Here is a 288,358-nt window from a genome sequence, read left to right as displayed (position 1 = left end):
AAGCTAATAATGATTATTGTACACTTACTGTTTATGTATGTTCATGTATGAATTATATACTTTGATAAAAAAAATTTTTTAAGTAATGTGGATAAAAACTTTCAAAGACATTGTTATTGGGAGAAAGCAAGTTAAAAAATACATAGAGTAGATTCCAATTTATGTTTTAAAAATATTATAAATATATTAATCTTATTAAGAGTGATATGGGATTATGGTATATCTTTATGTAATATAAATATATGTATTGGGTACACAATATTTTTATAATAAGAAAAAAATAAAGATGTATTTGAAACATTTTTCAAAAAAGAATGTAAAAAATGATGGAGAAGGCCCTCCATCTCAATGGATTCTGAGACCCAGGTTTCCTGGAAGAAGAATCTAGTCAGTGTCTGCCTTTGAGCATGACATCTGGGCTGGGCTGGTAAGGCTAGTCATGAAGGCTTCCCATGAAGGCTTGTCAGAGATTGGAACACATGCAATTTCGAATATGGTTTTCCTGAATTTAAATGAATTTAATTTTCAATTACTAAATCAGTAAAGCAACTTTTTTAAAGTATAGGAAATCGATGTAAGGAGTCCCATAATCCCACTATTATAACAAAACCATTCTCCTTTTTGTATATTCCCTTAGAATATTTTTATATGTGTAGTCTATATGGTCACCATCAAGGTTGTGAAATTGGAGTGATAAATGACTTTACCAACCATCCTGATTTGCTTAAGTTTCCATGAAATTATAAAGAAGAAATGAAGGTTAGCTGAAGCAGACTGACACACCAATAATACTTTGCGGCGCTGATAAAACCCCTGCCCCAGTCTGGGAGGAAGAACTGTAACAAAGAGTTCAAGCTGACACCAGCAAGGCCTGCTGATCTTCATGAGCACAGCCTTACATCAATATCCTGCTTGCTAACTGACAAACGGCGTCAAGGACAGGCTGCTCAAATAGTCCCATAGGCTCGTAATACATGGAATGCACAGAAAGCAGGGAAAACACTAACAAGCAGCAATCATGTCCCCTTTATCCCTCCCCATTCCTCCACACCATTCCCTTTGTCTCAAGCAGCCACATAAGCTGTTCCCCAGCTCAATCTTTTGAGCAATAATCTGTTTTGGTGCTGCTCCTGCATGAATGCAACTTTAGCTCAATAAACTTGCTCTGCACCCCCCCCCCCCCGATTTTCTTTAAGTCTGTTTATTTTATTTTCAGCACAACATGGTTAATTTGAAATTTATGGTCAGGCTTTTTTTTTTTAATCCCCCACTTATGGCTTTTTGCATGCTGTCTGCTCTCTGTGTCCATTCGCTCTGCATTCTCCTGTGTCTGTATTTATTTATTTTATTTATCCCCCCCTTTGTAGCTTGCTTGCTGTCTGCTCTCTCTGTCCATTCGCTGTGCACTTTTCTGTGTTTTTAAATTTGCTTGTCTCCCTTTTTTTTTTTCTGCATTACCTTGCTGAGTCGCCTCTCTGCAGCACTTGCAGGCCAGGCGGCTCTCCACAGTGTGCAGGTGAGCCTGCCTTCACAAGGAGGCCCTGGGACGTGAACCCAGGGCCTCCCATATGGTAGACGGGAGCCCAACTGATTGAACCACAGCCAATTCCCTCTGCCTTTATTTTTTAACAAAAATGTAGTGAAAACATACGTTCCAACACTGGCTAGGAATTTTCACATATTTTCTTTCATTATATATTCAAACTAATCCTGCATAGTCAGGCTAGTAATTCTCAATTAAAGAACAACAGCAACAGCAGCAACTGAGGAGTAAAAGGTAACACTTAAGTAGTAAAATCTGAATCTAAATCCGACAACAGAATTTTAGAGCAAAACAACTTTTTAATATGCATTTTTCAAATTCCTTTCATTAGAAATAAAGGATGACTTAAGCAACAATGTGCCACTGTGATATTTCAGACTGTGCCTGTAAAGACTTGTTTCTTACTGTGTTTCGTTTGGTCAGCATGTACTTTATAAGTTAGTATACATAACACCTAAAGTAAGAGCAGGTATTATCCAGCTAACCATGGTCCTCACCTCTCACCTTTTGGGCATGTGAATGCACACACACACACACAAGCACATATACACACATGCACACAAACACACATGCATACAATCATATCTATACACACCAGAAAACACACACAAACACATACAACTTTATGCTTTTATGCTACCTTTCTCACCTTAGAGGTATCTGACATTGTGTTCCTTTTGTTAGAATTTCAACCAAGATGGGACTGCTAATAAACTGTTTTTTAAAAAAGGTGAAAGTAGCTGAAATAAATCTGTCAACCCCACAACACTAATAAGTTTAGAGGATAATGCAGTTCATAGCAGAAAGGAGGTGATTACTGAGATTATTAAATTAATCCAAACCTATACATACTTGGGATATGTAAAATTCATACTTTCATCTGTTCTGCTTCAAAAGATTATGTACAGAGAGTTCTGGGAAGATAGCATCAGAGTAGGCAAGCAGGGCTCAGCTTTCTCACAGAAACAACAGAGAAAGGGCCAAAAGCTGTCCAAGGGATATACTTTGGTAGTCAGCACACCAGGATGGTGCTGCACAACTCCCAGGCAGGTGAGGGAAAGATAGATGAAGAACCTGAAATGATACCTGAGAGTTACTAAACACCCAAGGCAGCCTGGAAGGGCACCCATCCCCCACCTTCAGGGCATGCAGCCAGGCCCACTATAGCCAGCTGAGAGAACAGATGTCTTCCTGCCTGGGAAATGGAAGGGTGTGGCAAAAGGCAGAGAGTAGTTTCTCTTTAGTGAATTTTGCCAAAAAAACCTACTTTGAATCTCAGCCTGACTATATAGGATTAGTTTGAAGATTAAATGAAAGAATCTCTGTTTCTTTGATGCAGAGATTAAAAGGAAACACCTCTATGGAATAGTTCACCAATGGTGCCATCTGCTGACTGGCTGGAAAACTACAAGGAGAAAAACTGCTTTTAGGTTTCTCATAGCCTGAATTCCTGGGACAAAATCTGTGCCCTATTAGAGAGTCCCTAGCCTGATTTTGATAGCTTAAGCTGGTAATTTTAAACACTCAGAATAAGTTAACCAAATATCTAAGAAGAACTGTGAAAAATAAAACACCAGGCAAGAGGAAGAAATTGACTATCAGAGTAAATATACCAACAATTGAAAATGCCTAGACATCAGCAAAAAATTACAAGCTACATTAGGAAATAGGAAGAGATGGCTTGCCCAAGGAACAAACCAAATATCCTGACAAGATACAGGATTTAAGACAACTAATTAATGATAATCACACTAATCCCCTAAATCATTTCAAAAAATTGAAAGAAAACATGTCAAAAGAGATAAAAGAATATTAAGAAGACACTGGATGAGCCTAAATAATCTGAAAGCCTGCAAAAAAAAAAAAAACAGGATTTATGGGAATGAAAGATACAGTAGATGAGATAAAAAATACATTAGAGGCACGTAACTGCAGATTTGAATTGATCAAAGGCAAAATTAGTGATTTCAAGGACAGAACATCTGAACTAGAAAAGGCAGGATAAAAGAGAGAGAAAAGAATGGAAAAAATGAAATAGAGTCTCAGGGAATTGAAATGCACACACATACATGTTATCAGTATCTCAGAAGGAAGAGAGAGTGAAAAGGGGGAAGAAAGATTATTCGACCCAACTGTTATGAAAGACATAAATATCAATAGACAAGAAGGACAGCACACTCCAAATAGAATAAACCCATATGGACCTAATCTGAGACACTCCTATTCAGAATGACAAATATCAGAGATAAAGAGAGGATTCTGAAAACAGCAAGAGAAAAGCAAAGCATCACACACAATGGAACCTCAATAAAGATTAAGTGCAGACCTCTCATGAGAAACCATAGAGGCAGGAAGACAGTGGTATGATATATTTAAGAAACTGAAAGAGTAAAACTGCCAGCCAAGCATTCAGTATCTGGCAAAACTGTCTGTCAGAAATGAGGGTTATCCTCAAAGACTTTATCAAAAGGGTGAAAAGGCAGCCAATTCAATGGGAAAAAAATTATTTGGTGAATACATATCCAATAAGGGTTTAATATCCATGATATACAAAGAGATGCTACAACTCAACAATAAGAAAACAAACAACCTGTTAAAAAATGAGTAAAAGACTTGAAAAGAAAATTGTTCCAAAAAAAAAAAAATGCAGGGGAAACGGACTTGGCCCAGTGGTTAGGGCATCCGTCTACCACATGGGAGGTCCGCGGTTCGAGCCCTGGGCCTCCTTGACCCGTGTGGAGCTGGCCCGTGTGCAGTGCTGATGCACGCAAGGAGCGTCCTGCCACGCAGGGGTGTCCCCCGCGTAGGGGAGCCCCATGCACAAGGAGTGCACCCCGTAAGGAGAGCCGCCCAGCGCGAAAAAAGTGTAGCCTTCCCAGGAATGGCGCCGCCCACACTTCCCGTGCTGCTGACGGACAACAGAAGCGGACAAAGAAACAAGATGCAGCAAATAGACACAGAGAACAGACAACCGGGGGAGGGGGGGAAATTAAATAAATGAATAAACCTTTTAAAAAAAAATGCAGATGGTGAAGAAACACATTGTAGCAGTTTGATATAGTTATGAATTTCAAAAATAGATATCGGATGATGTTTGTAATCGGGTCTATTACTGGGCATGATTGAGTTATGATTAGGGCTTTGAGTCCCCACCCCTTGGTGTGTGGGGACTCACAGATAGAATGCATGGTAAAGGACAAGAGTTGGAGCTTTTGATGCAAGGGTTCTTAATGTTGGAGTCTGATGTTGAAGTCTTAAGCTGGAGCCCCCGGGGAAAGAGACAGAGCCATTTACCTGAGAGTCTACAGCTGACCTTGTGGAGAAAACAGAGGAGCTGAGCCCAGAGGAATCCAGAAGCCTGAACCCTCACAGACATTGGCAGCCATTTTGCTCCAACACGTGAAAATAGACTTTTGTGAGGGAAGTAACTTATGCCTTATGGCCTGGTATCTGTAAGCTCCTAGCCCAAATAAATACCCTTTATAAAAAGCAACCAGTTTCTGGTATTTTGCATCAGCACCCCTTCAGCTGACTAATACACACATGAAAAAACGTTCAACATCACTAGCAATCAGGGAAATATAAATCAAAATTACAATACAATATCATTTCACACCCATTAGACTGGTCTCTATTAAAAAGTCAGAAAACAGTAAAGGTTGGAGAGGACGGGGAGAGTTGGAAACTCTTCCTCACCTTTGGTGGCAATGTAGAATGGTACAGTCACTGTGGATTACTGTTTGGTAGTTCCTGAGGAAGTTGAATATAGACTTGTCCTGTGACCTGGCAATAGCATTAATAGGTATATGCCCAGAAGAACTAAGAGCAGAAATACAAACAGACATCTGCATACTGATGTTCACAGCAGCATTATTCATGACTGCCAAAAGTTGGAAACAATCCAGGTGTCGATCACCTGATGAATAGATAAACAAATTGTGGTGTATATACATGATGGAATATTCTGTAGCAGTAAGAAGAAGTGAAGTCGTGAAGCCTATGACAACATGGATGAACCTGGAGGACATTATGTTGAGTGAAGCAAGCCAGACACAAAAGGACAAATACACTGTATGATTACACTATTATGAACAAAATATATTGTGTAAACTCTTGGAGTTAATTAGATTACAGGTCACCAGAAAATAGAATGAGGTTAGAGAACAGAAAGCTGATGTTTAATCTGTGCAGAATCAGTTAAAATTTGTAATTTGTAGAAGATTTGGAAATCTTTGGAAATGAATAGAAATGGTGAAGCAAAGCATGGTGTTTGTAACCAGAAGTGCTCCTGAATGGTTATGACAGTGGGTGAAAGGGAAAGTCTAAGGTCATGTATATTACTAGAAGGAAAGCTAAAAACTGTAATATGGGGCTGTATATGCAGTAAAACCTCATGTGAAACATGAATATGGGTGATATTGCATACATGACTGCTTTTACAAAATATACATGCAAATATACTAGAGAGAAGGAAAAAGAATAGTTGCTTTGTGTAGCAGGGGAAGCATAGAGAGATTGAGAGGTGATAAGTTTTGTTTGTTTTTTTATTATTATTATTGGGATAATGAGGGTGCTCTAAGAATGAAGTGATGAATGCACAAATATGTGATTGCACTGAATATCATTGACTGTACAGTTTGGATGAATTTATGCTTTAATACTATGTACCAATAAAATTGACTTGTTAAAAAAAAATGAGGGTGATCAACTTCAGGAAGATGGCAGACTAGAAAGCACAGGACTCTCTTCTCTCCCAGAAGAATACCTAGAGGACAGGCAGTAACAGGGTAGAAAAAAAAAAACTAGGGTTTAGGACAACAGCAGAAAACTGGACACTGCCCAGAGAAGAGAAGGGCAAAGGAAAAGAATCGTGAAGGCAAGACTGAGCTAAAAGCCATAGCTGCACGTGCTGGCACCCTTCCCCATATGATAGACATTTTGAATTCTCAGACCTTGGGACTTAAGGAAAGCTAAAAAATGTAACATGGAACTCCATAGCACAGTGAAACCACAAGTCAAATATGAATATGGGTAAAATTGCATATGTAAGACCATTTTTCTTTGAAGCAGAACAAATGTATGTTAATACTACAAAATGTTAATATCAGACAAAAAGACATTATGCTAAGTGAAAAAATTCAGACATGTAGTACTACATATTGTATGCTTCCATTTATATAAAAATGTAAATATAAATCATTTATAAAGATGAAATTAGATTAATGGATATGTAGGGCTGGTGAAGGAAAGCTAAGGGGTGTGGCGTTTTTCTCTTCAGAGTACTGAAATTGTTCTAAAATTTTTTGTGGTGATGAATGCACAACATTGTGATTATACTAAAAGTTATTGATTATACACTTTAGATAGCTCATATGGTAAATGAATATATCTCAATAAAATGGAGTAATGAATAAATAAATATGCAGAAATAGCAACTATGTACACTAGGGGAAACATAGTTTGTGAGGTAAAGAATTCTCTTGTTTGTATTTTTTGTTCATTATTATTATTATTATTGAAATAATGAAAATGCTTTAGTAATGATTGAAGTGATAAATGCACAACTATGTGATTACATCAAATACCATTGATTTTATACTTTGGATTGATGGTATGCTTTATTAATATGTACCAATAAGATTGATTTGTTTAAAGTATTCACAGACGAACAAAAACCTGGAGAGTATGTGACCAAAAGACCAGAATTACATGAAATACCAAAGGGAATGCTGCAGCCTGAAAGGATTAAACAAGGGCAAGAAATTTGGAGTATAGTGTAGAAGTGAAGATTATTAGCAAGAGTATACTAAAGAGTAAAAAGACAGACAATAGTAAAGAATGACAAGGGGAATCCAAAGGATAAAATGGACGAAGTAGTAATAGCATTGAATGATAATGGCTTGAACTCCCCATTCAAAAGACATAGACTGATAGAATGGATTATTTTTTTTTTAAAGCCTTCTATATGCTATCCACAAAAGACTCCCTCAGATGTAAGAACCCAACAAAGTTGAAAGAGAGGGTTGGAAAAAGAAATTCCACATAAATGAAACCAAAAAAGATCTAGAGTAGTGATACTGATATTGGGGAAAATAGATTTTAAATGAGAAAATGTTAAAAAAGATGAAGAAGGTCATTATATATTAATACAAAACATAAGTCACCAAGAAGAAATAACTATAATAAATATGTATGCACCTAACCTAGGCACCCTATGATATGTGAGGCACATACTAGCAAAACTAAAGGGAGCCATATATATCTCTACAGTAATAGTTGGAGACTACAAAACACCACTCTCATCATTAGATAGAATATCTGGAGAGAAGATAAGTAAAGAAACAGAGAACTTGGAAAATATGATAAATGAACTAGATCAAATGGACATTTATAGAGCATTACACCCTAAAACAGCAGGATATACTTTCTTTTCAAGTGCTCATGAATACTTCTCCAAGACAGACAATATGTTGGGCCATAAGACAGGCCTCAATAAATTAAAAAAGATTGGAATTATACAAAACACTTCCTCTCATCATAACAGAATGTGGCTGGAAAGCAATAATGGATGGAAAAAGGAAAAATTCGTAAATACATGGAGATTAAATAACATACTCTTAAATAATCAGTGAGTTAAAGAAGGAATTGCAAGAGAATTCAGTAAATATCTTGAGATGAATGAAAATGAAAACACAACATATCAAAACCTATAGGAGGGAGCGAGTATAGTTCAGTGGCTGAGTGTCTGCTTCCCATATAAAAGGTGCTGGTTTCAGTCCCTAGTTTATTCTAAAGAAAGAAGGTATTTGGAAGATGACAACTCCCAGGGATAAGACTCACTGGCAATGAGGGATTATTACCAAGTGCCAACTAGCAATGCCTTTGGAAAAAGACCTTGCCCAAAAGCAGGAAATATTAAATACAAATTAGTTTTTATGGCTAAGAGATTTCAAAGTGGGTCAGGAGGTCATTCCAGAGGTTACCCTTATGCACATCTCAGGACGATCTCACTGACTGCCACAGTAAACAGTGCCTTAAGCAGTGGGGCTCCTGAGGGCTTTAGAGATACGTAGACACTATAGGCAGGGCAGACAATCTCAGGAATTGGATATCCTGTTGTGGGGCTTACCTTGGGATGTATGTTCCCAATGTAACAGAGTTAGATTCATTTATAATTTCCTTACACATCCACAAGATTGAGGAATGAATAAACATAAGGTAAGAATGCAACTGTGAACTACAATAGGCTTATTATTATTCTAGTAATGGAAGAACTTGTAAAATTGATATTAAGGCAGTGGTCACCAGAGGTTCTGAGGGGAGAGCGAGGGGAGAATAGGTGTAACATGGGGCATTTTCAGATTGTCCTGCATGACATTGCAATGATGAATACAGGCCATTATACATTTTGTCAAAACCAATAAAGTGGTACAGTGCAAAATTTAAATGTAATGTAAAATATGGACCATGGTTAGTAACAATGCTTCAATACGTGTTCATCAACTGGAACAAGTGTACCACATTAATGAAAGATGTTGTTAATGGGAAAAGTGTGGAAGGAGGAGGCAGTAGGGTATATGGGAATCCCCCTATATTTTTGATGTAATATATAAGTAATCTAAACTTTTCTAAAAATAAAACAATTCCATTTTTTTAAAAAAACCTATGGGATATTACAAAGGTAGTGCTGAGAAGAAAATTTTTAGCTCCCAATGCTTACATTTAAAAAGAAGAAAGAACTGAAATCAAAGATCCTATCTGCACACCTAGAAGAACTAGAAAAAGAACAGCAAACAAATCCCAATCCAAGTTGAAAGAAAGAAAAAAGATCAGAGCAGAAATAAAATCAAGAACAAAAAACCCCAATAGAGACAATCAACAAAACCAAAAATTGGTTCTTTGAGAGAACAACAAAACTGACAAACCCTTAGCTAGACTGACAAAGAAAAAGGAGAGAAGATGCAAATACATAAAATCAGAAATGAGAAGGGGGACATTACCACTCTACAGAAATGAGAGAGATCATAAAAGGATACCATGAACAACTATATGCCAAAAAGGCTAGACAACATAGACAAGATGGACAAATTTCTGGAAACACTTGAACAACCTACACGGACCCTAGAAGAAATAGAAGACCTCAACAAACCAACCACAAGTGAAGAAATTGAAACAGTCATAAAAACTCCCCAAAGATGAAAATTCCAGGACCAGATGGCTTCACAGGTAAATTCTATCAATCATTCAAAGATAATCTACCACCAATCTTGCTCAAGCTCTTCCAAAAAACTGAACAGGATAGAATGCTACCAAACTCTTTTTGATGCATCACTTCGTCCCATGGGGGACGAACCCGGGTCCTCCATATGATAAATGGGAGCACAATTTTTTGAGTCACAGCCACTTCCCCAAAATTCCATATCCTTCTTTTTCTTTTTTTTTTTTTTAAGGTACTGGGGCCAGGGATTGAACCCAGGACCTCATACATGGGAAGCAGGCACTCTACCATTTGATTATTTCTGCTCCCCAAACTCTTTCTATGAAGCCAAAGTCACCCTAATACCAAAACCAGATAAAGATACTATAAAAAAAATTACAGACCAATATCTCTAATGAATCCTCAACAAAGTACTGGCAAACTGAATTTTAAAAAGCACATTAAAAGAATGATACACCATGATCAAGTGGGTTTTTATCCCATATATGCAAGGGTGATTCAATATAAGGAAGTCAATTAGTGTAATAAACCGCATTAATAAATTGAAGAAGAAAAATCACATGATCCTCTCAATTGCTGCAGAATAAGGCATTTGACAAAATACAGCATCCTTTTCTTATTAAAAAAAAAAAAAAACTCCAAAAGATGGGAATAGAAGGAAACTTTCTCTATATGGTAAAGTTCATATATGAAAAACCTACAGCTAGAATTGTACTCAATGGTGAAAGATTGAAAGCTTTCCTGCTGAGACCAGAAACAAGACAAGGATGCCCACTGTCACCTTTGTTATTCAATATTATGCTGCAAGTTTTAGCTAAAGCAATTAGGCTACATAAAGAAATAAAGGGCACCAAGAGAGGAAAGGAAGTAAAACTTTGCTGTTCGCTGATACGATCCTATATCATGACAATCCCAAAAAATCCACAACAAAGCTACTAGAACTAATAGACAAGGTCAGCAAAGTGGTGGGATACAAGATTAGTATGTAAAATCAGTAGCATTTCTATACGATAGTGATGAATAATCTGAAGAGGAAATCAGAAAAAAATTCCACTTATAATAGTGACTAAAAAAATCTAATATTTGGGAATAAACTTAACCAAGGACATAAAGTATTCAGAAAACTACAAAACATTGCTAAAAGTAACCAAAGAAGACTTAAAGAAATGAAAAGACATTTGTGTTCATGGACTTGAAGACTAAAATCATTAAGATGTCAATTCTACCCAAATTGATTTACATTTTCAATGCAATTCCAATAAAAATCCCAACTCCTTTTTTGCAGAAATGGAAAAGCCAATTATCAAATTTATTTGTAAGGATAAGGGGCCCTGAATAACCAAAAACATCTTAAAAAATAGAATGAAGTTAGGAGACTCTCACTTCCTTACTTTAAAGCATATTACTTAGCTACAATGATAAAAACAGCATGGTATAAGCATAAAGATAGATTGACCAATGGAACTGAATCAAAAACTCAAAAACAGACCCTCATATCTATGGTCAAGTGATTTCTGACAAGGCTGTGAAACCCTTCCACCTGGGCCAGAACAGTCTGTTCAACAAATTGTGCTGGGAGAACTGGATAGCCATATCCAAAAGAAAGAAAGAGGACCCCTATCTCACACCTTATATAAAATTAACTAGAAATGCATCAAGGACCAAAATATAAAAGCTACAACCATAAACTTGTAGAAGAAAATACAAGAAAACATCTTTAAGATCTTATGGAAGGCCGTAGTTTCTTAAACCGTATACTCAAAAAGCATGAGCAAAATTAACAACAGAAAATAGATAATTGTAGCTCCTCAAAATTAAACACCTTTGTTCTTCAAAAGACTTTGTCAAGAAAATAAAAAGGCAGCCTACTCAATGGGAGAAAATATTTTGATACCACATATCCAACAAGGGTTTGATCTCCATGTTATATAAAGAGATCATACAACTCAACAATAAAAAGACAAGCAACCCAATTTAAAAATGGGCAAAAGACTTGAATAGGCATTTCTCCAAAGAAGAGATTTTTAAAAATGGCCAAAAAGCACATGAAAAAAAATGTTCAACGTCACTAGCTATTAGGGAAATGCAGATCAAAACTACAATCAGATACCATTTCACATCTATTAGAAAGGCCGTTATTTAAAAAAAATAAAACTAAACAGAAAGCTACAAGTGCTGGGAAGGACATAGGGAAACAGGAGCACTCCTTCACTGTTACTGGGAATATAGAATGGTACAGCCTCTGTGGAAGACAGTTTGGCAGTACCTCAAGAATCTGAATGTAGAACTGCCATATGATCCAGTGATCCTGTTACTAGAAATATATTCAAAAGAACTGAAATCAAGGACATGAACTGACATTTGCATACTGATGCCCATAGTAGCATTATTCACAAATGCTAAAATAGGGAACCAGCCCAAGTGTCCATCAACCAATGAATGGAAAACAAAGTATGGTATATAGACACAATGGAATATTATTCAACTGTAAGAAGAAATGATATTGGGATGCAAATGACAACATGAATAAACTTGGAGGATATTATGTTGACTGAAATAAGCTAGACATGAAAGGACAAATATGGTATGGTTTCACTAATATGAACTAAATATGATGAGTAAACTCATGGAGGTAAACTCTAGAGTACAGGTTGATAGGAAATAGAAGGGGACAAGAATGGGAGATGATATTTAATACATGTAGCATTATTAATAAGGATAACCCTAAAAGTGTGGAAATGAATAGAGGTAAGAATAACACATTATAATGAGAATAACTTACACTGCTCTTTTATAAATGTGATTGTGACTGAAACGGGTAATATGTGGAAGTAAATTTTATTTGAAAAATAACTAGGGAATAATCTAGGGAATGTTTAACATATTGATTTCAGTGGTGGATGAAGGCTGTGGTTAACAGTATCACTATAAGAATGCTCTTTTTTCACAAAGTGCTAAGAATGTGGTGATACATGGGAAAATTACAACTAATGTAACTTATGGACAATAACTAACAGTAATATTGTGATATTTTGCAGAAATGGCAAGAAGATTTTTTTTTCAATACTAAAGGACAAAATAGGGAGGTATAAGGGGGAAAGGGATTTTTCTCTCTGGAGTATTGAAAACTACTTAAATTGACTGAGATGATGACAGCACAGCTGTGTGATGAAAACGAGAGCCAATGAGTAGACACTTTGAACTGATTGTAAAAAGCATGGGACTAAATAACACAGGGAATCCAGTGGTGAATGATGGATTGTGGTTAGCAGGACAAATATGAGAACATTTTCTTCTGAACAATAGCAAATACATAATACTAATATATGGTGCTAATAATTGGGTTGGTTGAGGGGAAAATACACCAAATGTAAGATATGGGCTATCATTAGTAGTATGTTTTGACAATGCTCTTTCATAGTTTGTAACAAATGTTTCAAAACAATTCAAGGTGGTAGTCACCGGGAGATGTATGGGAGCTTTGTATATGATAATATGCATGTTTGTTTTGTAAATTCACTAATTTATTATTGTATATATACATTTATTGTATATATATGTCCAGATATGAATGATATACTTCAATAACATTTTGTTTAAAAAGAGAGAAAGAAAAAGAAGATTAGGTGCTTTATGATATTGCCTTAGACAAAAAACTTGCAGAATAATGATACGGTCATGACCTCAATAGCAAATTAACTTTTTAAAGTACTTTAACATCTGTGGTACAAGGCTCTAGAACAGAAACAAAAGCAATCAAAATAATGTATAGGATGACAAAAACTGAAATGGTCAGATCATATATTGAAAACCAGTATTGAAATATCAAAGGGAAAACATTTTTAAAAGAATATCTCATTATATTGCCCATTTACATTCCCAGAAACCTTTCCAACTATGGATTAATCCTAAAGAATTTTACCAATTGCTTATTTTTTGCTGTACCGGGATGATTCCAAAAGGGTTTTACCCTGGAGAGGCTGATACATTTCCCAGAAACTTAGAGATGTAGAGAATCTCTCAAGGTGCCCTGCATCCTGATCAAGTTTACCAGGAAGCATTTGGAAGTCAGTGCATATTATGGCCAAGTAAATCATTTTAGATATTATAATGTGATTTTAGACAGTTCTTTCCAAATTCAGTCATACATAAATAGAGAAGTGGAAACAGAAGTCCAGAAAAAGACCCACATATGTGCAAAATTATGGTATATTAATAAAATACAATTTCAAATCTGTGAGGAAAAGATTGGATTATCTAGTAAATGGGTAAGTGTGATTGGCCATTCATTTGGAGAAAAAAAATAGATGCCTATCCATACTATGCAAATAACAGCTTTCAGAAGGATTAATTATTAAATTTTTTAAAAAATTAAACCATAAAGATACTAGGAAAAAAAACATAATAAGTGTTAGAATGGAAAAGTCATCCTATAACCCCAACAACCATAGGGGAAAACTGACATATATTTCCATATATAATTTCAACCTTCACTATGATAAAAAAAAAAAAAAGAAAAAATACAGAGTTAAAACTGACATAACCAACCAGAAGAAAATAGTTTCAGCTGACAAAGGATTAGTGACTATACATGTCTATTCTCATAAACATAGTCATTATATATATAAAGTTATTGTATGTGCATGTGTATATGTAAAGAATTACTTATCAAAAGACAACTTATTAGAAAAATAGGAAAAGAATATGATAGGAACCTTAGAGAAGAGAGAAAGAAATGACCAATAAATATAAAATGAGATGATCGAACTTTCATAATTTTGTAAATAATGCCATATAGGGGACTGGGTGTTAGTCTCTGCCGCTGGCAGATTGGTCAGGTCAGACTTAGTAAGTGGAAGTCCATGCTGCTGAGCTCATATGTAACCTCCATCCATACCATCATGACCACTTTGTTCATAGGCCCTTTGGGTAATAACAGGAGTGCGGGACAAAGAGCCCAACTGGTATCCATAGAATGCATCATCCTATCCACTTTCCTTGCTGAGGTCATTCTCTGGCAGACATTCACATGGGAAACAAATATCAATTTTTCTTCATTCAGAAAGGTCTAATCACATACCTCTCCTCTAGACTTCTTTGTCACCAATTTTCCAATTATGCTCCTTCCAAGTCCCTAACCATTCAGCCAAATCATAGGCCACAGCCCATGAATCGGTATGCAAACACACTTCCAGCCATTTCTCCTTCCAGGTAAAATGAACAACCAGGTGCATTGCTCAAAGTTCTGCCTGCTAAGAGGATATCCCTTCACCACTGTCCTTCAGGGATGTCCCAGAAGAGGTATAGTGCTGTAGCTGTCCACTTTTGGGTGGTACCTGTCTATCATGCAGAACCATCTGTAAAATAGGTCTGAATTTTCTCTTTCTCAATCAACTGATTGCAAGCAGTCCCCCAAGAGGTCATAACTGTGGACTGTGGCAGTAGTGGGGACCATGAGCACTTGGGCAACTTCCTCATGTAACTTTCATGGGCCTTTGAGCCTTCCATTTCATGAAGGAATGTTGCTGTGCACACCCAACTTTATGGCTTGGTGGGTCACACAGCACCCAGTTCATGATCAGCAATTCAGGTCTCATGATAATTTGGTGGCCTATGGTCAAGTGTTTGTCTCTATGAAGGCTCAGTAGAAGGCCAAAGATTGTTTATCAAAGGAGATTAGATTATCTGCAGAGGACGGCAGGGCTTTGCTCAAAAATCCTGAGAGTCTGTGCTGTGATTCTCTGATAGGGGTCTGACAGCAGTTCTAGACAGCAGCTGTATTCACCACTGACACTTTCAACACCATTGGATCTGCTGGATCATATGGCCCAAGTAGCAAAGCAGTTTACACAACAGTCTGGACCTGTTGCAACCTCCTTTTGTTTCTAGTCCCCACTCAAAATTAGCAGCTTTTCGGATCACTCAGTAAATGGACTGGAGTAACACATCCAAATGAGAAATATATTGTTTCCCAAGTCCAAAGAGGACAACTAGGCATTGTTCCTCTTCTTTGGTTGTAGGAAGGACCAGATGCAATAGCTTATCCTTCAACTTAGAGCAGATCTCTCCACATCATCCACACTACTAGATGCCTAGAAATTTCACTGAATTTTCATTGGATTTACTGCCCAACCTCTGACACACAAATGCTTTACCAATAAGTCAAGAATAGTTGCTACTTCTTGCTCACTAGGTCCACAATCACCATAATGTCATCAATATAACAGACCAGTGTGATGTCTTATAGAAGGGAAAGATTATCAATGTCCCTGTGGATTAAATTATGACATAAGGTTAGAGAGCTGATATGCCCCTGACTTAGGATAGTGAAGGTATATTGTTGACCTTGACAGGTAAATCAAACTTTTTCTGATGGCCTTTACTAAAAGTAATCAAGAAAAAAACACTTGCCAGATCAACAGCTGTATAACATGTACAAGGAGATGTGTTGATTTGCTCAAGCAACAATACCATATCTGGAAGAGCAGCTGCGATTTGTGTCACCTCTTGCTTAAGTTTATGAAAATCCACCGTCATCCTCCAAGGTCCATCTATTTTCTGCATAGGCCAAATAGGAGAGTTGAAAGCTGATGTGATGGGAATCACCACAACTACAACCTTCAAGTTCTTAATGGTGGCACTAATCTCTGCAATCCCTCCAGGGATCAGGTATTGCTTTTTTAATTTACTCTTTTCCTAGGTAGAAGGAGGTCTAGAGGCTTCCACTTGGCCTTCCTACCAAAATAGCCCTCAGTCCACATGTCAGGGAACCAATGTGGGGATTCTGCCATTGCTGAGAATATCTATTTCAATTATGCATCCCAGAACTAGGGAAGTAACCACAGAATAGGTCCAAGGGACCCACTGGGCCCACTGTGAGATGAACCTGAGCTAAAACACCAAGGATCATCTGACTTCCATAAGCCCCTACTCTGACTGGTGAACCACAGTGACATTTGGGATCTCCTGGAATTAATGTCAGTTCAGAGCCTGTGCCTAAAAATCTCTGAAATGTCTGATCATTTCCTTTTCCCCAATGCAGTCACCCTTATAAAAGGTCCCTATGCAGAAGTCTGGCAAAAGGGTTAACAGTATAAATTTTTGGCAGTTGGGTATTTCCCCAAGGAGTTCCGGGTCTGTAAACTGTTGCTGGTCTGGAAATTGATTGAGAGGCCATGTCTCTGTCTTTATGATTTAAATTAGACTTTTGTTCACTTGACCCAGAACTCTTCTGCTTATACAGATCAACAATTTAGTAGACTACCCATCTATTTCAATTGTATTTAACTTGTGATCAGTAACCAGACCAACCATAAGTCTCTGAGAGTCAGACTATTATGATTACTGCTTTAACTCTGCTGTCCATCATGGCAGCTACACCTACCTTGTCTTTGGTGATTAAGTGCCACCCCTTGCCTCCTGCCAACCCAGGATCCAAGCTTTCCCTTTGTATTTAAGTTTCCAAGTTCAGTGGCAGCAGTTCCTACTGAGAAGAGTGACCACAAGGTGTTTCAGGGATGATGGAGCTGCTCTCACAAATCTATTCCTCAGAGTCAGGATGACATTCCTGGACATTCCTGGAGTGGGTGAGCAGGTCTTACATTGATAGCTTGAGTCTAACATTCCAATCTCTTTAACAGCTCATGAGTTTCTGTGTTTTGTTTTGTTTTGTATCACTTTAGTTTTCTAGTAAAAAAGTCCATTCATAAGAGTACAGTTTGTTCTCAACTGAAATAACAGTAAAGAGGATACTTCCTACCTGTCAGAATAGGTAGGAATATCAGGGCATTTCTGTTGACCAGGTACTACCTCAGATCTGTACTCAGATTGTGGGTGAAACTGGTGTTTTTTTCTTAAATTGTATAATTTTCAACTGAAATTACTCAAGCCTCTTTTTATATAGATTCAGCCTCTAAGTAGGAGTTTGTTATAAAAGTTCAGATTCATAACATTATATAGCAAATACCAAAACTTATTATAAAGCTACTTCATTAAGATAGTGTGGTAAAGGCATAAGACTGGACCTATGGAATAGAATAGAGCCATACATACATAGTCATTTGATTTTTGACAAAGATGCCAAAGCAATCCAATGGGGGAAAGGAAAGTCTTTACAACAAATGGGGGAAAATTGTTTACCTTTATAAGAAAAAAAAAAGTCAATCATTATCTCACACTGTACACAAAAATTAATTAGAGATGGACTATCAACCTAGCAAAAATTAAAATCATAAATCTTCTAGACTAGAATAAATCACAGAAGAATATCCTTGATTAGATAGGCAAAAGTCTTTTAGAGAGGACACAGAAAGCAATAAACATAGAAGGGGGAAAACAGTTAAATTAGACCTCAAAATTTAAAACTTCCCTTTCAGAGACAATGTTAAGAAAAAAATAGGCTAGCTATAAACTGGGAGAAAATATTCACATAGCATATATTTGATCAAGGAATGGTATCTATGATATATCAATAATTCCTACAACTCAAAAAAAAAAACCAACAATCCAGTACAGAACACTTTGCAGAAAAACAAGGTCCAAGTGGTGTTCAGTGTGGAAAAACAGCCAGACACTTGAGAAAAAGTAATGCGATACCACCACAACCTTTCTACTTTTTCCAAACTTTGAGTACAATGGCAGAATCACTTAATATTTTAAAATGATAATGTTAATTGGCATAGAGACTTGGTTAATGAAAAGAAAATCATATATAAAAATATATACTATCTTCTATCCATTAATCTCACCTTGATTAACTCTTAATTCACACAAGTATGTGTAATACGAATTCACACAAAAATGACAAAAAATTGAGTTACATGTTAGTATTTTTTTTTATTTTACATCCTTTTAAAAAATACACACCATTAAGTATTTTGAAAAACATATATGGAATAGTTTAGCAGCCACAACAGTACAAAGTAACAGGAAATGAATTGCACAACAGAACAACATAATCTCTATTGAATTACTTGACTAGAAACACGTATTGTTCACTGGGAAAGTTAAGTGGACCAGCACTGCCATTTTTTCATTATCAGTTATCACTAAACTCAATCACAGTGCCTATTGCCAAGAGATCATCCCATTTATTACTGGAACACATAAACTGACTATATGTCATGTTAATACCTTGATATTAGTTCCAAGATACCATTTCTCCTTTTTCTATGGGAGACAGGTACACCGGCAAAGTGGGATAGTGAAGACCATGAGACACCTATCACATGACTCACCCAAACCTCTGCAGCTAGTTCTAAAACAGAAGAGGATGATGTGTAGTGGGCTTTCCAAGAGAGTAGTCACTAGCCACATGTGACTATTTAAGTTTATATTAATTAAAATTTAAAATTTACTTTCTCAGCCACACTAACCACTTTTCCAGTGCTCACTAGTCACATGTGGATAGTAGCTACAGCATTGGACAGATACAGAACATTTTTGTCATCATAAAAAGTTCTTTTGGACAGCCTTAGATGTGGGAAGTGCTTCTTCCTTTGCTCAACAAGGATGTAGACTGATTATGGAAGTAGCTTTGAGAGGAAATTCTTCTCCTCAGGATACTCCTGGAGTGGTGGTGGAGGGAGTATGGTGAACTGTGCATGAAAGAGAAATATTCTATTATGGAGATCAAACATAAACCTGGACTCCACCAAAAATCTAAGTGACAATGATGTTGAGTATATTTTCTTATACTTATTGGTCACTTGAATATCTTCTTCAGAGAAATGTCTATTCAAATCCCAAGCCCCCTTTTTAAAACTGGATTGTTTTTGTTGTTGAGTTGGAGGACTTCTTTATATATTCTGGATATTACCCCCTTTTCAAATATGAAGTTTCCAAATGTTTCCTCCCTTTCTGTAGACAGTCTTTTCTTTAGAAGAAGGACTTACTTCTGTCAATTAGCTATTTGTTTTTTGTATGTCTTGTATGTTTTTTGATCCTGAACATTCTATTGCTGCCTTTTATTTTTGGTCTTTAGTTGCTTTTTTGTAGTGTACTATTTTGATTCCCTTCTTTCCTTTTCTCTATTTATTTTGGTTATTTTCTTAGTACTTACTTTTTTTTTTTAGTGTGGTACATTCATTGCAATTGATGGACATTTTGGAGCATTTCCACTAAGCATGGATGAAAGTTTACCTTGTAGTTTACACTCTTTCTCACCCAATTCTGTAGGTTATGCCAAGATACATAATGGCCCATATCTGTCATGGCAATGTTATTCAGGACAATTCCCAAACCCCAAAAATGCCCCTGCATTACACCTGTTTTTCCCTCTCCCTGCCCTCAGAACCTCCAGTGGTCACTGCCTCCACATCAATGATATAATTTCTCCATTGCTAGAATCACAATACATCTATAGTAGAATACCAGTAAGTCTACTTTAGTCCATAGTTCATTCCCCAATCCTGAGAATTCTGGGATAGTGATGTCCACTCCACCTCTAATTGAGAGAGGGCTGCAAACAATTAAAGTCAATGGATGGAACTCTCTTGCTGGTGGAGACTTTCTTGGTTCTTTCATATGGTTCATCATCACCTCCTGTTAGTTTTTCTGGGTGAGACCAGTGAACTGGAGAGTAGATGTTGCAACTCCATTGAATTTGAGGCCCAGATGGCACATGGAAAACCCAAATTTTAAGTCCCTTGGATAAACACCTACCAACTCTAGTACTAATTATAGGTTCAAATAGAAGAACAGAAGAGCCATGTATGGTTATTATCAGCCAAAGGGGTGCTGATGCAAAATACCAGAAATTGGTTGGTTTTTACAAAGGGTATTTCTTTGGAGTCAGAGCTTACAGGTACCAGGCCATAGAGCATAAGTTACTTCCCTCACCAAAGTCTATTTTTATGTGTTGGAGCAAGATGGCTGCCAATGTCTGTGAAGGTTCAGTTTTCTGGGTTCCTCTGGGTTCAGCACCTCTGTTTTATCCACAAGGTCAGCTGTAGACTATTAGGCTCGCTAGACTTTGCCTCTCTCCACAAGGTCAGCTGTAGACTATCAGATTAATGGCTCTGTCTCTCTCCCTGGGGTTTCTACTATGTCTAAGGAGCCATCTCTACTCCTCTGTGTTCTTCTTCTGGCTCAGTTCCTCTCTTCCCAGGGCTTCATTTTCTTTCCCCTGCATGCTGACTTCCTGGGGTTCCAGGTTAAGACTTCAGCATCAAACTCCAACATCAAAACTCCAACATCAGAAACCCTTTCATCAAAAGCTCCAACTCTATCCTTTGTCATGCCTTTTATCTGTGAGTTCCCACCCAAATGCCCTAATGACATGGCCAATCAAAGCCCTAATCATACCTCAATCATGCCCAGTAATAGACCAGATTACAAACATAATCAAATATCTATTTTTGGAATTCATGACCACATCAAACCACTACATGCCACCCTCTGAATTTCAAAAAGACATTCCAATATTTGAAAAAAACCTTAAATCAATAACAAAGCAAGTACTAAATTATATTACAATCAATTTAAAGAAGTACAGTTTGTCTTGGGGCAAAGTCCTGTCTGCTATAGACCTCTGAAACTTACAAAACAAATGATCTGTTTCCAATATACAAATGGACAAAGGGTAAACATTTTCATTACAATAAGCAGAAATTGGGAGGGAAACGTAAGTCACAGGTCCTCTACAGTTCAGTAAACCAGCAGGGCATCCTCTATTCAACTTCAAAGTCTGAGAGTCATTCTTAAGATGATGGTTTCTTCTCCTTGGGGCCTTATGGGAACCCACCCTTTCCATGCTTGCCCAACTGCCATTTTCTTGTCCACCATCATTAAGCATCTGGGTGTTGACCAAGCTCCAGACCTCACCCTCCAAGAATGTTGGGGTGAATACCACACCTTACCCAATCTATGGGTTAGAGTCTTAACCCCCCTAGTATAGTGACTTGAAGACAACATTCCCCCCAACTTTTGGCAAACAGGCTCAACCGTCTCAGAGCAATGAGTTGACCACCTAGCCTTCCCTAATATTTAGGGGACAGGTCCACCCCTCTCAGACTGGTGGGGTGCTGACCTTAACTGCACTAATCCTTGGGCAATTTGCTCCACCTTCTCTGAACTGTGGGGCAGCAAAACTCTCTCAGAACATCAGACAAGAACATCCATGCTCTTCAACCCTGGGGTAAACTTACTCTCTCTGTACACATAGATGGGGTTTCTCTCTTGGCCCAAGGTGATGTCCTAATTCCAGATCTCATCTTCCATGGTTTTCCTCTTGAAGCTGTTTCTCATTCAATCTCTCCTTTCCATGTCCTTTTTATTCTAGGCTGACAGTGGTTTTGCTCATACAGCTCTCTCAAAAACCTTGTTGGTTTAGCATGCAGGAAGCAGGGGTCCAAGCCATCAGACATTAAGACTTTCCACTAGTCTTTCTGAGATAACTGCATCTTCAATCTTGATTCACAAGTTCCAAGTTTAGTTAAGTCCTCCAATGGGGCACTTTCATCTGGGAACTTGATTTCCAGAGGCTTGGAATTTCCGGAATTAGTCTGTTTTCTTCGTACCCAACAGTTCAGGCCTCAGCATATCTCTCTCATCTAGCATTTTGCAAAAGCTGCAAGTAGAAGCCAAGCCACATTCTCTGGGTTTACTTCGGAAATTTCTTCAGCTGAATGCCCAGGCTTGCCATTTTCAAATTCTGCCTTCCATAAAACAGTTAATCTTGCTACATTATCTGCAACTTTAAAATGTAGATCACCTTTCCTCCAGTTTCCAATAATAGTTTCATCATTTACTTCTAAGTCATCATAAAAAGTCTCTTTAGCATCCATATTGCTATCAATAGTCTCTTCAAGGCATTGTAGGTCTTTTCTTCCAAGCATCTTCCAAGCAAAAAATACCCCTTACCCATTTATAAAGTAATTCCAGTAGTTTACTAAATTTAAAAGCATTTCCCCACTCCTCGGTACTAAATTCTATATTAGTCAACCAAAGGGGTGCTGACACAACATACCAGAAATTGGTTGGTTTTCATAAAGGGTATTTATTTGGGGTAGGAGCTTACAGATACCAGGCCATAAAGCATAAGTTACTTCCCTCACCAAAGTCTATTTTCACATGTTGGAGCAAGATGGCTGCCAACATCTGTGAGGGTTCAGGCTTCCTGGGTTCCTCTGGGTTCAGTGCTTCTCTTTTCTCCACAAGGTCAGCTGTAGACCATCAGATGAATGGTTCTGTCTCTCTCTCTGGGGTTTCTACCATGTCTAAGGAGCCATCTCTACTCCTCTGTGTTCTTCTCCTGGCTCAGGTCCTCTCTTCCAGGACTTGCTTCTCTTTCCTCTGCATGCTAACTTCCTTTGGCTCCAGCTTAAGACTTCAGCATCAAACTCCAGCATCAAAACTCCAACATCAGAAACTCTTGCATCAAAAGCTCCAACTCTGGTCTTTGCCATGCCTTCTATCTGTGAGTCCCTGCCCATCAGGGGGTGGGGACTCAATGCCCTAATGACACAGCCCAGTCAAATCCCTAATCATAACTCAATCATGCCCAGTAATAGACCAGATTATAAACATAATCCAATATCTATTTTTGGAATTCATAACCATATCAAACCACTACAACAGGGAAACCACAACTGAGCCCAACTCTGTTGTTCTGGGGAGCATAAATTCCAAAGAAAGCCCACTAGCAAGGCGTCAAACTCCTGAGCTATCTGCTCTGACTATACTGTTGGGATGTCTCCAGAGCCCTCAAGAGCCCTGCTATTTAAGGTAGTATTACTTGGCAGTAATGAGATCCTGCTGAGATGTGCATAAGTGTAACCTCTGGAGTGACCTCCTGACTCACTGTGAAATCTCTTGCCATATAAACTCATTTGTCTTTACCTTTTTCCCCTTTTGGTCAAGGTCTTTTCTCAGTGGCAGTGCAAGTTGGTGCTTGGTCATAATTCCTTGGTGCCAGGGAGGCTCATTCCCTGGGGTCATATCTGATGGTGGAGGAAGGTAATGTATTTATATGCTGAGTGCAGCCCAGAGAGAGGCCTTACTCATTACTTTTTAATTATAAATAATGTCTTAATCTAATAACAACCTTGTTTGACTAGTACTAACCAGTTTCATTAGTATACAAGTTCTTTAATTCTATATATCTCCCCTTTTATATTGTTATTGTCTCAGATTACATCTTTATACATTGCATGCCCATTAACATAGATTTGAAATGTTATTTTACATGTTTGCCTTTTAAGTCATATATAGAGAAAAAGCAGTTACAAACCAAAAGTACAATAATACAGGATTTTATATTCATGGATGTAGTTAGTTTTATCAAGGTTCTTTATTTCTTCTTTGGGCTTCAAGTTACTGTCTAATATCCTTCTTTTTCAGCCTAAAGAACTCTTTTTAGCCTTCCTTGCAGGGAAGGTCTTCTGATAATGAACTCCTTCAACTTTCATTTATTTGTAAATATCTTAATTTTGCCTTCATTTTTGAGAGATAATTTTGTTGAATACAGAATTCTTAGTTGACAGTTTTTTTCTTTAAGGACTTTAAAATTGCCATTCCATTGTCTTCTGGCCTCCATGGTTTCTGATAGGAAATCCAGTGTTAATCTTATTGAGGATCCCTTATATGTGACAAGTTGCTTCTCTCCTGTTGGTTTCAAAAACTGTTCTTGTCTTTGGATTTTGACAATTTCACTATAATGTGTCTTGGTGTAAACCTCTTAGATTCTATCCTACTTGGAATTAATTGACCTTCCTGGATATGTATCCTCATGTCTTTCATCAAATTTGGGAAGTCTTAAGCCATTATTGCTTCAAATGCTTTTTCTGCCCCTTTCTCTCTCTCTCTCATCCAATGATGCATATGTTGGTATACTTGATGGTGTCCCACAGGTCCCTCAGGCTTTGTTCATTTTTCTTCATTATTTTTTTCTTTTTGCTCCTCACAATGGAAAATTTCAATAGTCTTGTCTTCAAGTTCACTGATCTCCCTGTTCAAATCTGCTATTCAACTCATATAGTAGGTTTTTCCATTTTAATTACTGTGCCTTGCAGCTACAAAATTTTTGTTGGGTTCTTTTTCATAATTTCCATATCTTTATTTTTTTCAATAGCATTAGCCATTAGAGAAATGCAAATTAAAACTATGAGATACCATCTCACACTCACTATTTAAAAAAAACAAAAATGAAAATAATAAGTATTAGCAATGACACAATGATATAGGAAGCTACACACATTGTTGGTGGGAATGTTAAATGGTGCAGTCACTGTGGGAAACAGTTTGGTAGTTCTTCAGAAAGTTAAATATAGAATTACCATATGACCTGGGAATTCTACTCCCAGGTATATACCCTAAGGAATTGAAAGCTAGAACTTGGACAGGTATTTGTACACTAATGTTCACTGCAGCAATAATAACAATTGTCAAAAGAAGGAAGCAATCCCAAGTGTCCATCAACAGATGAACAGATAAACAAAATGTGGTATATCCATACAATGAAATATTATTCAGCCATAAAAAGAAGGGAAATTGTGGTACAAGATACAACAGGGCTGAATCTTGAAGATATTATGTTGAGTGAAATAAGCCAGACACAAAAAGATTTATCTCATATTCAAATACTTAGAATAAGAAAAATTTTAAAAGACAAAACACAGAATAATGTTTATCAAGCATGGCAAGATGGGTAATAGGAAGTTATTGCTAAATAAGAATGAATTTTGGTTTGGGAAGATGAAAATAGCTGGAAATAGGATAGTGGTAAAAGTTCCACAGTATCGTCAATGTACTTAATATCAAAGAATTGTCCACTTAAAGTGTTTAAAATTATTTTAAGTTATGTATATTTTACCACAATTAAAAATAAATTATTAATAATTAAATTAAAATTTAAAACATAGTATAAAGTTACAATAAAAAAATCTGAGTGATGCATATGAGGAAACAGCAAAGTTGAACATTCTTTATCCTATGACAAACCTCTACCAAACTAAAGAGATTGCATCCATCAAGAAAATGTGCAGATTTCCAGGGTTCTCCTCTATCCTGATATGGGGCAAGTATATTGGCTGAGAGAGAAGGTCAGTCCTATCAAATGTTTCATGAGAAAGTCTAGCATGCCTTCACTCTGCTCTCACTCTTTCAGAGATGACCATGTTGTCCAAGTTTTGCCATAGTGAAGGAGCTAGTGTTTTGATTGGTTTCAAATCATTTTGTTCCTTTACAGCTGTGTTTTGTAACGATGGCACAGACTGCTAGCTGTCCACACAATATTAATTCCCATCTTCTTTCTTCTCAAGAGAATCAAACTTTTTGTTGAGGGCAGTTAGTTATAAGTTCAGCTAAAAAACGACATGTTTCGGGCAACCTTTCAGGAAACAATAGCCAATGACACAGTTCTGGCCATTGAGATGTAAGCAAAAGTTGTTGGGCTGCTGAGAAAGCTTTTGAAAAGGAAGTTGACTCAACCAGAACACCCTTTTTTTCACATGGGCTTCTTCCTTCTTCTTGCCTGGAGCAGCAGCAACCATCTTGGAACCTATAGGAAAAAGCCAAGCAAACCTCAATAGCCACCTCAGCCCTAATACCCTTGAGCTGCTGAATCAACCCCAGCAGTTGCCTACTCCAAACTCTTTGTTACCTGAGAAAACATGATACCCCTAATCTGCTTAAGCCTTTGTGCAGTGCAGCAACCTCCTTCTTTATTACCAAAAATAGCAATCCATCCAGAATCCCAAAAGAAAGTATGATTTCCATCTGGGAGTAAAGATGTTGCCTGAAAAATCTGCACATACTCGCAAAGTTCTAGTAACTGCATAGAGTCATTCTAACAAAACAAAAGTTGAATATAAAGACTTGAACGTGAACCCAGCCCTGAGCACAACGTCTGTCTATACAGTCCAAGTAAGAGTGGGGGAAATGATCAGGCTCATTATGTAACATAACTACTATTTAGGAAAATAAGTGGGTTTTTTAAGCTTAATCCAACACAATGTTTTTTTCTGGGTGCCTATTCTGTTCTGATTGCTGTGCTAAACACAGGTTTGCCCTTCTGATTATAGAAATTCCTGTATGATAAGATGCTAACTACTCAGATAATTCATCAGTTTATTATTTAAATTATAAATTTATTTGTTATATAGAGAAATTTAAAATTGGAGGATTGAGAAATGTATTCCACTTATCAAAATTATAAAAATCTGCATGAAGAACTACAATTCTCAGCATCCCCTTATATAAGATACCTAACAGTGATTTCCTAATGATCTTAGAGTTTGAATTATGGATTTAGCCTAAATAAGCACAGAGAAGCTCTGAAAATTAAAAACAAAGTACAGTATTCTGCATATATTGTCTATGCATCTCACTACTAGCTTTAGCATTTAAAAGCACCTGTGTTAAGAAGTAAGACAGAAAAAATAAACACTGCCTACTATCCTAAATGGTTTCTTTGGCCATTTAAAATTTTTTATCTCTATTGCCCTTATTTTGAAACCATATAGAAGATTAGATAAAGGGAATGTCAAGCACTAAATTTAGGATACTGCATATTTTTCACTCACCTAGTTCCAAGTTTCCACCCCTGCAAATGAACCAAAAACAAATCCTGGCACCTTCTCATTCCCAGAAAAGCCAATGTATGGCACACTCTGGATAAATTTTATCTCTGTCATATTCTTATTCTGTGGAATCATACCAGATGGCATCAGTCCTGCATCTACAGCTGTGCTCTAAAACTGAGGTTTGGAGATGGGAATCTACTTTATAAGATTCTGTGAGATGTTGCAGGTGTGAATGTGATGTCCTTCTCATTCGATTTTAAATGGTTATCCTTTCAAATAGAACTGCAGATCCATTGCAGTCACAAGTTTGGGAATTAAACAAACAATATTTTCCTAATAAAATTTGAAATCATTTGAAATGACTGAAATTAGAAACAATAAGAATAAAATAGTAATGTTATATAATAACCTAATTATGGCTCATTTCCGTATAATGCAAGAAATTCAACTTGGCTTCTAACATTGCTGAAATATCACTAAAGACCTTTATTGAAAATAAAACATAGGAATCTTCTATAATCAAGTTACATTTATATAATAAATAGATATTTTGAATGTTCCTGATTTTTCAAATGCTTTTATATCTAACTCACTTGACATAGTCTTCAAATATAGACTTGGCATAGTAATTGTCAGAAGCAGGGTGTGGTCAATAGATGGAGCAGCCAACAAATGTGTGAAAAAGCCTGGAACCTAGACTGATCCATTGTGGGTGTCAGAGCAGTAGATCAAAGCCAAGAATCTATGCAGGTAGCCAGAAAAGATGAGCTCAAAAGTAGTTCTAATTTGGTATATCAGTCTCTGCTGGGTCCTGGAAAATGATAATCGAGTAAGTAAAGAGAAGAAGGTAGCTCATAGACAGTTGACAATGTTTCAAAAGCAGAGTCTCTAACAAAGCAAGGGAAGAGAACAACCATAACATCTTCTGAGTGCAGATTTGCAGAACCTTAATTCCCAGAGTTTAGGGCCAAGTTCCAGGCAGGGATTCTGTAATAGGTATTATTGTTGCCTGGATAAATAGGAACTTAGTAACTAATCAATTAGATTACAAGGAGGTTGCAAAATGGCAGCCAAGTTAGAAAGGCAACCACTCATTTCTTAAGAACCCAAGTGAGAAGAATGTGCCAAGAGACTGATTTAATACTGAGATGGCAGCAAACTACTTACCCTGGGTTCTACTCTTGTCTAGGAAGAGTTGGGAATGGGTCAAACCTCTGGATACCAGTAGCACTGCTAGAAAGATTAAAGGATTACAAAAACAAAGAGCCAAGCAGGTGGTTAAAATAATTCTCATTCTGCATTCTAGTTATTTAAGGTATGAAAGGATTGTTTTCTATCCTTGTAAACAATTCAGTTGCTAATTAATTATTCCCACACTTATTTTCAATGTCTATATTAACCATACAATCCTGTAACTAAACACCACTTCAGAGGTGCTAACCAATTAGGGAACTATTGTTTAAAGTACAATACAGAATCACTGCAGTTGATCATGGGAAATCAAACTCGGGATTCATATCAAGTGTTACTATATAGTATTAGTAAAGAGGTGGATATAAATGAGAATTTGCTTACAATGTTATTTTTAAATTAAACCATTTATTTCATTCCGAACAGGTCTATTCTAGTTTGTGGGAAATTATCTGAATGTCTCAGGCCAAAAAGTTTTTCCATAAGTAGTCACCTAACTGAGACTATTTTTCCTTCCCTGTATTAATCAGAATAATTGCCTTCCACTTCACTTTGTATTATCATCCTAGGCAAAAATTTAATATTTCATGGTTTTAGCTTCTATATGGTCTTTCTTTGTACCAGTAATAGTAGATATCGTCAAGATTACTGTGGTGGCATAGTTTATCCCATCCTAACATGACTGAACACAAGTACTCCCTTACAGGATAATGAACTGACAACAAATTGCAAACGCATTACATATTTCAATTTTAGGAACCTTTGCACCGTTTTCCAAAGGAGCAGAACGATTGTTAAAATTGCAAACACATCTCTCATACAATTCTAATTTCCTTGATCCTCTAACTGGACACTGAGTTGGGAATCAGTGAGGCATCTTGGCTCACCAGTTCTGAATGGATAAGAGGCTTTACTTCCTTGTACCCATTTCCTCCATGTTAATCCCTCATATTTTTAGGCCCTGAATCTTAAAAGTTTAGCTTATTCAGTGGCAAAAGGAAACCATGGATGGACCCAGTTTACCGTTTGAAGAAAGCTTCATCCATCTCAGGTGGTTCAGGTCTTCTCTGTGAAGGGATCGCCAATACAAGTCTTAGCTGCAGTTGCGATCCACTGTGCACAAGGCCATGGGCAGTAACCCGGCTCCCAGAATACTAGACGACATAAATCTAGGAGAAAGCATCTGGAAGATGAAGTTGTTATTTCCAAAACTAACACTTCCCAGAGGGTGCTTCAGGCACACTAGTGAGAAGTCTTAACTCCGGCTTGTCAACCTTCCTGAAAATGCTCTAATCATTTAACCTGAAACTGCAGACCAGCTCCTGCCATCCTCTTCTTCCTGTCACCCACATTGTGCAAACAATAAGTCTTTGCGCGGGCCCTCTATGCTACCACCGAAAAAGTCACCTACCGGGCAACCCAAGGGCATCTCCCGAATAGTTCTCAGTCTAACGCTCACCCTCTCGCTGTCCCAGATTCTAAACCCACCACAGACGGAAGACGTGCGGGCAGTAGCTGGGTGGGAAGAGGATGGTGACAAGATGAGCAGAGATCAAGAGGGGGAAGCGTTCCCCCACCGAAAACGGGCCATTGTATCCCTGCTCCTCAGCGTGGGCCGTAGAATCCCACTTACATTTTAAGGTCTTCTGCCAGAGCCCAAATTTTAAGCAAACTTGGAATACTTCAAGTGCACCCTTGTTTCTTCCCTCCCCCTGTCCATAGCCCACATGCTATCTCAATAATTTGGGTATTTAGGTTAACATTCGATTTTATTTGGAAGTGGCTCGAATGAAGAGTCCGAATAATTCCTCTTTTTGCCTCTCTTGGGTACAAGCTAAAATGCAGTTGGGCTAGAAAGGAGAGCAGGTACCCCCAAATCATTCCGATTCTAAAGTGCACTTCTCCCTTTTCCCCATCGCTCTCCCACCCCGAAAAATCTCAGGGTTACTCCCAGAAGGGCACAGGTCTAGCCCAGACCCCATACAGCCCCTCCCCCTCCCTGGCACCCGGGCGCGGCGCGAGCCCCGAGATTCCCAAAGGAGCGGCGACACTCGCCCGACCGCCCCTTCCCACGCCTAAACGGACCTGAGAGCGCCACCGCCGAAGCCGGCACTTGGAACCTGGGCTGCCGCGCGGATGGAGAAGCAGGGCCAAGTGCGGCTCGGAGCTCTCGCTCCAGTTGCCGCGCCTTGCCCGGCGGCAGCGCGCTCCTGAAGCCCCTGCGAGGGCCGTGTCCCAGCGCTGCACTCCGAGGCGTCACACCGCTTGCTCGCGGGAAAAACCCCAAGGCTCCCGGTGCAGCGAGAGGCGCCCGGGCTGGAGCGTTCCGGCGGTGCTGGCCACGGAGTTCTTCAACTGCTTGATGACCACGAAGAGTAAGAGGAAAAGTAAGAAGAGCAGGAAGAAGAAGAGCGCCAGGTAGAGGAGCAAGTTGAGCTCCCACTCCATGCTGGTGGCAGTGCGCTCTCGGCGTGGGCTGCAGCTAGCCGGCGAGACGCGCCCCCCGCGCTCCCACCTGGAGGTCTGCTCTGGCCCCGCACGAGGGCGCCCAGCCTGGGGTGTGGACTCCGGGCTCCTCACTTAGCCTCCCACAGCACGGAGGAACCGTTTAACCAGCTGGTGTAATCCTCTCTCCGACTCTTCCAGCACGCAGGAGAGCCTCCTGCTTCACCGAGATCCTCTCCTGCGCTCCTGGGGACGTGAGCGGATTTTTCCAGAAGCGAACTTCAGCAGGCGGGGACACCAGGAGAAGAGGTCAAGGCTCAGCCTTCCAGGGGTATGGGGGCTGGTGTTTCGCAAATGATCTAAGAATTCCATCCTCAACATCCAGTGGACTCCGTAACCTCCTAATAAAAATTTCCCCCCATTTTTCCTCCTGTCCTGGCTTTTCCAAAGGAAAGGTAATGCCGTGGCTCAGAGACCCAAAGGAATTAAAAGTAACACTGAAGATGGAGATGGAAGAGCAGTCTTGACTATGTGCTTTTTGAGATAAATTTACGGTGCTTGAGTGAATCTTAGTTCAAGCTGACTTGCTCTTCAGAACTGCAGATGTGCTCCTTGTAGAGTGCATTTTCCCCAGAACAGGTCATTTAGAAAAGCATTAAGAATAAAACACATTTCAAAAACTAAATTGTACAAGGCAATTCTGAACAATTGTACAAAATTGTTCAAATGTTACTTAAAATTTCTTTGGGTTAAAAATCAATGAAGTATTTTACTCAAAGTGTCCCTTTAAGTCCCTACCATATCTGTGTTTTTAATTGGGTCACAGGTAGCCTACATGCTGCAGTTCTAAGATAAATTGCTTTGTCTTTTGCTATGTAACACATTACTCCAAAACTTAGTGGCTTAAAATAATAAACATTGGTTATCTCTCACCATTTCTGTGGGTCAAGAATTTGAGAGTAGCTTAGCTGGGTGATTCTGGCTTGGGGTTTCTCATGAGCTTACAATCTGTTGTCTGCCAGGGTTGCAGTCATCTGAAGTCTTGTTTAGGAGCTTCCATGTGTGCTACACTCACATGGATGGCAAGCAGTGCTGGCTGCTGGTGGGAGGGCTCAGTTTCTCCCTAAGAGGACCCCTCCACAGGCTGCTTGGGTAAACTCATAACCCAGCAGCCGGCTTCCCCCAAGACCAAGTGATCCCAGAGAACGAGGCAGAAGTTGCAGTGCCCTTTACAACTAGCTTCAGAAACCATATGCTGTCACTTCTGTAAGTCACAGAGATCAGCCCTAATGTAGGAGTCAAAGGACAGGAATATCTTGGAGTCTGGCTATCACAACTGCGAGTATAGTAAGTTATTAGTGCCTGTTCTGGGTATTCAAATATGTAACAGGAAAAATTCTCCCTCTATCCTCCCACTACTAAGGTGCTGTTTCCAACTTTGTTTATGAAGATACATGAGAACCTCCTGGACAGAATTCAGGGAATGATTCCTGACATACATAAGAGATTGTTTAATGGGTTGCCTGCAGTAAGTGGCTGTTCTAGCGCCAGCAGGGATGTTCAGAGAAAAGGATGGTATGGTAAAAACTAGTCTAGAAGCCATAAGGACCCAATTCTAGTCTTAGCCCTATGCGTAAGTGGTTACTTCAGCTCTTTGACTCTCAGTCCCCTCACCAGTAACATATCTTGCTTACCTGTTTTTTGAGTTTGTTGTGAAGTTCAAAAATGAGTGGTGTACAGCTGGGTCCTAAATCTCAATGGAGTTGTAACCCCTACTCTCCCATTCATTGGACTCACCCAAGACAACTAACAAGGAAATGATAATGGACAACAACCATCCCAAGGAACCGAAAGAGACTACGACTGCAAGCAAGAGATTCATCCATCTGCTCTATGGGATTGAAGCCCCCTCTCAGTTAAAGGCAGAGTGGGCATCACCATCCCAGAGTCCTCAGGATTGGGGAATGAACTATGGACTAAAGTAGACTTATTGGTATTCTACTATAGAATTATTGTGATTCTAGCCATGTGAGAACTTACATCATTTATGTGAGACAGTGGCCACTGGCGGTTCTGAGGGCAGGGAGAGGGAAAACGATTGTAATATGGGGATATTTTTGGGACTTGGGAAGTGTCCTAAATGACATTGCAATGACAGATTTAGGCCATAATACTATCTTGCCATAACCTACAAAATTGTGCGGGAGAGAGTATAAACTAAATATAAGCTATAGTCCATGCTTAGTGGCAATGCTCCAAAATGTTTTCATCAGTTGTAACAAATGTACCACACTAAGGAAGGATGTTGTTAATGTGGGAGAATGTGGGAGGTGTAGGGAGCAGGGCATATGGGAATCCCCTCTATTTTTTATGTAACATTTATGTAATCTAAATATCTTTTTAAAAAATGTAAAAATATATTTTAAAAAGAGTGGTATGTTGAGTGAGAAAGTGTTTTGCTACATGTCAGACAATATTATATTACTGAGGGTCTCCAGTGTTGTAGGCTACTGTACAAAACTTGTCTGGGCTTTAGGCCTCTCCATCAAACATCCTACTGTGTAAGGAATCTCTCAATTGATCCACCAGACAGGCAGTGATATGCTGGAGCTGGCTCCTACCTGCTCTCAAGAGCCAATTGTTAAACTTTCAGAAATTTGCAAGCCAGTTATTAAATGCAGCCATTATTAAAATGTAAATCATATAAACATACAATTAAATCAATTATGTTAACAACAAAGGTAATAAATACTCAAAATTCATCACTTTTTAATTACAATATTTGACTCTTACCTATGCTCTTAGGTTATTTACCTCTTTTGTTAGTATGGTGGAAAACTATGTAACGGTGTGCTGCTGAGCAACTCTTCCCAACTAGGTGGCCAAAGATATCACAATGGCAGCTTGAAATCAGCCATGATGGAAGCGCTTGCCCCGTGGGAACAGGCAATCACTACAAATCAAGGCTCTTCTCCCCAACAGAGCTTGTTGGTAAACATTTGCCAGCACACTACTGTTCATGGGCCTATTAAGGAAAATTAGAATCCTTAAGTATAGCAGAGATTTGTAACTTTTTTGAGTGCCTAGAAACCTTACATCTCCACTCTAAGGTCCACATGGTCCTACGGGTGGAAATCTCCATTTTATATCATCTCGGCAAGATGGCAGATCTAAGTGCCTGCTTCCCATTGCTACCTCCCATTATGAAAATGGAGAGGGTCAGATACGTCTTTTTTCAAACACGTTTGGATACAGTATAATGAATAAGACTGGAAGAGGGGGACCATGATATGAACTCAGTTAAATATCCTTGATTCCAGGATAGTGAAATTCAGCTGTGGCCAGAACAGGAGGGAATGCTTGGAAGTCAGATGCAGTCCAGAAGCAGGGAAGCTCCAAAGGCCAGATCAGTCCCTGACCTGGGTGTGTTTTCCTGCTGCCTACCTCCAGAGCTTCCTTGACTCCTGCCCTTACCCCAAACTAGGCCCCTTGGTCTTCTGTCCATTCTGGGAGCTTCTGCTGGTTTTCCAGTAAATCTTCTGACTGCAGTAAAACCGGTAATGCTGGCTTGCTGCTGAGACTACTGACTGACAAAGAAAACATTAAATACTTACCCTGCACATGTTAAGTACTCATGAACAAAAAAGGAATATGGCATTTGGCACATTGACATCAGGTATCCAAGGCATCAAAGGATGGATTTGAAAAAAGGGAAAGGGGACTTCCTCTTTAATAAATGAAAATTATCTTGACTCTGAGTTTTGTTTTAGAATCTATCATTCACTAACTAGTAGCTCATTACAGTTTTAAATTATACTATAAAATTCTAACTAAGTAGATTACAGGTTACCAGGGGCAAGGAGTAGGGGCAGATATTGCTTAATGGGTACAGAGCTTCTATTTGAGATGATAAAAATTTGGGGGGCAATGGATTTTGGTGATGGGAACACAATATTGTGACTGTAGTTTATACACTGAATTGTATACTTGAAAGTAGTTAAAATGGAAAATGTTGAGTTGTATATACGTTACTGCAATGAAATGTTTTTCTAAAGTCTTAAGTAACCATTTTATTGAAACCAAACACAAATTATAATCTGATTTCAATCTGAAGAGTCACTAAAGCAAACGCTTTGAACTCTATAGTGTTTTCAGCTTGCTTGTATATTGCAATTATAACCTGTTTTCTCCTAAGTTTATGAAAGCTTCAGAGATGGTGCACAGTATTCTTCATGTATTTATGAAATAAAAACTGGTCCAGTAAATTAGAACAAGTATCAGCAAAATTAAAGATTCAACATTGGGATAATACATGACATTTTAATAAAAGCAAAAAATTATATTCCCTACCCATCCTTTGAACCAAATCATTCAACAAAATATACATGCATAAAATTGTATAGGTAGTAAAAAAGAGTGTCCTGCATAGAACCATAAAATCAATTGCCTCCTTCAATCACTCCCATTACCATCTACGAGAAAAGTTCCAGTGTTTTCAGTAGCAAGAAAATTGGTAGGTATGCATATCTATTTCTATCATAAAATGGAGACTGTCAAGAGCTAAGGGGACATTGGGTATCTGGGAGTAAAAAAGTTTAGGGGACTTACTAAAGTTATTAATCGCTTCTTCCTTTTTCAGCATTTTCATATAGTACTGTGTACATACCTCTATTAGCACATACTTTACACAAATCGTTTGCCTCAACTGACATCACTACTACCTTTGAGCTATTCACTGAATGTAACTGTGCCTTGTTGCTCTTTACACATCAATGCCGATCCTTTTCCCTGGCATACAGTAGCTGCTCAGTTTGTTGCACAAATGAAGCAGTATATTTACGTAGCCACCAACTTTCTAAGTTTTACATTTATATACTTCACCTTTAACTTCAGTCATTAACCAATGAAGTGACAAGCTACTCTCGCATGGAAGTCAGGAAAAGTCACTGCTGAACCAGTTCGAATTTTATAATAATGATAGCTATCAAAGTTTATTACAGTATTAAACATTATTCTAAGTGCTTTCGGTATATTGACTTAATCCTCATCACCACTCTAGGAGGAAACTACAATTTCAGTCCATTTTAGTATCCAATTGAAACACAGAGAAGTTAGCAACCCTCTGAAGACCACACAGGTATTAAAGTGGCAAAGCTAGCACATGAACGCAGGAAGTCTTATTCCTGAGTTCACACCCTCAACTTGCACAAAATACTGCCTTACAGGAAAAAGTTCCCTTTTCATTTGCATGACCACCAAATAAATGACCATATTTATTTTCTTTTTAGTTTCAAACTAAAAAGAAACAAATTTCAAAACACACATGCCCTCCATTTATTAACCTCTCAGCGCCTTCCTTTAAAATCTTGAAGGTCAAAGTTTCAAAACAGTCAGTGTTTGCCTGCAGAATGCTGGGGAAGGAGGCCAAGGGATGAAGGCTTCCTGTTACAAGCTCAAACCCATTTCAACCTTCTTAGCCAAAACCATTTAGATTATCCATTTATCTGAGCAGCTTAAATGGATTTATAAATATTATCTAATAAATCCTCATGTTCACTCTCAGTAGCATTTGTATTTAAAATGATAGTGCTGCCACAAAAAAATGACATATTATGTTTATTAGATATTTCCAATGCTTTTTGCCCTCTGGTCCTATTAGTACACCCCATAAGATGATCTGAACTTCAGTTTATAGTCTATAAATGACTCCACAAAAATAAAGCTCAATCTCTCTCTACCTTTTTATTTTATTTTATTTTTTTAAAGATTTATTTTTATTTATTTCTCACCGCCCCCACCCCCCAGTTGTCTGTTCTTTGTGTCCATTTACTGCGTGTTCTTGTTTTTGTCTGCTTCTGTTGTTGTCAGCAGCACGGGAATCTGTGTTTCTTTTTGTTGCGTCATCTTGCTGTGTCAACTCTCCGTGTGGTGTGCGCGGCACCATTCCTGGGCAGGCAGCACTTTCTTTTGCGCTGGGTGGCTCTCCTTACGGGGTGCACTCCTTGCGGGGCGCACTCCTTGCGCGTGGGGCTCCCCTACACGGGGACACCCCTGCGTGGCAGGGCACTCCTTGCGCACATCAGCACTGCGCATGGGCCAGCTCCACACGGGTCAAGGAGGCCCATGGTTTGAACCGTGGACCTCCCATGTAGTAGATGGACGCCCTAACCACTGGGCCAAGTCCGCCTCCTCCCTACCTTTTTAAATATGCATGTAATAGAAATCCATAGAAAGAAAACCTAAACATTTTAAAAAGCAGAAAGGACACCACTGTAGAAAATGTAGATAAGAGGTCGGTGGTTCCAGTGGTTAAGAAGCCCCTCATAGGGAGATGGGCAAGATGGCGGCTGAGTGAACATCCCTGTTAGAGTCTTCTGCAGGGAATCGGCTGGGCGGCGTTGGAGACTCTTTGGGACCGGATTGTTTCGGGATTTTTGCTGGTCCGGAGGTGTCTGGCCATCGATTTGGAGGGAAGGTGCTACAGGGAACACCTCACATTTGCTGGGTTTTCCCATCCTCCACTGCCTCATTTCTGTGTGAACTGATTTAGGCTACCTACACTATCCCCCTTCCCCTGCATCTTGATATCCACTATCATCTACTGTCTCTCCTATATTCCACCCCCCACCTCCCGTTCTTTGATCCACAAAGTGTCTAACTCTTAATTTCTAATACCTTTGTTCTGTTTTCTGTCTATTATCCACTCTTGAAACTATTACCTTTCTTTTCTTTTTCCCTCTCTCATGAAAACAATAGCTGTGTAGTTCATACCATATTCCTCCCAAATTCAGTCATCAACTTCATAAAAGGTACTCTACCTACAGCTATAACTCTATACAATCTACATGAATCTAACCTCCATCCTTCCAGATCTCATATTCCTGCTTTATTAACATACATCACCAATACAACTTTACACTTTTCCCTTGCTTACACAATTGCCTTTCCCCAACACTAATACTTTCCTCTAAAGTGAACTTAACCAACAACAAGTAACTAGAATAAGAAGAAAAAAGTGACAAAGAGAAGATATAACACCTGTGCAAAAATAACAACTAATTAACCTCCAAGAGCAGACAAAGAAGCTAAGGAACTGATTAAATTCGTCAAAATAAAGAGATGACCAGAAAGCAACAAAAATCTACGAACCAAACCAATAATCAGGAAAACATGGCTGAATCCAATCAACAAACCAATAATCATGAAGGGGAGCAAAACTTGGCACAAGCAATGAAAGATCTCAGAACATTTATCACCGACAAATTTGATGCAGTAATGAAAGAGGTTAACAACATGAAGACATCACTTGGAGGGGAAATTGCAGACATACGCAAAAACATAACAGATATGATGGGAATGAACACCACAGTTCAAGAAATCAAAAATACACTTGCAGCAAATATCAGCAGACTAGAAGAGACAGAGCAGAGAATTAGTGATGTGGAAGACAGTACATCAGAAATCAAACAGATAGTAGAAGGGGTCAATAAGAAGATAGAAAAAATCCAATTAGGATTTAGGGACCTGAATGACAATGCAAAACGCTCAAACATACGTATTATAGGCATTCCAGAAGGTGAAGAGAAGGGAAAGGGGTCAGAAAGAGTGTTGCAGGAAATAATGGCTGAAAACTTCCCAAATCTACTGAAAGAGACAGATGTACATATCCAAGAAGCACAGCGCACTCCACAAGTCATAAACCCCAACAGGCCCACCCCAAGACATATACTTGTCAAATTATCCAATGCTCAAGACAAAGAGAAAATCCTAAAAGCAGCAAGAGAAAAGAAAACCATCACATACAAGGGAAGCTCAATTAGATTAAGTGCTGATTTCTCTTCTGAAACCATGGAGGCAAGAAGACAGTGGTATGATATAGTCAAGGTACTAAAGGAAAAAAATTTCCAACCAAGAATACTCTATCCAGCTAAACTAGCATTCAAACATGATGGAGAGTTCAAAATATTCGCAGACAAACAGAAACTGAAAGAGTATACCAACAAGAAACCTCCCCTTCAAGAAATTCTAAAGGGAGTTCTGCAGGAAGAAAGGAAAAAACAGGAAAGGCAAAGTTGGAGGAGAGTATAAGACCAACAACAACAACAAAAAAGACAAAAAAAAATATACAAACAAAATATGACAAACACAAATCCAATCAAAATATGGCTAACACAAATAAATCCTTGATAGTAATAACACTGAATGTCAATGGATTAAACTCACCTATCAAAAGATTCAGACTGGGACACTGGATAAGGAAATATGACCCATCCATATGCTGTCTACAAGAGACACATCTTAGACCCAGAGACGCATGGAGATTGAAAGTGAAAGGCTGGAAAACAATCATACAAGCTAACAATAACCAAAAAAAGGCAGGAGTAGCTATATTAATATCAGACAAAATAGACTTTAAATGTGAAACAATTGTGAGAGACAAAGAAGGATACTACATTTTAGTCAAAGGGAAAATCTGTCAAGAAGATCGAACAATCATAAATATCTATGCCCCTAACAAGGGTGCCTCTAAATACGTCAGGCAAACGCTGGAAAAACTAAGTGAAAGAATAGATACATCTACAATTATAGTGGGGGATTTTAATACACCACTATCAACTCTGGACAGAACATCTCAAAAGAGAATCACCAAAGAAACAAAACATCTGAATAGTATAATAGAGGAGCTCGATCTAATAGACATATATAGATCGCTACACCCAAACACAGCAGGATATACATTTTTCTCAAGCGCACATGGATCATTCTCCAAGATAGATCATATGCTAGGCCACAAAGAAAGGCTGAACGAATTCAGAAAGATTGAAATCATACAAAACATTATCTCTGACCACAGTGGAGTCAAGCTGGAGATTTGCAAGGGAAAGAAGCCCAGATTTCACACCACGATTTGGAAATTAAACAACACACTCTTAGAAAAACAGTGGGTCAAAGAGGAAATCTCAAAAGAAATCAATGACTACCTTGAAACAAATGATAATGATAACACAACATACCAAAATTTATGGGATGCAGCAAAAGCAGTACTGAGAGGGAAGTTTATAGCCATAAATTCATATATCAAAAAAGAAGAAAGAGCAAAAATTGAAGAACTAACTGCACATTTGAAGGAATTAGAAAAACAACAACAAAGTAACCCAACAGGAAGAAGAAGGAAGGAAATAACAAAGATAAGAGCAGAACTAAATGAAATAGAAAATAAGAAAGCACTTGAACAGATAAACAAGACCAAGAGCTGGTTTTTTGAGAAGATTAACAAAATTGACAAACCTTTAGCAACACTAACAAAGAAAAAAAGAGAGAAGATGCAAATACACAAAATAAGAAATGAGAAAGGCGATATCACCACTGACCCCACAGAAATAAAGACTATCATAAGAGGATATTTTGAAAAACTATATTCCAACAAAAATGACAATCTAGAGGAAATGGACAAATTCCTAGAAACACATAAACAGCCCATATTGACAAAAGAAGAAATTGATGATCTTAACAAACCAATCACAAGCAGAGAGATAGAATCAGTTATTAAAAATCTCCCAACTAAGAAGAGCCCAGGGCCAGATGGCTTCACAGGTGAATTCTATAAAACATTCCGGAAAGAACTGACACCAATCCTGCTGAAACTATTCCAAACCATCGAAACAGAAAGAACATTACCCAACTCCTTCTATGATGCCAACATTACCCTAGTACCAAAGCCAAACAAAGACATCACAAGAAAGGAAAATTACAGACCAATTTCTCTAATGAACCTAGACGCAAAAATACTTAACAAAATACTTGCTAATCGTATTCAACAACACATTAAACGAATTATACACCACGACCAAGTGGGATTCATCCCAGGTATGCAAGGATGGTTCAACATAAGAAAATCAATCAACGTAATACACCATATAAACAGATTGAAGGAAAAAAATCACATGATTATATCTATTGATGCAGAAAAAGCATTTGACAAAATACAGCACCCTTTCTTGATAAAAACACTCCAAATGATTGGAATACAAGGAAATTTTTTGAACATGATAAAGAGTATATATGAAAAACCTAAAGCCAATATTGTTTACAATGGAGAAATCCTAGACTCCTTCCCTCTAAACTCAGGAACAAGACAAGGATGCCCACTGTCGCCGCTCCTATTTAACATTGTCTTAGAAGTACTTGCTCGAGCACTGAGGCAAGAACCAGAAATAAAAGGCATTCAAATTGGAAAGGAAGAAGTCAAAATTTCATTATTTGCAGATGACATGATCCTATACATAGAAAACCCTGAGAGATCTACAACGAAGATTCTAGAACTCATAAATGAGTTTAGTAAAGTCGCAGGTTATAAGATCAATGCGCAAAAATCAGTAGCATTTCTGTACACCAATAATGAGCAAGATCAGGAGGAAATCAAGAAACAAATACCATTCACAATAGTAAATAAAAAAATCAAATACTTAGGAATAAATTTAACTAAAGAGGTAAAGAACTTATACACTGAGAACTATACAAGATTGTTCAAGGAAATCAAAGAAGACCTAAATAAATGGAAGACTATTCCTTGTTCATGGATAGGAAGACTGAACATTATTAAGATGTCTATCCTACCAAAATTGATCTACACATTCAATGCAATCCCAATAAAAATCAATGCAGCCTTCTTTAAGGAACTAGAAAAACTAACTATGAAATTTATTTGGAAAGGAAAGAGACCCCGAATAGCCAAAGACATACTGAAAAAGAAAAACGAAATTGGAGGAATCACACTACCTGACTTCAAAACATACTATAAAGCTATGGTGGTGAAAACAGCATGGTATTGGCATAAGGAGAGACATATAGACCAATGGAATCGAATTGAAAGCTCTGATATAGAACCTCACATATACAACCACATAATATTCGATAAAGCCACCAAACCCTCTCAACTGGGAGAGAGTGGCCTATTCAACAAATGGTGTCTGGAGAACTGGATAGCCATATGTAGAAGAATGAAAGAGGATTACCATCTCACACCTTATACAAAGATCAACTCAAGATGGATCAAAGACCTAAATATAAGAGCCAAGACCATAAAAACCTTAGAAAGCAGTGTAGGGAAACATCTACAGGACCTTGTAATAGGTAATGGATTTATGAATATCTCACCAAAAGCACGAGCAGCAAAAGAACTAATAGATAAATGGGACTTCCTCAAAATTAAAGCCTTCTGCACCTCAAAGGAGTTTGTCAAGAAAGTAAAAAGGGAGCCCACACAGTGGGAGAAAATATTTGGCAATCATATATCTGATAAGAAACTTATAACTTGCATATATAAAGAACTCCTACATCTTGAAAATAAAAAGATAAACAATCCATTTAAAAAATGGGAAAAAGACTTAAACAGACACTTCTCCGAAGAAGAAATACAAATGGCAAGAAAGCACATGAAAAAATGTTCCAAATCTCTAGCTATCAGGGAAATGCAAATCAAAACCACAATGAGATACCATCTTACACCCATAAGATTGGCAGCTATGAAAAAAACAGAAGAATACAAGTGCTGGAGAGGATGTGAAGGAAGGGGAACACTCATCCACTGCTGGTGGGAATGCAGAAGGATCCAACCATTCTGGAGAACAGTATGGCGGTTTCTCAAAAAACTAGCCATAGATTTGCCATATGACCCAGCAATACCACTGCTGGGAATATACCCAGCAGAACTGAAAACAAGAACACAAACCAATATATGTACACCAATGTTCATAGCAGCATTGTTCACTATTGCCAAAAGTTGGAATCAACCCAAATGCCCATCAACAGACGAGTGGATCAATAAAATGTGGTATATACACACAATGGAATACTACTCGGCTGTAAGAACAAACACACTACAAACACATGTGATAACATGGATGAATCTTGAGAACCTTATGTTGAGTGAAGCAACCCAGACATTGAAGGACAAATACTACATGACCTCAATGATATGAAATAAACAAGCTGCCCTAGATAGCAAGAGACTGAACGATAGGCTTGCAGGAAATCGGAGGGTGGAGGAAGGATATGAGCCGATGTCTGCAGGGGTGGAATTTAAGACGAGATGGTGGTAAGTATGAACACAAAGAAGAGATAAAAGGGGGGCAAGGGGTTGCCTTTGCTTGGGGCTTTGCGGGTTTGAGGGTGGCTGGGGAGGGACGGGTGGGTAACGTTGCCCAAAAGTGGTTGGAGGGAGGGGTAGCATACGAACCAGGAGAGGGTCAGGTGTTGGTGGAGAGTAAAATGCCGAGAAAATCATATCAAAATATAATAAAGAGGGTTACCTGATTAGAATGCTCGGAGGGGAGGGTCTGATGCAGGACGGGCTCCTGGGGAATGTCTAAATGCTCATTCTGCCAGAGTGGGTGACACCATGGGGTAGAAACCCAAGTAGTGAGAGTGGGGGTGGACCCACATCCTGGGGAGGACTAATGCCATCCAATAGAGGGAACTGTATCCCTCGAGAGAAAGGGTGGCTCCCAGGGCATTGGGGCAGTTGAGCAAGTTAGGCCCTGAACACTATTCCATCTATCTCTGGAAGTGGCTCCTCAGGAAACGGAGGTTGGCTATCACTGAGGGCACCAAGGTGGAAGGGAAAATGGACGTTAAATGTGTGGAACCAAAGTAAATGGGGGGTAAGAGAGGAGTTTCTTGAGAGTACACAAGGATGGATATAAAACATGTAATATTACACCATAACATATAGGAGATGACAGACTGATAATGTAAACCATAATGTAAAACATAGGATAACTAAAAATGTAAAGAACTGTGTATCCTAAAGTATGCACCATAATGTAAACACAGATGTCACCTTGTTAGAAAGCTAATGTCTCAGACTCTGTACATCACTTTAAGTAAATATGATATGAATAGGGCGTAAGAGTATCACTGTGGAAGGGAAAAGGTTTTCTGGTGGATGTGTGGGAGTGCTGTATATTATATATATACATTGCTGTGGTCTAGGACTCCTGTGAAGAAAAGCTGAATAATTAGGGGGGGGGGGGGGGGAAAAAAAGAGAAAAAAAAAGAAAAAAATAAGATGTGGAATTTTTTCAAGTCAACATTCTTTATCTAAGTTCTTTATCTAACTTTATCCAAGTTCTTTATCTATCCTTTAAACTCATCGCTATATGCCATTCCCTAGTAAGGGACCATGACATTATATTGGGCTTCAAATTTCGGGGAGTTCTGGATCACAGAGTGTTTCAACAATGGCAATGGAGGGATACTGGTATGGGATACCAATGACAGGTGATATATGACTGACAGGGAGCGGTACAGAACATATGTCCAGGGTGCATGGCAATGTTTGGATATACTCATAGTGGCAACAATTAAAAACCACAGTAGGGGGGGGTACTGGGTTCCTGGCCAGTGGTGCTCTGTCGTGGTCCCTAGGGGAGCAGCGACAGTCTCCCAGGTACAGTGGTGGGGACCGGGAGGGAGTGAGGGTTCAACAGTGAGCCCCTGATACCAATGACTATGCTTGTGAGCTGATAAACCCAAAATAATAACAAGGCCTAGAGCAACTTTGTGCCTGGGAATTTCCTTCTGTCAGCCTTCATGTTACTCAAATGTGGCCAGTCTCGAAGCCAAACTCAGCATGTAAATGCAATGCCTTCCCCCCAGTGTGGGACATGACACCCGGGGATGAGCCTCCCTGGCAACGAGGGACCACTATCAACTACCAACTGATGATGCAACTGGAAAATGACCTTATACGGAAGGTTCAATGCGGATCAGCAGAATATCCATGTCTACATAAAATACCATGACTTTAAAATGCTGTTTGACCTAAAGTAAGGGGGAAATGGAAAGGAGAAATGAGTTTATATGGCTACGAGTTTCTAAAAAAGAGTCTGGAGGCTGGCAGAAGGTTTGCCCTCATGCACAACTGAGCAGAGTCAGAGAGACAGATAAAGCAGATACAACCCCCAGATATTGGTTCCTTTGAGGGCTAAAGAGACCCATGGGAGTTATGGTCATGGCCGATGGGGTTAACTACCAGGGCAGATGGCCCCTCTTTGGAAATGGTGTTTATGTGTGATGAATCTGGACTCAGATGGGATCTCCCTTCATAAGACTTTCATGCTAATGTGCTGGAGGTGCAGTTAATGTTGGGGTTTAAGATATATTTAGGGGATTTGAATCTCTGGACTGACAATGTGATAGCCAGATCCTGAGCCTCAACAGACTCCAGCACCTACAATCTGATTTATTGGACTTACCACACTCAGCTAAGATGGAGGTGAAAAAGGACAACCACCACACCATGGAGCCTAGAGTGATTACAACTGAAAATGGGAGGATTGCATCCAGCATCCAGGTGGAATCTGAGCCTCCTCTTGACATAAAGGTGCAATGGACACAACCAATCCAGTGTCCACATAGAAGAGGTGGCATTGGATTGGGAAAAGTGGACATAATGGACAAAGGGTATGGGGAAAGGCAGGAAGAGATGAGAGGTGGAGGCGTCTTCGGGACATGGAGCTGCCCTGGATGGTGCTTCAGAGGTAATCACCGGACATTGTAAATCCTCACAGGGCCTACATGATGGAATAGAGGAGAGTATGGGCCATGATGTGAACCAATGTATATGAGGTGCAGAGGTGCCCAAAGATGTACTTACCAAATCCAATGGATGTGTCATGATGATGGGAACGAGTGTTGTTGGGGGGGGGGAGAGGGGGGGTGGGGGGGTGGGGTTGAATGGGACCTCACATATATATTTTTAATGTAATATTATTACAAAGTCAATAAAAAATTAAAAAATTAAAAAAAAAAAAAAAAAAAAAAAAGAAGCCCCTCATAATGCACAAATGAGTAAGCTGAATGGGAGGGCTGTGTCATTGCAAGCCCATGCCACTACCCACAGAAAGGGCCCCCATAGAGCAGCAGAGTCATGCATATTTCAGCACCTCAGTCCACTCACTATGAGTCTCTGAACTAGAGGCTTTCCCATGGCTGCTCAAAGTCATAGACTACAGACTATATGGTGTGTGGCAGGACAGGGTTCTTCATTCTTTGCCTGCCTTTTCCTCCCAGCCATCACCTCTGATAGGGAGAGGATCCTTTAGCATAACAAACATTAAATGATTTCATGGGAAGTGATTAATAGTAGCAATAGAAAGGGATTGATTTGTCTTGTAAATATGCTTCTGTAAAGAGTCAACCCCTCAAAAGGCTGTAAAATACCACTGTCACATCCCAGGATGGTGTCTACATGTCCTTACCAATAAGGGGCACCCGCATGGAGGAAGTTCTTTAAGAGAAGGGCAGGAAAGAGGGAAAGTAGAGGGAGAGAAATTTCCACTGCCTTTCTAAGGCTGACTCACTCTATTTGGCCTGAAATAAACCTAAAAGAAATGGAAGAAATGTTTTGCACCATGCTCTGGACTCGAAAAGTGTTGTTGACCAGTGCTTAGTAAGATTGGATACTTCTGAAACCGCGCACCATTGCAGGTATTATCGAGCACAAATATTGGGTTGTGGTACATGCTTTCTACTTAGATGAGATGTCCTCAAGAGCACCCACACCTGTGATTGATGTTGGGAATGAAATCTATACTCTAGAGATGCATGTAGTCCCTTGAAGTTCTGTCCTACCTGGTAGTCAAGTAACCAATCAGCCCCAATAATCCTGGTGACCCTAATGGCCCAGAGATATATCCGCCATACTATCCATGTCCTTCTGATACACCATCTCCCTTGCTCCTTCTTCCATATTCATTTCTAAGAGATACAAATTAGGCTTCCTAGATTACAATTAGAATTGGGGAAATTACCCATTCTTTAAGTTCTTTATCACTCCTATCACCCTTTAGATTAAAATTAGAAGATTTATGAGAATGTTCACTGCTGTAAGAAAGTAGAAATCTGAATAGTTCTACCTGATGAGTCATGGAAAGCTAACCAACTGTTATTGTAATAGTCCCAATAATAAGTTTTGCTCTTCACCCTTTGCCTTCTTCTCCTACTTCATCCCCAAAAGATGACCTCAGCAGGTGTACAATGCTGACAAGATGAGACCCTCTTCGGGACCTAAGTAAAATTTATGTGATCAGCTACTTAAATCTCATGTAACCATTTAGGAGTTCCAATGAGTTGGATGGAAGGGAGGGAGGTAAAAGAGGGAGAAAGTAAGAAAGGAAGGGGGAAAGGATTTTAGATCATGTGGTAAAGCTACTGTTTTACTCTAAAATCTAAGGAAGAAATTTATTTGAGTGGTATGTGAGAAAGCAATCTATAATATGTGGGTAGACTTTAAAATCCCTAATCCACCATGAAGGATAGTTCTGCAAAAAAACTCCAGATTCTCTTCAGCTTGGAACATCTTAAAACACAAAGGGTGATGCCCCAAGCCTGTCCAATATTGAAAAAGAAAAAATTAAGTGACTGACTGTGGTTACAGCCAAGCACTATCTTTAATTTAGACTGTTTCCAGTAAGTTAGCTGGAACATTGGAAAAAGTCGATGTGACTGTGGCTGACTCTAAACTTGATCAATACTGTGACAGGTAGCAAAATAAAAAAAAATGTGAGTGTTATTTGTTCAGCACAACTTTAATAATGACAGTGGCTAAACTGTTACCACTAATAGAAGGTCTACAAGCTTCTATAATTAACTGATAATATCACACACGGGACTAAAATTGGACTGCCCCAAGGTGGAAAAAATGGAAAAACATAAAATTTTTCTATGGCCCTTATTCCCTTATTGAAAACGCAGCTTGTAAAGTCTGGTCATCCCAACAACTGGGATCTGCACTCCTAGATCTGGGTCAAGATACCCTGGAGACATATGCAGGCGACACTGTAGTAAAGACTGGCAATGAGCAGACTTGTGTTCTAGTCCCAGTCCTATACTTCACTATTTTGTACAGTATAGGATATGGTTTGTAGGATCATTGTAGGCCTATGGACTTGCATCTGACTTTCCCTCTTGCTGGCTGACTGATCATTGGACACCTTTGGCTGCCTACCCATTACCTAAGCCTCTTTCTTCTTTATTAATAGACTCCTAACTTCAGGTATTTTCCCCTTTCCTATGCATCCTATGTAACTTAGAGGAAACTGTTCCCCAGAAATGAGTCCTGATTTGTCCAAAACCCATTCAGGCACCCTGACAGTTTTTCAGTCCTGGAGCAGGGCATATGATCTAAATTGGCCTAATCCAATTGAAAAGCTGGTCAGTCAGTGTCCAAAAAAGAAGAGGAAAAAAAACCATTATAGGTATCTAAAATCATGGGAATTTAATACTGGGAATTGGTTACAAGGCTGTTGAAGTGGGTGGGAGGAGCAAAAGGGAAAGGTAAGAATACCACAAGGCTTCTCCATCCCTCCTGCCTTCTAACCTCCTGCCAGTGCCCTCCCTGGGCAAACCTAATAGGAAGCAGGGTGGCATTGGAGGCTAGGCTCCCAGCAAGGCAGTGGCGCAGAGAGGAGAAAAGGGTGAGGATGGAGCTGAAAGGCATGGGCACTATCCAAAGAAAGTTCTACACACTGGAAAGAGGATTGTCTCTCATACACGCCAAATATAAATGAGTAGGAATGTCATCTCAGTTTCTGCTAGCAGCTATCTTATGTCCATAAGTAGAACAAGCCAAGGGATGAAACTGACAATAAATAGCAAAGCAGACAGAATCCAGGGCTCTGATGACATTATTGACCCATAAATCAACCAATCCTGAAGCTCAACTACCTCTGGAAATACTGTTTTGGACAAATAAACATTCCATTGTTGTTTAAGTTTGTTTGAGCCACATGGTTATGGACTGCTGGAAGCACCCTGACTAATTCACTCAAAGGCCTTAGTTTTCTCATCTATCAAATGTGGATAATAGCATAATAATGGCCTCTACCTGAATAAGGGTATTATAACTATTAAATGGAATAATGTACAGAAAACCTGCACCTAACAATGGTCTTGTTACTATCATTATTAATGTAGGTAACAATTGATATCTCTAACTCTGTTGCCATGCCAATGTAGCTTAATAATAAATTTGGTTAGCCACTAGGGGCCAGAACTCCATCTCTGCCACATAACACTCTCTAACCACACAAAGGCCCCTGCCCCACCAGTCACTACACACCTTCAGTCCCCTCACAAGTACACTAGAACCACCACCAGGACTGAGAGACTGGGTCAACTTGGAACTCTTCACCTCCTATGAGTCTACTTTCCATATTTCACTGCATTTCGTAGGATGCTGTGGAGAGGAATCATGCTGGGAAACTGCTAAAATGGCAGAACCAAAGAGGTACCTGAATCTTCTTTCAAGACATCAAAAAACCAGACCATAGAATCAGGAGAGAAGGTTGAATGCAGTGGAGTGTGCTTACATTAAAAAAAGGAAATGTGATCAATCATTACTGAAGTTGCCTGAACTGGCTACTGACTAAAACAATCCCAGGGTATGACTTTCTGAAACTCATTACCTGAATGAGAATAACCGACTTCCACAAAATGATGGCCATGGAACTTGGCATGGTGAAGCAACTCTTTGACAAGCACATCCCAGAAGAGAGTGACAGAGGTAAGTTTCAAGCTGGCTCCTCCAAAGCCATGAGGCTTTCCACAGTCATCAATGTACATGCAACTTTGGGTTATCTTTATCCTACCATAAACTGTACTAATACCGCCACCTATTTGTTTGGTTTCCTGCCCACATTTGTACCACTCATTCCAATAAAGTAAGTTGGTACTGGAAGGAAGGAGGGATGAAAGGAAGGGAGGAGAGAGTGAGGGAGGGAAGGAGTCAAGAAGGAAGGGCTCCCAAGTGATTCTGATGGTTAACCAGATGTGGGAACAGCTATTCTAGTCCAAATCATTCACATTATAGATAAAGACACTGAAACTCTGGGAATAAGTGACAACCAAAGTCATACAGAGAGGAAGTACAAAACTGATACTGCAATTCAAGTCTACCATCTGGTTGTTCAATGTCCTTTCCACCACATCACATTGGGGATTTCCTTCCTTTTCTTTTCTTTTAAAACAACACAGCAGTTTTACCACAGTTTGAATTGTTTCAAAGCAGTAATTTAGTTTCTCTATTAGAATTAGTTGAAACCTATACTAAACTAATAATTACATTAAGATTAATATACAAAATAATAGGTTGCAATATTCTGCCTGAGAGAGCTCAAAGAAGAGAATCCTTCAAAAATGAAAAAACTGCTTCTTAGTTAACACAGTAACTGAGTCCAGGTTTTTTCTTAAAAGCAGAATGTCTGGTGCAATCACGGCTCCTTAAAATTTTCTAGGAACAATCCTCACATGCCACATAGAAGAAAAGGTAGAAGTTCTGCCAATGAGTCAACCACTTTGTTTATTTATTTATTTTGCTGTTTTTAAGTTTATTTCTGAGTTGCAAAGATTATTTCCCCTTCCTCAGGTTTTTTAAATTTCTTGTTTTCCCCCATTCAATCCTGGCTGCCACAACCAGACAGACAGAAGCACGAGGACCTTTTTCTTGCATCTCTAGTGGAAACCTTAGCAGCAGACATTAACTGCTCCAGGCCTGTCAGAGATGTGTGAGTCATCCACTTTAAACATTTTAAAATATGAAGCCATGCTCTCTCACCACCTATGTTAGATAGTCTCTATTTGCCCTTCAGGTCCACTCTCCACTCTGCACTGTGCAGGTAGCTCACATTATGAATGGCATCAAGCATTCATTGCCCTATGCCTTCCAGTAGGATTTGGCAATGGGAGGCACCATTGGAGGTTGGGAGAAGAGAGAGGTGGTACCATTTATTCCATGCCTCCCTCTCTACCAGAATACAGATTAGCAATTTAACAATAGGAGAGTTCCTCTACTGAAGGCCACATTTCCTTACAGCTACAGATCTCAACAGGTTCCAGCAACTGCTCCCTCCTTTTGCCTCATTAGGATTATGGGTGGTAATGGTTTTGCATTGTCACTACCCTGCTCTTACCTTTGTAAATAGTCACTTTATTAACATCCCTTCATCATCCTTTTGTGTTTGCCTCTGACTTCTGCCAGGCCCCTGACTGATGCTCCACCCAGATATTTCCCTCCAGACAGACAGCTTGATGTGGTTGGGGGATACAGTTCACGTCGGCTCTGTCATGGATTAGCTGGGTGTTTTTAGGAAAATCATTTCATTTCTTAGGTACTAAATTTCCTTATCTAAAAACAGTAACAATAAGACCTTGCAGGGTTGTTTCAAGAATTAAACAAGATAAATTTTGTGAATGTAAATTCTATGTAATAATCTAAGACAGTAGAGGTAAAACCAAGGATTGATGAATTTGTCTTCAATTTTCTTAATTTTTATATATAGGAGTAGAGTGTTAAAACCTTCCCTATTTCAAAAACTATCAGGAGTCTGAAAGAGAAGCTATTCTACTTATAATACAAATGATGAGAGGGCTGTGTAATAAACTGACAAGCTGACATTGACTCCACCCACCACTGCCTGGAGAAACGTCTTGACAACCTTCTCAGTGGGAATTGTGAGTATGCTTGCATAATGACTTTCACAGAGTCAGCCTTTATACCATCCAGATAAATGCTTCTGAAATATTTGGAAACATAATTCATTTGATTTGCATTTAATCAATTATCTCTTGTAAATAGCTTTTATTCTGAGTAAAATAGCAGTTTTACCACATGATCTAAATGATTAAATTAATTTACTTTGGGGAAGTGGATGTGGCTCAACTGATAGAGCATCTGCCTACAATATGAAGGGACCAGGGTTATATACCAGGGCCTCCTGAACCGTGTGATGAGCTGACCCACGCGCAGTGCTGATGCGTGCAAGGAGTGCCGTGCCATGCAGCGGTGTCCCCTGCCTAGGGGAGCCCCATGCACAAGAAGTGCGCCCCACAAGGAGAGCCACCCTGCGTGAAAAAAGCACAGTCCACCCAGGACTGGCGCCACACACACGGAGAGCTGACGCTGCAAGATGACGCAACAAAAAAGAGACCCCGTTTCCCAGTGCCATCTGATAATACAAGCAGACAGAGCACACAGAGAGCAGACAATGGCGGGGGGAAGGGGAGAGAAATAAAATAAATCTTTAAAACAAAAATCAGTCTACTTTGGATTTAGGTTATAGGAAGACATATACTTATCCCTTCTGAAGAGCTACTTCCTGTAGAATTTAAATATGCTCAATGCAGAAGTCACAATGCTGTTGTGTACATGTGATGGTATTTCTCCTCCTGGTTTTCCATGAGGCCAATTGCACAGTAGTTAAGGTACAGGCTTGTAGTGTTGCCTCTGTAATGTTTCATATTAGAAGTTCCTTTGCTTTATTTCTGGTTAGAGTATTCTTTTAAATCTGCAACAGAAACCCTTGGTGAGAGACTCTAAGGCTTCTGCTTGCAAAAATATCTGCATACTTATTTTGCTGTCACCACCATAAACCAACCCACGACGACCCAAGCCTTCCTCTGGCTTTTGCATCGCCTGTCAGGAAGCCCCTATGAATCCATCCAAGGAGCTTTCTAACCTCCTCTACTGAAATCATTATCCTAGACTCAGAGCTGCTGGTTTGGGAAAGACAAGGGCTCTCATATTTGCTTTCTCTTAGCTGAATGGATCTGAGCAACTAAACACCAAGATCATAAGCATCTTACAAATAGCAGCCTTTAAAGCATCTTTTCAAGTATTAAAAGCTATGGGTTATAAATTCAGCTGTAAGAGGTTGCACTATCATTTTCTTTCTGACCTGTAAAACGATGTGAAAAGAGAATGTTCAGGGTGCTTGTGAAACTAGTGGCATTACAATATTAATACTGTGGGTTTTCTTTTACTCGTTGTGATAGGCTGGTTGAACTAAGTGATGCTATTACAGTGATTACTCAACAATGAAATTGAGCCTTCGTGACATCTGAAAAAATGCATATTCCTTGTTGGCTGGTGCACACCTGTTCTTGTGCATGGCACTTCATAATCATGAGCTCTTCATGTGCTGTAAGGCCGAGCTGGTGAGCTATAATTTTCATTATACACTGCCAGAATTTTTTCTCCACCCACCCCAGCTGGTGGTTAAACCATTTATCACCTGTGAGAAGATAAGAACACACAACTCATTACCCAAACCTGAGCACCTGCTACCTACATCTTACTCAGTTCTTCACATTTTCTTCTATCTTCTATCTTATGTATTTTGTTAGATGAGAAAGAAAGAGTCTTTGGCAAGAGGAAAACAACTATATATCAGTTTCATCATTTTGCTGATGCCTTAGCTATATTTATCAGTATGAATTTTTTCCTCCTCCTTCTCCAGATTTCTTCAGATTTTCTGGTGTTATGGAAAGAACACTGGTAGCGGAATTGTGAGGCCTGGATTCTAACCAGCCCTTGCTATCAAAAAACATACAACTTGGAGCATGACTTTAACTACTCCTTGCCTCTGTTCCCTAATTTTTAAGATTATGGGATTGAGTGTAATTATCTCCATGGCCCCTTCTAGTTCCAAAATTCAAATGGTCTATGATCTTTACTGCCAAAACCAGGGATGCTGGAAGAATGGGATGATCTGGGTGAATTGCTCCCAGCTGCCGTAATGACAGGGTCAGCTTGGAACACAGAGCGCCTCCTTTCAGGAGAGCAATTTGCCCCAGGGAAGCCTCTGACACATTAACAGAAGTGGTTACTTAACCACTGCTAACCCCCAACCACATATTTATTCTTTTTACATTTAGTAAGCAGAGTTATTCATGTATAACCTACATACCAGCTGCCCTCAAAGGCAACTACTTTTTTACTATGCACAAACAGTGAAAGAGGACTAGCACAACACAGTGTTTTCTCTTCTAAAAGAGAAAAATGGAAAATCACTCCACCAAGCATTGCTGAACATGTAGAATTTACTGAAGGGAGACCAAAGGGAGAGTTAAGACCACAGAGCAAATAAATACACATGAGACATTTCTGCTGCCCCCAGACTTGGCTTATTGGGTAACTACAGGTGCTCTCTCCTTTTAACCCTTTTTCCCTAACAAAGTTACTATTTCTCCCTCCTGGCCTTTTTTTTTTTTAATGTGTCAGAAGCATAAGGTGCAGCCACTTTGGAAAAGACTTTGGCAGACTTTAAAAAGTTACACATAAAATTGCCATATGACTCAGAAATTCCACTGTTATGTATCCACCCAAGAGAAATGAAAATATATATCCACACACAGATGTACACACTAATGTTTTTAGGAACATTTTTCATAAAAGCCAAAAAACAACCTAATGTCCATCAGCTGGTGAATGGATAGACAAGATGTAGTATGACGATAGGATGAAGTACTATTTAGCAACAAAAGGAATGAACCACTGATACATACTAGGACACGGTTGAATCTCAAAAATATTCTAAGTGTTGGAAGCCAGACACAAGATTCCACATATTGTATAGTTCTTTTTATGTGAAATGTCCAGAACAGAATGAGGGATATGAGACTTAAGTAGATATAGAAAGACATAAAAGGTTTGTGGGAGTGATGTGGGCTATGGGTGGAAGGCTCTTTGTCTCTTCAGAGATAACCTAAGCTGAAGGCTGTAGGTGTGGAATGGTAAGAGGCTGCAGTCCTGCCCTTAGGGACAATGACAACAGGCTCCAGTCCCAGGAAATAGTTTAACAATGCAAGGGCTATAAACTTTAAGTATTTAGGGGAAATGCAAAAAGTAAATATGCTAAAAGCTTATCTAGAATATCTGGAGTCCATGCTAAAAGCTTACCTAAGATGTGGAAGATATATATGCTAATTGAAGCCTATTGAGAACTGAAACAAAGGGACCATTTGGCCTTTCCTCTCTGTATAAAAGACGTTTGAAAATCTTGTTCGGGGCTCGGGATTCAAACAGAAGTTCCCGAGTCCGGCCGGCCATCAATAAACCATTTTTCCTTCTCAAAATCATTCCTGAGTCCTGGCCTCTCTACACTCAAATAATTGAACTTCTCTCAAATTCTACAACATTTTTGGCGACCCAGATGGGACAACAAAGGAAGGCCAGAGACGGTAGCATTTTGCTGCCCCTTCCAAATCCCCGAGGAAGCCGGGAGGACTCGGGTGAACCCCAAATCTGGGCGCCCCTGGATTAAATTTAATCCAGAAAAGATGTGGACTCCACCAGAATCTTCCCGACAAAAATCTAGGGCAATGGAAGGTCTGAAGAGAAGGATTCTGGGAACGAAAAAGAACTCCGGACTTGGAAGAAGGTAAGACTCCCCGGGTGAGCACAGTCTGGAAGGCCCTAGCTTTAATTGCTAGGAAGGGGAGGCTGATCACCTCCCGAGAGAACCCTAGTAGCCCCAGAAGGCTGGGGGGAAGCCGTTCTCTCTAGGCTTGGGAAAAGGAGAAAAACCAGGGAAAAGCCCTGGTGTTTTGGGTTTGTCTAACTGCATGTTAGAATCTGGTATTGGTCTTATATCCACTAAAGGAGTGGAGTCTCGATTTTAATAGGAAGGGCTATTTATAGGTTCAAGTCCTAATGTCCTGGAAATTGGTTTAGATTAAGGAAAACAAAACTTGGTTACAGGAAAATGGATCGACTTTTTGGTGGAGCTTGGTCTGGGTGTAAAGTTTAAACAGTGGAAAAGTCTAGCTGAAATCTTTTGTTATGGTGCTAAATTGTGAATAAATTCGCTTTATACCAAATGTTAAGTGTTCTGAGGTTTGTGATGGCTGTGGGGGCAGCCATGGTGAAAATAAATATATAAACTTGTGGGTCAGATTAGTGACCTTTGTGCTTCTGTCTGTGTCAGCTCAAGGCTAGTGTTGGAGTTGTGTCCTTATGTAAAGTGAAATTACAGCTGAGCTGGAGCCCTCCCTTGCCATTGGCAAGGGGGTGAAATGATTCTGGGGCAAAAGCTGAGGAGTCTGGATGTTTGCGGAGTCTAGATGTTTGTGCATGCTCTGCTGTCTTGTCTCTGGTCTGGCCCTTTGCCGGGGCTTGGAGGCCATCTGTGTCCGCGCCAAGCACCCAAGTTTGTTGGGAATGTCCCAGTCAGGGTGGCCGGGTTCCTGGGAGAGTTGCCAAATTTGAGTAGGTTCTGTCTGCCCATTTTGGCTGAAAGCTGGAAAGGGGAGAGTGGCTTGCCCCTTTCCAGTGAGTCCACCCTTCTATTCATAAGCCGCATTCCTGTTTGTTGTGCACCCGACTGCCTAGAAGCAGGGGAAGTGAAGGGGGTAAAAAGCAGAATCAGAATAAATGCAGTAAAGTTCCCTCCTTAGGGTGTCAAAGCCAAAATACCTTTGCTTTCTGCCCAGGTTCTTAGAAAGTATTGTAGTAACTTTAAGTAAGAGAATGTGTTCTGTGAAGGTAAAATTTGTCTTAAGGGTATAAATAATTACAAAAGTTTTACAAAGCATTGTTTAAATTAAGGTATTAAATGGCTAATTGCAGAAAGTCATTATTTAACAAAACTGAATTGATAATAATAATAATAAAAGGCAGCCAATCTCCCCTGCCAACTTGCTTCCAAAAAAAACTGTTTCTGGTATTACATGCTACTAAGTATTTAAAGTGAAGAAAAGTTTATTATTTTAACAAGCTTGTTTAGTATTAATGGCAATTATATGTTGTAAGAAGTTTGCCTGGTAACTTAGTATGTGGGATATATGGAGTGTGTTTTTATTGTTAAGGAAACAGAAGATGATTTTGTCCTAAGATAAAATGATTGATTATTGGAAAGAGTAGAGTGTGGGACAGAACCTGAATGAATACCGAACGTGTAGAAGGTTTGCGGAAGGAAAATTTTTATAATTAAAATTGAGTAAGATCAATATACAAAGAAAATCTTTTATCAATAGCTTTTTGTGCTTTAACCTCATCATTTCCTCAGTGTTTAAAGAAGAGTCTTACCTCTTTTAAAAGAACATTTATGTTCTAGAAATCAAATCCTGAAAAGTAGCTTTTTATTTCAAACTAACTGCAAGAGATTTATTCTTTTACTTTAAAGGAAAAATTAAAGTAATGGTTAAGTTCATTTAATATGTTATAAGTCGAATGAAAGGTATTTAAAGGTGTTATAAAATTAATAGGTTTTTAAAAAAATTAATAAAAACTGTCACTAAGAGTTAAAATCATTTATAAATGCATTTATATTATAAAACAGTGGAAAGACAATAACTGAAATTATAGCTGGGTGAATTTAGCCTGAAACTATTATTTAAGTGTAAATTCTAAACTAACCTTTCCTTTGTTTATGGTTACTTCAAGCCTAACCTCACCCTTTGCCTTTGCCTATGATTATTTCATAATTGAGAAGAGCTGGGACATCACTGTCTCCTCTCCTGGTATTAGTAACCCTTTCTCTCATGAATTCAAGTGTAACCTAAATAAATGGCTGCCTGATGGAATAAGGTTAAATGACCACTGGAGTTTTATTATCTCCAAAATCAAAAAGGGGGGTGGAGGGGGAGAAGTCTCCTGCCTTGACGGTCAGTGTTCCTAAGAGTGGCAATTCATGAGAGAAAGCAGTCTGTCTCCCTGAGGCTTCAAATAGCCTCAGTAAATATATATAAAATTAATCTTGTTGCTTATCCAAAATTCTGCTAATTTCAAGGTAAAATATAAAGTTCTAAAACAAAATGGTGCTAAGGCATTGAGAACATTTTGGTTATTACAGTCCATTAAGTAAGAAGGAAAATTCTTGTGGTAAACTGCATGGTCATAGTGCAAATTAAGAAGAGTTTCAAGAGTCTTTGAAATGTTTGCAGTCACACTTGTTTTATAAAGATTAGAAGTTTAAAGTAATTAAAGTTATGTTTTTGTCTCAAACTATTTATATCTGCCTATTTGCTCAAATTGTTGAGGTTAAATATGCAGTTATATAAGTAATATGTATTTCTGGACCCCTAATTAATTAAGCTAAACAGTATATAAAATAATGCAAATTATAAGTAATATCAATGAGTTGTGTTTGTGTCTAACTCTTTGTGTCTGCCCATTTTAAAAAAATGCTCAATGTATGTCTTCATACATCAGGATAATATCAAATTAACAAATAAAAATTCTTAAAAGAGGTCTATTCAAATTGTTAAAAATTAAATATGCAGTTATATTTATAAATATTCTTAAAGCCCAAATTGAACTAAGCAGGATGAAAAAGTCATAGAAATCTGATTATGGAAACAATTGGGAAAGGGCCTCCTCTTTGCAAGAGCTTTTAAGGCAAGACTAGGTGTGGCAGATTAAACCTATCTACTAGGCTAGGGAATTAAGAATCAGTTTGCCTGGTAATTTCCCAGTTTAAACCTTTGTCAGCCATAAAATGCAAAAAAAAAACAAAAACAAAGATTAGGTTAATTTTCACATAAGAAAAATGTTGATGTAACTTGGTGGCCTGCTGCCTCAGTCTCCCACTCCCGGGTTGGACAGCAGTGGAGGAGACCAGTTTAGGCCAGTCCTATGGGCAGTGGAAGGATGCCCAAGAAGGAGCTAACTAAGTTGGTGCCATTTCAGCACTAAATTCTATTCCTTATTTGACAAAGGGGAGCAGGTAAAAACTAAAATGATTGGAATGTGAATAGAAGAAGCAGTTAAATCAAACTTTTGCGTGGGAAAGTTAAATCTCAGATAAGCTGTAACTTCTGAAGTATCCAATCTATGGAAAAACAGAGGAAGAGCTTGCATGCTAGGCTTAGGGGTATAAATTGTGTCATTTTTCTTTGTTCGTGGCACCAGCCATACCTGGCTCTGCACCCCTTCTTGCAAGATTGAGAATAAATTATTTTCTTCTCCACAATCTGGTGAACCTTATTTTCTTCCAGAAGATTTCTTTCCAACAAAATAAAGGTAATTAGTGGCTCTATTAACAGATTTCAGTAAGTAAAGGAAAGTCCATAAAAATATGGAGAGATCTTTCCTGGGTTATGATTTAAAAAATTAAGTAATTGTGTAATGTGTTTTAAAACCTGGTAGTCAGTATGCTTTTAAATTAATAATTTTCATAACTTAAAGAAAAAAAAGTTTTTAGCTTCCTGTAAGGGAAAAAGAGAACATTCCTTGCATAAACTATTATGGTTTCAATTTTATTTAACTTGAGTGTAATCTCCCATAGTTAATTTATAAACTAAATGAACATTATGTATGAAATCTTTAAAGTAATGAAAATTGTAAGTTCACATTAGTGAAATTAGGCTGAAGGAAAAAGATTGTAGATATGCTCTCTTAAATAAAGAGTGAATTTCTTTCATTGGTAATTGTAATTTAGTAAGTTTATTTAAACATGAGGTGGCTAGTCAATGTGGTTATAGTCAATTATAAAGAGTTTGTAAAACATCTTCCAAACTAAAAATGTTTAAATAGTTCTAGTTGTAGAAGTCATTGTTAACTAAAAAACTCAGATTGGTATTGGTAGCAGAAATAACTTCATGATAATAAACCTGTCTGAAGGCCACTGCAAAGTACACATTTAAGTAAATGGTTATAAAAAGTTGTCTTGATTCTATTGGAAATATTCTGTTTTCATTCTAACACTGAAAAATAATATTTTTCCTCTATTACTAAAGTACCTGCTGTTATCTTCATAGTAAAATTGTGTAAGTAAACAGTCATTTGATATATGTGTTGCATTAAGTTGTTTAAAATATATATAAAAACAAGGAATAAATTTTAACATTGTCAAACTCTTGTGCATACAAACCAGGCCTTGAATACATTACAGGTGGCCTCTCCATGTGAGTTATTGGCTAGGCTGGTCACTGACCCCTCAATTAAAATATGTGCTATATCAGTCTCTGGTTCTGCTCCTGAAGTCGATGGAAACTATATTGCAGTTTCAAGCTCCTGCAGCAGCCAATAATGACTTGGTACAGCCAAGTGTACAATGGATATCGCCTCCAGACTGGCACTGTTCCATGGTGCCAGAGAGCACTATGCACCAGGCTAGTGGAATACTGGAAAATCTCTCTAAGATGAAGGATGCTGCAACTTGCTCACTGCGTTGAAGAACATGCTAAGTGGAGCCATGATACCAGGATACTGTAAGTGAAACTTAAACACAATTGGCATTATGGCCTGCTCTCATGGAGAGATAACATGTAAGGTATTACAAACCTGAAACTCAAAACTAATAATTGCAACTCTGAATCCTTATACATTAAGTAATACATTAGTTAATATTAAATGCTGTACTTTTATCCTGTACTAAATATATGCCTAATAATTGTAATGTTATCTTTTCTATTTGGATCAAGTGCAGAAGTATATTAGACATGTTAAATTCCTGGTAAAATCATTTTCTAAACAGTTAATAACATGTCTATAGAATAAGGTGGCAGTCTCAGCCAGTCTCAGTCAACTTCTATATTCTGCTGTACTCTGCTGTGTAGCAAAAGTGAGGCTTGCTTGCTGATGGTGAGTCACCTATTGAACAAGTCAAAATTGCTAGAAATTGTACAATGAAAACCAAGGTGTAAAAATCTTTATTCTGTAGTTCTGATCACTCCCACAGGTGAAAACTAAGAGTATTTCCAAATTAGTGTTCTAATCCTGAGTGAAGCCAGTTGCCCAAGGAGTGCCATTTCACCAGGAGCATCTGACAGAGCGAATGAGTGTCAATCATTGAACAGATTGGAATGTGTCTTCAGACAAAGCTAAGTGTCTGTTGCAATTTATCTCTAAAGATGGATAACTTAAAAAAGAATATATATGCTGTTCCCACCAGCTTTTAAGGAGTGCCATCTTTATAGGCATCTAACCTTGTCTACCTCTGTAATCCAATGTGTCCTCTTTTAAAAACAGGTATTCCAAATTTTTAATTAAGTTTGTTTCTTTCAGAGTGAACATCTTATTAACCATATGAAAACTTCATCCAACTTCGTACAGAATGCCAGATCCATCTTCCTCCAGTTAGAATAAATTAAGAGTTTTACACCTTATTAGGCAATGACTACAGCCCATGGCCAGCAGGAAGCAGTTACAGAAAAGAGATTGTCTCCCTTCAGCACCCCTTTTAAATTAAAGGTGTAAACTCTTTAAGAGTAAAATAAAAGTAATAGATGGATCTGGAACCTGACTGGAAATCCACGTGAGTGCCAGTGGCAGCAGAATAACTGCAGGAGGCCCCTGCCCAAGATTCTGCTGTCCAGAATGAAAAGTTCTAAACTTCTAAAAACAGTCCTGGATGCTGTACTAAAGACTGATAAATAATCAATCAAGACAACAAACAGCCATCCACCTCATAGCTCCAACAATAATTATGCCTAAGCTTAGCAAGTTAAACTTTGGCAAAAGGGGGGGAATGATGTGGGCTATGGGTGGAAGGCTCTTTGTCTCTTCAGAGATAACCTAAGCTGAAGGCTGTGGGTGTGGAACAGTAAGAGGCTGCAGTCCTGCCCTTAGGGACAATGACAACAGGCTCCAGTCCCAGGAAATAGTTTAACAATGCAAGGGCTATAAACTTTAAGTATTTAGGGGAAATGCAAAAAGTAAATATGCTAAAAGCTTATCTAGAATATCTGGAGTCCATGCTAAAAGCTTACCTAAGATGTGGAAGATATATATGCTAATTGAAGCCTATTGAGAACTGAAACAAAGGGACCATTTGGCCTTTCCTCTCTGTATAAAAGACGTTTGAAAATCTTGTTCGGGGCTCGGGATTCAAACAGAAGTTCCCAAGTCCGGCCGGCCGTCAATAAACCATTTTTCCTTCTCAAAATCATTCCTGAGTCCTGGCCTCTCTACACTCAAATAATTGAACTTCTCTCAAATTCTACAACAGGAGTGCTGATTAAAATTTGATGTTTGTTTAAAGGAATGTTTTTTTTCCTAACATAAGATAGCTGGCTGTCATAAAATCAGAATGGAAATATGTAGGACAAAACTTGAATGAATATGGCAAGTTGTAGAAGGCATTGTAGAAGGTAACATTAAGTAAGGGAATGTGTTTTGTGAAGGTACAATTTGTCATAAGATGAAGCAACTAGTGTCTATGCTATTATGGATAGTTATAAGAAGTTTGTAGAAGCAATGTTTAAACCAAAATATTTGAATGGGTTATTCCAGTCTTATTCCAGTAAGTCATTATTAAACAGAAACTGAATTGATTTTAATAACAAAAAGTAGCTTCATAACAGGAAAAACTGTCAGAGGCCACCTCAATCTGCATATTAAAATGGAGGTAAAAGAAGATAATCTTGATTCCATTGGGCATCTTTATTGCTGAAGTAAAATACTTGTTATTTAATGTCATCATGGTAAAGGTGTAGAAGTAAAAACCTCCATGGTGCTGAAGGGTGCTATATACCAGGCCAGTGAAGTACTGGAGTCTACCTTCCTAGCTTCTCCCTAGGGTCAATGGTGCTGCAGCATGCTGGCTGTGTGAAGGACATGCTAAGTGGAGCAGTAATTACCAGAGTGAGTAGAACTTAAACATCATTGGCATTATGGCCTAGTCCCATGTAGAGACAACTTGTATGGTGTTGCAAACCTGGAGCTTAGATCTATTAATTGCAACTCAAAAAGAAATTTATGCATTCATTAGTGCATTGATTGGTATTAAATACTGTACCTATATCTCTCCTATTCTAGATATATGCTTGATGATTATGGTGATATCTTTTCTAGATCATATGCAGAAGGTTTTTGAACATGTTAAAAAGGCCCTGGTAAACTTCATTTTCTAAGTAGCTAATGAACATGCTTAATCCAAGTCTCCCTCCTAGTCTTATTCTAAAACCTGTCCCACTCATATCCTGGGGAGGATTGGCAAGCCCACAAGCCATCTCGCCAGGGCTAAGCATTTTTCCACCAGGAAGGAAACAAGGTGGATGGGATCCACTTCAGCTTAACCTCTTCAAGGTAGTCTATGGGTAACTTTCCTCACCTAGGACCTGGAAATCAGTTTCTGATGAAAGCCTGAAAAATAAGCCCATCAACTTTGAGAAGATGCAGTCTTTAGGCACCTGGCATTTTTTTTTTTTTTTTTTTTTTTTTGTGGCGCAGTAGCCTTTCAATAAAACCCTATATCCTCAAAATTCTAATTCTTCCATCTTGTTAGCCATAGAGAGATTTCATCCAGTTTCACCCAGGGTGCAGTAGTCATCTGCCTCCAATCACGGTAGAAGAGCAGGAGGGTTTTACACCTTGAAGGAAGCAGTTACAAAAGAATGACCATCATCCTTCAGCACCCCTTTAAGAATGAAAGTGTAAGCTGTCAGGGGAAGAGAGAGGCTTTAGAAGGGCTCAAACAGGCATTGGTGCAGGCTCTGTTCTGGACCTCTCTTCACTCAAGAAGATATTCCACCTGTTTTTTACAGTGGATAGAAGGACAGCATTGGGGGTTCCTAGGGGAACTTCCCCTTCACTTAGGGGAAAAATTGTTCATATGCAGGTCCTCCAGGGTCCTAGAAGGAAGGAGGTACAATGGCTATGCAATTGTAAATGGACTAAGTTGTTAGGTGAAAGAAGCTGGCCAGTTGCCTAATGACTGGTCAGCTCAAACTTGCAAATTGTATGCATTAAATCAAGCCCTCAAATTACTAGAGGAAAAGGATGGTACAGTCTATAATCTACACTAACTCTATGTATGGCTTTGGGGTAGTCCACACCTTTGGGAAAATTTGGGAAGAGAGGGGATTGATTAATAGGAAAGGAAAAGGGCTAGTCCATGGGGAATTAATAAAATAACTATTGGTCAATCTACTCTTACTCAGACACCAGAAATGTCATTCATTTTGAAGCCAAGGGCAATAGGTTAGCAGATGAAGAGGCCATTGAAATATTCCCCCTTTGAAGTTAATGATCCTGAGACCCTCCATTCTCAAAGAGTTCAGGGTCCCCACATTCTCTGAAAAGGAGGTCAAAGGGCTGGAACATTTAGGAGCCACCCTTGATGATGAAGGGAGGTTGCTCCTCCTGGGTGGTAGGCATAGTTGAATAAGCAAGTGATGAGAGAGGTATTAGCAGTCTTACACTGAGGGAGTCATTGTGGGGTGCAGGCCATGTGGAATCTGGTTCTTAAGTATTTCAGATGTGTGGGCCTTTATTCTATAGCTAAACAAGTAAGTGAATGATGTATAATTTGCCAAAGATCAATAAGAAAGTCTTAAGGAAGCAAGAACAAGGGGCAAGGAAGCCGGGTCTCAGGCCATTCCAGAGTATTCAGGTTGATTACTTTGAAATGCCCCCAATGAGTTGGCTAAAGTAAGTTCTGGTAATTATAGATCATCTGACAGGATGGGTGGATGCATATCCTCTGGCCTCAGCTACAGCATCAAGAACTCCTAAAATTATCCTTGAACAAATCATTCCTTGTTATGCATTAGTGGAAAATATAGACCCAGACAATGGTAGCCACTTTACCTCCTATGTACTGCTGAATGTTATGTGAAGCCTTGGTGTCACATGGAACTTTCATATACTTTGGCACCTGCCGTCTTCAGAGAGAGTGGAGAGAATGAATCAAACTTTAAAGAAGCATCTTCCTAAGTTGGTCTTAGAAATAAAGTCACCCTGAATTAAGTGCTTATCTATAGCCCTATTGAGGATTAGAATTGCCCCTAGGAAAGTACTGGGAATCTCCCCTTATGAAATGCTTTTTGGCTTGGCTTTTCCTAGGAGGACTGGAGACCTCCCTTCCTTAGAGTCAAAGGATCTCTTCCTTAAGAATTATATACTGGCTTTGTCCTCTACTTTGTCATCCCTCGGGCATCATGGTTTGCTGGCCCAGACCCGTCTCTTGCATTTGCTGTCCATCCACATCGACGGGGTGGTTGGGTCCTAATCAAGTCATGGAAGGAGTCCAGACTTCAGCTAACCTGCGAAGGACCCTATCAAGTTTTGCTGACAACTGAAACTACAGTCCGGACAGTAGAAAAAGGCTGGACCCAATACAAGAGAGTAAAAGGGCCAGTGCCCAAACTAGACGATAAGTACCCAACAACACTGTCCAAGTCCTGGAAAATAACTCCAACCTCGGCTCCCTTAAGGATCACTCTGAGAAGGCAATAGTTGGGAAGGCATATCAGGACAGGGGGAGAGAATTGTATACTGGCTTTTTCTCTACTTTGTCATCCCTCAGGCATCATGGTTTGCCTGATCTGTATTAGTGAAGTTTGCAGAAAGATATCCCTGCACTTAAAAGGCAGGCTATTACCCATATCCACCTTGTCTAGTGCCTTGAGAGACTAGCAGATGAAGCATTTAAAATTTCTGAAAATGAGAATAATTCTGCTGACTATGATGTTTCAGATTTGGGTCATGTCAAGCCCCATTAAATTGATAGTAAATGTAACCAAAGGCCTAGAGTCTCAGACTGTGCAGTTTGATGCCTGCCAAGTGATAAAATGTGGGGATTTGGGACATCAGCATTGACTGTGTGGGCAAAATAAATATCTATGCCCAGAGTCACCAAGAGGTTATTTCAACCTCCCACCCCATCTCACTGGAACTTTGGTGGACTACCAACTACAATGGGTGGACCGCCAGGACTGGAAACCATTGGAGGACAAAATAGCCTTTTATAAAGGTAATACCCCACCAGACTTCAAAAACCCGAGCGTAACCCAGTGGTAATAACAATTAGAAAGGCAGACAAATTCAGCAACAACAACCTCTATTCTTCCCCTGATAGAGTCTATGAGGTGGTGGTAGATGTTAGAGGTAAAGATCCTCTATGGAGGTTCTGTATTCGAGTCCTTCCTCCCCCTGTGGATATGATGTCAAAAACTTTCCCTCCAGGTAAGCCTTCAAAGATACCAATTGAAGGCCAGTTCCCTAATTCAGAATGATCGCAAAGCAGTCAGGATACTTAAGGCGGAAGATTTAAAGCAAATCATAGAAACAGAGAGAGGATATGGGGATGCAAATGCCTGGGTAGAATGGGTCAAATATACAGTCCAGAGTCTGAACAAAAGCAACTGTTACACTTATGCAACAGATTGGCCCACAGCTCATCTTACCCTTTCTGTTAGGTATGGAAAAGCATGAAAGGGAGTTTAAGTGCATGGTGCTCCTCTCCCAGAATGCTACTCCTGCTGAAAATTGTAGTACGTTGTCCTCTCTTCCCTCATGTCAAAAAGGGAAACATCAAAGCCATACCAGCTTCCCGCCTTGGTCCAGGATGTCACTCTGCGTGTCTCTCTAGATGGGAAAAAGGGCTCCATGACCTTGGAACCATGGCATTGTGTACACAAGTAGACAAGTTCCACACAAGTATGGAACACAAGTGAAGATAGTACTCGCAATTTCTCCAGTTCGGCCATATCCCAAGCAGACTTTTGGTGGTTCCGCAGAAAGGGTGTCCTCCGACAGGTGTTACCTGAGAAGTGAGGAGGAACCTGTGCTGTGGTTCAATTGGCCATCCCACTTAACCTGGTATTTGAAAAAGAGGAAAAAACACAAAATCAGGGAAAGAGAAAGGAAAGAAGTTTACTTGGTTCTTTTGATGATCAAATTTATCTAGATAGTATAGGAGTGCCCTGGGGAGTCCCAAATGAATTTAAAGCTAAAAATCAGGTAGCTGCAGGATTTGAGTCATTCGTGTTCTGGTGGGTCACTGTTAACAAAAATGTGGATTGGATTACCTATATATATTATAATCAATAAAAATGTATCAATTACACTAGGAAGGCAGTTAAGGGAATAGCAGAACAGTTGGATGCTACTAGCTGAATGACATGGGAAAATAGGACAGCCCTAGATATGATGCTAGCAGAAAAAGGAGACATCTGTGTTATGATTGGAGGTAGTTACTGTACATTCATCCCCAATAATACAGCCCCAGATGGTACTATCACCAAAGCTTTGCAAGGCTTAACAGCCTTATCTGTTAGCAGAAAATTCTGGCATTGACAACCCACTCACGGGATGGTTAGAGAGCTGGTTTGAAAATTGGAAAGGAGTGACACTGTCTGTCCTGACTTCCCTTATCATCGTGACTGGAGTACTTACAGCAGTTGGATGTTGCATCATCCCATGTGCCCAAGGGTTAATTCAAAAAACTCATTGAAACAGCCCTAACCAAACAGATACCCATACAGTATAAGCAAAAAAACTCGTACCCCGTTAAAGAGGAAGATCTCTATGATGAAGAATGTGAGAAGGTTCTCAACAGATTTGAGAAACTAAATTGTGAAAACTAAAGAATCTAAAAGAAAGAGCGGAGATTTGTAAGGAAAGGATTAAGTTTAGTTTTCACGTAAAGGTGAAACAAAAGCAACTCCAAAGCTGGCTCTGCAGTTGGAGGATGGAGGGAAGGAGGTTCTAGTGACTTTGGTGCCAAGAATTTGAAAAGTGGCGCCAAATCAAGGGCAGGGCCAATGGTGAGAAGCAGTGGCGCCGAATTTGAAATGCAGCACCAAGAGTGAAAGCAGGGCCGAGCCAGTGGAATGCAGGGAATGGGGGTGGCAACTAAGAGCGGGAACCCAAGTAAGTTAATTAGACCTCTCAGATAGGCTGTAACCCATGAAGTACCCAATCAATGGGGGACAGGGGAGGGACCTGTGTGTTAGGCTTAGGGTATAAATGTCAGTGTTTCTTCGTGCTTGGCGCCCTGGCTATTTTATCCAGGTCACATGCCATTCTTGCAAGATCATTAATAAAATTATTTTCTCCTCCATGATCAGGTAACCTTTTGTTCTCTCACAGGTTCAGCTTTCTTTCTAGCAGGTGTGTCAATTCCTCATTTAAATAAAATGAAAATTAACCCTTTCCACAAAGGAATGCTCCTACTATCTGCTAAGAGGATATCCTTCTTATACCTATCTCTTCATGGCTCTGATCAAGCCCAAATCATTCCCAAGTAGCAAAGATTTGAAAAACAGACAACTATGTTGATAAGACCTCCAGGCTAGGCTGCTGAGGACAGGATTTTATGCACACTGTAATTGCAGACACTGTTTTCATCCCTTTCAGAATAGGGTAAATAAAACACATTGTATATGCTTTTCTAAAATGAAGCTCTTTCCATATCCATCATCCTAAGAAAAAGGCTTCTATTAGAGTTTTCGTCTAATTTTGAACAAGAATTGACCTCCTCTGACAGATTTATTTTGAAATACAAAAGAATATTAATAGGGCACTTTTATTATCAAGCAGTTGACAATCCATTATTTTATATTTTCTTTAACATCATAATAAGCATTTCATGACAATCATAAAGCTAGTATACTTGGAATGCTACTTGGTATTCATGCTTTTCTAATGAGGGTTGTAGATTTACTCTGTCAAGGAAATAATGAGACAACATTTGCTTTCAACTTCAACACAAGCAGAATATTAATTTAAGGGAAAATTGTTCGCCTACTCTTCTTTGATAAATTATGTTTGTAGAATAATTCACATATCATGACAGGGTGTCTAGAATTGTTTTACAGACAGTGATTTTTTTTCAAGTACTATGAAATTGAATTGTTAAATAAGCCTTGCAAAGACACCAAAATTATACTCTCCAGTTAGTGAAATATAAAAGGGATAAAATTAATTTATCACTGAGGATAAAACTTTTTCAAAATTTAATATTTATTAATTAGTACACCCAACATTTTTACAAATCACAAATAATTAAACAATGCTTCATTATAAAGTATGGTGATTAAATCCCTGGGCTCTGGAACTGGACTGCCTAAATTAATAAATCTTGGCTCCACTCCTAACTAGCATGTAACCTTGATTCTCTGCAACTGGATTGTCTCATCTGTAAAATGAAGGTAATAATAATATCCTTGTCACTGGGATGTTATGAGGATTAAATGGATTAACACATGTGGTGCTAAGAACATTTCCTAGGATAGAATAAGGGCTCAACAAAGATTAACTATTATTATTCTTATTATTTCACAAGTTTGGATGTTACATCTATGAGAGTCTCAATCTGTGAGCACTCTTGCCATTGCATATGGCACTCTTGCCATTGCCCACTTCACTGGTCACATCCTTCATTTTCCAGCTTGCAATCCATCAACTTCAGTCGATGATAGCTTCTTGTAGAGACAGAACTGAGATTGTAACCTATTACTTAAACCTAATATTCAGGGCCAGTTTGGGACCTCAGTCTTGGCATGTTATTTTCTTGACCAAGTGAATCTACAAATTTCTTAGAAAATTATGCTCACCAACCAGTATTTTAAACTTTTTATTTCTCAACCATTACAAGCAAGTTCTAAGAACTGAAATCCCACTTCCTATAGACAACCAAACACTTTCATGGCTAAATGAAGAGTGGCCTGTTTAGAGCAGAGAATAAAAGAGCTGGATAATTGTGCTGATTTGTACACAAAGCTTTGGAATTGGAGAGGACACTCAAAACTCTGAAGATAAAGATTTTCAGTCTTAAAAATTTTGCAGATTCATTTTGAAATTCCTCCAGGTAAACATGAAATAGCCAACCATCCCAGAGAGAGTCTTGATTATATTCCTCATTTTTTGCAAAGGAATGTCAAACTGATTTTATGTGTGTTTAATATCCAAAATACATGGACCAACCTGTTTTGACTTAGACTTCCTCCTCGCTAAGCTCATGTTAAAGAATAGAAACTCACGTCTCCTGGTTTTCTAGAACACACTTATCTCAAAGTTGAAAATAAAACACAATTTCCTGAAAATAATGAGGTACAGAGTTACTGAAGATAATATAAGTGTTGGGCATTGGCTATGGAATAGTCTCTTTATTGCCCACAACATTCAAAAATTCCTTTTGTACAACTGTCTTTAAAACCTATTTAGTAGTCATTAAAAAAAAGTTTTATTTTATTGTCACTCCTTTGACATTATTTGATGGCCCCCAATTGAGAACACTGTACAAGTGCTTTATTATTTTTACTTATTTTTTAATTAAACCTTTTTTAGATAATTGTAGTTTCACATGCAATTGTAAGAAATAATACAGAAAGACCTTGTGTACCTTCACCCAATTTCTCCCAGTATTTTAAAAATATATAATTTTATCAAAGCATATTTTATATATTGTATAATCCATCCATTTTAGGTGTACAATCCCATGATTTTTAGCAAATTTATGAAGTTATGCAACTATAACCATATATCAGCTTTAGAACATTTTCATCACCCAATAAGATTCTTCTTGTCCATTATCAGTTAATGTTCATTCCTCTCATCTCTACCTCAGAAAACCACTAAATATACTGTCCATCTCTATAAATTTACCTTTTCTGGACATTTTTCATAAAGAGAACCATACAATATGTGGTACCTTGTGTCTAGCTTCCAACACTTAGCATAATGTTTTTAAGATTCATCCGTGTCCTAGTATGTATCAGTGGTTCATTCCTTTTGTTGCTAAATAGTACTTCATCCTATGGTCATACCACATCTTGTCTATCCATTCATCAGCTGATGGGTATTAGGTAGTTTTTGACTGTTATGAATAATGCTCCTAAAAACATTAGTGTGCACATCCGTGTGTGGATATATATTTTCTTTTCTCTTGAGTGGCGACATAACAGTGGAATTGCTGAGTCATATGGCAATTTTATGCATAACTTTTTAAAGTCTGCCAAAGTCTTTTCCAAAGTGGCTACACCATTTTATATTCCTACCAGCAGAGTATGAGGGTTCCAATTTCTCTACATTCTTTTCATTGCCTTTCTCTTTGGCTATAGTACTCTAGTGTCTCATTGTGGTGCTGATTTACATTTTCCAAATAACTAATGATGTTGATTATCTTTTCATGTGCTTATTAACCATTCACATATATTCTTTGTTAAAACGTTCATTCAAATATTTTGCCCATTTTTATTAGGTTATTTGTCATCTTTTTTTTCACATTTGGTATTTTTATTTAATTATCTAGCAGAGAACTTACATATCTCCCCACACTTTCTTTTAAGTTAGTGTGATAATTTTCCATAATAAACTACTTAAAGAGAAGCTTTGGTCAAGAATGGAATGAAACAGGAAAAAAAAAATACTGCTGCTTTAAAAAAAACAACACGTTCACCAATTATATTCAGACAAAACCACACAAACAATATCTGCACACTATGTGCTCAGTGTTTCCTGGCGGCTGGCTTTCCTCCCCACCATGCAAATGGCAGAGCTGCGGTCAGTCGCAGTTTGTCATGCTAGATCCCGGAGGTTCAGTCAGCTACACATTATTCGAAGACCCTGGATGGAAGACTCTAAAGTCTTGAAATCCCAAATTGTCATGGCTCCATCGATGCCAGTAGTGCAAAATTTGCGACAGTCTTGCTTGTCCACCTCATAAATCGACACTTGAGTGCTGCTATTCTGGGGCAGTGTCTCCAAGGCTGTATTGCAGTCCTCGTTGTGGCCCTCTTGTCCATGTTGCGGAAGCGTTCCAAGGCAACATGTTGCGCTGGATGCTCTGAGACAAAGGTCAAGCAGCCACAGTCATTGTAATTAAAGAGCATTGGGCAGCAGTCGTGGCCAGCAGCTATCACACTATTCTCGGAGATAAAGGATACACTCAGGAGTGGCAGGAACTCCGTTTTCAGAGTTGAAACCTGCACACTTTTTGAGGCATCAGCAACAGACACGGCGCTGTCATGGTTGACCCAGGCCAGGCGGCTCCCACTGGCAGAGAAGCTGACCCTACGGACCCAACCACCGGTGCCACTGCCACCAAATTCTGACATGAGCTGGCCAAAAGGCATTTTGCTGCCGCACGGTGTACTGGCTGGCTTTTCATCCACTTCTTTAACGTAGGCAGAAAACACTCTGCATTTGAAGTCACAGGATCCTGCTGCCAGCAAAACATTGCTGGGATGCCAATCCAAGCTGAGGACTGTGGAACGAATAGACTTTTTAATGTGCTTGCTTACCCACCAGTCATTTTCAGACTCGAAGTAACAAACAGAAATGAGTCGTGCTCCACTTCCCACAGCAAACTTGCTCTCTAGAGGGGACCACTTCACAAAAGTGGCTGCACGATTAATTCTCAGGATCACCAGGGTCGGTTTCCAGATACCATCTTTCTAACTCCAGACAGAAGCATTGCGATCTGCCCCGCAAGGGACAATACGGTCACTCTTGGGAGCCCAGTCAATGCCTGTGATGTGTCCATTGTGCTCCTTGAGTTCATGCACTTTTACCCACTGGCTCCCGTTCTTCTTATAGATGTGGACTTCGTGGTTATTGGGGCTCAGGGCAATCTGTGTACGATCCCTGTTCCAAGCATGACAGGTGATTGGCTCTAGTAAAAACTGATGCAGAGACATTACTCGCAGTGTTTTCAAAAGGTAGAAAGCTTGGGTCGGGGCAGTCTGGAGGGTTCCGGAGCGCAGAATTCGCGGACTTTGGTCAGTCTACGCCAACAGGCTCCGGCGGGCTTGGGCGGAGACCGAGGCCGGGAGGGAGCGGCTCTGCCATCTTCTTATTATGGTAGAAGAGAGTTCTTTGTATATTCTCAATACAATTTCTTTATCTGATGTGTTTTGCAAATATCTTCATGCAGACTATCTCTTATCTTTTCATTTTCTTAATGGTGTCTTTGGAAATGCAAAAATTTTGAATTTTGATGAGGTCCAATTTATCCATTTCTTTTTATGAACCAAGCTTTCATTGTCATACGGAAGAAATATTTGCCTAACCCTTTACCTGTGCTTTTGAAACCCAACTTAAATGGGTTTAAACAATAAAGAATATTTATTAGCACATTTAAAGCCCAGCAACCAAATATCACTGACATGCTTCTCCTTCTGCTTTCCTCAAAGTCATTTTCTCCCTAAGTTAACTACCCTTGGAGTTACCAGAAGCTTCTAATGGCCCCCAGGACTACATGTTTCCTCATTTGTATCCAGCAAAGGAGAGCATCCTTGACCTAACACTTACAGCAGGAGTCTGAGAGTCACTCCAGCTGAACTGGCTTGGATCATGCCCATCCTTGAACCAATCACTGGACCTGAGAATGTGGAATATAAAGAGTGTCCTAGCTACAGCTTCTTCCAAATCATGTGCATCCCATCGGCATCACTGGTCCCTTTACTGTTCCTAGAGTACCCTGGACTCACTTCCACTTTAGGTCCTTTGAACTGGCTGAAATCGCTACTCAAGCATTCTTCCCCAAATACCTTCCTGACTCATTCCCTCACCTCCTTCAAGGCTTTTTCTTTGCTCAGTTGTTACCGTCTCAATAAAGTCTACCCAGAGCAATTATTTTAAATTGCAACCAGTTCCTTAAGCCTCACCCTAGAACTCCTTATTCTCCATACTGTATTATTTTTCAAAGAAGTCATATTTTCTGTGATTACTTATATTTTTATTGTTCATTTTCTGTTTCTTTCAAATGAACATAAGATCCAAAAGTGCAGAGATCTTTACCTGTTTTGTTCAATGATATATCACAAGAACCTAGAGCAGTGTTTAGCACAAAGAAGAAGCTATCTAAATATTTGTTGAATAAATGAATGAATGAATTTCAAAAGCAAGGGCAGATTGATACATTTGAGGTGAATTATTTAACTATTTAGGAATAATACAAAAATCAAGTAAACTTATTGGATTAGGAGTCACTTTATTTGACTTACATATTGCCTTCTAAGATTCATTTAAAAATATAATTTGGTTATAAATATTATGTGGAGACTGCTATTTTAAAGGTCTAATTTTTAGCTAAGATTTAATGAGGAAATGTCTATTAATTTGAACCCCAAGAAAATATTTTCTCCGTTAAGTAGCATCAGCTTTGAATTTAAAGTGGTTGCTGAAATAAGTCTTTTTTTAAAAAGATTTATTTATTTATTTCTCTCCCCGCCCCCTCCCCCTCCCTCCTCCCTCCTCCCTCCTCCCCCCTTCCCCCTCCCTCACCCTGGTTGTCTGTTTTCTGTGTCTATTTGCTGCATCTTCTTTGTCCGCTTCTGTTGTCATCAGCAGCATGGGAATCTGTACAGGAATCTGTGTTTCTTCTCATTGTGTCATCTTGTGTCAGCTCTCCATGTGTGTGGCACCATTCCTGGGCAGGCTGCACTTTCTTTCGTGCTGGGTGGCTCTCCTTACGGGGCGCACTGCTTGCACGTGGGGCTCCCCTACGTGGGGGACACCCCTGCATGGCAGGGCACTCCTTGCGCGCATCAGCACTGCGCATGGGCCAGCTCCACACGGGTCAAGGAGGCCCAGGGTTTGAACCGTGGACCTCCCATGTGGTAGACTGATACCCTAACCACTGGGCCAAGTCCGCCTGAAATAAGTCTTAAAAATTAAGTGTAGAAGAATTTTTCAAGATGAATTCAGAACAAGTAATCTGCTATTGTAAAATATTGGCAAAATGTCTAAACATACTAATTTGGATACTTGTGTGAATCAAATGCACTGTATGATAGCATTCCTAACATTTCTTATGGTTTGTGTATATTCTTATCTGGGGAAATTTCAAAACAAAAATAAGATTAACAAATAATCACTAATTTTTAGATTTTCATTTTCAATTTTATTATTTTTGAATAGGCAATGCATTCATATGGTTAAAAATTCAAAAGATAACAAAAAATATGTATTGTGAAAAGTCTCCTTCTTATCCTTATCTTCCAGTTACGTAGTTCCCCTTCTAGAAGCAACTAACCAATGCAATTCAGTCTTTTTTATGTATTCTGCCAGAAATTCTACCCTTGTACTAGATATCTACTATCTGTGATGGTTTGGAACTGTATGTACCCCAGAAAAATATGTTCATAAGTTTAATCCATTCTTTCTTTGATGAAATTACTTCAGTTAAGAAGGTGTAATCCAAAAAAGTTATCTGAGGGAGCTGCTTTGGGAACCTGCAGACCAGGAGAGTGCTATACATCATCCAGGATGGAGAGGAACAGAGAGACTAAGAGGCCAAATGAAAACCAGAGCCCCTGTAGCTGGGAAAGGCACATATACCTCATCCTCAAGGCACAAAGCCTTGGTAAAACCCCTGGAGCACGGCAGTCAACTGAATGGGAAAGAATATTCTCCCCGGAAGGAAGAGGGGTTTGGCAGAGGATAGCAAATGGCTTATCTTTAGATCTTTAGTGAGTTTGGCCAGCTGAGGCCCCTTTGAAACTAAAAAAAAAAAAAAAAAAAGGAGACCACCCAAGCCAGTACTGAAGCAATCTCAGGGAGAGAGGAAGGGGGATCTGATTAGATCAGGCAGTCACACCAACCACCCTGGGAAAAGAGGAACTAGGTCAATGAGGGGATGGAGACAGGCACCTAACCAGTCCAGCTCCAGTAAACTTAGAAGCCCAACTTCCTGAGGGAACTGGGAACAAGGGCAGGGAAAGCCAGATAAGCTTTCAGAGCTTTCAGAAGCCTACTAACCTGTGGAGTGGGTGTAGCTCAGTAGAAAAATGCCTGCCTCACATATACTAGGTCCCTGGCTCAATTCCTGGTACCTTCTAAGAGAAGGGTTCCAGAAAATGACCCACCAGGTTGTCAGGCACCCAGCTGATACCCTATGACAGGGAACTTATGTAATGGGGTGTTTCGTTTTGTTTTTTTAGGTTTTTCGATCTGTTATTTTTAATTTTTTATCATTATTTTATTTTTGTATTCTTTATATTCTTCAGTAAAACTGGGTACCTTACCTGTGGAGGACAAGCTGTAGGATGATTGATTCATGAGTACCAGCCCTGGGAGACAGTTTTTAAAGCCCTAAGAGAGAAGCCTGCTTTTCCTGGGTTGTTTTTTGTTTGTTTGTTTGTTTGTTTACTGTCTTTCTTTTTCTTTTCATTTTTATTTAGGTTCTTTATTTCTTTTCTTTTCTTTCCTTTTTCCTTCTTCCATTGCTTTTCTCTCATTTCACCTTTTCTTGTTTGGTCTCTTTCTTCTTCTTTCTCTTCTTCTCATCTCTCTGATCTTTCATTTTATTCTATGTTTTCCTTGTTTCATTTTTTTATTCCACTTTTTAAACCCTTATTTCTTTGTATTTTTTCACTCATTATTTATTTTCCCAGCTCTTTTATGGTTCCTTTTCTATCTTTTTAAAATTATTAGTATTATTCTTTTTCTCTTCTCTCTTTCCTTTTCTATGGTCTTAATATTTTTTCAAGAGAACACAGACAACTACAAGGATATGGAATAAGTGGAACCAAGTATCAAAAAGGAAACTTAACACAAAACAAAACAAAAATCCCTAGAGTTGAAAGAGAAGCTAACCATCTGAATAAGCCCATCAAAATAAACAAATGCCTAGATACCAACAAAAAATTACAAACCATACTAAGAAACAGAAACAGAGGAAGACATGGTCTAGTTAATGAACAAGCTAAAAAAACAGGAGGAGATGCAGAACATGCAACAACTAATCAAGGAAGTCCAAACAAACTAGACCATGTCTTCCTCTGTTTCTGTTTCTTAGTATGGTGATGAATGTTGCAAAACCTTCCAACTAAGAAGCGCCAAGGACCAAATAGCTTCACAGATGAATTCTTTCAATTATTCTGGAAATAACTAAAACTGATTCTGCTTAAGCTCTTCCAAAAAATTGAAGTGGAGGGAACATTATCTAACTCATTCTATGATGCCAGCATCACCCTAATACCTAAGCCACATAAAGATGCCACAATAAAATAAAATTATAGACCAATTTCTCTAATGAATATGGATGCTAAAATTCTCAACAAAATACTTGCTAATAGTATTCAACAGCACATCAGTGGGAGGAGTGGGGGGGTAGGGGTAGGCAGTAGGGTATATGGGAACCTCTCATGTTTTTTAATGTAACATTTTGTGTGATCTATTTATCTTTTTAAAAAAGACAATAAAAAAATTTAAAAAACAACACATCAAACAAATTATACACCATGACCAAGTGGGTTTCATCTCTGGTGATGAATGGCACAATGAAAGAAATAAAAATTTTTAAAAATGCTGGAAGCACATAACAACAGATTTGAACAGGCCAAGGAAAAAATTACTAACATCAAAGACAGTACATTTGAAATGAGACCAATAGTAGAACAGATAGATTCAAGCATAGAAAAAATTCAGCAGGGACTCAGGGAATTGAGTGACAAAAGGAAATGCACTAACATATGCATTATAGGGATCCCAGAGAGAGAAGAGATATGGAAGGGGGCAGAAGATGTGTTGGATGAAATAATGGATGAAAATTTCCCAACTCTTTTGAAGAACATAGACATACATGTCCAGGAAGCAGAGGGTACTCCAAACAATATAAATACTAAGAGGCTTATATACTTATCAAATTGTCCAACACTCAAGACAAAGAGAATACTGAAAGCAGCAAGAAAAAGGAGATCCATTACATACAAGAGAAGCTTGACAAGATTAAGTATTGATTTCTCATCTGGAACCATGGCGGTGAGAAGGCAGTGGTATGACATAGTTAAGGTGCTAAAAGAAAACACTGTCAGCCAAGAATTCTATATCCAGCAAATCTAGCATTCCAAAAGAGGGAAAGTTCAAAATATTCACAGATAAACAGAAATTAAAAGAGTTTGCAACAAGCAACTTGCCCTTCAAGAAATATTAAAGGAAGGAGAGGAGATCCAGCAAGATGGCACCACTTTAAGTGGGCACTCACCAGCTTTCTCACAAAAAACAGGTGAGAAGGGGCAAGACTCTGTCTGAGTGAGCTGTTTTAGGAATCTACAGAGCAGGAGGCTTCAGGGCATAGATCTGGAGGGAATTGGACAAAGAGATAAAAAGCCCAAGGGAAAACCATGAATTTCTTGCCCTGATGACTGGAAATGGCAAGCAGCTGAGCCCCAACTTCAAAGAAAAAAGCCACTGAGAACCCCCTGACTCCCACCAGCCACCGAGCAGGAGGGAGCATTCTCTGGGAGTAAGAGGGCTCTGGCAAAGGGTGCAGAGGGGTTTCCTTCCATTGGTTTGGTTACCTGGACTCCCTATAAAATTTAGGAAGCATTCCAGCTGGCAAAATGTGGCCCCAGGAAGAGGGGAGGGGAAAATCTGCTTAGGCAGCCTGATTAGCCTGATTTACCTGAGAGAGAGAACTTGGACTGGGAGAGGGCACTGTCAGGCAATTGACTGGCCAGTGCTGAAAACTATCAAAATTCCAACTTCCCTAAGGAAGAAGGGCAGTAGAAAGTGCTTAATAACCTTCCAACAGCCTATTTAGGTCCCCGGGGAGGAGGGGGAGGTCTGGAAGAGGGTTGAGAGTTATTTCTCTGTGGCGAGTTTGGATACCAGAGTCCCATTTGAATTTCAGAAGGAAACTCAACCTACCAGGAGAAATTAGGGGGGTGGATTTGATCACACAGGCTATCATCCTGCTGCCCTGGGAGAGTAAGCAGTAAGAATAGAAAGGGGGCATGGACAGACAGGTTCCTAATCAGGAGGAATCTACCCAACTGCGAAGAGTCATACCTGCCCTAGGTAAAGTGGCTCAATAGCTCTCTAACTGACAGACCCAACGAGGTATGTTAGTTCAGTGGAGAAGTCTCAGCTTTGAATATACAAGGTCACTGGTTTGAGTCCTAGCTCTCATTAGAATAGTGATACATCATGTTATCAAACACCCAGCTGATTCTTTAGGACAAGAAACACATAGACAGTATTTTTGTATTAGCTTCTCTTGAGTCTTTATTTTTCTTTAAAAAAGGTTCCTTCTTTAAAATTTAACTTAGTTTACTTGCTAAAACCCGATTTAAAGGCTGCAGAGTAATTGATTGATGAACACTGGCAACCTGAGGAAGGCTGTTTTTCCTAAGTTTTTCTTTGATTGCTTGCTTGGTTGTTTGTTTTTTGTTCTTCTTTTTTCCTTTCCTCTTTCTCCCTCCCCCCCCACCCCACTTTTTAAAATTAGGTGCTGTTGTCTTGTTTGCTGTGTTTCTCCCTTCCTTTGTTTCCCTGCCTTTTGTGTGTGTGTGTACCAATTTTGTCTACTTATGCTATTTATTTTCCTTCCCCATCTCCTATCTTCTGCTTTCTGTTTTTGTTATTACATTCCACCTCTCTTTGTTTAGTCGTCAATTTTTATTATTTTATTTCTATCTACTCTATTCTCTGTTTTTTCTTTTTTTAACTTTTTTCTTACTGTCTTTTCTTTTCTCTTTCCTTCTCTTCTTATTGTTCTAGCCTTTTAATTCATTCCAGATATTTTTCCCTATTTTGTTTTTCACTTTATTGGTTGTACCCCACTTTTTATTCTTATTCTTCTGTACTTCTTACATGAGTTAATTATTCATATTCCTAGATCTTATACAGTTCCTCTTCTACCTTTTACTATTATTATTACTGTTATCCTTTTCCTCTCCTTACCTCTTACCTTTCTCTGGCCCTAGTCTTTATCTCTCAAGGGAACATAGAAAACAACAAGGGAATAGAATAAAATGAACAAAGTGTCAAAGAAAAATCTTAACACACACACACACAAACAGCAGCTAAATAAAACCCTAGAGTAGAGAGAGAGCTAATAAACTGAATAAACCCATCAAGACAAAGAGATGTCTAAACACCAACAAAAAATTATAATTATACTAAGAAACAGGAAGATATGACCCAGTCCAATGAAGAAACTAAAAACCAGGATGAGATGCAGAACATGGAACAACTAATCAGAGATGCCCAAACAAATATCATGAATCATCTTAATGAAATGAAGGAAGAGATTAAGGATGTTAAGAAGACACTGGGAAAACATACCAAAGAAAATATAAATATAGATAAAAAGATAATGGATATGACAGTAATGAAAGGCACAATCCAAGAAATCAAAAATACACTGGGAGTACATAACAGCAGATTTGAACAGGCAGAGGAAAGAATTAGTGATGTGGAAATAGTACATCTGAAATCAAACAGATATATAAAAAGATAGGAAAAATCCAGCAGAGATTTAGGGATCTAAACAACAACACAAAGTGTATAAACATATGTACTATAGGCATCCCAGAGGGAGAAGAGAAGGAAAAGGTAACAGAAGGAGAAATGGAGGAAATAATAACTTAAAACTTTCCAACCCTATTGAGGGAAATGGACATAAAAGCACAGCACACCCAAAACAGTATCAATCTCAACAGGCCTACTACAAGACATACACATGTCAATTTGTCCAATGTTCAAGACAAAGAGAAAATATAGAAAGGAATACAAGAAATCACATACAAAGGAAGCTCAATGAGATTAATTGCTGATCTCTCATCTGAAACCATGGAAGCAAGAAGATAGTGGTATAACATAATTAAGGTGCTAAAAGAAAAAAACTGCCAGTCAAGAACTCTCTATCCAGCAAAGCTGGCATTCAAAAATGATGGAGAATTTAAAATATAAACAGATAAACAGAAATTAAGAGAGTATGCCAATGAGAAATCTGCCCTTCAAGCAATACTAAAGGAGTGCTGCAGGTTGAAAGGAAAAAATAGGAGAGAGTTGGAAAAGAGTGTAAGAAAAAATTTAAAAAAGCAAAAAGAGATAAAAACAACATATGACATATATAAACTGAAAGTAATTCCTTGACAGTAATAACATTGAATGTTAATGGATTATACTCACCAGTGAAGAGACACAAATTGGCAGAATGGATAAGGAAATATGACTCATCTAAATGCTGTCTACAAGAAACCCACCTTAGGTCCAGAGATTCAAGGAAGCTGAAAGCGAATGGCTGGAAAACAATTTTACAAGCAAACAACAACCAAAAAAAAAAAAAAGTGGGAGTAACTATACTAATATCAGACAAAATAGACTTTACTTTTTTTTTAAAGGATTTATTTATTTATTTATTTTTATTTTTCTCCCCTTCCCCCCATGCAGTTGTCTGCTCTCTGTGTCCATTCGCTGTGTGTTCTTCTGTATCTGTTTCTATTCTTGTCAGAGGTCTGGGAATCTGTGTCTCTTTTTGTTGAGTCAACTTGCTATATCAGCTGTCCATGAGTGCAGTGCCACTCCTGGGCAGGCTGGACTTTCTTTTGCGCTGGGCTGCTCTCAATACAGGGTACACTCCTTGTGCATGGAGCTCTCCTACATGGGGGACACCACTGCATGACATAGCACTCCTTGCACACATCAGCACTGCACATGGGTGAGCTCCACACAAGTCAAAGAGGTTCTGGGTTTGGACCACAGACCTCCCATGTGGTAGGCAGATGCTCTATCCATTGAGCCAAGTCCACTTCCCAAATGCAACACTATTGTAAAAGACAAAGATGGATACTATATATTAGTAAAAGGGGAAATCATTCAAGAAGAAAGAACAATCATAAACATCAATGCACTCAAAATACATGAGGCAAACACTGGGAAAACTTAGTGGAGAAATAGATGCCTCTACAATTATAGTGAGGGACTTCAATACACCATTATCACCATTAGACAGAACACCTCAACAGAGAATCAACAGAGAAAGACTTTGAATAGTACACAAGAGGATCTGGATGTAATAGACATATACAGAACACTAGACTCAATTATAGCAGGATATACTTGCTTCTTGAGAACACAAGCATCATTGTTCAAGATGGTCCACATGCCAGGCCACAGAACAACTGTGAATGAATTCCAGAAAGACTGAAATTACACAAAGTAATTTCTATGACCACAATAGAATGAAGCTGGAAATCAGTAATTGCCAGAGAACCAGATTAGGCACAAAGATGTGGAAGTTAAACAACACACTCTTACACGATCAGTGGGCCAAGGAGGAAATTGCAAAAGAAATCAATAGTTACCTTGAAATGAATGGAAATGTCAGCATAACATATCAAAACCTATGAGATGCAGCAAAATCTGTACTGAGAGGGAAATTGATAGCCATAAATGCCTACATTAAAAAGCAAGAAAGTGCTAAAATTGAAGACCTAACTTCACACCTAGAGAAATAAGAAAAAGAACAACAAACTAACCAAAAAAAGTAGAAAGAAGGAAATAATGAAGATTGGAGCAATATTAAATGAAATAGAAAATTAAAAAGCACTAGGAAAACTAAACAAAACCAAAAGATCAATAAAATTAACAAACACTTAGCTAGACAAAGAAAAAAAGAGAGAAGAAGCCAATACACAAAATAAGAACTGAGGAAAGGGATATCACCACTGACCCCACAGAAATAAAGAGTATCATAAGAGGATAGTTTGAAAAATTAAATACCAACAAGCATGATAATTTACAGGAAATGGACAAATTCCTAGATACACACAAGCAGCCTATATTGATGAAAGAAATAATTGACTAACTCAACAGTCACAAGTAACAAGTTAGAATTAGTGATCAAAAACTCCCAACTAAAAAGAGTCCAGGACCAGATGGCCTCACAGGTGAATTCTACCAAACATTCCAGAAAAAACTAACACCAATTCTGCTTAAACTCTTCCAAAAAAGAGAAGTAGAAAGAACACTGCCTAACTCATTTGATGTTTCTAACATCACCCTAATACTAAAGCCAAACAAAGAAGCCACAAGAAAGGAAAATTAAAGACCAATCTTGCTAATGAACTCAACAAAATACTTGTTAATTGTATTCAACAACACATCAAATGAATTATACACCACAACCAAGTGGGTTTCATCCCAGGTATGCAAGGATGGTTCAACCTAAGAAAATCAATGCAACACACCACATAAATAGATTGAAGGAAAAAAATCACATGATTATATATATATAGATGCAGAAAAAGCATTTGACAAAATACAGCATACTTTCCCAATAAAAACACTGCAAAAGATAGGAATAGAAGGAAACTTCCTGAACATGATCAAGGGTATATATGAAAAATCTACAGCTAACATCATTCAAAATGGTGAAATCCTAAAATCTTTCCCTCTAAGATCATGAACAAGACAAGGAGGCCCACCATCACCCCTCCTATTTAACAATGTGTTAGAAGTACTTGCTCGAGCACTGAGGCAAGAAACAGATATAAAATCATCAAAATTAGAAAAGAAGAAGTCAAAATTTCACTATTTGCAGGTAACATGATCTGATATATAGAAAGCCCTGAGAAATCTACAAAAAAGCTTCTAGAACTTATAAATGAGTTCAGTAAAGCCACAGGTTATAAGATCAAAAAACACTAGCATTTCTGTATACCAATAATGAGCAATCTGAGGAGGAAATCAAGAAAAAAATAACATTTACAATACTAAATTAAAAAATCAGATACCTAGGAGCAAATTTAACTAAAGATGTAACAGGCTTATATACAGAAAATAACACAACACTGGTAAAGGAAATCAAAGAAGACTTAAATAAATGGAAGAATATTCGCTGTTCATGGATAGGAAGACCAAATATCACTAAGATGTCTATCCTACCCAAACTGATCTACAGATTTAATGTAAACACAAAAATCAACACAGCACTTTTTACTGAACTGGAAAAACTAACTATGAAATTTCTTTGGAAGGGAAAGAGGCCCTGAGTAACCAAAGACTTTGGGGAAAAAAAATGAAATTGGAGGAATCACACTACCTGACTTTAAAACATACTACAAAGCTACAGTGATCAAAATGGCATGGTATTGGCACAAGGATAGACACACTGACCAATGGATCTGAATTCAGAGTTCTGACATAGATCCTTGCATATCCAGTCATCTGATATTCAACAAGGCCACCAAACCCAATCAACTGGGAGAGAATGTCCTCTTCAACAAATGGTGCTTGGAGAACTGGATATCCATTTGCAAAAGAATGAAAGAGGATTACCATCTCACACTTTAGACAAAAATCAACTCAAGATGAATCCAAGATCTAAATATAAGAGCCCAAATCATAAAGACTTTGGAAGTAGTGAAACATCTACAGGACCTTATAATAGGAAATGGCTTCAGGAACTTCACACCCAAAGCACAAACAGTGAAAGGAAACATAGATAAATGGGACCTCCTCAAAATTAAAGCCTTTTGCACCGCAAAGGAGTTTATCAAGAAACTGAAAAGACAGCCTACACAATGGGAGAAAATATTTGGTAACCATATATCTGATAGGAGACAAATATCCAACATGCATAAAGAAATCCTATATCTCAAAAATAAAAAGACAAACAACCCATTTAAAAAATGGTCAAGGGATTTGAACAGATGCTTCTCCAAAGAAGAAATACAAGTGGCTATATAGCACATGAAAAGATGCTCACATCACTAGCTATTAGGGAAATGCAAATCAAAACTACAGTGAGATACCATCTTACACACATTAGACTGGCAGCTATTTAAAAAAAAACAGGAGACTACAAGTGTTGGAGAGGATGTGGAGGAGTGGGAGCCCTCATCCACTGCCAGTAGGAATGTAGAAGGATCCAGCCATTCTGGAGAACAGTTTGGGGGTTTCTCAAAACCTAGCTACAGATATGACCCAGCAATTCCCCTGCTGGGTATGTACCCAGAAGAACTGAGAACAAGGACACGTTCTAATATATGCACACCAATGTTCATAGTGGCATTATTCACTATTGCCAAAAGTTGGAATCAACCCAAATGCCCATCAACAGATAAATGGATAAACAAAATGTGGTATATGCACACAATGGAATAATACTCAGCTGTAAGAAGGAATACAGTACTAACATGGGAAAACATGGATGAATCTTTAGAACCTTATGTTGAGTGAAGCAAGCCAGGCATTGAAGGACAAATACTACATGACCTCTCTGACTTGAGTTAAGCAAATCAAGCTGTCTCAGAGAGCCAGAGACTCGAAGATAGGCTTATAGGAAATAGGAGAGAAAGGTTGTGAGTCAGTGCCCACATGGGCAAAATGGATGATAAAGTGGAGGTAAGTAGTTGTGCAGTGAAGGGATAAGATGGGGGCATAGGGATAATATTGGGTTGGGCTTTGCAGGCTTGAGGGGGACTAGGGTTGGGAGGATGGGTCAGATGGTCCAAGGAATTCGTGGGAGGGTTGGGGGGTAGGGAGCAAGTGAACTTGGGAGATTGTCAGTTATGTGACTGAAATTATAATGTTGAGAAAACTCTTTAGAAAATATAATAAGAAAGGGTTACTGGTTTAAGGTGTTTGACAGGAGGCTTCTGGCTCAGGGTGCACCTGATGCAGGCTTCTAGGGAGTGTGTTAGTGCTCATCATGTCATAGTGTGTTATTTCAGTGGGTGGAGACCCACACAATGAGCAGGAAGGTGTTATGCCCCCATCCCGGGGAAACATGTTGTTCTCAAACAGAGGTGAGGGTGTCTCTTGAAAGCATGGGTGGCTCCCAAAAGGGAAGGACAGACTAGTGTGTCAGGCCCTCAGCATTGCTGCAGTGAAGCTTGATTATCACTGTGGGCCCTGAGGGAAGGGGCAAAGAGGAATAGAAGAGTTGGAAGAGGGGGTAACTGGAGGGCAATGGAATTGTTCTGCATAATCCTGCAATAATGGACCCAGGCCTTGTTAAATATCACCAAAAATTTATAAAGGTGTAAAGTCTAAAATGTAAACCATAATGTAAGCCATAATGGAACCATGGTTAGTAGCTATGTTTCAATATCTATACATCAGTTGTAGCAAATGTGAAATCCATGTGTAAAAAGATCATTGCTGGGGAAGGGAGAAAAGGGTTTGATGTTGAGCATATGGGAGTTCCCCATATTATATATGTGACTTTACTGTGACCTAAAAACTTTTTGAAGACATAATAAAAAAAAAAGGATGTAGACACTAAGGAAGAAGTGGAAGAGATTGCCTTACCACTGTACATACAGGGTAACACCTATTATAGTGATGAAAGACAAAACGTCAAAACAAAGTGTTATAATATTTTTCATTTTTTAATACCCCAATTTATTTTTTACTTTATTTTAGTTTTTCTAAATTACTATGTGTTCTAATTCTAATCTTTAAACCTATCATTACCATTTCATTTTCCTACTAATTGAATCTGGCAATATATTAGACTTCATTTTTGAAGTTTTGGATCACAGAGGGGTTCAACTATGGCAGGCAGGAAAGGAGCACTGATGGTGGGGTGTCCGTGTGTGTGGTGCCATTCCTGGGCAGGCTGAACTTTCTTTCGCGCTGGGCAGCTCTCCTTTTAGGGCGCACTTCCTGTGCGTGGGGCTCCCCTACGCGGGGGACACCTCTGCGTGGCCCGGCACTCCTTGCGCGCATCAGCACTGCACGTGGGACAGATCCACGCGGGTCAAGGAGGCCCGGGATTTGAACCTTGGGCTTCCCATGTGGTAGACGGATTCCTTAACCACCGGGCCAAGTCAGCTTCCCCTCTTATATTTTTTAATGTAACATTTTATGTGATCTATGTATCTTTCTAAAAAAGATAATAATAAAATAAAAGTATTTTAAAGATGAAAGAAAAATTGCATGGTATAGGCACAAGGATAGACATACTGACCAATGAAACTGAATTGAGAGTTCTGATCTAGATCCTTGAATACTCAGTCATCTGATATTTAACAAGGCCACCAAGCCCACTCAACCGGGAGAGAATGGCCTCTTCAACAAATGGCGCTTGGAGAATTGGATATCCATATCCAAAAGTATGAAAGAGGAATACCATCTCACCCTTTATACAAAAATCAACTCAAGATGGATCATAGAGCTAAATATAAGAGCCAAGATCATAAAGACCTTGGAAGTAGGGAAGCATCTACAGGGCATTGTAATTGTTTCATGAAATTCACATCCAAAGCATGAGCAGTGGAAGAAAAAATAGATAACTGGGACCTCCTCAAAACTGAAAACTTTTACACCTCAAAGGAGTTAGTCAAGAAACTGAAAAGACAGCCTACACAATGGGAGAAAATATTTGGTAACCATATATCTGACAGAAGCCTTTTATCCAGCATGCATAAAGAAATCCTATATCTCAAACATAAAAAGACAAACAATCCATTTTAAAAATGGGCAAGGGATTTGAACAGACACTTCTCCAAAGAAGAAATGCAAATGGCTAAAAAGCACATGAAACGATGCTCAACATCACTAGTTATTAGGGAAATGCAAATCAAAATTTCAATGACATACCATCTTACACCTATTAGACTGGTGGTCATTGAAAAAACAAAGGGGGAAGCAGATTTGGCCCAGTGGTTAGGGCCTCCGTCTATCACATGGGTGGCCTGCGGTTCAAACCCCAGGCCTCCTTGACCCGTGTGGAGCTGGCCCATGGAGCTTGCTGATGGGCACAAGGAGTGCCGTGCCACACAGGGGTGTCCCCACATGCAAGGAGTGCGCCCCATAAGGAGAGCCGCCCAGCGCGAAAGAAAGTTCAGGCTGCCCAGGAATGGTGCCGCACATACGGAGAGCTAATACAGCAAGATAATGCAACAAAAAGAAACACAGATTCCCATACCACTGACAACAACAGAAGCAGACAAAGAAGATGCAGCAAATAGACACAGAGAACAGACAACTGGGGCAGGAGGGAAAAGGGGAGAGAAATAAATAAATAAATCTTTAAAAAAAAAAAAAAGGAAAAACAAAGGATGACAAGTGTTGGAGAGGATGTAGAGGAATGGGAATCCTCATCTACCACTGGTGGGAATGTATATTGGTCCAGCCATTGTGGAGGACAGTTTGGTGGTTCCTCAAAAAACTAACTATAGTTCTGCAATATGATCCAGCAATTCCATTGCTGGGTATATACCCAGAAGAATTGAAAGCAAAGACATGAACTGATATATGCACACAAATGTTCATTGCAACATTTTTCACTATTGCCAAAAGTTGGAATCAACCCAAATGCCCATCAACAGAAAAATGGATAAACAAAATTAGGCATATATATACAATGGAATATTACTCAGCTGTAAGAAGGAATACAGTACTAACACGCAGGATGACATCGATGAATCTTGAGGCCCTTATGTTAAGTGAGATAACCCAGGCATTGAAGGACAAATATTACATGACCTCCCTGATATGAATTAAGCAAATCAAGCAGACTCAGAGAGCTAGAGTCTGGAAGACAGGTTTCCAGGAAATAGAAAGGGAGAAGAAGGTTGTGAGCCAATTCCCATACAGGTGAAATCTATGATAAAGTAGAAGTGAATAATTGTGCACTGAAAGGATATGACGAGGTGTAGTGATACTGTTGGGTTGGGCGGTGCAAGTTTGACAGGACAATTAGGTGGAAAGAGTGGGTTGGACAGTCCATGGAAATGAGGAGAGGGTTGGGGGAGGGAATATGTGAACATTGGGGATTTGTGAGTATGTGGTTGAAAGTACAATGTTGGGAAAGCTCTTTTGGCAATATGACAAGGAAGGGTTACTGGTTTAGGGTTTTGCATGGGGCTGGCATTCAGGACATGGCACACCTGGAGAAGTCTTTTAGTGAATGTGCGAGTGATAATTTTGTCATAATGTGTTGTGTCAGTGGGTGGAGACTCACAAAATGAGTAGGAAGGAGTTGGACTGCCATCCTGGAAAATGTTCTCAAACAGAGGTCGGGGTATCTCTTGAGAGCATGGGTGGTTCCTAATAGGGGAGGACTGATCAGTGTGTCAAGCCCTCAGTGTTGTTGCAACTAACTATGAATCTTATCCTTCAAGCTTGGTGGTCGCTGTGGGACACAAGGGGGAGTGGGTAGGTGAAATAGAGTAGTTGGAAAAGAGGATATTTAGGGAGCAATGCAAATGTTCTTCATGATCATGCAATGATGGATACAGGCCATGTTGAATTTCATGAAAAATTTATAAAAGTGTATGGTCTAGAGTATAGACCATAATGTAAACCATTGACCATGGTTGGTATCTATGTTTTGATATTTGTACATCAGTTGTAACAAATGTACCATCCACTTTAAAAAGGTTATTGATACAGGAAGGGGCAAAAGGGGGAGGATGTTGGGTATAAGGGAGTCCCCTATATTTTGTATGTGACTTTACTGTGACCTAAAACTTCTTTGAAGACAAAATGAAAAAAGTAAGAAATGGGGAAGAAATGGAAGAAAGTGTCACTGTACATACAGGACAACAGATATTACAGTGATGAAATTTCAGAAGTCAAGATATATTTTTTATATTTTCATTGTTTTTAATGTCTCAATTTAAAAATTTTATTTTAGTCTTTCTAAATTACTATATATTTTATTTGTTTAAACCTATCATTATTATTTCATTTTCCTTTTTATAGTATTTGGGGATATTCTTGGCTTCATTTTTTAAGACGTTTTGGATCACAGAAGGGTTCTAACTGTTGCAGGGAGGATCACTGGTGTGGGGTGTCAGTGATGGGGGATACATGGGAGAAAGTTCACCTGGGCATACATATAAGGTATATAAATTGTCCAAATATTCATGGGGCATTGTCACAGTGGGTGGAGATTCACACATAATTCAAAGAATATTGAATTCCCATCCTGGGGAGCTCTACCACATTCTCTAATGGAATAGCAACAATCCTCCAATTGCAGGGACAATGACTAGTGAAGAAGGATGGTCCATTGATGGGCCCTTGATACTGATGACTATGCTTATGAGCCTTTGCTCTTGAAATTGCAACTTAGCCTGGTGCTGTAGGGTGCCTAAGAGCTACTTCTGAGAACCTCCCTATTGCTCAAATGTGGCCTCTCTCTAAGCCAAACTCAGCATATAAATGCATTACCTTCCCCCCAGTGTGGGACATGACTCCCAGGGATGAACATTCCTGGAACCAAGGGATTACTACCAAGCACCAACTAGCAATGCAAATGGAAAAAAGACCTTGAGTAAAAGGGGGAAAAGGTAAAGACAAATGAGTTCTTACGACTAAGGGACTTCTAAGTGAGTCAGGAGACCATCCCAGAGGTTACGCTTATGCACATCTAAGCAGGATCTCATAGACTGCCAAAGTAGATGCTACCACAAATAGTGGGCCCCTGAGGGCTCTGGAGACACCCAATTCCTATAGTCATGGCACATAGCTCCCGAGTTTGGTGCGTTGCCAGTGGGCCCCACTTTGGAGTTCAGCCTAGTCAAGTTGACACATTACAAAGCCACCATTTTGTGTGTGTGTGATCTACGCCTGTGTATCTGTGATTTTCCATTTCATACAAATGATCACATGCTGTATCCATTATTCTTCCCTTGCTTTTTTTTAACTTAACTATACAGAGAGATCGTTCTTTTTTAATAGAAATTATCTCACTTTTTAAATGTCTGTCTAGTTTTCCATTGTAATATTGTCTACCATTTAGGTTCCAGTCAGAAAAACAGAAACTTCACCAATTAATTTAGTAAAGAAGACTGAAGATAAAGAACTGTTTACTAGAATTGGAGAACTAAAATTTCCAAAAGGAAGCACTCATATAGCACAGAGATAGTCACCATAGGAAGCAGCTACAACCCCTAGGGCTAGGATAACAGAAAGAATAAGTTGAGGAGATTAGAATTTAGAGACATGGAGGATTCAGACCTCCTAGGAGAAGTAGCTGCCGGTCTAGCAGTGCTCTGACAAGCATGAGAGGGTTCTCAGAGCTGGGCCTTACCCTCTGAGGAGAGAGTTCAGTCAGCCCGTGTTGGAATCTCTGTGGCTGGTTCTGAGAGTGTAGAAAACAACTGCAAACTGGAACCAAGTACTGCTACTGGAACCAGTTGCTGCTGCCAGAGTGAAGAATAGTTGCTTGGGTAATGCTGAAAGGAACGAAAGAAGACTGGAAGGTGCATGTCTCTAATTCCTCCTCCTTCCTTGTAACTTCCCTCTAGTGTCCCCTATTGTCAGAGTGTGGCAGGGAACCACTGACAAAGAAGAAAAGAGGTTTGCGGAGTCGCAGTCCCAGAATCACAAAGTGAATTTGGAGCTGAAAGAAAATAGCTTAATAACTACCACATATTGTAATTTATTTAACCATTCCTTTATTCTAGAATATTGCTAAAATTAAAGATCTTGTACATATGTAATTTCACACATATGCAAGCATATCTGTGGAAAAAATTCATAACGGAGAAATTGCTGGATCAAGGGTAGGCTCATTAAAAATTGTTCTCTACACAGTCCTGGACAAAGTATGCTAGTAAATTTTTGGTATGTTTCAATATTATAGGTGAAAACAGTATCATCAGTGAGTGAGAAGTATCTTTTCATATGTCCAAGATCTATTTATAATTCATTTTCTATAAACTCTCCCTTCATATGCTTTGTCCATTTTTCTATTGGATCATTGATTTTTCTTATTAATTTTCAGAGGTATATATCTAATAAAGAGTTGTGCTTTGTCTGTGACATCAGTAGTTAATATCTATCAGTTATCTTTTGAATTTGCTTTTGACAGTTTTTAAAATGAAGATATTTTCTATTTTTCTGAGTTCTGAGCTATATTTAAAAAGTCCTCTCCTTTGAGATTATAAGAAAGAAATCACTTATATCCCTGCTACACAAGGACGGTTTCATGTTTTATTTTTAGATTTTTGATGCATCCAGAATCTAATTTTTGATATAGTATAAGGTAAATACCACTTTATTTTTTTTCCATATGAGTACCCCATCTTCTCAAAACCATTTTCTTTGTTAATTACCCATCTTTCCTACTGAATTTTCCTTGTCAATTCACTCTCCTATTAGTTTTAGACCAGTAGTCTTCAAATTAGGGTACAGATACACCTAAGGGTATATGAAGTCTTTTTAAAGGGCACATAAACAGTTTGTTTTACAGTTATGTCCAGATCCTCAACTTTAACATACACTTTCCTTAAATCATTTCTCTGAGAAGATATCTGTTATCAGAGACCTCTTTTCATGCCTCCTTTTCCCAAATTTTCTCCCACTTTAACAAGAAATACATATTCTGTACCCATCCTAGTCTTACTTTTACACATTGCCAAATCAAGAAACAATTCAACAATTTAGGCACCGTAATACATCCTAAGCATCCATCTCAGTAAATTTTACTTTTTAAGTGATGAGAAACAAACTCTTTGTCTGCTGAATGACTTCATGGCTTGCTCCTTATCCCATTAGGCAGCCTAGCAATGAGCCACTTCAAAAAGATGGCTATGAGGCTACTAGCTGCTATCAGCCTTGACATGAATATTCCCTTCACTGAGCTACAAACACTTTCTTCTTCTGAGAAAACCATTCTACTTCTAGGTTTCATATCCAACCAAGTGCTCCCTGCCCCCTCTCAATGCTCTTATAAAAAGGGCTACAAAAAAAAGGGATACATAAGTGGGGTTCTGTGCCCTGCCAAAAAATACCCCTGTCTGAGATGAGAGCTTGAGAAATCTGGTGTACTCTGCTGCTGTCTCTTAGATAAAAGATTTCACAATAAGCCTTACTGTATGCTTCCATTGCATATTATTCAGGATGTTTGGGGCCAACTAATCACATAAATTATTTTACGCTTAGGTATATGTGTGTGTGTATTTGATGTGTTGTGAAGAAGTATGATAAGATTACCAATAAGAGTACTATATTAGGATAAAAATCTAAAGGGAATGGAATAGACATAGAAGTCAAAGGAGGAAAAGGAACAATGTGAAATTTCTCACTGACAGAGTAAAGCTTGTTCATTAATGTTTTAAATAGATGATTATGGATTTAAAATCACTGTATTATTTATATTCCCATTGCAGTGTGATAAGTGGCTTTATGTTAAAACATTTGTAATACCCCATAACCAATATACTTTGCAAATATTTATATTTATGCTGAAGGAATTTGGATGTCAATTTTAAAATGTTTGAGAGGGTAAATAGTTTTCCACAAAGATTTTAGGAGGGTTGTCATTTAAAATTTTTTTCTAAAAACCACTAATCTTAGAACTGCTTCTTTTCTTACATTTCTAACACCTCCTCCCCATCCTCACACTCAACTGGAATTACTCAGCACCTTCTGTGTGTGTGTGTTTACGGATACAAAGTACAAAAGTTGTATAATATGAGCCCAACTATTATAATAGTTGCTCTGTAAATTGAATTGAATTGAAAAATTAAATGTTTAAAATTTGCCATAAGAGCAAAATAGAAAATAAGGTAAGACATGTGTCTCTTTCTTTCTCCTTTCATAAGTTTACAGTGAATAAGAAAAAAATGGCTAGTGGTCTGTAGTAGTAGACCAAGGACCATAGTTCTTGGCCCTATCCTGTTCATTTTTTTTTTTTCCCAATCAGCAACTTGTAGGAAGACTTAGAACCTTGTACTCAAAATGTGTTGTGTGCATCAGCAGTGTTGGCACCAGCTGAGAGCTTGTTAGAAATGAAGAAACTCGGTTATGACCCCCAGGCTTTTGAATCAAAAGCATCATTTTAACAATATCTCCAGGCAATTCCCACTCACATTAAAGTTTGAGAACCTCAGATACACAGCACCTGGCTGTCTTGTTATCTCATGGGTGACAGCCACACCATGGGAGGTTCCCGTTCTTCACTTCCTAAATGCACTCTTTACTGCCCCATGACTGCCATTATTATTAAGGATAATAACAACATGTATTTGTATAACAATTAACAAGGCACTTTCATGTACATTATCTCATTTGATCCCAACCATAATCTTCAATTTAGAATAGAGTGCTTCTACAAAGTGCACAAATTCAATTCCAGCAACATGAGGAGATGCTGGCAGAGCTTCCTGAATTGTTTTTCAAAGATGCGTATACTCGAGGTCCAAAATTATTTTCAAATTGAATCATGTCAGTAGTTTTTTGTGTTCAGTTTTATTGTTATGCTCAAGGAGGTTTTAGAAGAAGAAAAAAGCCATGATTCTGTTTGTTTGTTTGTTTGTTTGTTTGTTTGTTTTAGGACAGAAGAGTTGATATTTTAGATCTAGAAACCATGTTAATAAAACGATGTGGTGTGGAGATCCTGGAACTTGTCCATGGCAGAACACAAACTACAAACTAGAACTCTGATTCTTTGTTCAAAAAGAAGGTAACATTTCTTTATTAAATTATTTCAATATTAATCATATCCCCCCCAAACCCAGGAGACTCTTACTGAAAAATACAATACCAACACTATGATCAGAAGGTGTCTGCAACTGTGACCAGCATAAAATCACCAGGTCTTAGTCTCATCAATAATTACATGCCAACCTATCATTTCTGATCAGAGAGACTTTTAAATGAATCAGAGGAGTATATGACATTTTGTCATGGCCCTTTTGGCAGGTGGACATTATGTTAAGATGTGAAAAACAAGCTCTTCATTATTCAGCTCCTTCTGTTAGCCAATTTTATGTGAAATGTTCTCCCTCACACCAATGGACAGCTCCCTTCAGGAGAAACGCAGGGTTGGGAGTTAAGGATTGAAAAATGGATGCATGATAGAAGTAAGATTTCGAATGAGTGAGGGTTAAGGTGATCTTTATTCAAACTGCTTGGCACTAAAAAATAAAAGTAACAATTTTACATTTTGATGTGCAGAAAGATATACAGGAGACTTTAAAAAAAAATCGCCTCTTGCCATTAGTGTGTCTGCTAAAATGATACTTTCATAGCTGAGTCTTCTCTGGTCCCCAGGCAATGTTAGTCCCCTTTGATACACATTCCTTTGAACTCTCTCCCTTTTTATTGTCATTTATTTTTTTAAATATATTTTTTATTTATTTTTAAAAGACACATAGATTACACAAAATGTTACATTAAAAAATATAGGAGGTTCTCATATGCCCCACTCCCCGCACTCCCCACTTTCTCCACATCAATAACTTCTTTCAATAGTGTGGTACATCCACTGCAATTGGTGACTACATTTTGGAGCACTGCTACATAGCATGGATTATAGTTTACATTGTAGTTTACATTCTCTCCCAGTCCATTCAGTGGGTTATGGCAGGATATATAATGTCCTGCGTCTGTCCCTGCAATATCATTCAGGACAACTGCAAGTCCTGACAATGCCCCCATATCACACCTCCTTTGCCCTCTCCCTACCCTCAGCAACTCCCGTGGCTACTGCCTCCATATCAATGATATAATTTCTTCCATTGCTAGAGTCACAATAATTCTATAGTGGAATACCAGTAATTCCACTCTAATCCATATTTTATTCCTCCATCCTGAGGACCCTGGGATGGCAATGCCACTCCATCTCTCAATTGAGAGGGGCCTTTGATCCCATACAGCTGGTGGATGGGACTCTCATGTCCACAGCTGTAGATTTCTCTCAGTTCCTTGGTGTGGTGGTTGTCCATCCTCACCTCCCTGTCAGCTGACCTGGGTAAGTCCAACAAACTGGAGATTAGGTGCTGCAACACCACTGAGGCTCAGGGTCCAGCTGGCACATGGACAGCCCAGAGTTTCAAGTTTCCTGGGCATACAACAAACCCAGTGCCAACCAGTTTCAATAAAAGGGACAGAAGAGGCATGTGTAGTCAATTTCCCTTTGTCATAACACCCATCACATGTCTTCCCTACTACACTGGTAATTTCATGAGGGCTGCCATGAACAGCACCATATTCCAATGTTGGGCACATAGAAAACACTCCGTAAATATTTGTTTATAGAATGAAAATATGGATGAACAAATTAATGAATGAAATCCTCTCTGTGAAGTGTTACATATAGCTAGTGCTTTAAGATGTTCAATTAAGTAACTAAAAGCACTAATACAGTTAAGGCAAATCTACAATAGGGGTCTAAAATTGAAAGGTGAGACTAGACATGGAAATATATGACCCAGAAAAATGATCATTTAAGATTAAGCTTGTCTTATAGCTTGGAACATGGATTGACTCTCTTTTTTAACAGCTTTGTTGACATATAACTTGCATACTATAAAATGTGCCTGCTTAAAGTGTACAATTCAATGGCTTTTAGTATATTTACAGATTTAATAATAGATTATATATTGAATTTCAGAACACTATAATCATCCCAAAAAGAAACTTTGTATCCACTAGCGATCACTTCTTTCTCCCCTCTCTCCTCACCCCCAGGCCTCAGCCCTAGGCCACCAACAATATAATTTCTGTCTCTATAGATTTGCCTTTTCTGCACAGTTCATAAATAAGATCAACAATATACTGCTTCTTTCACTCAGCATAAAGTTTTCAAGGTTGATGCACATTGTGGATTGTCAGTGCTTCCCTTTAATTGTTAAATAGCTTTCCATTGTATAAATATACACATTTTTCTAGAATCTAAGAGGGGGCATTTTTCCATTCTACAGTTGCTAGACCTTTAGGCTGTTCCCAATGTTTGGCTCATATGAATAATACTATGAACATCTGGGTACACATTTTTGTGTAGAACTGTGTTTTCATTTCTCTTGGATAGATACCTAGGAGTGAAATTTCTGGGTCATATGGTAATTCTGTGTTTAACATTTTGAAGAATGGCCAGATGATTTTCCAAAGTGGTTGTGACACTTTACATTCCCAACAGCAATGTATGAGGGTTTCAATTTCTCCATATCCTCACTAATACTTGTTATAGTCTGCCTTTTAAAATTATAATCATCCTAGTAGATGGGAAGTGGTGAATTGATCCTCTTAATCAGATTCACCAAATATTTGTGGAACTCTACCTCATTTTGCTAATAGATTCAGATTCAAAAACATAAAGTTTAATGCACATACAGAGTATCTAATAAATCAACAATATTTCAGGGAAGCAGACTTTGCCCAGTGGTTAGGGCATCTGTCTACCACATGGGAGGTCCACGGTTTAAACCCTGGGCCTCCTTGACCAGTGTGCAGCTGGCCCATGCACAGTGCTGATGCACACAAGGAGTGCCCTGCCACACAGGGGTGTCCCTCACGTAGGGGAGCCCCATGCGCGAGGAGTGCGCCCCATAAGGAGAGCCGCCCAGCACGAAAGAAAGTGCAGCCTGCCTAAGAATGGCACCGCCCACACGGAGAGCTGACACAATAAGATGATGCAACAAAAAGAAACACAGATTCCCAGGCTGCTGACAACAACAGAAGCGGACAAATAAGACAATGCAGCAAATAGACACAGAGAACAGACAACCAGGGCAGTGGGGGGAGGGTTAAGGAGGGGAGAGAAATAAATAAATAAATAAATCTTTTTAAAAAACCAATATTTTAAAATGTCTGATTGTACATTTGCTATATTAGGTATTTGGAAAAAAAAAACTCTCAGCATTAACAGTTTATCTTGCCCAAAGAACATCTTTTATGCATTAGACAAAATAGCCATTAATATAAAAGATGCATAATCATCTTTAAGGAATTCTTATCTCTGATTAGTAAGAAATTAAACTCAGAGATTAAACAAATAGATAATAATCACATAGCAGGCATTATAAAGAGCTATATTACTTGATATTGTATGTGTCAAAGTGATGAGTAAATAACTAAATGAAGTAGATTGGTAAGGAAAAACTGAGATAAACACTTGTATAAAGATTTTTTAGTTGATTTCTTTTAGGCCCACTGCTTGTTTTCCCTAGATTCTTGGAAGTCAATATACTAAATATTATTATTTCATTTCTCCTTTGAGAAGGTCACTCATTTACATTTGGATATGATATTTTAAAGGGATCATAACTGGACTCCTAAATCTGCTTCAGAAAGTCTGATGGATACCTGGATACCTGGGGTTCCACAAGCATGCTTTCCTCGATCAAAAGTCACATCAGGGAAGCGGACTTGGCCCAGTGGATAGGGCATCTGTCTACCACGTCGGAGGTCCGCTGTTCAAACCCTGGGCCTCCTTGACCCGTGTGGAGCCAGCCCATGCACAGTGCTGATGTGTGCAAGGAGTGTGATGCCACACAGGGGTGTTCCCATGTAGGGGAGCCCCATGTGCAAGGAGTGTGCCCCATAAGGAGAGCCGCCCAGCACGAAAGAAAGTGCAGCCTGCCCAGGAATGTCACAGCACACATGGAGAGGTGACACACAAGATGACGCAACAAAAAGAAACACAGATTCCCGTGCCACTGACAACAACAGAAGCAGACAAAAGAACATGCAGCAAATAGACACAAAGAACAGACAACTGCGGGGAGAGGGTGGGAAGGGGACAGAAATAAATAAATAAATAAATCATCTTAAAAAAAAAAAGTCACATCAGAGCCTTGCAGTTCTAGTGAGTTCCTCCTTACATCAAGTCTGTCCTGTCACAGAGATGCAAGGAGCCCTGTTTTCATCTCTGAATCGCTATGTTTTCATTTCTGAATCTCTATGAGGAGTCAGAGCAAACCCAGGAGTAAAATCCATCTTGGCTTCTTTGGAAGTTTATCACTGAGTGTCATGTGTATAGCTCCTTGAGCACCCAGACCTTACCTTATCTGTAGTTTACTTAATATAGAAGATGACCCTCCATGCAGAACAGCCACTAACATATCACCTCTCTGAGGGGATTTTCTCCATTGCTTATTTCCCATCTATTAAGGGTTAAATGATGTCCTCTAAATATAGGTTCAAGTCCCAACTCCTGGTCCTGTGAATGTGACCTTATTTGGAAATAGGGTCTTTGAGGATGTGATTAGTAAAGAGGAGGCCAAACTGGATTAGGGTGGGTCTTAATCCAATATGACTAGTATTCTTATAAAAAGGGAAACATTTGGACATAGAAAGAGAGAGAGAGAAAGCCAAGTGAAGAATGAGGCAGAGGTTGGAGTAATGCTGCCACAAGCCTAGGAACACCAAGGATTCCTGGTAATGCCAAAATCCAGGAGAGGGGCAAAGAACAAATTTTTCCCTAGAGAATTCAAAGGGAACATGGCCCTGCCTACACCTTGATTTCAGACATTGTCTCCAGAACTGAGACAATAAATTGTTGTGTTAGGCCACCTAGTTTGTTTGTTATGGCAGCTCTAGATAATTAAGACAATAATCCTCACTGGAAACAGGCTTGCTTCATTCCTTTTGCCTTTTTCTTTGACCCACCCACTTACAGTCATTCTCTCTTGTCAGTGTGGAGATCTCTGGCACTGCAGATAGTTATTCCTGCTTGGCCAAATCGGGTTCTAACATCATGCTTGGCTGTCAATGGTCCTACCTCGCTCCAGCTGTACCTACTTTTTCTTCCCAAGTGGTGTGAAGCCCAGAGAGAAGCATCAGGGGGACCTCGTAGCCCATGGCAGCACTTCTTTTTCTTCCCCCTTGGCTTCTCTGGACGCCCTTAAGTACTGGAATGCACAACCGAGTACATGCACATGACCATGAGCTACTGAGCACAGCACCTGTGCTGGGATTGGGTTAACTAAATGATCACAGTTTGCTTTGTGCTTTGGGACAGAATAAGGTCTTCTTAACTGGTGCCACAACAAATCTTGGGCCAAAAGTGATGCCAAAGCCTAAAGGGATTGGCCACAGGGTAAGGCCACAGTGTTGCTTTGGTAGAAGAGTTCAGGTAGATATGAACCAAATTCTTGAGGCCTTCCCTAGCACAGCTTGCTAGACAGACCTTTTATTTCTTCCTGATATTTATCTATTGTGCATCCAACATCTCCAACAAATTAAGGGATGGGGATGGAGTGGGAGGATACCACCGGTCTAATTCACAAGTTCAAGTTTTATGTAGTTCTTTTCTGTGATTTTTTTTTGCTATGAACGCTTATTTTATTCTACAAAATATTAATCCACTGGCTTGTAATCTTAAGGATAAACCTCAAAAGTGTTGCCATTTAAAATCAATCCATAACAAATAAACACTGATCACCTCTGTGAAAAGTAGAGTTTCAAACTGCCTTCCCAAAGCCTTATTAACATAATATTGACTAATCTCTTGTAAAAAAAAAAAAAGATGGAATGTATGAAAGCAGCCTGTGAAATATATTTTTGGATCACTAGATTTTTTTTTCTAGGTGGAGGTGAGGGAGGGGAACCTGTAAAATTTCCCAGTTCTGAACAAATTTCTTTACACATCGTATATCAGTTGTCTGGCTCTATGGTGCTCAGCGCTTTGTGTCACCTCAACTGACTTTGGTATCCTTCATGTTACTGTAGATGATGAAAACACTATCTGTACTTCTCAAGGAAACTTTTAAAAGATGATTTCACTGAACTTAAAGTTCTGGACAATAAGTAACCTTGTTTAATAGTTTTCTTATAACAAGTGTGGTAGTCTGAGACTGTATGTACCCCAGAAAATCATGACCTTGAAGATGGTTCATTCCTGTGCATGTGAACCTAGTGTAGGTGGGATGTTTTGATTAGATTACTTTAGTTAATGTCCTTTCAATTAAGTTACTTTGGTAGCCATGACCCAGGGCAGGTCTTAATCCTCTTACTGGAGTCATTTATAAAGGAGATGAATACAGAAAGTAAGAGAGAAAGCCAGAAGAAGCCAGACACTGAAGCAACAAAACCTGGAAGATAAGGGAGAAATCATCCAATGCCACCATGAGCCTTGCCATATGAAAAAGGAGTCCAAGATTACCAGTAGCCAGTCTTCAGGGAGAACACATTGCCTGGTGATGCCTTGATTTGGACATTTTTCATGGCCTCAGAAATCCCTTGTAAAAGCTAACTCATTATTGCAAGTAAATAAAACCCTTGTAAAAGCCAACCCATTTCTGTTATATTGCATTTTGGCAATCTAGTAAGCTAAAACAGCAAGGATATATGGTTTCCTCCTGTGGCAGTTTGATATTGTTTATGAATTCCAAAAATAGATATTGGATTATGTTTGTAAACTGGTCTGTCCCTCCATGCATATTAGATTACATTGGATTCAGAGGTTTCACTTTTACTTCATTAAATAACGATTAAGGCTTTGATTGGATTACATCAGTAGGACATTGCATCCCCACCTCCTTGGGGGGCAGGGACTCACTGAGAAACCTTACCACAGAGAAGAGAGTTGGAGTTTTGAGCTGGATCCTGGGAAGTAAGCACACAGATGAGCAGAGCAGCTGAGCCTGGAGAGAATCAAGCCCTGGGGAGAGAGACAGAGACAGTCACCAGTCTACAGCTGGCCTTGTGGAGAGAGCAGGGCACCTGAGCCCAGAGACAAACAACCCCTAAGAGAGGAACCCAGGGAGCCTGAACTTGTGGCAGATGTCAGCAGTCATCTTGCTCCAACGCATGGCAAGAGACCTTGGTGAGGGAAGTAACTTATGCTTTATGGCCTGGTGACTGTAAGCTTTGACCCTAAATAAATACCCTTTATAAAAGCCAACAGATTTCTTGTATTTTGCACCAGGACCCCTTTGGCTGACTAATACACCTCCTATTTCAAATAAAAAAACATTCTCTAACTTAAAGATGTAATATAGGGAAGCAGACGTGGCTCAACTGATAAGAGCATCCACCTACCATATGGAGAGTCCATGGTTCTATACCCAGGGCCTCCTGCCCCGTGTGGTGAGCTGGCCCACAAACAGTGCTGTTGCGTGCAAGGAGTGCCATGCCACACAGGGATGCCCCTGCATAGGGGACCCCCAGGTGCAAGGGGTGTTCCCTGTAAGAAGAGCCGTCCCATGTGAAAAAAGTGCAGCCCACCCAGGAGTGGCACAGCACACACAGAGAGCTGACACAACAAGATGATGTAACAAAAAAGAGATGCAGTTTCCCGGTGCCGTCTGATAATACAAGCAGATGCTGAAGAACACACAGTGAATGGACAAAGAGAGCAGACAACATGGGGGAAGGGGAGAGAAATAAATAAAATAAATCTTTAAAAAAAAGATTTAATATATTTGTTAGTTTGTTTCAGAGATCCCAAAGTCTCAAACCTGAAGTCTATCATAAGCATGTAAAAATGATTAGTAATCTATCTTGTTAGACATAGAATGCCACATCCCACCCAAAAGAGGAGAAAACGTCAAGTTATACATGTCTGAACTTTGACTTTACCTTATTTATCTAAGCCTCAGAATCTTCATCTACTAAGGGTTGTTGGGAGAATTAAATATATAGAAGATGTTTGGGAGAGGGCCTCGAATGTAGTAGGAATGCAAAAGTAACGGTGAAGATTGCTTTTTGCTAGATAATAAAATTTAGGCTTGTAATTCAAGGTGTTTATATTCCTATTGGGACAGTTTGAAGAAAAGATCATGTTCTTGAAGCTAATCCATTCTGGTGGGTGTGCGACACTTTGATTGGATTACTTCAGTGAGTCATGACCAGGGTGGGTCTTGTTCCTCTTGTTGGAGTTCTTTATAAATGGAGAACTAAAAGCAGAGACACACAGAGAAAAAGCCACAGAGACGGAGAGAAGGAACCCTGTGGCTCTGAGAGGAACCCAGGAGAGAGGAAGCCACAGATGGAGCAACCAGAAGTTGAAGAAACAATGAGGCCCAGAAGAGAAACAGATGCCTCCATGTGCCTTGCCATGTGGCAAGAGTCTGGATTACCAGCAGCCAACCTTCGATGAGACAGCATTTCTGATATTTCTGATGATGTGTTGATTTGGATGCTTTCATGGCCTCAGAGCTGTAAGCTTTTAACCCAATAAAAATTCCCATTATAAAAGTCAACACATTTCTGGTACTTTGCTCCCAGCAGCACTTAGCAAAGTAAAACACCTATCTTCATCCTCCTTCCTGCCCTTTCCTTATTCATGTATTTGTTCATTCATTCATTTGTTCAATATTTATTGAGTGCCTGCTATATTCCAGTCTTAGTTGCTGTGGATAGAATGGTGAATAAAATAGATTTTTCTCATAGATCTTACTGGAAGACACAAACAGACAACTTTAAGTCTATGCAATAAATATGAAGATGGAAGAAGCATCAAATACTCTGGAGTAGAGAGGAGAGGGACTCAATCCAGTCTGTGCATTCAGAAAAAGCTTCTTGCTTACTCTAAACTGAAACCTGAAGAATATATATGAGATGGCAAAGGAGAAAATGTGGGGGAAAGTATTTCAGACAATGAGAACCCCAATGCAAATACCTAGGGGTGAGAGAGAACTTGGTACCTTTTGGTAACTGAAAATAATTCAGTGTTGCTGAAGAGCAGATAAAGGATAGAAAAAGAAATGAAGTAGAGAATTGTTTATGATGAAGTTGGGGAAATGAACAGATTGAGATTATAAAAGGAATTATAATCTGAAGTATTTGCAATGTATCTCAAAAGCAACAGGGAGTCATGGAAGGGTTGTGAGTAAATCGGGGATTTGTGTTTTAAAGGGCTTACACATAATGTGAAAAATGAACTGGAAGAAGGCAACACTGGAGATGGGGATGCCAAGTTGGAGGTGATACAATAATTTAGGCAACAGATGACAGTGTTCACGTCTAAATTATGGTAAGTGGTGATAGGACTGGAGTAAACACATGGGTTAAATGTTTAGTAGGTAGCCTCACTGGACTTGGTGATTTATGAGAAGAGGTTAGGATGGTGGTGAGGCAGGAATCAAGAGGTTACAACTCACTAGAGGGAACACAAGTAAGAACAAGTTTGGGAAAAAGGATAATGAGTTAGTGTGAACATAATGAATTTGAAATTCTATGGAATATCCAGACATATCCATAGCCCAGAAGAGAGGTCTAGGCTGGTACAACAGATTTGAGAGTAATCAGTATATAGCTGATAAAACCACGGAAGTGGGAAACAAATGAGATTGTACAACGGGACAAACTTTCTGACAGAATCCTGGGAAACACTGACTCACAAGAGATAAACTGAAGAAGAGGAATCCCCAAACAGGGATAGCCAGACAGGCAAGAAATCCAGGAGAGTTAGAAGCCACTAAAGTCAAGAGGAAAAAAAGTATTTCAAGAAAGCCACTGGAGTCAAGGGGAAAAAATATTATGGAAAGATTAATGGTGTCAAATTCTAGAGAAAAATCAAGTAAGACACTCAATTTTCATTAGTTTTAACAAGGAGGGTATAAGTCAATTCAAATTCCACAAACACATAGAGGCATTTACACACATACATAAACACACACATACATTAAATCCTGTATGCTTGTTGAGAATTTATTGCTTCTTGAAAATACACTTTGATCTGCTTTCTTATTTTTCTTCTCTCACCACACCTCCACCCCAACCCTACAGGCAACTTCTTAGTTGCACTGCAGTCATCTGTGGCCCCCAGCACTCAAAAAGGAAAAGAGGAATTTGTTCAAGTGTTCATAGGGTATTGTCATTGTGGGTGAAGGTTCACACAATAACTGAAAGAACATCAAATTCCCATCCTAAGGAGCTCTGCCACATTCTCTAATGGGATAGCAGGGACTAGTGAAGGAGGATGGACCATTCACGCGCCTTGACAGTGATGACTATACTTATGAACCTTTAATTTTGAGATTGAAACTTAGCCTAGTACTATAGGGTGCCTAAAATTTACTTCTTGAGAGCCTCCTTGTGGCTCAAATGTGGCCTCTTTAAACCAAAGTCAGTATATAAATGCATTACCTTTCCCCCGGCGTGGGACATGATTCCCAAAGAAGAGCCTCCCTGGCACCGAGGGATTACTACCAAGCACAACTAGCAATGCAACTGGAAAAAGACTGTGACTAAAAGGGGGAAATGGTAAAGACAAATGAGTTTATATGGCTAAGAGACTTCAAAGTGAGTTGGGAGTTCACTTCAGAGGTTATGCTTATGCATGTCTCAGCAGGATCTCATTTATTGGCAAAGTAAATATTTGCCTCAAATAGCAGGGCTCCTGAGGGCTCTGGAGACATCAAGATACTATAGGCAGGACAGACAGTCCAGGTGTTTGGCATCCTGCCAATGGGCCCTACTTTGGAATGTATGCTCCCCAGTGTGACAGAGTTGGATTTGGTTGTGATTTCCCTACACATGGCTCTTCTGCCCCTTCTATTTGAACCCCTAGTTAGTGCTAGAGCTAATAGGTTTATGTCCAAGAGACTTAAATCTTTGGACCTTCCATGTGCCAGTTGGGTCCTGCATATCAAAAGAGTTGCAACACCTGCTCTTCCGTTCATTGGACTTACCTAGGACAACTAATAAGGAGATGATGATGGATAATGACCATCCCAAGGAACAGAGAGAGTCTACAACTGCAAGTAAGATGGTCCCATCCATCTGTCCCATGAGATCTAAGCCCCCTCTCAGAGGTGGAGAGGGTGTCACCATTCCAGAATCCTCGGGATTGTTTAATGAATGACGGACTAGAGTAGACGTACTATTATTCCACTATAGGCTTATTGTTATTCTAGCAATGGAAGAACTTTTCATCATTGATGTGAAGGCAGTGGCCACCAGAGGTTCTGAGGGGAGGGAGAGGAAAAAATAGGTGTAATATGGGAGCATTTTCTGGACATTGGATTTCCCTGAGTGATGTTGCAATGACAGATACAAGCCATTATATATCTTGTCATAACTTATAAAATTGTGTGGGAGAGAGTGTAAACTACAATCCACGCTTAATGGTAATGCTTGAAAATGTGTTCATCAATTGTAACAAGGGTACCACACTAATGAAGGATGCTGTTAATGTGGGAAAATGTGTGAGGAGTAGGAAGCATGGCAATGGGAATCCCCCATATTTTTTATGTAACATTTATATAATCTAAGCATCTTTTTAAAAATTAAAAAGTATATTTAATAAAAAAGGAAAAGAGGAAAGGGACCAAGGGTTGGGGTGCAACTTGAAGTTCTTTGATGAAGGCTAAACCCATTTATGCAATATTTGGACTCCAGCTGTTGTACAGAAACATCCAAATGGAAGCAAATTATTCCCACTTTAAAGATAAATTATAGAGATGAAATGCTAACTTGGCCAGCCCAAGTTAGGAAGTTTAATTCTCACATCCCCACAACTCAGTTGACCTTGGATAATTTAAGAAAGGAGATCATGGACTATGTATTTTAATATTTCAGAAGTTGCACTATTATGTTTCACTCCAGACAATTCCATCTAGAAATAAAACAAGAATGTGCATAAGTAATTTCTTTGCTATGTTTAAGTGATCATAAATTATTTGAGAAGGAAAACTGCAGTTGGAAATGCTTGCTGCAAAGAAAATGACTGAATTATTTCCAAAGTCCAATTATAGCTCTGAGGAATTCAAATGTATTAAAGATCTAATTGGTCAAGGGGTTAGGTGTATAAAATTTTTACATTTTCTTTTTTTTTTTACTCCCTCAAAACATATGGTTTTGTTAAAATAAATAGGATTTATTTACATGGCAGAAGAATGTCACATTATCTGACTCACATTCTACCTAAATTTTCCTTTTGGAATTTTTCCTCTAACAGATGGGTAATCTTATTTTATGCTGGATCAGCCCCACAATTTGATAGAGAGTTATGGTTTGAAATAGGATCAGTTGCTAGTTGTATGATTCAAATGCTCTTCAAGTACAATGTAGTCATCCCATCACTTTCAACAATAATTGAAATTATGTAGAAAATTTCCAGTGGTCTTTATCACTAATAAAGTATACCAGTACTGTAAGCCCAATTTTCATCCTGAAGAGAACCAGAAGTACTTCAAATTCCAAGAAGCAAAAAAGGCAAATATCGTAAACTATACAGAATGACAGCTTTGACACTGATGGTAGGCAAATTCAAAAACAGGTTCCAAAGTAGAAGGTCTGTAAACATTTATCAAATAAAGAGGTAACCATCAAGAGCAGCATGGGTTCAGCACAAACAGATTCTGTCAGATAATCTAATGACCTATCAAAATAGAGTTATTAGTCTAATGGCTTTATAAAGCTAATGTAATACAAACAAGGAAATCTAAAAAGATTAAAATAATTGAACTATTCAAGCATAAGAGAATATCTAGATATTCTATTTACAATGATATAATTTACTGTGTTTACACAATCATCCAACATTTACTGAGTACTTTGCATCTTGCATTGTGTGGGAGGCTTACCCACCACCTCCTTTAATCCTTGCAACACCCTATGTGGTAGAAACTGTTCTTATCAAGAGGCAGTAGAGTGTGTGTGTTAAGCAGCCTGGATTCCAGCAACACCTGCATTCAATTCATGACTCTACCACACAACGGCTGCGTGACCCTGAGCAAGTCACTTAATCTCCATCTCACATTGCTCATCTGTAAAGTAGGGATGAAAATAATAGTAACTATCTTGAAAAGAGATTGTGATTATACATAAATTAATGCATTAAAAAATTTAGGAAAGTGTCTGGCATGTAATAAATGCTGAGTTTCAGTTATAACAATTCCATTGTTATATGGTTAAATGACATGCCCAACATAACCCAGTTCAATGTGTGACATTCTGGGGTGACTTCAGAGAATCTTTGATACCTACTTCTCTATACCTTTGTTTTAACAATGTATGTTACATCATCCTCAATGTATCTGGGAATATATTTCTGAGCCTCTCTGCTGAAACTTTCCTAGAGGCCATGAAAGTCACTTAGGAAATTGTGTTTGCAAATTCAAAGGTTATACCCCAACCATTTAAAAAGGCATATCACTGTACCCATAGAGAATAGAATATGTTGATCCCATTTAATGGAAAACAAATATCATCATCAAGGAGCCCTAACAATAGTAGCTAATATTTATTGTTACAAAATATGACTCAGCACTGTTCAAAGTTCTTTTCACATATTAACTCTTATTTAACCCTCATGACGACTTTGTGAGGTAGGTACCATATTATAGGCCCCATTGTTTTGTTTATTTTTCCCAGAGAGGTTTACAACTTACCTGAGGCCACACAGCTCAGTTGCCCAGGTAGAATTTATAGCAGGCAGTCTGGCCCTGAGCCTGGACTCTTTTTCCACTAAACTCCTTCCCATGAAACCACATCTAGGTGTGCCAAGTACTTGCCCAAGAACCTTAAAGACATCATTGACCTCTTCCAAACTGTTAGACTATTTGTACTAGCAGCCTTCCTTAAAGCACACTTGAGCATTTTGAAAACTAAAGTAATGCATAATCATTCATTTACACAATTTCAGGTTTACTCAAATGTCTCACCAGAAAGGCCTTCTTCCTGGTTATGCTACCTGAACAGTAACCACCAGCCACTCTCTATTACCTACGACCAGCTTTATTTTATTTTTGTCCACCTTTGGATGAAGTGTTTAATAAGTACATTTTATTTAAATACATCCTCCACTAGGAAATGGAGAATTCATTGCCTTTACTTGGAAGAAGGCCATGTAAATAATTGGCAGTCAAATTATTTATGTGCAGCTCCCCAATGTTCCCTTATTAAAAATATCAATATTTCCATATTGCAGTTCCCAAAAGGACCTCAAAATTCTGTCTGTTTTAGCCTTTCTCTTGATTCCATCCATGCTTTATTAATGGTTCAGGTTCATTTCATGTTATCATCTCCATCTTCACAAATTTTCCTTAGAATGTTCATCAATCCCTCACTAGGATCTGTGTGTTTCATAGGAGGACTTTTCCATCTGTTTGCATATAAGGTAAGCTCCAAAAGTTACCTCATAGAAAAAGCTCCAGACTTTGTGTATTTTGTCTACTACTTGAGCCCAGTGCATTGAATAGAGCCTGGCACATAATAGTTTCACAAAAAATGCTTACATAAACGACTGAATTCTTACAGATTTTTTTTAACTTGTGCACAATTCAACTTATATCAGTGATACCACAAATAAAAATGGAAGAAAAACACATAACAAACTTAATATGTAATCTATTATTTTCAATCTTCCCTTTCAGTACCTGTTTATAAATAGTTATCAATTTTTTTTCTATAGATTTGTACTCACAACTGAGATTCCAACATGCATTCTGCTTTTACAGGTGAGCATTATCAGATGAGATAAAAATCCACCACTCAATGATTTTTTGTCAATGTCTTCAAAGAAACCATACTTTCAGGTTTAGTTTTATTTTTGTTTTTTTTAAAGTAAAAGTAAAGTTGGTCAATAGTTTTCCATTTGCAGGTTTAGAGGTCATGTTCCTTGCATTTTTCTATTGGCAGAGCTGTAAATTACAGTGCTAGTATAGTAGTATTTAACTTCAATAAGATTCTTGAGATACAAAATCATGCTTCCCTCTTAGGCAACCACTTAAGGCAAATTAATTTTAAAAGGAAGAAAGAAAAGGAAAAAAAACAAAAAACAAACTCCTGATCCCCAAATAAAGCACACTGTGAATAATATTTCAGTGATACAGATCTAGCATCTTATTTGCTAGAAATTTCTTTACAAAATATTTTGGAAATGACCTAAGAGGTTGTTAAAAAATGTTACATGGAGATTTTCTTAGAAATATCAAAATGAGAATAGGCCAGTAAATTATGAGATCCAGAAATAATAGTTACCAGAGAATAGTTTGTGATATAATTTGCATTAGTTATCATTTCTGAGCAACTCACAGTTTCTGAGTCAGGAATCCTGGCACAGCTTGGGTGGGTCTTCTGCTCTGGGGACTCTAGGCTGCAATCAAGATATGAGCCAGGGAGGGGTCTCATCTGAAAGCTTGGCTTGGGAAGAATCTGTTTCCAAGCCCTGTGATTGCTGGCCGGATTCAGTTCCTTTTTGACTGAGTTTTGAGGGCCTCAGTCCTCTTTGACTGTGTTGTGAGGGCCTCAGTTTCTATCTGGCTGTTGGCTTAGGTTGCCCTCATTTCCTTATCCTGTGGGCCTCAGCAACATAGCAATCTGCTTCATGAAAGCCAGCAATTAAGGGACTTAGTTACAAAGATTGTAAATTGCAATAGATTGGAATTTAATCACAGAAATGACAGCTCTGCAATGCTGAGGTATTCTATTGCTTAGAAGTAAGTCATTCAAAGGGAAGGGATTCCTCAAGGTCCTGAATATAGGAGGTGTGGAACATTGGAGGCCACCTTAGACACTATCTTCCACAAACATATTACCTCAAAATAGTATCACAATGCTTTAAAGAGCAAAGTCCATTAGCGCTGAAGTCTATCTAAAGCCCAGGAACACTCTATTTCCACCACCGTGCTGCCTTCAAGGAAAGGAGAAAATTCAATAAAAGCCTATTTCATTTTGAAAGGGAATGAGAAATTACTAAATGTCCACTGAAAGAGCTCAAGGACTTCAATGATGAATGTAACAGCCAGGAGTTCTGGTGTGAAACTTTACACTATACACATGAACGCATCTGTTCTAAATGGGAAGTGGATGTAGCTCAAGTGGTTGAGTGCCTGCCTCCTACATACGAAGTCCCAGGTTCAGTCCCCGGTATTTCCTGAAAATAAAAACAAATGAAAAAACCAACTCTCATTGGGGAGCAGCTCTAGCTCAGTGGCTGAGTGCCTGCTTCCCATGTATGAGGTCCTGGGTTCATTCCCTGGTACCTCCTAAAAAAAAAAAAAAGCAAAAAACTTAAACGACCTTCATCCCCTTTCCTAATTTGGAAATTAATCAACTGTCTGAGCATGTGGGCTTAATATCCATCCTCTTTCCTTCTTCTTTACAATGCTTGCCTCCAGGACACGTTGAACTCATTCCCATCTTAGTGTTTGCACATGTTGTACCTTATGCCTGAAACACTTTTTCTTTTCCCCAGATATCATAGCCACCTCCTTCTCATTACTAAGGATTTATGCAACCCTGTCACCCCTCCAAAATGACCTCTTTCTGTAACTGCCCCTATTAAAATAGTACCCCTATCCCCATAGAGCATTTATTAGTCTGTGAAATAGTTTTATTTATTTGTCTGTTTGGCTCCTCTAAAGAGAATATAAATCCCTAGAGGGCAAGGATCCTGTCCATCCTCTGTTCCTCCATCAGAATTATTCTTGGGAAGCAGTAAGTCATCTATAAATACTTATTAGTACATGTAGTACAAATTGAGACCACAGGGTATCAGTGGTAGAAAAAAACACATGAGAAGAACCAAAAGAATGTAGGTTTTAACTCTGCTGCTTCTACAGCAAAAGGATACAAAATAACATGCAAGCACTTAAATAAGTGCCTACTCCATTCTAGGCACTGTTCTAAGCATTTTATATATATTAACTCGTTTTTATCCCTCATAATACATGGGTTTATTACTCTATTTTGAAATGAGAAAAGTGAGACACATAGGTTAAATATTTGCTCAGAGTCATAGAACTAGTCAATGGCAGTCAGAATTTGAACCCAGGCAGTTAGGATTTCCTGCTGTTACTACTATTTAATAACTCCACTCTACAAAAACTGAGTGGTTGGCACCACAGAACAAATAAGCTTCCTCTATGTCAGCAGTTCTTAACAAGGGATCTGTGAGCTTCCACTGAAGTTCAAAAAAACATTCTTGTGGGGACGTGTTGGTGTGGGTGTGATATACTCATTAAATAATACGCCATATAGTGTGGACTTAGTAAGGGGTCTGTGGTTTTCACCTGACTGGCAAAGGGGTTCGTGGCACAAAAAAGGTTAAGAACCCTTGCTCTATGCCCATAAAAAGTTTATCAGTTTAAGTTGAATATATCCTATATATAATAAATATAAACAAAAAAAACAGTAAATTTAGTTTCAGTCAACAGTAGTTGTACTACGATTTGTAACACAAAGCAGGAATTCTCAATTACAAAGTTCTCAATTCTCGTCAACTTCTCAATTTCTACAAGGTTTTACCTTCAGGCCACAGAAATACACAGCTCACTTTCTCATCTTTCTTTTCCCTACTCCACACCCACGCCCCATCATTCCAGTGTTTCTCCCATTTATTTTGGCTCCACGCTCTGCCTCTCCAGCTTTCTTAGTAGCCAAATCTTAACTTTCTCGTCCGAAAATAGCAATAATACCTGTTTAGCCTAATCCGCTAGAATTGAGGAAAGAAAGAGTCTAAAGTGTGAAAGCGCTAGTTTCTATCATTCTGATGATTATTGTGCGAGTCCTTCCTTTCTTCTCAGTACTTCACAGAAAAAACAAAGAAAAACATTCCTGTTAACCACACACTTCCACAGGAAGCGTCTCTTCTCGCAAGCCGGTCGGCCTGTCGCGCCCTTCCTGTGAGCCTGCGCACTAGCGACGGCCTTTTCATTTGCATTCCCACCTTCAGCTGCCGCGCTTTGATGACGCAAATATCCAGAGCGGCGGAGTGAGCCGCGCGCGTGTGAGGCGGCGCAAGTTAGACTTTTCCCACGTAATTTGGAGCCGGTGGGGCTTGCGACCCGTCACACCATGAAAGAGACGCCGCTGTCAAACTGCGAACGTCGCTTCTTACTCCGTGCTATCGAAGAGAAGAAGGTAAGTGACCCCGACGAAACCGCGCGCTGCGTTGGGCTCCTTGCCGGCCCACCTCGACCTTCGCACTTGGGCACTCAGACCTTGCCAGCGCTGAGCCAGGGCGTCTTAGTGGGGAACTGCTGTTGCATTCCCTACACTCGCGGGCTTTGTTTTGCCTTCTTGGGGTCCCAGCGACTGTCCGTTTCTGTTTTCCTGTGATGGTGAGGAGTTTAGGATCCCATTTTTTCCAAGGTGTTTAGAACAGGCCCTTGTTCATAGTAGTTCCTCAATAAATATTTTTTGAAGGAATAAATTAATATTGTGTTTACAGCGGCTGGATGGCAGACAAACCTATGATTATAGGAACATCAAGATCTCATTTGGAACAGATTATGGGTGCTGTATTGTGGAACTTGGGAAAACAAGGTAACAAAGGATTCAAACTATATGTAAGTTCAGCGGGCAGCAGGTAAAAAAAAACAACTTTGACTCAGTTGTTTAACAAAGCAGCTAGGAAGTCCGGACTGTACTTCTTTCAGCTGACCATATTTTCTTTAACACAAGATTTTTTGGTTTTATAGTAGCAACTTTTAATTTTTTCGTCATCATAATGTATTTTCTGTCACGAGTTCATATCATTCTTCCTGACAGCCAACTGTGATTAGACTCAATTTGTGTTGTGTACTGCAGTGACGTTTTCTTTCATATTCTAATGTGAGGAAGGGAGAAATCCTGAACATATGTTATGCGGTAGGTCCCACATTCCTCTTTCCTGAGTAGCTTGCGAATTACGTTTTTGTGTTCTTTTGGAAGTTGTGAGGTTATTTGACTAGATAATGTTTGCAAACCATGAACCATGGCATATGAGTAGTCTTAAGAAGTCTTAAGTTTTCACGCCATCTTTTATCAAAAAAACATGTTATAGAAAGGAGAAATAAAAGGCTATTAATTAAAAAAACAGAAGTTTTTAAAATCTGTGAAATAGTAAATAGGGTATTGAGAAAGTTTGTTTAAAAAAATATTTTTAGGCTTACCAATATGTTTTATTTCAGCGAATACTCTACTACTGTATTTGATGTGTAACTTCTATCTCTTAAGATGTCATGCTAAGTATGTTATTACTCAGGGTAGAATCAAAACTCAGTTGGTATCTGTTTAAGATTTTATTTCTCTTTTTTAATTGGAGAGGAAATATATTTAAATAACAGCTTTGTACCCTTTATCTTTGCAGAGTTCTTGGACAGGTTTCCTGTGAACTTGTTTCTCCAAAACTCAATAGGGCAACAGAAGGTATTCTTTTTTTTAACCTTGAACTCTCTCAGATGGCTGCCCCTGCTTTTGAACCTGGCAGGTATTTAAATCTTTTTCTTAAGCTGCTTTTAGCCTGAGGAAAACCTAACTGCAGTGAGCTACTGTTTTAATACTTGGTGTTATATTTCATGACAAAAACCTATTCCTATTTTCATAGGCAGTCAGATCTCTTGGTGAAGTTGAATCGACTCTTGGAACGATGTCTAAGAAATTCGAAGTGTATAGACACTGAATCTCTCTGTGTTGTTGCTGGTGAAAAGGTGGGAAATATGCCCCAAATTCTTAATCTTAGGATGCATATTGTTGACTTGTGGGGCCCTATAGTTATAACTTCATTCTCATTAGTTAATTCACTTTTGTACTAATTCACTTCACTTTATGTGCTCCTAAGTGCTAATGTTGGTGTCATCCCTTTCTGAAGAGACAAAATGATCTTATTAAAAGGATAAAAATATCAACTTGGATTTGTGTAGAATGTTTCATTGAAAGAACTTGTGGCTTTTTCATATATTCTGTCATTCATTTTATTTTTTTATTTGAGTTAATAGAATTAGGTAGTGTTTACCTCTTTAATGGTAGAGAATTGAAGAGCAGATTAAATCCTTCATTTAGATGGGTTTATTGATTTACACAGAGCCATACAGTGAGTCATTGGTAGGTCTGATATTGGAAATCTTAGTAACTTGGGCTACATAATGATATTTGGCACTTTATTCTTGATTAAAGTATTTTGACTAGCCTTTTGACTCCTGAAATGTAACTTAACTTTTCTCTTTTCTCATCCCATACTTGAATATGATATTTCCTGTTATTTGCATAACTTGTAAGGGTATCATAAGTATTAGCAAGTAAAACCTAAGAATTTGAGGTTTTTAACTCAGGAAACATTATTAAAATATAGTTAGGCTTGAGTTGGGAATATGATGCACATAGAGTGATTCTGTGTATTTAGACTATATTTTAGCATTGTCAAATGCCTCAGAAAGGTGAGCTATTGGTATCTCAGATGTTTGGCTTAATATTTTTCCAAATGTATTTTTATTAATAAAATGGAATAAATACATGTTAACAAGAAGAGAAATGTTTACATACAGTGTTACTTTTCCTAATAGGAGCTGGTTGTGGTGATTAGGGTTTTTTTGTTTTAAATTTACTTTCAGGTTTGGCAAATACGTGTGGACCTACATTTATTAAATCACGATGGGAATATTATCGATGCTGCCAGCATTGCTGCGATTGTGGCCCTGTGTCACTTTCGAAGACCTGATGTGTCTGTTCAAGGAGATGAAGTAACATTGGTAAGCTCCTAAGATGTGAGCCAGACTCCATCATATGAATGAATGAGTGTCCTGAATGTGCAGGCAACTGTTATTAGTGAAGTCATGTCGACATGGTCAAGATTGCCCTGGAAATTTCTTGAATCTCCTATATTGAAATGTCCGTCGGTGGAAGCACAGCCTATCCAGTTTTCTCAGTGGATGACTACTTTTTTGGATTGAGCATTAGATGAAGTAGTAGGGGCCACATGTGTAAAAAAAAAAAATACATCGTGTTCAGTGCAGTGAAATGCTTACCCTATGAGATGCATATGGTAACAGAAATGGACTGAGGAATCAGAAGATTCAAATCTCCCTTCAGGACTTTTGTTTATTAAGTGGAATAGATGGCAGAAGTCCATCAGATAAACCTGGAGGGCTTATTAAAACCGATTGCTAGACCCCACCCCCAGAGTAGGCCTGTGGATAGGACCTGAGAATTTCTAATAACTCATCTGACATAGCATTTCTAGGTGATACTGATGTTGCTGGTCCAGAGACCATACTTGGAACACCAATGACTTGTACTGTTTACATTGTTTTTCTCTTTTTGTTGAGTCTATATGTTTTGATTCATAAATTACACACTAGAATAATGAAAGTGCAGTATACGGGCAGAAAGTGCAGTGTAATGGCAGTTTGAAGTTGCAAAAGGAAACATCAGATGCCCATATTTTTCTAAACAGTCATTCATGATGTTGCTTCTAGGCATTGGACTAGAGCAAACTCTTTTTTTTTTTTTAAGATTTATTTATTTATTTCCCTCCCCTTCCCCCCCACCCTGGTTGTCTGTTCTCTGTGTCTATTTGCTGCGTCTTTGTCCGCTTCCGTTGTTGCCAGTGGCATGGGAATCTGTGTTTCTTTTTGTTGCGTCATCTTGTTTTGTCAGTTCTCCATGTGTACGGCACTACTCCTGGGACAGGCTGCACTTTCTTTCACGCTGGGCGGCTCTCCTTACGGAGGCCCACTCCTTGGCGTGGGGCTCCCCTCTACACAGGAGACACCCCCTGCATGGTACAGCACTCCCCGCGCTCATCAGCACTGCGCACGGGCCAGCTGCACACGGGTCAAGGAAGCCCGGGGTTTGAACCGCGGATCTCCCATGTGGTAGACGGATGCCCTAACCACCGGGCCAAGTCCGCCGCCTAGAGCAAACTCTTTAAAAGACTTAGAGGTAGGGACAAAGACTTATTAATAGTAGAGATATGTTCCTTTAGAAGAGGGAATTGGTATAAAGCAGTTAAAAAGAGTAGAGAGAAATCAGGGACTTGAAAAGGTGAGCAGTTAAGAAATACTATGAAGTTATTTCTGGTGGTATAGCCACATTGGAAAAGTTTATCATTTTCTTAAGAAATTTAACATAAACTTACCATACAGCCCAGCAATTCAAAGCCTTGGAATCTTCCCAGGAGGAATTAAAACATATGTTCGTTCAAGGACTTGTATGCAGATGTTCATAGCAGCTTTATTCATATTAGCCCCAAACTGGAAACAATCCAATTGTTATCAACTGGCGAATGGATAAATGAAGTGTTTTATATCCATACAACAGAATACCTTTTAGCAAAACAGATGAAACCACTGATGAAAGATGATTAAACATAATACTAAGTGAAGGAAGCCAGATCCAAAGATTACAAATTGATTCCATATATATGCAGTGCCTAGAAGAGGCATATTTAGAGACAGAAAGCAGGGCAGAGATTGCTTAGGGATGGGATGAGAGTAAGGATTGACTGCAAACAGAGTTAAGGGAATTTTGGGGGGTAATGTTAAAAAAGAAGTTCAAAAACTGGATTGTGATGATGGTAGAACAACTAAATTTATTAAAAATGGAACTGTGTACTTAACAGTGAGTGGATTTATTGCATATAAATTATACATCGATAAAACTTTGAAAAATGCTAAGTTTTGAGAAACATGAATGGCAAAGTCATAAGGTATTAGTAAAAGAAGGTATTTAGGGTCTCACTAAGGTTTAAAGAATTACATTTTTTATTTTAATATCTGAGATGTGCAAGTTGAATGTTTTGTTTGTTCATAACTTTTCAGTGACTCTAATCATTGAACTTTTTATTTTGAAACAGTATACACCTGAAGAGCGTGATCCTGTACCTTTGAGTATACACCACATGCCCATTTGTGTCAGTTTTGCCTTCTTCCAGCAAGGGTAAGTCTCACTTTGTCATGGTGCTGAAATTATAAATGCAGTTTGGAGCTTTTCTGCTTTGCTCAGGTACTCATGAAGAGATTAGCAAAGCTCTCCTTTAATATTGAAGAGCCTTATAGTTCCTTTTCTTTCTCTTTAAGGGCATTATTTAGCAAAGGGCTTTCTTAATAGATGAGGCAAACTCTTCTATTATAACGAAGACACTTCCCAATGTTTTTCCTTTCATGGCATGCTTGTCAGTTTATGAATTTACTGTGGCATTGTGGTCTGTCTTTCCTAAGGATGTACAGTTACTAACAGAAATGTATGCAAGGCTTGAATTTGAGAAAAGGAATAAGAATTACTGTGGACAAATTAGAGACAGAGGATTGTGGGGCATCTCTTCGGAGAAGTTCCGGGAGCAGGCCACATGGGGAAATGACTCAGAAACTGGGGTAGAGAAAATGTAGTTTTCTTCCCTGTATAACTCTTTCTTCACAACTCACTACTAAATCCTCTGTATGCAAAGGTGCCTTTAAATGAAAGCTTTGAAACAAGGGGAGGTATAAAGAAGATATTTTAACAATTTCATGAATAAGCACTAAAGAAAAACTTTCAATTTTTAGTCATTTTAGTATAGAATTTCATTAGAAGGAAAAAGATGAGCCTTTGTCCAGAAAAAATGTGAACCACATATATAATTTTAAGTTTTCCAGTAGACACAAGAAAAGAGTGAAGCACTTTTCTTATTTACCTTAATAAAATGAATTTTTAAAAATTCATTTTTAAAACTTTTTATTGTCCCCCCCTCCCCAAGATGGCTCCCTCATTTGTCAGCTCATTGTCTGCTTGTCTTTAGGAGGCACGGAGGACCGAACCTGGGACCTCCCATGTGGGAGGCGAGTGCCAATTGCTTGAGCCACATGCACTCCCTCAAAGTGTTATTTTAATGTGCAGTCAATACTTTATAAAAATCATTTATGAACTATCTTACATTCTTTTATTTTCACTAAATCTTTGAAATATAATGTATATTTTACACTCATAGTATATATCAATTTGGGCCATCCATATTTCAAGCATGTGACTGGCTAGCGGCTAACACATTGGATGGCACCAAAATATACAATATTTTTTAAAATTAGCTACTAGTGGAATATAGAAGAACTTCAGAATACAGGACATTAAGGAAACTTCAAAATTAACCAGGTTAATGTTACCTAAGTTTGTATTAATGAAACACAAGTCATTTAATCAAAGAAATAGCATCAGTTTAAATCATTATTTAAATAATATGAGAACTTAATGTTATTTCACATAACTAGAGATAGCCACTTAGCATTCGTTTTGTGTTCATATAAACAGTAATTCTCATCTTTTTTCCTTTTAAAGTGACTCAAGTGAATACATCCACAAGCACTGACCCTTACTGTGTTGAATTTTTTGATGCCATCTTTCAAAAAAAAGCCAGTGTTCTGAAAAATGACAAGCATTTAGTCTTCCAGATTTGTTCAGGTCCTTTTAACATACATTTCAGAACATATTTATTGGTGGATCCCAATGAACGAGAAGAACGTGTAATGGGTGGCTTGCTGGTGATTGCCATGAACAAGCATCGAGAGATTTGTACCATCCAATCCAGTGGAGGAATAATGCTACTAAAAGATCAAGTTAGTGCTTTGATTAATATCCCATTAAAAATAGGTTTCTTCGCTGTAGAAGCTTTTTGTTGTCTTTTGACCAAAATCAAATGAGGATACTTCAGTGATTCATTCTAGCCGTGTTAAAGAGTCTGGTTTCAGTACCATCACTAAGGTCTGACTGGTGGCAAGGAGGTATTCTTCCTCCCTACTACTCCTTTGTCTGGCTTTCCTGAGTACAGCCCTTCCAGATAAGAGGAGCAGTTTTTTTCCTCCCAGTCAGAAACAAAAATTCATATAGGTACAATAAGTAAAGGTCAAAAAGTAGAAATTAAAAAGATAGTTTTACATTTAGAATTTGGGTACCTGCTTTTCAGATTCGCTTGGGGGCTTTAAAAAATTAAATTATCACATAGCATGTACTGTAGGTGGTTAAGAGTGCAGAGACTGCTTTAGTTTTAGTTCTAGCTCTGCCCTGCACTAGCTGACCTTGGGCAAATGATTTAGTATCTGTGGACCTCAGTTTTTCAGTAAAATAGAAAATGTTTTATCTACTCGTTGTTGTTAGAAAGTTGTATATATGTCACACAATGCTTAGCAGATATTAAGTACACACCATAAATGTTAGTCGCTATCATCATCACCACTGTGGTCATTATTGCCTGCATTACGACCATTACCCAAATCCCTATTTCCAGAGATTCTGATCCATTAGATCCCTAAAGCCTGGGAATCTTTTTCTTATAAAAGCTTCTCAGGAGACTGCACAGTCTGTATCTTCAACTAGGATGGTGGGTGACTCATGCAGAAAGGAAGTTAGAGCATTAGAGCATCCCTGAGCATATAATGTTTGCCTGTGGTCCCTTTTTTTTTTTTTTTAACTTTATTTTTAAAGAGGTTTAGATTACAGAAAAGTTACATCAAAAATAAAGGGGATTCCCATATACCTCCCCCCTCACATTTTCCCCTATTAATAACATCTTACATTATGTGACCTCTTTAATGGAATCTTTTACTTTGTCATGTAAAATAATATTCAGGTCCATTCCCTCAAAATGATTGTCCTTAAAATATTTTAAAACAACTCTCCTATCTTACCTTAGTTTGTCTTTACAACGTATTCTTTTCATAATTCATAATTGAAATAAATACTTATGCTTAAATAAATTGTAAAAGTAGAAAAACTAATCCCTTAGATAAGATTCTTGTTTTCAGTTTCAATAGAGAAAGCTATTTGATTTGTCTTTAAATAATAGAATTCACTTTCATAAATAGGTTTTGAGATGCAGTAAAATAGCTGGTGTGAAAGTAGCAGAAATTACAGAATTAATACAGAAAGCTTTGGAGAATGACCAGAAAGTTAGGTAAGTTTACTTTTTGCAGAACTAAATGGTCTTTTCATAGATTTTCTTTAAAGACCTTTCTTATACAAAGGCAATTCTATAATTTTCACAATTGATTTAATCTCAGCTATGTATACTACTTAGTATGGTTTCTTTTTTTCATTCTTTTTATTAGAGAAGTTGTTAGCTTACAAAACAATGGTGTATTATGTGCAGAATTCCCATACATCACTCTTCCACCAAAACCTTACATTGCTGTGGAATATTTGTTATAGATTATGAAAGAACACGATCAGACTATCACCACTATCTATGGTCCATAGCATATATTTGCTATATTTTTACCATATACTTAGTATATTTTTTGAAAGTTGATTGAACCGTTGCTAGTTATGTTACTAAAATACACTGACGTGTATTGAAAAGCCAAATAAGATTTTTCTTTTAAAATTAACATTTTCTTGGGGAAAGAAATCTAGTAACATAAATTAGTGGAAAGAACAAAACTAGGGTTGAGTCCCATCTCTTCTCTCTGTGACCTTAAGCAAGATATATAACCTGACACTTCAGAGTCCTTTTCTTTTATTTGAGAGGTTAATACCTACCTGGTAGGGTTGATTTAAGGTTTAGAGAATAATATACTTTAAGCATTTAGCACATGTGTAGCACATAGTTTAATAAATAGTTAATTCTTGTAACTATTTTTATTACTTTTCTTGATAGGCATAATAAATTGGTGAGGTCGTCAGATAAACCAGCTCTGTTTCAATATTTTCCCTGAATCAAAGGAAAAATCAGTGTTTCTTTTTTCTCTTTCCTGTCTTCTTTCTATTCCCTCCCCACCCCAACCCCCAAATAACTCCCACACAGGAAAGAGGGTGGAAAGTTTGGCTTTGCAGAATCTATAGCAAATCAGAGGATCACAGCATTTAAAATGGAAAAAGCCCCTATTGATACTTCCGACGTAGAGGAGAAAGCAGAAGAAATCATTGCTGAAGCTGAACCTCCTTCAGAAGTGTATCTTTATTGGTTTTGCAAAAAGAATCATAACACTTCTAGCATTATTAGGGCTATGCAAAGGGTATTTGTTTAATATTTCATTCATTCACCAACTTTATTACTACAACTAAAATGTTCAGTCTCTCGATATTTCTTACCATTAATTATGTCCTTTATTTTACTCTTCCTGATTTTCAGCTATCCATATTTTAAAGCTATTAGTAAATTCTTTCCCCCAAGAATTTGAGGCACAGAAATGAATCGTAAAAGATTTTCATTCTCTCTTTTTTTAACAATAGCTATTCAGTTTTCTTAACTTATTAAGTGTTTCTAAACCTGTATTATGGACTCCTGGAACTGCCCAAATTGGAGAGGGAGTAGAAAACTCCTGGGGTGATCTTGAAGACTCTGAGAAGGAAGAGGAAGAAGAAGGTGGCAGTGATGACGCTATCATCCTTGATAGTATAAAAATGGACACTGGAGTAGAAATCTCCAGTATTGGAAACCAAGGTAGGTGATACATTTTGAGGCTCTATGTGATATATTTTAAGTATTTATTTCCCTATTTTAGGGATATTTTGTATTAGCGATTCCTTTTGGAGGGGCTGAATAGTTCGTGATTTTAAATTTCTGCTAAACTCTTGATGCTAATCACAGTCTTAACTCCACTTCTTTTCTAAAATAGTATGCTTTGTTTTGTGGAGTTGTGGGAAACTTACACTTGTAAATTATAATGGCATTTCTAAATAAAAATTATTTTATTCTTTTTTCCATATATATGTGTGTGTATATATATGTAGATGGGCAATTTTTAAGGGGAGGACTTTCTTAAAGATCCTATTACTACATGCTGTCTTTTCTTTAGTTTCTAGACTCAAACGTAAAGTCCATATCATAACTGAGTAGTGTTATTTAATGGAAATTTGAAATGATAGAAACTTTCTGTATCTACATTGTCCAATATAGAAGCCACTAGTTACAAATGGCTGTTGAGCCCTTGAATGTGGCTTTGTGATGGACAAATTGAATTTTAAATTTTAATTAAAATTAAATACACACATGTGGCTAGTGTCTACCGTATTGGACCGTGAAGTATTAGAACATACAAAATTCCAGAAGTGCCTGGACTACTGGTAGTCCTAGATGTTCTTTACATTTTGAAAGCCTTAGGACTGGAGAAATTGATTTTAGCTGTATATGTTTTTAAGACCAAATTCTTGCCTGTCCCATGTAAGAAAATAATGAGTAGCTTTTTTTATGTAGTAAAATCAGAAATCCTAAGAGTTGCTAGTTTGAAGAGTAAATTTCCAACTGAATAGTGAAGGTGGACTTCAGGTAATTGGAGGGATCAAGCAGATAAAGCCTTTCTAAATCATGTGAACAAAGGGGAAAACTTCTAAAAAGAAAACTAATTGGAAGCTCAAAACAAATTGCTATAGGAACAACAAACAGTATCATTAATGTTCAGGAGAAACTTGAGCAAAGTTATAAAGCAGTTCTCAAAGAAATAAAAATGGCCAGTTACCTTTTCATCATTGACCCGGGAATAATAAAGGAAATAAGTTCAAATGAAAGGAAAAAATGAGATAGCATTGCTATATTGGGCAAGATTAGAAATACCAGCTTTGGCAAAGATGTATGGGAAAAGGATTCTTAGAGATGATTACTGAAGTGTAAATTGAACAGTATTTCTGGAGGTAGTTCGGCAGAAACCTTTTAGAATATATGTGCCTTTTGACCCAACATTCTGCTTCTAGTAATATTCCTTCCAGAATTGTGTTGTTTATAATAGGAAGAAATTAAAAGTAATTTAAATCTTCAGAATTAGCCAATTCTAAGATAAACTGTGGGTACCTTCTTATAGTAGCCTAGCAGTTCAATTGGTGTATTAACTTCAAGTTGTTTCTAAATTGGTTCTACAGAAGATGCTATGTAGGCTTTTTTTTAGCATATATCAAATGATTATGTAATTTTTAAGATAATATGGGGAAGAATTTATATAGCTTTCAGGGGCTCCAGGAAACTACTTCAGAGAGAGAAAAATGTGGAAAGAACAAAGTAAATCTCTAAGCCTCCTCCCAAAGAGTAGCATGGGCTCTGCTTGTGTGGAAGGTTTTAAAACCTGAAATAAACCAATGTGGGAAATTTTTAAGATACATATATTCCTTTTAAAAAATTTTTTCTTTAAAGATACTCCTATTGTACTCTCAGACAGTGAAGAAGAAGAAATGATCATTTTAGAACCAGACAAGAATCCAAAGAAAATAAGGTAACACATTTCTGGTTTATTTCAAATGTGTATACACATGCAGACTTTTAGTTTTACTTTCATCCTACCTACTATGAAAAGACATTTAATTTCTCATTCGAAACCCAGCTGTTCTTACTGTAGTTTCTTCAAGCTGACATTTACAAACATTAGGACCTAATTCTATCATAAAATTGTTTGAGTGCCATTTTAAATTACTGTATTTTACTGTCATTGTTGGCAAGTTTTTTATCCTACTGAAAAAATATAAGGAAAGCCTCATATTTCTATGACCCAGAATTTAACCACCAAAATGGTGTGAGACTGATAAACCATCAGGTTTTGGCTTTCTACTTCTCTCACCCTTGGAATCAGCTTTTTGTACTAATATTGTTAAACTGTTAGCTTTATTTTGTTTATTCACAGAACACAGACCATCAGTGCAAAACAAGAAAAAGCACCAAGTAAAAAGCCTGTGAAAAAGAGAAAAAAGAAGAGAGCTGCTAATTAAAGCTAATATAGTTATATATACTATTAAAAGGATATTTATTCAGTGCTAATAACCCTGGGTATTTTTTATTTGCAAATACATTATAAAGTCTAGTTGTTTATATATATATTTTTATATTATGCTTTAAAATAAACCATGTGGAGTATCTATTGTCTGTTAATTTACACAATAATGTCCCACCCTATCCATTCCTGTGGCTTATTCATTTTTATCCTCAAAACTTTATCCTTTACCTCCCCACTCCCTATTCTACAGTAATCAGTTAATTTTTCTCAGTGAAGTGAAACTTGAAAGATTTTACCTCAAATCAAATGACTTACAAATCAAGCTTTCCAAATCAATTTATTAATAATTATCCTGATAGCTGGCATTAATACTTAGCGTAACAAAGCCACTTAAAATTAGCCAAATATCTAAGATAGTTACATGTACAAAAGATATACAAATTAAAGCCATTTAAAAAGTAATAGATATCATAATTTGTAGTTGACCATAACTTCTGTATTCAGAAATGATTGTAAAATTAAAACCTAAGATAAAAAACTGTACACCATATACTTTGAATGATTTACATCTTAGAAAACAAAGGCAGTCTCTTCACTGTTACATATTTAGTGTTTCTGGTGGGTTGAGGAGAGAAACACCATGATACCTGTAAGTAGGGGGAAAAAAAATTATAAGCATTCACTGGATTAAAGAGATCATGGAATAATACATATAGTGGAAGATCAAAAATGCCATTTCTGTCTTTATGATTGAGTTAATGATTCATTATCTAGTTGCCAAAACATATGCACATCCCTTACCCCTTTTCCCTAATGCACAGCTGAAAGCATTACCCACATTCCTTAAGGAGGCTGGGCTGATTAAATTTTAAAATGTCAAGAATCTCTGGATCATAGATTATTTGGGAAAGCAAACTTTTTTATCTACTCATAATTCTTACTTTGAATGTTTGTACTTTTCTCTTATTGACTGTTGTGCATGCTGTGGTGCTCTGAGGTAGGTCTGGTGAAGATCCAGGAGACAAGGCTTAAGACTTTCCAGGGTATATCCAGTCTTTTGTACTAATGACTCAGGCTAGAGAAGGAAGTAGAGAACCATGAGTTTTGTTTGTAGCAACAGGCACTAAACACCAGGAGTTAGTAGTTGGCATTAAGCTCCCATTATGTTAAATTTCAGTACTAACCTGTTTTCTCAGGTCATCATTCCATCTTTTTTATGTTGATTGGTCCATTTATCAGCAGCAGGTCATATGGCCCCAATTCTTTACGCATACCTTTCATGTATTTATTTTTTTACATTTTCAATATTTTTATTTAAATAAAATTTTAAACACTCTCAAAGCTTAATTATGACTAAGCTTTCTGCCTAACAAATGAACAGATTTAAATAATGTATTTATTTGAACAGTTTTTCCATGTCAGTACATCTAGATAATCATCAGTTCTATAAAACAACTATTTAACTGGCAGTATTTCAGTCACAAAGTAGATATGTGAAGACAATGTAATACATACCCAGCTTTGCCCAGTGACTGTGTAGAGTGCTATATGAAAGGCTGCTCCAGCAATAACTGATGGCAAATACTTTAGGTACGGGTCAGCATCTATCAAACTTAACTCTCCCAAAAACTGGAATGAAAAAAACCAATACTTCTTAAAAACAGCTCTTCTAGTTACCATTTCCAAGACTTCATATCCTTACTATTTTCTCATATATATAGTCTTTCGCCAGTGGCAGGCGTTCTTCCATCCCGTAGCATTAGTCTGTACCTGGAATACTAACTCTAGACAAAAGCTCTACAGTGACACTAGAACCTGACCCTAGTTGTCACCTAAGAGTTTTAGTTCAACAAAATGGAAATAACTTACCATTGCTAAACTTTCAACTTTGCAGTTTGCAGGCTGCTGATGCAGAAAGTACTGGGTAAGAAATTGATTTACTGTTGGTGCTGCTAAGTCAAAAGCAAGGACTTTCAAAACTAGATGCTCCATTCTCAGAACTTGTTTCTTGGTATAGGTATCATCTGTAATGTATACAAACTCTGCTACTTCTGGGGGGTATATTTCTTCAAACTTTCTACAATGAGAAAAAGATTCAAGTAATCTGTCCTTTTAAAAGAGAAACAAGCTTGTTAATCCCATTAAAAGAATATATATGGGATGAGCCCAAAACCCACAGTTTCCCATCTTTTCTAACAGAGACTGGGTAACTAATTGTTAATTAAAAGGCCCAGATCAGTAAGAGACTTGAAATATCTTTCCCAGTGTTGGTCAAAGGAAAAAACGAGATGCTTAAGATTTCCCAAGATGAGAACAAATGCTAGATTTCAAAGTAACATGAAAATTTAGGAAATACAAGTCTTAAGAAAACATTTTATATTCTGGTTTATATTAAATTTAGTTTTATATAAGATGTTGCTTATATGCCAGAAAGCACGCTTAATATAGAGAGATCCAGTTTTTAACTTTGTAATCCAGTCCTAGTGATGTAGCCAGGCTCTGTTCAAGCCAGGAATCCAGATCTGGGAAAATCAATGTTCTAAATTAGAAAATAGTTTCATCTCTCCCTTCCCCATGCCACCACAATTAAAGTAGTTACTAACTCTGCCTTGTGTAGTCTGTTAGAATGCCACACTGAAAAATGACAATTTTTTCCCTACTCAGAAAGGTACTATTCGCATTCAACCCAACAAATAAAGCTGTACTTACGAAGCTAATAGCATAGCAGCAGTGCCCACAAGCTGAAGTTTCCCCCTCAACACGGACATCGATGAAAGGAACCTATCAATATAGTTCACAGCCAAGTGCAGGGTCTCATTCTGTAGTTTATATTCTTCTCCTACTTCAACTAGCCAGTCCACAAGAATAGCCCTCATACTATTTGTGATATCTGGCTGTTTCTTCATGTAACCCACTTTAGGCTTACATTTAACCTGTTGAGAAAAAAAATAACTTAGTATAATATAGTGTTAAAACGTAATTAGATTATCTTACCATTAACAAGGGTACTTTATTCCAGAAACAGCGTTAAGAGTAATTCACTAGCTGTTAAACATTATCGTCTCAATTTAGCCACTTTTAATGAGTAATGTCATACAGAACTGGATAGAGCTTTTATTACCTCCATTTCCCTAAGGTATGTGTGAATGTCTTCATGGTAGTCTGGTACTTCATTAACACTCACTGGTTTTTCATCTTCTAAAACAATTGACATGTCCATAGTATGTGGTGACTCTGGGAAAATTTGACCAATATGGTAAATTAATTGTTGGAGTTTCTATTTAATTGAATAGCTAAAAGTAACTGCCTGGACAGCAATCTCTTACACTAAAGCATTTATTTCATCCAACTAAAAAGGGCTTCTTGTGACAAATTACATATTTTCACTCTGGTTTTTAGTACCTCTGTCCACTTAAGTTTGGAATGATTTGAACTAATGAGGAAAAAGAAATATTGATAGGCTACTAAGAGAAAAATGAATTTCTGGCTAGTATCTTAAATTCACCTTCCATGAGAGATGGGAACAAATGGCAATAAAGGGTTCTGTTAGGACACAGCACTTAAAATCCAAGTATTGAGATAAGATTTAGGATTTTCCCCTAAAAGTCTTGCATACAACAGAGTCTGACATTTTCACGGTGCAGTTGGCAATAACTAGAATGAGGGCTAAAGGGTTTCATTAACAAGCAATGAGAAAATTAGGTTATGGGCATATCAAAGAGGTAAAACTACAAGTCAATAAGTCATTTTGTCATTTAAATTAACCTTTTTAAAAAAAAGTTCTATGATCTTTTTTTTCCTCCCGTTTGTTTGGTTTTTAGGAGGTATGGGGGATCAAACCTGGGCCTCTCATGGGAAGCAGGTGCTCAACCATTTGAGCTATCTCCATTCCCCATAAATTAACCTTTGATAACTTACTCTCCCAACCACATAAATTTTTCCAGGGACAGATTATATAATGTGTTTGAGATCTAATTAGGTTGATGTGTTTGCCAGTATATTGGAAGGAGTATCTGATTAGAAGGACTTGGGTCCTGTTGTCAGTCAATAGGTCACATATTAGCTGTGAAATATGAGATAAGTCACACCCTTTCTAAGCTCCTATTACATTATATAGAAAGGACCTGGCAAGATAATATCTCAAAATTTAGATTATTAATCCAACTTATTATAGTTACCTTGATTTGATACAGATTTTCTTTAAAACTTACCAAAACTACCATCCATTGGATAATCAAGAGGTACCAGTGGTTTTCTTGGTCCAGGTAAAGTAACAGCTGAATTAAAAGCCAGGACATCTTCACATTCTGTTTGTTTAGATTCCGCTGGCCTCTTCTGAGTCTCTTTTTCTGCTTCATCCACATGAATGGTGAATGCAGGTTGTTTAGTGTTTGCTTTCCAGGGAGGAACAGTGACATGTTCATCATTTACAGGGAGATCCTTAAGAGGTGCAACCTAAAAAGAAATTAATAACTGACTTTGAGTAAGTTAAATGGAATTTTCCCTTTTTCCCCTTATGAGTCTCAAGCTTTACTTCTACTCCAAATACTCTATAAGGAAAATTAAACTATTCAGAGCAAAGACCAGATAAGGAATAGTTTGCATGGACAAATACAGAGGGATGGATCTACTTTGTAACAGACATTCCTGCAAAGACAATGGAAAAATGGAATTGTACAAAACTAATCAAGGCCACAAGATGGGTGGGTGAGTGGAGGGCCGAAAACTGACAAGTTTAGGGAAGTGTTGGAAAATGTGTTGGTTATCCCTTTCGCCCCAGGGTGGAGCAACAGGGCAAATTCGGCCAAAATGGCGGAATTTACCAAAAGTTAAGTATTTTTATACTCCTTCCTAAGTGGAGGCATGCTCTTAACCAGATGATTAGTGGGGAGGGGGTCCGGGACAGTGAGCAGTGCCTAGGGTTGGGGGGAGGGGGAAGGGGAAAGCAGCGCTAAGCCAGGCAAAAGCCGGAGTCATGTGGCAGGGCTTGGTTTGACCGGAATAGCTACAGAAAGATATTCCGAGTAGAGCGGGTTGGCAGTATACGCACAGAGCTGCGCGGGTGGTAATGCTATGAGTAATGGGATAGATTACAACCGTGACATCCCACACGGTGGAAAACCTGGGACCAAGGGGACTAGACCCGCAAGCCCACTTAAAAGTCCAGACGATGCTTTCTCGCCACCATTCTCTGCCTGCTAAGCCCAAGCCCCACACTCGCCGGGATCACTCTCAAACAGATAATTTCCATTCTCTTACCCGTCGCGTCTTGGGCCTCTGCTGCGGCGCTGCACCTCGCGGGTTCCCCCCCTTCAACACCGCCAGCCCTGCCCGGGTCCGCGGCTGCTGAAAAGGCACCGCCTTCTCGGGGTTGATGTTCTCCTGGTCCTCCTGGAGAGCCGACTGCTGCAGCGTTAGCGGCGCCGAGCCTGCCTCGCGAGCCGCAGAGTTGCCCAACATTACTGCTCCCGGGAGCCGACGGCGGGATCAGCCTGCCGCGCCAAGCAGCGTGCACTCCGCCCCACCAACCGGTCAAGCCAACCCCGCCGAGGAACGCTCTAGCCGCAGCCGCCCGCCCGCCCTCACTCGGCAGGGTTTCGCGTAGGACCGAGGAGGCTACGAAATGCGCAGGCAGGTAATGCCAGGCGTGGAGGAGCAAGAAAGCCTCCAAGATGAAGCGAACAGCCCGCCGGAGCGGCGGCTGTTCATGCAGTTCAAGTATCCCGCGACTATTGAAATGGGCCAATGAAAGCGGTCGAGGCCCTTGACGTCACTAAGGCGACACGGTCGCAAGCAAGTGAAGGCGGCCGCGAAGGCCAACGAGCAGGGGTGGGGCAGAGAGACGTGGAAGGGCAGCGGGAGCGAAAAACGCCTGCGCAGGGTGCGGGTAGAGGGCGGTGCCCGAGTTTCTGGTAGCTTTAAACTGGGGCAATAGGCGGTGGTTCAAGGCAAGTGCTGTCTCTAAGCTTTTTAGGATAAGCTGAGATAAACATGAGCAATATTAGTGGGCCGCTCCAGTTTATAGCCTGGGGGCCTCCAATTGGCTTGACTTTCCTCCAAGGTTCAAATTCCGACTCTGCCTGATGGTTTTAGTTAAGTTATTCAATGTCTCTTTATTTTTTAAAAAATTACTTGCAAATAGGTAATAATGTCTACACGTCATATGCTTGTCGTCAGGATTAAATAAAATAATGTGCATGAATTATTTAACACGCTGCTGCTAGCGATAGCAGACTATGATGTCAACTTGCCCTTTAGATGTTTATTCACGAGGCAGAGATTGTATCTTATGCTTTTATTTTTCCCAGTGAAGATAATTAATCTGAAGTGCCACAGAAGTATTGTTGATATTTATAACATATACTAAAGGTACTACAATAAATTCTACTAGAAAGTCATTCATTTTTATCCACTTTCCCCCAAGCAGTGTCCTTGAGACAGCCAATAGAAAATAGTGAAATTCTAACGACTTAGCTATTAGATACGTTCCATTTAGAAATGAAGACTATTAAAATATACTAAAAAACAATAAGACCTTATTAAAATTAAAACTCTCAGCTATATGTGACTTCAACAAATTTTCACATTTAATATATAACGAAGCTTGCAAATAACTAATAAATATCATGGTATATAATTGAGTATTATTGTTTTCTGACAAATTGATGAGTCTGCCATTCCTGAAAACAAAGGATAGCTTTTTTCTTTACCATTAAAATCTTTGTCATTTTAAAACAAACTGTTAAATACAATATCCTCCTGAAAATGACCAAATTTACATTAGGATTAGCAAAAAAAAAAGTATCCTTAAAATTACATTTTCATTCATATATTATAAAAAAGGAAAATTAGTGATTCTAGCGCAGGTAATCTAAGATGCCGTCACTATTTTTGCAGAATGCAGTACAACTGTACAGCTTGATGGGTTACAGCACATCAAATTGAGTCCCCTGCCCCCTAACCTGTGTAAACTGCTCATTTCTCTGGCCACAAGTTAAGCACTGAGCCAACACAAGAATTTCAGCATGGATCACCAAACATTCCCAAGCAAGAGAGAAATCTGAGCAAAACAATCTCAACAGCTAGAAGAAAATAATTCGTAGGTTATTTCCACTAATTCACAGCATAATAACCAGGACACAAACCAGGTGCCAGATGGTGGGTTATTGTCCTAGATTCAAATTTTAATAGCATGCCCTCTTAACCTTGTGCCACTTAAAGTCATTAATAATGTTTTCCTTATGTGCTTTGAGAAACTTACAAGACTCTTGTGAAGATCAAATGAAGTAATGTATGTAAATATGTTTTTAAAACTGTAAAGCAGTTTACTTATATATATGGGTGTGTGTTTCTTGTTTGCTAACATTCGACTACATTTTTATTTTCCAAATATTTCTCAATTTAAAAATTAAAACATCCATTGCAAAAATTCATTAACATCTTTAATCATTTCACTGTTTTAAAAATAAAAGTTCTCTATTTTTAAAAGTTTCACTTGTCAAAAAATAAAAGCATTACTAAAAATAGTCATGTGTCAAATATTTTTAAATGGTATCAAAAAACATTTGAAATAAAAGTACAGTTAGTTTGTACTTCTGTTTTAACATTTTTCTATTAAACAGACCAATTCTTTGGGACTTTACCTTGTTTATATTTCATGAAGCATCAAAGAAAGCAATCAATGCATTTTGGTCGTAACTGTCCAGAATCTCCAATAGAAGAGGTACTTTGGTTTTTACATTGATGCCTTTAAATTTGAACTTATCTATGAAAAGATCAGTGATCATACCTATAAAAAACAATATTAATTTCCTGTGATTTATTAGTTCTATTTAATGAAACAGATTTAATGAAGGTGAGTGGTTGCTTGAGAATCAAAGCACTCTAAGCAAATGTCACTCTATTACTTAACATACACAAACCTAAAAGGGTTGGTGCTTTTTGAAAAATGTATTTTTGGGGTATTTTACGGCATTAGGATATAAATCATTTGGCTAATAACTGTGATAACTGGCTAAAAGTTATTTAGACAAATGCTGGCCATTTTTTAACTGATAGCTGTACATATAACATTACAAATGGTTTCTTTTTCCCACTAAGCAAACCATTTGGATATAATGTAGACAGATTCTGTTCCTAATAGCTTTATCTGAATTAAAATATCCCACCTATATGTTAATCATTTTAGGGATTTGACTTGAAGGCAAATAATCCTGTGTCCAAAGATCTGGGCAAATTATTTCACCTCTGAGATTTTTCATCTAAAAAAGGAATCATTCAAGCTGTCAATCTTTTATCCGAAATGCTTGATGCCAGATGTGTTTCAGAATTTTTCATATTTTAGGAAGATAATAAAAGGCATATACTGTATATGACATAATAATCCAAGGGGAGAGAGTGGCAGTATCCAATAACAAAATAGTAATATTTCCACAATAAAACATTTGGATAAATATTCAGACTAAGTAGAGAAAACTATAAATAGTCTCATGTCATTCAAGTCAGATTTTGTCATTAAATGAATTCAGATCATGTCAGTTTTTGTTGCCAAGTGATTTATGGAAAAAAGTTTTGGTTTTCAAAGCTTTCTGGATTTTGGAACTGGTGACAAGAGATGATGCATCTGAACCACTGATCTCATAAGGTTCTGTAAGGCTAAAGATGGTGTGCTTGCCATATATTAATAATAAACATTAAGACATATTTATAACTATTATGCTATACTTTGTGAGCAAATCTCTGGGTATGAAATAAGAAATTGATTATATAGGCTTGAGAATCAATGTGGACTGATGATGCCAAATTAACTCTATACTGACTATGCAAGATGTGGCATAATACGGTATGCATTTTAGAGCCAGAAGGTTCTAATGCAGGCTCTGCCCCTAACTATGTGACAACAAATTCTTTAATCTCAAATTCCTGTTAAAGAATCTGAAAAACAGAAGATAACTACTTTACAGAGGCACTGTAAGGATTAAATATCCCAACTGATTATGAAGATGGCATAAATAAATAAGTGTCCTGTACACAATAGGTCTTATGCAAAGATCTTTAACAAAACTGTTTTCTGTAAACTCTTTCTTTCTCCATTTTCCCTCACTTTCTCTTTTTTCTTTCAATACAATTTGTGAAATATTCAGTTTCTTATCAATAAAGCAAAACGGATTTTGACCTGTAGCTTTATAGTTTCTATATATATATCCCTTATTAAATTTTACCTAAAAATATTACATGCTGTATTTTGATATTTTTCACAATAACCACTAAACCTGAAAATATTTGTGTGAAATATAGCCTAAATTCTAATTCTCTATAGGTTACATTCATTTATACCAAATATATTCTTACATACAGATTAATTCATCACTATATATTTATTTAGCTTTTAATTTTTACTTATATTTTATCAAGTAAAATATTAAATATTAAAACAAACTTGAAAAAATATAGAAGTATTTTGTGTTATAAACTGGTTATTACTGGTTTACAACTGTTGCAATCCTTTGCAAATAGTCAGATGAAAATAAACATGGACAAAAGAAGAAAAAAAGTGGAGAGGGCAAGGTATTCTAAAATAGTCCACTAACCATAGAGTCTTTCAAGATGTGCAGGTTGCTTTTTGTATTCTTCCTGTAGGTGATCTGCCTCTTCTAGAATACAGCGATATTCTGGTATCAAAAAATTTGTATTTCCCTCATGAACCTGTAATTCCTTATGTAAAATAAAAAACAAAAGCACCTTAATGTTCAAGATTCAATCCAAGTATAACATGAAAGTATTTGCAATTTTTAAAATCCCATAACAATAAAATAATGGTCATGAGTCCATGATAAATATACTTACTTTTAAAGCATCAATTAACTGCACTTTCTTAGCCAAAAGCAACTGGTACTCCAGTTTTGGGTGAATTAGCTTTAAAGTGTGTTTGACTGATACTTCGTTTATCTCTAGAAGGAGGTGAGCCAGGCACAATTAGATAAGTCACTTTGATATGAAATCTATTTTATTGTAGCAATGACAAAAAACAGAAAGAATGATTCTTTTTTTTTTCTTTTTTTTTTTTTACCGTATGATATGTTGAGGCTGATTTTCCTTTTTGTAGCTTCTTTAGAGAGCACATCTTTCAGGATGGATATAGTAGAAATGTTGTCAGATTTAAAAACTCCTTCTCCTTTTCTATAAAATTAATATATATTTTATAAGAAGAGCTTTAAAATGAAGTGGTCCAGTAAATACATAGTTTGAGACTAAAACCTAGTGTTCTGACTTGATTTTATTTAAATTTCTTAATATGCTTATCTCTAATTATGAATATAAGCTTAAACATGAAACCCTTTACTGCTATATTAATGCAGCTTCTGAGCCTACTTATAAAGCTAAACAAAAGATGCTAGATATAAGCTTCCTAAAGATAAGACAATTTATACAAGTTCTTCATTTGAAGTACAGATTTTTTTTCTTTATTTTCACTAATATTTACAATGCTAACCTTTTACATGTAAAATATATTTAGAATAAATTGCTTATTTACATATAACTGTACTTTGGTGACATGACTATATGCATCATCCTTAAAAGAAATCTGATATGAAACCTGAAAGAGTAACATTTGCTGTTCTTCTCATCTCTATGCCCAGCCTTCCCTGCCACTTCTTATAGTCACAGGACCCTTATTTTTCCTTAGGGTACCACTTCTTCTCTCTCTCTCCCTTCTCCGTCCATTTGGTATTAGTGACACTGGCCTCAACCCCATTTCTGGGGTATAAGGAGGAGTCATTTAGTACTGTATTCTAACCCCATGACAACAGTGGTTCAGGGTTGGGCAATGATATACAATGCTGGGAGTTTTACTGACACTAGTGGGAAAGAGAGGCTTCACAGAGGCTGAAAAGACATAAAGCTAGATGGAACTGCTGGTGGTCATTATGCCAGTACATGGGAAAGGCTGAAGCAGAGCTGAATAATGGAAAGAGATAAAATCTTGATACTATGAGATCCAGTTGTACCTGAGGCAGATTACTGCTAGACTATTAAATTATGTGAACCAGTAAATTCAACTTTTTGTTGTTGTTAAGTCTGCTTAACTTTGGTTTCTTTTTATGGTTACTTAAAAAGTTTCCTAATTAAGGTACATTATCTTTCCTATATTCAATATTTTCTTTTTATTTGGTTTCACACACACACAAATCATTTATTTTGACTAGCTGTAGATATTACTTTTTCTAAAAATATGAATAACATACCCTTATTATTTTATCCCAATATTGTCTTAGAAATTATGAGATTTTTACTAGTCTTTAATCTTAACAGATATTTATTAAACATTTATTCAGTGCTTCTGGTTGACCAACATGGTGGCATAAGATGCTACAGGGTTCTGTTTCTCCATTGAATATTTTAACAATTAGCAAAACGTGGCAGAGCCACCTTCCTCAGAACTTGAGAAAATAGTTGGATGGTTGCAGTTACAGAGTGAATGCCAAAACAAGAAAACACAGCTTAAAAACAGGAGACACTTCTGGTATCCTTGCTGGCCTCTCCTGAACCCCTTTCCCTGTGGTGTGGAGCTGGCCTGCACTCTCACTATCGGTCCCTGGCCCTGTTCTAGAGAGACCAAAGTAATTCTTATGTGTACACTGGGGTGCTTGGAGGTCTTGCCAATGTATTGGGTGGCAGCATGAAGACAATCAGGACATTTCTTTCTGGCTCACCTTCCCAGAACTTAAGTTGCCCTCTGTGTAGAAGGAGCTTGCTGACAGCTAAAGCAGTGTGAGAAAGAATCAAATAGAAGCAGTCTGGGGCATGTGATTAACAACTTCCAGATTTAAACAGAGCACTCAGGAGCAGAGGGAACATTCTTTTTATGTTTTGTTTTGTTTATCCATTTGTTTACCCCCTCACCCCATTCCTCCCCACATAACAACAACCTCCTCCATCATCATGAGACATTCATTGCATTTGGTGGATACATCTCTGAGCACCACTGCACCTCATGGTCAGTGGTCCACACCGTAGCCCACACTTTCCCACAGTCCACCCAGTGGGCCATGGGAGGACATTCAATGTCCAGTAATTGTCCCTGCAGCACCACCCAGGACAACTCCAACCCCCAAAAATGCCCCCACATCACATCTCTTCCTCCAACTCCCTACCCCCAGCAGCCACCATGGCCACTTTCTCCACACCAATGCCACATTTTCTTTGATTACTAATCACAATAGTTCATGAATAGAATATCAGTAAGTCTACTCTAATCCATACTCTATTCCTCCATCCAGTGGACCTTAGAATGGTTGTGTCCACTCCACATCTATATCAAGAGGGGGTTTAGATTCCAGATGGATGCTGGATGCAATTCTGCTTTCAGTTGTAGGCACTCTTGGCTCCTGGTGTGGTGGTTGACCTTCTTCACCTCCATGTTAGCTGAGTGGGGTAAGTCCCTATAAACTGGGAGTTCCTAAGGTCAGAAGCACATGACCAGGATGGAACTCTTGATCAGAAGGAAGCCGAAGCTTTTGCCTTCAGCTTATCTTCTTGAGAGGAAAGTTAAACTTTGAAGCAGAGCACTAGCCAAAAGGAAGCTAATTTGCAAAGACCATGAAAGGTATTTGTTTTTGTTAGCTCCTGGCACCCAAGGAAGTGTCTGTCATATCACAGGCTGGATACAAACTTAAGGAATACACAGCTCAGAGACTAAATTCCAGATTGAACATGTTAAAATATTAAAATGAATACCATACACTGAAAGATTAAAAGACAAACAAACAGGAAATGACAGCACACCCAAAGAAACAAGATAAAACTTAAGAAATCATCAGTGAAGTACATCAGACTTTGGATATAAAAGACAAAGACTTTTAAAAAATGATCTTCAATATGCTCAAAGGGCTGAAGTAAAACACAACAAAAGAACTAAAGGTATATCAGGAAAACAGTGAATGAACAATATGCAAATTCATGAAGCACTGCATATTTTTAAAAAGGAAACAAATACTGGAATTGAAGATGACTATAATTAAAAAATTCTTTAGTAGGCATCAAGATCAGATATGAGCTGGCAAAAGTGACCTTGAAGAGAAGACATGTGAAATGATTGAGAAGGAAGAGCAGAAAGGAAAAAGAAGGAAACGCAAACAGAACCTAACAGATCTTTGGGACACCATCAAGCATAACAATATATACATAATGGCAGTCCCAGAATGAGAAGAGAGAAAGGGGCAGAAGGAATATTCAAAGATATAATGGCAGAAAACTTCCCAAAATTAATGAAAAGTATGAATATACACAATTGATTTTGTTTCCTTCACTGCTCAAGCAAATACCATGCAATGAACTGGTTTAAACAATAGAACCTTATTCTCAATCTTTTGAGAATAAGGAAAAAGTCAAAATCATGTGCAAATCATATTAAATAGATAAAGATACCACAAGAAAAGAAAACTACAGACCAATATCTCTTTGAATATAGATGCGAAATCCTCAACAAAATACCAGCAAACCAAATGAACAGCATAATATAAGAATTACACACCATGATAGGGTGGGATCTATCTCTGGTATAGAAGGTAGGTTCAACATAAGAAAATCAAATAATGTAATATACCACATTCATAGAATGAAGGAAAAATCACATGATCATGATCATCTCAATTGATGCAGAAAAGGCATTTGACAAAATACAGCACCCTTTCTTGATAAAAACACTTAAAATGCTAAGACTAGAAAGAAACTTCCTCAGCAAGATAAAGGGCATATATGAAAACCCCACAGCTAACATCCTACTCAATGGCGAAAGACTGAAAGTTTTCCCTTAAGATCAGGTACAATACAAGGATGCCCACTGTCACCACTGTGATTCAAGATTGTACCGGAAGCTCCCCCCAGAACAATTAGAAAGAAAAAGAACCAAAAGCATCCAAACTGGAAAGGAAGGAGTAAAACTTTCCCTACTTTCAAGTGATAAGATCCTATATACAGAAAATCCTGAAAAATCCACAACAAGGTTCTTATAGCTAATAAATAAATTCAGCAAAATGGTGGGGCACAAGATCAATATGCAAAAATCAGTAGTGTTTCTATATACTAGTAATGAACAATCAGAACAAGAAGGCAAGGAAAAATTTCCATTTAAAACAGCAACTAAAGAATCAAGTATCTAGGAATAAATTTGACCAAGGATGTTAAGAACTTGTATATAGAAAACTATAAAACGATGCTAAAAGAAATCAAAGAAGACATAAATAAATGGAAGGATATTTTGTGTTCATGGATTAGAAGACTAAATATCATTATGATGTCAATACTATCCAAAGCAATTTATAACAATTCCAAACAAAATCCCAACAATCTTCTTTGCAGAAATGGAAACGCCAATCATCAAATTTATATGGAAAAGTAAAGGGCCTGAATAGCTAAAGACATGTAGAAAAAAAGGAATGAAGTTGGAGGACTCATACTTCCCAATCTTAAAACTTATTACAAAGCCATGTAATCAAAATAGCATGGTATTGGCAAAAGGACAGACATATAGATGAATGGAATAGAACTGAGAGTCAGAAATCAACCCTCACATTTATTTATGGCTAACTGATTTTTGACAAGGGGCAAAGACCATTCAATGGGGAAAGAATAACCTCTTTAACAAATGGTGCTGGGAAAAAATGGATCTCCATCTGAAAAAAAAAAAGAGGAGGACCTCCTACCTCACACTATACACAAAAATTATCTCAAAATGGATCAAAGACGTAACTATAAGAGGTAGAACTATCAAACTCCTAGAAGAAAATATAGCGAAGCATTTTTAGGACCCCATGTTAGGTAATAGCGTCTTAGACTTTATATCAAAAGCATAAGCAAGAAAAGAAAGAATAAATGAGGCCTCATCAAAATAAAACAACTTTTGTATCTCACAGGACTTAACATGAAAGTAAAAAGTGACATACACAATGGGAGAAAATACTTGGAAATCACATATTTTATAAGGATTAATATATCCAGTATATAAAAAGAAATACTTTGGGGAGCGGGCATATGAGAATCCCCTATATTTTTTATATAATATTTATGTAACCTAAGTATCTTTGAAAAAAAAAAGTGTAATATGGTGGCATTTTTGGGACACTGGAATTATCCTGAATGATGCTGCAGTGAGGATGCAGGTCATTATATATCTTGTCATAACTTAAAAAATGTGTGGGAGAGAGTATAAACTATAATGCAAACTATAATCTATATTAGTGACAATGCTCCAATATATGTTCATCAATTGTAACAAATGTACCACAATAATGAAGGATGTTTTTAAGATGGGAAAGTGTGGGAGGGGTAGGAAGCAGGGCATATGAGAATTCCCTATATTTTTCATGTAACATTTATGCAATCTAAGTATCTTTAAAAAAAATACTTCAACTTAACAACAAAACAAACAACCTAATTAAAAAGTGGGCAAAAGACTTGAACAGACATCGCTCCAAAGAACATTTACCAATGGCCAGGAAACTTATGAAGAAATACTCAATATCATTAGCCATCAAGGACACGCAAATTAAAACCACAATGAGATACCATTTCACACCAGAATGGCTGCTATTAAAAAAACAAAAACAAAAACAAAAAACCCAAACAGAAAATAACAAGTATTGGAGAGGATGTGAAGAAACAGGAACACTCATTCATTGCTGGTGGCAATGTAAAATGGTGCAGCCACTGTGGAAGACGGTTTAATAGTTCTTCAGAAAGTATGGCCCAGCAAACCCACTACTAGATACATACCACAGAGAATTGAAAGCAAGGATTTGAATATTAGCACACCAATATTCATAGCAGCATTATTCACAATTGCCAAAAGATGGAAGCAACCCAAGTGCTCATCAAATGGATAAATAAAATGTGTTTCATATATACAATGGAATATTATTCAACCATGAAAAGGAATGAAGCCCTGATATATGCAATAATATTCGTGAACCTTGAAGACATCATAATGAGCAAAATAAACCAAACACAAAATGATAAATATTGTATGATCTCACTAAATTGAAACAATTAGACTGAGTAAACTTATAGAAACTACAATACAGGTTACTAGGGGATGGGGTGGGGATAGGGAATGGAAAGTTAAGGCTTAAAATGTACAGGGTTTTATTTGGAATGATAGAAATGTTTTGGTAGCAGATGGCAGTGATGGTAGCACAACAATATGAATGCAAAAAACAGTGCTGAAGTATATACCTGAATATGATTAAAAATATTATATTGTATTGTATATATATGGTACCAGAGTAAAATTCTTTTAAAAATCTATGGAACTACACAACACAGTGAACCCTAAGGTAAACCATGGACTTTAACTAACAGTACAATTATAAAAGTGCTACCATCAATGACAAAAAATGTTCCACATCAATTCAAGGTGCTGGTAGTAGGGTCGTATATGACAAATCTGTGTTTTGTGCATGATTGCTCTGTAAATCAACAACTTCTCTACCAAATAAATAAATAAAAGATACCTTTAGCACCCATATTTCTACTTTCAGTCTCTTCAAAGCAATCTAGGCTTTTCCTGTCAAGTTCCTCACAATTCTTAGAGCCCCTACCTATTACCTAATTCTAAAGCCATTTCCATATTTTTAAAATGATATTTGCAATAGCAGTACCCCACTCTCAGTATCAAAATCTGTTATTGTTTTCTACCTGCTCAAGCAAATACCATGCAATGTGTGGGCTTAAACAGTGAGAATTTATTAGCTCACAGTTTTGAGGATAAGGAAAAAGTCCAAATCATGTCAAAACCGACGTAGGTAATACTTCCTTCCTGCAGACTGGTATCTGGGCTAGCTGCCAGTCATCCGTGGGCCTGGTCTCCTCTATCACAACTGTAATGCACACAGTGGCCTCTCCCTTTTCTTCTGGGTTCCAGTGTGACCATCAGCTTCTTGCTTTCTGTGGCTTTCTCTCCTATCTTTCTGAATTTTATTCAGTTTATAAATGGCTCCAGTAATAGGATTAATACCCATCTGGACTGAGGTGGGCCACACCTTAACTGAAGTAACTTCACCAAAAAGTCCCAATTCAATGGCCACAACCACAGGAACTGAGTAAGTTTAAGAACATGTTTTTCTGTGGTACATATATCCAACCACAACATTGAAGAAGTCAAACGAACCCCAAACAGGATACACTTGAAGACAAACACACTCCAACATAATATAACCAAACTGTCAAATGCCAAAACAAAGAGAGAATTCTGAAAGCACAGAAGAAAAGCAATGGATCACGATAAAAAACCTATCAAATTAAGTGCTAATATCTCCTCAAAAACCACAGAGGCAAGGAGGCAGTGTGATGAAATATTTAAAGTGCTGAAAGAAAATAATAGCCAACTAAGAATTTTATATCTGGTGAAACGGTCTTTCAAAAATGAGGTAGAGATAAAGACATACCCAGATATAAGCTGAAAGAGTTCGTCACCACTAGATCTGCCCTATAAGCAATAATAAAGGGAGTTCTCAGATTGAAAGGAAGGAGACTAGATGGTAGACTGAATTAGTCAAAGAAATAAAGATCTCTGATAAACGTAACCTAATGGGTAATTGTTAATGTCAGTAGTATTGTATCGTATTTTTGGAATGTAACGCCACTGTTTATTTCTTACAGGTTTGAAAATGAAAATGTATAATGGTTTGAACACAATGTATAATGATATAATCTGTAAGAAGTAAAACAAAAAGGTTGGGGAATGGAGGGATATAGGAACTTGTATGTGTGTTATATTTTTTAAGGAGGTACCAGAGATTGAACCCAGGACCTCATAAATGGGAAGCAGGTGCGTAACCACTGAACTATATCCACTCCTCAACAAAAGTTGGTTTTTTCATTTGTTTTTAGGAGGTACCAGGGAATCAAACCTGGAACCTTGTACAGGCGAAGGAGATGCTCAACCACTGGAGCTACATCCACTCCCCAGTATGAAGTTAAGTTGGTACCAAATGAAAATTGATTGTTATAGATTTAGGATGTTAAATGTAAGCCACATCATGATCACAAAGAAAATATCAGGAACTATATAAGGAAAGATGTGAGATGGGACTTAAAATGATTCACTACAAAAAATCAAATAAAAGTGAAAGTAAGCAGTACTGAACAATTGAGGGACAAAAGAGGTATGAGACTTAAAAAAAAAAAACAAAAGGAGCAAAATTGCAAAAGAAAGTTCTGCATTGTCAATAGTTACTTCAAGTGTAAATGGATTAAGCTCTCCAGCAAAGGCAGAGATTGGGAGATGGATAAAAAGTATGATCCTATACGCTGTTTACCAGAGATTCACCTTAAATTCAAAGAAACAAGTAGGTTAAAAGTGAAAGGTTGGAAAAAATATTCCATGCAAAAAACAAAACAAGCTGTGGTAGCTATACTACTTTCATATAAAATAGACTTTATGCCAAAAACTATCACGAGGATCAAAAAAGGTCACTACTTACCAATGAAGAGGTCAATTCAACAAGAAGACATAATAATGAGAAATGTATGTGCACATAATAGCAGAGTCCCAAAATAGATGAAGCAAATATGGACTAATGTGGGAGAGAAATAGACAGGTATACACAAGTATACATTAACAGAAGATTTCTATACACAACTTTCAATAATGGATAGAACAACCAGACAGAAGATAAATAAGGAAACAAGTCTTGATACTTTAAACCAACTAGATCTACCAGACATATACAGAACACTTCACTCAACAGCAGCAGAATATCCATTCTTCTGTGTACAGGGGTCATCCTCTAGGAAAGGCCATTGGATAGAGATCACAAAAAGTCTCAATAAATAAAAAACACTGAAATCATGTAATTCATCATCACCACCACAACTAAATGAGGCAGAAATCAGTAACAGTGGGAGAACTAAAAAAATTTAAAAATATGTGGAAGTTAACACACTTTTAAACAACCAATGGAAAAAGAAGAAATCATAAGGAAAATTTGGAAAGATCTTTTTTTAACAAATCAATAAAGCATAAATCCATTCAAAGTGTACAATAAATGGTATCTGGTATAATCAGAGTTGTGCATTCATCACTTCAATCAGAGCATTTTCATTATTCCAATAATAATAACAATAAACAAAAAATACTCATCACTTCTCAATCTTTGTTTCGCTGGCCAAACATAGCTATTTTGTTTCAGTCTCTCTAGTTTATTTTTATTTATATTTTGTAAAAACAGACATATTTGCAATATTACCCATATTCATATTTCACATAAGGTTTCACTGTGTTATACAGTCCCATGTTACATTTTTTTACCTTTTCTTCTAGTAATACACATGACCTTAGACTTCCCCTTTCAACTGTCATACCCATATATTAGCACCGCTAGTTACAAACACTATGATGTGCTTCCACCATTTCTATTCATATCAAAAGATTTATAAATAACCTTTTTACTAATTCTGTACAGATTAACCATCAATTTTCCATTCTCTACCCTCACTCTATTTTCTGGTGACCTATATTCTAATGATTAACTCCATTAGTTTACACAATATATTTAGTTCATTATCATACAGTGTTTTTTTGTTTAAGTATTTATTTATTTATTTATTTCTCTCCCCTTCCCCACCTTCCCCAGTTGTCTGTTCTCTGTGCCCATTTGCTGCATGTTCTTTTTGTCCGCTTCTGTTGTTGTCAGTGGCACAGGAATCTGTGTTTCTTTTTGTTGCATCATCTTACTGCATCAGTTCTCCGTGTGTGCGGCACAATTCCTGGGCAGGCTGAACTTTGTTTCGCGCTGGGTGGCTCTCCTTACGGGGTGCGCTCCTTGCGCGTGGGGCTCCCCTATGCGAAGGACATCTCTGCATGGCAGGGCACTCCTTGCGTGCATCAGCACTGCACATGGGCCAGCTCCACATGGGTCAAGGAGGCCCGCGGTTTGAACCTGGGTTCAAACCCCATGTGGTTGACGGATGCCCTAACCACTGGGCCAAGTCCGCTTCCCTCATACAGTGTCCTTTTGTGTCTGGCTTGCTTCACTCAACGTAATGTCCTTCAGGTTCATCCATGTTGTCATGTGCTTCTCAACTTCATTTCTTATTATAGCTGCATAATATTCCATCGTGTGTGTACACCACAATTTGTTTATCCATTCATCAGTTGATGGACAATTGGGTTGTTTCCATTTTTTGGCAATTGTGAACAATGCCACTATGAACGTTGGTATGCAGATGTCTGTTTGTGTCACTGCTCTCAGTTATTTTGGGCATATACCTAAGTGGTATTGCCAGGTTACATGGCAAGTCTATATTCAACTTCCTTAGGAACTGCCAAATAGTCTCCATGGTGGTAGTTAACATTCTTCATTCCCACTAACAGTGAATAAGGGTTCCTGTCTCTCCACATTCCATCCTATACTTGCAGTTTTCTAACTTTTTAAAATAGTGGCCATTCTCAGAGGTGTTAGTATTTCATAGCTTTGATTTCCATTTCCCTAATTGCTAGTGATTCTGAACATTTTTTCATGTATTTATTTTGCCATTTGTATTTCTTCTTTGGACAAAGGCCTATTCAAGTCTATTAGCCATTTTAAAATTGCGTAGTTTGTCTTTTTATTAAGAGTTGTAGCATCTCTTTATATATCATGGATATTAAACCCTTATCGGATATATGATTGCCAATATTTTCTACAATTGAGTCGGCTGCCTTTTCACCCCTTTGGCAGAGTACTTTGAGGTGGAAAAGTGTTTTAATTTTGAGGAGGACCCATTTATTTATTTACTCTTTTGTTGCACATGCTTTGGCTTTAAGAAACCCAAAGTTCAAAGTTTAAGAAACTACTGCCTACTGCAAGAACTTTTTTTTTAACAAATCAATTTTATTGACACATATTAATAAAGCATACAATTCATCCAAAGTGTACAATCAGCAGTATCTGGTATAATCACATAATTGTGCATTCATCATTTCAACCATTATTAGAGCATGTTCATTATTTCTTAATAATAATAATAAACAAAAACAGAAAAAAAGAAAATTCTTCATCTTTCAATCTCTGTTTCCCCTGCTGTACATAGCTGCTATTTCTGGCTATTCTAGTGCAATTATTTATGTATTTATTAAGCAGTTTTACTGAGATATATTTACATACCATACAACCTATCTAAAGTGAATAATCAATGGCTTTTGGTGTAATCACAACTTTGTACATCACAAGTTTAGAATTATTTCATTATTCCAAAAAGAAAAACTCCACACCCCTTAGCTTGCCTTCTTTAACCCCACATAACCATGAATCAGTTCATCTTTATAAACTGATTTATATTTACATTTTATATACATGAATCCATACAATATGTTACACAATATATTTAGGTCACAGTAACGTAATCGTAAAGAATTTGTCTTTTTGTGTCTGGATTACTTCACTCAACATAATGTCCTTCAGGTTCATCCATGCTGTCATATGGTTTAGAAATTCATTTCTTCTTAGAATTGCATACTATTCCACTGTGTGAATACACCACATTTTTTCATTCATTGGCTGATAGATATTTGGCTTGTTTCCAACTTTTGGCAATCATGAATAATGTTGGTATGAATATCAGTGTGCAGATATATATTTATATCACTGCTCTCAGGTCTCTGGGTATATACCCAGTAGAGGTATTTTAGGGTCACATGGCAAATCTATATTCAACTTCCTCAGGAACTGCCAAACAGTCCTCCACAGTGGCTGTAACCATTATGCACTCCCATCAATGGTGAATAAGTGTTCCTATCTCTCCACATCCTCCCCAACACTTGTAGTTCTCTGTCTTTTTAATAGTGGCCATTCTGATAGGTGTGAAATGATATCTCATTGTGGTTTTGATTTGCATTACCCGAATCATTAGTAATGATGAATATTTCTTCATGTGTGTGTGTGTGTTTTGTTTTTTTTTGTCATTTGTATTTCTTCTTTGGACAAATGTCTATTCAAGTCTTTTACCTATTTTTTAATGAGGTCTTGTCTTTTTATGGTTGAGTTGTAGCATCTCTTTATATATCATGGATATTAAACCCTTATTGGACATGTGATTTCCAAATATTTTCTCCCATTGAGTTGGCTGCCTTTCACCCTTTTGACAAAGTTCTGTGAGGTTGAAAAGTGCTTAATTTTGAGGAGATCCCATTTATCTATTTGTTCCATTGTTGTGCATGCTTTGGGTATAAGGTCCAAGAAACCACCATCTGCCAAAAGGTCTCTAAGATGTTTCCCTACATTTCCTTCCAGTAGTTTTATGGTCCTGGCTTTTATATTTAAGTTTTTGACCCATTTTGAATTGATTCCTGTACACGGAGTGAGATAGGGGTCCTCTTTCTTATAGATATCCAGTTCTCCCAGAACCATTTGTTCAAGAGACTGTTTTGTCCTATTAACATGGACTTGGTAGGTTTGTCAAAAACCAGTTGACTGCAGAGGTGATGGTTTATTTCTGGACTTTCAATCACTGATCATTGTGTCTATCTTTATGCCAAAACCATGCTGTTCTGACCACTGTAGTTTTGTAATATGTTTCAAGGCCATTGCCTCCCATTCATTTTTCTTTTTTAGAATGCTTTTGGCTATGTGTGTATACTTTCCTTTCCAAATAAATTTGTTAATTGCTTTTCCTATTTCTGTAAAGTAGGCTGTTAGAATTTTGATTGGGTATTGCAGTCAATCTATAAATCAGTTTGGTTAGAACTGACATCTTCACAATATTTAGTCTTCCAATCCATGAACACAGAATGTTTTTCCTTTTGTTTAGGTCTTCAGTGATTTTTTATTGAATTGTTTTGTAGTTATCTGCATATAACTATATGCGTATTAACCTGTACTTCTATGGTTAAATTGATTCATAGGTATTTAAGTCTTTTTGTTGCTGATGTTAATGGAATTTCCCCCAGTTTCTTCCCCAGATTGTTCAATACCAGTGTACAGCAAATATTGATTTTTGCATGTTGATTTTGTATTCTGCCACTTTGCTGAACTCATTTATCAGCTCAAGTAGCTTTGTTGTAGACATTTCAGAATTTTCTAAATATAATATAGTGTCATCCACAAATAGTGAGAGTTTTACTTTCTCTTTTCCTATTTAGATATCTTTAATATTTTTTTCTTGTCTAATTGATCTAGCTAGAACTTCTAGTACAATGTTGTTTAATAATGGCGACTGTGGACATCCTTGTCTTGTTCCTGATCTTAGAACGAAAACTTCCAACATTTCCCCATTGAGTATGATGTTGGCTGTGGGTTTTTCATATATGCCTTTCATCATATTGAGAAATTTTCCTTATATCCCTATCTTTTGAAGTGTTTTTATCAAGAAAGTATGCTGGATTTTGTTGAATGCCTTTTCTGCATTGACTGAGATGATCATGTGGGTTTTTTCCCTTCAATTTGTTAATGTTGCGTATTACGCTGATTGATTTTCTTATATTAAACCAAATTTGCATACCAGGAATAAATCTGACTTGGTCGTGATGTATAAGTCTTTTGATATACTGTTAGATTTGATTTGTCAGTATTTTGTTGAGAATTTTTACATCTATGTTCACCAGAGATTGGTCTGTAATTTTCTTTTCTTGTAGTGTTTTTTGAAATTTATTTCTATTCCACCCTCTCCTCCCCCATTGTTTGCCCTCACTGTCTGCTCTCTGTGTCTGTTCATTGTATGCTTGCCTTCTTTTTAGGAGGCACCAGGAACAGAACCTGGGACCATCCCATGTAAGAGGGACACACATAATCACTCCAGCCACCTCTGCTCCCTGCTTATTGTTTTCTCATTGTGTTTCCTTGTTGTGTCTCTTTGGTTTTTTTTTTTTGTTTTTTTTTTAAAGATTTATTTATTTATTTAATTCCCCCCCCTCCCCTGGTTGTCTGTTCTTGGTGTCTATTTGCTGCATCTTGTTTCTTTGTCCGCTTCTGTTGGCGTCAGCGGCACGGGAAGTGTGGGCGGCACCATTCCTGGGCAGGCTGCTCTTTCTTTTCATGCTGGGCGGCTTTCCTCATGGGCGCACTCCTTGCGCGTGGGGCTCCCCCATGCGGGGGACACCCTTGCGTGGCACGGCACTCCTTGCGCGCATCAGCGCTGCTCATGGCCAGCTCCACACGGGTCAAGGAGGCCTGGGGTTTGAACCACGGACCTCCCATGTGGTAGACGGACGCCCTAACCACTGGGCCAAAGTCCGTTTCCCTGTTGTGTCTCTTTGTTGCATCACCTCATTGCTTCTTCCTGTTGCATCAGCTTGCCACACCAATCTGTCACATCAGCTGTCTTGCTCGTCTTCCCATGCGGTAGGCAATGCCCAGTTGTTGAGCCACATTCACTTCCCTCTTGTGGTTTTATCTGGCTTTGGTATTAAGGTAATGCTGGCTTCATAAAATGTGTTAGGTAATCATCCTTCCTTCCTAAATTTTTGGGAAGAATTTAAATAGGAATGGTGTTAATTCTTTTCAAAATGCTTGATAGAATTCACCTGTGAAGTCATCTGACCTGGACTTTTCTTTGTTGGGAGATTTTTGATGATAAATTCTATGTCCTTAAATGTGATTGGTTTGTTAAGTTCATGTATTTCTTGTAGTGTCAGTGCAAGCCATTTGTGCATTTCTAGGAATTTGTCCATTTCACCTAGCTTGTCTAGTTTGTTGACATAGTTTCTTACAAATCCTTTTATGATCCTTTTTATTTTTGAGGGGTCAGTCGTAACATCCTCCCTTCATTTCTGATTGTATTTATTTGCACCTTCTTTTTCTCTGTTAGTTTAGCTAAGGATGTGTCCCTTTCTCTTTCCTTTCCTGGGCTGGTAGATCCCTGGAACCCCCTTTGTCTGTGGACCTGGCTGAGTCCTTACATCTGAGGTGAGTCTCTTGTAGACAGCATATAGCTTTTATTTTTTTTAACCATTCTATCAGTCTGTGTCTTTTGATTGGGGCGCTCAAGTCATTAACATTCAATGTGATTACTGTAAAGGCATTACTTTGTCCATTTTATATTTCGGCTTTCTGTTGTCATATGTTACCTTTGTCTATCTTCTTACCCTTTAGTTTACCCTTCCAAATAATCTTCATTTCTATACTCTTTTCCAAGTTTCTTGCTGTTTTTTACTTTCAGGCTGCAGCACTCCCTTTAGTATCTCTTGTAATTCTGGTCTTTTGGTAACAAACTCTCTCCATTTTTGTTCATCTGTGAGTACTTTAAACTCACCCTCATTTTTGATGGACAGTTTTGCCATATACAGAATTCTTGGCTACCAGTTTTATTCTTTCAATTCCTTAAATATATCATACCACTTTCTTCTCACCTCTGTGGTTTCTGATGAGAGGTCGATACTTAATCTTATTGAGGCTCCCTTGTATGTGATGCTTTGCTTTTCTCTTGCTGTTTTCAGAATCCTCTCTTTATCTCTGATATTTGTCATTCTGCATATTAGGTGTCTTAGAGTTGGTCTATACGGATTTACTCTGTTTGAGGTGTATTGTCCTTCTTGGGTATTGATATTTATGTCTTTGATATGGGTTGGAAAGTTTTGATAATGAAAACAAAAAGAAAACATACCGAAACTTATGGGATGCACAAAAGGCAGTGCTCAGAGGGAAATTTATAGCTCCAAATACCCACATTAAAAAAGAACAAAGATCTCAAATCAAGACCTAACACTTCACAACAGGAGAATGAGAAAAAGAGGAGCAGACTAAACCCAATGCAAGCAGAAGGAAGGAAATAAATAATATAGCAGAGATAAATGAGATAGAGAATAAAAAACCAACAGAGAAAATCCATAAAACTAATATTCGACTCTTTCAAAAGGTCAATAAAATTGACAAACATTTAGCTAAAATGACAAAGAGAGAGGACGCAAATACTTAAAATCAGGAATCAAAGGGGGGACATTACTATCGACACCATATTAAAAAAGGATAATAAGAGGGTATTATGAACAACTGTAAGCCAACAAATTAGATAAACTAGATAAAATGGACAATTTCCTAGAATCACACTAACTACCTATACCTACCCCAAAATAAAGAGAAGATCTCAACAAACCAATAACAAGTAAGGAGATTGAATCAGTAATCAAAAAACCTCCCAACAAATAAAAGCCCAGGACCAGATGGCTTCACAGGGGAATTTTACCAAACATTCCAAGAAGAATTAATACCAATCCTGCTCAAACTCTTCCACAAAATTGAAGAGAGGGAACACTCCCTAATTCATTCTATGAGACCAACATCACCCTCATGCCAAAGTCAGAAAAAGATACCACAAGAAAACTACAGATCGTATGTCTTATGAATATAGATGCAAAAATCTTCAACAAAATACTAGCAAACCAAATCCAATAGCACATTAAAAGAATTATACACCATGATTGCACAGGATTTATCCTAGGATTCAAGAGTGGTTCAACAGAAACAAGTAAATTACTGTAATACACCACATTAATAGAATGAAGGAAAAAAAAAGACACATGATCATTTTAATTGGTGCACCAAAACCCAGCACACTTTCTTGATAAAAACACTCAGGAAAGTAGGAGTAGAAGGAAACTTTCTCAACATTATAGAGGCACATATGAAAAATCCACAGTTAACACCAAACTCAATGGTGAATAATTGAAAGCTTGCATTCTAAGTTCAGGAACAAGACAAGGTGCTCTATTTCACTGCTATTGAACAACTGAACTGGAAGTTCTACCCAGGGTAATTATGCAAGAAAAAGAAATAAAAGACTCCTGACAGGAAAGGAAAAAGTAAAACATTCCCTATTTGCAGATGACATGATCCTACATACAGAAAATCCTGAAAATTCCACAACACTACTAGAGCTAATAAATTCATTAAAGTGGTAGGGTACAAATGAGCTACAAAATCAATGATGTTTCTATATACTAGTAATGAATAACCTGAAGAGGAAATCAAGAAAGAAATTCCATTTACAATAGCAACTAAAAGAACCAAATAGTAGGAATAAATTTAATTAAGCATATAAAAGACTTGTACACAGAAAAATACAAAACATTGCTGAATAAAATCAAAGACAACCTATATAAATGGAAAACATTCAATATTCTTGTATTACAAGACCTATTGTTACTAAGATGTTAATTCTACTCAAAGCGATTTATAAATTCAACATAATCAACTAAAATTTCCAACAGTCTTCTTTGCAGAATTGGAAAAGGCAAACATCAAATTTATATGGAAGGGAAAGGACCCAGAATAGCCAAAACAAACTTGAAAAAAAAATAACAAAGTTGGAGAACTCACATGTCCTAAATTTAAACTTAATACAAAGTTACATTAAGCAAAACAGTGTGATACTTAAAAGTAATTCTACAGGTTTAGGGACAAATCATCTCCCTGCAGAGCACAGTAAAACACCTCTATAGAACTGATACTAAAATCAATTAGATTTTTAGAAAGTTCTTGGTCCCAAAGGCTTCATTATGAAAAATTATGTGTTCATTCATTGCTGTCTCCAGAATTTAGTACGGTAAAGTCTCAGCTAAGAGGCATAAGGATGTAGAATTCCTTCCTAAGGAAATAATCTTTAAGGGACTGAGGTAGAGGCGGAAGGAGAGTTAGAAGCTACCCCCAAAGCTAAACAAAACACCAACACTTCTCTTCAATGAGGCAGCGGAGAGGACACAGAGATGCAAATCTTTGTGAAGACCCTTAAGGGCAAGAAAATCACCCTCCAGGTCGAGCCCAGTGACGCCAAGGCCAAGATCCAAGGCAAGGGGGACATCCCGCCTGACCAGCAGCATCTCATCTTTGCCAGTAAACAGCTGGAGGACAGGCGCACTCTCTTGGTTACAACATCCAGGAAGAGTCCACCCTGCACCTGGTGCTGCGTCTCCAGGGCAGCATCACCGAGCTCACCCTTCCCCAGCTCGCCCATAAGGACAACTGCGACAAGATGATCAGCCACAGATGTTATATCCGCCTGTACCCCGGTGCGGTCAATTGCTGCAAGAGGCGTGGCCACACCAACAACCTGCGCCCCAGGAGGGTCAAATAAGGACCTGCTCCCACAGCTCCTCAGCCTCCCGCAAGCGGCCTCCTTCCAGAGCCCTGTGGCCTTGAGACTGCAATAAAGTTCCCCTTTGCTGACTGAAAAAAAACAAAACAAAACAACCTAAGGGTGTTAAAGAGGAGAATACAAAGACCTTAAGAAGCATGAGGGTATAAATTCAGACCAGATTTAGAGAAATTGCTTTAAGAACAAGAAGAAAGGAAAAGAGAAGTTTAGTCTCTTGTTTTCAGAAATAGAGAAATTATGGAGGTCATAGTGGATGAATGACAAGGGAGAGTGAAGGGAAGAGTTCGACTGGGAGCTTGGGCAGTGTAGATCATACTGTATTCCATGAGTAACATGATTAATTTCAAAAAAATGCTAAAGTTCAAAGCCATTCTTTGAACTAAACCATTTATTTCTGCATAAAGAAACTTATCTGGAATTTTTTTGGATTATGATAAATGTTCAAATCAATTTGGAAAACTGTCATCTTTACAATTTCTTCATATTAATGATTACAGAATATATGACTCCATTTAATCAAGGAATAAAATTTTACAACTTTCTTCATGTACATTCTGTATATTTCTAATTAAGAATATTCTTACAGATTTTATGTGGACATTTTGTTATTATTGTTACTCTGAATGGGATCTTTTTGAGCAGTGTATTTTCTAGCCAGTTATTGTTGGGAATTCAGGAAAGGGGATGAACTTTGCATATTCATCTTTATCAATTTTCTAAACTCATTAATTCTACTTGTTTTTCAGTAGATTCTCTTGAATGGTCTAGGCTTTCAAAGATATTATTTGTAAATATTCATGCATTGAAACAAATGGAAAGTTAGAAGTTCAATTTATATAAAAACAACACTTCTAAACTAGTGATAAATCTGATTTACCTGTAGGTTGTTTCAAGTTGTGTATCCAGGAAGGTGTTCTGAAAGTAAAATGTCACACATTCTCCTGCTGGGGGTTTTTCCGGAACTTCAGGCAGGCAAAAAAACACCCAGGAGTGAATTTCAGCAAAACTGAACTGTCCTGTTAGAGTCAGTGTATTCATTGGTCTGTAATTTAATAGAGACATGCATTTTGTATAAGAATACATGGAGGTAGATTATATGTATAATACAAAACACATTAACAAGCAGAATTTTGCAATATAGCTAAATAAAGTTTAATTTTTCAGGAATACATAAACATTTCAATTTCATGAGGGAAAAAGATTTGAACACTTATTTATATCTGCACCTGTGCTAGTTGTCATATTTTTCAGTTAAGCAGCATATATATAGATAGATAGATATAAATATAGATATAGATTCTTTCCATTTTTACTAGCTTTCAAAAAAAAAACACCAAAACGTGGGTTTGCCAGGTAGATTTGATTTTTGAAAAGTTCATCTAGTATTTCTACTACATATTAATAAAATATAGAACATACACAAAAATCTGCTTAGGGAAAGAATCAGCATAATGTGAAGGCAAAGAATGGAGCTTTTAAGAGAGAGAGACATGGATTAGATACCTTGCTCCACTATTTTACTAGCTGTGTTTTATCTTACAGGGATATGCAATAATATCTTGCAAAATCACATGATGTAACAAGAACAAGAGGTTCTACATAGATTTAAAACAAATAAAATGGATAATAATACAGAATTAAGAAACTAAAATTTATAGAATAAAAGGTTCAAAAAGAACTTTAATAGGATACAGAATTAAGGAAACTGAGAGTTGGAAGGGACTTTTGATATCAACCAAACCAACCCTCTCCTTTGCAGATAACAAATCTAAGATCCAAAGAGTTAATAAATTATTTCTCCAAAGTCATATAGTAACAGACATAAGATCATAATCCAAGGCTCTTGGTTCCTAGTTTGCTGTTCTTTCTAGCACACCATCCTGTCTCCAATAACTCTAACCTTGACTTTTAGACAGAAGGCACCCTAAGAAGAATCTATTCTATCTTTAATGTTTTGCAGAAATTTTCCTTAGGAACATCCTTACATCTTATTTAAATTACATACCTTTTAAATTGCAAGTTACAATAGAAAAAAACATGCTTTGACCTCAAAAATCATAGCGTTTCTTAAAGCAGCAAGTTACTTTTTCAAGCCCCATTTCTCATTTGTAAAACTGACATATTATTACTTATCTTGTTGTAAGAATTTAATAATGCATAAGTACCTAGCACAATGCCTTGCACAGAGAAAATATTCACTAATTGTCAGTTTCTTTCTGTCCCTTCCATTTAAGTCCATGGTCTCTGATCTTCAGGAAAGAAAAAGAAAATCTACACACAAGTGGATTCTTAAGATGGAACAGAAGTGAGAATTAACAGACTTTCATAACCAATTATTGTACCAGTATTCCCTGACATGAAACAGAAAGGGGATGTAATATTTGAGGCTAATATAATAAGGCCCTGTTCATAGACAATCTAATTACTAAACAATATTTGCTCAATTAAATGTTTGAGATTTAATACTACCTTAATGATCTCAGAATGGAAATATTTGAGAAAGATAGGGAAGTCCAACTCAAAGAGCCTCTAAAATAAGACAAGGAATCTTATATTTATTAGAAATATTAAGTCCATAGCATTTAAAATATGTATTTAATTTTGAAAAATGTATAAGTAGCTACTAGAATTTACACTATAAAAACAAATGCACATTTATTTATGCGTAAAACCATGAAAATAAATTGCTCTCTCCTTTGCCCTACCTTTCATGATCAATTAAGTGAGTTCTTTGATGGAGTGAAAGGGGTTTGATCTGGTACTGGTGGACCTGACAGGTTTTGGGTTGAATTCTTGGAGTCACATATGCTTGAAGTGTGCCATACTGGCCTTCAATTGAGCGAATCTGAGTCAACACAAAAGAGAGAAGAAAATAAGAATGCTCTAGAAACATAAACATATTTCTAAAACATTCAACACAAGTAATCAATTACTTATGCTTTTATTTCTTCTGTAGTATTTTAAAAGGAAATAATGACATTGTATTAAACAACTATTTGCCTCTATAATAAAGGAAAAGTAAAAAGATTTTACAGCCAATGGCAAAATTTATCAATCTATGAAAGTTATCCCGACCTCATATTTTTAGTTCATTTGTCCACATTTACCACTGCTACTACATTTCAAAGAACATATGTTCTCACACACTACCTTGTCACATCTAAAAACACAGGTGTGTAACAGAATTTATTTTATGAAGATTTACACTAAAAATGGTAAAAGTCTAGACATTTTTGTTGAAGAGATAAGTGAGTTTTCCAAATAACTGAAACTTACATGGAACATTTCATTTTCTCAAATGAATGAACATGCAAGTCACTTGAAATCCTACCACCCAGAGATGACCATTATTATTATTTTGGTAGTCATCCTTTCAAACAGTTCTCTATGCATATGTATAAACACAAATACATAATTTCACATGAACAAATTCTATTTATATTAAAGGCATCTTTCCTTTTATCTCTAATAATCACACTTTTTCCCTTAACTCTACCTCTGCTATTATCATCACCCTCCCCCCAACCCATCCCATCCATTCCCACCCAGGCCTTCTCCCCATGTATAATCTACCTTATCAGACTGCTATGTTTCTATTCAGTTCTTACCCCATATTTATATCATTATATATATATTTTTATAAAAACATATACATATATAGGGAATTTATCTATGTATTTTCTATTTTTCAATGCATGGACTTTCTTCCATGTCAATGGATACAGATAAAACTCATTGTTTATAGCAGTTGCATAATATTCCATGGTATGGATAAATATTCATTTATTCAACCATTCAATTACTAATGAGTATTTGCTTTGTTTTCATTTTTTTGGCTGTACAAACCATGCTGCAATTAATTATATAAACATCTTTGTATATACTACTATGAGCTGTTATGAAATAGATTCTCCAAAATGGGGCTATTGACTACTTTCCAAAACGGCTCACCAATTTACATTTTCACCAACTATGATTAAGAGTTTGCTTTTCCTCATTCCTGCCACCTGGTGATGCTGCTCTTTAAAATTTTTTGCCAGTCTGTTAGATAAGTTACTATCTCTGTGTTATTTTAATTTCCCTAAGTAATAATGAGGTAGAAAAAAATTTTATTAGTCATTTTGATCCCCTCCTTTATGAATTGCAAATCCATATCCTTTGACTATTTTGAGGTGGTCTTTTTTATAACTATTTACAGGCAGTCTTTACATTTTATTGATATTCACCCATTATCCAGAAGACAATGAAATTTCTTCTTTTTAATACCTAGTTACTTAATTCATGCAAATTTAATTTTTATATATGGCATAAGAATCCACTCAATTTTCTTCCAGAGAGTTGCCAGTTGTGCCAAAACCATTTTAACATAGAATTTTTCCCTAAATAGATACATCATGCATTATTTCCCCATAACTATGCTTTAGGCTCTAATTTTAGATTGTGTTCCATTGTATGACCTATTTATTTATTCCTTGGAAATACCCTACACTAATTTTTGTAAACTATTTTTATAGTAATTTTTACTGTGTGACAAGTTCCATCTTACTTTTCTTCTTTTTCATAATTTTCTTGGCTATTTTCATACAGTTTATCCAATGGCTTCATTGTATCCAATTGAAAAAAAGGAGAAAGAAAGGAGATTAGAGGTTAGTAGAGTCTGGGGGGAGTGGGCAAGAGGGAATTATTTCTTAATGTATTCAGAGTTTCTGTTTGCGGCAACGAAAAATTTTGGTAATGAACGGTGGTGATGGTAGAGCAACAACTTGAGTATAATTAATAGCACTGAATTGTATGCTTCACAATGGTTAAAATGGGAAATTTTGTGTTACATATATGTTACCACAATAATAATTTTTGGTAAAAAAAGAGCACTATTATTTAAAAATATTCAGGCCACTTCATAATTTATCTACACAATCTTGCTCAGTGATACTAAATTTAAAATGTTTGATTAGGCTACTTACTCATAAAATATGCTTAAGTAACAAGAAATTTCCCCAGTTTTCAAGTTTTCTTTCAAAATATATTATAGGGGAATTATGCAGCTCAAAATAGGTTTTTTTTTTTTTTTAATTACACTTAACTGGAACTTTTTAAAATCGGATATGAAGAACAATGTTTAACAGTACCTCAAAATAAAGCATTCACTAAGTAATTCATGTGTTATAATATTTTTTGTTAAGTCAATATCAGTACAGAGTGAATAAATCATTTATTTTAGTTTTTGTAAGTAATCAAGATAGTGTTTTCACTGTTCACTCTTAAATCCTATGTTTTAATGTCATTTGTAAATCAGTATCAATGTATGGCAATGATAAAGCATGAATTAAAATTTGTTTTCCAAACTAAAAAAAAAAGCATACTTTGAGTTTTAGAACATCAGCAACACCAGGAAAAAAAGTTACAGTCCTAAATTCTTAGATAATAGAAACAAATACTAAAATAAAAAATTTTTAAACACTCACACTATAAATTAATTAAAACAGATTTTGTGTGCTAGATTCATATTTAATTGCAAAAATGATTATGTTAATTCTAAAGACTTCAAAAAGTTTTCTCTAGAATAGATGATAATAATAATTTTTAAATAGATGATAATAAATCACATCACAGGAATACCATCAACAAAATCCAGCAAGGAGGGAACTACTGGGCCCAGACACTTCAATAACTAAATTATTTTATTTGGACTATTATTGGATAAAACAAACTATAAAAATAAAAATCAGTGGAATTTGAACATTGACTATTTGATGATAGTAAGGAATTATTAACTTTTCTTAGGTGTGATAATAGTATTATGGCTATTTATATATACTGAAATATTTATAAATGAAATTATAAACTATCTTATATTTGCTTCAAAATAATTTGGGTGGGGAGCATTGGCATAATCAAAATTGGGTATGTGTTGATTATTGCTGAAGCTAGGTAATAAGTACATGGGGATTCACTATTTTATATATGTCTGAAACTTTCTATAATAGAAAATTAGAAAAGAAAATTTCCATTGAGAGAAAACATTAAGCTCTATGATTTTAGAGAAGGTGACTGGCTAAGTGCTAATAGCAGAAACAGTGGTTTGGGCTAAATTAAAACCTAACTAAAAACTAGTAGTGGAAAAAAAAAACTCACAAGGCATTTGAAAGTCATTACTTCAAAAGTACTTATTTTAGAGAGAAATTCCATGCAAAGAAACAATATCAGATATTATAAAATGTACCAGGAACAAAACAGAAAGCTCAAACATTCAGGTAAAGGTCATTTCTAACAATTTACCTTGAGTTCCAGCCTTGTGGTATTTGCCTGACACCGATAAGTAGCAAGAAGAAAGTTGTCATTTGACTGAGAAGAATAGAAAGTTAAGGATCAGTACGCATCCATATTTTTACCAACAATAACAATAATGGTTATCATTTACTGAAGTTCTATCATTTGAGTGTCACTGTGCTACTGCTTTGGTTTCACTAAGTTTTAACAGATAAAGGAAGAAGAAGGTGGGTAACTTTCCCAAAAGCTGGCAAAAGTGGAATTTAAATTCAGATCTTTAAGATTCTAAAGTCTACGCTCTTTCCACCTTGCTTCTCTACAATAACATTTTTAGACATTAAGAGTTGTAAAAATTTAACTTACAATGAAAAGTCCTAATATTTATATAATGAAGACATCTACAACATTAACTGTTGAATGTCTTTGATTTTCACAAGTATTTAGAGAGGACCAAGAAATATGTCATCTCTATTCCCAACAAATAGCACAGTATCTGGCATACTGTGGGTACTCAATAACACATACTGTAGGTACTCAATACATTTTTGTTGAATTAAATTGGCGAAGTTACTTCAAATATGCTAGCTTTTTTTTTTTGTCTCCCCTTCCCTCCCAGCCTAGTTGTCTGTTCTCTGTGTCTATTTGCTGCGTATTCTTCTTTGTCCGCTTCTGTTGTTGTCAGCGGCATGGGTATCTGTGTTTCTTTTTGCTGCGTCATCTTGTTGTGTCAGCTCTCTGTGTATGCGGCGCCATTCCTGGGCAGGCTGCACTTTCTTTCACGCTGGGCAGCTCTCCTTACAGGGTGCACTCCTTGCGTGTGGGGCTCCCCTAAGCAGGGGACACCCTTGCATTGCACGGCACTCCTTACGTGCATCAGCACTGCGCATGGGCCAGCTCCACATGGGTCAAGGAGGCCCAGGGTTTGAACCACAGACCTCCCATGTGGTAGACGGACGCCCTAACCACTGGGCCAAGTGCGCTTCCCACAGCTTCTTAAATTGAATATTAAACCATTAAAAATAGAAACATATCTAAGTGCATGAATTACAAAATCAGGCAAAACAATATGACACATTTCATATGCAATATTTATGTATTATTTTCCAATTTTTATCAAATAACTGAAGAAATAAAAAGGATGTCAATATCAGAAAGAAAATTCAAGTATTTTAATTTCAAATTATTTATACTTAGTAACCATAGAGAATCAGTCAGCATATCCAGAAATCTACTGTTGTGTGATTAAAAACAAATGTTATATACTGAACTATTTACAGATGAAATAATACAGATTAAAAGAGATATGTCTCAGGTTAGCTTTAAAAATAATCTAGTTTAGGTTGAAGAGAATGATATAAGACAGGCCATATGTTGACGCTAGTGATGGGTACCTGGTGGTTATTATACTATTCTTTCTGCTTTGGGGTATCTTGAAACTTTCCATAATAAAAATTTTTTAAAAAGCTATCAGCCAAGAAAATAGATTTTAAAAATACATAAAATACTAATTTCAAAGAATCATGCAGTCATATAAGTAAATTAGGTCAATATTTCATAGTAACAAAGGAATTAAAGTTTTTAATTCCATGTTACCTTGATTTTTCAAAATGGCCAAAAAGTAGTAGGTCTCAATCTTATATTTTGTTCTCAAACAGGGTGATAAATCATATATGAGCAATATAATACATCTGTTACAAAATCTCATCAAAAAGAAAAGTTTTACTATGAAATTCCATATAAAATTTTCTTTAATTATTGACTTTTTCCTTTATCCACTCTTCTTATTTCCTTCCTTTTTAAAAATGTATAACTACCTGCCAATTCCATTCACTATCTCCTTTTGCCTTGCTTTGTCTCCTCCAATGCAGCTAATCTGGAACTTATCTCTACCCAAAAAACCTCTTTAGGATCCACACCAAGCACTGAGACTGCTAGTCCTTTAGTACTAAGCAGAAAGAAGTGCCTGTATTAAGCATGTCCCAAAACAGTGGCATAATCTCATTCTAGGCGCTCTGCACACAGTAAGTGTTCAATAATGTCTGCTGAATATGGGCAAGTAGGATTCAACAAGCTTAGAAAAAGCAGGGAGGACCAGAAAGGGCAAGCAGAAGGAATAGATCATGTTCAAATCCAAGGACTGTATAGTATTTTCAAGATTTCAAAAACTTCAGTTTGGCAGAAAATAGAGTATATGGGAAGGGAGATAATAGCTGGTGTTAGAAATAAGGTGGAAATGTAATAATAGCTAAATCATTTCACAGTGAGGAACCTAGATTTATATCCTGCAGGAAATAAGGAATCTTTAAAAGGTTTTGAGAAAAGAATTGAAACAATGATGTTTGTGTTTAAGGAAGACTTCTCTGGTTGCATAGCCTGGAAGTAGGAGGCAAGACTGAAAGCAGAGAAACTGCCGAGTGCAGGAGTTTAAGCAAGAGAGGACGAGGGCCTGGACTGTTAACCTAAGTGGGAATGAAGCAGAATAGAGGTCTGAGCCATGGAGGTAGAATTGACCGAACCTAGTGACTAACTGGATACAACAGATCAGAGAGAAGAAAGAATCTAGGATAACACTCAGGTTTCTCAAGTATCTGAGGACAGGAAAAGAGAGTAGCAGCAGCAGATTTTGAGGGAAAGATTATGAAAGAAAGATCAAAGGATAAACATCAAATACGTGTAGTATTTATAGGCTTTAATTAAAATGGCATAATAGAAATGAAAGCATCTAAAGAATGCTTTTAAAACTCACCTCAGAATCACAGCTGCTAAAGCTTACAACAGCAGAATTTTTATCCACATCAAGTAAATCTATTGGAACATCACTCTAGTCAATTTAAAAGAAAAAGTTACGATGAAAAACCTAAAAATTTTCACAAAATATATTTTCTCTCAGGCTTATACTTAGTTTTAGTTTATAGTCATTTTTAGATTTGAGAGTATAAATTTCCTTAATTTATATTTGATAGTCTATACCTCCAGAATATAAATACGATAAAGAAGAAATATTATTTTGCAATCTCCTATATTTTTTAATATGGATGATCAGAAGTCATAGAATATAATCTCTTACTACCTCCTTAAAATGACAACCGTCCTATTATTATGAGTGCTAAAAATGTTACCATGGACTGTAAATAATCAAATGGTCCTTCTGATTTTTTCAGTTCATTTTTGTCAATTTGAATTTTACCTGTAAAACAGAAAGGAGATAATTTTTGATCTCCCCTAAAGAGGTAGCTGCTAGGACAAGGCTGTTGCACTGTGTTCTATATGAATGGTGGTCTGAGTTGTCCCATGTAGCACCCCTTCCAGCTAGTATTACTTAAAAGAAATTTCTACCTTTAAGTTTTAAATGATCATATTCTTATCTCTCCCTAAATCTTTTTAAAACTAGTTTCCTTCCTTTTCCATCTTTTGTTTTTTTCCATTCATCCTGCTATTCTTTTCTACTCCCTGAATCTCTTCCAAATCAAAGGAAACAAATGCAAATACATTGATGAATGGAATTGTACATTATTGCCCTTAAATTATATGCTTTTAGGCTTACCTACTTTGTCTACTGCCCTACTTTGAAACTACTGGGTTAATAAGCAAGCTGTAATGTAAGCAACCATTTTAGTACCTGGGAATTAAAAAAAAATTCTAAGAGCATTAAACAAGGGAGTTTCCAAGTCACATCACTGTTAAGATACTCCCAGAGGGTAGCAAAAAAAAGAACATCCTTATTGGTTTCTTCTTTCTGACTCTTCCTGAAATTGAAATCCATCTGTCTTTTGTTTTTTAATAAATATGGGCTAAATAAAAAGTAAACATGTAATTTAAATAATCTTTGAGCAAACTGATTATCTAATATAAGATTAAGAATATACAACATTTAAAATTACTGTCTGAAACCAAGTTTTCAATATTAATTAAAACATGAGTGTTTTCAAAATAAATCCAGTCATAAAATATGACTATATATACAAGGCACAAATACATAAATATATATATAGTCAGTTACATGACTTTTACCTAAGAATTTAGACATTTTGTTTACCTGTATTAAGACATTATCTATTGCTGTCTGCACTTCTAAGATAAGGCTGTAGCTGGCATCATCCTTATTTAATGTAAATTTGTCATTTATACTAAATGAAGGTACTGCTGATTTTGCTTTGCTTGATTGAGAAGACTGTTGATATTTCTCTCTTTCCTGCAGTACCTTATACTGCAGATGTTCCAACTCACTCCTAGAGGAAAATATACACAACACTGTCACCTATAAGTAGAAATATTTTAGGCCCTCAGAATATTTACAAACTTGAGGCACTTAACTTCTACAAAGTAACAGTTTTATTAGTAAGCTGGAACTAACATCAATAGGAATGAAAAGTTTGCTTCTTTGACCAAATGATTACACATTATTAACCTCTAATATAAAAATGGGAACATCTACTCAGTCCCATATCAGTAATATTAATAAAGAGTTATTATTAACTCCAGGTTCCAAATAATCCATTCTAAGACATAAATCTGGTTATGGTTGCAAACAGAATTAATAGTAAGGGAGACTGATTGTACTGCAGCACCAAAACAGATTTAAGAAGAAGAAACAAAATGTGTACCAGGAAATGTGCCTTTTAGCAAGACATTATAGGAGATGCACAAAATAAGGAGGAGGATACATAATGTTAACATTTTGGGGACCACAAGGTGATGTGAGCCAGTGTTACTGCTCAGGTTTTACCAAGTGTCGGAAAGGATTCTGCTGAGATTGAACTATACATGCATTGTTTACAGAATCTCTAGTTAGGGTATTCCTTCAATGGAAAAAGCCATATTCAAATGAGGTAAATAGTAATTGGAAGAGAATATGTGGCCTAGCTAGTCCCATCTTGGGGGAAATATCTAGGGAGAAACTTGGAAGGGAAATATAAAATGAACAAAGGATAAGATCCGTTTATCCAAGAAATATTTACTGAGTGCCTCCTATGTACCTAGCAGTGTTCTATGAGCTGACCAGCAAAAGGGACATAAACTTCTTGTGGACTTATATTCCAGTGGTATCAGGAGGGAGTAAAGTTGGTTAGGGAAAAAAGGTATTGTATTGAGGATGTGAGATAGTCACTAATGTTTCTTGGTATCCCTGTTGCATGTATATCCTTACATGAATCTTGTATCCTCATTGGATGAACATTAAAGCTTGCTCTCCTGATGGTTTTTGGTTACTAGCACTTGTGGCATCTTGCTGCCTTGAAAGATTCTTTAGCCCTGAACTACCACCAAAAAGACAACCCCTTCCCCAAGGCGTTAGGAAGGGTCAAAGTGGGGAAAGTGTCACTAAAAGTTTCAACAACTCCCAACTCTTCACTGTATGAAAAACTTTACATGAGGGTTGGGTATCTTTCAGAGGACCTGTCAAATTGGGCAGACCATGCAACCAATACCCTATGTCAAAGGGAGTCAACATTACTCAGTTCTAGTAACAAAACTTAAAAGCCAAAATTATAGATTCAGAGGGCTCCAAAATTATAGATTCAGAGGGCTCCACAGGAAGAATGAACATTGGAATTAATGAGGAATAGAGCCATTTCTGCTGGTGTCTTTCTAATTGCTATAAATTAAAAAAAGAAACACTGCAACTATCTTTGGCTAAAAAAGTAAAAAATTATAATCCTTGATCTAAGTAGTTTGTATAGAATAAAGCATACGAAAAGAATATTTCTAACTCCAAAGTATTAATGAGGTCACTGCTAGCTTTTTTAATCTGTTAAATTCATTTAAAAAGACAATAAACGAATTAATTATACCATTCAATCTAATAAAACAATACACCAACAAAACCCACATTTCATGAAATAAAGGGGAAAAGAGCAAACAAAAATCCAAAGTTACCGTAAAGAAGCAATTTTATTCTGCATCTCCTGATTAATTTTCAGTTCTTCTCCTGGCCCACTTTCCTTATGAACAGGTTCTGTTGTCATACCTGTAACCCAACCTGTGGAGATGAATTATACTCATGCATTACTTAATGTCGCAAGTGCTATCAAATATAATATATTGTGTAGCTGACACCCCAATATACACTGCCCCTTTGCTCACCCACATAAACCTCACTTATCCCAAAGACTTAGGCACTCTTCAAAATACAAAACAAAAAAATGAATAAAAATCAAGCTGAGAAATATTCAAACCACAAAGAAATTACTTGAGCATTCTGTGATACTATTTTTTACCTTAAATATTATAATACTATGATTCATGAAGTCTTTTGCTTTTTGACTTAGAGTTTTAGTTTCAAGTATGGAATAAGTCAACATATTCTAGCAAATTAAGAAATAGCTGATGAATTCAAATTGCCTTTGGAAAAGTTTTTTTATGGAAATTGAAACTCTAACGTGACTATTGAGAAAATGCCAAAAATGACCTAATTAACAGCAAGCAAGTTTTTCTAAGTAATTACACAGTACAAAAGCTAAACTAAAGTCCAGTAAATCTCTTTAAACCAAAGAATATAATTTAATTTTCAAAAATTACTAGAGACATGCTAGGTACTCTTTAAAAAGTATTTTATAAACCAACTCATTCACTTCTCCCTCCTCTTATTAACCATATAAATGCTATAGGTTAAGAATAAATTTCTCTTAACACCTTTGAAAAAGTAGACATCAAAAGTAATCTATATAATCTATATTTTTTATTAGTGTTTCTTTCTCACAACTTTCATATACCTTACCTGAATATGTGGACACCACGATTTCATCATAGCCATCTCTCCCTACACAACCACCCTGGATAGATGTGACACTTTCAGACAAGGTCTTAAAATAAATTGAAGATACTGCATTAATAATGAAAACTTTCCAAGATATGTTAAAACAAGCCACAAAACTTATTCTACTGTCATCAGACATTCAATATATATTTACCAAATGCTTACTATGTGCAGACACTGAGATTAGAAAGACAAAAATCTTGCACAAATGACAGAAAATTCCAGTGTTTTTAAATTTGGGGAAATAGCATTTATAATGATTCTAGCATATTTGTATGTACCACTTAGCTAACAGTATAGTTATCTAATGAGCAAAGAAAGTTTATTTATATAATTAGGAAGCTTTAAAAAAATGATATAAGGAAAACTCCCAAGAAATTTAGTCTATTATTTGAGTTCCACAGACTGTGTCCCATGTATTTTCTCCAAATAGTTTTCAGATGAATAAAGATGAAGCCTATATGGAACCTTTAAGAAATGTGTTAATATGGAAAGAAAAGATTTTTTTTAGATGATTTGGGTTTTACATTATCTTTAAAATGATACTTCTCAAACTTATCTGAAAATAATCACTTAGATGGATAAACTAGGAGTTTTCATTTTTAACAAGCGTTCTAGGCCAGGAGATTTCAAACTATTTTGAAAGCAAGCAATTAATTTTATATTGCATTCCAGGATATATATATTCACAAATGAACAAACACAACATATATAAACTTAAAATGGGCTGAGATACACTCTGATATTCTAATCTATTCTATTTCATTAAAATAATGCTGTTGGCAGCTCAGTAATAGGTTTTGCCTAGCAGATTGAATAACACTATTAGGTTATTCTTATCAGGCAAAGCTGAGAACCATGATTTTAAAGACAGGGGTAGAGGGAATGGACACCAGCATTAAGCCAGGCAATCAACAAATGCTAGTTATCCTCACCATTGCTGTAATAGACAAACCCTGAGCTTTTATGCAAATTTGGCTACTAGTTGATTCCTAATGAAAATTATATATACAAGTAGCAAAGTTTTACATACATAAGTAGCAAAGCTTTGATTGTGAATTTACATAAAATTAGGCTCACTGATGGAGTGTAATATTTGCATTTTTAACAAGTGTCCCAGTTGATCTCCCATACACTCAAAGTCTTCAAATTTATTTTTTCACATTCTCACTAAAGCAATTCTTAAAAATAAACAAAATAAAACAAAACAAAAAGCCATGTGTCCCCCCCTGTACATTTTTTAATTGACTTGAAAATTTTTCATCAGAACTTGAAATAGTTACAAATAATGTTATTTCTAGACAAATTATTACATACAATTATTCCCCTAAAAATGCAGAAAACAAATTCTTCTTAACAGTTGGAAATTTTACATCATTCCTTTTTCTCTTTGATTTTTATTTTTTATTTCACTTCCCCCCACATAATTCTATCTTAATAAAATATACTTAGATGCTGTAAATTCTGTTATACTTTTTATACTTCTCTTCAATCAAAAAATTATAAACTGAAATTTTTAACTTTTGTGACAATGAAGCTCTAATCATTAGACATTTCTATCACTGTGATTATTAGTGGCACACAAATGATCAAGACAAATAGAAAAGTTTTAGTAAATAATAATTACAAAAAGCAAAAGTTCCATTGGGAATGTGTCCCATAAGATGAATGGGACCTTTTTTACCCTTCTAATTATTCAGGTATCTTGGATGAATACTACTGATTGGTGGAATGAGACTGAGTTCAACATTAGTTCTATTCTTACTTTTAACTTTTATAGATGTAAGCCCTGACCAATCTTAGTCAACTATAGATGTAGATGGGAATAAAATTTCATTATTCAAAGTTCACTTGATTGTGTAAACATCTCATAGTAATATATCAAATAACACTAACTGATGCACCACCAAAAATGTTTTTAGTGATATATTATCTGACAGCTTCATTGTGCCCTCCTTCAAATTACTGAAAGCAAAACATTGGAAACCACCTGACTTGCAGAAGGATGTTTTACCAGTCAATAGAGTCACATACATTCTCACTTTGTGAGAGGTTTATCAAGTGACTTAATTATAACTTGTACAGTTTTATATTACATTAACTTAATATACTCAGAAAAAGTAACAAAAATAATAAAATATTAATTTCTATACATTTTTGCCAATATACATTTTCGTGAAATGTTTTTATCTTATGTAATTTATATATATTTTTCCAAAAATCTATTCGTAGTCATAGATTTAGCTAATTCAAATTATATATTTTTAAAAAATCAGTCATACAACTATAAAGCCAGAACTTCTAGACAAAATAGTATGCATATGGCTTATGCAAGAAAACAACATGGAATGCTAGTCAAGAAAACCAAACTCACAAGAAAAGACCTTGGTCATACCTCAAAATATTGGCAAATAAATGCATAAGCTTAAGTTAAAATAAGATGTTTAAGGTATATATATATTCCCTTTTTATGATTTGCCCCTTAACCAATTTTTTTTTTTTTTTTTATTAACAAACTACTAAGGAAGACTGTGTCAGCTAAGAGTTCTCCTTATTGGAATACAACACAGTGACAACAAGGATCCAAGGTGAGGTAGAGTATTTACAGCCTATGTATAACCCAAAAACTGTACCTCTGGGTTAGACAAACAGAAGAAATAGTGGAAAGATAGATTTCTTAGTGCCAGCCCTAGCAGAGGAGGGAAATGCTATATGATTACTAGGGATGATATCTGTTGGGGACTGAATCATGTCCCCCACAAAAGGCAAGTCCTGGTCCTGTAAGTGTTGACCGTTTGTAAGTTTGATCTCTTCAAGATACTACTTCAGGTAAGGTATAGTCCAGCTGAATTAGGTTGGGCTCTAATCTAGATTATAGAGTCTTTTGTATAAGCAAAGTGAAAGTCAGATGGAGAGCTAAGCCATGGGGAGCAGCTAGAAGCTGGAAGTAAATGGAATCCAGGAAAGAAAGAAGACACCACCATGTACACTGCCGTGTGATAGAAAAGCCAAAGTCAAAAGTTACTTGCAGTCAGCCCCAGAATGCCACAGTCTTCAAGTAGAAAGCATTGCCTTGCTGACACCTCAATTTTGGAATTCTAGCCTCAAAAAATATAAGGCATGGTATATATTTGTTTTAGCAGCTAGCAAACTGAAACAATGTAGTCCTGACAACATGGACTTTATTCTTAGTAAAGATTCTAATTTATAACAGCAGTATCTCATTTATTTACCCAAATATATAAATGTTACCCCTAAAATGTGTTGTTGTGCATTATGGAAACTAAGGCAAAATATTTAATACTTTGTAAGTGTATAATAAAATTTTAGAAAAACATAATAAAAAGTAATTTATTATTCAGCTTGAAGGCATTAGTTTATTATTCAAGCACAAAAGTCATCTATAATACATAGAGAAGATTTTAATAATGTAAAAGCAGTAATATTTTTTAACCAGACACAAAGATTTAATATGTTCTCATTTAATAAAATCCAAACCATATAGACATCTCCATAACTATTTGGAGATTAATAAACTTTGTCAAAGCATACTTAGTCTTTTTAAAATGAACTGACCTGATCAAATCGTAGAACAGGTTCATTTGCATTATCAAAACTATATACTTCCACCATTCCATCATCTCTCCCAACAAGCAAATCTTTAACTCCATCACCCACAATGTCAAAACTGTCAACACACAAAATACCTTTAAAAAAGAGGTAAGTGATAATTAATAAAATAATTATAGTTTAGTATATACTGAGTATATATCACATAAGAATGAAAAAATAATTATATACCAAATAAGACTGGGCAAAACAAACAACCTTTGAGTGTAGTCAGATACCCTTCTCCTTTCCAACCACATTCATCTATTTCCAAGATTTTAAATGGAATCTATATGGCCATGGCTCCTAAGTTTACATCTCCAGCCCTGGCCTTTCCCCAGAGCTCGAGACTCATATATCCAATGGCTTATTCAGCATATTCTCTTAAAACACCTGGCATCTCAAACTTTTCATGCCCCAAACAAAACTCTGCATTCCCCTCTTTACCAGCACTCATTCAACACTGATCCATTCCATCTTTTCCCAGCTTAGTAAATGGCACCATCCAGTTGAAGCAGGCCATAAAATCTAGGTTTCACCTCTCATTCTTGTTTTTTTCTCATTTTCCATATCTATTAACAAATCCTATCAACTCTATTTATAAAATATTTACTGAAACTTGTCTTCTTTTCATTTCCAACTGATTTTTGTCAAGTCTTCACATATCTCTAGCCCAGACTAGGATAAATTATAACAACTTCCTCACTGGGCTCCATGCTTCCATTTTTGACCTGTTTTTGCCAAAATTCATTCTCCATGTAATGTTTTGAGTAAAGCACACACCTAATTAAATTCTCTAATGATTTCCCACTGCATTTAGATTAGAATTCAAGATCTTTTTACAAAGATCTATATAATTTGGCCTACCTTACATCTCCAACTTCATCTCATACCATCCTAATGCATTTAGCTATACTAGTCTTCCTACTATTATTCTCATATGAGTCAAGTTCACTTCTGCCACAAGTCTTCTGCCCTTATTTTTTTTCTCTTCTTAGAATGGTCTTTTCCCCAAACCTTCAAATTGTTGACTCTTTTTCTTACTATTTAGATCTCAGTTCAAATTTCATCTCTTCTAAAACGCCTCCCTTGACTACCCAGTCTAAATATAGGCCTACCCCTTCCACCATCATACATTAATTTCTTGCCTTGGATTTTTTTTAGATGACTAGCTGAAGCTATGTTATTTACCTTGTCTTCCCCAACAAGTATTGTTGAAGTGATAAATGAATATATAAATATCCTATACCTATAGCCATCTCACCACCTACCTTATCAGGTGTAAAGTCCTTAAAAAACAGAAAGGTTCCCTAACACACTACATTTCTTTACTACCTCATACCAGGTACTCCCAGATCCTAATTAATACCCTACCCCAGAAAATTAAAAATTGATTTTAGCATAGAATGATGTTCTAGCAGGACATTAACCCATCTATTACAAACTATTAACATTTCTTATTCAAAAAAAACAATCATGTTAATAGTATGGTAAACTTGTTAAGCAAATACTAGATAAATTTGAGCTGGCTCTGGGAATTGCTAAATGTCTGCTATGGAATGTGAATAAATAAAACAGTATGAATATATAATCTAGGGTATTTTATTTAATAATCACTGAGATTTCAGAATCTGAACTTCATCAAAAATATACCTCCCCTCTTTTTCTCATTTCGAATTTCCCACTTGTGCATTGGTTTGGATGTACTGATCTGAACAAGTCCAAGTTTTCCATCTGATGTTCCAAACACAAGATCTTCTCCAGAGTCACCTACATTATAATTAAAATTAATATATATTTATCCCATGAACTTTTAACATTTCTTTAAAATTAAAATATGTTCAAATATTTTAATCTACATGTAAAAAAATCTCATATTACAAAAAGACAAGAAACAATTTGGGAGGATGGATACATAGTCACAGAATTTTACAGCCAGAGGATAAAAGACTCTCAAATTTTAAGATGAGGAAACCCAAAACTAAAGTTCAATAACTCATCACTGTTAATTACTGGCAAGTTCTCAGAAAAAGAAAATTATCTCAATTCCAGTTCATTTTCTTTCTACAATTTACCATTGTCACTTAATATTTTATATAAACACATAGTCATTAGGAACCTAAAATATCTATGCTAATAACATAATGCCCTTCCTTATTTGATTGTGAAATATGAAATCGTGATTACCGCCATTTCCATTGTGAAGTGCTAAGACAGTAGGTGGGCCAGGAACTTCAACTTCATACATCACATCAGATCCCTAATGAAGAATAAGTATTTTAAAACTGAAACAGAAACTGGAATTGGTTATCAGAAGCTGGAGTTGGGGTAGGGACTGAAGAGTTAATGCTTAAGATAACTCCAAGTGTTTCTACTTAGGTTAATGGAAAAGTTTTGGTAATGGATGATAGTGATGGTAGCACAACACTGTGAATATAATTAACATTATTGAATTACATATTTGAATGTAGTTAAAAGGGGAAATTTTAGGTTTTATATATGTTACTAGAATAAATTTTTTAAAAAAACAAACTGTAGGAATATACAACATAAAGAGTGGACCCTAATATAAACCATGGACCATAGTTAATAGTATAATTATTAAAATGCTTTTTCATCAGTTTTAACAAATATACCACACCATTGCCATGAGTTAATAATAGAGTGTTAATGGGAATTCTGCATTTTATGCATGATTTTTCTGTAAACCTATAACTTCTCTAATTTAAACAAATAAAACAACTTAAACAGAGTACAAATTTAAAATAAAATTCACTCCAGTTAGAGGCAGAATCCTGCTATTTAGATAAGAAAACGAGCTAGGCACTTTTGTCAATTTTTTTTCAATTTTGCTACTTACAATACTTGTCATTTAGTGCATGGCATCTGTGAAGTCAAGAAAATGAGGTAGAAGTACTTACACTGACATCGAAATAATATTCATGATATATCACTCAATGAAAAACATTGCAAAGTATTATACATGTCATATAATACTATTATTATTAAAAAATTTAAATGTATATATGAGCGAACCATATGCTTTAACTTTTATTTAAAATAGCATTTTAAAACTTAAAGATATGTACATATAGCTATACAAACACAAAAAGTACACACCAAACTTAATAGAAGCTACCTTTGAGCAACAGCTTGCCTACGATGGAGGTTAGGAAGGAGTATGTAGGAAAGAGGAAAAGACTTTAACTTCTTACTTTCCACAAAAACTAAGCAATTTTTTTTACAATAACCATATAAAAGCATATGGATCTCTTGTTAAAGAAAGCAGAATCTCGGAGTTCAGACAGATCAACTTCAAACTGAATACTAGCCAGTTCTTGTTAAAAGCATAGTGGAAACAACTGATAGGATTAAGAGTCAAACTAATCACAGTTTCCTCTAGAATGACCCTTGAATAATACTTTGCTTCTCCATAGAAAAATACCTCATAGAATCACTGGATTTTTCCTTCTACAAAAAAGGCTGATACCAAGAAACAGTCATTGCTGTGAAATCCCAAAGATTGGGATAGCCTGTAGGAACATACAACTCACAGTTAAACTTTTTACTAAACTGCAGTAACTATGTGAACCTAGTTCTCATCCAATTAATCTACCTGTTATGTTATTTATATTTAAACTTTATATAATGGTCTTATAGTCCAATTAATCTACCTGTTATATGTTATTTACATTTAAACGTTATATATAATGGTCCTATAGTGTGTGTATGTGTGTATTTTATTGACAGTCATTTTCATGTAGAGGTAGCAGTAATTAGTATTGCCAATAGAAATGACCTTAACCAGTTGCTTTAACCAATCATGGGTTTTAAAAGAAATATAAAGACACCAAAGAGATTTTTCCCTTTTCTCTCACACTTGTTTATTTATCCATAAATATTTACTAAGTGCCTACTCTTTTCTACAAAGTGCCATGAATGCTGAATAAACTCAAATTACATAACTCTGATCTCAACTATTCCATGTTAAATCCTAACAACCTCTCCCAAGTCAGTTTCCTCTTTTAATTTGATTTGAGGGTGAGGGTAGTGACTTAGGAAGAAGACAATAGGAGAAAAGTTGGAAAGGGTTCTCTGGAGAAAGACAGGCCATTCTGTAGTAACTCAGAAATTGTAGATAGGGGTTACATTTTTTTCTTCCTTATATGCCTGTCCAAAACATGGCCAAAGATCTCAAAGCATTTGGCTCAAGTACAAAAAAAATAATAATTCATTATTTAAAATATAAATGAATAAACAATGGACTTCAATTAATAGTACAATTATAAAAATATGCTATCATTAATTGTAACAAATGTTACACCACCAACACAAGGTATTAGGGATAGGGTGATATATGGGAATCCTGTATTTTATGTATAATTGTTCTGTAAGCCCACAACTTATCTAATAAAGAAAAAACTTTTTAACATACTCAATAAAAATATTGTAATCAACAATTAAAAATATATTAAAATATTTTCCAGATGTAATTTTACATAGAACATTTAAAGTAGTAAAGATTATTAAAGTCATTTATCTCAAGTACACAGTGTTCATAAATATTTATTTACCTAGTAAATCATGCAAAATTATGAAAATGCAAATAACAGCACCTGTAAAACTCTGAGCACTCTATCCTGGCAGGCCAATACTGGTGTAATACAAGGTACTCTTTCTACTGGAAGACAGATGACATCATTGATTTTGTCCCCAGAAAGATAATAATGTTGATCTTTGCAGTCACAATAATGATTATAGATGTAACTTGCACTGAGAAAGAGGTCTGAGCCAGATATGTGCCTGAGAATATTAAAACAGTAATCTAAGATATTTAATATTGAAAAACAAGCAGAGATGAAACCAAACAGTCTACTAACATTTTATCAGACTAAAGAACACAAATTTTTTTTTCATTTTCCCCACTTAATTCCTAGCTTTTTCAATATAGTACTGTTTCAATTTTGAAAGCCATAAATGGGGTATCTTAAATCCTTGGGCCTCTCATTAAAATCTGAGGGAAATGTTGTATATAAGTTACACAAAAAAAATCATCTAAGAGGGAAAAAAAGTAACATGTAGAAATAATAACATCCATTAAAGAAATGTCTAAAAACAACTTTTGACATGCATAATCTCAAGTAACCCTGAGAGTGCCTCTGTGGGTAAATTTTCATGCATTATTCTCATTTGTAGCCAAGGAAACTGAGCCTAAGAGAAATTACAAGATTCCTTAAGGGTTCACAGCTAGGGAATTGCAAAAGTAGATAAGACTAGGACTTAAAAACCCCAAATCACATGCCCTTTTCAGTACACAAATTTTTCTTCCAAAAAGAGGGGATTTCAATAAGTTGGAAAAGCTTAAAAAAGACATCAAGGAAGACAACAGGGGATGTTCTTATAAAGTGGAAAGAATCCATATGGGAAAAAAAAAAACAAAACTTAGGTCTGAAAAACTCAAAAGGAGAGATGGTAATTTAATTTTCTATACCTGAAGACAATTAATATGCCCAAAATAACTTTCTGTGTGTGTCCTAGGTGATTTACATGTGTTAGCTTATTTAATCTTACAGTCCTAGAAACTAGGGACAATTATTGTCCCTTTTTACAGGGTGAATAATAAAATGTTGAATAAATTATCTAATGGGGCACAACTAGTAAACAGTGGCATGGAATGCAAATTGGATAGTTTAGAATTTGCTATTTGAAGTGAATCTACTTTAAACTAAGGAAAAAATCATGGAAAAATGGTTTGATTAGAGCTTTGTTTAAAAAAGTTCATTTCAAATTATATTTAACAAAATTTAAGCAATAATCACAACTATGTTCTAATTCTTAGACTGAATAAAATTTTCACTCGGAGGAGCTGAAATTTATACTAGTGTAATGTGTCTTTCACTTCCAGATTGCTTTTACTGATCATAAAAAGGGGTCATTTTATTTGAAGGCTTTATCAGTTTTTCTAACCCCGGGTATCTTTACAAATTTTTATAATAAAATTATTCTCTGAAGAGCTTATCCTATGTCCTATAGTGATCCTCATTGCCTTTCTCTTCAATTATTAAGTGGCCTTACTTTGTGACTCTGCAGATGATTCCAATAGTCCTCTTAGTATCATTTTTATCAACTTCATGAAATCTTGTATCTTTTCCAAGATTTTCAATTTCATTTTGAAATCAATCTGCATTATAATGGCATTATACAGGCAGAAATACTATTTGGAATGACTTTTGTTGACAAGAGTGGGGACAGATGTCAATATCAAGCAAGAAAGGATGTGGCCAATTTTTTAAGAGTTAAGTTTCTTATTAAGTATTTTCATGTTCTAACCTTTTTCTCCCTAAGTAACCTTAACATTGTGGGGATTCAGATAGTAAATATTTAAAAATAAAGGAAAAAAACCTTTCCATCCTACTTCTGCCAACCTCCATAAAAACTTTAATAAACTAATTAAAGAACTATTAACTAGGATACTCCTTATCTTTCTCACACTTCTACTCACATACCTCTCTGAACAGAGGTATAAAAAATATATTACAACTTGACTTCTAAAACCAAAACTTTGATTTTAGTATTCTGCAATTATCATTGGCCATAAATACCAACAAAAGCATTCCAGTTGTGTTACATTCCTGTTGAAGCACTGAAATTACTTTCACTTACCATTGTTTAATTTTTATCTACTCTCATAAACTAAAGTTTTATATCCCCTCCTTTGCACTCACAAGATATTTGGACAGCTGTACATTATACAGAACTCTGGAATGAATCTGGAATGCACTCTGGCTGCTTGTGTGACTTGGCTGCATGAGATGCAAATGAAGAACGTTTTTTTAAACCTACTCCTGGTTATTTATTCTGATTTGGCAAGTATGGGGGTAAGAAAGGCAAGAATCTTTTTTTTTTTTTAATCTTTCCAGAGGATTCTCGTTATTAACAGGTTTAAGAAATATATTAGATGAACTTTAATCCAGCCCTCATGATTAAATAACTAAAATTTTAATCGCAAAATTTCACACATCAGGAAGCCTTTAAGGCAGGGGTTCTTAACCAGGGGTCTGTGAGCTTGAACTGAAATTCAAAAAAACATTTTTGTGGGGCTGTGTTGGTACAGGTGTGATATATTTATTAAATAATATACAGTATAATATAGACTTAGTAAGGGGTCTGCAGTTTTCGCCTGACTGGCAAAGGGATCTGTGGAACAAAAAGGTTCAGAACCCCTGCTTTAAGGGAGTTATTTTTCACCTACCTGATTTACCTGAGAGTATACTCAACTGGTAGTCACCAACTTTGACTGCCAGGCTTTTAACAAAATGATGCTATCTAAGAACCAGAACTACCACAGACAGCCAAGAAACAGGAACCTAAATATCTGAAGGTATCTTTCACTTTTATCTTTATTCCCTGATCACGAATAAAACTGAGCCAAGTAGTCAAAAATGAATTCATAAATACTAAAAGGTCTTAAAATGAAAACATTTCAACAACCAGTTTTGCATTGATTCTAGCTAAAATTTAATTTCTGACTAATAAAGTATCTTTAGTCAATTTTATTTCCCAGACAGCCTAGTACGATATATTGATCATATGTTCTAATTCTACATAAAATATTGTAATTAGATATGTAAAAATTTTTTAAAGATAACCAAAAACATACATGGCTTTAATGCTTTCAGTGAGGTTTGTTTCAAAAGAAAGGAACTGTTTCCCTCTCTTTGTGAAACCTCTAATCTCAGATCCTGCAGCAATAAAAATTTTCTCCTGAGGTGTGTTAAGTACGCCTCCTAGTTCCAGCCTTGCAATCTTCTGCCCTGGTAAAGTCTTGAACACTGCCTGAAAAAAATTGGTGGGGAAAAGATTAGGTATACAAATTGTTTCATTGTAAGCATGCTCCTTTAACAAAAAAAGTGTTATTATTTTAAACTTACAAAATACTATAGTTCCATTATGTTGAAACATCTTTAAGATTAAAATATTTTTAATTTAGTAGGTTATTTTTTTTTTTTGCTAAATAGCTTCAAACTTTGGAATATTTATTCCAACACATATTTATTATCATTCAGGTCTAAACACTTGCAACTCAAAGTATGGTTCACTAAGCAGCAGCGCTGGTATCATGTAACTTTTTCTTTTTTTAAGATTTATTTATTTATTTATTTCTCTCCCCTTCCCACCCCGCACCCCGGTTGTCTGTTCTCTGTGTCTATTTATTGCCTCTTCTTTGTCTGCTTCTGTTGTTGTCAGCGACACGGGAGTGTGTGTGGCACCATTCCTGGGCAGGCTGCACTTTCCTTCGTGCTGGGCGGCTCTCCTTACGGGGAGCACTCCTTGCGCGTGGGGCTCCCTTATGCGGGGAACACCCCTGCATGGCAGGGCACTCCTTGCGCACATCAGCACTGCACATGGGCCAGCTCCACACGGGTCAAGGAGGCCCGGGGTTTGAACTGCGGACCTCCCATGTGGTAGACGGACGCCCTAACCACTGGGCCTAGTCCACCGCCTCACTTGACTTATTAAAAATACAAAATCTCAGGCCCTACTCTAGGATCTACCAAATAAGAATTTGCATTTTAGCAAGATTTCCCAGGTAATTCCTATACACACAAGAGTTTGAGAAGCACTCATTTAGAGTTTAAAAGACATTGACTTAAACAATATTCCTGTCTACAGGAAGTCCAATTAGAAAATTCTTTAATTAGATCTAATGTACATTTTTCACACAACTTTAATCATCTTTTGAAAACTAATCTCTCCTGGCTTCTTTTATAGATCTTTATTTTTTTTATACCTTATTGTAGCAAAAATTTTAAAATTACAGAATTAACTGAAAATATAACCCTGTATGACTTAATACCCATAATCATATCTCAGTATTTAATTGGAAACAACATTCTCATCATTTATTTCTTCCTGGTAATTTTCCATTTTAATATTGGCACCTGTTTCTATTTCTCCCACTTCTCACCCTCCCAATGACTTTATACACAGAGAATAAAATATTTGGAAGGCTACATGAATCAATGTCAACAGTGAAAACACTGGGTTTCAAGTAATTTTCACACTCTTCACCTTTTTGAAATGTCCAGAAAAGGTATAATATCAAAGTTCATGTCTCAGGCCCACCACTTGAAAACTGTGACTTGTGAATAGGATGGGAGAGTTAATTCCTTGATAAATTACAACACAGGGCAAAGCTGGTGGGATAGTCACTTCTGTGATTATGCCACATTACATTGCTCTATAAGACTCCATCTTAACAGACTGGAGTAAGTCCTGCTGACTTTGAAGAAGTTAGTTACCATGTTGTGAGAGGACCATATGGCAAGAAATTGAGGAAGCCTTAACAGCCCCTGACTAACAGACAGCAAGAATGCAAGGACACCTCATCTTACAACAGGAAGATACTGACTTCTGCCAACAAGCAGGTGAATTAAAATAGGACCTTAAGCTCCTGAAAAGAATAGAGCCTAGCTGACACCTATACAGCTAGCTGACACCTAAACAGAAGGTCTCTTGTGAGACCTTCGACAAAGGATGTAGTTAACCTGTGCTGAATTGTAAGATAATTGTGATAATAAATGTGTAGTGTTTTAAGCTGCCATGTTTAAGGTGATTTGTTACACAGTATAGAAAACTAACACGTCACCATGGACTGCCAAAGGTGCCTTCCAAATAGCTAACAAATGACCACTGAACTTGCCTGCTGTCAGATGGTCACATAACTACTTTCCTCATGAACCATTTTCCATTGCCTGTATTTTAGGGAATTTTTTATCTAAAATGTATTCAATAAGTAGCACATTTCTGTTTTAGAAAATCTTTTTCTCCATCAAAAAAGCTACACTTGGGAAGCAGCTGTGGCTCAATCAGGTGGGCTCCCGTCTACTATATGGAAGGCCCTGAGTTCACGTCCTGGGGTCTCCTTGTGAAGGAGGCTCGCCCACACACTGCAGAGAGTCGCCAGCCCGCAAGCGCTGTGGAGAGCTGACTCAGCAAGGTGATGCGACAAAAAAAAGGGCACAAGTAAAAACACAGAAGAGCGTGGAGCAAAAAGACACAGAGAACAGACAACAAGCAAACTGCAAGGGGGGGGATAAATAAAAATAAATACAGACACACAGAATAATGGCCAATGAATAGACACTGAGAGCAGATACCAAGCAAGCCGCAAGGGAAGGGGGGATTAAAAAAAAAAAGCTACACTTACCACTGCTTCTCCTTTCTTCATGCCAAAGCACATAACTACCCCATCATGATCTCCAATAACCACCTGTAACAGATTATAAAGAGAATCTAAAATTACTACTATTATGCTCTATTAATTGTAAAGAGAGAAAATAAGACTGTCAATATAGAAATTATTACTTTAAAAGTAGAGATCAGAAAACCTGGGAAAATACTTTTACCCCTGCAAAAAAAGAATTCTCCAAAGATTTAGAAAAGCCAAAAGATAAAACTAAGAAGAATACAAACAATAACAACAACAGCAGCAACAACAATAATAATATCAGAAACTAGAGGGAGGTCATTTATTTTTCTTTACTGGAACACACAAATATCCTAAGTTACCTTTCAAAACAGATTATCAAAACAGATTATCAAACAATGTTGTGGTTGAACCATTTAATAATTTTTTAAAAATCTTTTTAATGGAAAATATCTAACATAATATAATAAACACCCAATCCCAAGAATTAGAATATACATGTTCTTTTCAACTTTATTAAATTGAGCACGTATTAGTCATAAAACATGTTTCAAATACCAAATAACTGATATTGATTTTACTCCACTGATTCTTAACCTTCTGGAGGATGACAAATTCCTTTGTGTATTTGATGAAAGCTACGGACTCTCTTGCCAGTATAATGCACATTGACAAATAATTATGCATATTTTCCGTGGGATTTATGGACTTTGTATAGGTAGAGATTTATTTTGAGATGAAAATATAATAAGAATTTTCAAGATAATAATCTACTATAGGGGATGTCAAATTGTGGTCCCTGGATCCCTAAAGTTCACTAATACCCTTATAGGGTGTATGGGATCAAAACTAATTTTGTAAGAAAACCAAGGCTTTTTTTTTTTAATTAGAGAAGTTGTGGGTTTATAGAACAATCATGCCTAAAATACAGGATTCCCAAATATCATCCTATTAGTAACACCTTGCATTGTTTGGTGTGGAACATTTTTAACAATTAATGAAAGCACATTTTTAACCTAAATGTATTCAAAGAGTAGTACCTTTCTATAAACTACTATAGTCCAAGTTTAACTTAGAGTTCACTGTTTGCATAGTGCAGCTTCATGGATTTTTTAAAAAGATTTTTATTCTATATGAAATCTTTATTTGCCCTTTTCACTGGGTTGATCTTTGCACTGTTGGTACAAAACGTTAGTGGGTAAAATCATCAAAACTTGGCAGGAATCAAAACAATGACACCAAACTCTATCAGTGGTCACTGTATTCTTTACTCACATGCCAAAAAAAAAAAAAAAGCTAGGGAGAAATTCTACCTTTTGTGTAGCTCTACGTTTTGAGGCAGGAAGTAGCTTCATTGTCTTCTGAGAGGTCACTCCCACCTAAGAAAACACACCAAACATCTAGTGAATATTTTCTTAAACACCGGAATTTGAAGGTACTACATCAGAGATTAAAAGAACCAACAGATTCAAATCAGTGAGTGACCCTTATTTTGTACAGCAATTAAATATTGATATGACATAACTAGCACTATTACCAGTAATGAACTTATTTTCTTAGACAATATGTCACAAAAGTCAGAATATAGGAAACAACAAAAACTAGTAAAACTTATCCTATAAGGTTATGAAGTCAAAAATAATTATATGACATTACTGGTAAGGTGCTTCATGAAAAAATACTTCTAGAAATCTTCTTTTACAACTTCATAGTACTTGTTGAAAAGTTTTTATAGTGATTAAAAACTTTTGGAAATAGATTATAGTTATTATTTAAAGTAGAACAGGAAAACAGATGTGGCTCAAGCAGTTGAGTGCCCACCTCCCATATGGGAGGTCCTGGGTGAAGGTTATTTTACATAAAGTACAGAGGATTAAATCAACATGGCTTGTTCAAGGGACTGTTGCTAGTGGTACATAGTTAGAGGAGGAAGATGGAATAATAGAAGGAGAAGTTGAAGAAAAAAAGATTATTATACCATTAACCAAAATAGGGTGACTGGAGAAGGAGGAGATGGAGAAGAGGGGGAGATTATATTAATTCAATGTTAGATACATTTCTTTGAGGCTGCTAAAAGAAATCCTGAGAAGCAATACAATGTAAAAGCAAGGGTACCGTTTTAGTTTGCTAAAGGGTTACCAACGAAAAGTACTAGAAATCTGTTGGCTTTTATAATGGGGATTTATTTGGGGTAAAAGCTTACATGTCCAAGGCCATGAAATGTCCAAATTCAGGCATCAGCAGAGATGCTTTCTCACAAAATCAGCTACTGTTGATACTGGCATTGTTGCCACATGGTGAAGCAAAATAGCTGCCAATCTCAGTGGAGGTCTCTGCCTTTTTCCAGAATCTACTGTGAGCAACCAGGCAAAGGGCTTATCTCTTTCTGGGCCTCAGTTGTTTGAGCCTCAAAAGCTTCTGTTTTCCTGCAGTCTTTTCTCTCACACGGCAGAATCAAATATGGCAGCTCCCTTTTCCTACGTCTGCCTGTCTCTATGTAAATCTATTTATATCAGCTCCAGCAAAGGGGCAGAGACTCAACCTGAGTCATGCCTCACTGACATAGTCCAATCAAAAGCCCTAAAGCAATCTTATTAAGTAAGCTAATTAAAGTTCCTGCAGCTGAAATTTAATGCAATCAAAGGGTATCACACCCAGAGGAAAATATTAGTTTACAAACATAATCTTCTCTTTTTAGGATTCACAAAATAATTTCAAACTGCTACAAGAACCAACACTGGGAAGCAGACTTGGCCCAGTGGTTAGGGCATCCCTCTACCACATGGGAGGTCCACGGTTCAAGCCCTGGGCCTCCTTGACCTGTGTGGAGCTGGCCCACGCGAAGTGCTATGCGCGCAAGGAGTGCCGTGACACGAAGGGGTATTCCTGCGCAGGGGAGCCCCACGCACAGGGAGTGCGCCCTGTAAGGAGAGCCACCCAGTGCGAAAGAAAGTGCAGCCTGCCCAGGAATGGTGCTGTCCACACAGAGAGCTGACACAAGATGATGCAACAAAAAGAAACACAGATTCCCGTGCCACTGACAACAACAGAAGCAGACAAAGAACACACAGCAGACAGACACAGAGAACAGAGAACTGGGGCGGGGGGAGAGAAATAAATAAATAAATCTTTAAAAAAAAGAATCAACACTGGAGTCAGCGATTGTTTCAAAATCAACTCCATCACTTTGACAGGGGACTTCCATTCAAACAAGATGGTGACACAAGAAGCTTCAGGGTTCCATTCCCCAACAGAATCTTTTAACAACTAACAAAACTGGCAGAGTCATCGTCCTCAGACTCCAGAAAACAGTTAAATGGTAACTGGACAAGTATTGAATCAAGAAAACAAAACTTAAAAATAGTAGAAGCTTGAGGCCCACTTGCTGGCTACTCCCCCATCATACCACAGCATGGCGTGGCACCAGCCTGCACGTTCATTGTGTGTCCATGGTCTTTTTCTGGATGGAATAGATGAACCTCCATGTACATTTAGGGGTGCCTGTACATAGGTGCCAATCTATCAGATGGCAGCATAAAGGACTGAACCAAAACACTCTTTTCTGGCTCACACTGCCAGAACTTGCCCTGCAGGTGGAAGCAGCTTGCTCATAGCTAAAGCAGTGTAGAAATAATTAATTCAAAGTGGCCAGACACAAAGGATTATAGGCATCAAGACATGTAAGCGATCATCTGGGTGGGGAGCAATCTATTTCATACATGGTACAAGGGGCATTCAGAGTCCTGTAAACCCTGGAATTCCTAAAGGGATGGGTTAGTTCAGATACAGAAAACATGCAGAAGACCTTGCATTTCTGCCTCATTGCCTTTCTTGGTGAGAAAGCTAAGCTCTGAAGGAGAGCACTAGTCCACAGAAAGTCAGTTTACAAAGAATGAGAAAGGTGTATTTTGCACTTGTTTGTTTGATTTTGTTAGTTCTTGGCACTCAAAGAAATATTTGTCATATCATTAGCTGGATACAAACTCAAGGAACATACAACTCAGTGAATAAATCTCAGAGTTAATACATTATAATATTAAAATGTGCAGCATGCAACAAAAGATTACAAGAGAAACAAAGAGAAAATGATGGTCTACCAAAAAGAACAAGATAAAAGTTCAGAATCAATCAGCAAAGAAAACCAGAATTTGGAAACAACAGAGATTCATTTTAGAAAAACAAAAAAAAAGAAATAAAGGATATCAGGAAACCAATGAATGAACAACATGAGAATGTTAGTGTAGCAGTTTAGCACTGTTTATGAATTCCAATATTAGATATTAATTATGTTTGTAAACTGGTCTGTTCCTCTGGGCATATTAGATTGTATTAGATTTGCAGGTTTCACTTTTACTTGATTAAATTATGATTAAGGCTTTATATGGCCACATCAGTTGGACCTTGAGTGTCCGCCCACCAAGGGGGCAGGACTCACAGAGAAAATGACATGGCAGAGGAGAGAGTCTGGGTTTTGATGCTGGAGTCACGGGAAGTAAATACACAGAGAAGCAAATATGTGAGGAAGGAGAGAAGGTTCCATTAGACATGGCAGAGGCCCCAGGAAGAGACAGAGCCTGATAGTCTACAGGTGACCTTGTGGAGAGAAAAGAACAGCTGAGCCTGGAAAGAATCAAGCCCCAGGGAGAGAGGCAAAGCCTTATGCCTACAGCTAAGATCAGAAGAACCAGGGACCACAAAGTCTTAGGAGGAAGAAGAAGGCTGAATGCTTGCAGAAACAGCAGCCATCTTGTTCAAACACATGGCAACGGACTTTGGTGAGGGAAGTAATTTACACTTAATGGCCTTGTGGCTATAAGCTTCTACCCCAAATAAATACCCTTTAAAAATGCCAACATATTTCTGGTACTTTACATCAGCACCCCTTTGGCTGACTAATACAGACAGTAAAGACTGAAAAGTTTTAAAATAGAACCAAAACAGAACTACTGGAGTTGAAGACCAAAATAACTGAAATAAAAAATTTCATAGCAGGTCTCAGTTGCAGATTAGAGCTGGCAGAACAAAGAATCAAAGGCAAGAGAATTGAAATGATTCAGGATCATGAGCAGGAAAAAAAAAAAACAAAGAAAAAAGTGAACAGAGCCTAAGAAACCTGTGAGACACCATCAAGCAAGACACCAATATATGCATTAAGGGAGTCACAGAAGAAGAAAGAAAGGAGCAAAAGAGATATTCAAATAAATAATGACAAAATCTTCCCAAACTTAACAAAAGATCTGAATATGTACATTCAAGAAGATCAGTGAACTCCAAACAGGATAAACTTGAAGGGAACCATACCCAGGCACATTTGTAGTTAAACTATTTAATGCCAAGGACAAATAGAAAATACTGAAAGCTACAAGAGAAAGGAATGTGTTATGTATAAAGGAGTCCCAATAAGATTAAGTGCCAATTTCTCATGAGAAACTTTGGATGTAAGAGGGCAGTAAGACAAAATATTTAAACTGCTAAAAGAAAATAAATGCCAAGCAAGAATTTTATATCAAGCCAGACTGTTTTCCAAAAACGAGGGAGAGACTATGACATTCCTGGATAAATAAAAGCTGGGGGAGTGTGTAACTACGAGACCTGCCCTACAAACAATGCTAAAATAAGTCCTTCAGACTGAAAGAAAAGGACACAAGACAGTGGATCAAAGCAGCCTAAAGAAATAAAGATCTTTGGTAAAGGTAACCACATGGTAATTATAAACATCTGTACTACTACATTATATATTTGATATATAATTCCACTTTCATTTCTCACCAATTTTAAAAGGTAAATTAATTTACAAGTTAATGAAAAATCTGTGGTTTGGGTCATACAATGTATAAAGATATAATTTGTAAAAAGTATGACAAAATGTGGAGGGATAGAGGAGTACAGGAGCAGCATTTCTATATTCTTTGAAGTTTAAGTTGGTACCAAACATGATTGTTATAGATTACATTTAAGCTCCATGATAACTGCAAAACAAAACAAAACAAAACAAAACAAAAACATGAAAAATATATACAGAAGAAAATGAGAAGGGATTCAAAATGGAACAATACAGTAGAACTAATGCTCTGGTTTACAATTGGGATTGTGGCTGAAAAGGTTAGTCTAGGGATGTAAATTTCAGTTGAAAGAAAGCCAGAGAGTATACTAAGAACTGAATCATATATAAACCAAGAGGATGCTGAGAATTACGGTTATTAGTACAAATATAAGAATGTCCTTCTATGAACTAGAACAAATATACATCACTACTACAAGGTGATGAGAATGTGGAGAAGCATGGGAAAAATAAAATTAATGTAACCTACAGACTGCAGTTAACAGAAATACTTTAATATTCTTGCATCAATGCCAAAAACGTGCCATGTTAATAATAGGGGGGTATGGAAAAATATACTCAGAAAAATGTACACTAAAAAAAAAAAGAAACAAATACAAAAGAAATCAAATGGATAGTATTGAATAACTGAGGGGCAAAAAAAGATATGACTCACAAAGACCACATAACAAAATGGAAAAACAAAGTCCTGCATTACCAATAGTTACTTTAAATATAAATGAACTGTATGCAGAGTCCTTCTTTGTCCCCCTACAGTCAAAATGCAGAGACTGGCAGAATGCACTAAAAACATGACCCGAATATATGCTGTACAAAAGACTCAGCCCAAATTCAAAGATACAAGTAGGTTGAAAGTGGAAAGATGGAATGAAATATTCCATGCAAATAGTACCAAAAGAGAACTAGGGTAGCTATAATAATCTCAGATAAAATACACGTTAAGTAAAAAGTTGTTCTGAGGAAAGAATAGTGTCTTCAACAAATGGTGCTAGGAAAACCAGAGTCATGCAAAGAAATGAAGGTGAACCCCTACTTCATATCAAATATAAAAGTTAACTCAAAATGGATCAAAAACCTAAATATAAGAACCAAAACTATAAGACTTAAAAAGAAAACATAGGGCAACATCTTCAGGACCTTGTGCTAGGCAATAGTTTCTTAGGCTTTACCCCAAAAACATGAGCTACAAAAGAAAAAAAATAGATAAATGGACCTACCAATATTAAAAACTTTTAAGTATCAAATGACTTCATCATGAAAGTGAAAGGACAATTTACAGAATAGGAGAAAGCATTTAGAACCCACATGTACAATTAGGGTTTAATATCCAGAATATATATATATATATCCTACAACTCAACAGCCAAAACAACTTAATTTAAAAAAGGACAAGAGACTCAAATAGACATTTCCCTAAAGAAGCTATACAAATGGCCAAAAAGCACATGAAAAGATGTTCAACATCATTAGCCATTTGGGAAATATAAATCATAACCACAATGAGATACCATTTCACACCCACTAGAATGGTTACTACTAAAAAAAAACCAAACAAACAAAAAACAGAAATGTTTGAGAGGATGTGGAAAATTAGGAATATTCCTGGTGTTTGAAAGGATGTAGAAAAATAGGAACATTGCTGGTGGTAATGTAAAATGATGTAGCTGTTATGGAACACAGTTTGACAGTGTTAGAGGTTTCTCCCTTACAAGGTTTATAATGATTAACTGATCACAAGGATTACAATGGTTAACAAACAGTGACTTGCTATTCCTGTGACATAGAACAGCCCCCCATCCAGAACCTACGTGTTCAGATATAGATACTTTGTCACAAGAATAGACAAAGAAGCCACATGACACCACCAACCCCTCCTGCATCCCTAGAATTCACTATCCCTAGCCCACTATTCCCTAGCCATCCCTATTGGTCCTCGATTCTTACCCGAGTTCCAACCCACTCCCACTAAGTATGTTCTGGTCTATAGATGTATTGTATAAATTCATGACCACCTCTGCCAGAAGCAGGCTGAAATCTCTCTTCAGACCCCTGCCATGCTGGCAGGGGGGCTAAAGTCTATTTTTCAGATCCCCTCTGTTGGGAAAGCTTCCCGAAAAACTTTCTGCCTGCAATCGTCAGTCTCCTTGTCCCAGTGAGTGCTGTTTTTTCTCTAACAGGCTGTTTCTCAGAAAGTTAAGTATAGAATTACCATTTAACCTGGCAATTCCACATTCAGATACATAACCCAAAGAATTGAAAGCAGGGACTCAAGGAGATATTTCACACCAGTGTTCAGAGCAGCACTATTCACAACTGCCAAAAGGTAGAAACAACCCAAGGGTCTTTCAACAGAAGAATGGATAAACAAAATGTGGTATATATATACAATGAAATAGTATTCAGTCATGAAAGGGATTAAAGTTCTGATAGGTGCAACAATATGAAGTTTGAAGACAGTACAGTTGAGTAAAATAAGCCAGCACAGAAGGCAAATATTGTAGGATCTTACTTATATGAAATAATCAGAATATGCAAATTCATAGTCAGAAACTATAATACATTTTTTTCATCAATTGTAACAAAGATAACATTAACACACAATGGAATTAGTAGGGAAAACTGTTTATGCGAGGGTGGCTATATGGGAACTCTACTTTCTGCCTGGTTTTCCCACAAGCTTACAACTTCTCTAATAAAAAAAAGAGTGAAAACAAAATTTCAAAAGCTAACTCCATTATTTTTAGCTATTAAGCAAACTACCTTCTGAGCCCCTGGATTCTCATATACTATTTTATACTGTTAAGATTTTTTAAATAGGATTAAATATTTATGTATGTTAAATTCTTAAGAATAACCGAGATGCTCAACAAACGGTTGTCATTGCTTTTATTATAGTCTGGCTGATGCGGTCAAGCTTACAGTCAGAAAGTTTTAGCGTTCAGAAGAAGGAACAGATAGAGATGGAGATTCCGGAGTTTGAGGCCCACAGGTCACTGCATCCAGGGAGCAGGGGGGAAAGGACCCTAGCGTGCAATCCGGGGACAGTGGCGAATCAGCACATTTCAGAGTACCCTCAGCTCCCTACAGGCGCCAGCACCGCACCACGGGAGTTTGTGTCGTTTCTTTCCAGACTAGCCGGAGCTGCTGGCGAAGGGGGCGTCGCACTCGCACCCTGCTCGCGCTCGCACCCTGCTACCCGCACCGACGTCTGTGGAAGGAACGAAATCTCAGGCAGGGGTGCTCATGCAGTGCGGCGCCCGCCCCATCCCATCGAAATTACCTGTAAATAATCAGTTCGGTTTAAATTTAGATCCATGACTGCTGCACCGACAGGCCTGGAAGGGCCGGGCTGGTACAAGAGGGACAGGCACTAACAGCCCCGAGACGTCCGGCCCCACCACACAAGCCGTCAGCGTCTTCTCTGAGGGTTAACCCCAGCTACCGCGGCCTTGTCGCGGGATGCAAGGGCTGGACCTCTGGGTAGCGGCGCCCGGCGTGACGTCAGAACGTTCTCTCGGGTGGCCCTGGAGGAAAACGCCGTCCTCCTTTCTGAGGACGGACCGCCCACTGCCTTAAACTCCTCCAATCAGAGGCGGAGAGATATGTAAGGCAGGATCCAGGAAATACGCGAGGGCGGTTTCCATGGAGACAGAGAACGCAGTCTCGCTTCACTCCTGAAGCTGCCTAGGCAAAATCCTTTCCTGTGTGAGGCCCAGGTACATCCTGACCTATATCACTCTGACACTAGGAAGAATTAGACTCCATTATTAATAAGCGTTAGTTTACCGCAACAGTTCTCCAGTCTTCAGCCTCAGACCCCTTTTAGGTTTTGCCAACAAACATCAGTTATTTTTCTTTATAGGCTCTCTTCGTCAATTGGTGAAAAGATGTCAAATACCCAAGTCTGAATAATCATAATTTATCTGTTGTCCTTTCAAATAAAAATATTTCAGTTAAAAGAGGAGCAACTCAATCACACAAGTGCTTTTCCGTGAGACAATGTACTTCAGTACTCAGCATTTAAGTGTTTTATGCATACTTCCCATGGCATCGCAGAATTTTTTTTTAAAGTACTCAGGTTGAGATGTACAAATTGATTTGTATTTACATTTTGTATACATGGGATCATACAATATGTAGTACTTTGAGTCTGGTTTCTTTAACTTAGCATAATGTTGGGGTTTTTTTAGGCAGTACCGAGGATTGCACCCAGGACCTTGTATGTAGGAAGCAGATGCTCAAACACTGTGCTACTTCTGCTCCCCAGGCATAATTTTTTCCCCTGATATTAACATTTTGTGATATTATCATCCATTTTTCAGCTTCAAAGAAAAACGGTCTTATATATGCAATTTTACCCATATTAATATTGCACACGTGATTTTACTATGCTATACAGTTACATATTACATTTTTTAACTTTCTTTTCAGCAATATACAGGACCTTAGACCTTCCCTTAACCATTGTCATACCCACATAATAGTCTGCTCATTACAAACATTATATTGGGCTTTCACCTTTTCTATTCATTTCCGAAGATTAACACACATCCTCTTTACCAATTCTGCACAAGTTAACCCTCAGCCTTCCATTCTCTAAACTCATTCTTTTTTCTGGTGACCCATATTCATGTTAGTAACCCCTTGAGATTACACATGTATTTAATTCATAGTAACAGTATTTGTCCTTTTGTGTCTAGCAACATGATGTCCTCCAGATTCATCCATGTTGTCATATACTTTACAACATCATTTCTTCTTACAGCTGCATAAGATCCCATTGTATCAATACACTACAGTTTATTGATTCATCGATTGATGGACACCTGGGTTGTTTTCAACTTTTGGCAGTCATAAATAATGTCTTACGAACATCTGTGTGCAGATGTCTGTTCATGTCACTGCTCTCAGTTCTTTGCCAGTGCACATGGCAAGTTTATATGCAACTTCCTTAGGAACTAACTAACAGTCCTCCACAGTGGCTGTACCATTCTGCATTCCCACCAATAGTGAGTAAGTGTTCCTATCTCTCCACATCCACCCCAACACATGTAGTTCTCTGTCTTTTTAATAGTCACCATTCTGATAGGTGTGAAATATCACATAGTAGTTTTTTAACAAATCAATTTTATTGATACGTATTAATAAAACATACAATTCATACAAAGTGTACAATCAGTTATACTCAAAGTGTATCAGGTATACTCAAAGTGTTGTGCATTCATCACCTCATCCATCATTATAGCAATTTCATTATTTCAATAACAACAATAATAACCAAAAAACAAATGAACTAACAAGAAAATTTGTCACGGTTCAATCCCTCTATGCTCCCCCTACTGAACATAGCTCATTGTAGTTTTGATTTGCATTCCCATAATCGCTAGTGATGTTGAACATTTTTTCATGTGTTTTTTTGCCGTTTGTATTTCTTCTTTGGACAAAATATCTATTCAAGTCTTTTCCCAGTTTTTATTGGGTAGTTTGTCTTTTTATTGTTGAATTGTAGCATCTCATTATATATCATGGATATTAAACCATTATCAGACATGATTTGTAAATATTTTCTTCCATTGAGTTGGCTGTCTTTTCACCCATTTCAAAAGTCCTGTGAGGTGCAGAAGTATTTAATTTTGAGGAGGTCTCATTTATCTATTTTTTCTTTTGTTGCACATGCTTTGGGTGGAAGGTCCAAGAAACCACAACCTATCACAAGGTCTTTAAGATATTTCCCTACATTTCTTCCAGTAGTTTATGGTCCTGGCTTCTGTATTTAGGTCTTTGATCCATTTTTAATTCATTCTTGTATAAGGAGTGAGATAGGAGTCCACTTTCATTCTTTTGGTTATGAATATCAAGTTCTCCCAGCACCATTTGTTGAAGAGACTGTTTTGTCCCATTAACATGGACTTGGTAGATTTGTCAAAAGCCAGTTGGCCATAGAGGTGAGGCTTTAATTCTGGACTTTTAATTCTATTCCTCTGATTGATGTGTCAATCAGACCTGCCAGTACTGTGCTGTTCTGACCAGTTTAGCATTGTAATATGTTTTGAGGTCAGGTTGTGAAAGTGCTCCCATGTTGCTCTTCTTTTTTAGAATGCTTTTGGCTATGTAAGTGTGCACTTTCCCCTTCCAAATGTATTTGGTAATTGCCTTTTCTATTTCTGTAAATTAGGCTGTTAGAATTTTGATTGGTATTACATTGAACGTATAAATCACTTTGGATAGGAGTGACATCTTCATGAAAATAGTTTCCTATCCATGAACATGGAATGTCTTTCCATTTGCTTAAGTCTTTTTGTGTGTGTGTTTATAATATACTTTTTTTCCCCCACAGTGTAGGACATCATTTTACGCCATTTCATTTACTATTGAATTGTACAAATATTTGAGAGGAATTGAATGGTTTCCTTTTAATTGGACATTTTTATTTTATTTTCCCATGAAGATGGTATCATTTATGCATGAAAAACAAATATGAAAGAATAGATGTTTATTAAAATTTAGAACTATTAATGTTTATATTCATGTTTAAGCATTAAAATATATTATTACATTCTAGAGAAAATGATTTCTTTGAATAAAATTTCATTTACTTTCTGTATTTGACATTATTGGTACTTTTTTTGAGGCAAAAATCACATAATATAAAATTAACCATTTTAAAAGTACTGTCAGTGGCATTTAGTATATTTACCATGTTGTGCATCAGCTTTATCTAATTTCAGAACTTTTTTTTTCAATTCCAAAGGAAACCTCATACATGCACATTTATCCACATTCCCCACTCCCTTTAACCCTGGTCAGCCATTAATCTTCTTTCTTTTTCTACTGATTTACCTTTTCTGCATATTGTATGTTAATGGAATCTTCTAAAAATGTGACCTTCTGTATCAGGCTTAAGTTTTGAAAACACTTAGCATGTTTTCAAGATTTTTCCATGGTATAGCTTGTACCATTACTTTATTCCATTTTATGACTGAACAAAATTCTAATGTATGGATATAGCACATTTTGGTTATACATTCATTTGGTGATAGATACTTGAGTTGTTTCCAACTGTTATTGTAAATTCTTCCCCTTAATATATACCCCCAAAATTGAAGAAAGATTCAAGTAACTTTATACAAATTTTCATAGCAGCATTATTTGCTTAAGTCTTCATTGATTTATTTTAGCAACATTTTGTAGTTTTCTGCAAATAGGTCCTGTACTCCTTTGGTTAAATTGATTCCTAGGCATTTGAGTCTCTTTGTTGCTATTGTAAATGGAATTTCTTCCCTAATTTCCTTCTCAGATTGTTCAGTACTTGTGTACAAAAACATACTGACTTTTGCATGTTGATCTTGTATCCTGCCACTTTGCTGAACTAATTTATTATATCAAGTAACTTTGTTGTAGAAATTTCATAATTTTGTAAATATAGGACCATTTCATCTGCAAATAGTGAGAGTTTTACTTCCTCTATTCCTATTTGGATGTCTTTAATCTTCTTTTTCTTGTCTAATTGCTCTACCTAGATCTTCTAGTACAATGTTGAATAACAATGGTGACAGTGGGCAAATTTGTTTTGTTACCTATCTTAAAGGATAGGCTTTTAATCTTTGCCCATTGAGTACAATGTTGGCTGTGGGTTTTTCATATATGCCTTTTATCATATTGAGGAATTTTCTTCTTTTCCTGCCTTTTGAAGTGTTTTTATCAAGAAAGGATGCTGGATTTTGTCAAATGCCTTTTCTGCTTCAATTGAAATGATTGTGTGCTTTTTTTCCTACAATCTGTTAATGTGGTGTATTACATTGATTGGTTTTCTTATGTTGAACCAGACTTGCATACCAGGAATAAGGCACACTTGGTCATGATGTATACACGTTTTGATATGCTGTTTGATTAAATTTGCAAGGATTTTGTTGAGAATTTTTGCATCTGTGTTCATTTAAAGAGACAGATTCAATCTATTTAAATGTGATTGGTTTATGTTCTTCTATTTATTGTAACATCATTGTAAGTTCTTTATAGGAATTTGTCCACTTTCTCTAGGGTCTCTATTTCTTTGGCATTCAGTTTCTCATAATATCCTCTTATGATACTTTTTATTTCAGTAGGGTCAGTTGTAATTTCATCCCTTTCACATTTATTTACATCTTCTCTCCTTTTTTCTTTGTTAGTCTAGCTAGAGGTTTGTCCATTTTATTGATCTTCTCAAAGAAACAGCTTTTGGTTTTGTTGATATTCTCTATTTTGTTTTTTTCTTCTCAATTTCATTTACTTCTGCTCTAATCTTTATTATTTCTTTCCTTCTGCTTGCTTTGCAGTTGGTTTGCTGTTCTTTTTCTTTCTCTAGTTGCTCAGTTAAATATATGAGTTTAGCACCTTCTTTTTCAATATAGGCATTTAAGGCAATAAATTTCCCTCTCAAGACTTGCTTTCACTGTATCCCATAAGTTTTGATAATTTGTAGTGTCCTTTTTATTTGTCCCAATATATTTTCTGATTTCACTTGAAATTTCTTCTTTGACCCACTGATTATTTAGGAGTGTGTTGTGTAGCCTCCACACATTTGCAAATTTACCTCCTTCCTATCTATTGCTGATTTCCAGTCTCATTCCATTATAATCTGAGATGGTTCTTTATATAATTTCAATCTTTTTATATTTATTGAAGAACTGCATTGTGCCCTAACATGTGGTGTATGCTAGAGAAAATCCATGGACACCTAAGAATAATGCATAACCCACTGAGTTTGGACGCAATGTTCTGTATTTGTCTGTTAGGTCTAACTAGTTTATCATATTGTTCAAGTTCCCTGTTTCCTTGTTAATCTTCTGTCTAGTTCTATCTAATGATGTGAGTGGAATGTTGAAGTCTCCAAGTACTATTGTAGAGATATCAATTTCTCCCTTGAGTTTTGCCAGAGTTTGTCTCATGTATTTTGGGGCACCCAGATTAGGTGCATAGATATTTATGATTGTTATAACTTCCTGGTGGATTTTCCCCTTTATTAACATATTATGGATTTCTGTATCTCTTAGAGCTTTTTTGCATTTGAAATCCATTTTGTCCTATATTCGTATAGCTACCCCTGGTCTTTTTTGGTTACTATTTTCATGGAATATCTGTTTTGAACCTTTCAATTTCAGCCAGTTTTTATCCCTACATCTAAGGTGAATCTCTTGTAAGCAGCATATGGATGGCTCATGGTTTTTTATCCATTCTGTCAGCCTCTATCTTTTTCCCCTTCTCCACCCTTCTCCCTCTTCTCTCCCCCACCCTGCTGAGGGTTTTGTTTTTTGTTTTTTGTTTTGTTTTTGCTGTCTGTGTCCATTCACTGTGTGATCTTCTGTATCTATTTCTCTCTTCTTGTCTTCACTTCTCATTTTTCTCCTCTAAGATTCACGAGGATCAGTTCTGAGGACCTCTGATATGGACAGAGGTTCCCTGTCACTTCCACTTCCTCAGTTCCTGGTTTCTGTTGCACCTCACCTTGACTCTCCCCTTCATCTCTCTTTTGTTTCATCATCATCTGGCAGCATGACTCACTTGCGTGGACACTAGCTCACAGTGCAGGAATGCTGTCTTTTCTTTTTCTCTACCAGGAGGCCCCAGGAATCAAACCCAGCTCTTCCTATATGGTAGGTGGAAGCCCAATCACTTGAGCCACATCCACTTCCCTCTATCTTTTGATTGGGAAGTTTTATCCATTCACATTCAATGATATTACTGTAAATGCATTATTTACTTCAACCACTTTATTATTTGGTTTTCATGTCATATCATATTTTCATTTGTCTTTATACTCTTTTGGCTATCCTTTCTTATTCTTTCTTTTATACTTTCCTCTAAGCCTCTCTCTTGTGTCTTCTTCTTCCAGGCTGTAAGGCATCCTTTAATATTTCCTGCAATGGTGGATTCTTTTTTACAAACTTACTTAGTTTCTGTTTGTTTGTAAATATTTTATAATCATCTCTGTATTTAAAGGACAATTATGCTGGATAAAGAATTGTTGGTTGGCAGTTTTTCTCTTTCATTTTCCTAATTGTATCATATCACTGTCTTCTCGCTTCCATGGATTCTAATGAGAAATCTGAGCTAAGACTTACTGGGCTTCCCTTTTATGTGATTGCTTGCTGCTCTCAGAATTTTCTCTTTATCTTTGATAATCTGAGTGGTACGTGTCTCGGAGTCGGTCTATTTGGATTTATTCTGATTGGGGTACACTGCGCTGTTGGACATGTAAGTTAATTTCTTTCATGAGAGTTGGGAAAATTTCTGCTATTGTTCCTCAAATACACTTTCTGCCTCTTTTTCCTTCTCTTCTTCTGGAACTCCTATGATATGTAAATTGTGATGTTTCATGTTATCATTCAACTCCCTGAACCCATTTTATTTATTTTTTTATTCTTTTCTCTCTTTTTTCTTTTCTCTCTTCAATTTCAGCTGTTCTTTCTTCTGTATCACTTATTCTTTCTTTGGTCATTTCAAGTCTGCTATTGTATGCCTCTGATGTTTTTTATCTCACGTACTGTGTCTTTCATTCCCATGAGCTCTGTTACTTTTTCAAATTAATTAAAAAAATTTTTTAAAGTAGCTTTAGATTACATAAATGTTACGTAAAAAATATAAGGGATTCTCATATGCCCCACTCCCTACCCCCCCCCCCCACTTTCTCAAATTAACAGCATTCCTTCATTAGTGTGGTACATTTGTTACAATTGATGAACCCATATTGAACCATTGCTACTAACCATGGACAACAGTTTATATTATAATTTACACTGTCCTACACAATTTTGTAAGTTATGGCAAAATATACAATGGCCTATATAAGTCACAGCAATGTCATACAGGACAAACTAAATGTCCCTAAAATGCCCCCACATTACACCTATTCTTTCCTCTCTCATCCCTCAGAAACTTTGGTGGCCACTGCCTTTACATCAATGATAAGAATTCTTCCATTGCTAGGATAAAAATAAGTCTAGAGTAGAATAATAATAGTTCTACTTTAGTACATTTTAATTCAGGTTTTCAAATTCTTCCTTGTGCTCACTATCTTTTTTTTAAAATATTTTTTTAAAAAGACACTTATATTACATAAATGTTACATAAAAAATATAATGGATTTCCATATGCCCAGCTCCCTACCCCTCCCACATTTTCTCATATTAACAACATCCTTCATTAGTGTGGTACACTTGTTACAATTGATGAACATATCTTGGAGCATTGCCACTAAGCATGAATTATAGTTTACATTTTAGTTTATACTCTCTCCCACACAATTTTGTAAGTTATGACAAAACATATAATTGCCTGTATCTGTCATTGCAATGTCATTCAGGACAATTCCAAGTTCCAAAAATGTCCCCATATGTAGCAGTTTGATATGGTTATGAATTCTAAAAATAGATGTTGGATTATGTCTGTAATCTGATCTGTACCTGGGCCTGATTGAGTTACAATTGGGGCTTTAAGAGGGCCACATCATTAGGGCATTGAGTCCCTCCACCTTGGTGGATAGAGATTCACAGATGAAAGTCATGGCAAAGGACAAAGTAGCGGGTTTCTGATGTTGGAGTTTTGATGTTGGAGTTTGATACTGAAGACTTAAGCTGGAACCTTAAGAAGTAAGCTCCTAGAGGAAAGAGAAGCCAACCTCAGGAAGAAAGGAAACTTGAACCCAGAGGAAAACAAGCCCCAGGAACATAGGGACCCAGAAGCCTGAACACTTGCAGATGTCAACAGCCATCTTGCTCCAAATAGACTTTGGTGAGGGAAGTAATTTACGCATTATGGCCTGGTATCCATAGCTCCTACCAAATACCCTTTATAAAAACCAACCGATTTCTGGTGTTTGCATCAGCACCCCTTTGGTTGACTAATACACCATATTACACATGTTTTTCCCGCTCTCTCCCCTTAGAACCTCCAGGGGCCACTGCCTCCACATCAATGATATAAGTTTTTCCATTGCTAGAATCACAATAATTTTATAGTAGAATACCAGTAAGTCTACTCTAGTCCATTGTTCATTCCCCAATTCTGAAGATTTTGGAATGGTGATGCCCACTCCACCTGTAATTGAGAGGGGGCTTTGATCACATAAGACAATGGATGGGAATATCTTACTTGAAGTTGTAGACTCTCTCTGTTCCTTGGGATGGTCGTTGTCCATCATAATCTCCTTGTTAGTTGTCCTGGGTGAGTCCAATGAACTGGAGAGTAGGTGTTGCAATGCTGTTGAGATTCAGGGCCCAGCTGACACATGAACAGCCCAAAGATTTAAATCTCTTGGACATACACCTATCAACTCTAGTACTAACCATAGGTTCAAATAAAGGAGCAGAAAAACCATGTGTACAGAGACCACAACTGAGTCCAATTCTGTCACAGTGAGGAGCATAAATTCCAAAGTAGGGCCCACTGGCAGGGCACCAAACTCTTGAGCTATCTGCCCTGCCTATACTGTCTGGATGTCTCCAGAGCCCTCAGGAACCCCACTATTTGAGGTAATATTTACTTTGGCAGTCAATGAGATCCCGTTGAGACATGCATAAGCATAACCTCTGGGATGACCTCCCAACTCACTTTGAAGTCTCTTAGCCATATAAACTCATTTGTCTTTACCTTTTCCCCCTTTGATCAAGGTCTTTTTCCAGTTGGTCATCCCCGGAATCATGTCCCACTCTGGCGGGTGGGAGGGCGGGAGATAATGAATTTATATGCTGAGTTAGGATTAGAGAGAGGTCACATTTGCTCAACAAGGAGGCTCTCAGGAGGTAACTCTTAGGCACCCTATAATCCTAGTCTAAGTTTCTATTTCAAAAGTAAAGGTTCATAAGTACAGTCACCAATATCTAGGGTCTGTCAATGGACCATCCTCCTTCACTAGTCATTGCCCCTGCACTCAGGGGATTCTTGCTGTTCCATTAGAAAATGTGGAAGAGCTCCCCAGGTTGGGAATTTGAAATGCTATTGATTATTGTGTGAATCTCTACTTATGATAATGCCCCATAACACTTGAACACATTTATATGCCTCATAGGTATGCCCCAAGTGAACCTCCTCCCATGTATCTTCCATCACTAACACCCTGCACCATAGTTGATTCTCCCCTGTCATAATTATAATCATTCTGTGCTCGAAAACTTCCTCGAAAATGAAGCTAACAAAACAACCAAATACAATTAATAAGAAAATGAAAGAATGATAGTTTAAAAAATAAGAAATAAAACTAAAAAATTTTAAAAATTTTGAATATTAAAAAATAATGAAAAATAAATTTAAAATTTTTCCATATTTTATCTTTCATCTCTGTAAGATCTGTTGTCTTGTATGTATGGTGACATTTTCTTCTGTTTATTCCCCTAGTGTCTTACTTTTTTTCAAAGAAGCTTTAGGTTACAGAAAAGTGATGTATAGAATACAGGGGATCTTCATATACTCAAATTCCTCCCCCTTTTCCCCTTTCCCCAACTAATAACATTCTACATGTGGATAGTACATTTGTGACCATTGATGTACAAATATTGAAACATTGTTACTAACCATATTCAATGATTTTACATTATGATTTACATTTTGGACCATAGACATTTATAAATTTTGATGAAATTCAACATGGCCTATATCCATACTTAAATGCCCCATGTTCCATCTATTCTATTCCTCTTTTTCCCTTCCCTCAGGACCCATGGCAACTACCAAGCTTCACTCCTTGAAGAACAAGATTCATAGTTACTTGCTACAACATTGAGGGCTTGACGTACTAGCCTGTCCTTCCCTCTTAGGTAATTCCTTTGCTATGGAGAAAATCCCATTCCTCTACATGAGAACATAGCAGAACTTCCCAGAGTCCAACACCTTCCCACTCATTATGTGAATCTCCACCCACTGATACAACTAACTATAACAAGAAGAGCACTCACACACTCCCTAGAAGCTTGCCCAGGGGTGCCCTGTCCCTCATGTCCCCCACATTCAACACCCTATACCAGTAACCCTCCCCTGCCACCCTGCCATATTTGCCAGAAGAACATTCCCAATATTGTAGTTTCAACCACATACCTGCAAATTCCCAGAGTTCACCTGCACTGTCCCCGAAACCTCCCCCCAGTTCCCTGGACAGCCCAACCCACCTTCCCATCCTATTCCCCTCATAATCCAGCACTGACCAACCAGTAGCATCACTGCACCACTGTCACGCCCATCCGCTGCACAACTAAGCCCTTCCACCTTATCATAGATTTTGCCCAAATGGGCATTGGCTTACAACCTTCTTCTCCCTTTCTGTCTCCTGTAAACCTATCTTCCAAACTCTAACTCTATGAGTCTGCTGAATTTGCTTAATTCATATCAGTGAAGTTATGTAATATTTGTCCTTCCCAATCTGGCTTGCTTCACTCAATATAAAGTCTTTAAGATTCATTCGTGGTATCCTATGTGTAAACACTGCATTTGTTCTTACAGCTGAGCAATATTCCATTATATGTATATACCACAATTTGTTCATCCTTTCCTCTGTTGGTGGACCCTTGGGTTGTTTCTAGTTTTTGGCAATAGTGAATAATGCTGCTATGAACCTTGTTATGCATATATCTGTTGGTGTCTCTGCTTTCAATCTTCTGGGTATATGTCCAGCAGTGGATGATATGGTAATTCTATAATTATATTCCTGAGGAATTGCCAGACTGTCCTCACAATGGTTGCACCATTCTACATTCCCACCAGCAGTGAATGAGGGTTCCCTTTCCTCCACATCCTCTCCAACAGTTTAGACCTCTGTGTTGTTTTTTCAATAGCCACCAGTCTATTAGGTGTAAGATGATATCTCTTTATAGTTTTGATTTGCATTCCCCTAATAGCTAGTGATATTGAGCATCTTTTCATGTGCTTTTTAGCCTTTTGTAGTTTTTCTTTGAAGAAGTGTCTATTCAAATTGCTTGCCTATTTTTAAAATAAGTTGCTTGGGAAACGAACTTGGCCCAGTGGTTAGGGTGTCTGTCTACCACATGGGAGGTCCACGGTTCAAACCCCAGGCCTCCTTGATCTGTGTGGAGCTGGCCCATGCGCAGTGCTGATGCACGGAAGGAGTGCCCTGCCATGCAGGGGTGTCCCCCGTGTAGGGGAGCCCCACGCGCAAGGAGTGAGCCCCGTAAAGAGAGCCGCCCAGCACGAAAGAAAGTACAGCCTGCCCAGGAATGGCACCGCCCACACTAAGCAGACAAAGAAACAAGACGCAGTAAATAGACACAGAGAACAGACAGCCGGGGGAGGGGGGAATTAAATAAAGAAATAAATCTTTAAAAAAAAATAAGTTGCTTGTCTTTTTATTTTCAAGGTGTAGGATTTCTTTATATGCACTAGATATTAGGCCCCTATCAGATATATGGTTACCAAATATTTTCTCCTATTGAGTAGGCTGCCTTTTCACTTTCTTGACAAACTCCTCTGAGGTGCAAAATTTTATACTTTTCAGGAAGTCCCATTTATCTATTTTTTCTTTTGTTGCTCAAGCTTTGGCTGTGAAGTTCATGCAACCATTTCCTAATACAAGATTTTGTAGATGCTTCCCTACATTATCATCTAAGATCTTTATGGTCTTGGCTCCTATACTTAAATCTTTGCTCCACCTTGAGTTAATTTTTGTTTAAGTTGTGAGATAGTGTTCCTCTCTCATTCTTTTGGATATGGATATCCAGTTCTTCAAGCACCATTTTCAAAGAGGCCATTCTTTCCCAGTGGAGTGGGCTTGGGGGCTTTGTCAAATATCCCTTGACTGTATATGCAAGGATCTATATCAGAACTCTCTATTCAGTTCCATTAATCAGTATGTCTATCCTTGTGCCAATACCATGGAGTTTTGACCACTATAGCTTTATAGCATTCTTTAAAGTCAGGTAGTGTGATGCCTCCAATTTCATTTTTCTTATTTAATATGTCTTTGTCTATTGGGGTCCTCTTGCCCTTCCAAATAAATTTCATAGTTAGCTTTTCCAATTCCATAAAAAACACTGTGGTAAATTTTATTGGGATTGCATTAAATCTGTAAATCAGTTTGGGTAGGATAGACATCTTAATGTATTTAACCTTCCTATCCAGGAACAGGGAATATTCTTCCATTTTTTCATGTTGTCTTTGATTTCCTTTAACAGTGTTGTGTAGTTTTCTGTGTACAAGTCATTTACATCTTTAATTAAATTTATTCCTAGGTATTTGTTCTTTTAGTTGCTATTGTAAATGGGATTTTTCTCTTGATTTCCTCCTAAGATTACTCATTATTGGTGTACAGAAATGCTACTGATTTTTGCACATTGATCTTATAATCTGTGAATTTACTGAACTCATTTATAAGCTCTAGAAGCTTTGTTGTAGATTTCTCAGTGTTTTCTATGTATAGAATCATGTCATTTGCAAATAGTGAAATTTTTACTTCTTATTTTCCAATTTGGATGTCTCTTATATCTTTTCTTGTCTATGTTCTCAGGTAAGTATTTCTAACATAATGTTAAATAACAGTGGTGACAGTTGGCATCCTTGTCTTGTTCCAGATCTTACAGGGAAAGAATTTAGCATTTCAGAATTGAATATGATGTTAGCTGTGGGTTTTTCATATATACCCTTTATCATGTTGAGGAAGTTTCCTTCTATTCCTATCTTTTGAAGTGTTTTTCAGGAAAGGGAGCTGTATTTTGTCAAATGCTTTTTCTGCCTCTATAGAAATCATCATGTGATATTTTTCTTTCAATCTGTTTATGTGATGTATTACATTGATTGATTTTCTTATGCTGAACCATCCTGTAAACCAGGGAAGAAACCCAGTTGGTCATGGTGTATCATTTGTTTGATGTTTTGTTGAATACCATCAGCAAGTATTTTTTGAGGAGTTTAGCCTTTTGATTCATTAGTGATTGGTCTATAGTTTTCCTTTCTTGTGGCTTTGGTATTAGGATGATGTTGACATCATAGAATGAGTTAGGCAATGTTCCCTCCACTTCTATTTTTTGGAAGAGTTAAAGCAGGATTAGTTTTAGTTTTTTCCAGAATATTTGGTAGAATTCACCTGTGAGGTCGTCTGGTCCTGGACTCTTCTTAGTTGGGAGGTTTTGATTACTAATTTTATCTCATTACTTGTGATTGGTCTGTTGAGTTCATCAATTTCTTCTTTCATCAATGTAGGCTGCTTGTGTGTTTCTAGGGATTTGTCCATTTTCTCTAAATTATCCAACTTGTTGGCATACAATTTTTCAAAGTATCCTCTCACTATACTCTATTTCTTTGGGGTCAGTGGTGATATCCCAATCCTTGTTTCCTATTTTATGCATTTACACCTTTTCTTTCTTTCTTGTAGTATAGCTAAGGGTTTGACAATTTTACTAATATTCTCATTGAACCAGCTATTGGCTTTATTTTTTCTAGTGTTCTTATTTTCTATTTCATTTAGCTCTGCTCTAACCTTTGTTATTTCCTTCTTTCTACTTCCTTTGGGGTTAGTTTTTTGTTCTTTTTCTAATTCTTCCAGGTGTGCAGTTTGGTCTTCAATTTTAGCCATTTCTTCTTTTTTAATATAGGCATTTATGGCTATGATTTCCTTCTCAACACTGCTTTTGCTGCATCCTATAGATTTCGATGTGTTGTGTTGTCATTTTCATTCGTTTCAGGGTAGTTACTGATTTCTTTTGCAATTTCCTCCTTGACCCACTGATTGTCTAAAAGTGTTTTGTTTAACTTCCGTATCTTTGAGCCTAATCTGCTTCTCTGACCCTAACTGATTTCCAGCTTCATTCCACTGTGTTCACAGAAATTTCTTTCTATAATTTCAATTTCTCTGAATTTATTGAGAGTTGTTCCTTGGCCTAGCATGTGGTTTATCCTGGAGAATGATCCATGTGTGTTCGAGAAGAATGTATATCCCACTGTATTTGGGTGTAATGTTCTGTGTATGTCTATTAGGTCCAGAGCCTCTAATGTATTATTCAAGGTCTCTGTTTCTTTATTTATCTTCTGTTGAGATGTTTTGTCTAATGGTGATAATAGGATATTAAAGTCCCCACTGTAATTGTAGAGGCATCTATTCCTCCACTTATTTTTTCCAATGTTTGCCTCATGTATTTTGAGGTGCCCTTATTAGGTGCATAAATGTTTATGATTGCTCTTTCTTCTTAATAGATTACTCCTTTTATTAATATGTAGTGTCCTTCTTTGTATCTTACAGTAGTTTTGCATTTAAAGTCTTTTTTGTCTGAGATTAGTATAGCTACTTCTGTCCTTTTCTGACTATTGTTTGCATGTGAAATTGTTTTCTAACCATTACTTTCAGCCTCCTTTCATCCCTGGGTCTAAGGTGAGTTTCCTGTAGACAGTATATACATGGGTCATATTTCCTTATCCATTATGCCAGTCAGCATCTCTTCATTGGTGAGTTTAATCTATTAACATTCAATGTTATTACTGTCAAGGAATTATTAACGTTAGCCTTATTGTCTTTAGGTTTCTGTATGCCATATGTTGTTTTTTATTTCTCTTTTTTTTTAAGTTATTTTAACACTCTCCTCCAATTCTGCTTCTGTTTTTCCCTTTCAACCTGCAGAACTCCCTTTAGTATTTATGGAAGTGCAGGTTTCTTATTGACAAACTCTTAATTTCTGTTTATCCGATTATTTTTAACTCTCCCTCATTTTTGACTGCCATCTTGCTTGGAAGAGAATTCTTGGCTGGAAGGTTTTTGTTTTGTTTTGTTTTGTTTTATTTTTAGCACCTTAACTATGTCATACCAGTACAAGACTTCCATGGTTTCAGATGAGAAATGATCATTTAATCTTATTGAGCTTCTCTTGATGCTTTCAGTATTATCTCTTTCTCTTGAGCATTGGACAATTTGGCAAGTATATGTCTTGGGGTAGGCCTGTTAGAATTTATACTGTTTGGGGTCTGCTGCGCTTCCTGGACAAGTACATCCATGTCCCTCAATAGAGTTGGGAAAATTTCAGCCATTATTTCCTCCAAATATGCTTTCTACCCTCTTTCCCTTCTCTTGTCCTTCTGGGATGCCTATAATGAGTATGTTTGTACATTTCATTTTGTCGTTCAAATTCCTAAGTCCTTGCTGGATTTTTCCTATGTTTTTATCTATCTTTTCTACTATCTGTCTGATTTCATCTGTACTGTCTTCCACACCACTGATTCCTCTGCCTGTTCAAATCTGCTGTTGTGTGCTTCCAGTGTATTTTTGTTTTCTTGCATTATGCCATTCATCACCATCAGGTCCATTATCTTTTTATGTATGTTTACAGTTTCTTCAGTATGTTCCCCCAGTGTCTTCTTAATAACCTTTATCTCTCTTTCATTTCATTAAGTTAATTCATGACATTTGTTTGGCCATCAATAGTTAGTTTTTCCAAATTCTGCATCTCCCCCTGTTTTTTAGTTTTTTCATTAGACTGGACCGTGTCTTCCTGTTTCTTAGAATGGCTTATAATTTTTAGTTGGTGTCTGAGCATCTGTTTATCTTAATGGGCTTATTTGGTTAATTAGCTTCTCTTTCAACTCTAGGGTTTTATTTTGTTGTTTCCTTGTGTGTGGTAAGGTTAAGTTTTGATCCTTGGCTTCTCTTATTCTATATCCTTGCAGTTGTCTGTGTTCCTTTGAAAAAAAAATAGTAGTAAATACAAAAAAGTTAGAAGAGAAACTGTGCAAGAGCTAGGAAACTAAGTAATATGAATAAAAAGTCATAAAAAATACAAAGGAATAAGAATAAAAAGAGGTGGAATAGAAAAAAGTGAAACAAGAGACAAAATAGAGGGAAAAGTATTAGAATGAATTAAAAGCCTGGACAGAGGAGTAGAAAAAATAAAACAAGAAGCAAAATAAAGAGAAAAAAAAATAGAATGATATAAGATAGAAGGGGAAAAAAAGAGAGAGAAAAATTAGAAATGAAGACCAAACAAGTAGTGGTAGAATGGAAGAAAACAACGGAAGTTAGAAGACAGAAAAATGAATGAAAGAAGAGAAATAAAGTAGGTTGAAAAAATACATTTAAAAAAAGGAAACAAAGAAAGGGAAAACAACAAACAAGAAACAAAACTGCAATAAAGAAGGAACCTGGGAAGAACAGCCTTCCCTCTTAGGCCTCTATAGAACTTCTCAGGTGCTGATATGCCTCAATTAATCACCCTGCCGCCTGCCCTCTGCAGGTGATGTATCCAGTTTTAATGAATAAAAGAAAGGAAAAAGAAAGGAAAAAATCCAAACAACAGCCAAACAACACAGTAGAAACTCAGTCTATAAGTTCCTTATTATAAGGTACTGGCTGCATCCCTTAACTCTCCCTGGAGCCTTTCTCTTAGGAGGTATCAGGACTTGAACTAGTGACTTTCTACATGTAAGGCTGGAATTCCTCTACCACACTACAGCCACTCTATAGACTATACAGGCTTTTAAAAGCTTATTGGGCTCTTCCTGCTCCCATTTCCTGTAGGCGAATTGGACTTGAGTAGCTTTCAGCTGCCAGGCTAGTCAGTTGCCAGTCTCCAACGCCTCCCTGACCAAGTTCCTCTTTCCCAGGGTGGCTGGGTTGTGACAGCCTGCCTGCGCAGATTCCCCTCTCCCCTCTCCCTGGGACCACCTCAGTGATGGCTGGTATCCTCCCCTACATTCAGAGGGGGTTCAAGTGGCCAAACCCACAGAAAGGAAACCACTCTCCACCCTTTGCCTGATCCCTCTTCTTCCCAGTTAATGCTGCCTCCCACTCAGCTGGCTGGTGAGAGCCAGAAGGTCCACAGGGGCTATTTGCCTTGAGGGTGGGGCTTAGCCACCTACCATTTCCAGCCACAGGGGCGAGCAACTCACAGTTTTCCCTTGGACTCTTTATCTCCTTGTTCAGCTCCCTCCAGATCAGTGCCCTGAAGCCTCCTGCTCTGTGGTTTTCCAAAACAGCTCACTCGGGTAGGATTTTGCCCCTTCTCTGATGTTTTTTGCAAAAGAGCTGGGCAGTGCCTACCTACAATGATGCCATTTTCTCGGAACCCAACAACATTTCTCTAAGTGTCTTCTTGATGTCCTTATGTCTTTAGCCATATTGTCTTTCAGTTCATTTATTTGATATTGGAAATTTGTGTGCATCTTGATTAGTTGTCTCAAATCCTGTGTCTCTTCTGGGATTTTGATGTATTTCTTTTCTTGGGCCATTTCTTTTATTTTCTTAGTATGACTTGTAATTTTTTGTTGATGACTAAGCATCTTATAGGGTAGTGAGTTTACTCAGATGCTCAAGTTCTCTTTCATAGAGTTTTAGTGGTGGGTGGCTGTTCTTTGTTGTTTGTTGTTACTGCTATTCTTTGATTCTTGGTTCAACCTGTTCTGGTCTTAGGATTGTCCCTGTTAGTTGCTCAAATATGGGCCCCTGACCTAGCAATGGGTTGCAGATCTGCTTCTTAGGGCCTTGGGGAGGGAGACCGTAAAGGCCAGAAAAAGCCTCTCTTAATTACTTTTTCTCTTTTTTTAAAGATTTATTTATCCCCCGCCCCCCACTCCATTGTTTTGTACTCTCTGTCTGCTCTTTGTGTCCATTCACTGTGTGTTCTTTTGTGTCTGCTTGTCTTCTCTTTAGGTGTCACTGGGAACCAATCCTGGGGACCTTTTGGAGTGGAAGAGTGGTGCTCAATTTCTTGTGCCACTTCAGCTCCCTGGTGTGCTGCATCTCTTATTGTTTTTCCTCTGTGTCTCCTTTTGTTGAGCATCTTCCTGCTCTAGCTCTCCACTAGGGCCAGCTCACCATGTGGGCTGGCTTGCCTTCACCAGGAGGCCCCTGGTGAACTAAACCCTGGACCTCTCATAGGGTAGCTAGGAGCCCAATCGCTTGAGTCACATCTGCTTCCCTTACTTTTAATTTCCTCACATGCACTTCTTTGTCTGCCATCAGATGGCGATCCTTGAAAGCCCTCACCAGTTCAATGCTTGGTCAGACCTTGTTTGCTGCAACGCAGACAGGATCAATGGAGGCTAAGAGCCTCCTAATTCAAACTTTCTAAGAAGCAGTTCTCCAGCCTTTGCTATAAGCCCCCTCCCTTTTCCCACATAGACGGTAATTTCACTCCCTTCTGCATCCTCAACAAACCAGTCCTGGTTAATAGAGAGGGAGATTGAGAGGGTTGGATCTCTTCAGTCCTTTGCTGGTTCCCAAGGCAAACAATGGTACAATCACACCTAGCCTGGAAGGGCTCATAGCACATAGCAGATCAAATTTGTGGGTCAAAAACTGAGTCAGCCTTGGCCTGTGTTCCTCTTTCTCCCCTTTCCTGTGGAGGTGGCTCCATCTTTGTCTATAGCCACCAGCCCTGAGGCCTGACTATTTAAAAGTACCTATAGTGTCGGGGAGGGTGCCAGCATTTGCAGCTGTGGTTTTTAACTCACAGTTTTGTTGATGTGATTCTTTTCCTTTGCCTCTCTCTCCTCTGGGCAGTGTCCATCCTTCCCCTGGTGTCCTAAACCCTAGAAGATTCTTTTCTAGGCTGTTTTTGCCCGACCTCTGACTATTTTGTGAAACTTTTGTTTCTTACCAGTGTATGGCATGAAGAATGTAGTGGCTACTAATATAGCTTAAGTCATTGCTTCAAACTCATGCTTCAGCATCAGCAGTTATTACCTGAATTGCATTTGTGCCATTAGTGCAAATGTCAACACTGTGAAATCATCAAGTAATATCTTAGTATATAGTTTCAAAATCTCAGACCCCCTAGAAAGTCCTCAGGGCCTCCCATGGTTCTGAAGACTACACTTTGAGAACCCCTGGCTTATTATGGTGATCTAAGAACTGATATTCTTTGAATCATTTACATGGGTCTTTACTTAGTGCATGCAGCTCTCTGCCTGTGAAAAATACAGATAAATAAGATGAAGCTCTTTCCCCTACTTGTGAAGTCCACTAGGGGAGAGTTTGTGTAACAGGAATTAAAGCCTTGAGAAGAGTGTTTTTCTTGAGGAGGAATCTGAGAAAGTTTTCCTTAAGTCCTAGGATATGCCAGATAATTCCTTTTTTTGAGGTTAAAATAACTCTATATTAAGATAGACAACAATATATGAAGACGGTTTAGCTGTTTTGCATTGGGAAAAATATATCTCAATTTAGACTCCACAGTAATTACTTCTGTGACAAATTTTAGAAGTAAATTAAAACATAAAACCAAAGAAGAGATGGGAGAAAATTGAATTGTATAAAACTTAGAAGATTGGAAAGGAACTGTCTCATCTCATAAGGAGTAGAAGAATCACTAAGAAAAAACAGATATGAAAAGTAAATATTAAATATTTCTATATATCACAAAAATAAAACATGTAAACAAAATTTAGGGAAATATTTGCATAGTTAACAGCTTATAATCAGTTCACACACATTAATAAAAAATACTATGACTCAAATAGATACATGAGTAAAAACCTGAAGAGATAATTCATGGAGATGACTACAGACAAACTTATAGAAAACTGTTACCCTCACTTGTAATCAATAATATTAAAGCAGGGTACCTTTTTATTTTGACTTTTGAATTAGAAAATAGATTTAAATGATAACACTATGTTGTAGAGGGAACATATGTTCATTTACTGCTTGTGATGTTTTAAACAAGTAATAAAACGCTTTTCAAAAGCAATTTAGCAAAATGTAGCCAAACCATAAATGTGTGACTATATTTTTACCCCACAGCCCCAATTATGGATATTTAGTCTATGCAAATAACACAGAGTACTTAAGTTCTAATTGAGGCATTATTTAAAAGAAGGAGTGAAATGTTTAGTAAAAGGAGTATAGTACATCCACTTTGTAGATTATTAAGCAGCCATTGAAAGGGAAAATAATGAAGGCTATATAACAATAAGGAAAGCATTCAAGACATAAAATTGTGTACATACTATGATAACAATTATGTGAAAGGATTGTTAAATATTAATAATACATCAAAAATTTTATTTGGTTATTAGTGGGAGGATTGTGGACTTTTCATATTTTCCATAAAATTCTTTCCTTATTTTTAAAAGAAATTGCATTTAAAACTAAATTTTTATAAAATAAAATTTAAGATTAAATAAGTTTATAAGAATCATTTGCTTAGTTCAGTGCATATTCCATAGTAGTGTAGTGGAGTAGGTACTCCACTGTACCAGTGATTACAATATCCCCATAAAGGGTTATATCTAAGACTGTAGGTATCAGATCTCTATTTTCTTGTTTCCTCTTTCGGATCCTGGCATACATGTTAACAATTTAAGGGAAATGGTACTGTTAACATTATTGCTATGCATTTGCATTATAACAAATGAGCCATCAAAATGTTGAAAACCTGGTAAAGTGGGCAGAAATCATTTTTTTAAAAATGTCTCTTGAAGAGTATGATGAATTTTCTAGGGCTGGATGAAACTTAAGATGTCATCTAATACAATGTTTTCCCTTTAGGATTCACAAACTCCTTTCAAAGTAATAATATATAATCTCTCAAAGCCCTTAGGATTATACAAAGCTATGCCATTTTTTCAATGTGCTTGCTAGAAAGATAAGTTTAAAGAAAACAAATTTTATTTTAGATTGCTATATTAATTAAGGTAGCATTATAAAATTCATCTTCATTCAGTCTCTACAATATTTACAATTTATAATAAAGACACATTAGTGAAGTTTATTTTCCATTTAACAAATAAAGTCTACTGTTTGTTTTACTTTAATTGTGTAGAAAAAGGAAGGGTTTATTTTGAAGACCAAATTTATTTTAAAACATTGAAATCAAAGTATTATGGCATCAAAATTACAAAAAGGCTTGTATATTTGGAATTTTTCATTTTGCACCCAAAAAACGCCAGTGATTTATTATTTTCCATAAATAGTGTTTTGTTTCTAAACAATTAGCAAAGGATCAAACTATTCATTTTAAGCACTTCTCAAATAAGTCACTAGCAGATATGAAGAGCTTTTATTCATAATAAATGAAATACCAACTTAGATAAAATTGCCATCATATTTTCTCTTTTTTGGTTTGTTTGATTTGTTTGTTCACTGATCTTTGATCATCATCATGATTTTTATTAAGGTAAAATTCACATAACATGAAATTCACTATTTTAACCATTTTAAAGTATACAATTCAATGACAAATAGTACAGTAACAAAGTTGTACAACCATTACCAAGGTCCAGAACATTTTCATCACCCCAAAAGGAAAGTCCATACCCACTATGTCATAATTACATATATTTTAAAGTAAACTTTACTTCAACTTTAAAAAGTTAAAATAACAGACAAAAGGAAGCTTAATATATTATGGAAGTATTACTTAAAAAAAATTCTGCCCAGGCACATTTATCTTACTTAATCTGAAAAACAAACTCAATTGTTTCTCCAGTGTTCAGAAAGATCAATAAATGAGCAAAGATTGGCTAAATGACGTGATTCAGGTCTCTTTGTTAATGAAGAAAAAAAAGCTTGATCATATTCAATAAAACTAAATCCTTTATTCTTTCTTTTTTTACCTTTGGCATTGATAGAGTATCTCCCTGGCCTTTGCTACAAAAATATTACAGTATTACTGTTAACTATAGCATATAAATTACATTAGTTGTATTTTCCCAATGCATTACCATATTCTTAACACCTTGTAATAGAGCATTTTTGTGTTTATATTCTTAACCACAATCCTCATTTACCACCAAAATCATTAAATTATACAGTCCCTAGATTATCCCCTAGCAGTCTTTCAATTAACATTAACCTCCCTAGACCACCCCTTTCAGCCACAATCACATTGATAAATCAGCAGGTTGGTTATACTCACTATAGCATGTTACTGTCAACTCTATTCATTTCCACTCTTTTGCAACAAACCTTATTAAACATTCTGTGTACATCCAACATTTTCTCCTTCTTATCCCATGTTCTATCTCCACCTTATAGTCAAACTCTATAAATCTACTCATTCTATTTAGTTCATATCAATGAAACCATAAAATATTTGCCCTTTTGTGTCTAACTAATTTACTTAACATAATGTCATCAAAGTTCATCCGTGTTGTCATAGCATCCTGACTTCATTTCTTACAGCTGAATAGTATTCAGTCATATATATACACCACATTTTATTTATCCATTCATCAGTTGATGAACACTTGGGGTGTTTCCATCTTTCAGCGATTGTGAATAATGCTGCTATGAACATTGGTGTGCAAAGGTCTGTTTACATCCCTGTTTTCAGTTCTTCTGGATACCTTCCTAGTAGCAGGATTGTTGGATCAAATGGCAGATGTATATTTAGCTTCTTGAGGAACCGAGAAACTGTCTTTCACAGAAGCTGCACCATTCTACATTCCCATCAACTGTAAAGGAGTGTTCCTATTTCTCCACATTCTCTCTAGCACTCGTAGTTTTTTTTTTTTTAATAATGGCTGTTCTATAATGTGTGAAATGATATCTCATCCTAGTTTTGATCTGCATTTCCCTAAATAGCTAGTGATGTTGAGTATCTTTCCATGTGCTTTTTGACCATTTGTATTTCTTCTTTGGAAAAATGTCTACTCAAGTATTTTGCCCATTTTTAAATTGAACTGCTTGTCTTTTTTCATAGTTATGTGATCTCTTTATATAACATGGAAATCAAACCCTTGTGGCATATGTGGGTTCCAAAATTTTTCTCCCACTTAGTAGGCTGCCTTTTCACCTTAACAAAGTCATTTGAAGCACAAAAGTGTTTAATTTTGAGGAGGTGCCATTTATCTATTTTTTCTTTCATTGCTTATGCTTTGGGGGGAAGGTGCAAGAAATCACCATCTACCACAAGCTCTTGAAGATGTTTCCCTACATTTTCTTCTAGAAGTTTTATGATTCTAGCTTTGATCCATTCTAGGTCTTTGATCCATTTAGGATTAATTTTTGTAGAAAATCTGAGATAGAGGTCCTCTTTGTTTCCTTTAGATATAGATATCCATTTTTTTCTCAGAACCATTTGTTGAATAGACTGTTCTGGCCCAACTGGTTAGATTTGACAGCCTTGTCAAAAATCACTTGACCATACATGTGAGTGTCTATTTCTGAATTCTCAATTTGATTACATTGGTCAATCTACCTTTATGCTGGTAACATGCTGTTTCTACTACTGTAGCAGAGGAATATGCTTTAAAGTCAGGAAGTGAGAGTCCTGCAACTTCATTCTTCTTTTTAAAGATATTTTTGGCAGAGCAGATGTACCTCAAGTGGTTGAACACCTGCTTCCCAGGTCTGAGGTCCTGGGTTCAATCCCTGGTACCTCCCCCCCCCCAAATTTTTTTTGGCTATTTGGGGGCTCTTACTCTCTCAGATAAATTTGATAATTGGCATTTCCAATTCTAAAAGAAGGCTGTTGGAATTTTTTATTGGGATTGCATTAAATCTAGATCAGTTTTGTAGAATTGACATCTTAATGAAATTTAGTTTTCCAATTCATGAACACATAATGTCCTTCCATTTTTTCAGGTCTTCTTTGGTTTCTTTTAGCAATGTTTTGTAGTTTTCTGAATACAGGTCCTTTATATCCTTGGTTAAGTTTATTCCTAAATAATTGATTCTTTTAGTCTCTAGTAAATGGAATTTTTTTCCTGACTTCCTCCTCAATTTGCTCATTAGTAATGTATAAAAACACTACTGCTTTTGTGTATTAATTTTGTATCCCACCACTTTTCTCTTTTTAAACATGTTTTAAGGTACTAGAGACACCTTTTTGGGCTACATAAAAACCAACAGATAAATGCATCTCAAATATGATGAAGACCATTTACCTTAAGAAAAATTTGCAGAATATCATGTTCTTCAATAACTTGTACTCTTATGTTGCTGACATCAAGTTACCATTATGGACAACTGTTACATGGCTTATGATTAAGAATAAAAGCAATTTAAAAAGCATTTAAGTTAAAACCATTGGCACAGCTAGTGGTGGTCTCCTGAGTGACTGAGTCAAGAGTATGTACAGGGGCCTCCAACTAGTATGGTCCCTTGGTACAAACTTTGAAATTGTCAAACTCTTGTTTATAAATAATAATTTTAGATTGATTTAAAGATGAAAGAAATAGAAAGAGCGATAATTATTTCCACCTTGGATAATATCATACTCTGAAACACCTCTACAACCCAGGGTCCAGGAACCCCTGAAATTATAACCCTGATTTAGATGAACAAGTCACTAAGATCAGGCCACACAATTAACAATTAATGTAGCTTCAGTTTTGCTTAGCCCTAAGATAGTTTACTTTCTCTTTTACAAAAACTGCTTTCATTTGACTTATGTATTTGAAATAATATATTGGACAGGATTAGGTGAGATAGTTATCCTAAACTGTTGTCAATTTGCTTTTTTATTTCCTTCGACAATAGTATATTACTTTTTTAAAAAAATATTTATTTTTATTTATTGTTTGCACTGGCTGTGTCTGTTCATCTTCCTTGTTTCTTTAGGAGGCACCAGGAACCAAACCCTCCAGTGTGGGAGAGAGGCACCTAATTACTTGAGCCACTTCCATTCCCTGCTTTGCTATGTCTCATTGTGTTTTTCTTCTTGCGTCTCGTTGTGTCAGCTTGCTGCACCTGCCCATTGCGTCAGCTTGCTGTCTTGCTTGCCTTCTTTAAGAGGCACCAGGAACCTCTGCTTCCTGCTTTCTTGTGTCTCTTGTTGCATGAGCTCGCTGCACCTGCTCATAGCACCAGCTCACTGTCTTCTTTAGGAGTCACTGGGAACAGAACCAGGGACTTCCCATGTGATAAATGGGAGCTCAATTGCTTGAGCCACATCCACTTCCCCAATTTGCTTTTATAATGACAAAATATTCATGTGATTTCTAAGTTTTTACAGAGTACAGAACTCTTTAAAGGTAGTGGATACCATTTTGCATAGTTTCCTATTCAGTCTACAAATCCAAGCTTCTCAACGTATATTTTATATATTGTCAAGTGGCCTCTCTAAATTTAATGCAGCAGGCACTTACAAAATACCAAACTATTAAAACAGTAAGCCTACAAAGCAATTTGAGTATTGCTTCCTTTCCTTTATCTTCTCTGTAATTGAGAAAAGAACTGAGAACAGCAAGAAGGTCAACAACTAAGTGACACAGAAAACGAGAAGTCATGGGGCTTTGACATTCCTCTAATTAAGTGTAAGTACCTAGATATCTTTTTCTAGATAAGTTGTTTTTGGTCCTGTTAAAATGCTCTCTTTTGCCCAGTTGCCCTACCAGTATTTTCAGGCTTTGCTTTAAAGCCCAACGTTTACACCAATGACTGGTGCAAGAACTTGCTGGCCCAGACCTATCATTAGCTTGAGAAGAAATAATAAGCCTAACAGCAATTGCCTAACCTAGTCCTCACCTTGACTCTATGAAACCTTATCTAATATCTTGGGTCTTAGGGCAGGGTCCCTAGAAGCAGAGTCTAAGAGGAGATTTGGATGCAATGATTTACTGAGGGAATGAATAGTCTCAGGAGAAATGGAGCGAGGGAAGGTGGCTAAGGCAGGGGAAGGAGCTAAACAAGGATGTAGTCACAGAGTTTGGCTTCTGCCTGATCCTTGGCAAGCTCTGGAACATAAATTGCACCAAAAGATTAGCCTCACCTTGAGACAAAGGGCTGGCCTTTTGTAGCCCCTCCTCCCTGCCACCCCATACCAGTCAGTTTTGGGGTATGAAATAGTGTAGGCATAATATCTTGGGGCAAGGCTGCCACTCCCTTTCAGCTGAGTGTAATTCTCTGGAGAAGGAGCTTTTAGGGAGCCAACACTCACAGCACCAGAGAGATGCATACACTGACTCAGTAGAGGGAATCTGGGCTGGGCTTCAACAATATCCACTACACCCTATCATCACATCTTCTTCATTGACTACCACCTAAAAACTTCGAAGAAGGAAAAAAATATTAAAAATATGACAATTTTATACAAGCATAGTAAATAAATGAAAAACAACCTATGTTAAGTGTTCCAGCATTATAAGAGGCAAGGACCAAAAAAAAAAAAAAATGTACACACATGAGCTAGATGCCATGAATTTTCTCTTCATACCTTATCTAATTTCCAGATTCTAAGGGTGCTTAGGCAGAATATCCCCAACTGAATCTGCCACTTTTTTCCTTCAGCATTTTTCCAACTACATTTAGGAAGATTACTAGATATTCTGTTCCTAGCTATAATAAAAAATGTCCACCCTTGAGAAACTAAACAATACTATAAATTGTATTATCTATTACAGAAACTCCTTATTTTGCTCTTAATATAAATGTATAGTAACATATAACAATGGGAAAATTCAATATTTTATTAAGTTCCAAGGCATGGCATAAAATATATAAAGTTTGAAAACGTTCAAGACAAATGCTATAAGCATAGCACAAAAGTTAATGAAATATACAATGGTAGCAAAAATGTATAATTTATTTTGCTTAATTAGTTTTAACTCATCAAAAGTAGAAATTAAGAAATAACTTATTTTTTATAGAGCTTTAGGTAGTTCATTTAATGTCTGGAAAGCTTTCCTATGTGATAGTAATGGTTTCAAAGCATCATGTACTTAACTGTTTTTAGGATCAAAAACTATCTTTGAGATATGATCCCCATTCATATTCCTGTAAATAAGCTGTAATAGAATTAGATTAAAGGAGTCAGGATGCTAAGCATAACTCTGTGAGCAATTAAAACCTAGCTTGTTAAAAAATACTTTTGAGTGCTTTATAGTCTGTGAAGAGACGAGGGAACTTACTGGCCCATATCCCCTTTCCTGTTAAAGTCATGACATGTTGTGGCTCTTACCAGTTCACTTAGGTTATGTAAAAAGTCAAAAACAGATACATAAAAACCCATTTTGTCTATAAAGTGGAATTGAAATGCTTCAATAAGTAAAGGATGTCAGTCATTGTGAGCACTGATGGCAGGAGATGCCTCAAAGGGAAATGAAACATGTTGATACTTGGTGATACTTGGACATGCTTTTCCAGGTTCTCTTTCTTCCTATAAGCGTACTTTCCAAAACTCAGAGTGGAGCTAATGGGGCAAGATAGGAAGTCACTTGTTCATATATTATCTGGCATTAAAACCTTTCAATGGATGGTACTGATGATAGCACAACATTGTGAATGTAATACTGCTGAATTGTATATGTGAACATAGTTAAAATGGGAAATTTTTATGTTGTACATATATTATAACAATAAAAATTTTTAAAGAATCAAAGGCAGAAATTAGGTTGTAATAAAATAACAACCTTGCATAGCTCCCAACTTTGAAATATTCTCCACCCTAGTGACTAAATTCACATTACTGAAAAGAAAATGCAGGAAAGAAAGCAAACAATATTCTTTAGAAAAATCTTTAATGTGTTGTGTTTTGAACAATTCTATGAAACTTAAATATGTAATGTATTTTCTATTAACCCATTTCATTTTTAAACTCTTCACTTGGGGCTCAATGGTTTTATCATTATTAATGACATCAAACAAATCTAAGGAAGTCTCACCAAGTCATAGCTGTTGTAAAATTTCTTCAACTTCTATTAAAAAAAATCTTTTCAGCACTTGGACAAAGGAAAGTGTGCTACATAGTGATGGCCTTTTTTTAATCTGTATTTTGTTGGCAGTTCAGTTCAGTTGGTTTCAACATTTATTGAGCACCTACTATGTACCAGGCACTGTACTAGATGCTGGATATACAAAGATGAGTAAGACATGGTCCCTGCCCCCAAGGAGCTTACAGTCTCTTGGGAACAAACAGGTAGTGCAAATACTTAAAGATTATTCTAAAATGGACAAAATGTCAGTAGTGTAGTAATATTGGGCCTTTAAATACAATGATATGTCATTGTTTGTAATGTCAAGGCAGACAATTAAAATGAAGTCCATTTTCATGTGATAAAACAGTACAATCTTTAAGACCTAACTTTTAAAGATTCACATGATAAAGGTAGTTAATACTCAAAAATGTACATCATAAGTTTTCAAGTATTTCATACTTAGAAATATTATTGCCCACATTTGTGCTATAGTCAAAGCCGTAATTCCAGGTTACTGCATCATTCACATCTCAGCATGCTGGGATTCAGTTTCTCACTGAGTTTATGAATTAGAATGGCTAACTCCTCCGTTGCTTGACTCTTGTCCTCCAAAAGTTCATATCGAAGGCTGGAAATATCTTGCTTGATTTCCTTTAGTTCACCTATAGTTTACATTTTTAAACAAACATATATATGTATATACTTAGTAATTTGCTGTTTGTATTTTGCAAAGAACAAGGAATGAAATTCATACAAATGAATATATTTAATTTGTAAAGACTTTAAGGTAGCTACTTCAGATTTTTTCCTTTAAGATGATTAAGAAACATCTTCTTTAAAAATATAACATTTGAAAAAATTCTGTGAAAATAACCCAACTATTAAGATTAAATTATGGCTTAAAAGTTTTTGTCTTATGTCTCACGCAACTTTTAACAATGGGTAACTTCTCTGACAATTGATCTGAAGCCAGAGTATCTCCCTTCTGTCCCATATATTCCCTCGAGCATAAGCGTTGACACCTACATGGATCATCTCCCATAATCAGGATCGAAGGATTTCCTAGCAAAGCTGAAATTTACTGAGGAACCAATCTATTTAATAGACACATACTAATAGCATGGAAGAAGGAACTTTTAAGTTAAGTCTTGAAGGAAGAGAAGGGAAAGGGGAAAGGTAGGGGTGTTTACTAGGGAAACAGAATGACAATGAAGAAAGGCATGGATGGAGTCCAGGAACAAACAGATGCATTTGGCTGGCACAGAGGATCTATGCACAAGGAGTAACAAGCAATGGTGAAACTGAGGGTTTAGGTATGATACCACTGGCAATATGTAGATTCCATAATCTCCACGAGAATGAGACTTTTGGACATGAAAACACCACTGCACCCATAGTTCAGTCAGGCAGCATTTTGAACACCTGTAGATTGCAATTATAAACTGAATTCCCTTGCAAATGAACATAATGTAGATAAGCCATTGACCTTCAAAGGTGATCACTGGGGCAGAAATTTACTTTGAATCCAAGAAATGATTCTTCAAGTGATTGATACATTGCCTTAATTTTTTATAATAGAATAGCATGTAAAACACACCTTTAATGGTATTTCATATTTTTTATGCTTTAAAGTATAATTTTTATATTCTTCAATTACATAAAAGTAAAAAATTTTTATCTTAAAGAGTTCCAACTCTACCTCAAGAATATAGAAAATACATTTGTGGGTTATTTTTGTGGTCAAAAAAGGGTGTTTCTTCCTTTTGCATATGGCAATACAGAGGAAATAAATTGATCTAATTTGAAATTACAAAAATGATGGAAAAAATGGATTACTACTCCAGTCAGTTTCATAATTAGTCCATAAGCCTAGTGGACCCTCTTTCACCATCCTTTCATCATTGAGTTCTTTCTTGTTCTTGAGACATGGGCAGACTATACACTAAATATTGTATTTAATCTGCCACTACAAGAACCACAAATTACTCAAATTCTTTAGATTTCAGTTTCTTCATTTATTAAATGGGTCTACTTTCTTATAGTTACAACTTTGTTCAAAACTCCAAATTTCTCATTAACTCAATTTCCTCTTTTGTGAAAGGGCCTGGAAGACACTTCTTGTTTTCAATGCTGTTCTGGCCATCTAGTTCTCCCCAGTCCGTTTTTCCAGGGAGATACAGTACAGCTGGTCAGATTTACTGCTTTCTAAATTACAAACTTATTCTAATCCTGCATCCTTGAAAATGTTATTTGTCACCATGATTGGATTTTTGCTCATTCTAAAACTCCCCAATCACACATTTCTGGATTTCTTTTCTACAAACACATACCCTTGGATTGACTCAGATTTGCAAGAGATTCCTTACATTAATCAAGTACTGGCTTCAAAGCCTTTTACTTAGTAAACTTTACTAAGTTTAGCCTTTTCTTCTCTTATCACTGCACAGATCTAGTGACATCTTATTGGTGTTAGAAGCTAGAGTTTCAATTTTTATGGCAACTTTTTTCTCCCAGGTTGGTTTCTTTTCAATTCTGGGTCTGTGCTTTGACCTACTCTCTAGTTTTTTATTAAAAATTTTTATGGTTAAGACAGATGGCCAGCCTAGAATATGCTTTGAAAAATAGACATGCTTAAGTAAGGAGTCAAGGAGAAAAACGAAAGGCAAAAGGGAAACACCGGACAAGAAAATTGGGTTAGAGATTTGTTTCTGTACAACACAGTAGAGATTTCCATGAAGATATAGGGAATCTGTATTGAGGTAACCATTATTTTACCTGCATCACTGGAAAAATGTTAACACTGATGTGAACTCATTGAAATAAAAGTGACACTACTGACTACCTAATGAAAAAGGAATCCAGACTTCCAGAAAGATGGCAATCGCTGCCTCTTATAAAGTAGTTTGGATAGTCCAAACAGAGATAAACTACCTATGGCTGACATTTTAAGAACTGTTTCTTAAGAAAGATGGAGCTTTAGAAATGTAACATGAGGTTCCCTGTCAATCTTAGAGGAACCTGAACTGGAGTCTGGGATAGGATTTTACAGGATATTTCAATATGAAGTTTTCCAAACTCATTAAGTTAGTTGTAAAAGCAAGTTGGAAATGCTTACCTTCGTTAACTTCATCATTTTCTTTATCTACTTGTGCTTTCAAAACGTATCGCTTTATAAGTCTTTTCATTATCTGCTGTTGGGCAAAAAGAAATGTCATATTGCCAATGATGTGTACAAACAACCTGTAGCCTATTCCTCAAGAGCCCTATATACCTGTAAAGCAAGCAACTCAAGAGAGAGATTTTATTTAACAATGTGCAATGAACATTTTTTTTTGCCTCAGGAATGGAGGAAGCTTGTACCACACTAATGAAAGATGTTATTAATGGGGGAAAGTGTGGAAGGAGTAGTGAGTGGGGGAGATGGGAATCCCCTATGTTTTCAATGTTTTAGATATGAAATTTAAAGCTCCTTTAAAAGTAAAGAAAAAAAAGTTAAGGTGGAATATTTCAACTCATGGTTTCTCTTTGAAATGCCTTGACACTCGACATTATAATCTATAGAAATTACTAGCTTCTTTTAAAAAATATATGAGTGTGTATGCAGTACAAAGAATTTGGGAAATACAGAAAGGAACAAAAGAAATAAACAAAATCATCTTTACTTCCACTACTCAAAGTTAAGCACTGTTGTTATTTTGATATATTCCCTTCTGATATCGTTCCTTTAAATTTTCTATCTATACTAAATACTATATGTATTTTTATGTTTTCCAAATACCATATATTCTGTTATAGTGCATACTTTCTTTTCTTAGCCATATGTATGGTGAGTATTTTTCAATTTAAATAAATACTCTTATAGTATAATTGTTTAGCTGCAGAAAAATGAAATTGGAAACCTATTTTACACCATACACACAAAAGCAAAGGTTTTAAGTCTTTTAAAAGAAAGTTTAGGAGAATATATTTATAAACTCGGTGTAGAACTGGATATTTTAAAAATGAGAAAAAATTCTAATTGCAAAAAAAACACTGTAAACTCAACTTCATTACAATTTAAAGCTTCTGTTAAAGAGGTACCATAAAAAAGTGAAAAGGCAAGCCACACAGTGGGAGAAAATAAGTTTGTTATAACTAACAAAGAATTTGGATCCACATTACATAAAGAACTTTAATTCAATAAGAAAAACTAAAAAAAAACCACAATGGAAAAATGGGCAAAAGACAAATAAACAACAGGTATATGAAACAATCTCAAATTCTTTTCTTGGGGAAATACAAATTATGACAGCAAGGTGATACAATTTTGCATCCACTAAAAGGGGAAAAAATAATAAATCTGATAATGCCAATTATTGGGAAAGGCTGTGGATCAATGAGGACTTTTATTCTTGAGGTATAAATGTAAAGATAGAGAACCACTTTGAAAACAATTTGATATTATCTTTTAAAGCTGAACCTTTGTGCTCTTCCATCCAGATATTTCACTCCTTAGTATAGAGCCTAGAGAATTTTTGCGCATGTGGATCAAGAAATATAAAAAGAATATTTATAACAGCCCTGTCGACAATAGCAAAACCTGGAACAATCCAAACAAATATTAATAGGAGGATGGACAAACAAGTGATAGCATCTAACACAGTATAATGTCATTGTGTTCATCAATGAAATTAGTGAAGCATTGCCACACACAATAGTATGGATGAATCTAAGAGGATAATGCTAAGGGAAAAATTCAAGTTTCCCAACACTTCATAAAGTATAATACTATTTTTACAAAGCTTAATAACTACTAATGTACATAATACATTATTTAAGAATATCTTTATATGTAATGAAACTCTATTTTAAAAGAAGAGGATGAGAACTCAAGCGTCAGAGTATTACCTCTTAGGTTGAGGCAGGAAAGGAGTTGGGAAGAGGAGGAGCACATAAGTAGAGGCACTGAATGGGTAACGTTCTCATTCTTAGGTGGTGTTTCATAAGTGTACATGTAATTATGCTTCATAATTCAAGACCTTTTATTCTCTGAGACAAACACTACATGAAACATCCTAGAATTCTCTTTTACTTGACCTTGTCTTCTTATAGGTCACTTAGGTTCATAATTTCTGTTTCTTGAATGTTGAAGAATATTTTCCATTGTCACTAAGTCTGCATTTAGTTCAAACTTTTTTCTTTTTTCTGTTATCTTTTTACTGTGATATTTGATACATGCAAAAGAATATGCATAACATAATGAATTATGCCTTTTGGGGAAAGAGGTTATTCTCTCCCAACCTTGTATGTGTGTGGGGGGGGGGGGGGATAGCAGTTTGATATTATTGATGAATTCCAAAAAGAAATATTGGATTATGTTTGTAATCTGACCTGTACCTGGGCATGACTGAGTCATGGTTAGGGCATTGAGTCCCTACCCCTTGGTGGGTGGGGACTAACAGATAAAAGGCATGGCAAACAACAGAGTTGAGGGTTTTTCTGATATTGGGTTCTTAATGTTGGAATTTGATGCTGAAGACTTAAGCTGGAGCCCCAGGAAGTAAGCTCCCAGAGAAAAGAGAAGCCAGCCCAGGAAGAAAGGAACCTTGAGTCCAGATAGAAGCAAGCCCCAGGAACATAGGAAACCAGGAAGCCTCAACCCTCACAGATGTCGGCAGCCATCTTGCTCCAAATAGATTTTGGTGAGGGAAATAACTTATGCTTTATGGCCTGGTACCTGTAAACTCCTACCCCAAATAAATGCCCTTTATAAAAACCAACCAATTTCTGGTATTTTGTATCTATACCCCCTTGGCTGATTAATACAGGAGGTATTATGCTTTCCCCTACCCCCAGAAGTCAAAGGAAGGGGGGAATCCAAGGCAATTACTCATAAAGATTAGGGGTGCCTAAAAGAAAAACCTGGCATCCTGTTCTCAGTTGAATGCTTACTCCTGCAGACTTGATGGAAAGCAATTAAGTCAGGAAGAAGAAAGAACTAAGAGATGAGACAGGAGCAACCATTGGGTAAACCTGTATTCCCATCATTTGACAAGCAGATATGTTTCCAACTGGGTTGGGTGTATGGTCTAATCAGTAAATGAGGTTGGAACAATGGACTGACTATACATATGGAAAAAGGATAAAATTAGATCCCCATCTTAAGTCAGAGCCACAAAGAGGGTACCAAAAATTGGTCGGTGTTAGAGAAGTAGTGACAAACAACAAGGAAACGTCTGCAACCTGCAGTTTACTCAAGTGAAAAGATGTTTGCCATCTGCTTTCTTCTCCTTCCCACTCCACATAGCAGAGGACTTAACACCTAGAAGAGTGTGTGGGGCGGGGGGGATTAGGGGGACAGCAGTGCTATGTAAAATGCAGATCACAACCCCTCTATGTTAAAGCCACTAAGGCCATGGGTGGGGAGTAGAAAAGCTTTACATTTGATTTGGAGATTTAAGTTTCAAAGTAAACATGAACGCCTTTCTAAATACAAACGTGATTTTTCTAATAACCAAAAGTTACTGGAAAGTTACTGAGTCTTGCCTAGATGTTGTAAAGTTAACATTTTGAAAAGAAGAATTCAAAATATGATTTTTAGTAGAAAATCATTGAAAAATAAAACAGAATTTTTATACATTCACAGTTGAGACTCCTTAATGACCCCATAACATGATGTTAAAAGATGAAACAGAGTGAGTTGCTTATAAAACATAATGACAAAGAATAAGTTCCCAAAATATTATGGAATTCTGACAGGTCAATAAGAAAAAGACAAACAGTCCAATACAATCAGGCAAGGAATTTAAACTTACAGGGAAAAAAAAACTGGAATGATAAAAAAATGTATGAAAAGATGTTAAATCTCACTGGTAATCAGGGAGGGGTGTATCAACACAACAAACACCAATTCACACCTATCGTTTGGCAAACATTTTTTTTTCATTTTGAAAAAAAAATTCAAATCTACAGAAAACTTGAAAATACAGTAAAATAAATTGAAGGATGCACTTCACCTAGGTTCATCAATGTTAAGAATTTGCCACATTAAATTCATTTAGCTAGTGAGTAAAGATCTGTATTCAAATTCAGATTTTTTTTTACCACAAAGTCATTCTGCCTCACCTTAAGTTTTTTAAATTTTATTTTATTAAAGACATTGTAGGTTCACCTTAATATTTAAGAAGTTTTATTTCATGTAGAGGTAGGATTTCTAAATAAAACCTTTCTCAGTGAATATTATTATTATGCTGCTGAACCATTTAAAAATAATTTGTAGGCATTATGTCCCTCTATCCTTAAACACTTCATGTATCCCCTAAGAGCTATGATATTCTCATATATAACCATATATAATTATCAAGCTTAGAAAAATTAACATGGATCAGAAACTATCTAATACATATCCCATATAAATTTTGTCTGTTTCAGTACTGTTTAATTTTTCCAAGCAAGGATCACAACTTTGAGATGTTAGGCATCTTTAGGCTCTTTTAATCTGGAACAGTTATTCAACCATTCGTTGTCTTTCACGATGCTGACCTTTTTAAAGAAAATTCAGGCCAGTTGTATTGCAGTAGGCAAAAATTTTAAAATATGATAATACCAAGTGCTTGTGAGAATGTTGGGAAACTTATACTTTGCTGCTGGGAATATAAATTAATACGCAGAAGCAGAAATTTACTAGGATGTATTACAGCATTACTTATAATAGTCAAAAATGGAAAATAAGCTAAAAATTCATCAATGTGGAGAGAATAAACAAACAATAGAGTATTATTCAGCAATTAAAATGAAAAATGAAATACACATGTATTAATATAGATAAGTGTCAAAAGCAAAAGTGAAAAAAAAGGATATGTACCAGAATATATTATTTGTATATTTCAAAATCACACAAAACTGGTACATTTCATTATGAATACATAGGAATATAATAAATGTGTAAAATAAAGTATACATGGCAAGATCACATATAAACTTCAAGATATTGGGCATCTCTGGGGAGAGAGGAAGGTTAGTGGGAAGAGTAGAGGTGTTTTAGTTGTATCAATATTGTTTTATTTCTTATAAAAAAGATCCAAATAAATATGGCAAAATGTTAACATTTATTAAATCCAGGTGGCAGTCACATAGATGTGTACTAGAATATGTGTGATACTTTTCTGTTTTTATTTTAGAAATAGAATATAATGTAATATTAATTTTATTTTAAATATAATAAAATAAAAACTATTAAAATATTTCTTATACAATAGGTTTTCTTTCTTTTATTTTTTTAAGATTTATTTTATTGACTTATTTCTCCCCCCCAACCCGCACCATTGTTTGCGCTCACTCTCTGCTCTCTGTGTCTACTCATCTTCTTTTTAGGAGGCACTGGACCCAGAACCCAGAACCTCCCATGTGGGAGGGAGGTGCCCAATCGCTTGAGCCACCTCTGCTCCCTGCTTGTTGTGTCTCTCATTGTGTCTCCCCATTGTGTCATCTCATTGCGTCAGCTCGCCACATCAGCCTATCACATCAGCTTTCTGTCTTGTTCATCTTCTTTTGGAGGCACCAGGAACCAAACCCAACCTTCCATGTGGTAGGTGGGTACCCAACTGCTTGAGCCCCATCTGCTTTCCTAGGTTTTCAATATTACCTAGAAAATTAATATGCCCTCCTAGCCTGGCATTCCCCCTTCTGCAGCAGCAATAGCAATAGTATCATGATAAAAAGACTACTGTTTTTCAGTTTCACAAATGAAGCTGTAAACACTTTAGCTGGTAAATAAACAGAATAACTCAGAGCCTAAAAAAGTATTCAGAACCATTCTGAAAGGTTTTATTTAAAATCCTATCTCTATATGAAATAAAACTTTGTAAAAATTAAGATAAGGCAGAATGGGTTTTGGAGTAAAAAATACCTGAATTTGAATACAGGACTTTATTTACTATCTAAATGAACTTAAGCTGCTTAAAGTTTCTAAGCTTCCATTTATCGTTTATAAAAGGGAGATAAGAAAACTCAATTCACAAACTGTCGTACAGATTAAATATGTGAATGCATGTAAAAAAGCACATTTCCCCTCAGAAGAGATTAGCTATTGTTAGAAGTATTTATAAAGAGAAAGTTTGACAATTAAGTTATCACACCACATATGTGGAAGTAAATGTCAAAGGAAAGCAAACTAAAGAATAACCTAGTGTATGTATAACATAGTGATTTCAGTGGTGGATGAAAACTGGGATTAATTTATTTCATATCAGTGAGATCATGTAGTATTTGTCCTTCAATGCCTGGCTTGCTTCACTCATCATAAGGAATGGTATAAACATAAGAATGCTTTTCTTAGATGTGATCTTTTTTCACAAGCCTTTTCTGTTACATTACCAGAATTGTAGTTGGTGCTGGGGTTTAATATATACCCAGGGGATCTGAATCTCTGGACTGACCATATGATAGCCAGGCCCTGAGCCTCAACAGACTTCAACTCCTACACTCTGGTTTATTAGACTTATCCCACTCAGCTAACATTGAGTTGAAGAAGGTCAACCACCACACCATGGAGCCTAGAGTGCCTACAATTGAAAGCAGGAGGGTTGCACCCAGCATCCATGTGGAATCTAAACCCCGTCTTGATATAGATGTGGAGTGGACACAACCAATCCAAGGTCCACAGGATGGAAGAATAGAATATGGATTAGAGTGGACTTACTGATATACTATTCATGAACTATTGTGATTAGTAATCGAAGAAAATGTGGCACTGGTGTGGAGAAAGTGGCCATGGTGGCTGCTGGGTGCGGGGAATGGGAGGAAGAGATGAGATGTGGAGGCATTTTTGGGACTTGGAGCTGTCCTGGGTGGTGCTGTAGGGACAATTACCAGACACTGAATGTCCTCCCATGGCCCACTGGGTGGACTGTGGGAGAGTGTGGGCTATGATGTGGATCATTGACCATGAGGTGCAACAATTCACCAAATGCAGTGAATGTCTCATGATGATGGAGGAGAATGTTGCTATGGGGGGAGGAGTGGGGTGAAGGGGGTGGGGGGTATATGGGGACCTCATATTTTTTTAATGTAATATTTAAAAAATGAATAAAGACCAAAAAAACCACAAAGTACTAAGAAAATGGTGATATCTGGGAAAATTACAACTAACGTAAATTATGGAAAACAGGAAACAGTAACATTGTAATATTTAGCAATAATGGGAAGAAGATATTTCTTCAATACTAAGAGACAACAACAGCGAGGTAATTGGGGGTATGGAATTTTTCTCTTTGGAGTAATGAAAACGTTCTAAAATTGACTAAGTTGATGGCAGCTCAATTCTGTGGTGAAAATGAGAGCCACTGAGTAGAAACTTTGAATGAACTATACAAAGCATGGGACTGTATAACACAGGGAATCCAGAGGTAAGATGATGCACAGAACAAGTATAAGAACGTTTTTTCCAGACAGATAAATATTTAATACTAAAATAGGGTGCTAATAATTGGGTGGGTTGAGGGGAAAATACACCAAATGTAAGATATGGGCTATAGTTAGTAATATTTGACGAAACTCTTTCATCATTTGTAGCATATGTTTCACCTTCAATGCAAGGTGCTGGTGGTGGGAAGATGTAAGGGAGTCTTGTGTGATGATATGCATCTTTGTTTTAAAAATTCACAAATTTTACTGTACATTTATTGTTTATGTATAATTATGTTTGAATGATATACATCAATAAAATTTTATTCTAAAAAAGTTATCACTACCCACATTTCTCAGTATAATCTCTCTAATATATTTACTTAACATTATGTGAAATCATGCTGGAAAAGGTCTATGAGAAACAGAACTTATATTTACCACCAGAGGGGGAAATGAGAGGAAACTATTTTAAATTTTGTATAAGAGTTCATGTTCCCTAGAAACATTCTGCCACTCAGATTCAATTGTTATTGAAGGGGGAAAAGGAAAGCATATTCATCTCCTCTGTATCTTTAACCTGCAGGGGAAATTATGGTCACAGGCTAAAAATTTTCCCATCAAAGTGTGGTGTGTTTTAACCCCATGTAGTCCACAAAATTTTTCACCTTAACATTTACAGCTTAAATGTACGTATTCTCCATTGCCCCAAGGTTGAGCTTCTCTACAAGGCAAGACACCTGATATTGGAATGAAACCAGTTTCTCCACATGTGATACTACCTGATAAGTGTCAATTTGTTCATTTCATTTTGGAGGAGTAATTCATGTGAATTCCTAAATGACATGCAACTCAGAGAAGATGACAAACTAACTACTTCCAGTCTATTAGCAGCATGTCTTGTGAACCCAAGGTACTACTGCACAACAGTAAAGAACGTGGGCTGCAAGTACAAATTACCTGGGTTTCAGTAGTAACTTCATGATTTATAAGCTGTGTAACCTTGTTGTCTTAATCTGTATAATGCAAGCATTAAAACCCATCTTATAAAAGAGATAATGCATGCAAATTATACAGGTGGTGCTCAATTAATATCAATTATCATACTCTCATTTATGCTTGTGTAAAACAAATCTTGATCAATCTAAATGATGACACTGAAGGCAAGGACCATGAAACTCCTACGTCAAGTGAAAGTACCTTTTTAAATAATACCTTTAACTGAATTTACAACCAATTCTTTTTTTATTAAAAAAATTTGTTTGAAATATATCATTCATACATGAACATATATAAACAATTAGTGTATAGCAAAAGTTATGATTACAATTGACTCTTTAATCAAGCAAGGAAGAGAAATTAAATTTGCCAATAACAGTTTCATCTTTTTTTCCTTATGGTCAAATTACCAACTGACACAATGGAAGTCTATAGATTAATTTCCACATTCCAAAAAACTCCCAGGGATTATCCAGATTTCTTTGTATGAGTCTATGAGTCACTCTTTAAGGAAGACACTATGACTTTGTAAACTATGGATGTTTGGTGTCCAGGATGTGGAAAGCCTGGAGAGAGGCTCCAAAATTGGAATTGAGTCATAGGTAGGTAAGGACCAGAGATAGTAATTACCTCAAACATAATCTCTTGAAAACAAATCTAAGTTCATTTCTCAACCCTCCACCAAGACTGGTCAGGAACTGGGAGAAAGATTAAGATGTGGGTGATTGGCTATCTGGGTATGCCTTTCCTTCCCATAAGGAGTAAAGGTCTTCTTTTCACTTACTATTTTTGCTGATTCAAATTTAACAATTATTAATACTCTCTCAGGTGCTTTTACATTCATTTTTCTTATGTAATCCCACAGAGAAGCCATATATGACTGTCATGAGTAGCTTCTATAATATGAATACTAGCAATCTATAAAGTATATAAGGTACTGAACAAACATGAAGAATTTAAAAGTTTTGAGTAGAATTTTAGAGATGGTAGGGATGTTGGAAATCACTGCATTTTTCATATTTTCATACCACTCATTCTGAGACTCCCTGACAGATTCCCATTGTACAGACTCTGTACAAACATCTGTGATTAAGAGCTTGGTACTTTTTCCAGACAGCTGGCTTAATCTATTTTTGAACAACGGTGTAGCTGTTAGAAAACACCTTCTTTGTTTTCAGCCAAAATCTGCTTCACTGTGCCTTGTAGCCACTGGTCCAAGTCCAAGAGAATAAATTTGCTTCTTCTGGAAATTGCTATTCCCCTCTTCTGGATTTCCTTGGGTTGTCATACTTTTTTATTTTGATTTCAATTATACCATGGTAGCAGTGAGACATATCACAGTTTTGTGTGAATGTTTCCTTGGTTTTTTCTTTCTTTCTCCCCACACCTCAACACTGCCTTTCTCCACTCTAGGGGACAGAACTTCAAAGACAGGGACTATCTTTGTATCCTTATAGCCTAAGGCCATGAATAATAGGGGTTGTCCTGGATATGCCACGTAGCTCATCATCCCTGCTTCTCACTGCCATCTATTGAGAAAAGTGTCTATGTGCCTCCAGTGAAACCAAACCAGCTACGATTAGTCTTCATGAAATGGACAAGGAACCACGAGCTAGACCAAAGACTGTCCAGCACCACCTGCGCCAAATGTATTTCCAAATGGAAGGAGGCTGTTAAAGCACAGAAGCCATGAGAGACATGAAAGAGAGTAAGACACAAGAACCTACAGCACAGCTTCTGTGGAGTCTTCTAATACGATCCTACTTTTTAAGGTTACCTTAGCATATTTGAGAGCTTATAACTTTAAATAACCAAACTAACACAGATATCAATAAAATATTGCTAAAACGAACAGAATTCAGCATAGTCATCCCTCCAAGTCTTCACGTTCTCTTCCTCAAAAAAATCCTCAGTTTTTCAAAATATTCTTTATATACATAGAAGAATTACCTTAGCACACAATTAATATTTAATGTTAATATAAACTAATACTGCTATTGATCAAAGCATTTTAAAAACTCTTCCTCGGTGGTCCCTTGATGCACACTTGAATCTATGTCTTTGAAGTAATTGTTTTGGATGTGAAACACGCATTTGGATTAAGACATGTCAGATGATAACAGGTAATGGCCATGTGTTTTGTGCAGGTGGATGTGACTATTTTTGAAAGCATGTTAAGTCATATGGCACTGAGTTTTGTTAATAAGTTGGATAATTAATTGAGTCCAGTAACTAGGAAATAATAAAACTTTTTTGGGGGGCATGGCTTATATACTAATGATAAAAGCCATTCCCAAAAGATGTTCTAAAAATTCTCTGAGTTGTCATAGCACTCATAGCACAATTAGAATTCATGTGTACAACTAATCTCCATTTAGCAACTAAGTTGTCTAATGTTTTTAAGGTGAATCACACCTGATGAAACAAAAATCCATGACAACTAAACAACTGTTATCACCCATGGAGCTCATAATGAAGAATTTTATCTGAATATATTAGTGATTTATATGAAGTTTTATATGGTGTGTGTATAGCTAAGAATTTTTTTCCTCAGAGTTCCCCTTTCTCTACTATCACTTTTTGAGATTCATGGCAGATTATACCACAGGTATAGGAAACTCTTCTTCTAAGAAAATGTGAAATATACATGACTCACAGACAGAAAAATAGAAAAGTCCCAGTATTCTGGAGTCTCTAGGCATTTAACAATGATAGTCTAATTTCCAGCCAAGAAGAAGAATGAAATTAACAATAAAATTAAGAACTTCTCCATTTCTCCTTAATTAATCAAAAGCCACAAGTAGAATCAGAAACAAAAATGCTAACTCTAGTGAAATTTGGAGGCATCCATCACCCTTAGTTACAGTATGTGAGAAAGTCAAATTGGGATGTGGGAAAAGGCAAAGAGTATGACTGGGGACTTCCCTTGGCCTGTTTGATACAAAGTCTGCAGAAACTTGGAAGGCAGGGCTGAAGGAGAAAATATAAGGACAAGTCATATTTGTCAGAAGTACTCTGGACTGTGAAGAGGGAGAGTCTGCCTTGCAACAGTCCTTCAGTGCTATTCTTTGACAAGGGAAAATAAAGCATAATTGAACTCACATACACAATCCTGAGCCCAAAATAAAATTCCTATTCACCTGAAATTTGGACCTTGCACCCTCCAAACACACTTCAACCTCCAATAGAGTAATACTCTGTATGGAACCTATACAAGATCTATATTAAGATAGCCCAAGAAAAATGGATAAACAAATAGCAAATAAACAGCTCTAAGTCAAGAATGTTGTTACTCAAGAAGATGAAAATACATAATGTCATTTATAATATATAAATATGTGGCTCAGTCATGCATTTGAAATAAAATCACAAAGCAGAAATAAAAGTCAGGGAAGATATGGTGAGTCAAAAGAAGGAAATTAAATGTAAGCTGGCATATTTTGGGAAGAGGTGGAAGAAAAAAATTAAATCATTACAGAAATAAAAGGTAAATTAGAAGCAGCATAAATGAGGATAAGACAGGAATAAAATACAGCTTTAAAAAAAAATTAACCAAAAAAGAAGAAATGGATAAAAAAGTTCTAAAGGAATAGAGAAGAAAATATGATATGGTAGAAATGGAAGACATACAAAGAAGATTCAACAAACATCTAATTGGTGTCCTTGAAGAAGGCCAAAATACTGGAATAGAAAAAATATTTCAAAACGAAAGTCAAGAAAATTATTATGGAGAAATAAAAAATGTACAGATTGAATACTGAGCATACTGTGCATAATGTCTGAGGAAAAATAAATATAGATCCACATATAGAACAATCAAAAGCAAGTTATTGGACTTAAAAGATTATTTTGAACATTCAAACCAAAACCTCATGTCAATTATATAAGGAAAACAATCATACCAGCCTCAGACTCTTCCACATCAACATTCCATACAAGGACACAGTGAGCAATGTCTTCAGATACATTACTAAAATAAAGTATTACTTAAGAAATTTATAGCCAGCCTCTCTCTCATAGATATATATATATATATATAAAACCTGTATATACACACACACACATTATATGTATATCTACAATAATTAATGTGGTTCTAAAGCATGAATGCCCAGATCAATGGAACAGGATAGAGTCTAGAAATAAAATCTAAGTAAATAGAGACATTTAATAAATTTTAATTATGGTACTTCAAATCAGTGGGAAAGATAGATTACCCAATACACTATACAGTCATCTGGAAAAAAATATTTGGATCCCTACTCCACACTATACAGTCTTACACTATACACTTACACCAAAATACATGTTATATGTAATCAAATATTTTCATATAAAAAGTGAGACCATGAAAGTACTAAAGAAAATATGGGTAAGAACTTCTAAAAATTTGGGGGGAAGATCTTTCTAAATATGACACGAAACCTGTAGCCATAATTTGTAAATGTGACTACACAAAATTCAAAAAGATCTGGATAGGGAAAAAGGAAACAATAAACAGTAAAATGGCACATAAGAAAATGAGAAAATAATTCTCATATCACAAAGGGCTGGTTTAAAAAAAAACCCATAAGAAATTCCTCTTAATCAGTAGCAAATATGAAGAAAAGCAAATATAAATTGGGTCCTAATCATATAAGACATTAAATATGAAAATATGGTTACGTTCATTCATGATAAAGAAATGAAAAGTAAAACTATATTGTTACATATTTTTACCTATTTGGCCAAGAAAAAATACCTTTTGGTAACATACTGCTGATAAATTAAGGAGGAAATGGGCACCCTCATGCATTTATGATAATAGCTAAAAAATTGAAAATGCACTTTAACCAAACAATTCTATATATTTGCACGTGTTTGAAATGTCATGTATACAAGAATACTTATTGCAGTATTCCTTTTAATAGCCAAATATTGGTAATATTCTCTATTTCCATCAATAGAAGGCTAGTAAGTTCCAACATTCAATGAATTATAATGCAGCCATTAAAAAGTAAGGCTCTGGCACTCAGTGTGCCGAGTAATCTTGCAGAATGTTCTGCTTCTGAGAAAACTGTATTAAGAGGACCATACTCATTAACTGATATCACCAATATATTATGATTTATAAATTCTTTGATCCTCATTCCTGTGACCTTGTTCACATAAAAAATCTAAACATTGAGTAATCATAATGACCAATCAATGTTTTGAAAATAAAAGACTATCACCCCTTCTGAGTTGGGAGAATCCTGTTAAAATTTCACATCCAAATATCAAAATGCAGAAGATATTTTAAATTAGAACTGATGAAACAAATACAATAGCCTAATGATCCATTTCGAAAAGAGGTCACAAAGGAAAACCTGTAGAAATGGATCAAGTTTTCATATCCTCCATTATGAGAGCAGTTTTTATCACAATATGACATATTGCCTATAGTTTGGAGCTGAAGTGTTCTTTGGAAATTGTAGGAACGCTTTGCTTTCAATATGCAAAAGGAACGCAACTGAAAAATTGAAGGTCTCTCATTTTTAAAGTCCTCTCCAGTTAATAAAATACTATCTTCTCTGTTCTGAACTATCCTCATAGAACATCTGAAGAATACAATTCTACTCACTATTCACAAAAACACATATACACACAAACACAAACATATATGGAATTACATACAGGTAAAGAGATATGTCTAGTGAATGCTTACCTGGTAACGTGTCGGCTGATTGAGAATGCTGTTAAAACTGTGTGATTCAAAAACTCTTGAGTTAGACTGAGTGAAGAGGTTTAACTAGGAAAAAATACAATTAACCTAGTAAATTAGAATACATTCATTTGGAAATAAAAAATATAATCTCCCTTATTCTCCCAGATAGTATTTCAGGAGTCAACATCTCTGAGGAACAATTTATGGAAGTTGAGTTTTATAAGTAATTTCATATATTTTCAAAAGGTAAAAATTAATGTGAGCAACACACTCACATTTATCAAATTGTTGGCAAGAAGTGCTGTAATAGAACTGTTTAATTGAAAATATATTTTTTAATGTTGAAGCTCATATTAAGCAATTATTCCTGGGGTCTTGCATACTGCATCAAAACGTATTCATGACATCTCGAAGCCGTTGTTCCTAGTAGTAGTTCCATCTGTCCCTAACCCTAAGTTGCTCTCCTGGAATTGAACAGACACACACTACAGGTTTGGATAATATCAACTGGTATTCTGTAGCCCTAAAATATTATCCAAAATAATACACTTTCCCAGGTGTCATCATCCTGCCTTGTACTGAGCCAGGTTCACAATTTTGGGACAAATTAGGCTAAGAAGTGTAGGTTTTCTTTACTTTTCTCTCTTCTCCTTTTAAGATTCACTGTTGCATGTGTCAGAGCAGTGAGCAAGAGGAGCATACCTAGAGTCTGTTCTTCATTAGAAGCAGCACCTGCCTCATATTGGCAGGTCATTTGTTATTGACAGGTGTAATTCAAAGGCAGAAGCCCTTATCCAATAGCTGGATTCACCCCACCATCTGACTTGCTGCCATTCTAACTCGGGATGGTGTGGGATGCTAGGAACAAAGTGGCACAGTTAGGAAAGGACCCTCCTAACTTTGTTCTTTTGGGTGTCAGGAGAAAATCTTGGCTAACAAACTTAATTCTCCCATTTCCCACTGGAGGTCAGTATCTGACTGTTGACTGAGGCTAGCTGTAAAGATGAGCAGAAAAGATGTTTTAAGGCTCCTTCCTTTCCTCTAAGGAAGAAAACTACAAAAAAAAATTTTCTCTTTTTTTTTTTTTTTACTAAAGTCAAGATATGAAGAATGTCTATAAAATATGAATAAGATTAGAGGGACTTAGCTCCATGCACAATTTTAAAAATATAATCAAAATGCTGTTTTTAACCAGATATCAGGAGACTGGAAAGCCAGGGAGCTGAGAAAAGCTATTCTTTCTGGCTAATGGGCAATACAGTCAGGACAGGACACCCTAGAGCGTGCACAGCTGCTCCCCCACATGCTGGACACAGCTGTGTTTCCTTTACAGGAATTGTATGAGCCACAAGTCGTCTGGATGAACGAGTTTGGCTGTGCAATTCTCAACCTGATTTTTAGTACTTCCCCTTCCAAGTTATGATAATTAGAAATGGAGCTAGTGATTCCAGTTTCCTTCAAAAAGAGAACTTCAAGGTGTGTTCTGTGAAGTTCAAGAGCTGTGAGTCCCTACACATGAGAAGTCTGCTTCTTAATTAATAAAGACAGCTAACAAATTCCCAGAGAAACAAAGCTCCTTCAAAACAAGGTCAATTTCAGCAATAGTAGGAGCAATCCAGGTTGAGATTACTGCCTGGCCCCTTTAAGAGACCAGCCACCAGCTGCTGAAGGCAAGGCCTCGGTGAGGAAGTGGGGCAGTAACCATGCCAGTGCCACAGCTGCTGAGTGAAGAGGCAGCCAGCTGCGCTGGAGTGAACTACGCATCTAATGGCAGGAAACCTGAGTTCCAGCGCAGATCCCACATGGACTAGCCCATGTGGCCTTGCATAGACAAGTTACTTTAATAGCTTCAGTTGTCTTATCTATAAAATGGGAATAATAATAATACCTACCTCACAGCGTTGCATGAGGTTCAAATGTACAGCAAACCACTTTGTAAACTGTGAATGAGGAAGGGCACTGATATTTGTTGAGGCTAGTACTTTGTACATTCCATATAATCCTTACAACAACCCCAAGAAAGTTTTGTCTTTCAGATGAGACAATTAAGGCTCAGGGTGGTTAAGTGATTTATCTGTGTTAATCGCTAGTAAGTCATCAGAGCCAGAACTCAAATCCAGGTCTAATGTCCAGACTGTTTTCCTTACATTAAACTGCTTTTCACTATGTACATATGAAGCAGTGTTTTAAATCACAGGATATCATGGTCAGTCACTGCCTCACAAGCAGTCCAGGCTGAGATTAGCTTTGAAAGAGCCCACCTCCAAATCAAAAAGCAAGTTCAAAAGGCCACTTTCTTAGAGACTAAGAATCCAGGGTATTACAAGTCTTGGATGCTTACAATTATTTTTAAAAGCCGGGAATTCAACTGCACAAATTCTCTCTTTTCCCTCAGTTTCAGTGGACAAAAAATATTCTACCTCTGCTCAAGAAGGCCTGTATTTTATGGAGATATCATTGCTATCCTGTATAGGATGTTGTAGCTACAGATCATTTCCAGCATGTTGCTTTTACATAACATTAGGCAAAAATTATATTTTCTCCCTGCAAAATTGCTCCAATCTTCCTATCATGTCTCCTATAGCAGTTCTTGCCCTGAAAAGTAAGTTTATGATGTTAAAGTGCCATCATGAAACTCATTTTCTTTGTTAAAGTATGATTCAGGGGCAACACAAGAACAAACCATTCCTTCTTATTAGGAAAAGGGCTATTGATGGCTAGTAATTGACAATACTCTGAGGACTATACATATTTTATGAAATTATAGGGGAAAAGATATTTACCCTAATAGTGAGTTTCCACAAATAAGAGGAATATGATGGTAATGAACCATATATACACATCAAGAGGGAACTTTGCAAGGCCAAAACTAACTTCAGAATAACAGGTGAGAAGCACAGAATACATAAAAAAGTTTTCTAACAATAACTTTTCTGTTTACTTTTAACAAATTAAAAGAGGATGTGTTTGTTTGCTTGTTTTTAATCTGGTAGTTCACATGAAGTTCTGACCAAAAGCTGGGCACAGACTGACTTCTTGAAACATTATGGTGATATTAAGTATTCGTCTGTGAAAGACCATGGATGGACAGTTACTTTCAACATCTTTTAAGTTCACACAGAAAAATTATTGAACAAACAGCAAAAGACAAGGAGAAAGACACAAAACATTTATTTTAAGGTCTTGGTAAGTTTCAATACCTACCCTGGATTTTGAGTTACCCATTCCCATTTCTATATCCTTCTGTAGCCTTCTCCTTTTGCATTTGGAAAAGTTAATGATCCGCATGATGAAATAAACAAATGATTTTGGGCTAGGAACTAGACTGAAAGGTGGAGGTAATGTTTTTCCATCATCAAAATAGGATAACCAAAGTTTCGAACGAGCAAACTTCCATTCTACGTCACTGTCATCCTATGTCACAAAAATAGAAAAATAACAACTGATTTTAAAAGCAAAATAGTAACCAATTCCAGTAGGGTTTTGTGATGAACCTAAATTCTGTTTTTGAAATATATGGATGACATACATTTATCTAAATATAATCTCTATAGGCCTACATAACATTGTACCACTTTTATGATGCTCATTTCTTGATTTTCCCTTCACATGCCTCTGCCTGTACCCACTGAAATTTAATGAGAATTACCCTGTTTCCCACTCAAAGAAAGGCAAAGCAAAACACAAGAAAAATTCAGGATCAAAGAAGGATTAGAAGATTAATTACACCCCCACTCCTAATTCTGCATATTCAACAATGGCTCCCCACTTTCTACTCCCTCTCCCCTCTCAACTAGACCTATCCAAACCAGGTGCAGATATAGCATATTATACACCAAAGGCAAAGAGGGAAAAACCAGTACTCAGATGAATTGCTTTTTGGAGTTTATATGTTTGCCCTAACTGTCACAAAAGTCCCTCAATGCCCTAGAACTATCTTTATATCTCCTTATAAACTCAGTGTTGCCCAAGGACATGGACATAGCCATCCTAACTTAGAGAAAGGAGGAAAAGAAGCAATGAAGTGGAGGTTTTCCATAGGTGGAGGAAGTTGGTTCACTCAGTAACAAAACTCACACTGCCATTACCACACCCAAGCAAGTGTTCAAAGTACCACAGTTTTCATTTCTTGAGAACCTAACTTTCTCTTTGAGAATGCTATTGTGGTAGTTTGGAGCTGTATGCACATGTTCTTAAACCTAATCCATTTCTGTGGCTGTGAACCTTGTAAGGAGGACCTTTTGATGAGGTTACATCAATTAGAGCGTGGCCCACCTCAATCAGGATGGGTCTTAGTCCTAGATGAGAGTCTTTCATAAACAAAATGAAATTGACACAGATAAAGAAAAAACCATGGGACGAAAGAAGCTGAAATTCAACAGAATCTAGAAGAAAACCAAGAGACCAGGAAAGGCTACCATGTGCACTGCCATGTGACCATGATGAGCCAGAGACCAAGGATCACCAGCAGCCAGCCCCAGAATGCCAGCCTTCAGGAAGAAAGGATTGCCTTGATGGTGCCTTGATTTGGACTTTCTTTTAGCCTCAAAACGTGAGCCATTAAATTCACATTGTTTAACCAACCCACTGCATGTTATTTGATTGAGCAGCCAAGTAAACTAAAACAGCTATATTATAAGTTTCTAAAATAGTCATAGAGACTCAGGGAAGTTAATATACAGCAAAGCACTAGAAAGATACTGATCACCAATGGGAGGACAGAAGAAAACATATATACAATGATGAAAAAAGCTGCCAAACTAAGTTCAATCCTAAACAAAAAGTAGAAAAGTAATTTCTAGAATATGAAAAATCCTGACTGGATAAAGAACATCATCAATGTTTGCCAGATGTTTAGCAATTCCTCTACCATGGTCTTTGTAGATGGTTGGCTGGCTAATCTAGGAGAAAATAATTTTCCTATGGCCGATACTTCTTCTGGCTACTCATTTCAAAATTTACTCCGAAAATGTCAAAATAAACTTCTGAAATATACTCTGAGTAAAGGAAGAGTAGTAGAAAATGCATGGGAACCCCTGGTGGGCTCCTAGAAGACATTAGATTGTGTGTGACTAGCTATCCAGGTGAAGAACAGAAAAAGGCCCAGGTTCTCTCCACTTGGCTAGAAGCTTCTTTAGTTTACATGCATTTGAGCTCCACCATAAGCAGAAATAGCATGCAATTGGAATGGGATGGCAAGAATATACAGTCCAGATAGGAAACAAGTTTACCTCAATTTCTTGATATGAGCTATTAATCATAGCAATTAGCATGTTGAGTAAAACGACCACCATAGTTACATTGTATATTCCATAAAGAACATATCCAATATTCTCTATGAATTTGTGATCATATTTGAGCACAACGGAAGTCACTTCAGACAACCCAAATATTGACCAAAACAAAGTCTTGAAACTTTCTTCTACACTGTTGAAAGAAAAAAGGTACACAGTAAGTAAATTAACCATTTGCAGTATTAAAGAGTCAAAAGTAAAAACAACTTAGAGTCTGAACACTGTAAAGTTGTGAAATGCCCTCATAAATACCACTATAGTAAGCTCCCTGAGTAGAATTACTTTATTATAATATTTAATAATTATTCTCGGAAAGTATCAAAAGAAACCATTGCCTCTGGGGACTAAGAGAACTAACGGAGCAGAGACCAGGGGTGGGTGGAGGAACAGACTTTTCTCTGTTGAGACATCTGTATTTGAATTTTTTGCCAGAAAAAAATAGGTCCCCCCCCCCGCCCCGAAACTAGTGATTAAATGGTGCCAATGCATAGCTTTTCTGCATAATTACCTGGTTAAAATTCTCTTAATTCAACTGGGAAAGCTTCAGTAATGCCTCAATACCCTATTCCTTTCCTCCTATGAGGATGGAGGGTTGGGTTTTGATTTTGTAGGTGGTTTAAAAATTTATATGAGATTTTCTGGATTAGAACTAGGTTGTGAAGATTAAAATTAAAATACCCATTGCAAAAAAGTATGTACAAGCATATTGCTTGTGCATTGTTTGTGGTGGGAAAGAATGAAAACTCCTAAATATCTATCACTTGGAAACTGGCTAAATAATTCTGATACATCCATTCAGTGAGGTTCTCTGCAGCCATTGACAAAAAAATGAGCAGATGTATCTTCATGTGCTTATAGGAAATGATATCCCAGACATATTGTTAAGTGAAAAACATAAGGTGTAGTAAGTGTGAAATAATCTACCTTATGAGTAAAAATGAGGGCTACACACCTAATTATAATCTTGTTTATGGAAAAAACATCTCTGAAAGTATCAGAAGAAAGCATTACCTCTGGACATTAAGGAGAATAAGAGACCAGAGACCAGGGGTGGGGAGTGGGGAGGGCTTTTCACTGTTGATACCCCTGTATTTGAAATTTTTGCCACAAGCAAATATTACCTACCTAAAAATAATACTTAACTGGAGATGAAGAGGAGGCAAAAGAATGAGATATTTCTGCTCTTTTCCCTAAATTTATAAAATCTACCTCCCGGTGTTCCATTACAGTTGTTACTACTTAGGTCCTCACCAGACTTATTACCCACTTTTATCCATTAAATGACCTTTGCCAACACATATTTGGCTGGTTTAGTAATAAAACCAAGTTGTGACCACTGCTCTGTAAACCAAATGAATAATCCTTACATTTAAAAAGCAAGCCTATAAAATTCTATTACAAAGCAGCATTTGAAACTAAGTATTTCCCCAGGAAAAGATTTATGGAAGCAGTACTTTTTTATTTGTTTTAATAGGTTGCAAACAACAATTAGTTTGTAGGCAGTAGTACTACTTTATTTACTAATTCAGTAATTCAACAATTATTGATCAAGCACCTAGTCATTCTAGAAATTGTGACAGACCCTGGGGATAGAAGGATGAATTAGAATAGTTCCTATCCCTTAAAGTTATTTGTATTATGAAAACATTTGATTATGTGCTGTTACAGCATGGAAGCTAAAAGGAGAATAAGGAAAACTACAACCTCTTTATTCTGCCATTAATTAAATATTATCACAAAATTCTATTGCCCCTTTCCACACCTTTCTACTCCTAACTTCTCTGGGAATCTATATGCAATGCATGTGAGGTGGAAGGAAGTAGTAAAAAGGAAAGGACATTGGCAATTCCTGAGCATCTACCATAGGCAAGGGATTTTATATAAATTGCCTTCCATAATAACCCTCATGATGACCATATCAAGTGCCTTGTACAAAATGTAGTGTGGGGGAGCAGATGTAGCTCAAGCGGCTGAGTGCATGCTTCCCAATTATGAAGTCCTGGGTTTGATCCCCGGTACCTCCTTAAAACAAAACAAAACAAACAACAAACAATATACAAAACACCAACTAAGGGGAGATGATGTAGCTCAGTGGTTGAGCACTGGCTTCCCTCATACATGGTCCCAGGTTCAATCTGCAGCCCAGTACCTCAAAAAACAAAACAGACAACAACAACAAAAAACTGTAGTGTGCTTGTTTGACAAATGAAGAAACTGACTGAGAAATATGAAGTATCATATCCAAAGTCCACAGCTAAAAAAAATAGTGGAGATTGCACATAAATCCAGGTCTGCCTGATTTTTAGAACTTTAGTGGAGTTCTTTCCACTACATCATGTTACCATGTCCTCAAACACAACAGTGAAAAAAATGCAATGTATGAAAATGATTTACATGAAGTTAAAAGGAGACAGGAGGCAGGGTGGCATTATGTGCAGGTTATCTCTGTCCTCCCCACACTGGGTCAAATAGCTTTTCCTTCATTACAATAAAGTTAGCTTCAATTTCCTTTCACTGCTATGTCCTGCTCTACAGTAACTATTTTAAAATTCCTTTCAGAAGAACTTAGATAGCTGGAAGAGCTTGACACATTAGTCTACAGGGAACTTACTGATGTCTATTTTGTTTCCAGCTCTGGCTTCAGAGGGTACAAAGGGAATTCTGGGAGGGTTGATGGTTTCCCCACCTTAACGGACTTCAGTACAGAGAGAGGACCCTACCTCCAAGACAACCAAACACGTGCATGGGTAAAGATCTCACAACCTGTGTGTCTTAAAAGGGCAGCCACTGAGACAGCTTAATCAAGGAAGACTTCATGGAGAACAAGAGTCGCCATGCTAAATACTCAGTAGAGCAAAACCCAATATGACCAAAGGAAGGAAGGGGTATTACCTCTACAGTGGGCTGTAAAATATTTAAATAAAATTTCCACTTACTTAACTCCCTGTCCTGCTTAAGGACTACATTAAAATAAAAGCTGATGCTTCTATTTTTTAAAATAGTACTGGCTACAAAATGATGAAACTAAATTTAATGTTATACATAATGCAAGTGACATCCAGTATTAAATTTTTTTACAGATACTCTAGAAACAGCCAGTTTTGCCTAGGATTTTTCTGAATTCTGATCTGTTCTGCAAGCAAACACTAAGTTCAAAGGGATGACCCATTAGAGCAATATAATCTCACATAAGGACTCACTGTTTTTAGTGGATTTTTTCTGCTCTTAAAATATCTTGGGGGGGGTGGGGAGGGGGATATATGGGAACCTCTTAGGTTTTTTAATGTAACGTTTTGTATTTATCTTTTAAAAAAGACAAAAAGGAAAAAAAATTTTAAAAACCATCTTTATTACAACCATTGAAATTTTTCATTTGATTCATCTAGATTTATAAAAATGTCTAATTATACTTTTCAAATTAATATTTTACTTACGTGGTAAAAGCAGCATTTACTTTAGCCCCAAGGTAGTAAGAATAAAGTATAAACATGCCAATCATAAAGGCAAGAAACACCATAATAAAGAGGACCATGAACTTGAATATGTCCTTCACAGTTCTTCCCAAAGAAATCTGTAAGGGGCCAAAGCTTTCATTCGCAGGGAGGATGTACGCAATCCGCGAGAAGCTGAGCACCACTGCTATGGCATAAAGGCCCTCGGATATAATCTGAGGGTCGGAAGGGAGCCATTTGTCTCTGGCTAGAAAAAAGAGAGAAAGAGATTTAAAATGGAGCTTTCTATTCTTTGGTTAAGTATGCAAAATAAATAAATACTTAAAAGAGGCTCTATCCAGTAGTAGGTAGTTTTATCTTAGTTGAAACTACTCTGTATTTAATTAACTGTTCAGGCACTATTTTCTTTCCACATTAAGCCAAAAACAGATGAAGTCTACATTACTTTCAATGGAGAAAATACTATTGTAAAGATATGAAGTTGACTTCACATTGAGTAGATACAGAATAAACAGGGCAAAACAACAGAATAAAATACAAAGGATGAGGGAACAAGTTATTATAAAACACTTCACTGAACACAGACCACATCAAGATGACAAAACAACTGGCTTGATGGATTTGCCCACTCAGTTGTTAGACTCATGGACCAGCTATTTTGTCATCCCGTAGGCACAGCTAGCATACAACTTCTTTTCCAATTTTGGGAGAATTTAGTTCATCTAACAGTTTATACAAGTAAATGCCAAATTGTGAGGAGTGAGAATGTCACTGAGTCACAGTGGTGCTTCTTTCTACAGGGTGACTGGAGGATTAAGCCTGTTGTTGGGGCTTGCTGAACTAGAGACACTGCTTTTCACTCAAGCTGCCAATCTTCCCACCGTTCAAAGCAAATAACACCAGCAACTTAAAGGAAAAGTGTGTCTTTCCATTTCTACAGAGCTGCCTTAAAATCATATGGAGCATGGTCAGGGAATCTTCCAAACACACACACATATACCATAACATAAGCACTCATTATTCCTTCTGTCTTACATTTTTTTCTATTCCATACTGGTTCAGAAATCTAGTAGTCACATTAGGTCCATTAAATTTCTCACCCACTAAAGTAAATGTTGTATGTCATAAAGCAGATATTACCATGCTCATTTAAAAAGGTAATACTTCAAAAAATTAATAAAAACTCAGAAAAGAAAGAGACATTGTAAAATACAAGTTAGCACATTCTAAGAAATATGGAACTCATTTATTCATTTGTAAAATGAAGAAGTTGAAGAAGACGGTAATTGCTAAGGTGACTGTTAGAATAACTATAAATGTGTTTTCCCACAAACTTCTCACGCAACTTAGAAGTTATTACAGCTAGGACTGATTAAGTAATAAGCATGGACAGCCAGTGAATTAGATACAGTTTGAAAATGTGTTATCTATGCATATTTTATTAATTATTACTGTGTACTTGTGATGAAATAGCACAATCTTCTCTGAGTATACGATCATCAATAAATTTGAAGTGAAGATCTGAAATAATTTATTTTATAGTTAAAATGCTTAACATATGCAAATTGATAAATATGCACATAAATTAAAATACTGTGTAGTATTACCTTGATTAAGGAAAAGAAGTTCTACTCATATACCTCATCAGTAGTAGAAATAAAATATGGTACAGGGATGCATTTAGGATACTAAGTAGAGGAGGATTACTGAAGAAAACTCATTAAACCTTAATTATGATCACATAAAATACATCAGGTGTCTGCATCTGGGTGTTTGAAAGTAGAGGCTGGGTTAAGAAACAGAAAAGGTTTAGAAGGCTGTGCCATGCTCAGGGAGGTTTGGGAGAGGAGGGTTTCACAACCTGGTAATATGAAAAAGAATTCCTTTTAAGGCCAACTTTAAGCAATCACACTGTGGAAACTTTAAAGGGATCTTCCTAGGGGGTAAGGCACACTTCTGAAGGCAGAGATGAACTGTCTGTTCAAAATCTTTCTTGTCCCCAGATCACAGCAATATCCACTGGGTGGGATTAGTACGATTCTTAACCACTATAACAACCACCTCCCCTTGCTGAAATAAAATGCATTTATCCACCTGAACATGCACTACCAATAGCACTAATGCAAAGGAAGGGAAACAGTAGAGAAAGGCAAAGCTGCTAATTTCAGACTGCATGAATTTAGGTCAGCTCTGGTTACTTTAAATGGGAAAAGAATACAATAAAAGCTAGATAATAGTTTTTGTTTATTTAGATATGCAGAGACAGAGCAGGCAACCCTACATGATTTTTGACGAGTTTTTTTGTTCTAACAGCTGATTTTTATAAAGATGCTTCTATGAAGGGTTTACTTTCATGAAGAAGTTTGGCTAATAGATATATCACTGCACCTTCAGAAATGTAGAAGGGTGTTTATTTTGGGAGCACTGGACACTCAGTAGAGGAAGCTGAGAAGCCTGATCCAAGTATTTAGAGAGGCTTCTCCAAATTGGTACAAGTCAACATAACTTCAGCAAGACTGAAAGATTTAAGACCATTTTCCACCTTCAGGGGAAGAAGTGGAAGAAGGTACAAACTTGGAGAAAAGCAGAGGCAGTAGGGAAAGCAAGTAGTCTCTAAGGTAGGACAGAAGTCTCTGCTGTGAATGGGAATCATCACTGACCACAGTCACTTGAGAAGTATGTCATATTTCACAAGGAAAGAAAATATGGTTTGGATATCAACAAGATATTTATATGTCAGATATGTGGTGAGGCCAGTAGTTACCTTTAGTGGTGTCACCATACTAAATGGAAAATGGACCAAAATGTAGAAATTTGAAGTCTCAGAGTAACAATATGATATCTAAGCAATATAACTTGGTCCTGAAAAATGTTAAATACTACTGAGGTGTAAAAACCTTGGAAAGAGATTCTGAATGAGGACCACTAACAACTCTTTCAAGTCACCTGTTAAGTTTGCAACAGACGAATGAATACATTTCCTTGACTGGTTCAAGAAAAAGTAGGTGGTCAATTTTCGGTGAACTGGGTTACTCCCAAAAGAATGAATGGCCCAGTGGTTAGGGCGTCCGTCTACCATATGGGAGGTCCGCGGTTCAAACCCCGGGCCTCCTTGACCCGTGTGGAGCTGGCCATGCGCAGTGCTGATGCGCGCAAGGAATGCCCTGCCACGCAAGGGTGTCCCCGCGTGGGGGAGCCCCACGCGCAAGGAGTGCGCCCCGTAAGGAGAGCCGCCCAGCGTGAAAAGAAAGAGCAGCCTGCCCAGGAATGGCGCCGCCCACACTTCCCATGTCGCTGACGACAACAGAAGCGGACAAAGAAACAAGACGCAGCAAATAGACACCAAGAACAGACAACCAGGGGAGGGGGGGAAATTAAATAAATAAATAAATAAATAAATAAATAAATAAATAAAAAAGAAAAAGTAGGTGGTCAATTTTCGGTGAACTGGGTTACTCCCAAAAGAATGAATGCATTGTAGACATTTCCAACAACTATAATAAACATCTATTGAGTGTCATTGAAAGTACAGACACCGAGCTTTCAATGACCCTGTGAATTCAGTGTTATTATTCTCTTTTGAGAGATGCAGAAACTAAGACTTAGAAAAGTCAAAAACTCATTCAAAATCACCATACTGATGGTAAGTAGTGCAGCCTGGATTTACAACTCTCCCTTTGGTTGACAATCATTAAGCACAACTGAATGCCCTTAAATAAGGAGATTATTGATATAGTCAAGATATATATATATTTATACATATTGTTAATAGTACAATTATAAAAAATGTGCTTTCATCAATTGTAACATAGGTACCACATCAAAGTAAGGTGTTAATGAGAAAGTGATAAATGGGAATCTTGTATTTTATGAATGATTGTTCTGTAAACTCACAATTTCTCTAACTAAAAAAAAAATTGAAAAAGATGAGGTCATACTGGATTGGGGTGGGCCCCAAATTCAAGGTGAATGGGTGTCCTTTAAGAAGAGCACACAGACACAGAGGGAAGACAGTTGCCCACGTGAAGGCAGAGGCAGAGCCTGGAGTTATGCTGCCATAAGCCAAAGAACGTCTGGGGATACCAGAAGCTGGAAGAGGCAAGGAAGGATTTTCCCCTAGAGCTTCAGAGGCATTATGGTCCTACTGACACCTTGATTTTGTACTTCTAGACTCTAGAACTATGAGAGAATACATTTCTGTTGTTTTAAGACAAATATATATATATTATGCAAAAATACAATCAAATTAATTCTTTAATTAAAAATGGAGATCAATCGCACATCTGAACTGGTCTCCTGGTATATAAGAATCTTTGCTTGCTGACGAAGAGATAATGTGCCTAAAGTTTACAATGTGTGAAATTTACATCTTACATTTTAGAGCAGGAGCCCAGGCTTCATTAATCATATTAATCTGCTACTTGTACTCATCAAAATGTAAGCCCAAATTACACTTACAAAGAACTAGTCTTCACAATCAAACCACATTTAAACTCTGTTCCTGGGTTTCCTTCCCTGTAAAATGAGGGTTAGACAATAATTTCTGAAGTCTTTTCTAATTTTAAGATGTTGCAATTACATGAAAATTTGCTAATTGCAGCTCCCCAATTGGTCTTCACAGGAAGGGAGGCTAACAGGGTTTAAGATCAGTTTGGACCAGGCAAGGAAGGCCTTAGGATCTTTGCATGCTGGATGCCAGCTGAGGTCTCCTTGCTCTTCATGACAGAGAGAATTATGGCATGAACCCCCTTCCACGCCATGGAAAAACACAACCTCTTCCCCAGTATTTAGGCTAGTTCTTCAGAACCTCCATTCTCATAGTCACTTTGGCTCCTACTTCCATTCCTCTCCTGAGTTTTTAATCACTTCATCTGCAGAGCAGTTTGGCATCTTTTATTATCTCATCTCCTCAAATCCATGCTCTCAGGGACTCACCTCTTGCATCAGGCAGTTTATCTAACTTCTTTTTCCCCCAATTAAGACTATCTCCCATCTTAAGGGTAACTATGTTTTCAGGCTTAAAGATAATTCCCGCTCTTTCTCCCTCCCCCACCCTACTACAACACCTTCTTTTTATAACTGTGGCACAGAGAAGTAAATTAGTTGAATTAGGCCACACAGCCAAGAAAAATCAAAGCTTTGATTTGAATCCCATTTCATACATCTCCAAAGCTCATGCTTTTTCCACAGTACAACAACACACCTTTCATACTAAACATACTAAACATACTCTTTATTGTCATTTTCTTCCAATGGGTGATTCCATTACCCTTCCCAAAATATAAAAGGAGGCTGCAGCAAGTAACTTACCATAAGTGAAATACTGTATCTCAGGTGGAAGTGTAACTTCACTGAGGTCGCTCTCTTCGATGTAACTGTCCACATACTGTTGTGCCTTAGTTGCCTGAAGGAAAGCTAGGAATCTGGCCGTGAAAGCAGCAATGAAGATGGAGAGCATGCCGAAGTCGAGCACATTCCACAACTGCAGAATGTATTCCCTAGGTCCTTCCAGCCAGAGCTCCTTACACTCAGACCACATCATTCCTGTCACAACCGCCACAGAGGGTACGGGTTAGATTTTACAGCTTAGACTGAGAATCTGTAATTTTGTCCATCGGCAGGCCACACCTATTAAACGCCAACATCTAAAGCACTGTACTAGGTCCTGACTGACTGTTCAGGTCCCCAAGGGCCTGGCAGAGCTAAGTGGAAGAAGAGCTCCCATGAAGGGCATGCTTCACTCTGCCAAGTTTGAATCTGGAGAAACAAAGGACTACATGGAGCCCCAGGAAGGTCGCTACTGACAGAGAGGGGTGGGAAGCAGGAAGAAGAGAAGGAAATAACCAAGGAAGGAGTTCCAAGTCAAACAAATTTGCCCTGTGAGACTCTTGGAGGAGAGGAGTGAAACACATATTCATAGAAATCATAGTGATTAATCATCAAAACGTAATGATTATTGACAAATAAGCCCTCAAATGAGAAACAACGCAGCCTTTCATCAAGAACAGTTTCCTAATCATTCCCTATCCTCTCCCCTCTTTTCAGCTGCAAGCTGGTGAGCTGGAGAATAACATCTGTAAAAGAAACCTTTAAGGAGGAGGTCCTAGGATATTAGGGAGAAACTAAAAGCAGAAATTACCATTCTGGGGGAAAGAAACAAACTATTCCGGTTTAATAATTAGTCCCAATTATGTAAAGGGAAAATATTGCGAAAAGCTTTAAAGAAATGTAAGGGTCAAAATAAAATTCATAAAATAATTACTTGAGCCAAGTCAAGCCCACAGTAGTAAATGAGGGGAGGAAGCAACCTATGAATTGAGAACGAAGAAGGTACCAAGAAATATGCTGTATGAAAAAGGAAGAATATACAAAAATGATTTTGCCTTGGTGATCAATGGATAAACTGGCTCCAATCTCCATTTATTAGGATGGAACAAAAACTTTTTTCTTACATTGATTAAAACTTCAACTTTAACATAAACAATTCAAAATGGACTACTGTGAGATGAAGTAATAAAATTCTAAAAAGGGAAATGCTCTTAAAATTTCCCGAACTAAAAAAACTAAAGCAAAATAAGCTACATAAATGTTCATTAGTAAGCTCTTGATAGTCAATGGTTAGTTCATAAGTATTTAAATTAACTAATCAATTACAGTGAGTCATATTAAAATTAAAATACATATGTTTAATAATCAAAGTCAGATTTCTGAAACATGGTATATTTGTGATTAGGCTTACGTTATTCAAAACAATTTTTTTTTAGTGTTAAGGGATATCTTTCAGTGTTATCTATCTGCCAAATTATCAGATTACTTTGCTATTAAGGGTTTATGCTGTCAACATATTTGGTACAAAGAAAATTTTTAAACAGAAAATAGATAACGGCAATCATTATATAAACAAGGTTTTCCGTAGAAGTTAGGAAACTTAAAGTGAAAGGCTTACCAAGAACCCACACCATAATTAACATTTCAGTCCACGTGAACTGGGTGGTCTTCACCCTGAAGATCTGCTTGGGATAGTCGATAACAGTGATGTTTGGCAGTGTGGTGATGCCTTCAAACCTGTCAGAAGCATTGAACACGAGCAGGCCAAGGAAGATGATGAAGGAGGCAGCGTGTGCCACAAACTTCATAAAAGGGCTCCTCAGAATTTTCCCCAGCTGTAACAGGACAAACCGAAAGAGGAAACGTTTGCTTTAGAAAATCTGTCTTCCAGTTCTGCCAATTACTATAAAGGATAAAAAGTAAACATATAGATGAAATAAGAATACTTTGAAATTCTGCTTCTGTTTCTGAAGAGTTATACATCATGAAAAGTACTTTTAGGGGTTGCTTCCTCCAAAAATAATTTAAGAAGTCTTCAAAATTCATTATTTCTAAATATCCAATTTGTCATAGCATATGTTGCTTTCTCAGATGCATTTCTGGAAATCACGGCATATACAGTGTATTGTTATTATTTTATATGGAAAACTTTGAGAAGTCAAGGTTTTGAGAGTCTAGGGAGTGGTATCCCAAATTGTAATGTGGAATTCTCTATTGCTGTTTCACTGAAATTCAATATTTCATGTACTAATGTTTTCATGAGTTTGTAGACTCATCTAGTATATTAAAAACCCCTTTTGAAATTTTTAAAAAATCAAACTATTACAGAAATAAATTTTAGTTCACATTTCCAAATACCAAAATCAAGCTGTAACATGGTATTTAAAAAGCAGAAAATATTAGAATCAAAATAAATATTTTATCTGTTCCTACCCCAATAAGAGAGGAAATCATACAATCAAAATTTCTAAGTATACAATTAAAAGTCATCTCTGAGTTTGGAAAAACATGTAAAGAGTCCAAAAACACTTCTAAAGTTCAATTATAATTATTTTAAAGTAACTCCCTTAAAATTCCATGTGATATATCTTTAAAAGTCCCATGTTCTAGCAGAAATGAGAAACAATTCCTCCTTTTCCGAGGGCTTTCACGATCTAAGAAATAGGTATGTTTGGTAGATTTATCAAGTAAGTTCCCTATTCTACACACTCACACCCTGCTTTTTAACTCAGTCTGTGACCTTGAAAACTACAGAGGTTCATTTTCAAAAGACTAACTTCAAACAAATATTTTGAATGTCTAGAACCTTAATTTGATGTCAGTATATCACTAACAAATGTCATGTATTTCTAGGATTGAGCATGAATGCACACAAATGTCCCATTTTCCACATTAGGCAGAGAAAAATAAACAACAAGTTTATACCTCACCATGCTGTATACAGCTTCAAAAAAGGACACTTGGAGTAGCTTATCCTTAGCACACAGTGAATTCTTGGGAGTTGCCAACTCTATTTCTTCTAAAGGTTAATCTTTGAAACTTTAAATAACATGAAAAGAAAGCAGCCTGTCTATCTTAAAAAATGGGATACATGTGGAGAATTCTTGGCAGGTTGCCTTTTCACCTTAGGATGGTTTGTATACCTAGTACAGCAGTTATAAATGTGGACTCCAGAAAAGGCTCAGTTCCCTCACATTTCTCTTCTCTGCTCAGCGAGCACTGTTAGATGCACTTTCACAAGTGCAGTGAAAAAAAACAACAACAGAAAACCAATGGAGTAAATGCCAAAATGCCTACTTTGAACTTCATAATATAAAAGCTGATTACGCTGTCCCAAGAGACAAACACTTGTAAACCTGGACTTTCCAATTTATTTTCCCAGAAATGGAAATTATTTGGGTGAGATAATGATTTTTTGCATGTATTTGAAGAATCTTAAAGGAATTTTCCATAATATGTAACAAGAACTTGGACATGTCATCAAAATTTATGGAAATGACAAACTTCCTGTCTTAAATTGCATGGACAGCTCAAAAATGAAGTGAGAGGGATGAACATTCTCACACATATATAGGTCCTGCAGAGCGGCCTCTACTCAGGGGAGACTGCTAGCCGGAGAGATGATACATCACCAAGGTCATTGTAAGCAGCCTTGACTCATTTTGTCTGAAACTGCCTCTGATTTAAACTAAACCAGAGTCTGGAATATAAAAACAGGATTAAAGGATCTCAGAACAGCTCCTTCTCCCTGTCAGTGTCTTTTATTAACCTTATAAGATTGTTAGCATGACTGGTATTCTTTTCCACATCTTGTTTAGGGGATCACTTAAGCATGACTTAATCAACTCTGTACTGAAATACTGACAGGAGGTTAAGGGTGGTGAACAAAATGATTCCAGCAAAAATAAACAATTTGAAAAACCGAAAGTCCCCAAACCCAAGTTCTACAATTTCCAGAACCTTCTGAAGGAACAGAGAGCTAGGGCAACCTGACATGCACTCTCTTAAAGACTTTGGATAATACAACTGTTCTCAACTTTACATTCAGCTTTAGAGTTATTCTGACAGATTCAGAGTTGCCACTCTAATTCCCAAGTTAGCTGTTTCTTATTACTAATGCAATAGAACTATTCTTCCGCTTTCCTTCCACAGGCCAGTCCAGGCGATGCCGTATGTATTGTCAGTAGAATCAGCACAAGAGCTACTTCACTCAAGAAGCTATTCCTCCTCTCTGCCACAGGGATTTTATCTTAAAAGCCTAAGTATTACATGCCTGCAAATGCGATTTATCCCCCTAATACTAAAGCCCTTTTCATCTCTTATTTGAATTGGTCCAGTAATTTAAAAGCAGAATTTGTGTTCTTGAGTCAATTAATATTCAAGGTAAGATGGATAAGAGCCTTGAGTGGAGAACTTTTTCTTTCTTTTATCCCAAAGGGACACCATAAGCCAATCACAGAGGAAACAGGTGTCGAAAATCCTGTACCCTGCTGCAAGGTGCAATCCAGTAGCCGATGGCGAGGAATGGGAGGCCCAAGGCCACGACCAGCACAACCAGGCACTTGATAGCTATTGTCTGCTCCCTCAGGCCCGACAGGTTCTCATACCAGATGGTCAACAGCTGCTGCTGGCAGTTGGGGTGAGCCACAAACTATTGGAAAGAGGGAGAGAGGTTACCATGCTGCATCAGTGAATGCCTCCTAAAGACATTTTTCTGGAATCCAATCATTGGAAGGCTCTCGTAACATTCGCCTTTGCTTTCTTTGAATTTTTCAAAACTGCCCTAGAATTAACAGAAGAACTAGAGTAGAAAGAAGAGAATAAAATGGATGTTGCCTTTAATCACAGTTCTTTCAGATAGGAACTCTTTATCATTCAGATTCCTTTCTGGACTCTGTTGTGGCATCTGGTTACCATGATGAAAACGTATCACAACTTGGTATCTGCCAATTTACGTACATTTGTTTCAAAATGGAAAAGAAAAAGTCTATTTGCTTTATTGTAAACCACAGCTAAAAGAGAAACATCTTATTTACTTTGACAAGCAACCCCTAAAATGCTGCATGTTGAAAATATATATATATGATGTGCCTGGGCACTACTACAGAGAATCTGCAAAAAAAAAAATCAATGAGCTTGCAGAGAATATTCTCGGTCCACACTTTTAGTGCTTCAGGAACAGGTATCAAATGCTGCTTCCTTTCTACTCCAGAAATCTGTCCTTTTAAAAAACAAACAAAAAAACCTTTTTTACCATTTTTTTTAAGGAGGTACTCGGGATTGAACCCGGAACCCTGTACATGGGAAGCAGGAGCTCACCCACTGGGCTACATCTGCTCCTCCGTCCTTTTCTTACTGCCTCCTGTATCACAGGTTAAAAGAGCACAAACATTTATCCCCAGCTTTCTCTTATAACCACAACTCTGGTTGGTGGGAAATAAGTAAATCATATTTCTTTTAGCCCTGCCACTTAATTTTAAATAGATGTAGTCATCTGCCTACATCTATTTAGAGTAACTTCAATTTCTTTGCAGTTCTGTCCTTATTCATGTAGCAAAATATATTTGCAGTCAAATATCCATGTAAAGATACCTATGCCAACAAGGTGCCTATTTGTAGATAGATTTGCCTTTCTTTGAATGGCCAGGTAGGCATTTGACCAAGTTCAGGAATCATTCAAAAATCAACTGAGTGTAGACAATTTTTTTTTAGGTTTGTAGCAACACAGAAATCACATTATCACTGTCTTCTAAAAGACAGAATAAACAGTAACAATGAACCTGTTAGGAAGTACCTGTGAAATGTCTTTGAGAACTCTGAGAGGCAAAGAGAGCAGCTGCAGTTTCTACTTGGCAAAATGTTCATCTTTAATCAATTTCTTGTCAGTGATCCCAATGATTCTCAGTAATTCTGGGTACTTCCTCAAGTTATGTGGCTACTTACCAATAGCACACCCACAAGTATATGAGCAAGTTTCCACTTATTGGTATATAGTTTCCCATCAATTCCTTTAATAATTTTTTAAAAAGCCCCACCTGCCATGATAAGCAGTGGAGGGCCAATTTCCACAAAATTCCAGTTCTCTCCCCAATGTGCATCTGTGCTCTGGGAAATCCAGTGATGACCGTCTGGTGGTCCCATTGTGCAAGAGAACTTAATAACCCACCAACAAAGAGGGATGAGAATATATTTATAAATATTAGATTTGAAATAATGCTGAATTCTTTGCAATAATACTAACTAGCAGGAGTTGGGGAATTTAAAGAATTAAAAAGAAAACATCATTTTTTTCTTGCTTCATGAGTTTAGTGTAAAAAGCATATTTTATCTTATAAATTCATCTCAATTCAATTATAAAAATCCTGGATCCTGATGTCCACTATTCATTCCTGGCCTCTAAGTGTATATTAGATATTCTTTCTCAAACTCAAGATTTTTGTCATTCTTCCAAGGTTCTAATTTTTGCACACATTTCATAAACTAATACGATCATTATTTGAACTCATGATAAAATGTGGATTTAATCAAGATGAAAGGCTTCCTGGGGTCTAAGCAACAACTTCCTAAGATTCTTATTTAGAAATTCTCCAAACTTCCGCCTCTGCCCCTGGATCATTTCCTCTCTAATTCACCCCTCCTTCACATCCCATCTATAGTTTCTAAATATCCATCTCTTTCATTCATTCAATCACCAAATGTCCCTACTTTAGGAAGTCTAATGGAGCATCAGTGTTGCAGTAAAAGATAAGTGATTGCTACTCTAGGGCACACAGTAAGAACTCAACAAATGTAAGCTATTAAAATAGACACTTAGACTCCATAAGCTTTTCGAGATCTATAAACAGAATTTAAAATAGTCAATTTAAATGTTCATCCAAATGTTTTGGTGTTCCAAGGATCTGCAACTGTGGGAAGTTACAAATAAAAGGCAGTTCTGGTACCTCCATCCAGGCTAGGATTAGGTACATTCAAGGAAAGCTACAGGTGGAGCATGTAATGTCATCACATCAGAATAGCATGGGGAAGTCAACTATGCACTTTCTTGTAGGCTAAGGGTTTCTGATGCAAGATAGAAAATCTCCAGTGTTAAGAGACAGGCAGATGTGTCCATATCAAATCGATGGGCAGATTTCCCATTTGTGTCTGGTCTTTCTTTGTCAAGCTTTAAACTCTTGAAGACAGAAATATTTATTAAAACATTAATAACTATTAACGTTTATTAATGTCTTTTCCTGCCCTCCTCTTTGGACCAATCTTTTAAAATTTGAACATGGCAGTAATTACATTATATAAAGATTGCACAGCTTAAAAGATTTGATGGAAATAGTTCTTTCAATATGGCATACATAATATGATCCATCTTTGACTTGTTACTTTTATGATATATTATGAACATTTAGCGTATGTTAAAGGGTAGTCAAAACCATGATGTTTGCATCTGTGTGTTACATTTTAAAATTCAGTTTAACAGGTATATTTTCTCTACTAAGAATTCTACTCTTCTTATTTGAGATAATACAGTACCACATGGCATCTATTGATTCCTTTTAATTCATGAAAGAAAACACAAGTAGCCATTTTATTCCAATGATTTTAAACCCTAACACCAGTACACAAGGGGCATTTTTAAAAAGAAAATAAAACCAATACAACAGTAGCAACTGAAGGCAAAAAAGATAATCCCTCTAGAAGATGATTTTGTCCTCTCAATGACTTCAAAATAGGGCAGTGACCTTTATCTCTTAAAACTGCTTTACCTCCTCACAAATATCCTTGTAACACCACACCATTTATAGCCAAGTGGATAAAATTTGGATGCTGTTTCCTGACTTCAGTCAACCAGCAAATTGAAATCGTTACAAAAGTAATTCCTTTATTTGAGGCTTTCTGACTTAAAGGAAGAATTCTTGACACAGAAGAAAATCTTAATCTTCCAATGGTACAAAATTATTGTAGCATTGAAAACAATGTGTTTTTTTCCTTCTGCCAAAATGACCAGTAAATTATAAACCAAGCCACCAATCAGGACAGGTTATGGAAAACAAATGAATAATTTTAAAATTAAAAAATTCACATTATACTGCCTCCATCAAATCAGACTTAACAAGAACTATCTTCCTGGGAGTATTATTGTGCACAAACCTTGTAGGTACATTCTGTTCTTGTTTTTAATGGCATTGTCAGTCGCACTTTGTGAGACGTAAAAGAAAATATACTTGTGAATAAAAACTAGGCAATTTGATTTCTTTTTAAAGTTCTTTGGGCTGTGAAGTGAAAACCGAAAAGGAACCTCACACCGGTTTCAGGATTTTTGAACCCGCTGAGTGCAAAGTGCTCTATCATCTCCCAGTGCCTGAGCATAAACCTGGTCTAGACACTGCACAGAGCAGGTCACAGGACCAGGCCTGCGCAGAGGCTGCACAGCACGTGCACCCCACTTCTGTAGAATACTTTCCCCTCTCTCATAGTATTTCTCAAATTCTGGGCAGTCCCTGCACGCTTCCTGCATAATCAGTGGATAACTTCATGTGTTTGTATTGCCGGGTGCCTTTTTAAAAGAAAAAAAAAAGATGAATTTTCTGCAATTACACTTCATGCCCCTGTGGAGGAAATACGAGAGCAGAGAGAAAGGACTCAGGAAACAGTGTCCTCTTCCCTAGAACCCCGCTCTCCAGGTTCAATGGTCAATGGAGTTCTTATATCTTCTATTTTTTCAAGGGCTTCCTCGCAGTAGACATAGCTCACTGTGAAACAGATGGAATCCTCATTATTTCTATGGAGGAAGTGGTTGATGTTCAGCCTCAAATCACAGAACAGAGTAGAGGTACAGTTAGAATGCAAGACTTTTTGGACAGACAGCCCACAATTCTAACTGGGCAAAATGAGTGTGTTTGCATAAAAGTTTATTTTCTTGTACCCATTTTCAGAAAATAAAATTTTATCTTATACTCTATTCCATTCTGTTCTTCGTAGAATAATGCAGATAACTCTACAAATACTAATAGTATTTAATATCTTTCCACTTATACGATTTACCTCAGGGATCTCTCAGAAATTATTCTAGGATGAATTATTCTCAAAGTCCACTCCCTGACAGCAAAGAGACATGACTTTCTATTCCCCACCAAGAGCAAATGTTTGTCTCTTTCACCAGCAGCGTGGAGAATTACAATTTTTTGTTCTTTGATCATTTGAAAGAGGGAAAATGGTATTTGAATATTAGTTTACATTTCTTTGCTTATTAGAGGGTTTGAAAATTTCAAATATGCTTGCTAGTCATCTGAATTTTCTCTTCTGTGAACTACCTATTCAAGCCCTTTGCTCTGAATGCTTTCCTTATAAATTTGCTTGAGCTCTTTGGGTATTGAGAAAATCAATCCTTTGTAAATTGTAATTGAGGAACTCATTCTTCCCAGTTTGCTTGCCCTTTATTCTTTGCTTATAACCTTTCTAACATATAGAGATTTTAAATTATATGTGATCAAATCATTTATACTTCTGTTTTATGATCTCTTCTACTGCTTTTCTATTGGAAAGTCCTTTCCCAGATGTTCATGTATGTTCATGAGCACATGTGTTCATGTATCTCCTATTCCTACATTTACATTTTCTGGATTAACTGCCATTAAGCTCTTCAAGGCCTGTGTTGAACTTATTATTTGACTCCTAGGTGTATTAAATATTTTCCATGGCTGCTATACCAAATTACCACAAACCAGGTAGCTTAAAACAACGGAGATTTATATTTTCACAACTCTGGAGGCCAGAAGCTCAAAATCAGCATCATCGGGCTGAAATCAAAGTGTCAACAGAGCTGTGCTCCCTCTGGATGCTTTAGGGGAGAATCTGTTCAGTGACTCCCCCAGCTTCTGGTGGCCACCAGAATTCTTTGGCTTGTGGCTGCATCCCTCCAGTCTCAGCCTCCATGGTCACATTCCAATTCCTTTCATTTCTTCTGTGTGTGTCAAATCTTCCTCTGCCTCCCTCTTACAAAGATACTTGTGAAGTAGATATAAGCTCAGGTATTGGTTCTTCTGAGGCCTACAGAGACCCACAGGTTCTATGGTCATGGCAGATGGTGTTCAGCGCCATGTCAGTTGGCCTTACTTTGGAGTTTGTGTTTCTGTGTGATGGAGTTGGACTCAGATGTGAACTTTGTTCACAAGTCTCTCCTGTTACTTTTACCGGATCTGTAGTTGGTGCTGGGGTTTAGTGTATACCCAGGGGACCTGAATCTCTGGACTGACCATGTGATAGCCAGGGCCCTGAGCCTCAACCGACTTCAGCTCCTACACTCTGGTTTATTGGACTTACCCCACTCAGCTAACAGGGAGATGAAGAGGGTCAACCACCACACCAAGGAGCCAAGAGTGCCTATGACTGAAAGCAGGAGGATTGCATCCAGCATCCATGTGGAATCTAAGCCCCCTCTTGATATAGATGTGGAGTGGACACAACCATTCCAAGGTCCACAGGATGGAGGAATAGAGTATGGATTAGAGTGGACTTACTGATATTCTATTCATGAACTATTGTGATTAGTAATTGAAGAAAATGTGGCATTGGTGTGGAGAAAGTGGCCATGGTAGCTGCCGGGGGTAGGGAGTGGGAGGAAGAGATGTGATGTGGGGGCGTTTTGGAACTTGGAGTTGTCCTGGGTGGTGCTGCAGGGACAGTTACCAGACATTGTATGTCCTCCCATGGCCCACTGGATGAAACGTGGGAGAGTGTGGGCTATGATGTGGACCATTGACCATGAGGTGCAGCAGTGCTCAGAGATGTATTCACCAAGTGCAATGAATGTCTCATGATGATGGAGGAGGTTGTTGTTATGGGGGGAGTAGTGGGGTGACAGGGGTGGAGGGTATATGGGGATCTCATACTTTTTGAATGTAACTTTAAAAAAATAAATGAAGACCAAAAAAAAAAAAAAAGAATGACTTTCAGACTTTAACATCTAATGAAGAATGCCCTGCAGGTTTACTGAACTGTAGAGAAACCGTGAGTCCTGTTACCCAACCAATTTCTCCTTATGATAATGAAAATGTTTATCCCTTATCTGTCCATTTGTGTATTGGAAGGAGATAAATTTTTTTGTAAGTTTCGGAGGTCTATAGCAGATGGGACTTTTCCCCAAGACAAACTGTATTTCTTTAAACTAATTGCAATGTGATTCTCTACTTAGCATTGCTACTGATTTTAACTTTTTTTAGAATATTATAATGTCTTTTTGGAATTCAGAGGGTGGAGTATAGCAGTTTGATATGGTTCATGAGTTCCAAAAAGAAATATTGGATTATGTTTGTAAACTGGTCTGTACCTGGTTGTGATTAAACTATGATTAGGGCTTTGATTGGGTCATGTTAGTAGGGTGTTGAGTCCCTGCTCCTTGGTGGGTGGGAACTCACAGATAAAAGACATGGCAAAGGACAAAGTTGGAGTTTTTGATGCAGGAGCTTTGAGCTGAAGCCCTAGGAAGTAAGCCACAGAGAAGCTTGGTTGCAAGGAAAGAGAAAAGGCCCTGGGAAGAGAAACAAGCCATTTGCCTGACAGTCTACAGCTGCCCTTGTGGAGATAACAGGAGCTAAGCCTGGAGAGAAGCAAGCCCCAGAAAGAGAGGAACCCAGGAAGCCTGAACCCTGGCAGATGTAGGCAGCCATCTTTCCCCTACTCATGGCAATAGACTGTGTGGTGAGGGACGTAACTTATGCTTTATGACATGGTAACTGTAAGCTTCTACCCCAAATAAATATCCTTTGTAAAAGCCAAAAAAACAAAAACAATAAAATAAAGATACTTGTGATTGTATTTTGAACCTACGTAGATAAACCAGTACAATCTTCCTACCTCAAGATCTTTAACTTAATCGCAGCTGCAAAGTCTTTATCATATAAGATTTGAAAGACTTTAATTAACATTCCTTTTGTAGCAACAAACAAACAAAACAAAAAATGCTTGTAAAATCCTAAATCTTTGTTTTAATTCCAAATACATCTTGGTTTCCTGGTGACTGACCAAAGGCAAATTCATTATTAATGATACCTCCTACATGGTGGCCTATATATTATTTATTTATTATCAGCATGCAGGAAAATAGTCATTATACAGGACAGTCTGCTTAATAGAAGCACATCCGTAGACAAGCTGTCTGTGTTAATACGGCACTTTCAAAGCAATGATAAAGAACAAATGACAATTGATATCAATTCTCTGCTTTCAGGTGCCAACGAGAAGAGATTCATATTGCAAGATCTGTGCATAAATATCCAGAGAGTTTTTATCAATCTGGTTCAGAATTATCTTTTCCCCCAATAAAGAAAAACTTCAACTAAACAGAATGCTCTGAGAGGAGGGCAGTCTGACCAATTGAATACTGGTAACTGGTAATTCCTTGAAAAGTTATTTTACTTCAGTCTTTACTGAGAATTCTCACATTTCACTGTTTTACAAAGTAGAGGAGAGATTTGTCATTAATGGCTGGCCAAAGTCTTGGGTACACTCTATATGGAAGATCTTTATATTGTGTTAGAATACACATGTATGTGCATCTGCACATGCATACACTCACACACACACTCACACAAGTATACATTTCCCCATTCTCATTTGCTGTGAGGGTGCAGACATTGACTGAGGTCAGATGCCCGTATGCAAGCCTCAGATTTGGAAGGGGAACATAAAAGAACAGGTAGGACTCAGGACATCCTTTTTGCTACTGCAAGAGCTAGGCTTGGGCAGCAGTAGAATTGTTCTGTTTGGGCTGCAGAAGCTCACATATCAGACCTGTTCAGGACCTGGTTCTGAATGAGGTTTCTGGATGGTCAGCTTAGATAAATCTATTCCTCCACCTCTCCTAAAGATTCTTGAACTTTCTAATATCCCTTATACATTTCTTCTTGCTTAAATTGGCTGTGGTCCACTAACAAAGACCTGGACCAGTACAGGGAACATGAAACCTGTCTCTGATGACCTCAGACTAAATTTGTTTGAGTTATCATTCTAAGTATGAATTTTCATGTAGAAATTAAATAAATGAATATTCATTGAATAATTACCATGTACTAGCCCTATGCTAACTACTTTACATGCATTATCTCATTTAATCCTCAAAACAAATGACTAAATAATGACTATTATTGTCACTGTACTAAATGAGGAAACTGAGACTTTGACTATTTAGGTGACTAGCCCATAGCCATACATCGATCATATGGTAAAGCCAGGACTTGAACCCTTGCAGGTTGGCTCCAGAGCCACCCCTCTTAAGCACCATGGCATACCACACTGCAGGAAGGAGAGAAGGCTCTGTAGCACCAAGATTGACCAATTCATAAAACCAGATGTACTCCTGACAACAGCTTACTTCTTTGTGATTTATCTGCTTCTCTTAAAGCACAACAAAATTTAACTTATAAAAATACATATACGTTGTTGGATTCTGAGTAACTGAATTTTTTATTATAGTGCAACATCCTAACTACTATTTTCATGAGCATTGTAAAAGCCCAAACCAAGTAAGTTAGCAAAGAAATACACACACACATACACACACATACACAAAACAGCTTTTTGACAGTAACCAAAGGAAAAAATAATACTCACATATTCGGCAAATGCATGACTAACTCCATGGCTGTGTGACCTTAAATATGTCACTTATGCTGAATGAATCTCAGTTCTTTGTAAAACGGAATTCTCATCTATCTCACCTACTTAATAGGTGAAAGGAATAGTACATGTATCAGTGCCTTATAAAAATGTATACAAGTAACAGGTTGTATTAATTTATTATCAATTGTATTGTAACGAAGTGTTTTGTAATTTTCTCTCCATTTAAACCCCGTAAAACCCTGAGATAGGTAAGAGATACTATCTTTCTTTTACATATGAGGAAACAGAAGTTTGAAGATTTATGATTTATCCAAGGTCCCACAACCCATAAACACTGGAAAGAAGCTAGACTTCTGATTCCCAACTTTACCACAATATTTCACTTAATCCTTTTCACGAAGGGAAAAAAACCAACTATTCTTATTATTTAAAAAAAAAAGACTTCTTTCTGGGATTATGGCATAGTTGATATTTTGCATGTTTATTCCAATATGGTGCTGGATGAAAATGGAACCATTTACCTTTTTGACTTCATACTTAATGGCAAGTTTGACACGGCTTAAAGAAGCCTTATGCCTGTGCATCTCCAGAGGCTCTGCTGATTCCAGATCTCCATTCAGAATGGCTTCAACCTCTTCAGAATCTCGGCAAAGATCCAGCACACCCACTACAAAGTCTTTGCATTGCATGGAGAGCTTCCGATAGTCATTCTAAGAATAAGATATTTACAGTTTAATATAAAGAATGTGCTTTAATTCAGTCGAAAGTGTTTGGGGTTTGTGTGAATTTGAAAAATGTGTCCCTTCCTCTGGCAGGGGGAGGAGAAGCACAGCTCCTTTCTGGATGCTAGGTTCAGCAAATTAGATACTTGTTGGATTTGCCCCTATTTGTCTCCTTGGCCAGATACCCATCTACAACCTGTCCAACCAGAGGAGACAGCTCTGAAAATGGTATGCACTTAAGCTAAATGCTAAGGGTGAAAGACCAAAGAATCAGAAAGAGCTTTATTTCTTCTGTATAGACCCAAAAAAAGCTGTTTTAAAGCCAGTTGTTCATAGAAAACTGACTATATGTGAAAATAACTTGCCATTTTACTACTTCTGCCACACTGGAGACATTGCTTCTCAAAGTATGGTCCCAGACCAACAACACCTATACCATCTGGGTATATGTTAGAAATTCAAATTCTTGGACCCCACCTGACCTCCTGATTTAGAAACTCTGAGCTAGGTCCCAGCAATCTGCTTTAACAAACCTCCCAGTGTTTCTGATACGTGCTATTATTTGAGATTGTTTGTTTACAGTGAATGTAAAGGATATAAATGGACAGGCACCAGCATAGAGAGGATTAATTTTTCTTGTTTGAAGGGCATATTATCATGTCCTGCAGAACTGGGAGGAGAGAAGTGTCAGATTACATGTAACTGAATTCTCAAGAGTTGCAGAATATCAATACCTGAGAGAAAAATTTCCAGGCCACTGGAACTAACACCTTGCTAAAAATAACCTGTGAATCTTTAATTTCATGTGCATATTTATATAGTACCCTGGACTGGTATAAAGAAGTCAATTGGCAGCATTCTCTATTACCTTCAGAGCGGCGCTCTATTTCTAGCCTATTGGTTCCAGTCAAGGTGTCAGTGGCCATCTCCTGGGAAAGTATTTAACTTTCGGAAACCCAGTTCCACTTGTACGACTTTCACTAAAATTCTAGCCCATTAAGAAAGTTAAGCAGATGATAATCCAATTTGTCCACTTGAGGAAAAGTAAAATTATTCATTTCAACATGTCCTGAGACACTATATGTGTCTAAGTAAATAGTAGCTAGCACAGCATTTTCCTGACTTCCAAAAATCAAAAATTGAAAAAAGACATGGAGAATTTCACATAATTTTATTTGATGGGCAAAATACATCACCAGTTAAAACAGGCAAGGAAGACTGTTTAAAGGTTATACAGATAGAATAGTTTCCATTTCAGAAATCAGAAATTCAGATAAGGAACATTTTTCCCTCATGAGGGAAGAGATAAAAATGAGTAAGAACTTCAAACTTTGGTTTCCACTAAGGTTGGTACCATGAAACTGATAAAATTAATAAAATGTTCAGTCTCTGGTTTCTATGCAGTGTCAAGTGACTATCCATCTACCTCCCATTCCTGAACCACTAATGAAATATTTTATTACAGCATCCAAAAGAAGTCTTAAATCCATGTCTGTTTCCAAATAAGGCTTCACACACCCCCTTTTAAGCGTTTTATTTTGAAATACTTTCAAATTTACAGAAGAGTTACAAAAATAATACAAACCCCCTAAAGAGTTACAAAAATAACAAAAACTTCAGCATATCTGTACCCCCTTACCAAAATCCATCAATTATAATATTTTGTCACATTAGCCATGCCATCCTCTCTCTCTCTCTTTATATATATATCCATCTATCCATCTATGAAAGCTCCCCTTTTAATACAAATATTTGAGATGAGATTTCCTCATGTTATCCTCAGTTCAGACTATTTAGAAGATTTGGTTTAACACAGAACGGTCAATTCTCCATTATCCTGAAACGAAAGAGGCTACCATCCATGCTTTGCGGAAAAACCAAAACACTTAATAACTGATTCGGCAGTATCACCCAGGCTACGGGACTCAAAATTTAACTGTTTTTTTTAGGAAGTATGGGAGATTAAACCCAGGACCACATACATGGGAAGCAGGTGCTCAGCCAAGAAGCCATACTCACTCCCCTCATTATTTTTAAAATTATAATCTGTAAATTGTCTAGTCTTGAAGAAAGTTGTATTGTTGCTTTTTTCACAGCCACTAAAAGATCAGGCAAGCAACAAGGAATTGATAATCATACAAATAGCAAGGGCAACACTTTTTATTCATAACAATTTAAACACTTTCTGCCAAAAGAATTGTGTTGCCCAAGTGCAGAAAATAATAACAGTTGGAGATGATGGTGATTTCTTTTATCGTAGTCCTGGAACACCATTTTTTAAAAAAATATCATTTTTTAAACATATGCAGAGAAAGATGGAGCACTCCAGTCAGAGGCTTGTAGGCAAGAGCAACCATCTGAAGTCTGCTTTGCGCCACAAGGTGACTCTGTTTGCTCCATTGAGTTCCCATCTCAACTTATTTCATAGTTCAGACCATTTTTCTGGTCTACATGTTCTAATAATTTTCCATTAATTTAGTTTTGCTTGATGGCCTATGCTGTACCACTCATCCATCGGCATGGCCTCCCACAAAGTTAGCGGGTGGAACTGCTGCCCACTTCGCAGAGCAGGCACTCGAAACCCCGAGGACCTCACTACATCAGAGCAAGAACAAAGACGCTCATATGGTCCACAAGCTTCAGCCCACGTATTTTGAAATGCATTGCTTAATCATTATTCTGATCCCTTTTTATCCTTAGGAGGAAAATTGAAATTCAACTCTAAGCATGTTTGATTCTGTTCAGATACTTTCTCTAATAACAAAAGAGGCAGTAGAATGTAATGGCTAAAAGCGTGAAGCCAGGCTGCTTGGGCTCAAATGCTGCTTCTACCACCTACTAGCTGTGTGATCTTCCGAATTTAACCTCCTCTTACTTAATAATGTTATTGTGAAGGTTAAATGAGTTAATATATGCAAAGTGCTTAGAGTGTTCTTGGCACAAACTAAGTACTATATAATCACTTCAATATTATGAATTACAGCATGTTAGATAGAACACCCAGGACTGGAACCCACAACACCCGAATCTACGTTGAGCAGATGGGACCTTGTTTCCTCATTGGTAAAATGAGTAGTCTATACTACCAGATGATTCTTTTAATACCCTTCCAATATAAAATGCTATATTTGCTTTTGGATTATATTCCTTTCCACTTCCTTTCTTTACATCTCAATTGTAATATATGTTGGGATTTTTATTCTACTTTAAAGACAGAAAAACAGAGAGGTAAGGCAAATGACTTACTCAAAGATGGACAGTGCATCATTGGCTTAGTCAAAAATAGGAATTCAATCTTCATTCTCACAGAATAATAAATGACTGGCTTCTTTGCCACTGACGTTAGTAGGATTAGACCCAGAGTCCATCCTGTCCAAAAATCAGTTTCCCAGAATAGCTTCAAGTCAGCATTTGCACATCCAAAGTATTTCTTTAATAACCTGTCACCAAGCTGTCCTCCATTAATTCATCTAAATCTATAACCTAAAATGTTCAACCTCTTGGTGTAAAGACGTGCATATGTTTTTAGCCTCAAGCCTACTGTGTTCTTCAAGGATCTTTCAAAACTACGAGTAGCTGAGAACTTTCCCTGAAGCACCTGATTGATGGCAATTTGAGGGGCAAGATAGCAGATATTACAAGCCATTGATAAGAAAAAATGGGCCTAGGTGTCTGAAAAGGGAAAAAAAAAACACCATTTTTCACTAGGGAATACCTATCTATTTTTTCTTTTTTTTTCCATTTCAAGGCTAGTACGTTGAGTTCAAAGTCCCTGTGGGAAGAATATAGCAAACGGGACAAATTAGGTCAGTTGCTTGCCTCAGAAATAAGCTTCACATCCACTGCCCTTTCAGATCTAGGAGTCCCTGGGTCAGTGCTGTGAAAGCGCTATATTCTCTGTTTGTCTAAAGTCCTGACAGATTATGACATGAACGTGGGTTAAGAGGGCAAAGAAGTGAAAGGGAAGGCAGATAAGAAAGGAATAACAAGGACATCTAGTTAGAGGAGAGAGAATAGCAGTCCTTAGAGAGTATAACTTCTAAAGAACTGTCCTCATTTTGGTACAGAGAATGTTACACTCTACAAATGTGTTCCATATAATCCAGAAAAAGGAACCGTGAGATTCAGATGATTTTTTAATATCCTTAGATATCTGAACCGCCTTGGATATTTCCTTGAACCCAGTTGTTTTATATTCTCTTTTTGCCTTTTGTGATGCTTTCCTACTTTTTCCCGAGGTTATTAGAGGTGACTCTGTGAGTCTTTGAATCTTTGAAGGAGATTATCAATAAATATTTGTCAATAAGGATTTAGTCATCTTCAGGGGAAAACTATGAATAACAACAAATTCCTCTACTATTGCCCCACTGAGATGGGTGAAATTGCAAACAACATCATCTTTAGGAAATGACTGAAACATAATCTTGGAAAATATTCCCTTTTGTAGAACCTCTTTTGCAGACTTTCAACACATACTAAACAAAAGTATTTTTAAAAGATTGGGGTGATATCTGAATATTTGACATAGAGCAAATAAATACATTAAGAATTTTGTTCTTTGGGAGTCAGTGTGGCTCAGTGGTTGAGCAATGGCTTCCCACATATAAGGTCCCAGGTTCAGTCTCCAGCCCCAGTTCCTCAAAGAAAAAAAAAAAAAAAAAAAAAGAATCTTGTTTATTACTACTGTCTCAAATGATATTTAGAACTATTTTACCTGAATGTTTTTCTACCATCTCTAAGCAGAATTTATAAATTTTCTATTAGGTCTACCAGAGAGTTGTCCCTAACCCCCACCCCCTCCAAATAATTCATTTTGGATCCAAGGAAACAAATATTTCCAAATGCCACGTAATGAGACTTTTCAAAGGGAGTAGACATAAGGTGATTTTTTTTCTTTCTTGGTATTTTTACACATTTTTCCAAAATTTCCACAATAAATATGTTTTGGTTTTGTACCAGAAAAAATATTGAATGGAATAACAAAATTATGCTAAGACCTGGTCACTAGGACAAGATGAGGGACATCCAGAGAATCTGGTGTGTATAGAAGGGGAAAAAATACCACTTTCCCACCATTTCTGGCAACCCTGGGTAAAGTAGATTTTTCTTATTCTAAATTATATTGCTAGTTACATTGTGTAAATTTAGGAAGAAACATATTAAAATGTGAAAGACAGAATAATCACCTTTTCTGTGATGTGACACCATAACACTAAACAGAAAAGATTAACTCACCATCCAGATAATAAATGATGTCTTCAATCATCTTCTTAGCTAATCAACCAGAGACAAGAACTCTGCTGAAAACAGTCCCACTGACTAGCAGTTCACCAAAACTACCAAATTCCCTTTTGTCCCAGATTTAATAGATGGAACCATTTGGAATACATAGGAAGATGTAGAAATTGAGTAAAAAAATAAAATGATATATCATTAGTGTATAATTTTATAAAAATAAATAATACTGCTTACTGGAAATGATGTCCAGAAAAAAAGTTTGTTCATAAAAAAAAATGTAAGTACCTTAAAGCAAACCACCTTGCAATTCTTGTATTTCTAAGTTGACTTCTTGACATATATATTTGTGGATTTCAGGGAGGCATTTTTGCTATATTAGGGAAACAACTTTAATAGCATTTTATATTGGTCTTTTGGTCTTTGATTCTAATGGGATATACTGATGCTTGGGTCAATGGACAGTGCCTTCAAAACTAATACTATTTCTGCAGTGGGTGCCATCATACAAATTACTACAAAAAATAGGAGGAAGAATCTGCAAGGGAGGAGGCCACACCAAATTCTCTCATTGAATAAAAGGAGGAGAAGTTTTGTGTTTTAAACCTTTTCTAGAAAACAACGCGGCACAGTAATTATATTACAGTTCTCTGATCCGGAATATGCACCCCAAAGCAGAATTCTCACAGCATCCGGGGTGGGTGTGGGGCAATCATCAGAGCTCTGGACTATGCTCCCAACCCCTTGTGACCTAAAATACACGGAAGAAAACAAGCTCTGGAGCAAACTACCCAAGGGGAGGTCGTGGGGAAGTGAACAAGCGCGCAGGGCAGCCGGGATGGAGCGCAGAACTTACCTTGAATTCCTTCTCGATGTTGGCCAGCTTGGCCAGCTCGTTGCTGAGCTCCAGGGCCGTGAGCACCGGGTCCTCGCTGGACAGGGAAAGGTACGCCGGACTGGCCAGCCCCTTGTAGGCATTGATCCTCGAACGCGAGTGGCTGAAGGAGTCATGCCTCTGCTTCTCAGTGCAGTCCGCGCACTTGCAGAAGTAGTCGTGCGGCCGCTCGATCCTGGCCCCCTTCATCAGCAGCATGTGCACCACTTCGTACTTCTGGCAGTGCGCGGCCAGGATGATGGGGGTGATGTCGGGCGAGAACCGCGTGCCGTCCTCGTCGTAGGCGTAGAAGTCGTCGTCCTGCAGCTCCTGCTCGCAGGGGCTCAGGGTGAGGCGCTTGCTGGCCGCGAAGCCGGGGTGGTTGAGGATGGCCTCCACGATGCGCACGTAGCCCTTGCTGATGGCGAGCAGCAGGGCGTCGCCGATGCGCGCCAGGTTCTCCTTCTTGAGCAGCAGCTCCGTCACCTCCAGGTGCTCGTTGCCCACTGCCAGCTGCAGCGCGTTCTGACCCATGTAGTCCACGCAGTTGACGTTCAGCGTCTTGGACTCCTCCAGCATCTTGCGCACCACGGGGATGTTGCCGTACTCGGCGGCGTCGAGGAAGCGCTCCTCCTCGGCGGTGAGGCTGGTGCCCCGGTCGTTGAACATGAAGGCCGGGCCGCGCACAGCCTGGCGCCGGCCCTTCTCCCTCATCACAGTCATGCGCCTCAAGGTCGGGCTACCCTCCACGGACCTAATCAGCAACGAAAAATCAACTGTAGAACATTAGGGCAAATCACTGCCTTGGCACAGCCCCGCCTACGTGCCACGGTCCTTTCTGCACCGGGCAGCGCCCACCGTGGACCTGCTGAGCCTGCCCGCGGTCAGTCCTGACCTGCTCGCCTGAAATTGACGCCGTACCTAACACGCACTGCTTGAACCTGGACAGGTGCGGGTGGACTTTCAGGACAAGAGACACTATTCTCTAGGAAAGGGCATTCAGAAGTAATAATAAAAGCAATGGCCGCACACCCACGCCTCCCTTGTGACCCTGGTAGAAAAAGAACTCGTACTTTGTGGCAATAATCTTACGGCTGCTCTTAAAAGTCTTGAAGACAGAGGCTGGCAAGAAGTTAGCAAGAAAGTACTAAGATTAAGGACTACTTTTTTTTTTCTTTAAGAATTAAGTCAGAACAGTCCTTTGAAGTCATTGCACGTTTTTAACTTTAAAAATCATTGACAGAAAAGAAAAGAAAAAGCTCAGTATTTAGGTCAAGATTCATCTTGCAGAATTGTAGGTTTATTATCTTTTTCTCTTAAGGATACCCACCACCACCACTAAAAAAAATACAGGATTCATGTTTTCAATGACACTGACCTTTAGGAATTATGAAATTATAGTATCAATCTAGATTTATTTTTGTTAAAATTAACTGTGCCTTGTATGAGCAATTGTTTAACAATATTAGGTAGCTGTCTCTTTGAAAGAAGAGATGACTTGATTTATGGTTGAAAAATCATTACTCTGTGACTAAGGCAACTGGGCAATAATCGTATATCTAGGACAATGGGGACTGAAATCCTAACACCAAACACAGTTAGGTTTAACTCTTATATGACTTTTTGACTCCTGACTGACTACGTGACTTTTATAAAATCAAGTATATGTCATGTCATTAATTGATTTTTGAGGCAATTCAAGTTCACCTCTTAATTTTTGTGATCCTGGGTGAATAATTTCATTTCCCTGTGTTTCCTTACCTGAGGTATAAATTGGAAATACATAAAGTTCTCCAGATTTTTCTCATGAGCTTACGAATAAAATAAAGAGCTTTTTAAAAGAAGTTCTAAGACTCTCAAAAACGATGTTAAATAAATAATCTAATTATAACATTGCGATTATCTGTAATATTTCAATGGCTATTATTTTAAGTACAAATTTGAGTCTTTATCTTTACCCAGTTCTAATATTTTTGCTGATTGAAACTATGAAGATAACGTCCTTTTAAAATTCTGTCAGTTTTTTCTTTTTTGTATGAGTTGTGCCAAAAGGTAAGAAATAAAGCTCTTTTCACATTATTGAACGCAGAAGATTTTCACTGTAGTTATACCTAGGGTTTTGGGAAATGAGCCTGAAGAGCTATAGGGGAAGAGGGGCTGTTACTTTTCACATATATCCTCTTGCATACTTTGACTAGTTCTTAAACATGATGTGGATGTTTTTCCTGGAAATAAAAATTCATGTTTTGAAATTTTATTTTAATCACTTAGTTGACACATTTAAAAAACATAGGTACTTAAGGTAACCATTACATTATAAAATTTCTGAAGCTGTTATTAATAGCTATATACAGTAGAGCATGGATGTGGTGCAGAGTGTGTGTGTGTTGGTATGATGATGATTTTTAGGTGGACAAGAACTGAGAAATAGTATCCACTGAACTGTTTATAAGAGAACTTTGTTTCAAGGTCAAATTCTGTGACAATGATTTTAAACAAATCTTGTTAATATTATTGCAATAAGTGAGTATGTTTTATTACTATTAATAGTATTGAGTTCATTGGGTTATTTTAAGAATTTTCCTACTAAGCTACAAAGCAACCCTCATCTAATGACCAGAATTTGAATGAAAGGTCAATTTTGTGCTTACCATTCATAATATATTACCATAATATGTGACTACAGACTATATCGATAAGATAGAATATATACATAGAATAGATATACAGAGTCTATATTTTCACAGAAATCCAGATGAGTTATCTGATGGAACTCAGATGGGTTATCTTTGGGGAAATAATTTCATTATTAAAGTGTCAAATCTAATGAGAAGCAGTTTTCATGTAATGCTTGCTACCTATAAAGAAAACCACATATTAAAAACTCCATGCTTTCCTTTCAAAGAACTGATTTGAGAATACAAGAAAATTAATGATTCTTTTGTGTGTTTTTCTTTATATTTTTTAGTATTTTTGCATTTTTTCTAAGTATTTTTTCTTTCATTTCTTTTTTTTTCATATTGGATATTTGGGCTGAAATGTGTGATTTTAGTACTACACAACACAAATCACATGTCACTTTGTCTTTAAAAAATTCTAACACTGAGTTAAGTGTGAAGTTAGATTTCTCAATTAGACCAAACTATATTGCTATTTCAAAATAAAAGAGCTGAGAAAATGCTACTTATCTTCATGATGTATACAGAGTAGGAAGTGCTTTTTAAAAAAAATAATTTTCTGAATGGTATTAAGATGAGCTTTGTTAATCTGGATTGATGGAATGGCATAAGCCTCAGTTCAGTTCCTCCACAACACATCATCATGTCCCCAGTCTCAGCTGGTCTTGGCAGAGCATAACTTCTAGTTGGCTTGAGGACTCACGGTGGTGTGATATGTGAGGGAAGAATGAGGGTGAGTGGAAAAGGATGCTTAACTTTAGTGATGCTAACACTGAAATCATTTTGCAAGTTTCCTGCCTTCAGACTATGGGTAAGCACACTCAGCGTGGCAAGGATACATTCTGCGAGGACTTCTTCCTGGTAAGTGCACCAGAGTACCAGTGACATAAAATCAGATACTCTATAGGGACTGTATTTAACCTCCTTCGTGGCTGATGTGGATGGCTGATAATATCTGACAAAATAATCTAAGGCAAAACTAATGTTTTCATGCTTTATGAAACAAAGTGTGCAAATTGTGGGGTCTTAGTTCAAAGTAATTGGATGAAAAGTTCTTTCTGAAAACTATCTGGCATATTCAAAGGCAACCAACCCTCTGCTCCACTCTTTCAGAGGCAAAAACACCCAGTTTTTATAATTTTGACATCAACTCATCTGACCTCGAACACTATTTCTCTTAAGTGTGGCCTGAGGACCACCTGCCTTAGGGTCACCTGCAAAGTCCTTTAAACTGAAGATTTCTGGGCCCCATTCCAGATTAATTACATCAGAATCTGTCAGGAGTGGGGCCCTAGAATTATCTATCTATCTATCTATCTATCTATCTATCTATCTAAATAGAGATTCTAAGCAATTCTTATATCCCTTCCCCAAAAGTTGGAAACCTCCAATATAAAAAAAGGGGAGCTATCCTGGATCAATGACCCAGACTATAAGGCCTCTAAGCACTTGTCACACTGTCCCTGCCAAAAGTCATGTTGAAATCACATGTTTGAACAGTAAAGGCTAAGAGATAAGGAGCCCTCCAGCCATCTAAATTCTCTATTCTCTACTGCAAGAGTTCTTAACCAGGGGTGCATGAGCCTGAATTGAAATTCAAAAAAAGCATTATTTTTGTGGGGATGTGTTGGCGCAGGTGTGATATATTTATTAAATAATACATAATAGTGGTGGACTTAGTAAGAGGTTTGTGGTTTTCACCTGACTAGCAAAGGGGTCCGTGGAACAAAAAAAGCTTAAAAACAATGCTCTATTGCAATTTAAAATTTAATCCCCAGAAAGCTACTTACCTGAACCACAATAAATAAGCAGCCTTTTAAAATGAGTCACCAGCTACCATGTAATGCCAGACTTTTTGCTTTTGTCAAGGACTGATTTTTTTTATAAAAGGTTACTGCATATTCTCAAAAACTGCAGTGAAAGTCCATTATATTATTCATTCCACCTTCTATGTGGATTAAAGTACTAAATGCATCCTAGAATTAAGTCTCAAAAAACCATTCTCCTGAGCCTCCTCTTGACATAAAGGTGCAATGGACACAACCAATCCAGTGTCCACATAGAAGAGGTGGCATTGGATTGGGAAAAGTGGACATAATGGACAAAGGGTATGGGGAAAGGCAGGAAGAGATGAGAGGTGGAGGCGTCTTCGGGACATGGAGCTGCCCTGGATGGTGCTTCAGAGGTAATCACCGGACATTGTAAATCCTCACAGGGCCTACATGATGGAATAGAGGAGAGTATGGGCCATGATGTGAACCAATGTATATGAGGTGCAGAGGTGCCCAAAGATGTACTTATCAAATCCAATGGATGTGTCATGATGATGGGAACGAGTGTTGTTGGGGGGGGGGGAGAGGGGGGGTGGGGGGGTGGGGTTGAATGGGACCTCACATATATATTTTTAATGTAATATTATTACAAAGTCAATAAAAAATAAAAAAATTAAAAAAAAAAAACCATTCTCTCTCCAAATGAAGGTATTTGCCACCTTTAATCTAATAATATAAACAATATAACCCATCACTATTTGGGAGGGGGCAGGGCATCCAGGAATTTAGCTTGATCTAAAAGTGTTAAATTACCACTGCTGATTCCTGGCACAGTCTTTCTCCCCCTTCTAAAGGATTTGTCATATAGCTTTAGAAATCAATGATTGCTATATTCATGTGTTTTAATCCTATATTATAATAAGTTACCTAAATCCTTTTTACAAATAAGAGCATTCATAAGTATCCCCTCATGTGTGGATGTTAGGTCATGTTTTGTCATTTCATTGTGCACAGAGTACAGCCCAGTACCCTTTGAAGTAGATACTCAAATATCTATTCAGTTGAGTTCCCAAATATCTAGCTGGCCCTGTCCTCTCAACTGACCTCAGGCCCCACATGAAGAACCATCTGTCCCCTGGTCACTCCAAAATGTCCCTACTCAACCTTCTCCCTTACACCAGTTCCCCATCCTATCTCAAAGTAGTTAACGAGGTGCAGAATTCCTCTTTGACTTATTGTCTGCATCCTGTCAACACAAAATTCTTAAGTTCCTCCTTTGGAATAGTTCTTTTTCTGGATCCTTCCTTCCAATTCTCACTGCCAGGAAGAGTCAAAATCTTTATCAAGTCACAGCTAGATTAATACAACAGCTGAGATGGCGTGAGGGAAGGCAACTTATCTTTGCTTGTACCTGGTATGTATGTAATGTTTCGCATACATGATCATATTTAATGCCATAACAAAACTGTGAAGCAGGTGTTGTTTTCTGTTTCAAAAATAAAGAAACTGAGTCCCAGGTTCCTACAGATAGTAAAATGCAGAACTGGGACTCAACCCAGGGTCTGTGTGACTCTTAAGCCCCTACTCTTTCCAGTGCTTCTCGCTTTTTATACTCTACTCCTACTCCCACCATCTCTTTAACTATGTCACACTTCTCACTAAAAAAAAAAATTAGTAGCCCTTAACTGAAAAAAATATTAGTAGCCCCACACTGTTTATTTCATTGAGTCCAGACTCCTCTGGCTGGCTTTCAGGGCTGTTCACAGACACCCCCTCCTGCCTAGCCAACCTTCTTTCCTTTGCTCCTCAGATTAATTCTTCACTGTGTTATAAGTAAACATATTAGTCTGTTCATTCCTATAATGTCAAGGGTATTTTTAAAAATTATTAATATGCTTTTCCCTTTCCAAATACAAGAGCTGTGGGACAATTTTCTGCCTGTGGGTCGGGCCGGGGCAGGGGGGATGCAGAGTAGATTTGGATGGATGTGTTTAGGACAAAGCAGAGAAGATAAATTTTAGAAATTTTAGAAATTTTAGAAAAGGAGTGCAAAGAAAAAGATCAAATAATGTTTGACTTTTTTGCAAGAAAAAAAATGGGATTTTGCAAGCACTAGTATTGTCTTAAGGAAGGATTTGCTCAATTCCTTTGGCTCTCTAATTCTGGAGGAACCCAATCATAGAGAGCCCTCACCATGCAGATAAGATCTCTCTCCCACTTTAAACAGCAAAGCTGTGATGCTTGCTGTCCTGGGGCAAGAAAGAAATGATAAAAAGAAAGTAAATTAAAGATGTGGATCACAATAGGTTGAAAGAAGCAATGAGGACAGGGGATTCTTGCTCTGCTTATCTATTTGGAGAACTGGGACAGCCCAGCCTCATTAGTAGTAGCAAAGACTTTTAATTTACCTTCAGTTCCCATATGTGGACCCAGAGTTGAGAACCAGGGAGCCTGCACAAGGGTAGGGACTGACCTCAGAAACTGTGAGCTGGATGGAGGATGTTGCAGACCTCCTGGGTGTGCAGCCTGTGGGAGCTGAGTGGAAGCCAAGGATGGCTGGAAACACTGCTGGGTTCTAACAAAGACAAATCAGCCAAGACCAAGAGCTGCACTGCCCAGAGCCCAAAAGCATCAGAGGACACCACCCCTCAAGGGGACACGTTAACTCCCCTCTCCCACTGCTTGGATGCTAGAGAGACAAACAGGGGTAGGGGTGGGATTTCTAAGATCCTGAGCAATTTTATCCAAATGAGAGAGTATTTCTTAAAAGAACATTTTCCTTTATAGTCTCAAACTAAGATCAACAAGGTGGGTTTTCAGCATGCCTCCAGAGGGTGCAGGCCTGGCAGTAGACTGCTAGAGGCTGACCCACAGGGACTTCGATCCCTTGTGAACAGTGGAAGGAAAAGTCAGCGAGCAAAGGTCACTACACACTGGCTCAAGGCACAGAGAAACACCATCCTGGTTGGCCAAATCCCGAGATAATGGAGGGTGGGCAAACTTTCCCTCCTTGTTCACTTACATAACCGCTTAATTACCTAATTAAATTAATGGCTTAATTTATTAATGATTTAATTCATTTGCTGAATAAGTGTTTAATAAGCAAAAAATAAATAAAATTTTAAAACCTAATTTAAACCTCAGATTGGACGTTTGATCAGTTTTTTTCTCCTCTCGTCAGCAGGTGAGACGCACAGAAGAAAGACTTTTCTTACCCGCAGACTACAGGAATTACATGTTGCTGCTCATCCAGATTTGTTGTGAGTGATTCCTGGACCCTGCAACACCTGTCTCTGTGATGCTCCTCTTGTTTCCAGTCTGGGCATACTCTTATTTCTGCCCGACATCAATTCAAATCCTTCCTACTTTCCATGGTCCATCTTTCATGACATTATAAACATAGGGTATTGTTTGACAGGGTAATGACTAGATGACTTGTAAGATTCTGTTCATTCTGCAATGTCCTTTCTGAAACCATTCCTGACACTTCAGCCTTCCCTTACTTTCTCCTTCAATAAGTTTTTGTAATATCACTAGTCTGCCCATAAATCCATACACTTAATTTTATTTCATCGTATGTTGCTCCTTGATTGTATCTTGTGATACTCATGTCCCTGAAGCTCTACTGATGATAAATTGTTTCATGACTTGTATGTTTTCTATCACTTAGAGTATATGTTCAAAAACACTTGTTGATTGATACTAATTCTGCAAATAGAGAAACTCAGTCAGAGTGCTAAGTAGTTCCTTACGGTCACTGAGAGTTGGGGAATTAGAGGGTTAGTGTGCAGAGGCCCTCTCCCAGGCTCTACCACGCTGTCTTTAAGGAACAAGAAAATGAACACCTGGTTGCAAATTAAAATAACAGTATTAAAATATATGCCTAGCTTTTGTGTTGGAGCATTGTGGTTCTACAAAGAACAGCTTCTAAAATGGCTCTTTGGATTGAGGCGCAAGCTCTTTAGCACTCAGCAACAAATGAACACTACTAAAGAATGCACTTCAAATCCTTTATTGGAACGAGGGGAAGAATGAGCCATCTACTCATTCCACCTAGCAAACCAGCAAACCAAGTAATAACACTATCAATGAGAGCCAAAGCAATGAGAATTACACCTAAAATGTTTTGACTGGTCAGTTCTCCACACGGAAGAAAGTGAATATGACAACTTGCCAAGATGCAGTCGGTCGTTTGTGTGAAGGGCCAGAAGAGCAGAAGGAGCAACAGAAGGTAAGTAGCAGCAAACGCACAGAGGAGGGGACAGGGAAAAAGTGTCTGACAGTAACCGCCAGGTTAGCTATCGTATTAGGGATGCGATAATTGGAAGTGGTAATAAGGGTGGTAAGCAGCAGGCACTGACAAAGGACAAGAAAGCCAGAGACGAAAAGTAAAAAAATAGTGCATGTGGAGCGGGTGTAGCTCAGTGGTCGAGTGCCTGCTTTGCACGTATGAGATCCTGGGTTCAATCCCTGGTACCACTTATAAAAAAAAAAGCATAACCCCATAATCCTCCTGGCAAACAGGCATCTGTCAATCAAAGCAACCAATTTTGGACGCATACGATATCTGCACAGTATGCTGTTGTATGTGTTTGGGAGGAGGAGAGGGACTCTGACCAATAACCTCGATAATGTCATCCAAAACACACACTTTGAAAATCTCTTGCATATGCATTTGTGGAGAGGATGGAATAGGTTGGAGAACACACTGAACTTCAGGAGCCCCGAAGTGCCCCGGTGTCAAGACCAGTGGAAGCCCTTCCATACAGTTCACCTGTCTAGTGGAGCATTCAGGACAGGGGCCTACAAGTAACCCCATGTCCCACACCACTTACTGCTGAACCTGCAGCGACTACACCATGTACCCTCAATGGCACATTGTCACAGTCAAAACCAAACTGGCAGGGAGCAAGTGTAGCTCGGTGGTTGAGCACCTGCTTCCCAAGCACAAGGTCCAGGGCTCGATCCCCAGCACCTCCTAAAAAAATTAAAACAAAGCTAAAAAATCCAGCAAGATAATGTTTTCCATTGAAGAAAGGGGAAAGCACAGTTTTCATTTCTAAGAATTCCTTTTGCACAAGAAAATTAAAATGTAAAGATTCTAGCCCTTACAAGTCAGGAGGGATAGATGGGTCTCCACAGTAATTAATGCTTTGAGAGTTTGCTAGCCTGTGTTAGACTCATATTCAGAACTCTTCATGTATAATTTTCATAAATCTATTAGATACATGCTAATCTTGATATGTTCCCTGTTGAATGGGATAGAGACAAGAAGCTGTTGTATATTTGAGAAGGAAATCTCTGGTCTCCTATCTTCATCACTTCCTGTCATTCTTCTTGTGAAAGCATGAGTAGCTCCTTGCCAGACCCCTCAGCAGTTAAAACCTGAAAAGCAAAAATGCATCTGACAGCGTGTTATTCCCTCTAAAAGTCCACCAGAAGCAAAGATGAGGCTCCCTAACCATGACCTGTATGACTTTTTGGCAATAGGTCCTAAACAAGAAAGTATTCAAGCAAATGATTTCTAGAACTTAGGTGTTTATGCTCCAGGAAATATATTTTGTGTATAACTTCTTTAAACCAGTTATTGTATTGCTTTGTAATTGTCTTTTCATCATCATCTCTTCAATGATATCATAATGTCCTTAGGAGCAAAGACTGCCTCTTCTAACTCCATGTGCCTGAGTTTTAGTACATGGCTGGTGAATATTTGTTGGAGGGAGGAGTATACGGATACGTACATGCTTAAGCCATAAGACTACAGTCCTACGAAGGTAATCAAATGAATAAAATCAATAAAAGTCTGCAGTCCTGGGAGCAGACATTTTTTTCCCTCCAGGTTAAAGAATATCCTTGGGTACACATAACAATAATGTGTGGGATGATGGAAGAGTTTGTTGATATGGGAGGGGTGGCATGAGTGGGGTGGGGGAGATATGGGGACCTCACATTTTTTGAATGTAACATTTAAAAGAAAATAAAGAAGAAAAAAATAACACAATCCAAAAAAAAAAAAAAAGAATGTACTCCACAAAAATAAATTTTAAAAACTGTAAGAAAGGGGAAGACATGAAAAACAAGAAATTGTGGAGAATAAAGAAACCAGTAACTGTCTCAAAAAAAAAATGTGTAGGAATGGTAGCAGAGGGGAATTGGAGTTATTTTTTGTAAAGAAAAAAATGTCATGAATGCTATAATATAAACAATTTTTCTTCTTTCAAAGCAGATTTTTGCATACTCATGTTTAATTCTTAGTTATACCACCAAAGTTTGTTGAATTCTACATCTCTTGATTTTGATCTTACATAATGTTATGTTTAGTAAGAGTAATCTGACATGATGTGGAAATAAGAAATGCATACTATCCTGGAGAAAAACGGGGGATAAATCTTAGAATGAACAACCTCTAATAATTAAGCTCATCTTCTAAAATAAACTTATTTTGACAATGCTGTCTAAAACTCACTTGTATCATTTCATGATTATTAAAGTCAATACAAATTCAGTCTATAATGAAGCAAGAACAGAAAAAAATGAACTGTAATAATAAAAAAATCTACTGACTCAAGAGAAGTTCATATTTTACTATTTAAATATGTTAGTCACTATTAATTATACATTTTTAAACCTTTAATGTTATTAGATGCAAAGGGATCCAGTTCTCTACCATTATCATCTATATCTGAAGTCAAAAGTCTGAGGTTTTTAGACTTTTGCTCCACCTCATCACCCTGTGACCTACTTTTCAACAGAGAATCCACGAGCTTAAGTCCTATTTGACAAAATGTATTTAGAAATGCAAAACTGATATAGAATGTTAGCGCTGTCAAGCTCTTTCCTTAGCAGGTCACACATTTGTGGAAATTTAAATTTCATTTTTTAAAAAGGTCTAGGCCTAAATCCAGCTAGTCACTTATTTTCTGAATAATGCAAAGAAAATAGGAGAGGTTTTTTATAAATAGGGAATTTTTGACTAGATAATAACTGAGCACTCCCGACCCAGATACTAAATTAAAGGCAAAATGCGTAACTATCTTAAATATTCTCTTGAAGTCACAGCTAAGTCCCTTATATATATGAGTGGAGTCTGTTCCCAACAGTCCTAACCCCACCCACATCCCCTTTCTGGGGTCAGCCTCTGATGTGTTCACCTTGCACAGACCATTAATCTGGTTCCCCTTCCAGTAATATTGTGCAATATCAAGGACAATGTGGGGAGAAGTTTGAGATGGAAGACTGTTGGCCAAGAGAAGAACCCTCCTGGAAGACTATTCAGGGGCCATTCATTGTTCCTTGAGCACAGCACTGAAGAGCCAGGCAGTTCAAAGTATTCCTTCCTACCAAGGGCACAGGAGCTGGATTAAAACCGTTATCTCCTCCTCATTACATTTCCTATGGCATTTTATTGAGTATAATAATTTGGGGGTAAGGGTTTATGGGATATTATAAGCAAAAGTTCAATGGTTAAAAGCTATTTAGAGAGAGACAATAGAAAGACAATTGCTCTTGGACCATAGTAATGAAAAATCGCTAAAATTCTAATTTACTCCTCATATGATGATTCAGTGCTGGTCTGAAGAAAAGGGATAACCATAAGTGATATTTGGCAGGGGGTCAAGTGTGCTTTAGGATATCCTCTTCTCCTGTTTATCTCTACTTAGTTCCAAGCCCTCCTACTTAGTTCATGAACTTTCTCAAGTTTCTCTGTCACCAGCAGCCAAATTAAAATGATGAATTAATTGGATCTCATAAAAGAAGTAATACTAATTAATATTTCCCAGTGTTGCTCATCCCTGGAGTAAATGCATTTTTAAATCTCTTGAAGGCAAAGAGAAATACGTACCCCAAAGGAGGCCACAATGTGACAGGCACAGCACCGCCCCAGGAACTGGATATTTGAGATGGCCTGGGCTGCTAGGCATCAGATGTCAATCATCAGCTTCAGTATCTTACTTTGTAAAACACTGGACTAGATGAAATCTTTTCCAAAGCAAATGTTCTATTCTTTGTTAAATATTCTATATTAATTCAATTTAGACATTGTGGTACTTAGATGATTTTAGGCAGAGGACTTCAGATGGATGATCCTCCTGTCACACTGTATGGGTGACTCCACTTGCCCACACAGTCAGCCATGATTAAGAATACTCTTCTTTCTGAACTCTTGGTTCAGTTAAATAATACTGTCTTCATTAAAGCTTCAACGAACAGTTGAAACAATTCTAGCGTTTTTTAGTTTCAAGAAGGAGGAGTGCCTTTCATACCCCCTTTCCTCACCAAAATTACTCCCCTAAACAAGGGGAACAAAAACAGCAGCACTTGTTTCATCTATCATGAAACTATGAGATATTTGTAACCCCAAACTACAATATTTAAAGACAGAAAGGAGTAAGGTTGGAGGAATGGTAAATGACTTAGTGGGGAGGATGAAGGTTCAAACAGAGTGCCTGTAACAAGAAGCAAACTTATCCACCTACTCGATACCAGGAAAGACCCAGAAATTAGAGGCAAAAAGAAACCCCAGAAGTAGTGCTTACCTTGGTAGCACATATACTAAAAGTGGAACCATACAGAGAAGATTAGCATGGCCCCTGCACAAGGCTGACATACAAATATGTGATGTGCTCCATGTTTGTAGCAAAACATTGTGAACACAATTAACAGTACTGAAATATATATCAATATATGATTAAAAGGGGGAAATGTTAGATTGTATATATAGTAACAGAATAAAAGCTTTTTAAAAATCCATGGAACTACACAACACAGTGAACCCTAAGTTAAACCATGGATTTTAATTAATACTACAATTATAAAAATGTACAGTCCTCAGTTGTAACAAATATTCCACACCAAAGCAAGCTGTTGTTGGTGGAGTGGTGTATGGGAATCCTGTATTTTATGTATGATGGTTCTGTAAACCCACAACTTCTCTAATAAAGAATCCCCTAAAGTAAGAGCCTACAATAGGGGAATTGGTTGAAAGTCTGTATAAGGAGTAGGTGTAAACCTCCCCTTTTATCACTAACTCACAACTGATATGATCAAACAACTACCTTCCCACCTTCCTGTAAGAGATAGGATATGACACATAAACAGAGAAGCTCTAGATGTGGGGATACCAGGCCCAGGAGAAGGCAAGGACTAAGAATAGGAGGGCTAAAAGAAAAGGTGCATATGGAGCAATAAAACCCCTGCTTGGTTCCAGAATACCAGCAGCCAGACTTACTATTTTCTAATTCTTCTTCCCCTGAGAAATATAATAAAATACTGTATCTCTGAAATAATAAATTATGCTATAACAAAGAAACACAGGCCAGGAAAGAGCTCTAAGAAATTTTTTAAAAATTGTGGTGGCTAAAATGAACACAAAAACCAGGAAGAAGCTGGAAAATTAAATGAAGGAAATATCTGAAAAGAAGAACAGAAAAGACAAAGCACTGGACAACAGAAGAAAATAAATTTAAAAACTTATGAAGTCCAGGAGGTCCAACATTCAAATAATAGGAATTCTAGAAAGAGAGAAAATCTCAAAAATAATGGATAGGAAATAACCAAAGAAATAATACCAGAAAATTACAGAACTGAAGATCAAAAGGGCTCTCTATATGTCCATCTAAAGTAATGAAAAAAGATACAAAGGCATATTATATTGAAATTTCAGAAGAGCACTAATGAAGAGACAATTCTAAAAGCTTCTGCAGTATTAAGGAATGAATCATGTCTCCCACAAGATGTGTTCAAATCATAACCCCAGGTCCTGCAGGTGTGAACTCATTTGTAAATAGGATCTTTGAAGATCTATTAAGAAGAGGCCAAATTGAATCAAGGTGGGCCTTAATCAAATATGACTGGAGTCCTTATAAGCAAAGGAAATTTTTACACAAAAGGAAACAAAAGCCACAGGAGGAGCCCAAATGAGATAGATTGCCATGTGTCAGAGCAAAGACTGATTGCCAGCAATCCACCACCAGAAAGTCACAGATTTCAAAAAAGGTATGGCTTGACACTACCTCGATTTTGAACTTCTAGCCTCCAAACTGGGAGGCAATAAATTCCTATTGTTTAAGCCAACCAGTTTGTGGTATGTGTTAAAGCAGCCTGGCAAACGAAGACGCTGAAGGGAAAAAAAAATGAAAAGACAAAATACAAAGGAAATCAGAGGGCTATGGAAGGGTTGTCTAAAGGAAAATACTCACAGTGGGAGAATGGTGAAGATTTAGCTAGAAGCATGGAAAAGATGAAGCAAATATTTACTCCAAGAAAAAAAAAAGAAGAGTTAAAAAAGAAATGCAGTATACCATACTGCTTGGCTGAGCAGTGAACAATAGTTACATGATCATAGTAATAGAGGAGTGAAATATAGATGCTAACCAGAAATTGTGATAAACCGTGTTGTGGAAGATGGGGGAAATAAGGAGGTATACATAAGTAAAGTTCTCACTTAAGACTACTGATAACAGCTAAAAATCCATAATAATAAGCTAACCATATATGAAAGAGTTGAAAGTGATTGTTTCTAGGGAGTGAAATGGACAGGCCAGGAAAATAGGGGAGAGAATAGGGTACTGCTGGGGGTTGCTGTTTTTCCCATGAGCCTTTTAATACTACCCAATTTTCTAAACTATCTTAATGAATCTTCTTTTTATTATAGAAAAAACAACTTTTTAAAAACAACAAAAATAATGAAATTTCTTCTGTAAGAGATAAAACTGATAATATAATTGAAAGTTTTAGACTATTAAAGGGCTAAAGCCTAATGCCATGCTGTGTTATTCTTGAAAATTAAACTATAACTAAGGGGAAATCTGCCTCTCCCTTAATAAAACTAATTTGACTTAGTCCTCAAAGTCAGTTCTCCTATCCCTAAAGGTACACAAGTCCCTTGGAGAATCTCAGATTTTCACTAAAGGGGTGGGAGGGAGGTTCTGTTTCCAACTTGATGATCAAACCTACACATAAAACACTGTCCTTAATCCCACAGACAAACTAAGCCAGTGCAACAGAAACTGACATCCAACTAGATAGCCTGGGTTACTGTGAACTCATCTTCAGCTCCCATGTCACCTCTATTATTCGATTTGCTGGGTAACCTTTAGAAAATAATTGCTTCTCTGTGTATTAATTTCCTCATTTGCCAAATAATGAAAACGATAAAATGTGCTTCAGAGAGATGTGATTCAAGTTATAAATGATTGCATGAACTTTACATAAACACAAATTATTTTTATTATGACTAATTTTGGCAGCACTTCTGAAGAAAAACGAAACAGAATCCTTCTTTCTAGGAGTGTTTCTCGGTGAAAGATTGCATTGCTGAAAAACACAATGGTTTTTGTCCATGTATGTTAATCCATATAAGGACTGACTTTTCTGATTCAATATAGACTCCTAAATTTCTCTCCTGATTTCTCAAGTATTTGCCAGCTATGTATCAAATTTCCCTTTTTTTTATTTTTTTGAAACTCTGCTTTTCTAGGAAGCCTTGTCTTAGCAATATCCTGCTCTCCTTCTTTTTCTGTGTCCTCTTCTTGCTATTCTTTCTCCCTCTCCTCCAAACAGAAAATTTTCCTCCCAGAACAATCTTAGATTACCTTTGTTTCTCTTTTCACAGTCCTTTTTTGGATAATCTCATACACTCACACAACTCTGTAATAATTCCCATCAGACCGCAGATTCTCAATTCTTCTAGGCTCTACACTTGCATTTCCATCTTTCTGCTTGATTCTGCTCTCAGAATTATCTGAAAAAATCAGCTCTTCCTACTTTGCTCTTTTCTTTTCAGTAATGACACCAGCAATCTTAGTTATCCAAGTCAAAATCACCAAGTCATCTCTGACCCTATTTTCCCTTTAAACCTTCATGGACAGTCGTTTGCAAAATCACATCAATTCAATCTGCGTATTCTATCTTCCAATCTCTCCCCTTTCCACCCTATTGATTCTACATGTGGGGATCCTCATCTCAGCCTGAACAACTATAATAGCCACCTAATTTGTTTCTTCATATTCTATCAATCACCACTTCAATCCATCCTGCTATCTGAGTGGGTTTGATAAAATCGCAACTGCTTTAAAACACTCAATGACTCTCTATTGCCTCATCCCGGTATATAGGACACTGCATATTAATGCCCCAAACCTACATGTCCATCCTAATCTCACCACTGCCCTACAAATACTCTACATTCCAACCAGACTCAACTGCTATTCACAGACATGCCTGGAATTTTGGGGGAAAGAGGAGATTCGAATTCATTACTCACCCTGCCTCTGCCTCTTATCTTATCTCTCCATCAAGACCTGTGAAGCTTCCCTGACATCTATACAACCTACTCTTGTTCCTCCCTCCTTTGCACTTGGCCTTTCACCGCTCCTTCTCTGTATGTGATTTAAGGCACTTAATTTACTCTAATGTATAGCGTAACGGTCCATGCCCAGTCTCGTTCCCACCTCCCCTCACAAGATAATAAACTCCTTGAGTGTGGTTGTAGGAAAGGTATCACGCTCATCTTTGTTGCTGACTTTACTAGCCTGCACTCTGTACATATGTGCTCAAGAAGTGCCTGAGTTGGAACTCATGAGAACTGCCTTCAAATGCCTTTCTGAAGCTCATCAGCTATATTTACTAACTTAAAAACTTCAATAATGAAGTAGTATCCCTGATGATATATTACTTGGCCTTAGGTTTGCAAATAGTTGTGATAAAGGAAGTCTTGGTTTGAATCAATGGTTGAATCCAAAGTTCTAACAGAATTTTAAAAAGTCTTGTTCATGATATACCAGAAGACATTCTGCCTTCCAAGCCAGACTGCTTAAAATTCCCAAATGTAATACTGGAATATGGAGCAGTGAAATGAGCAACAACATTACCCTGAGGGACCTTTCTGGTAAAAGGGGAATGTCATCTTCAGCATCCTGGCTATATTTTAAATTCATCTATTCTATTCTGCCTACTGAAAATAACCCTGGGGCTTTCACATCCTTCTCTGAATCCATTCTAAGACTGCTGTGTTTACTTTCTGAGCTACTCAACAGTTGCCATATTCTACTTGAAGGTGAAATAGAGTGCTAATCTCTGCTACAGACATCAAGCTACTCTTGGACATTACCAGTGACAGGCCTCAAATAAACATGAAGACTCTGGTGCCCTTCCTCCAGAAGAAATGTTGGTTAATTTAGATCTCCTTAAAATGACCTTTTTTTCCCCTCAACTGCCTTACTAAATAAGTACACCAGAACATGAACCTGTGGAATTAAGTAAAGTCAGCACTTAGATAGCAAGTCTACAATAGACTTGTCCCAATGCTTTGTATAATTGACATCAAATTTCAAAATGCAAAATGAGTAATCTCTGTTCTGCACTACTTTCTTAGATAAAAGTTTTCTGGTGTCCCATTTCGTCCAGATTCAAAGCAAGAGAAAAAAGAATTAAAAAAAAAAACTCAAGAAACTGAGCTGGGTTATAAAAATTAATTTGCCAAAAGCAGCCATGGACAATGTCTTGAAACCTTAGGGAGGCAGGAAAGCGAGATAGCGGCGCTTTAATCCTAAAAGGTATGCCGCACCTTCTTTCCATTTCGTGAGCAATTTTCACTCCGGGCTAATTTAGCAATAACTGAAAGCGCTACATGGGGATGCTCATTGTCAATCAGAAGCTTTCTCTCTGCGATCTACTCCACCACTGATTGCTGTTTGTTTTCTACGGCAAATTTGGTCTGCCTTTTCTGAACGAACGGAGCCGCTCTCTATCCCGTGGGGGTGCGTGGGTCGCCCCTGCGGCCTCGCACCCCAGCTGCGGGCCGCTCGCGGGCAGCAGGAGGCGCTGCAGAGCCCGGATCCCCGCCCTTGGGGGGAACCACTTTCCCTGCCGCGCGGGGCAGCTGGGCAGCCACTGTCTGACCCTAAGTTCTCTACCTCGGTCTGTGCGTTCTTCCTAAAAAAGACAGTAACTCCAGACACCGCACAAGGTACGTGACAAGAGAATGAATCGAGCCTGTCAACCTATAAAACTAGTCACTATCTCATCCTCTCTCCAGCTCACTGCTGATGAGACTTTCTACGAGATCTGACAAATAAAGAAAAGTTGTTCTTTCTCAACACTCACTAGAGTGCGGACCTCTATCAGCCCTTAAAACTCTATCTACTGATCCTGAGCTGCCTGGAAACTGCAGCCAAAGTTACTATTAAAGTGGCCCTCGCGTCCGCCCCGCGCCCACTCCCTCCTCCGTGGGATCCGCTGGGGCTTCGGCTCCAACGCCCCCACTCCCCATCTGTGGACGGTCCAAAGGGAGAAGAGGCGTCGGGGTAAGCCCTCCACCCAAACTGTGTCGCACTCTGTCCCCTCCCTTTCCTCCACTCCCTTTCCCCCGCCTCCGACGTCTGGTAGCGTCGGAGGGATCCAAGTTCCCAGGCCGTCTCCGTGCTGGCACGCCCTGGAGGAGGTCTGGGTTCAAGTGCGCGCCGGGGCCTCCCGGGCGGGCTTGGGACCCCAGGGTCAGTTTTGAGACCCCCCCCCCCCGCCCCCGCTCCCGCGCATTTGGCAGGGGTGCGCGTGGGAGAGGGAGCGTCTGTTTGCTGGCTGAGGGTCTGTCGTCCGTGTGTTCGTCAACACGGCTGTTCAGGATGCTTGAGCTGGGACAGAGCCCGCGCCTCGCCTTGGGCGTCCCCGGACAAGTCCGTTCACCGGGCAAGACCGAAGGACCAGACGAGCCCCCGGCTGAGGGCTGGCCCGGAGAAGTCGCCCCGAACTGACCCGCCGGGCCGCGCCGGGAGGGGTGCAGGGGTCCCCGCACACCAAGAATCGGGCCGAGGGAGCGTCTTCCCGCCTCCGCCCGGGGCCGCGCTCGGCAGGCGCAGGCAGCAGCCGGGCCTGGTACTCACATGTCGGGCCCCGGGGAGAAGGGCGGCGGGCGGCACCCGCGCGGCTCCCGCGGCAGGGGCGCCGCACGCGGCTCCAGCCCCCCGTTGACGCCCCTCCAGCCGCGGCGGCGGCGCTGCGGTTCCGCGCCCTCGTCCTCGCCCTCGTCGTCCTCCTCCTCGGGCGCGGGGAAGGTCACCCTCGCTTGCTCCTTGCACTTCCTGACCTTGGTGGACATCGCGCCGGCCGCGGTCCGAGCGCTGGGATGCCGGCCGCGGGTCTCCGCCGCCGCGCGCGCTCCCCGCCGCGCCCCTTCTCCGCCTCCCGCGCCTCGCGCGCCTCGGGCAGCCCCAGGCGGGAAGCGAGGAGGAGAGAGAGCGGCGCTGCCCGAGAGCCGGCAGGACCAGGCGGGAGCCGAAGCCGAGCCGCCGCCACCGTCGCCGCGACTACGACTGCGAGGACGCAGCCCGGGGCGGAGAGGGGCGCTGGTTCTGGAAAAGCCTCTCCGGCTCCCGCGGAGGCGGCAGTGTCCCCTCGGTGCTGGTCTCCTGTCTCCAAACGCATCAATTGCTAGCACAGCATCGTTACTCAGGGAGAGAAAGGGAGGGGGAGCGGTGGGGGAGAGCTAATTCTTTCTGGGACTGTGAAAGCAGAAGAAATCAGACAGACCAGCAGGTGGGGAGGACAGAAATCAGACAAACTTCCCCTCCCCACGCTCCCTTATCTTTTCCAGACGATTTGGAACCCATTTTCCATTTACAATTTTCCTAAGGAAGAGAAAAGAGAATTGACGTGCTCGTTAATTTTCCTACAATAGTATTTACCCCATTCAACTCTCCAAATTTCTTTGAACAAGCATGACTTTTTCGTTGTGTTAAGACTTTCGTTGTGTTAAGATTTAGTTGTACCTACAAAGCCTTAAGTATATTTTCCTGAGTGCCTCTGTACCCCAGAATGATAGTTTTAAACGTGAACTATGCTTCATTTCTTTTAATACATCTCAAAAGCATCTAAAAAGGTTTATATATATATTTTTAAAAATCTCTCAGCAAAATTTAGTCTCCTTTCTGAAACAACAACAACAACAACCACAAAAAGCATTTAAAAAATTGAAGGCGGCCACTTTTTTGGGAGAAAGGGGGCACGGAAATTTAGACAGATGAGGTCTTAGGGATCAAGAACTCTAGCCCTTGTTTTAGAAATAAAAATACAACTGAGGCCTAGGGAGACTGAATAAACTTAAGGTAGGTAGCTAGTTACAAAACTGAGATTAGATCCAGATGAGCACATTCTCCAAGACTTTCTATTGCCTTAAGTAAGCGTTTCCCAGCAAGTCCAACTTGGAAGTCACAAAAATACTAGACATGCTATGATGAGATAAAATAAGATATTCACTTTAACTCTATTCACTGATACTATATATGTTCCTTGAGGAGCAATACTTTCCCAATTTAAGCAAAACACAAGTAAGGAAATGCAGCTTTTGAAAATGAATTGTTAAAAAGCAAATAAAATATTGTGTATATTATTAGGTTGACAATAGATCTATATGTTTAAGGAAGCAATGATATTTATTTATACAGCTGAAACAGAATAAAAGCAAAGAAGTGGGAAATATTATCTAGTGCTTTATAGCTGGAAGGCTCTTTTGCATGTTAGGCCATAAGTAAGTGTTAAAATCCTGACAATGTATATTATCAGACCCAGTCAGCTCCACTTCTGAAATATCTCTAAAGCTGGACTGCTTTTCCCTAACTGGAAAGCATTGCTTCAGTTCAGGCTCCCTCCATCCTTCCTGCCATCTAGTCTTTCTGCAATCCATGTCATTCTCCACAGTACTAGAAAGGCCATGATCAAAGCAAGTCTGATCATGACTTTCCTCTGTGTAAAAATCTCTGGCGACTTCCCACTGCTTTCAGGTTAAAATCCAAATTTGGCATACCCAGCCTTTTGCAGTCTGACCCCATTTCATCTCTTCAGTTTCTTCCCAGTGTCCCACTCCCACACATACTGAAACTGAAGGCACCCTAGCTTCTCATTGATAATCCGACATTTTAGACCTTTCCTATT

The 288,358-nt window shown here is 37.4% G+C and overlaps 4 protein-coding genes, 1 long non-coding RNA gene, 2 other non-coding genes and 1 pseudogene across 17 annotated transcripts; 2 read left to right on the top strand and 6 right to left on the bottom strand.

Moving 5' to 3' along the window:
• Window positions 1–50,360: 50,360 nt before the first annotated feature.
• On the bottom strand, window positions 50,361–50,487 carry LOC111759482 (small nucleolar RNA SNORA31). The gene has a single exon (XR_002793450.1). It is a non-coding gene; the product is annotated as a small nucleolar RNA SNORA31 (small nucleolar RNA).
• A 12,352-nt stretch (window positions 50,488–62,839) lies between these two features.
• On the bottom strand, window positions 62,840–111,369 carry LOC131277916 (uncharacterized). The gene is made up of 3 exons (XR_009184959.1): window positions 111,161–111,369; window positions 100,364–100,452; window positions 62,840–66,242 (listed from the first exon to the last, which is right to left on the bottom strand). It is a non-coding gene; the product is annotated as an uncharacterized lncRNA (long non-coding RNA).
• On the bottom strand, window positions 70,805–72,186 carry LOC101418738 (actin-related protein 2/3 complex subunit 1A pseudogene; annotated as a pseudogene).
• Window positions 111,267–123,246, top strand: EXOSC9 (exosome component 9). Of its 4 annotated transcripts, none has more exons than XM_004474667.4 (12): window positions 111,267–111,605; window positions 111,916–112,010; window positions 112,816–112,935; window positions 113,053–113,155; window positions 114,056–114,193; window positions 116,299–116,381; window positions 117,898–118,030; window positions 119,276–119,364; window positions 120,214–120,360; window positions 120,668–120,852; window positions 122,533–122,611; window positions 123,017–123,246. In XM_004474667.4, the coding sequence occupies exons 1-12, from the start codon at window positions 111,540–111,542 to the stop codon at window positions 123,099–123,101; spliced, it is 1,323 nt and encodes a 440-aa protein (XP_004474724.1). In that variant the 5' UTR covers window positions 111,267–111,539; the 3' UTR covers window positions 123,102–123,246. The 4 variants fall into 4 exon arrangements, with proteins under 4 accessions (XP_004474724.1, XP_058149186.1, XP_004474725.1 ...); XM_058293203.2 differs by having other exon boundaries at window positions 111,431–111,605; window positions 122,554–122,611; XM_004474668.5 differs by lacking the exon at window positions 111,267–111,605 and having other exon boundaries at window positions 111,936–112,033.
• A 178-nt stretch (window positions 123,247–123,424) lies between these two features.
• CCNA2 (cyclin A2) lies at window positions 123,425–128,683 on the bottom strand. Its single transcript, XM_004474674.5, has 8 exons — window positions 128,366–128,683; window positions 127,318–127,561; window positions 126,228–126,340; window positions 125,816–126,039; window positions 124,976–125,183; window positions 124,622–124,735; window positions 124,048–124,181; window positions 123,425–123,753 (listed from the first exon to the last, which is right to left on the bottom strand). The coding sequence occupies exons 1-8, from the start codon at window positions 128,564–128,566 to the stop codon at window positions 123,705–123,707; spliced, it is 1,287 nt and encodes a 428-aa protein (XP_004474731.1). The 5' UTR covers window positions 128,567–128,683; the 3' UTR covers window positions 123,425–123,704.
• Window positions 128,472–187,430, bottom strand: BBS7 (Bardet-Biedl syndrome 7). 2 transcript variants are annotated; one of them, XM_058293193.2, is made up of 20 exons: window positions 187,137–187,430; window positions 179,328–179,393; window positions 178,015–178,077; window positions 175,465–175,640; window positions 172,421–172,607; window positions 169,992–170,064; window positions 169,458–169,574; window positions 167,772–167,902; window positions 164,157–164,241; window positions 163,316–163,418; window positions 161,478–161,670; window positions 160,188–160,262; window positions 157,451–157,516; window positions 153,877–154,016; window positions 152,049–152,213; window positions 133,176–133,285; window positions 132,953–133,056; window positions 132,697–132,820; window positions 130,750–130,895; window positions 128,472–128,535 (listed from the first exon to the last, which is right to left on the bottom strand). In XM_058293193.2, exons 1-19 carry the CDS (start codon window positions 187,170–187,172, stop codon window positions 130,762–130,764), a joined length of 2,148 nt encoding a protein of 715 aa, XP_058149176.1. In that variant the 5' UTR covers window positions 187,173–187,430; the 3' UTR covers window positions 128,472–128,535; window positions 130,750–130,761. The 2 variants fall into 2 exon arrangements, with proteins under 2 accessions (XP_058149176.1, XP_004474726.2); XM_004474669.5 differs by lacking the exon at window positions 128,472–128,535 and having other exon boundaries at window positions 129,387–130,895.
• Window positions 187,431–214,144: 26,714 nt separating this feature from the next.
• TRPC3 (transient receptor potential cation channel subfamily C member 3) lies at window positions 214,145–286,876 on the bottom strand. 7 transcript variants are annotated; one of them, XM_058293111.2, is made up of 13 exons: window positions 286,312–286,876; window positions 266,962–267,733; window positions 260,670–260,858; window positions 251,024–251,188; window positions 248,156–248,372; window positions 246,520–246,753; window positions 241,192–241,456; window positions 237,695–237,890; window positions 235,668–235,877; window positions 234,356–234,403; window positions 232,464–232,547; window positions 218,511–218,586; window positions 214,145–216,057 (listed from the first exon to the last, which is right to left on the bottom strand). In XM_058293111.2, exons 1-13 carry the CDS (start codon window positions 286,524–286,526, stop codon window positions 215,915–215,917), a joined length of 2,814 nt encoding a protein of 937 aa, XP_058149094.1. In that variant the 5' UTR covers window positions 286,527–286,876; the 3' UTR covers window positions 214,145–215,914. The 7 variants fall into 7 exon arrangements, with proteins under 7 accessions (XP_058149094.1, XP_058149109.1, XP_058149142.1 ...); XM_058293118.2 differs by having other exon boundaries at window positions 215,820–216,057; window positions 218,511–218,583; window positions 286,312–286,613; XM_058293126.1 differs by lacking the exon at window positions 234,356–234,403 and having other exon boundaries at window positions 286,312–286,613.
• LOC111759485 (U6 spliceosomal RNA) lies at window positions 279,959–280,065 on the top strand. The gene has a single exon (XR_002793453.2). It is a non-coding gene; the product is annotated as a U6 spliceosomal RNA (small nuclear RNA).
• Window positions 286,877–288,358: the final 1,482 nt, after the last annotated feature.

The sequence above is a fragment of the Dasypus novemcinctus genome, chromosome 1 (genome assembly GCF_030445035.2).
Source record: "Dasypus novemcinctus isolate mDasNov1 chromosome 1, mDasNov1.1.hap2, whole genome shotgun sequence".
Classification (NCBI taxonomy): domain Eukaryota; kingdom Metazoa; phylum Chordata; class Mammalia; order Cingulata; family Dasypodidae; genus Dasypus; species Dasypus novemcinctus.
This window is presented reverse-complemented; position numbering and strand designations above follow the sequence as displayed.

Bases quoted from the DNA above. Each gene is read 5' to 3' on its own strand.
- EXOSC9 (XM_004474667.4), top strand. From the start codon at position 111,540: ATGAAAGAGACGCCGCTGTCAAACTGCGAACGTCGCTTCTTACTCCGT. The intron at 116,382-117,897 runs GTAAGTCTCACT...CATACATTTCAG, and splicing joins TTTGCCTTCTTCCAGCAAGG to AACATATTTATTGGTGGATC. The intron at 120,853-122,532 runs GTAGGTGATACA...TTTTCTTTAAAG, and splicing joins CTCCAGTATTGGAAACCAAG to ATACTCCTATTGTACTCTCA.
- CCNA2 (XM_004474674.5), bottom strand. From the start codon at position 128,566: ATGTTGGGCAACTCTGCGGCTCGCGAGGCAGGCTCGGCGCCGCTAACG. The intron at 126,341-127,317 runs GTAAGTTTTAAA...AAATTTTCCCAG, and splicing joins TCCAATGGATGGTAGTTTTG to AGTCACCACATACTATGGAC. The intron at 123,754-124,047 runs GTAAGAATTATG...CCCTACTTACAG, and splicing joins GAAAAGTACAAACATTCAAA to GTATCATGGTGTTTCTCTCC.
- BBS7 (XM_058293193.2), bottom strand. From the start codon at position 187,172: ATGGATCTAAATTTAAACCGAACTGATTATTTACAG. The intron at 178,078-179,327 runs GTAGAATTTCTC...AATCTGTTACAG, and splicing joins AACGTAGAGCTACACAAAAG to GTGGTTATTGGAGATCATGA. The intron at 152,214-153,876 runs GTAGGGCAAAGG...ATTAAATTACAG, and splicing joins CACTTAATTGATCATGAAAG to ACCAATGAATACACTGACTC.
- TRPC3 (XM_058293111.2), bottom strand. From the start codon at position 286,526: ATGTCCACCAAGGTCAGGAAGTGCAAGGAGCAAGCGAGGGTGACCTTC. The intron at 248,373-251,023 runs GTACAGGATTTT...GTCCTGTTACAG, and splicing joins GGATTGCACCTTGCAGCAGG to CTGGGGAAAATTCTGAGGAG. The intron at 237,891-241,191 runs GTAAGTAAAATA...TTCTTTCAACAG, and splicing joins GTAAATGCTGCTTTTACCAC to TGTAGAAGAAAGTTTCAAGA.